At 40.3% G+C, this 288,358-nt stretch overlaps 10 protein-coding genes across 16 annotated transcripts in view; 7 read left to right on the top strand and 3 right to left on the bottom strand.

The window, feature by feature from the left end:
* ptprk (protein tyrosine phosphatase receptor type K) overlaps nt 1-85,864 on the top strand; it is a 160,313-nt gene extending 74,449 nt beyond the window's left edge. The window contains exons 7-41 of the mRNA XM_049589242.1: nt 7,099-7,180; nt 8,665-8,780; nt 10,556-10,730; nt 22,132-22,244; nt 26,022-26,202; nt 36,016-36,198; nt 37,193-37,312; nt 37,981-38,090; nt 38,203-38,404; nt 38,495-38,600; nt 38,745-38,817; nt 39,039-39,161; nt 40,893-40,967; nt 41,304-41,340; nt 50,137-50,272; nt 55,864-55,893; nt 59,299-59,459; nt 61,048-61,083; nt 63,714-63,725; nt 64,540-64,727; nt 66,434-66,521; nt 66,697-66,842; nt 69,642-69,659; nt 70,328-70,364; nt 70,872-70,969; nt 71,991-72,107; nt 72,319-72,473; nt 72,623-72,758; nt 74,268-74,417; nt 76,435-76,608; nt 78,122-78,253; nt 80,544-80,669; nt 80,777-80,940; nt 81,340-81,475; nt 82,451-85,864. Of these exons, the coding sequence (XP_049445199.1) occupies nt 7,099-7,180; nt 8,665-8,780; nt 10,556-10,730; nt 22,132-22,244; nt 26,022-26,202; nt 36,016-36,198; nt 37,193-37,312; nt 37,981-38,090; nt 38,203-38,404; nt 38,495-38,600; nt 38,745-38,817; nt 39,039-39,161; nt 40,893-40,967; nt 41,304-41,340; nt 50,137-50,272; nt 55,864-55,893; nt 59,299-59,459; nt 61,048-61,083; nt 63,714-63,725; nt 64,540-64,727; nt 66,434-66,521; nt 66,697-66,842; nt 69,642-69,659; nt 70,328-70,364; nt 70,872-70,969; nt 71,991-72,107; nt 72,319-72,473; nt 72,623-72,758; nt 74,268-74,417; nt 76,435-76,608; nt 78,122-78,253; nt 80,544-80,669; nt 80,777-80,940; nt 81,340-81,475; nt 82,451-82,504 (3,990 nt within the window). The 3' untranslated portion in view covers nt 82,505-85,864. The remainder of the gene's footprint in view (nt 1-7,098; nt 7,181-8,664; nt 8,781-10,555; nt 10,731-22,131; nt 22,245-26,021; nt 26,203-36,015; nt 36,199-37,192; nt 37,313-37,980; nt 38,091-38,202; nt 38,405-38,494; nt 38,601-38,744; nt 38,818-39,038; nt 39,162-40,892; nt 40,968-41,303; nt 41,341-50,136; nt 50,273-55,863; nt 55,894-59,298; nt 59,460-61,047; nt 61,084-63,713; nt 63,726-64,539; nt 64,728-66,433; nt 66,522-66,696; nt 66,843-69,641; nt 69,660-70,327; nt 70,365-70,871; nt 70,970-71,990; nt 72,108-72,318; nt 72,474-72,622; nt 72,759-74,267; nt 74,418-76,434; nt 76,609-78,121; nt 78,254-80,543; nt 80,670-80,776; nt 80,941-81,339; nt 81,476-82,450) is intronic.
* Nucleotides 85,865-98,254: 12,390 nt separating this feature from the next.
* Nucleotides 98,255-226,146, bottom strand: LOC125897621 (disks large-associated protein 2). 5 transcript variants are annotated; one of them, XM_049591039.1, is made up of 13 exons: nt 225,831-226,146; nt 154,906-156,059; nt 145,623-145,840; nt 142,002-142,155; nt 140,514-140,733; nt 131,744-131,788; nt 126,715-126,771; nt 117,913-118,271; nt 114,026-114,111; nt 112,841-113,247; nt 112,477-112,568; nt 109,400-109,552; nt 98,255-104,994 (listed from the first exon to the last, which is right to left on the bottom strand). In XM_049591039.1, the coding sequence occupies exons 1-13, from the start codon at nt 225,964-225,966 to the stop codon at nt 104,779-104,781; spliced, it is 3,297 nt and encodes a 1,098-aa protein (XP_049446996.1). In that variant the 5' UTR covers nt 225,967-226,146; the 3' UTR covers nt 98,255-104,778. The 5 variants fall into 5 exon arrangements, with proteins under 5 accessions (XP_049446996.1, XP_049446997.1, XP_049446999.1 ...); XM_049591040.1 differs by having other exon boundaries at nt 131,753-131,788; XM_049591042.1 differs by lacking the exon at nt 225,831-226,146 and adding an exon at nt 216,677-216,906.
* On the top strand, nt 124,676-245,338 carry LOC125897622 (cytospin-A-like). Of its 2 annotated transcripts, XM_049591046.1 has the most exons (16): nt 124,676-126,337; nt 126,609-126,813; nt 165,252-165,392; nt 191,549-191,629; nt 193,636-193,745; nt 235,826-235,945; nt 238,052-238,522; nt 240,385-240,458; nt 240,771-241,378; nt 241,461-241,548; nt 241,679-241,754; nt 241,850-241,886; nt 242,177-242,273; nt 242,831-242,947; nt 244,409-244,468; nt 244,583-245,338. In XM_049591046.1, exons 6-16 carry the CDS (start codon nt 235,906-235,908, stop codon nt 244,670-244,672), a joined length of 1,758 nt encoding a protein of 585 aa, XP_049447003.1. In that variant the 5' UTR covers nt 124,676-126,337; nt 126,609-126,813; nt 165,252-165,392; nt 191,549-191,629; nt 193,636-193,745; nt 235,826-235,905; the 3' UTR covers nt 244,673-245,338. The 2 variants fall into 2 exon arrangements, with proteins under 2 accessions (XP_049447003.1, XP_049447002.1); XM_049591045.1 differs by lacking the exons at nt 124,676-126,337; nt 126,609-126,813; nt 165,252-165,392; nt 191,549-191,629; nt 193,636-193,745 and adding an exon at nt 234,307-234,833.
* Nucleotides 245,339-245,434: 96 nt separating this feature from the next.
* On the bottom strand, nt 245,435-248,963 carry grcc10 (gene rich cluster, C10 gene). Its single transcript, XM_049591053.1, has 4 exons — nt 248,869-248,963; nt 246,819-246,872; nt 246,475-246,651; nt 245,435-245,978 (listed from the first exon to the last, which is right to left on the bottom strand). The coding sequence occupies exons 2-4, from the start codon at nt 246,868-246,870 to the stop codon at nt 245,839-245,841; spliced, it is 369 nt and encodes a 122-aa protein (XP_049447010.1). The 5' UTR covers nt 246,871-246,872; nt 248,869-248,963; the 3' UTR covers nt 245,435-245,838.
* A 19-nt stretch (nt 248,964-248,982) lies between these two features.
* saysd1 (SAYSVFN motif domain containing 1) lies at nt 248,983-250,609 on the top strand. The gene is made up of 2 exons (XM_049591050.1): nt 248,983-249,404; nt 250,137-250,609. The coding sequence occupies exons 1-2, from the start codon at nt 249,210-249,212 to the stop codon at nt 250,458-250,460; spliced, it is 519 nt and encodes a 172-aa protein (XP_049447007.1). The 5' UTR covers nt 248,983-249,209; the 3' UTR covers nt 250,461-250,609.
* A 1,259-nt stretch (nt 250,610-251,868) lies between these two features.
* bpnt1 (bisphosphate nucleotidase 1) lies at nt 251,869-257,875 on the top strand. 2 transcript variants are annotated; one of them, XM_049591047.1, is made up of 10 exons: nt 251,869-251,977; nt 252,441-252,562; nt 252,645-252,749; nt 252,859-252,966; nt 253,104-253,152; nt 255,086-255,169; nt 255,406-255,497; nt 255,577-255,774; nt 257,353-257,458; nt 257,589-257,875. In XM_049591047.1, exons 2-10 carry the CDS (start codon nt 252,443-252,445, stop codon nt 257,738-257,740), a joined length of 1,014 nt encoding a protein of 337 aa, XP_049447004.1. In that variant the 5' UTR covers nt 251,869-251,977; nt 252,441-252,442; the 3' UTR covers nt 257,741-257,875. The 2 variants fall into 2 exon arrangements, with proteins under 2 accessions (XP_049447004.1, XP_049447005.1); XM_049591048.1 differs by lacking the exon at nt 255,086-255,169.
* A 6-nt stretch (nt 257,876-257,881) lies between these two features.
* Nucleotides 257,882-268,345, bottom strand: LOC125897624 (serine/threonine-protein phosphatase PP1-beta catalytic subunit-like). The gene is made up of 8 exons (XM_049591049.1): nt 268,147-268,345; nt 265,500-265,631; nt 265,117-265,347; nt 264,883-264,987; nt 264,363-264,434; nt 262,281-262,432; nt 260,761-260,895; nt 257,882-260,667 (listed from the first exon to the last, which is right to left on the bottom strand). Exons 1-8 carry the CDS (start codon nt 268,196-268,198, stop codon nt 260,563-260,565), a joined length of 984 nt encoding a protein of 327 aa, XP_049447006.1. The 5' UTR covers nt 268,199-268,345; the 3' UTR covers nt 257,882-260,562.
* A 1,018-nt stretch (nt 268,346-269,363) lies between these two features.
* LOC125897627 (sulfotransferase 1E1-like) lies at nt 269,364-272,353 on the top strand. Its single transcript, XM_049591052.1, has 4 exons — nt 269,364-269,635; nt 270,825-271,033; nt 271,701-271,875; nt 272,020-272,353. The coding sequence occupies exons 2-4, from the start codon at nt 270,836-270,838 to the stop codon at nt 272,094-272,096; spliced, it is 450 nt and encodes a 149-aa protein (XP_049447009.1). The 5' UTR covers nt 269,364-269,635; nt 270,825-270,835; the 3' UTR covers nt 272,097-272,353.
* A 5,257-nt stretch (nt 272,354-277,610) lies between these two features.
* LOC125897576 (amine sulfotransferase-like) lies at nt 277,611-280,195 on the top strand. Its single transcript, XM_049590977.1, has 3 exons — nt 277,611-277,806; nt 279,018-279,212; nt 279,978-280,195. The coding sequence occupies exons 2-3, from the start codon at nt 279,059-279,061 to the stop codon at nt 280,193-280,195; spliced, it is 372 nt and encodes a 123-aa protein (XP_049446934.1). The 5' UTR covers nt 277,611-277,806; nt 279,018-279,058.
* A 936-nt stretch (nt 280,196-281,131) lies between these two features.
* Nucleotides 281,132-282,859, top strand: LOC125897626 (amine sulfotransferase-like). Its single transcript, XM_049591051.1, has 4 exons — nt 281,132-281,254; nt 281,345-281,439; nt 281,658-281,832; nt 281,987-282,859. The coding sequence occupies exons 1-4, from the start codon at nt 281,140-281,142 to the stop codon at nt 282,103-282,105; spliced, it is 504 nt and encodes a 167-aa protein (XP_049447008.1). The 5' UTR covers nt 281,132-281,139; the 3' UTR covers nt 282,106-282,859.
* Nucleotides 282,860-288,358: the final 5,499 nt, after the last annotated feature.

Genomic DNA, 288,358 nt, shown 5'->3' with positions numbered 1-288,358 from the left:
ACCTGGTATAAGAGTCACAGAGGTAGAAATGCTTGCAGGAGCGTTGAAGAAAATGTTTGCCTGCATGTTTCTTATTTTTTTAATTAATGTCCGTCAATCAATGTGATCTGTGTGTGTTTGTGGGCTGGTGTTGACAGATGTGTGCTCGTTGTGGGATAGCTTGTCTCCGAGCGTCCTAGCAGACATACACACACACTGATCATGTTAACACACACAGCCTGGGGACCCTGTAATATTACTGCAAGGCGAAGTGTGAAAGCATCCTCCAAATGGCCCATCTGGAGCCCAGTCCCCCTCAGTGACTATGGGCGGAGATCACCAGCATGAAACTCGTGTGTCAACATGTTTTAATTGAACATAATCATCCCGGTTTGCTGAGGCTTATGTAGGTTTTTCAGGCTATGAAACAGGTTATTGGATTTGAGGTTATGAAGCTATTTTTTTCATGTTGGAACATGTTTCTGTGTTAGCACTTTAGCTGGAGTTGTAATGAGACTGGTTTCACCAGGGGAAGACAGGCACACGTAGTCACTCACACACACTCGCAAAGGAATCGATGCACACACTAAATGAACACACACACACACCCACACACCCACGCAGCACTTCTTAGATAGACCTTGTAATTCCAGTTTTATCTTAATGTCATGTTTGTTTTGAATAAATACTGGCTTTTAGTTGATGAGTGAAGTCACCAACTATCACCAGACAGCAATCCGGTTTAACAACCTCAGATTTTTCAGTCAGTTGACATTTTTTCTGTCAGTTGACAGAAAACAGTACAGTACAGTATTTTGATAATCGCTTAATCATTTCAGTCATTTTTATCAGCAAAGTCTCTGAAATATAAAAAATATTCTAATATTCTGTTTTTCATCTGTCATATATTATATTAAATGTAATATCTTGGGGTTTGGACTTTTTTTGCAACCTGAGTCTTACTCCCAACTTATCAAATACCGACACTTGGTAGATGGCCCTCTGCGTCAGATACTGATGCACAGAGGCACCCTTTAGCTGCAATGTGAGACCCACTGGGCGGCAATATTTTTTGACGTTTCGTGCAACTGCCGTTATATAAAGAGCGGGAAAATCTGCATCGGATAGGTATAGGTGAATGGGTCGAACATTCTCCGGACTTTCACCAGGGAGACCACCGTTTGTGTCCCAACTTGTATTAAAACACTGTTGTTTGCTAGTGTGTAGCATGCGACTCTAGCAACATATGTCTACATGACCTTAGAAACAAAAAATGATGTTGTCTAAACCTGACCACATGCTGCTGTTGCTTAATCGTAAGGAAGTAAACCTACGTTCTGTGTATCACTGTGTATTTAACAAGCAGAAACTGTATATTTCCTGTGAAACAGAAGATAGTTTTGAAAAGGCACATTGCATATAATGAGCTTAAATTGACACGCTGCCCGGTGCCTTTCATACTACCGCTAAAGCGTGCCTCGATATCTGACATCGAGGGCCACTGACTAAGCATCAGCATTTGAAGAAAACAAGACTTTTGAAGATGCTATTGTAGAGTATGGGCAATATGGTAATTTTTGACATTTCATGGACTAAATTTTGAGTCAGTAATGAAATTTTTCCATCACTGTTAGAAATGTCATTGCTGTTTTTTTGGCAGTTTTAACATGTATTGCCTTCAACTTTGGGTCATTTAAGTACAACTTTCTCACATAGATATAAAAATAATGGTGACGTTTAATTACAAAGTTTTTTGAAAAAGCCCTAAAAGCAGATGACTCACGACTCAAACTATAACATGAAGTGGAAAAACACTCCTCGCCTGCAAATTGAAAAATGTTTGATTCAGTGCCCATACATGCATACATCAAAATGATATAAGCCATTAGGAGATAAGAGGATGTTCGCTATCGTTCCACCCTCACTCTGGAGTGATGACATGTCAGTCTTCAGCCTTCGGCATATCAGAGTTGCTTTGCCCATGTGAGAAGTTGTAAACCCGAACTATCAGTAATCCTTCCTCACACTGATGAGACCAGTCACCTGCATTATTGAAATACTATCTCCTCAGAGCTGACCACCATTGCACCCATGAGTCACAGAATGCAAAGGGTCTTACAGCTGATAATGAAAGTCTACAAGGAAATAAAATGAGCAATGACTTTCATCCAGGCTGCAGTGACCCGAGGCACTTTGGAAATCATTTAAAACCCACTTTTTGAAATACATTGTCATTAACAGAGCAATAGACGTGACACTTGAGTCTTGGACTTTGCTTTTAAACCAAGCAGTTGTCTTTGTGTCTGAGCGGTGAAACCAAAAGGAAGTGCCTTAAACCTGAAGTCTTTCTAATGGCACAGCAGGGAGGGACTACACTAGTTGTCTGATTGTGTAGACAAATCAGAGGAAGTAACAGAAGTAAGCTAGTCACCATTACTGCCGTGGCATCTCCCTACACTGCACGCACGTTGAATGCAAGCTGCCCTTAAGAAGTGTACAGTTTTCTACTTTGACCTTCACTCTCTATGTAACGTTACTTTTGACAACACCGAAAAGAACCTGTGCAGTTTGAAGCTGCTCCAGCAGTAGGATAAAACTGATTGTCAAACAAGTAACATCAGCTAATTTCACAATGCTAATGTAGCTAAAATAACATTACTGTCAAGGGCCTGCGGTTATGCTGTAGGGTGTGGCTATCTTCTGATTGACAAGTTGCTATCATGGCGGTGTCCTCGTGTTCTCAGTCAGATCCACCCCTTCCTCCTCCGCTCTCTCATCTTAAGCCCTTTTTAAATAGGAATTGTGCAGATTTGCAGGAAAGCCCAATCAGTCTTTTTCAGCATTGGCAGTATAAAAACAAAATCGGCGAGTGTGGCAAAATGCCGCCTGCCTACTTTTGTTTATACAGAATGCGCCTTTTTCAAGGCAATGGGGGGCGTGAGCAAGTAACAAAACGTGTAGCTCAGCGTGTGACGTAAACAGTGACGTGTGAGGGAAGCCACGGCTAATCAGTCCTTCGGCGATTCTCATAAGTCGTCCCGTTCTTCACCGTCCCCGTCATCTGACAGTTAATGGCCTCTTCGTTTGCGAGGACAAGGAGGGTGCACATTTCTTTGTCTCCCCAGTTGCTCATCTTTACAGTGTCTGTCAGGTTTGCTATCAGCTGTTTCCTGTTTATCCACCGCCAGTGGCTCGCACGTGCGGCGTCATCAACAGCTCCTCCCACAAGTCTTCAACAGCCCCTCCCATTGTGGAAGGCCACCTCAGTCCTTTTAAACTAAAAGGGTCCCACCAATATGACTACCCTATGAGGCAGAAAATTGGGCACCTCCGATCAACTCGCCAATCCGGCTCTGTGTGTGTCTAAATTCTTGCAACTGGCCGGCAAAATGGCCCAACATTCGCGGAAAGTCTGGCAGTGTAAAAGGAGCTTTAATATGGTCATTTCTGGCCCCCAAAACCAAGATGGTAACAACCATTGTTTTGTTAAATTTTGCGTTTGCAGATTCAAACTACTGAGAAAGCCTAAAACTGACTACGTTTATGTGCACACAAATATATCATTGCAATATTCAGAATTTATTAAAGGTAAGGTAAGACAACACGCTTACATGTTGTTTTCTATATATTCTCTGACATTTATCCTAACGATATGAGGCGGTCTTTGTAGAAAAAAGCTTGTTTAGTGGACTAACTTTGCACTTGAAGGGATGCCCTTCCACTTACGTTTTAACAGGTCTGACACTACTATGCGCCCCGGCTGTATCTAGGCTAACGGCTAACATGCTAACTATTATTTTTATGTCACTAGTCACTTGAAACAAATTTAGGACGATAGGAGACAGGTTGAAATAAACCGAAATTTCCCTTTAAGGTAATATAAAGAGCATATTCCTTTTGGTTATTCCAAACCAGGCCTTATTGTGAATGGTCCAGTATGAAGGATTTAGGAGCATATATTGGCAAAAATGGTATAATCTTCATAACTATGTTTTTATTAGTTTATAATCACCTGAAAATAAGAATGGTTAGAAGAAGAAACACACCTACTTTTAAACATTATGAAAGACTTGGATTTCAAGAGGTATCTGGATATGCACAAATATTGCAACACAGACCTTTTGAAGAATGTGATTGAAGGAATAAAAGAACGAGGCAGTGTTCACACAGTTGGAACAAGTCTGCCACCAGTGGTGAAAGTCCGGAGTTTGTTTGACCCATTCACCTCCACTCCCTCCCATCATGGATTTTCTCACTCTTTCACTATGGTGGTTGCTCAAAACGTCAAAAAATGTTGCCGCCCAGTGGGTCTCACACTGCAGCTAAAGGGTGTCTCTGTGCATCAGTATGTGATGCAGAGGGCCATCGACCAAGTGTTGGCATTTGACAAGCTGAGAATCCTATTTCGATGCAAAAAAGCAAAATGGCACAGGTGGCTCCAGCGGTTCCACTATTCCATATTTTAAAGTGATGTATGTCATGTAAGGGCATGCTATGAACGGCTGCATGTAAACAGGAATATTGGTGGAATATTTCTTTGGAATTAGCCATGTAAACAGCCTAGTAGGAGTATTGTCTTTCGTGGAGTAAGGGCAAGAATCTGATTAATGTGTGAATGTAATTGTGTCTACTGGTCTGCAGCTACTCAGGAATATGTATGAAGCTGATTTGTGTACGATTGAAGTTCTTGAGCTTTAGGGTAGCAGTCTCATGCTGAGGAGGTGTTTATTTAACCTCTTCTTGAAGGCATGAACTCCACTTGATGTGATGTCTCCGATGACAGCAGGGGTTTGGCCGTTGCATGTTGTTACAGCAGAGTGAAAAAAGCTCCTCTCAAGAGACCTGAAGGACTCAGAACTGACTTGCAATTTGCTCATGACTTGGACCAGGCCTCAAGGACTCGAGACTTGATGTGACAAATCATGAGACTTTAATTGGACTCACCTCAACTGACTTCAGGCTTGCGTTGAGCTCTGGCTTTTATTGATAAAGTCAACACTTTGTACAAAAATGAACTTTTCAGAAAGCTTAAATTTATACATTTATACATGCACACAAAGAGGAGAAGTCATGAGGTCATGTTACGGCTATCAGAACAAACGTGGCTGTAATAACAAGCAACGATCAGCAGACTGCAGGCGGACAGGCGAGCCGGTCTTCAGACAGACAGACAGAGATGAAGGTATTAAAAGTCAACTGATGTCTTTCCGCTGTGTTCCGCAGTGAGCTATGAGTGAAAGATGATAGGAGAGAGAGACAAGACGGATTGGAAGGGGAGGGAGACGGAGAGGGGGGAGAGTGTGACAAGCAGGGGATGATAAGCTATGGGTAAACAGTTCACGGCAGATTTCCTTTTACAGGTGATGAATGACAACAACTGCTCACCCCCTCACTCTCTTTCTCCCTCTACCTCTCTTCTTGATAGCGACCTCCTCTCCCTCTGTTCATTACAGCGCACCTCTCTGAGTAAACACTGTTAGAAAACAGAGACGGCAAGCGAGAGACAGAAAGAGAGGAGTTGGGGGAGAGAATGGCTCGAGAGAGGGATGATGATTGGAGAAATAAAAAGAGGAGGGAGTTGGAGGGGTAGCGTATGGACAAGGAGGAGGGAGGGAAGGAGAGATAAACAAGGAGAGTAGTTATTCAGACAATGAGTTGATGAAATGAGATGGCGGTAAATTGAAGCACCTGTTGAATGCAGTATTAATTCTCTATTTGAAATGAAGAATTTAGAGAAGCGGGTTAGCATCAGACGCAACAGCCACAGGTATAAAATCACATCTAAAGCCCGTAATTTGACCATCTGCTTCAACATTTTGCTGCTTTTCTCAATTTTTGGCATTTATTTGACTCACTGTTCCCTCTCTGTGTTTTTGGTGAGTTGAAATACAGATAATGGATGGAAAAGAAAAACAAATAGATTGGCTCCAAACCCTTCATTCTCCACCTTGCCGCGTTTGGTTTCATTACGTATTATCATTTCTGTGGCAGCCATTTTATGTGTACCAAAGGAGATTACTGTGATCCAACAGGAAGTATCTCATTTATCCTTCCTGGCTTGTTGGCCTGAATGTATAAATCCAGCAGCAGTCTGGATGGCAGCTTTGTATTTATCCAGTTTAGTGCACATCACTGGCGGCTGTCACTGACTTTCTATCTATCCTGTGACAACTTAGATTGGATCCATCACATTTACAGCAAATTTAAATAGAAATAGTCTTACTTTGCAACTTCCACTGCACCCAGAATGCATCTAAAACTTATGATTTGGTGATGATACTAAAGAGGGTTGATGATTTGGTAACAGTGCCGTGGAGGGTTTGTGATAAGCAAGGAGTCTTTTTGCTAGTTGCTTTAGTTTTCTCCTCGGAATAGCATTTTTCAATCTGTTTTCTGGTGTTGTGTTTTGTATATTTTGTTTATGCTCAGACTCGTTCTGTTTACAGGCGTATGGAGGGTCAGAAGATACTTGACATTATAATAATCTATTCCTCTGAATGCCCAAGGTCTCCAGTTTATGGTTGTAAAATTTAATTAGGATGTGTGATTATCCTACAGGTCACAATAGGTCATTTTACACAGTAATGTAGTCAAAAAATGGTCTCACCCCCAATGAAATGGCTATTATGGGGACTAATATCATCATACATGAATACAATTGCGCTCATTGAATCCCTAAGAGTCTCAGCTTTCTAGTCATGCCCAATTTATGCAATTCCAGCACTGTTTAGGGACCTCGGTATGCAGAAATATTCAAATACAAAAGGCGAACATAACACGCTCATAGCAAACATGCAAAAAAAAAGTCATGTTTTTTGCCCCAAAGTGAATGGGACTTGCGTAAAGTGGGCTTGTCTGTAAAGGGGAGACTTATAATCCATTTTCATTTAGATATCTTGATGTGAGAGTTCAAGGGACCCCTGATTCTGAACATCAGAGTGTTATTTCCCAACAAGTTTTCTTCACTCTATCTTTAAAACTCAGCCTAAGAAAAAACGTGAAGTTGGCTGAGGACGCTGGCGTCCTAGTAGAGTGGATTTATTAATTTAAAAACAATATGCCTTATAATATTGATAGTAATGAACAGTTTTAACTAAATCTCTCTCTGTTTTTTCTCAGGTCATATTCGAAGCAGAGGTTTCGGACAGCAAAGCCGGCTTCATCGCCATTGACGACATTCAGGTGCTCAGCTACCCATGCGGTGAGTCATTAGCATGCCAGCAATTAGTCCTAGTTCGCTGAATAGACGCTGATAGCTTTGGCCACTAATTAGACTGTACCTGGGATGGTTTCTGTTGCACTTGAATGGATAGATAAGTGGGAAGGTGACACAGGAGAGGAGGGATGCAGCGAGAGGAGAAAGAGGGAAAAAAATGAGAGAAATAAAATGGGAGAGGGAGAAACGGAGAGAAAGAGGGAGTAGGAGAGAGTGAAGCGGGAAATGAGACAGTATTAGGGCAATCATAGAGAGAGACGATTCTGACCACTCAGCACTTTCTCTCTCTCTCTCTTTAACCCACATGCACACACACAGTTACACACACACAGTTACACACACACACACACACACACAGTGAACAGTAGCTGTCTTGTCTCATACTGACAGGAAAGAGATGAGGGCTGCGATCCATTTTAAATTCTCGCTACGTCTCAAGTTGTCTTCTCTCCTTTCGCCTGAGTGTTTCCTTACTTCCAGAGGCCAGAACAGAGGTGTGACGACAAACTGTTAATCTACAGCCATAGGCAGGTTCCTGGAGGGTCCCTATGTTGGAAAGGAAGCAATTACAACTGCTTTTGGCCATCTGTCTTGTAGCGGCGCTGAAATCTCTGAGGACAATTTTGTTTCTTAATAGATTCTATTGATTATAAGTCATGAAAATAAACTGTCTTGCAGCAACCTCTCATACAGTTTGTGAGGTCCTGCTTTCACTGTTGTCCCTGTCCCTGTCAGAAGTTTGCAATATGTGTCTGAAAGAAATTCCTGGACATTAATTTTGCCAGTAGAGTGCCGTGGAATGTGAGAAGATATAAAAAGAAGAGCCCCGGTGTTTTACAGGCAGAGGAGCGTGACTCCTAATGGGAAGGAGCAAGTATTTGAAAAGGAATTAGTACTTAGTCTCCACAGTGGAAGCATTCATTCTCACAGCTGCATTTCTGGACACACGGGTTTGTGTGTGTGTGTTTGCATGAATGCATGTGCGCAAGCTCGTGTGTGTGTGTGTGTGTTTTCATTCACCATAGTAGCTGCTATCTATGATTGCAATCACCTCCCCGGAATAAGAATATCATAGCTGAACTGCATCTTCAGGGTCTAAAAGGCTTATTTCATATCTGAGCATGGTAGTTAAGAATTGGGAGCTGTGCGAATTATATATACTGGATGTGACATTGATGTTACCTCCCAGTGGCAATGCAGCACCGTGCTTCATCTGACTCCAGTAAAATCTAATCGCAGTAATAATGAACATATTCCTTAGGGTGAGAAAATGTCCTGAAATGTATACAGTGTGTCTGTAATAACCTGACCTGTTTGTATCTATAACTCCCTCTGGCTCTGTCACCTCATTCCCACTTTTCACAGACAAATAAGAGGAAACCGGAAACATTTTTAAATACAAATACACGTAACCTTGCTGTAAACTCAATCTAATTTCCTTCATTTGTTTGACCTCATTTGCTTTGTAGATAAATCTCCTCATTTCCTGCGTCTTGGGGACGTGGAGGTGAACGCCGGACAGAACGCCACGTTTCAGTGCATCGCTACAGGACGAGACACATCAAACAATAAGCTCTGGCTACAGGTACAGCTATAAAACATGCATGTATACACACACTTGGGATGCTATGGGATGAACAAGACGTGGCAACATTTCTTAGGAGGGTTTCACATCAGGGACCCGGGTGTACTTGCCCCAAAGTCCAGCTTGTGGCAAGATACGTTGATCCATGGTCTCGAGTGTGGTTCAGGTGTAATCCGGTAGGATACACATCAGGTGTGAACACCAACTGTCCCCAAACATGGAAGTGGACTGCAGTATTAACTTAATACTGATATCAGATGAGCCTGCCACAGACAGAACCCGACTTCGCACAGCAGCTCTTGCTTTGGCTACAAGCAGAGCTTCACCTTGCTGCTCCGCCGGTCCCTGCTGACGACAGTCCCAGGGGCAACAGTGTCTGTCGGTGGCGCCCTTTTCGGCACTGTCGCACAACAAATATGCCACATAGGAATGGAACATTACTAATGTGAAAACTCAGCGGTGGGGGAGTCGAGTTGATGGGGCAGTTGTCCTCGGGCACGGCACGAATCAGTCATTCCCTCTTACTTATTCTTGTGGTGTTTAGCCTTGAGGATAGCTTTGGTTTTATTTGCCCATGTTTTAAAATATTGTTTCTGAGGTTTCGTTTCTGAGATTTCATTCCTTAAAAAACAAAATGGAGGCGAACAGACACACAGTGTGTTGGATTTAGGGCCCTGTTTCCAGCAAACATGTTCGGTATGGTACCTTGGGAACCAAAAGTAACCCTTCGGACATGATGTGAGTCTGCACCTCGTTTATCGTCCACAGAACGGGGTTGCATTTTCAGAACAAAATAAAACAGACTGCAGTGTTTACAGCTCCACCTTTTAGTACCAGATCTTTTTGCTGGGTACCCCAACAGAAGGGTGACCAAAGATTCAGTGGTACTATCCACAACTTTTCATAGTGAAAACGAAAAAAAAAAAAAGGCATACCGAACTGAACTGCACTGTACTGTTAGAAGCTAACACTGAAGCTGACACACTGGACCTTTGACTTGTGTTGCTCACAGCACTGAAAAATAAAATTTACCAGCATCTCCTCGTTCTCCTCGTCCAATAATGGATAATCACCAGCTATATAGTCACTAGATGATCCACAAAACACAGTGTAAACAGTTTTCATTGGAACTACTATCAACCAAAAGAATACTCCTTAAATTTCCAATGGTGTGAGCACCACCAACTGAAATTGGCAGATATCACAAAGACGGCTATTTCAGAAACTGGGCAAATACAACCAAAATCTACATGGCGAGATGCCACGAGAGGCATGTGAGAAAATATGTTTGCTTGTCATTTGGGTGAACCAGTCCTTTAATATGAGACTATTCATCCTTACTGACAAATAAATAATACAAAACACAAATAACTATATGAATGCCCCCAGTATGATGGTGTAGAAATAGACAAACACAAAGAAATGATACATAGTGTTCAATGTGCCGCCCTCAGGACTGGTTCATCCAATAATAAAGTGTCATACACACACACACACACACACACACACACACACACACACACAGAGCGACCCTGGGCCATACATCCTCGCAGCTAACATGATTAAGAGTTTAATAGCTGCTGATTTCATTATGGCTCTATTGTAGTCATGACCTTCAAACCTGCTGTCAGTGAGGCAGAGGGGAAGTGTGAGTATGTGTGTGCGCAGATGGGCATGTGTGGTCCAGTGCTGCCTTGTGACCTTGAGCCAGGCAGTTAACCCTTTAGCAGCCTCTGCAGACACACCTGATATCAGTCTGTTTTTCTGTGATTCAGAGGAGAAATGGAGAAGATATTCCCGTGGCTCTGACCAAAAACATCAACCACAGACGCTTCGCCGCCTCCTTCCACCTCAAAGAGGTCACTAATCAGGATCAAGATCTGTACCGCTGCGTCACCCAGTCAGAGCGCGGCTCAGGGGTGTCCAACTTTGCGGGTCTTATCGTCAGAGGTGAGAATTGGAAAAAATATTGTCAAGGTTATTTGATTGTCTTGTGTGATATTTTGTTATCTCTGTAATACTTGTGTTTACCATTTGTTTTCTCTGATTTAATATTTGATACCTCAGTTTTAGTATCGCTTTCAATCAAAAGTGACAAAGGTGCATCACTTGACTGTTTGCTAAGCCCCACCCCCTTTAGGCACTAGTGCTATAAGTTTGATAAGGAAGATGAGTGTTATTTCATTCTAATATCACACTGTTTAGCTGATTAGTTTTATCAGAACAACCAAGACACGTTAGGTGTATGCCTTTTTGTTATATTCAAACAATACATTTCACTTTAACGTTGTTTCGGTGTCTAGAATGATGGTAATGGTAATACTGAAGTGTTATCTCCCCCACATCCAATAAAAAGCAGGATGGAGACGCCAAGGTTAGCTTTAAATCATCCAGGACCAACTACCACACAGTGACTAATGCTACTCAGGGAAAGTGCTGTTGTGAAAATAATGTGAAACCCCCAAGAACTAGCAGGGGAAGATGAGAAAGATGCCTCCCTTAAGAACAAAGTCAATTTGCTAGAGTAGCCAATTTTCTTTTGATAGCGCAAAAATGAAAATCTTGTAAAGGGGCATCCTTGCTCCAGTGCTCCAAGGATGACATTTTTCTGTAGGCTGAAGCGAAAGTCAGCTTTGCCCTGGTTCTCTCGTCAAAAAGCCAGTGGGATTTTTCTATTGAATTTTGGATTATTGCTCTGTGTCAAACAAACGTTAATGATACGTACACGTTTTGTTCAGCAAGTTAATCTCCACAATTGAACAACAGTTTATGATTTTTGAAGCCTAATTTCTACATTCGCTACATTAGGCTATAAATGAACTAGACCATGGTCTCATAACATCAACATCACCACCACAACGAGGCTTTCGAGCCGTGTTCAGCATAATGACATTCTGTAGACTCATTAAGGCACTTGTTAGCAACCATTTTTTAAGACACATTAAAGCTTAAGAATTCACGAGTGGGTATTTACTGATGTATTTTTTGTTGTAGAACAAAACGTGAACCACAGACCTTATTTCAAGCATCTAACCAAAAACCCATTTAAAACCCGATTGACTTTGAGATGAGGGAACCAGGAGTGCTAAAATGCTAACTAATTTTCATGTTTTGGGACTTTTTGGGTCCTGGTCATGAAGTCCCCAGCTCAAAACGAACTAACTAGCTGACTAAAACAAACTAAAATACCCTTTTCTTCAAGCTAGTCATCTTATTTTGGGGTGACTTTCTCCAGTTGGCTTGCTAAACATGTTGGCTAATTCTTGATAGCAAGCAATGCTAATTATTGCTAATAATGCCAGCAATTTCGAATACTATAGCCTACTACCTCTATATGTAGCTATGTAGCCGTCTATATAAAGCATGTATGACTATACTATGAAATCTAACTAAATAATTTCTTGAGGGAGGACGGGAAATCCAAACCTTGACAGACCCTTCGTGCCTAGTTACGGTTGCTACGCTAATTTTGATCATGTTACGCAGATTGATTTAGAGTCTGGTCAGTTATAAAGTTAATCTGAATCTTTTCCATGACCCTGATGTTGACCAAATTATTATTTTCTCGACCCAGTTATATGTATTTTGTGTTTTGGGTAACTTTGCATTGTGTTTCACTTTTGGAATGTCAAATGTCTCTCCAATCAGATGTGCATTCACTGTGTTTGACTGATAAAATGTAAGTCACTAACACAATATAGGCTAATGAGGAGAGTTTGTGTTTGAGTGTATGTAGATGTGTGTATGTTTGTGCGTGTGTGGGCTTGTGTGCAAATGCTCTGTGTGTGGGTGTGTGTTTGCATGTGTGGGTGTGGAGCAGCTGCATCAGTGTCTATGTGTGCACATGTGTACGCTGCAAAACGTGTGTGTGCGTGAGTGGAAACGGTGTGTGTGCTCCAGCTGTCATGTGCAGCTGACATGTGGTTAATAAGGTGTCACCAATGTGTGTTTGAGACGGGATGCTTTATTCATTCACATCCAATAGCTTACATATTCAATTCATCTCCCAGAGAGAGAGAGACAGGGGAGGAGGGCAGAGAGAGGGTGAAGGCGAAAGAGATTCGGAAAGAATGATAAGGGGGTGACAGAAGGGGGGGGGGGGGTGGATGTGAGACAGAAGAGGGTGAGCAAAGAGAGGAGTGGAGATGGTGAAGAAAAGTTAAATGTAAATAGACTGCTCATTATCTCAAGAATATCCATATCAGAATCAGGAATATGTCTGAATATGTAAACAGCCGAGCATAGTTATGTTTATTATTCTGCATAAGAGATGGCAGAGGGGAAGGATATGAGGAATCAAAGCAGAGACGAGCACCATGAATATGAATTTTGTTCTGGTGTGGCTCAGATAATGGAGCTCTTACACTGTCCAGTTTAGGGGTTTGGCCCTTTTCGTCACTTGACGCCAACACTGGTGTGGTTAGGGTTACAATCCCCACTGGGAATGTTTTTATTTTGGTCAAGAAAATGTGCTGGTTTCGTTTTCTGCAGGACCTCGCTGATTTAGTAAGAATACATAAGTGGCTAATGTTTATTTATCGTGAACATCTTTTTTTGAATTTGAGAAGAGGAGAGGGATGAAGGATCTGCTCAGCAGGAGACATGTGTCTAAACATGAATAGGACCAATCTACATATATGAAAATAGATTCAGGTTCAATAAGACGCACAGAGCGCCAGGCGTCTCCTTGAAAACCAGCCACTTTCCCAGTCTGTGAAAAGATGCTTTTGGAGCTCTGAGGGATATTGCCGATTATAAATATTGATCCAGAATCTGGTTGTTAGAAAGACATCACAATAAAAGAATGAGGCCTGCATGTATGAATGTGGAAGGAGGAGAGCCTCATGTTTATTTATTAGAAATATCAGATGGGAGATGAGAGCCAGAGAAAAATCAAAGGAACAGGGAATATGTTTATTTCACTTCTTGAAAAGTGTGCATGTTGGAGATTTGAGGTTCCTGCAGGACATTGACGACCATGAATATGGACAGAGTTAAGCTGCATTATTAATATTTTTGCTCTGAATATCTTCACTTAAATATTTATTTATGGTTAAATTGAAGAGAGAGGAGGAAAGATGAGGGATGATGACTGGAGGAATCATATATCTGGTGCGCATGTGATAAACAGGGAAATGGAAGAAAGAATCATGAGAAAGTGCCAAAATATGGCTTGTCTAAAAAATGTTTGGCAGTAGGACAGTAAACCCAAGTTTCATATTCAAAGCCTGAAAAGTGGTCTGCTGGGTGAAGTGAGATTGCCTCAGTGCAGGTACGCATAGGCAAAGTCTATTGATATTTATAACATGTAGATGACAGAGATGTGCCATTATTGTCTCCCTCTGTGTGTGCTGGAGCTGTCAAGATCAGAGAAAAGAAGCACATTTTGTGGAGGCAGAGGGGCATCATGGGAGCATGAGAAGTGTGACGTGATTCCCAGATAATCAGTCACTCCAGGATGTTGCAATATTGCAATCACAACAGTTAACAAAAATTCAGCTAATCCCTGTGCATTCTTTACAACTTCTGTAATTCTGTCCAATCACCTCAACTTACTAACAGCGCCAAAACGATGTCTGTGTAGGAGGGACAGCTGGCAGGACAGGACCATGGGTCAGGTTTGACAGTTTTAGATGTTAGGTGTGCGACCCAGCACTTGTAGAATTACAAAGCAGCTGCTAACAGTTAGCAGCTAACTCAATCTGTGTAAAAATGCAAAGGCAGCAAAAAAAGGGAATTTGGCCCTATAGCTTGATCTCTGTATAAAAAAGGGCTAGTGACAGGGCTAACTATTAGCATCACGTGGCTAATGTTGCTCAACAGTTATTAATGGGTTTGACAACAAAGTTTCAGTGTTGGATGTTAACAGCAGCAACAGCAGATGCTTGAAAATCAGACAAAAGACATTCCCCCTTTTGGCAGCGAGCTAGTTGTGACCTGGAGGTATGACGTCAGTTAGCACAAATGATTATTTTGATCAAAGGTATGTTTCCACAGGCAGAAATCTGCTGAAATTGAGGTTTGTACAATAATGTTTCCCCTCTTCTGCAGGACTGTGGTAGTATTCATAAGAAACCACAAAATCAGTTTTTATATATTTCTGCACAGAATTTTCAGATGAGCACACATGCTTGGTGTGATGATCATTTAGCTGCTCAGCAGTTCCCTACTTTGTTCAGTCCTTCAGTTTCAGAGCAGAGAACACTGCTTATTTTTTCCACAATTTTGAAACCTAATGTTATGTGCTTGGCAATTTTTAAAAATCATTCAAATTTGGCTGGGTAGTTAATAACACATTTTTCTGTGGTGTGACAAAATCAGAACACATATTTATTTTTGCTTTACCAGGACTTTAATTAAACTGTCAATTATTATTATCTTGGCTTAGAAAAATGCACTGACCACAAGGTGACATCTTCAGATTGCTTGTTTTGTCCAAAATTAAAACATATTCAGTTCATAGAAAGCTCTGGTATTCAATTAACAAACAGTAAATAGGAAAAGCAGCCAACCCTCACATTTCAGTTTGGCATTTACAGTAAATGCTTCTTCGATGAATGAAATATTTCAATACTGGTTCTGATATGATACTAGTGTTTCAGTACAGATACCAAAACAATTCACTGACTTTTTTTCTGTATCTTATTTCTGAAAGTATAAACATATTTACATTTCCCACAAATGTCATTTTTTAATTGAACAAAATAAGCAAAACTTCTGTCATACAGGAACCTTGCATAAATAAGACAACATTTGATTCAAATGATGAACTAGGGAGGCACCGATTGTGAAATTTTTGGCGGATACCAATACTGGACTGATACTGATGCAGATACTGATGTTTTTTGTTGTTGAATTTTCCACCATTGAAGTAGAGAAACAAAGAAATCTACATTATTGGAAAAAAACCCAAACTGTTTTAAAGTCATTCCATCCCTCATTACACTACCTTTGAATCAGCACAATTTCAGTCATACACATAAAACAATCTTTTCAAAACCTTCTTTCACATGAACTGCTTTAAAAGCTTTTTAAATATATGATATATCAGAATTCTCACTCTAATATCTATTTTAGATTGAAATCATCAACAAATTTATCCTTCAAACAACTTTATTTGTTCAAACTTCTCACTAAAAAACACATTCTAGAAGATTACATGTGAACACATCATGATAATGTTAAAATTTACCTTCCCCAATACTCATTTTAACCGAACAGAGCTTGAACGCATCATAATGTATCTCAGTGCAACCTCCGCAAGCTGTTAGTTGCGGCCACTGGCTGTGTCAAACAACGTTAACTAGCGCTTCTCCTGCCAATGTCAACACGGATTTGTTGTTCCCAATGCAGCATTATCAGGGAAACAATAGGGTGCGTCCCCTGAAGCATCGAGAGCGAGTTGACTGTGTCCTTTTGTCACAATGGTGTCCTGTAGAAGATCTGTATTCTCAGGATTCTCAAGATTCTGTATTATCCTCAGGATGACAGTGCAACATTAGCCATTGAGCTCCACTTCGTAGCCTGAGCAAAACTGACGTGACTCAACCAAAAAACGTCGGCCACTGCCAGTGGTGACAGTCATATTATTTGCCAGTAGGTGGATGGCAGTCAACAAGGTGAATATCGGCTGATACCGATATGTGGCTGATAAAACACTAACAAACAAGACATTTGTTGCCGGCTTTAATGATTCTACATTTATTGGTCGCAACCAAAAAGGTGCTGAGGTTTGATAACCAGCCCTTCATTTAGTAGCGGATGGACGGACAGGTTTAAGTGTTGACAAACAGTACATAATCGTCGTATGTGTGAGAGACAAAGAAGTATGAAAGAGTCAGACTGTGTGTATGTGTGTGTCACTTGTGGTTTGGTCAGAGCCGAACTCTAATAAAGCCTTGCCCTCTGGTTCCTACGGTGACAGAGTGCATCATCACGCCAGCTCGTATCACACTCACATACACAAATACTAACGCACTCATACACACTCACACACACACACACACACACACACACACACACACACACCATGCCAGCTTGCATTACACACAAACCATGGCCTAAAAAGCTCCTGCAATATTATTGTCACACACACGCACACAAACACACACACACACGGATCAGACTTAAGACTGAATTCATACAACTGTCTTAAACCTGTAATGGTCCACTTGTAAAATGTCTTTTTCGTTGTTTTAACCCATCACACACGCACACACACACACACACTCACTCTAAGTAATAGTGACAGGTGAAGCTTCAGGCGTTAAGGAACTACAGAAGACCTACTACCACTGTTGGCTGTCGATACAACTGAGACACACGTTTGCACACTCATACACACACTCCTCTCGTGCTCTGGAGGTCAGATGTCCTCCAGTTAGCTCCGCTGTGATGTCAGCATCAGTTTGTGAAAAGTAAACTTTATTGACAAGGTTGCTGACGATGGACAACAAAGAAGAACATGCCTAGTGGGCGCCAGTCACCAACAAAATATCTGTCTGTCCGCTTCCTGTCTGTCTGTCTCTCTTTATGTTTTTCTTATTGTTTGTTCACTACACCATAAATCTTAAATGGAGTTCTCTTTTAACTTCTAATATCAGTGAAGAAAGTGAGTGACAGTGAAAACAAATTAATCACGCAGACGGGTTAGGTCAGACAACGACACACACACACACACACACACACACACACACACACACACACGCACACACACACATTTGAAGTCTTCCCACTGTTGATTTGTTTTGTTATTATCATTTACATTTGACCCACAAAAATGAGAAATGATGAGAGGGTTCACACGTGATTAATAATAAAACAGACGATGACAAAAACCCATCGCAAAACAACGCCATTGATGATTTGTTAGATTTTTTTTAGGTCAACTGTACAAATGACAACTGATGGAACAAAAAAAATAATAATAAAAGAAGAAAAAAATCAAACGCGTGAACCCGTTCCAGCTCTTGTTTCCTCTGGAGTCACATGATGACCCACTTCCATTATTTAGTGTTTTATGTGTATTATTTATCCTTTAGATATTCAATAGGTTTTAAAGTAACACACAAACATGTATTCAAGTCAACACACAGGCTGCAAGCAGACTAACCCACGGTTTTGTTTGCATGAATAAATTTCTCTTTGTGACTTTTTCGCTTTATTTCTTCATTTGTTTGTTTGTTAATCATCAAGTTGTTTACTTTGTTTATTTGATGGCCTTGCGAGCTGACATGTTGTTGACGTTGTTGGTTTTCTGAAGTCACTTCAACATTCATTATCTGGATTCAACTCTGTCTGCGTGTGTGTTTGTGTGTGTGTGTGTGTGTGTGTTTCTGTGTTTGCATGTGCTGTCAAACTACAGTGTTTCATCTGTTGCAAAAAAGACACTTCCCAGCCTGCACTTCTCTGACAGCCATACTCAACACACACACACACACACACACAAAAATGCAAGCACAAACACACACAAAGAGGAAAAGAGATGACAGCAAAGCAAAATATAGTTATTAAAGGAACAGCATGCGCAGTAACACACATGCATTCACATATAATTTAGATAATTCTTTGATATGATATGATTGAAGCTGGATTGCAAAAAAAATTACATTTTTCCATATCTTCATACAGATAGCAATATCGCCTGGTGGTGGGTTTGAGAATGTGGCTGAGAGAGATAAAATCCGTATGAATTACTGTATGTGAGATAGACCTCAGTATATGTGTGTGCGTGTGTGTGTGTGGAGTGTTTGCGATTATAATTCATGTGACGATGTGTGTGTGTGTGTGTGTGTGTGTGTGTGTGTGTGTGTGTCAAGTAGATAAATCTTTGATGCAGCGTGTTTTAAGGTTGTGTGTGTTGTGTTTTCGACTTGTCAATCACAGATGCGTGACAGATAGCTCTGATCTAACTGACTGGCCCTGAACCATCACACATCCATCACATTTACGTGCAAGTACACACACACACGGTGTTTATTTGCAGAGAGCATCAGAGGACGTGGTACACAGCTGAATTACAAGACATATGGCGAATGAAAACTACAGTGTATGCAATCAAATTATGTAATTCTAAAAAAAAGCCAGTGCTTATTCCGTCATTTTTATCGTTTGGGTTACACATGTAGAATATTCTAATGGCACCTTTTATGAAATACAGTCACGTCCAAGTATGTAAAGATGATTATCCCTGCTAAATCTATACCAATCAAAAATGAGGAGTAGTTCATGTAAAGAGAAGCAGACAAATTAAAAAAGACTCGGAAAACTTGACTTTACACTGGGATACACACACCAAATGACAGTCATGATCAGAACCCTTGATCCCAAAGGTAAAATGCGCAAATCTATATGTATACGCGGCCCCTTTAGATATACACCCCAGTAGGCTTGGGTGGTATCTATTTTTTCATACCTTCATACCTCACTGGAATGTATTGGGGTGTACAGTGTATAAACATATTTATGTGTGGCGCATTTGTGTGGCTGACTCACATGAACAACATTGTTTTAATGGGAGGCACCTCACGTGAGGTTTTCCAGACTCGGGAGCGATTATGTATTTCATCTGGCCAGGGGATGCCTCGGGATCCCTCAGGAGGAGCTGAGGAGAGGGACATCTGGAGTACTTTGCTCAGCCTGCTGCTGTCGTGACCTAGCCCCGGACAAGTGGATGAAAATGGATAGATGGATGCAATATTATTGTAACTAAGACATTCACTAAAATTTTTTCTTTCATGTAGAAAGTTTTTTCTTTCTACCTGGATAGATTATCACCTACGATGCTATTACCATTAGTCTCACTTTAGCATTTCCTAGTTGTACACAGAGTTGAGCAGAAAGTCTCTAATGCTGCAGCTTGACCGGCTGTCTTGATGTGAGCAGCATTTAAATTTTTGAATTGTCATGCCCTTTTGTTGGGCCGCTAGCTTCGTCCGCATAGTAGGTATCCAAGCATGGTGTGTAAAGTGAATCACTTGCTTCCCATACACAATGAATGAGAGCGAATTTCTGGTCATGTATAGTAAGGCTGCACTGTAATGAATAAACTCACAAAATGACAAAACAGATATTTTTACCTGCATTTCACGATACTAAACAGAGAAATACAATTGTACATCTTTTAAATTCAAATTTCTCTTTGACTCTACGAAGACTTTTTACTTATTTACTCGCTGTAAAACACACTTCATTTAAACTCAACAGAGACAAAATAAAACTTACCAACAATGTCTTAGTTAGTCATGTTAGTCATCTGGTTAGTTAGTCTTACTCTGGTTTGGTTGAAATAAATCCTTAATTCACCAAGTTAGACTTGAAAATATGTTGTTTTCCCAGTGGTTTGTCTGTGCTGTTTCGGCTGTTTACAGTCCTATAACGTTATCCCCACTACTCTCAGTCACCGTGTCTACCAGCTCAGCATTCCTCAATATTTAGGTTTCAGTTGTCAATTGTTTGGAGAAATCACGTGCAGTAAATAAATGGTGCCATTGTATGTGTCTGCAACCCAAACTCATTTCACAGTCATCGCATTCGACTCGTCGCGCTTGGGCAGTGACTTCCGGCGACAGACACCGTCAAAAAAAAGCCATCCTTCATGTTGGCATGATATGAGGCCAGTCACTGTTACTGTTTAGTGGCGTACAGTGGCATCAGTGGGAAATGTGGCCGGACAATAACATAAGTTAACCACTGACTTTCACCAGGGTTCGTGTGTGTTCACCGTTTGAATGTAAAGGCAAACCGTCTTGTTTTCTTCTAAAACTAACCACGTGCTTTTGTTGCCTAAACCTAACCACATGCGTAGAGGATTTCTTAAAACTTAGTGCGGTTTTATGTTGTGACAAAGCTGTAGTACACTTTTGGTTAGGTTTAGCCACCAAACATACCTGGTGATGTTAAGCAAAAAAATCATGTACTGGCTTTTGGCTTATTTGTCACCACAAACACCCACTTTTCTTGTTTGTTTGTCTTGAACAGTGATCTGCAGCTTGGCAGGCATCTCTTCAAAGTCTAATGCCATCCACCACCCCCTCCTCCAACCAATGAGAAACTTAGCTCATATGTTCAAATGTTCATGTGATGCATATGAATCATACCAATGAAACATATCCATGGTTCACAGAAATGTACGTCATCATTTCAATCTGGCAACCGGGCTGCAATCTGACGAGGTCGGGCTGAGTAACATTTTTGTTGCTTTTGACATGACACAAGTCACTTTGGGCAAAAGCAGTCAACCTATCATGTTATCGTCCTCTGTTTGTGTACTGATTGACCTTATGTAGCAGAAATCGCTCTCTAATAACATTAGATGATGAAACTAATGAGAAAATTTTATTAGAGGATTTATTTTAATGCTTCAATAAGTGTTAAAATCTATCACAGATGCAGCCTGTGAGAGAAGAAACACTCTTCCCCCCTCATTTCATTACTTTTAGATTCAGCTCTTATACAAGATGCAAAGTGTCACATTAGCATTGTGGCTCTTTCCAGAAATATCTATTTTTTGAATTAGGCTGTAAGGAACATTTACATAGCAGACACCTGTGTCTGAAAGACAAAAGTGCTCTCCTTAAACAGATAGATGAAGCCGGCAAATTTACATATCCCATGTGTGAAAAGGGCTCAAAGTATCGGCCACTACGGTAGACGCTTTCTGAAGCTGCTTTCCTTACAGTTTCTTGTTTTGAAGGTGGAATGCTTTTGATGTGAAGCAGCTGCAAAAGGCATGTTTGCATCAATATTAAGTTCATTATAACTCCCACAACACACAGCAAAGGGAATGTCAATGCGGGAAACAACTTGGCTACTAGTTTAGATGAAAGTTACTGTATAAATCTTGTTACGTGAAGTGTCTTTGAGTATTTAAAACAGGGCTCTATGAATAAAATGTAGTATTAAGATAAGTTTAGTAAGAACAGGAATACAGGAATGAAACAAAACTCCAAACAACATCAGCAACTGAGAACTAAAAGACAATGGGTTTCAAAATAGTGCTTATTCTCTGGTCTCTTGCATGACCACAGATGATGCGCTAATTAGTTCACCATTACATTCACATTCACACATTTCTGTTGTCACAATATTGCAGGTCAGTGCAATTTCCACTTGTGAGGGTGTCCCTAATAATCTGTGCCATTAGTATAGTTATGATAGTTTATTGGAAGTGTGTTTAAAATGATAATTTGAGTTCACAAAGATCACATTAGCTGTTACACTAACGAGGTTTTATGCCACAGGGACTGCCCTCTTCTGTTTTGCTGTGGCCCATTTTCAGTGTGTTTCATTCATCTCCTGAGACTCTTTGAAACCTTCTTTTATGATCTTGTTCATTGTTTTCTCTCCTCAGAGCCTCCGCACCCCATTGCCCCACCCCAACTGCTAGGCGTCGGCCCCACATATCTGCTCATTCAGCTGAATGCTAACTCCATATTTGGTGATGGACCTATTATACTGAAAGAGGTATGTTCAGCATGAGATGTATGTTTTCTAAGCAATAACTTGTGTGTTACAACATTGTATGAAGCCACTGTAAATCATGTTGAATAAACTTTTATTTTGCATGAGTGGCAATAAATGACCATAACAGTTAGCACTGATCCTTTAACGGGAATGCAGGAAAATGGAATGACTTCTAATGACATATGCCAAAGGAATAGCTGTATGTTTTGTGTATATATATATATATATATATATATATATATATATATATATATATATATATATATATGTATATATATATATATATATATACACAGTGCAGGCCAAAAGTTTGGACACACCTTCTCATTCAATGCGTTTTCTTTATTTTCATGACTATTTACATTGTAGATTCTCACTGAAGGCATCAAAACTATGAATGAACACATGTGGAGTTATGTACTTAACAAAAAAGGTGAAATAACTGAAAACATGTTTTATATTCTAGTTTCTTCAAAATAGCCACCCTTTGCTCTGATTACTGCTTTGCACACTCTTGGCATTCTCTCCATGAGCTTCAAGAGGTAGTCACCTGAAATGGTTTTCCAACAGTCTTGAAGGAGTTCCCAGAGGTGTTTAGCACTTGTTGGCCCTTTGCCTTCACTCTGCGGTCCAGCTCACCCCAAACCATCTCGATTGGGTTCAGGTCCGGTGACTGTGGAGGCCAGGTCATCTGCCAGCACTCCATCACTCTCCTTCTTGGTCAAATAGCCCTTACACAGCCTGGAGGTGTGTTTGGGGTCATTGTCCTGTTGAAAATAAATGATGGTCCAACTAAACGCAAACCGGATGGGATGGCATGTCGCTGCAGGATGCTGTGGTAGCCATGCTGGTTCAGTGTGCCTTCAGTTTTGAATAAATCCCCAACAGTGTCACCAGCAAAACACCCCCACACCATCACACCTCCTCCTCCATGCTTCACAGTGGGAACCAGGCATGTGGAATCCATCCGTTCACCTTTTCTGCGTCTCACAAAGACACGGCGGTTGGAACCAAAGATCTCAAATTTGGACTCATCAGACCAAAGCACAGATTTCCACTGGTCTAATGTCCATTCCTTGTGTTTCTTGGCCCAAACAAATCTCTTCTGCTTGTTGCCTCTCTCCTTAGCAGTGGTTTCCTAGCAGCTATTTGACCATGAAGGCCTGATTGGCGCAGTCTCCTCTTAACAGTTGTTCTAGAGATGGGTCTGCTGCTAGAACTCTGTGTGGCATTCATCTGGTCTCTGATCTGAGCTGCTGTTAACTTGCCATTTCTGAGGCTGGTGACTCGGATGAACTTATTCTCAGAAGCAGAGGTGACTCTTGGTCTTCCTTTCCTGGGTCGGTCCTCATGTGTGCCAGTTTCGTTGTAGCGCTTGATGGTTTTTGCGACTCCACTTGGGGACACATTTAAAGTTTTTGCACTTTTCCGGACTGACTGACCTTCATTTCTTAAAGTAATGATGGCCACTCGTTTTTCTTTAGTTAGCTGATTGGTTCTTGCCATAATATGAATTTTAACAGTTGTCCAATAGGGCTGTCGGCTGTGTATTAACCTGACTTCTGCACAACACAACTGATGGTCCCAACCCCATTGATAAAGCAAGAAATTCCACTAATTAACCCTGATAAGGCACACCTGTGAAGTGGAAACCATTTCAGGTGACTACCTCTTGAAGCTCATGGAGAGAATGCCAAGAGTGTGCAAAGCAGTAATCAGAGCAAAGGGTGGCTATTTTGAAGAAACTAGAATATAAAACATGTTTTCAGTTATTTCACCTTTTTTTGTTAAGTACATAACTCCACATGTGTTCATTCATAGTTTTGATGCCTTCAGTGAGAATCTACAATGTAAATAGTCATGAAAATAAAGAAAACGCATTGAATGAGAAGGTGTGTCCAAACTTTTGGCCTGTACTGTATGTATATGTGTATGTGTATGTATGTATATATATATATATGTATATGTATGTGTATATATATATATATATATATATATATATATATGTGTGTATATATATATATATATATATATATATATATATGTGTGTATATATATATATATATATATATATATATATATATATTATATTATATTGGGGGCAGCAGTAGCTCAGTCCATAGGGACTTGGGTTGGGAACCGGAGGGTTGCCTGTTCAAGTCCCCGTCTGGACCAAAATATGGCCCACTCTGACATCTCTCCACTTTGTGCATGTATAGGTCCAGTTTGTGCGTGTGTGTTTGGACCTGTGTGTAATTGACAAACAGAGTGAAAAATTGAATTTCCCCTCGGGGATTAATAAAGTATGTAAAATTAAAAATTAAATTAAAATTAAAAATATTTACCATTTCTAGTAGTGGGAAGTATGTTTTTGCATATGCTTTTGCTGTGTTAAAATGGGGTCATATTCGCAAGAACTGACCGTATTAACGCCCCCCGATGTGGTACTTCATGACTTCGTTTACATGACTTCCCACTTAGTAAACACCAGTTCCATTTGAACTCTGCATCTTAGCACCAGCCACCAGCAAAATGCTAGTAAAATAATAAAGTGGCTACTAGATTTGCTTCAGTCACCGGCTCAAAACACAATGGTAATCTCTTGACTATTGACTGTTTTGAAATCCATTAACCACAAGACGGGTTGGCAAAAAAGTTAATTTCGAGCCTTGGTGGTTAGCTTAGCACAAATGCTAGAAGCACGGGGAAACAGCTAGCCTGGCTTCTACCAAAGTTAATGTATGTGCAAATTAAACAAATGAGTTATAACATGTTAAGTAGTCAAATTCAGAGGTTCATGTGGTTGTTGGAATTTTTTTTTTACTTTGAATGGAGCCAAGCAAGTTGTTACGCCCTATTTCTAGGTTTTTACTAAGCTTGTTAAGTGTTATTGATTTCCTCTGCTTACGCTTGCCAAGAAGTGTCTTCATGTGATCCTGATGTGTGGGTTTCCGGTGTTTTTCATGACTAGTTAACTAGTCATAACTAGTTAAATGCGTGGTTCAGCATTTTGGGAAATAAATGTAGTTGAGATTAGAAACAGTAAATAAGCTACCGTAGCCAGTTAGCTTAACATAGCACAAGGTCTGGAAACAGCTAGCCTTGCTTTTTTCAAAGTAAGTCTATGTACAGATTGAACAAATGAGATATAACATTTTAATTAGTCAAATTTATGGTGCAGGTAGGTGCCTGATTTTTAATTATTATCTATTTTTTTTACTTTCAATGGAGCTAAGCTAGCTGTTACGTTGTTTCCAGTCTTTATGCCAAGCTAAGCTAAGCTAAGCTAATTGTCTCCAGGTTTGAGCCTTATATTCACTATACAGACATGTGAGTGATATTGATTTTCTCTTCTTACACTTGCCAACAAAGATATTTGCAAACTCTCAAACTACTTCTAACTATTTAGCCTAACTTGTGGCAGAGAATTAGATGATAGATTGCTTTACAGTAAATGTTAAGCTATCGTAGCCTAGCTTAGCCTAGCACAACGACTGGAGACCAGAGGAAACAGCTAGCCTGGCACTATTCTATGATAATCTTGTTAACTAATCTGTACAGAAAAAAACCCGAAGTGTAAAAATGACAGTTACGTTCTGGATCTTTTCTTGGCTGGGGTCTGTAAATTCCTGGAGTCTCTCAAGGAGGTTAAAAGGAAGTCTGCATCATATCATTGGGGTGCAACACGCACACATTTGTAGTTTGACATTTACTGTCTGTTGATACTGAGCATAAAGATTAATACTGAATATGTAATACTTGATTTTTCTGCTTTAGGTTGAGTACCGCATGACATCAGGCAGCTGGACGGAGACTCATGCCGTGAACTCTCCCAACTACAAGTTATGGCATCTTGACCCGGACACGGAGTACGAGATCCGAGTGTTACTGACCAGACCAGGAGAGGGTGGGACAGGCAAACCTGGACCACCACTCATTACCCGGACCAAATGTGCAGGTAGGACATATTACTGTACAAGTATTAAAAACTGATCAATTTTGTGATCACCAGAAGGAAAACAACCATCAACAAGAGCAAAAATAAATTAATCACTCTTAATATCAGCTGTAATCTTCAGTTCTTAGAAGTTTTCCATTAAGCAACTGAATATTTAAACTATTTTCTTCTCACTTTACTTGTAATAAATTCCATGAATGTAGATCATAAACATAAATGTCTACCTAGAACTTGATAAACTGCAAGACAAAGGTACCTAACTTGACTTTAGCTGGGTCTGTGTGTGCACCCAGCTTTTTCTGCCTGTCTGATTATCTATCGATCAGTCCATCTACTGTTGTTCTTTTTTGGTCTTGGTATCTATATTTTAGTTGTTGGAGTGATATTTATACTATGAGCAGGCAGGGAGAGGGGCGGAGAGGTGTAGTGAGGGATAGAATTGGAGAAGAAAGGAGGGGAGAGCCTGAGTCAGTCCGTGGTTGCTCAGTGATCTGAGAGAAAGAGTGATTAAAATACTGGAGGCTCTCTCCACCTTTCTCTCGTTTTATCAGGCTTTTTCTTTCCTTCTCTCTCATTCCTGCTTTCCTGCTGCCACTCGTCCTTTCTCTCATATCTCCCATTCCTCCCTCTATATATCTCTCTTCCTACTTCGTTCCTTGTCGCTGCCCCCACCCCCCCACCCCCCCCACTCCTTCTTCATTGCTTCTCTCTCCCCATCTCTTTCTCTCTCTGTGGATCAATAGACGGAGGGCAGAAACACTGTCTGACATTTGTAGAAATAAACGACTGAAATATAAACACAGCTAGCCTGGGGGAGAGAGACGGAGCGAGTGAGGGAGGGTTGATATGCGAAAGAAAGAGACAGAAAGAAAAGCAGTAAGCTTGAATGAGAAACAGAATCAAGGAGTGATGGAGAGATGATGAAAAACAATAAGGCTGGAAAAGAAAGAGGGGAGAGAATAGGAGCGGTGCGGAGAGAGAGAGGGCGCGAGAGGCGAGAGAATGATGAAACTGGAGGATGAAAATGAAAGAGAGATGAAAACTCATAACCACGGGGCCTGACTGATGTCTGCCAACCTGAGTGTGTATGTGTGAATGAATCTGTATGTGCGTGTGTGTGTTTATTGACAAAGAGGAAGTCATAGACTTGTTCAGGCGACTCGTGTATTGAACAGTTTCCTGTTTGACAGGAAAAGGAAATTAATCTTCCTCTCCTCACTCACACGGGAACACATTTGAGTTAAAGACGATAACTCATTGTAATCCACATAATGTGTTGATATCAGACCAAAGCAGGAAAATAGGGTTATGAGTTTAGAGAATTGCATCAAGTCATTATGTCTATCTGAATAATTTTTGTCCACTGACTAGACAGTGAAGAGACAAAATCTTCAGTCTTCTTCAGAGGGATTTCTACTCTAATGCATTTCAGACTCTACCACTGAACAATTCGCCTAATAGACATGTTATCTAGTGTTATATTCAGTTTTAAATATATATTTGTAAAGGAAATGCAAAAACGTTGCTATTTAGGATGAGACTAAATATCATGAGAGGTATTATATTATCACCATAATTCACAATGCAGTATTAGTGCGATTTTAAAGGTGTTGCGATATGCATGAGTATTGAGATAAAATATATTGTGATATATTGTGATTTATTACCTTTTTTCAACTGTAAATTATGTCGCCAAACAAAAACTTAAAAAAAAATAGATAAAACAAAAATAAAGTTTTTAGTCTGCTCCTCTCACTTCAGTCATTTTATTGCAGCAAAATGTATCTAGTTAACTGAAAAGGTAACCGATTATATCACTCTAATAGGCAACCAAATGTTTATATTTGTAACATTAATAATTTATGGAATAAATTTTGATACTTGGCATCTGTGTAATGATACGATATTGCCACAAAAAAATGTCACAATGCTATGCTGTATAGATTTTTTTCCCACCTCTAATAAGAGGCCACAACAAAAAAATTGGCTCACAGCCGAGCGCCATCGCTGTTGGTTATAGCTGAGTGCAGTAACCTTCTGGATTCTCTGATGGTTGCGTATAACGTGTTTTTGGAGCCAGATATAACAAGTCGACGTCAGCTTGTCACAGCAGCAAAACCACAGGTGAAATTGATAACATTAACGATGGCTCAGTTCCATTAAGAATGCCAGCAAACTGTTCCAGTGAGCCAGCATGCATGATACCAGCACCTCCCCTGAATGAAATGCAGCTATCATTAATGCCATTAAATACACCTATGCTTTCCTGCTACGACATGTCAAAATGTCTGCCGTGAAAAAGGTCTATGTTGAGCCGTCGGTGAGCATTTGGTGCCATAGCACAAGCACAACTTTTTGGTGGAGACAGTCAGCCCTGGTTGCCACTAGTTCTTCATGTTGGTTTGGTGTGTCTGGGCCCTTTGAGAGGCTGGTAGGCAGATTTTGTTACCTTAGTTAAGAGTCAGGCTGGCTGTTTCTAGTCTTTATGCTAAGATAATGTATCCAGATGCTGGTTTTATAACTCAAATAACAATCAGCAAGAAAGTTAAAATGTGCATTTCCCTCAATGTCAAACCTTTCTTTAAAAAATAAAACTTTTTTTAACCTCATATAAGTGTAAAAACATAGTTCTACATTGACTAATTTACATTAATTAGAGCACATGAAGTCCAAGTTCTGGAAACAATACTATTCAAATTGGACACAATTCCTTAAATAAAATGACTATTCAACATAGGTAGACATAACTAGATATTAAAATAAAATAAATAATAATAAGCCTGCATCATACTTTCTGCATCCACAAATGTACGCTTTGGTCCGTGTGACATAAATGTCATTATCCGCCCAAGTCTGCGAGGGTCCACTCCAATGTGGACGTCCACGTGCAGCCCAAAATTTATGACCGTTTGGACTGTACATATAGCAAGTGCTAGAGTTACAAAACATTATCTTGTATTCCAAACTCCAGTCCCTGGTCATATTTGAGCAGTCACACTTTATATTTCACTTTTTGTGTTTTTCATGTTGGATTTCATCTCTTCTTGCTGTTCTGAGGTCGCCAATATCTCTCCTAATGCTACTTCCTCTTCTTGACCCTCAGTTTTAGTATGAATGGAGCGGCGTGTGTGTGTCCACCAATGGCGTCCACGCAAAGAATGCTTAGCCTTTACTGGGATGTTCTTGTTGTGACTTTATTATTATTGTAGTGATATCTTCCCACCTGTTGTTCTCTCTTTGTTTTCAGTGTGATTAAGGTCATTCAACCTCACACACATACACAAACACACTTGTATTGACATAAATATATTAGCTCTCACACAAACACACACACTCGGAGATGGAGTTTTGTGTGTTTGTGTTTGTTGAGACATACACACACACGGGGCAGAAATGTTATTTAAATGGTAATGATTCCTTTGCTTTTTCTGTTTGGTTAGGTTTGTCTGATCCCACCACCTGTAGTTTACTGAATATTTAGCACAATGCAAAACAATGAAGACGTGCACACACACACTCACACAGAAGGATGTGTGAACAGACACCAGGCATAAACCCAAGCATGTCACAACACAAAACACTGTTTAATTAAAAACCAATAAAGTTAATAAGATACGGAGCAGAAATCACACACACTGCAGAGCAATTGATATGATAAGAGGGGGGATTTCATCTCTTCCTCTCCTCTCTTCTTCTCATCTCTTCTTCTTCTACACATTTTTTAGTTCTCTTGTATCTCTACCTTTTTCTGGTGCTCCCTCTGTCTCTCCTTTGCTCCCACTCCTCTCGATTTTTCTTCTGTGGTGATTCATTGCTCTTGTCAGAAGGGTGAAAAATAATCAACTTGAAGTGAAGAGTTAGTGAGTGTGTGTGTTGTGTGCACATGTGTGTATGTGTGTGTGAGAGAAGAAGGTGATGAAGTAGCTTTTAATCCAAATCCTGAATTTTCTGCTGAAAACCTCTTGGTCATGGCAGGTTACACACACTCACACACACAATCACACATGGACACACACTAACAGGCATGAGCACACACAGAAGAGAGACACACTAAGCGGTATCGAGATGGGGAGAAATGTACGAACACACACACACACAGTTCAGAGAGTCACAGTATTTCTCGTATGTTGCACAAACTCAGCATCACTTGGATTAATGGAAGAATGGAATCACAAAACACACATTTCCAGACACACAAGCACAGATGTTGTAGGAATCACACACAATATATCACATGTGCTTCTTTATATATGTGAAAACGCACGCACATGCACACACAGTCAGCAGTGCTACGCTTTAAGGGTCAGGCCCTTGAAATAGCTGTGAGGAGACTTACAGACACTGTACTGTCTGCTGTGTGTGTGCATGTGTGTTTGGCAGTTTGTGGCAAATTTTAATGGTTTTTCTTGGATGATTTTCTGCTTTTTATCGACCAACACATCCTCAGACAATGGTTCCTATGATATCCTACAAAAATGCACACACAACAGTTTTTATGATATCCTATGATCTAGCAATTGACTTAATGTACTCAATGTTAAGTTACGTGCTTAACGCAAAGTTACGTTAGGTTAAGGAAAAGAAACATGGTGACGACATACCATAGAATGACTCAAAGTTCACACAGTTCCAAACACCAGTCTTCCGGGGAAAGTCCTGTGTTTTGTGACCCATCCGCCACCCCAGCCTACCTCCTCACTGGAACCACTTTCTTCTTCATTCCAGTTAGTGTGTTGGTCACGTGATCGCAGCCTTCCCAAATACATAGGTTATACACCAATTACGTGGGATATGTACGAATTCTGGTTTATTAGGGATGAAAATCCTTCAACACTATAGTGTATAAATCTCAAAAAGAAAATGTGTGGGGAAGCTAAAAACTGAAAGAGCAAATTGTGACAGTTTCTCAAAAGGAAAAATAGTCCAGTAAATAAAAAATGGCCGCAATATTTGAAACTTTTAATTACAAAAAATTAAAATAATGAAGGAGAGTTAAGAGTTCTGGTCGTAAACTAAATTTGGCTTCCAGCGTTCTAATAAGAGCAAAGAGATTTTTTTCATATAGCCCATTTCATACCCTAATTCACTAAAGTGATTAAGAATCTCCACAGTATTTGAGGGATCAGTGTGATTGCGCTCCTACAGACCGGGGGAATGAGGAATAAACAACACGAAAATGCAAAATACTTGACTACTCATACCGGCAGAGCTGCAAATTTGCAACAGCTACGGGATTGACCTAGAGCAGCATCTTGCGGTCTGTCTGAGTTATGTTGTTGTATAGCTTAAGCTACTGTGTTTCATTGAGTTTACTTTTAGCAAATAGCTCTCCCTGAACTTGAGTTCCCTCTGGTAAACAGTTACGCAGCGTATATATGTCTAGAGCTTTTATTGTGAAAGGTAAGAATGGAAGGAGTGGATTTGGCATACCCAAAGGTTGAAAGGAGTAATAAAGTTTGTCGGCTTGGTTTGGACTATGGTGCCACCGTGTCGTTGTTTTATAATCCTCATAAACTTGAATTTGAATTTAAATTTTATTAGCACACATGATGTGATAAAATCAAGTATATGTAATTGAACATGGCAGGAATTGTGCAGGAGTGGTCAGAAACCAGAAGCAGCTTATTTGCACATTGGAAAAGATTATATTTTAAATGAAGATATTGAGAAACCTTTTATTGCCAAAGAAAGCTCGATAATTTGACCTGAATCGGTAAAAAATTGATGTTGCTTTTTCGCAGTATTATATTTATGTTCTTTGTAAAAGTAGCCACTCGTGGAAAAAACAACAGTTTCCAAAAAAATATATTGACCTGCAAATGAACTGCAGGGGAAAAAAACGCCCCTGGTGGGTGAAGGCCTGTGATGACGGGAGTCTTAATATGTGGTTTTGTGCATCTTGTTTGCATTTCTTTCTCATATCCTTAGGGGTTTGTTGAATGACTCTCATCTTGTTGCTTTTACCAACCAGTTTTTTTTGGACTATAAATGTATTTGAATGTTGTTACTTCATTCATTTCTTTTGCTGAGCTTGTTGATTTTTTGACAAATCCCACCACTTAACGATAGCTACACAATTTTTTTGAAACTCTAATTTCATACACTCAGAATCAAAATTCACGTAGCCTACAAGTGCAAACTGAATGAATGCTGCAGTGCAAACGTGCACCTTTCATGTGCTTAAAACCGGCCCGGAGAGAGACAGAGGCATGCAGAGAGAAAATGAGAATTAGAGACAGAATGAATAACTGGAGTTTCATTTGTCTTCCTCATGACAGTGGAAGGATTACCAGGAACTAATTGGACAGATTAACTTGGATTTAGCTGCATCTCCTGTCAACCTTTTCTGTTTTCCCCCTCCTTTCCTCTCCCCTTTTCCTTACCTCTTTTCTTCTCTGCTTTTTTAAGCTGCTTTTTCCTGCTCTGTGGTCTTTTTACTGTATATTTCTTGGCTCTTCCTAATGCTTCATGTTGAGGGACAGGTTTTTTTTTCTGCCCTTAGCGTAGTTCTATTTCATTTAGTTTCATTTCCTTTCCTTTTGTTTTACGTTCTTTAATTCCAACCTCTGGATTCAGCTGATATGAAGCTTGCCGTCCTTGGTGTTATTGTTGGTGTTTATTGGTATTGTTGTTGTTTTCAAAGCTCCATCTGTGGAGAACAAAGCCTTTTAGTTCCAACATGAATCCAGCCGTTTGTACGTCTACCGGAGGAGGGGAAAGGGACAAGGCAGCCTCTGTGGTTTACCGCTGGACCTGGTCCCGCTTGACTCTGGCCACGTTCCAAACTAGTTATCGTCTCTCCCCGTTCCTCCTCTCTGTCTCTTTCTTTCCCTCCCTCATCTTTCTCTCTCTGCCTCCTGTATCTGTCCCTCGCTCCCTCCAGCCCCAGTTTCATTTTTCCACGCATTGCTTTGTTTTCACACCTTTCTTTACTCATTTTCTGTGCTACTCTCTTTGCCCTCCTCTCTTTTGCTTTCTTTCTTTCTCCCCTCACCTTGCTCTCTACCCTCTTTCACTAAATACAGTAAATAGACGGAGATAAGCAGCGGTGCATTGTGGGTCAGAAAGGGAATGAGGTTTTAAAATGCAGGTGTATGTGTGTGTGTGAATGAGACAGGCTGCTAGTCATATATTTTGTTTTAATTCCATGTTGAAGACGGTCTCACTGTGAGGCAGTGTTAGCATCAGGAGACCCTGGAATCAATACAATTTATTACACTGCCCTAACTCTGCGAGTGTGTGTGTGTCCTAATAGCCAGGTTTATGGTGAGGATCACAGGTATTGATTTAAACAGGGAGACAGACAGCGAGGGAGGAAGAGGCCGAGACAAGTGAGGAAGAGACAGAAATAGAGGGAGAGACAGGCAGAGAAAGCAATAGGTCTTCCTCTCGCTCTATTTAAATGTCAACCATCCAATAACAGGTTGAAGCAAAAATGAAATGCTCTGACCCCTCAGCTATTAACACACACACACACACACACACACACACACACATACACACACAGTTGAGCGATAATATTTGCTCAGCAGACAATTACCTGCCCGGGTGTCTTCACAACCTCTCTTCTTCTCTGTCTTTTTTTCTGTTTTTCTCATTTTCTCTCACATGTCTGTATGTCTCGTTATTAGTGAGCTATTTACATCTAAATGACTTAGCAAACCTCAACATGTTTGTATTTCGCTTACAGCCCACTGTGTGTGTGTCTGTGTGTACAAGAGTTGTGTTTGTCCTTGACGATGCATTCTTATTATGAGAAGTTTTATTGAGACGAGCACACACACATAAACACACATCTATACGTGCTCTGCCCAGATTTAATCTTGATTCTGTCACAACCTGAAGCGCATGTGTGTGTGTATTTGGGTAATAATCTAGTGTGAGAGTGTGTGTGTGTGTGTGTGTGTGTGTGTGTGTGTGCGTGCGTGCGTGTGTGTGTGTGTGTGTGTGAGTGACAGGCAGATAATGGGTTGTCAGAAGAAGCGACAAGTTTGTGTCCTTGTGTTGTCTCCTCTGAGGGAGGAAGACCCAGAGAAAAACAGAGAGCGAGACAAGGAGGGGTTGGGGAGAGACTTGCGTCTCTATTTAAGGTGAGCTGTTTTTATTAAAAACTCCTGGAAGGACATAAGGAAGCAGGTGGGTTACAGAGTGAGAGGAGAAAGGATCAACAGGTGATGGAACAACTATCACTGGGAATGAAGTCAGTTTATGACAAGGAACAGTAAACAAAACTTTAAATTAAATTTGTTCTGGCTGTCCGGCATAGATTCCACTTTCGTCTGGGGATGTCCAGAGCCAATCTGCAAGATCAGCATCAGAGTTAATCACAGCATATTTGTCTTTGCCTGCATTGAGCCTGTTCAAACAGATGACTTTTTTTCATGATAACCTATTATGCTTTCAGCTTTCAAAAATATCAAATCATCTGTTAACTGAAAAAACTTCTCTTCAACTTGGCTCATGGTTTCCTCACTACAGTTGTGGAGTGCAACTAAATACGTTTACTCAAGTACTGTTAGAAGTTGAGGCACTCAAGCATTTTAATTTGTCACTTTATGTTTTATACTTCTACTCCACCAGATCTCAGAGGGAAATGTTGTACTTGGAACTTTACTACATTTATCTGACTTTTATCTGATTGTATAAAGAGCGCTGCAGAGATGACGCCAGCCCAGAATTTAGCATCACCCTGATTCCCTCGACAAAAAAACAATTCGATTCTTCCAAAAGCAAACAAAAGTTTATGGTACTCTCAAAATCAGCCACAACTCAGCCCTGAGCAAGAGTGATCGTTCTCTATTGACCACTCAATGGACTGTCATGTTTCTAGCTCCAGCTTTTAGTACCTGATCAGTGTGCTAGGTACCCCAACAGAGTGGTGACCAGAAATAGGGACAATAAGGAACAGTTCTATTGGTACCATCCACAACTTTTTACAGTGGAAACTGAAAAAATTCAGATTGAAATGAACTCACAGGCAGCTCTTATTTATATTCAGTCCTCATTCAGTGTCCCAAAAAAGACAGAAAACCACATATTTTGCTTTATTTTCGTTCCTTAGTAATATAGAACAACTTGAAGCTGCTAAATGTGATATCTGTCGTACAGAAAATGGCAGCTCCTCCAGGTAGACCTCCTGCTTAACTGTTGAATGGTTGGAGAAGCATGAGTTAATTTAACATTCATGAGACTGTAGTGCCTGAAAAAAACTGGACTGATATGAGTAGGCAGGAAGCAGACGAGGAAAGGTTTGGTTTTGTGTTTTGCGGTCTCGCTTGTGAATGTGCGAGTGTGTCTGTGTGGAGGTGGGTGGGTTCAGCGGGGGGTTATCGATCCAGTTAAATGAGCCAGTTAAGGTAATTAAAGCCCTGGGCAGGCTGGAGAGAAGGTAGATTATATTGACAATAACAGTTCTGAATTCACATAAAAGATGGAAACCAAAGACGTGCCTTTTAGAAGTTATTGCATTTGAGAAATGGTTGAATGGCAGCAAGGAGCAGGAATAGATGTTCGTAAACCCCCCTTGTTTTATCTTAGGGAAAGTGTTGACTCAGCACTCCTGCTCTTTTTTTTTTTTGGCAACACAAAGTGCATTTGCCTCTTGCACACACATTGCAGCATGATTAAAGTAAATATTTTTGAAGTTCCGTAAAGTTTTTTCACAGTTTACTGTAAGTCATCAAAGAGACGATTCTTCCCCGACAGTGTATTTATAATGCTAGAGGCTAACCCAGGTCATATGGTGATAATCTGTTGGGTTACTGAGAAAACTCATGATAGTCTTTCCCTGTGTTCTCCTCTGTTTCTCTGCAGAACCTATGCGGACTCCTAAGAGGCTAAAAATTGCTGAGACCAGGTCTCGTCTGATAGCGGTGGATTGGGAGTCGTTGGGCTACAACATCACTCGCTGTCACACCTTCAATGTCACCATCTGCTACCATTATATGACTGCCAACAACCGCAGCAAAGCTGACTGCTTGGACATGGACCCTAAAGGTAATATTCAGTCAACCATAAAGTACAGGCATTGTTACCATTACTTTTACTGCTGTTTTACTGTTTTACATTACAGATGGTGCTATAAAAGAATGTAATATTTAATGTGTTAAGGCTGCATTATGAGTATGTTTCTTAAAGTGAGCTGCTTTTTCACAACCAGTTGATAAAATACCAATACAAATGACGCGAACTGAGAGCAACTCATGTAGGTGCTGAAATACTGTATAAGAAGAGGATAGTTGTCATCATAGAGTAGTCCAGTGAGAGTGTAACTATGTCTGCGGTGGGATGTTGATTCTCAGTGGGATTAGCAGTAGTACCATCAACATTTTCATTTCACAGAAGCCCCTTTCACACATGCACTGCAACCCTGAACATATCTAGACATAACCTGGAGGAGCTGAATGTTAGAACACAAATGTCCGAACTGGTTGGACCGGATATTAAACGGACTTTTCCCTGCTAGCTCCCCAATACAAGGTCTGTGTAATTGAGCATGTAAGTGGGTGTGTTGATGACATTTCTATGATGTAATTGGCGCAAAACCGTAAGAATACAAACACCAACACACCATACTAATGAAAATGTCTAATTGCAGAGATGATGAGATCAGAAGAACTTCTGTCACTAAGGACCATCGCCCTTAATGACGGCTGTTTATGACCAAATTATGAACCGGCTTCATAAACAAAACACTGATTTTTACAGCATACTTTTTGAGTCATGTCCTGCATCCTACATGCTCTACTTACACACCACCCCTTGCCTAAATCAAACGTAGTATTTCTGTCAGGTGAGAACGTGTCTGACAATGACAATCTCCTGTTGTATGCTACATGTGTGAAAGGGTTTGAACATTTAACAGGATGTTTTATAGACCAAACAAACTATTAAATAATATAAAGAATAATAACTGTTTGCATTGTAAGATGTTCTACATTATTGTTTTACAATAAAGTTAAGCTGTTTTTCCTTCTTATTTCCATCTCAGCACCACGCCATGTTGTGGCAAACCTGCCACCCTACACCAACGTCAGTCTGAAGATGATTCTGACCAATCCAGAGGGGCGGAAAGAAAGTGACGAGACTATCATACAAACTGATGAAGATGGTGAGATACACAAAGCACACTTAATTTTTGCAATCTATGTGTTTATTTTATTTATGTGTGTATGTACAGATTGCAGTGCATGCAGGCAGATGGTATCACTAGCTTCTTTAATGTATCCAAGGGTGTGCCCCAGGGATTGATCCTGGGACCACCACAACTCAGTATATATCAACACAGTCGATTAAAATGTTTTTTGCCTGTTTTGGCAAAAACTCTCTTTAAAAAAAGATTTTCAACCTCAAAGAGTCTTTGACCTCTGGTTGAGTAAAGGTTTAATGATAAAAAAAATAAATGAAAATCTTAAAAAAACAACAACAACTTACTCATATGTATTCATTGTGTGTACTGTGACGCAACAGGCCACTTTTGGGAAGTAGAAGTATGAATATAAAACCACAAAAATATTTCAGGATGTTATGAAAAACAAGGCATGTCATGCCGTTGTTGATGGTATTTTTGGAAAAGCTACAATAAATTAAGAAAACTCTTGAATCTCAACTTTGGGGTACATGTATTGAATAAACATGGTTCAGTAAAGTCACTGCTCTGTTTCTTCCAGTTGTTGGTGTGTATTAACCAGGAGCCTCTTTATTTGAAAGACGGAATTTCACTGTAAATTTTATGATCATTTTATAATTTTGTCTGTGTGTGTTTGTGTGTGTAAACAGTTCCAGGCTCAGTTCCCAGTCAGTCACTGAGAGCCACTCCATTCGAAGACAGAATTCTTCTTTACTGGAAGGAACCGTATGAACCCAACGGTGTCATCATACAATATGAGGTACTATAAGCAGAAGCAGTGGGAATAGTAATTGTTGCAGGAGCTAAGCTAATCCCTCAACTCAGTGGGATGTACTGTATGTTCACATTTTTTTCTCTCTGCCCTACCTCAGATCAGCTACAGTGGGTTGCGTTCATTCGACCCTTCGGTGCCTCTCCAGCGACCGGGACTCACAGTGTCTTTGCCCTCCAACGCCACCCATCACCTGTTCTCACAGCTCCATCCAGGTGTCACATATCAACTCTTTATACGTGCATCCACCTCCAAAGGATTCGGCCCTGCAACGACACTCAATGTGACCACTAATATTTCAGGTAGAAAATAAGTTTTGATATATTTTATTGTCCCACAGTTTTGAGTATGTGATACATGGACACTGATACAGACTCATGCTCCCTCTTCAGCTCCAACAATAGATGAGTATGATGGGTCAGAGGCCTTTCTGAATGAAACTGCAACAACCATCACTGTCCTGCTCAAACCTGCCCAGGCCAAGGGAGCACCTATAAGGTACATGCATACATACACAGCACGTACCCAGACCCAGTATATCTATATACTGGGTCTGAGTATCCCAGAAGTTTTTGTTCATTGTAAGTGTAATAGTGATGTAAAAAAATTAATAACATGTTTGCATTGTCTTATTGTCTACAGTGCATACCAGATTGTAGTTGAGGAAGTAAATCCTCAGCGAACCCGTCGTCAAGCTTCCTCTGACTGTTACGAGGTGATTATTAATCAAATACACATGTAGTTGTTTACTAACATATGTTAAGAAGAGTTTCATAGCCACCATTTGGTTCTACACACCATCGGACACTTAGATCCCAAGTCATTTAATACTGACCTTTCATTTGCTTAAAGAAAACAGGTTAATGACTTACATTTTATTTGTAAGACAGATTTATAGACATGTTTCTTAAATGTGAATAAATCCTTTTTTTCCAGGTCCCAGTTTCCTACCACAGTGCGTCTAGCGGTGGATCTCCATATTATTATGCCGCCCAGCTGTCCCCCAGCAACCTGCCAGAGCCACTCCCCTTCACTGTTGGAGACAACAAGACTTATCAGGCAAGCATTTTTATCCAAGCAACATATTCTGTACACAGTGCAGGTGAACTGAAAAGATAAATTCAGTAGAAATTAGAGTAACCTTAAAATGCAGAAAAATAAGGATGCGCAATAGAAAAAGGTAACAGAAAAGGGGGAAAATATGTCTGGGTTTTTAGGGGTTTTATCCTTAACCATGTTACACTTACATCTTCATGTACTAGAGAGCCCACGGAGAGCAGACAGTGTTCATCCACCAAGGCTGCAAAATCCAAATGTTTAGCAATTTAAATTTTTTGGATCAAGATCTTGGTTTGCATTAAAATCTGGCACATTTTTAATGTGCTAAAGACATGTGCCAGAATTTTTCATTTGAGCGAGTGCAGTGGTTCATGAGAAAATGATAAAAATGTACAAGTTCCTGGATCCTGGATCTACACAAAGAGAAGAACACAAAATCTCTGTCATGGTCTTGGCCTGTCTTAAGAACACTTTGAGGGAATTTCTTCAAATTTGGCACAAATCTCCACTTGGACTCAAGGATGTACTGACTAGACTTTAGTAGTCAAAGGTCAAAGTCACTGTGGCTGAACATTTGTCTCATTCTTGTGAATGTGGTATCCCAAGAACACTGAGGGAATTTCTTCAATTTGGCTCAAACGTCCACTTCGACTTAAGGATGCATAGATTAGACTTTAGTAGTTAAAGGTCAAGGTCACTGTGACTTTGCGTTTGTCTCATTTTTTTGAACACGATATCTAAAGGACTCCTTGAGGGATTTTTGAAAATTTGGCATAAATCTCCATTTGGACTCAAGGATGTACTAACTAGACTTTAGCAGTCAAAGTACAAGGTCACTGTGACATTGCCTTCATCTCATTCTTGTGAACATGATATCTCAAGAAGGCCTCGAGGGTATTTCCTCAAATTTGTCACAAACATTCGCTTGGATTCAAGGATGTACTGATTAGACTTTTGTGGTCAAAGGTCAAGGTCACTGTGACCTCACAAAAAACATGTTTTGGGTCATAACTCAAGAATTTCTATGCTAATTATGACAAAATATCATACAAATGTCTTACAGGACATATTGATGAATTGATGACATTTTATATCCAAAAGGTCAATGGTCAACTTCACTGTGACATTATAATGTTAATGCAAAAACACTTTTCTGGACATTATTCAATGTCATAACTCAGGAACAGATGAGCAGACATGGTCAAATACTGAGCTAGTGACACTAATCTTGGGTGTCCAACCTGAAACTGTGTTGATTGCAAAGATCTTCTGTGCTGCCAGGGGGAAGATGTCTGTGAAGCATCTATGTTTTAACAGACATGGATGTAAACTGTTAGTGCAACTTGACTTGTCAGCAGAGGCCTACGACCCTGAGGCGGTAGCTCTAGTTTAGGATTTTGTGCATGTTAGACAAATGAGATTTAACATGTTAATTTGTGAGCTTCAGAGACACTGGTTTTACCTCAGTTTTCGAAGTCAGTCAGCTGCTGGCTGTGTGTTCATATTAACATACAGTCATGAGAGTAGTTTTGATCTTCTCATCTAACTCTTGTTAAAAAAGCAAATAAGCACATTTCTCAAAAAAGTTGAACTTTTCCTTTGACAAGATTTGAGATAGGACATAACAGGACATTAAACATAACCTTTGCAGAGGTATTAACTGAAATTGGTGAGAATCTTCGTATGTTTAGCTTCATATGAAATTGATGATCCCTCCCTTTTAATCCACAGGGTTTCTGGAATCCTCCACTGGCCCCCAGAAAGAACTACAACATCTACCTTCAAGCTGTTAGCAGCACGGAGAGGGTAAATAAATATTTATTCATGTGATGATGCACTAAACACACAGTGAACTCACCACACTCACCTGCTGGCTGCTATGAATATGCTCATATGTACACATTCAACGAGACACTAGTTAAACTTTAACTACATCACAGCTTCTACCTGCAAGCAGTTACGACTTCTGAGAGCACTGAAAACTGCAAAGTATCTGCAGGCAACTGAGAAACCCCATTATTTTCTTTATACTGTAAACACACATATGCAGTACTAACATACAATATATTCTATAGTGTGGTGTATGTGAACTCAGGACTGAGGTTCTCTTGTTGTCTTGTTGTTGTGTCATTTTTTCTTCAGGAAACCAAGACACAGTGTCTGAGGCTCGCTACTAAAGGTAAGAACTCAATGTCACTGTTACTTTATGTCATAAAAATACCCCAGATCAGTGTTATGACAATCAGAAGCAGCTCAGGTGGTAAAAATGTTTGGCTGCTGAGCAATTCTGGTCAACTATGCCTATCATCTGTTGTTAAGGTGCTTACCGTCTCTTGATAATTGTTGTTAATCTGATATTTATTATGATTTTCTTGCTCGCCACATTTGTTATGAGTGACGTAATGATGCCATAATTGTTTTGATAGTTGTATTTTGAGTATTAGTGGGGACAGAATAATGTTTTCCATGTTAGAGAGAGAAAACATGCTCATGATATGTGTTTGTGTGCACATCTAGCCCCTGTATGTGCACACGGTCTAAATGTCATGTTTTTACTAGCAGCCATATGTTGATGGATTATCTGACTGGTTTAATCCCCGGGCAACCACACACACACACACACACACACACACACACACACACACATATATATACACACACTGTTTTCAGGAAAGATTTTTAGAAATGCGGCTGATGGATCAGAGTTTAGCTGTGCGGAGTAAGAACAAGGATAAACGGAAAAATACATTAACATGTTTTCAATGAAATTGACAATCCTGGTTGCTGGTAGCGTTGAGCTTCAAAGAACAGTGAGGTCGTTTAAGTGTTTATTTGGCTAGTAATGCAAAACTAGAAAGCAAACAGAGGTGAAAGGAGATATAAAAAAATATAACATGCTCATTCACCTGCATTCTGGTTATTTTCTGCCTGGGCCCATGCCTGGGTCCAGACTTTCGAAACCAAGTTGACTATTCTGTCTGATAATGGGCAACCTGGCCCTATTTTCTGTATTTAATTGTTTTATTTTTTTATTTTTATTTTTTTGGTAAGGCGTGCTATAAGCAAAGCACAATATTAATGTTGATCTGACAAACAGCAGTCAACAAGCACTGCAACTACCAGTTATTTTCATTATTCATTAATCTGTTGACCTTTTTTTTTTTTTTAAATAATCAATTAATCATTTTGTCTATTTTGTGTCAGAAAATAGTGAAACATGCCCTGTTCACTTTTTCAGAGCTGGTGGCATATTGAAATTTCCTTGTTTTCTTCAACCAACTGTCAGAAAGATATTTAATGTTCAAAAAACACAGAGAAACACAGTGAATTGTTACATCAGAGGAGCTGGAACCAATTAATCTCTGGTATATCTGCTTGTAAAATAATTTAAATAAATATGTTTGTTTGAAGAGAGATATTTGCGCATCCAACTGCAGGTGCATTGGAACGTATCACTTAAGTCATAAAACAGAAAATCCCGCACACTGCTCTTGCTCAGCTTCACAATTTATTAGTAACACTTAAGTTTTGGTCCTACTGGCCTTTTGTCAAGAGTGTTCAACGATATATATGTTGTTCAAAGTAGCTGCTGATCGACTAATCAGTTTATTGACTAAGCTTTGCAGGTCTACAGTCAAGAGTCATACACATACAGCAGTTGTTAATTAACAGAGGGGGATAATCGCAGAGATATTTGTAGCTTCTTTAAAAAAAAGTTGACTGTATTAATGTTAATGTAAGCCTTTAATTTTAATATAAATACATTGGACTTCCCTGTTGTACAGACATGTAACCACAATTTGAGTCAATTAATTTGAGAAAAAGAGTCTGTATGACTTAAACAGAAGGCTGATGTCATATACACAAAATGTCCAATAGTTGTGGTGAACACAGCATCATAGTACTTGAAGACTGTATTTGCAAGCTATCTTAGTCCCATTGCATTATGGGTGTTATTGTGGCTAAAGAAAATTAAAATTAAAATCACTTTCTGCCCTTGCTTTGACCTCCTGGAGCCGAAGGACCATAAACCCAGACAGTAAAAGTGACATTATTTTCAGTGCAATCAGCTGTAATGATTGTAGAATTAATCATCATGGCTGATTGATTTGTGTGTTTTTCTAAAGACCCATCAATGAACAGACACTGCAAACCAGCTTAGGTAATAATGTCCTCGTCCCTATTAAAACCAAACATTAAATGAGTTGGTTTTTTTTTTCCAAAAAATGGCCAAGTTGAAAATAACTGCAGTGGTTCACCTGTTTTCTCTTCAGGTCACAGAGTTTAATGTGACCAAGACATGTTAGCCAGTAAGCTTGAAGGAAATTGATCCCATGGGAAAGATCAAAGGTGTGGCTCGATCCCCCGGTGCCTGTAAGGTGTCGTGTTCCTGCTCTAAAATAAGAGAAAATGTAGGGAGTCTCTGAGTTTCCAGTGTCATCATATTTCAGGAACCGCTGGTGGTTGTAGTTGCAAGAACAGGTTGGTCGCTGCGCCAAAGGCTGCAAGAAAGAGATGACGCTCTGTCTTTCTAGTCTGAGGAGGTCTAATTGAAGCTGAAAGACTTATTATAGTTTTTTTAATGAGGCAGAAAGACGAACTAATGGACAGAGAGGTCAGATGGCCGTCCCTTCTTTTCTCTCTCCGTCCCTCTGCATGTGTGTGTGCACTCAACTGTGCATCCGGGAGGGAGGATTTAGCGATGGTGGTCCTATTAGGTCATCTGGGGTATTGTGTATTGTCATTGCTGCCTCAGGGTGTTTTGTGTGTGTGTGTGTGTGTGTGTGTGTGTGTGTGTGTGTGTGTGTGTGTGTGAGTGTGTGTGAAGCTGTGTGGGTAAGTTGTGAGTGTTAGTGTACTGACCTGGATAATTTTTACAGACATTAAGAGCCACTGCCGACATTATGGGGTCAGGTCTCAGGACTCAGAACCTTTTTAGAGATTGTTTTTCTTTTCTGTTACGTCCTCTTTTTAAACCTTTTACCCACTGATTGTCATTGACAGAAAGTAGGTGAGACCAAAGTGCAGTGCAGATTTAACCATTAACCAAAAAATAATTAGGATATTTTCACAAATGCACAATGATAGATGCACCCTTGTTCAACATAAAACAACAAATTAATGAATATTTAAGATTCTTTTTTAACAGTAGAAGTAAGAAGCTTTGAAGCTGAAATGGATGCCAAAATTTAAAAGTTTTAATAAATTCAACAATGATATAGTAGCTGATCCTATTTTCTCAAACTCATAACCTAAATAAATGTTAAATAATATATTTATATTTAATATATAATGTAATTTTCTAAGAACTGGGACCAAGATGCGTGCCACTGCTCTCTGGTGGACAAATAATGTAATGTAGACAATGTTTCCAAATTACCCCGAACATTTTTGGGGATTTCTTTTTACTTATCAATCCAAACATAACCTAATATTGCTGCGAAAAGCTGGTACTGGCCGATGTATCAGTGAAACTCCATCAGTACCATTAGGACATATTCAGCAGTCTGCATTTAGGGGTAGGTTCTGCTGTGACTTGCATCCAAATTATATCGGTTATAACTGTTATACGCCTGATAAACTGTTTAGAAATAATGTCAGGGTCTATTTTTATCAAAAAAGTCATGGCAATTTTATTTAGAAACATGAAAATTTAGAAATTTTGCTTGGAAACAGTTTCAGTTTGTAGTAGTGTTGGCCGCTTCAATTTGAACTACAAGTAAACACAGAAGAAATGCAATTTCAGGACCCACAGGCTATTGTCTGACAACAGTTTATCCTTGCATTGGCTTTTGTTTTTATTTAACTTCATTCAAATGCAGGTATCTGTTTATAGAGATTGGCCAAAATGACCGGCCCAAGGAAGAGGAAGTCTTGACCTGGATTTCCACTGGCTTCACTAGACCAAACTAAAATGTGGCCCTTGTCCCTGAGAGGCTTTATCCTTGTCAGAGAATAGCCGGAGTTTCACAAATTTTTCCAGTTTCAAGAAGCTTGTCCTGTGATAAAAGCAATCCTTGAAGAATAAAACTGATTATATTCTATAGTTTTCTTATTGTCAAAAAATCCCATGAAAGGACCAAAGCCAATGAATAAGTATTTAAGTATATACTAAGTATTGCCTGTGCAGCCAAAGCCTTCTACATCTTACTCATCTGTGCTGTGTTGCTTTGTTGTTGACCACAGACTATTAAAATGCATTGCTGTGCCGACACTGTTGCACTGGCTGACAGGTTGCTTCATTACCATTAATGTAGGCACTGTAGTTTATTTTGAGTTGACCCCACATACTCTGTTCTGCTGCCGTAAATACCCTCTAGAGCACTACATGTGTATTGATCCACAGCTGAAAATAGTCCCCAACAAATGCGCTTTTTAGTCCTGTTTGAGTAACGTTTGGTAAAAACCACAGTTTGCTGCTGTTTTAGATTTTTTTTGGCCTTTTATAAAAATTAAACTGAATATTTTTATGTGTGTTTTTAAAGGTTTACTGTACATATTAGGGTTTAGGGCTGAGTACCACAGAACTGATTATTGATTTTGGTCTTTTCATGGAATTTGCGTACAATAAAAAAATTATAGAATAATGCCAAACTTATCCTTTCAAAGCAACATTTTGGCCAACACATCACTACTAATGCTTCAGCTATCAGTCTGAGTCCTGTGTTTTTTGTTACATAATGACAGCGGCAGAAACATTTTAGAACAAAATAATATGTTCAGCTCCAAATACTGAGGGAGATAAAGAGAGAGATTATGTTTATCTTGTTGATATTTAGCATTAGAAGTGGATTATTGTTTGATAGATGTATTGCATTATGTTGAGTTTTGTGCATATGCCTTTGTGTTGGATTATTTGGATTATCATAATGCATGATAATGTTCTTACGTCGCAGTACGAACTATTCCAGCGTCGTGGGATCAGATCGCTAAGCTTAGGAGCATGAAAACAGATGCTGGCTCTCTTTCTGTTGACTTTCTCTGCATGATCAACATGGTTGAATCTGCACTACAGCGTGCACTCTGCCTGAGACATCAATTGTGAATTATAATCCAAACAGACCAAATCAGGGAGTTCAGACAATTCTCTGAAGTCATCAGGAGCAGAAATGAGTTTGAGTACAAGTAATATACTGTGACATTGGTGCAGAAACATCGGACAGCTACAGTCAAATTGCATTTCAAAAGCATTTCCCTAGGAGAGCATGACGCCAAGGATAACCTGAATACACTGAGAAGACAATGCAAGGCACACAGTCAGTTGAGCATTTCTTTATTTGTGTATACGTAGTCATTTTCTGGTGTGTTTGCAGCTGGGAGTAGGAGGAGTGAGTGTGCAGAGAGTTCACTGGTTCAGTACATTACCATCAGATGATACAGCAAACTGAATGAAAAGCTGTAATCTGTGTACGATGAGTGGTTTTTTTTTATTATTTTTTTTAATTGACCCAGAAGATGGTGCGAGCCAGGGATAAACAGTCAGCCTCCGCTGCTGCTCTTTTACTGTGTCTTTAAGGCATTTTATCTTTACAGTGTACAAGAAACTGTAACACTTTTAGATTTAACCCTGCTGGATAGATTTTAACCATACTGGTGTCATAGCCCTGGGAACAGTTGGTCAACCACTTTAGTCCAGGCTAAAATATCTCAATTACTAGATGAATAGCCATGAAATTTTGTACAGTTATCCATGTTTCCCAAAAAGAGGGAATTCGAATTACTTTGGTCATCCCCTGACTTTTCATTAAGCACCACCAGCAGGTCAAAGTTTTAACTTTTCCTGTGAAATATCATCCACTCAGTGTATTGGCACAAAATTTTGTTTGAACATTTTCATTCCCCCTTTGAGGATGACTTGTAATGACTTTGGTGATTACTGTACTTTTCAATATGCCAAACTAAAATGGTCAAGACATATTTTATTGCCCATGCTACCAAACTAAATAGTATGGTAGTAGGGGGAGTAAAAGATTTAGTATGTCTTAATCACAGACTGTACATAAAGATGGATAAAGCTTCTCTTCTCCCACTGCACAAAGATGATGCCAAAATATCCTGGATTTGGCTCCTGCCATCTTGCGCTGGTAACCATTTGGAGTCAGGGTCTGGACATTGGCGATTTCCGTGGTAACAAGTTTCTACTGTCCAACCTATCACGAGCAGTACCACTGATTGCAAGCACACGGATTGGCACACAGCTGTCAATCATGTCAAACCCCCCTTTTTTGCAACATTAAATAACTATTTTAAACTAATTTTATTGGAAAAATGAATGAAAGGTAGATGGTAAGAACTGCCGAAAATGACAGAAATAATTTTTTGGGAAAAAACTTTTGACATGTACTTTTGAGTTTTAGTCTGGCCTGTGTCCCATCCACCAACATGAAGGGAGGGGGGTTTATGACCTGTACTGCAGCCAGCCACCAGGGGGCCATTGACACATTTTGGCTTCAGTTTTGGGGAGCCATCATGCTGCTGTCCAACTTATACTGTACAGTCTATGTTCCCAATATGCAGTATGTCAAATGCAGTAAGCCAAAAGTACCAGGATGTCTCACATCCTGTCTCATTTTGCAACATGCAAGCTAGCACGCTTTTCTGGCTTTTCTGACCCACAATCCTCTGCACAGGGAAGGTCGTCACATCGATTGAACAGCAGTCAGATGAACTATAAGTAATCAGTGAATTCATCAATCACAAACAATCTACAATGTATGCAGCTATGACTTAAAAGTCAAAACTACATACTGCATTGCAAAGTAACAGCAGCAGAGCAGGTTGATCAATGTCTCTGGCGAGCTCTGCATTTTGTTGTATCTCTTAAGGAAACGTAAGGTAGCATTAAGTGATAACAACAGGATCTGCTGTGTTCCAAATCTCATACTTTTTATTTTTACATCAAATTTTGGGCTACAGACTGCAACAAATAAAAGCAAGAGGGCCATAATTGGAGGCAACTCTATGAAGTAGTATGTCGTAATTGTACACATACTCAATGCAACAGTGCACACTTTGTTGGTGCAGCTGCAGTACATACTGAAAGTAAAAAAGAAAAGTATGTGATTTGGAGTGCAGCCATGGTAAATATTATCGCGGCTCATTTGTCATCTATCATCTGTCTGAGAGTCTTGTTCCTTTGTATTGTTGCTAAAAAGTATACCTGCTTTATGCCCAGATGTCCGTAAAACACATGAACTCTAAAATGCGCGATATGAACTGTTCAGTAGAGGCGGCTGAAGCAACCTCTTTTGTTCATCGTTACATCGCAGTCTCACATTAATGGAGAATTAACTCTTGATCTCAGTATTTGAGTCTGTGAGCCAAATAAGCTCCTCAAACACAACTTTTAGCTATATTTGGCTCATGAATGACAGTTACCATGGCATTTGTGTTGGCAGTTGTCTGACTCTGCTTTACAAGGAATATTTAGAGTCTTGATATTTACCTGATCTTTAGCGGAGGAACGATTAAACCTTCCTGTTTAAATGGCTCATCAGGATTTGTTTCCTTATCACACACACCACTTTCCTGATGTGAGGGCATTTTGTAGAGACATCTTGAGAGAACACAAACATAATTCCTGAGGCTGTTGGGTGGCATACCTTTCCAGCCCTGGGTGACACAGGGTTGCGTAAATACTCAAGATAGTGCCAAAAATCTATTATTTGTATAACAGGCTTATAGTCAGGCAAGAGAGCAACATTTCAGAAATGTGGAGGTCTACGCAGCCGAGCATTCAGGGTTCCTGGAAAGCTTGGTTGAGTGTTGGGTTTTACTTGACTCGTTCGCTGCCCCAAAAGACAGAGTTTGGGTGGTTAGAAACATCACCTTGTTACTTTTTCTTTGCCCAATATAATACAGCTCTTCACACACTATGGGAAAACCCAGGCAATAAAGCTTTTGAAGATAATTTAAACTGTTAATGTTGATTTTCACTTTTAGGAGCGTTTTGACCTGACAAAAAACAATTTAGTGTCATACAGAAGATGCATTGAAAACTGGACAAAAAGTACAAAAATAATGCACTAGAAAAAGTGGCAGTTTATAGACATCCTCAAATGGCTATAGCACCTTTCAAGAAGGTTAAAAAGAGGAGAAGACACAGCGCCATACTGCATCATATCATTGCCACACAACACATGCGCAGTAAAATCTGGTCGGTATTTAATGAAGGTTCAATAGCTGGAGCACTAGAACGTAGGGATGATTGATTTGTTTCACTGAAGCGTCCACAGTCAGCCAGAACTCATTCTTTTCCCAATTTGCTGACATTTTTAGCCACTGTTCTTATTTTTTGAGTTAGCTGCTAACTGCTATCAGCTGCTTTTTAAATCTCCTGGTTGTGGATCACACACACAATACATCTTCAAAGCGTCACACCCACCCTGTCAGCCATCCTGCCAGGTGTCCCTTTTATACAGCTGAGCCATTACTACCTCCACTGCCAGCTTAAAAGGCGAGACAACTTTGTCCCCTTATTCCATGATTGTACCTTTTATATAAAAAGGTGAGGCGGCATAACAGCATTTGATTCACACCTTGAAGAGGCAGTTTAAAAGGGGCTAGTTTGAGAGACTTTTTTTTTTTCAACTTATGCTGTCCAGGAAACATTAAATCTCTAAGTGTTTACTCCAAAAAAATTTAAAAGCTACTTATCATGTCCTTCATATTGGATTTTTACTCTTCTGCAGCATTTCAAGATGTTTTCATTTTTCTCAGGGAACCAATATTTTAAAGTCCTGCTGAGATGTCCCTTTAATGTCATTCAAAAGCTTTCCACTGAAGCGTGTTCTTTTAATGGTGCTTTTCACTTTGCATCTTATAAATACACCAGTGTTTCATGAATGGGGATGAAACATGACCTTTTGTTCACTCCTAATACTGCACAAGAATCAATAATTGCTGTCGTATTGTGGTAGTTTGAGCTGATATTACGTTAGATCCACAGTGTTGATGTTGTTTTCTTATGTTTTAGGTGCTACAGAGGAGCCAGAAGTCATCCCTGACCCCGCTAAACAGACAGACCGCGTGGTGAAGATCGCTGGGATCAGTGCTGGTGTTCTTGTCTTTATACTGCTGGTGCTGGTAGCCATCCTATTGGTCAAGAAGAGGTGAGTGACAGCTACTAACCACGCCTGCTACAACAGCTTTAATGAGGCATAACAGGAAGAGTTTGAGTACTACGTGAACAACAGTACTACACTAGTACACATGCAGATGCAAGAGCACACAGACACAAATGTGCACCTTAACTCATTATCTTGTTGTGTGTTGGTCCAGTATTTGCTGTAGCAACACCATCCTCCATCCATCCACCATAAACGTTGATCTCCCTTCAGAACCAGCTCGATCACCTCCTGAAGTTTGCTCTGTTTTGAGGGCATTAAATAGCCGAAGGCTTGTTTTCCTGAAGTCCAGTGTGAAAATATGGTGTTTCCAAAATTAGAAACTCCTGCCTCACAGTTGTGTGATTTAGTGCAGGAGAGATCTGAGGGTTGTGATGTTTTTTTTTTCTTTTACAGTATAGCTGTTGAATCAAAATAGGCAAAAAAACCCAACCAAAAACAGAACAGCCGACTCACTGAGAGTAAAGAAGAGAAACAGCGAAAGAGATTCTCAAGCAGAAGAACATCTCAGGAGTAGAATTAGAAAAATCCAACACACTTGGATTATATAACCACATCAGGGACACAGTATTTAGTAAAAAAAAAAACTAGAATGTGGTATTGTAGAGGTAAAGGGGACAGAGATGAAGGTCCATTGTGTGTAGACAAGGTGATTTGGCAGAGCTGATTCAGGAAAAAGCATGATGTTGGAAAGTAGGGAGTGAGGAGAATATGAGAGTGAGGGGCGGTTGACTGAAGTTAGGGTTAGAGCTGTCGACATACATTTTTTAAAGCCATTGGAGCACACACACATTGCCCTGAACACTTTATTTTTTTTAGGTTCATGCTTGAAGGAATTCACAGGCAACATTTTTTTTATGTAGTGTGATGTGATGTAAGAGGTGAAGCACTTAAAGAGGTTTGTGCACATTTGATTTAGACAGACAGACTTGTTTAGACAAAAAAAAGAAGAAAAGAAAAAAGCTGTGAACATATAGAGGTGGAAAGACTCCTCCTGTAAACCTTGTCCTTCCCGAGTCTCAGTTGGTCCTGGTGTCACTGTAACGTTTGGCCTGTGATGTGTTAGTCTGGTGCAGGGCTCCACCATGTGGTGGCTACACACAGCTACAACATGAGAGTGCAGCTGCAGCTGAATCATACAGGTCTTTTTTGCAGTAGATCAAACTGTTTTTGGACATAGTGGCAGGATAACACTATTTATAACAATATTTCTGTGACATTTAGAAAGGAAGTGCCCTCATGATGTGGTCATATTTCTGTGATAGGTTAGTGTGACTACTGTATGCCTGTGATGCATCAGAAGTTGTTTACTTTTAGGTGCTCTACATGAAACAGTCTGTTCGGGGGGTTTTAACAGCAGCATGATTCATGTTCATCATCGAGCTATGACTCACAGCAAGGCAGTTCACAGTGGCTTATCTAAATTGTGTAATATTATCCCGTCAGAAAGTCTGTGAAGCTGTCAGGGTCCGACACATGCCACGTTTTTACGCCCTAAAATCCAATCCAATCCATTGTTGGCAATGCAAGCGCGTGAAAGGCGCTCTCAGAAACAAGAACGATGCCTTCACATCATGCCCAAGCGCCTCTTTTTGAGGGTGTAGTGCCCTGAGATGAACAAGTTTAACTGTTGGAATGAAGCAACTCGCGTCACAAGTCATTAGATGAGAAACAATCAGGTCGATCTCTTCGCTTTCTTCTGTAAATATTAGTCTGTGGTAACTATGGAGACAAGGTTGATCATATAAGTGTAGGCTAACCAGAGCTTTACGTCAGTCCCACAGATGACACAACACATGAGGAAGATCAGCTCTGACTTACGAATTTCTGTTGTGTAGGTTATGATTCAGTGCTGAGTGCAGTCATTTTTGCTCAGCAAGTTCAGGCAACCTGCCACCACACTCTTGAAAGTTGGCGCAGAGTATACACAAGAGTAGCACCCAGCGCCCGTGCTTGCATTTTTCAGGCGGCTAAAGACGCGTCATGTGTCCCGGCCCTTAGAAGAGTCGCCATGATGCTTTGAACGAAAAACACCCCACCACCTTAAGCCTAGACTTTTTTAATTTTGCATACACCCTGCTCTCTGTTCATCAAATCTTACCTCAACAACTGTGAGGTTACATTAGGTTAAATTATGATTTTGTACTTTTCAGGGCATGCGTGTGCAAACGTGTGCATGCGCCTTTCTGATTTGTGTACATGAGAATATGTGTGTAATAATTAACTGTAACTAAAGACGCCGTTCTTCCTCTGACCTTTCAATTAAAATCTGGTGTTCAGGGAACCTGAGTGGCTCATTATAAAGAGAATAATTATAACTTAATTTGCATATCCGGTACAAATACATTCATGTCAGGCGCCTCGTGTCACATCTTTTTTTGTTATAATAAAAAGCCTCAACATAAATAGCTCATTGACCATCATGTATCTCAAACACGCTACAAGAAATGTTAGATTAATTACCCTCAACTTGTAATCATCAGCCGACTCTTTTAGGAGATACTCTGAAGTATTGCATCTTGCCAGAGGCTTTAGGGAGCATCCAGGAAAACAGTTTCTCAATTACAACCAATCATGATCTCGCTCGGCAAATCAAAAACAATTCGAGACATTAAATTACAGTCAGTGATGAACTCTCGTCACTGGAGAACTCGCAGTCCTTGACCTCCATATTTTTATTCTAATTCTCTTAATGAATTCATGTGATCCAGCAGTTGTGCTGCTGATTGAGTGTCAAAGTGTAATTGTAAATTATATCCAAAGGACATGAGATTAAAGAAGATGGTAGAAATATTCTGTTTATTGCAGAAGCTGCTACTGTTTCATGATACCAAACAGCATTGGAAATATATTCACCATCGTCCAAAAACAAGACAGTGTTTGAGTCACAGTTTGCACTCAGTGGCCTGATTACTGTTACATGTTTTACTGAACATTTTCTGTCCCTCTGGAGGATTTCAGGCCTTTTTGATAAAACAAAATTGGTCCAAACCCAAAGCAAATGCATTTTTGGTCGGTAATTGTTGTTTAGTGCTCTATAATTTCCTGCACAGCTGGGAAGAGCTGAAGTCTGTGTCTCTGAACTTTAACCAGCTCAAGCTGCATTTTATGCTTTTGGACCAGAGGAAACAATAAACAATAAGGACTGCCACAGGGTGACGGTCTTCCTGTTAAGTAAAATATCGTCTTAAAATGTTACATTTAAGTGTATTTCTGAGAGGTTGCGATATATTTTAAGGCACTAACAAGTGAAAATGAATGGTATTTTTGGAAACAATATGTTTTCAATTATTATATTTCCAGGTTTACACATTGTGTTGTGTTTTTACTTTTTTTTAGTTACATTTTTTGTTTGATTTATGAAAACATATGAGACTGTGCAGCAACCAACATTGATCAGCTAATGACAGCAGTTTCTGGTTGAGACAACTGATTAGCATATCTCAGCATGGGATGGAAAGCTGCCTCAAAGCTACTGAAAGTCCTGAAGTTTGGTTTCTATCATAGTGTATATTTATGTTGAGCATACACTGTATATAAAGATTGACAACGTGTCTCCCGTTCTACTCACTGTACAAAACTGAAGCCATATTGTGCTGAGGATATCATCTGGAGTCATGCACTGGGTCTGGTACCCACTGATACCCGCAGATAACCCACAGAAAAGGTGATGTGGGGGTGGTATTTCGCCTTCACTTGATTTCTGGGTGAATAATGAACATACAGGTCAGATCCCAGGTGTGGGATTATAAATGTTTAAAAATAAAATGAGAATAATACTAATCAAATTTAATGTTTTAACCTTTAACTGCTGACTTTATTAGTTGGCTTTGTCTTCTGTGTTAGCTGCAACGTAAGAGCCTCTTCAATCAGGCTTGTTACTAACAGGCATGTTTATTGCGGCGATGTGCTGCTCAATATTATGAGAATAAGCAAAAAATATTAATTTAAATTGTATATACCTTTGTTTTAAAATATATCATCTTACCTTTCGGAATATGTCCCAAAATGATCACTTAAAAGGTGCTGCCTAACCAAATTATTTGAACAGTGCATGGTTTCTTCAGAATTTGCAGTTTCAGGTTGGGCAGTAGATCTTGTGTGGGCAGGTCAGGTCAAGTTGCGGAATTAATTGGCCGCATGTCAGTGAAGATTCTTAGTAATCTAGGTCATGGTAATCGCAAGTGCTATATCATAGACAACTGGACTTGCTTGAGTTTCTTGAAGACTTTTCTGTTCTGAACTGTGGAAGCCTTGAAGACATCTTCAACAGCTGTCTCAAGCAAATCCAGTTGCCTACAATATAGCACTTATAATTAATGGATTGGTCATATGTGCAGGTGGGTTGGTGCAGTATTGCATGTCGCAATGCTGGTTTGAGAACAGGTCTTTAAATTCCAACCCATGTAGGACTTTGATTGTGAGCTAGAGTCTGCCCAGTAGTGACTGGGAAGTGTAAGTGAAGTTCCCACCCATACACCCGTTGGACCCAATGGCCAGCAGTGCCATTGATTGTGAGCACACTGATTGACACACACAGCTGTCAATCATGACATCACAACCCCTTTAAAATTAGTAAATTACATTGAAAATTATCAAAACAAACAAACAAAAAAATGCTTGAACACACAACAGCGTAATGACAACTATGTAAAATGACTGAAACCGTCTCTGGGAAAAATTTATTTGTGTGATTTTTTTTTATTTGCATGTTCCACTGGAGGGGGTATGGTTTATGACCTGTACTGCAGCCAGCCAGGAGGGGGCGATGGAGATGTTTTGGCCTCACTTTTAGGGAGCTGTCATGTCGTCCATCTTTATGTACAGTCGCTGGTGCTGACCTATGAAAACAGATCTGACATTTTTACATTGATGTGTAACTAAACTGTGACAGCTGACTGAGCAGAAGTGGAAAATGATCTGTGATTTTATGTCACCCTCATGAGTGTGAAGTTCTGTCGACAGCACTTAGTGGTTTTCCATGAAGGTTTCTGGGGAGATCAATCTTCATTGTCATCGAACCTTTACAACTTTGAACAATACTGCATCTTTAAAATGGTGGGACATGATGACATCGCAATGACATCATGCTTGCTTTACAGGAAGCGAGCTGCGTGGTGTTACAGATCCGATAGCGTTGTATATGAGTTCTGACAAATTGTTTACTTTCTGTAGGAGTAAGTTAAAGGTGATTGGCTGATTAGGGCTAAAAATAAATTTCTAATCAGGGCCGTCCAGTTACACTATTGCACGATTACTTTAAATATGACACCTTCAGAAGTAAAGAAGAGACAGACTGCATGGTAATAGTTTAATATAGATAGTGGTTGTTATTTTAGTTTTATAAGTCTCAGCTTGTTTTATAGTATTTATGTAGCTTTAAACTTGAGTTTTTGAAGACACAGGGCCCGTAGTTACCATAGCAACCCCTTGCATGACCCTCAAGTTGTAGCAATCAAAAGGTGTTTTCTTCTGTTTCTGTTGTTGCTGGTTGGGACAGGACAGTATTGTCCTAATTTGCATATTCATGACCCTTGTGTCTCATTCTTTGCTTTCTGATTGGCTCACAACCCCAGGAGGACCTACTATTCATACTCTTATTACCTGTAAGTAAACAAACCAATCAACAATCAGCTCACCCAGCTGCTGTTACCTTACTGGGCGAATTCTTAGTGGCTAGTTGTTGTTATTTTTAAAGATGCAGTATACTTTTTTCAAGACAAAACACATTTTCAGCTCTGACCAACCAGCCAAAGCCATCCTCATTGACGCCTTGCCAGGGTGGGGGTCAGCTCACTTTCATGTCAGTCAGGTATTTTCCTTATTTTCAACCATTCGTGCAAACATTTTTGTAAAACGCTTAGACACTGAAAATGTTGATTGTTTTTCTGTGTTATAAAAGAACTTAATTAATAAATAAATAAATGCTGAATCACTAACAAATTAAATGTTAAAGGGACTGAACTGACAGTGAATTGACCTCAGCCCTGGTGTCCTCTACATGCTCCAAAGTTGCTCTGAAGCAGACTTATGAAGGCCAGAGTGGGCCGTAAACCAGAACCAAGCAGGCCAAAGTGGGACGACACAGGCCTAAGCGTGTTATTTGAAAAAAGAATGCTGCACTTGTGACTTGTAGCTCTTTGTGTGCATGTAGTCATGTGATCATCCATCCGCCCATCAAGTCACAGGTATCATGGTAACTCTGCTACACTTGCTCAGTGTCTCTTCTCTGGTTTCCCGTCCTGAGACCGTCAGCTTCCTGTGCGGAGCACACGGCTCTATTTCAGTAGTTGTTGGTGGGTTTTTCTCATGTGTTGTGGGTACTTGCTTTTCTACTGTCTTTTTGTCTCTCTGGCTGTGACCAAAATGGACCACTAATCGCCTCATGTGCACTATTTAGCAGTAATACAAACAGATTACTGAATAAATATGGAAATATATTCATCCCGAGCTTGTGTCTGCATGACCCGGGCAAACAAATGAAGCAGGACAAGTTAGCATTAATAAATAAATAAAAGGTTTTATCATATTTGCTGAAACTGTCACTAAATCCTGACAGTAGAACGTGCCCCTAGAGTCATTTACAATAATCTACTGCACCTCAATCAGAGCCAGGAGGAGTCTATAGTGCAGTTTAAATCACTGCTCGTACACAATAATGCACACCGCAAAGATAGGTACGCAGAAAAAGACCCGTGGGGCTGAAAGCGTGGTTTTCGTCATCGGTTTTCTTCTGTTTATTTGTCTTTGCCATGTATGTTGCTGTTGGCAAAGGGTGGATGGGCAGTTTTATCATTATTGGTGGTTGTTTCTCAGCCATCGTGTTTTTGCAAAACTCCTCCTGAAGCCGTGTGCTGAAGATACAGAGCTTGACTGAGTGGGAGTATACTCAGACAAGCACAGCACATGCAGTGATTGACACTGTGGTATAGAGACTCTTCCTGACTCTGAATTTACTTATCTACCAGGGTATAGGTGACAGTTCTAGCAAAAGATGATAAGAAGTTATTCTGATAAAAGTTACCTACTGAACCTACCTTTAATCTTGCAGCTTACCCATGAAGTAAAGTTATGAAAAAAGAGGCAGAAAAATGGAATTGTTCAAAACTTTCCTCTGAAGTAGGAGTGAAACGACAGGACAGTTGAGCATCTACTCAAATACATTTATAAGGAACAACGTCTACTGTCTACAGTTTTCAGACCACTTAACCCTTTGTAACCCCTCTTCACATTTTTAAATTCATCTCAACAGGAGAAGACCTTGTTGCCATGTTTTTAGTTTTGTTATTCATTATTGAGATATTTAAAAAGTGTCTTGGCATAAATGTAGAGCTTCAGTGATCAGGTATGTTCAGTAGACATTACAGTACTTTTACTAACACATGTTGCTCTCAAAATTAATTAATTTTACAATTCAGACCTTAAAAATGAATAAAATTGCAGCAGAGATTCACTCTAGTTCTGGTCACACCTACCCTCCTCTTTTCTCTCTGTTTCTGCCTCTCTTACATACGGTACAATTACGCAGCATAATGGTGGTTTATAATTCATGTATCACTTTCTCCTGTTTTCATGTTTTTTGTTCAACAAACTGTAATACACTCACAAACACCCACATGAACAGCTACACCTGCTCAGCAGTTAAATCAATGTTCCTGAGTGTGTGAGTGTGTGTGGTCTTAGAGGTGGAGTTGGTGTATTTGGGGGTGAAGAGGTAAACGATAAAACAAAGCATGCTTTCTGTCAGAGCCGTACGTTGTGTCAGTTATGCAACAATCAAACATTTATTTCTTCATCAAACCTTTGAGAGAGTTTTTCTTACATTTATGTTGGAGCTCAAAGTGCTCGACAAGTGACTTAATTACAGCAGGTCACGTAAAAACATAATAAATGTTTGCTCATCTGTACAGATGTTGTCCTAACTGATGCACTTCTATGGCTCTGGGTACAAAATGTTCCTGCATGCTCTGTCATGCTCGAAGTATAAAGCCCTCTGCAGTTATTTTTCCTGGGATTTTATGGATTGCACACACCGAAAGAGAGTTAAACCTGAAAATGATACCTTGATGTTTACATTTTAAACTTAATTTTTGTCACCAGGCATCAGCTTTCATGATGAAGAAAGGTTTCTATTGCTTGCATTAGAAATGCCCAATATAAGAAAAGCCTGTGAGGAAAACAGGGGATTAAAATTAAACATCAGGTATCTCTTAAGAAGTCTTTCCCAGAGAGACGGTGTACCGTTCTCTCATAATTCTGGACTGACTATTTAAGATGTGACCTGGAGTCGTACTACTCATATGATGATAACTGTGGTACTTAGGTTGGTAAATGGTTTCCTTGAGCTTCTGTAGATCATAAGACATTCCTTTACTGTTGTTTTAATGGGATTTTTCTTTGCTGTCGGATGAAAACCAAATATTTAATGCTTCAAAGAATTTTCTTTTTGTGTTTTTTCTTTTTGTTTCGCCGACCCTCTGATAATGCAGAAATATATAGTTTCAGGCAACTAAAAATATAGTTGAGATAAAACTGATTCGAAGGCTTTCATCTGACAGCTCATCTATGGTACAGAGGTTGATAGCAGGTGTTCCCTTTGCTACTTGTAAGCCATAGGTCATTTCCCCTGGTCTGTATTAGAAGCTGTTTTCCCTCTGCTCCTATAGCTGAGCCTGTTACATGCTGCCATTTACAGACAAGCCTTTCCTCTTCCTCCCTTGCCTGTTCTTTCCTCTCTTCTTCCTCTCTTCTCTCTTCTCCTCCCCTTTCTTCTTTTCTCCTTTTCTCCTCCTGATTGGATCTAAACTCTGCATCTTGATTCAGCAGCCTGCAGCCCACAGCCGTGCTCTTATTACCAAAAAACACGTGTTACCACTTATACTTCATAACAAAATCTGACTGTGCTTTATAATTAGAGACTATTCTTTATGAGGCGGTGGTCTGCAGGCTGGCTGATGTTTGTGTGTTTGTTGTTAAGATGCCTGACTGTGTGCGTCTCTGCCCCCCGACAGGAAACTGGCTAAAAAACGTAAAGATGCCATCGGAACGACACGGCAGGAAATGACTCACATGGTGAATGCCATGGATCGCAGCTATGCCGACCAGAGCACTCTGCACGGAGAGGATCCCATGGCTGTGACATTCATGGACTCTCACAACTACAACAACAGATGTAGGTTCACAGACAAGACTATTGTTACTATAATTTTTATCCATAAGCAGTAGTATTAACCATGAACGATCTTCAAAACACAAATCTCTGTCAATAAGTGCACTTGAAATCTAATATTTAGTTCTATCCTTTTCTATTCTAATACTTCTACGTATTTTCATCTTTCCTCTTATGTCACTAAGATTTAAGTTTTGCAAATGCTAGATTGAAGTTTATTCTTACTCGGCGTATTCTCATGGAGCAGTTTGTATGATATCCTGCATGCAGTTCAAATGATGTCCTACGAATTAGCACCCCACGAATGACGTTACACCCTTAACATACAGTTACATAATTAACATAAAGTCACTGTGGTCAGGTTTAGGAAAAGACGCATGGTGAGAACGTACCTTAAAATGACTCAGAGACCACTCAAAGTTCACACGGTTCTGAACACACGACTCCAAGGGAAAGTCCAGGTTTTTGTGACCCATAAGTACAAGTACGGATATGTACGAATTTGGTTGCACTACCTTTCGTAGGAAAACATATGGACAGTTTGTAAGAACAGCTTACGGCCAGGTTACAGTTGTTATTACAGAGTTATCATCACGATTGATTAATCTCTCAGAGTTTTTTTGGGGAAGGGGGTGTAATCATTTGATCTCCTAAATTGGTCTCCATATCAGTAGTTGGGTTTCCTTCCACAAATTTTAATTTTTTGCAAAAGAAAAATTGTCCGAAGAAACAGTGAATCTATGTACTTTTCCATCCATTACTGTTATGTGAATATTGGAAGTTGTGGTGGTAATTCTCTCGTTAGGTGCCACTGCAGAAGAGGGTACAACTTGATGATGTAATTGAAAGAGCGCCAGTCAAACCTCAATTAAAGAAAGTCAATAGATGTGTACAGTATTGAAGAACACATTGGACATTGGAAATACAGAGTTTGAACAACTAGCTACCTGCTCGTGGAAGAGTTTTGTTAACAGCCCTGTGTGCATACATAAGCTTGTTGCCTTGTCCAGAGACAACAAAGACAGTTTATAGTGGCTGATGCAATGACAGCAGCATCATCATGACTGTATGTTATCATTTATTTGCTGAATCTGCTTCCATGGTTGCATTTACCTTTTATAGATACCCACACTTCACACCAACTTTTCCACCCTTACTAGTTTCTAGTGGAAGTCCTGTCTGCCTAATTGTTTCAGCTGTAGAAAAACAACTCAAGAGTCGACTCGGCCTGATCAGTTTTCCTGTTAGATAGTATGGAAACAAGAGCATTGACAGTGCAGACCAGTGTACATGTTTATGTTTGATGTGTGAACACAAGAACTGCTGATAAATAATTTCTGTCCCAAGTTCAATAATTCATGGCTCAACCAGACCATGTTGATCAAAGCAAAAACTGTAGGATGGTTTTGCCAAGATAGATGATCCTTAAGATGATTCACTCATGTTTAAGTCATGACTGGAGAATGTGTAGTCCATCAGAGACATACACAGATCCTCTTTGAATTTTCCGGATGCTCACTGCTCACTATTAGGTTCTTTTTTGAGTAACACTGACATTGAGAACATTTGCTCACCGTGTTTCCTCCCACAGTGCCCAACGATCCTCTGGTTCCAACTGCTGTGCTAGGTGAGACTTCTAGCATGGTCGGATATGTCACATTCACCACCAGATCCCTTTAGTCATCACCCATCTTCATCTTAAAGTCCCTGTGTTTGTAGCCCCGTCTTGTACGTCTCTTAGGTCCCAACTTTGAGTCCAGATGACCAGTTGAAACATCGGACATGGTCAGAGTTTCCATTACATCCTGCATCCTGTGTTTTGTACTTTGAGCCCTGTTGCGTATATTTTTGTGTGTGGATAGTGCGGCTTGTTTGAAGTTTCAGTTCCACATCGTTGTTTCTTATCTACATTTCAGAAGTGCTAAATGTTTAACAAACGTCTCTGGTATTACCACTGATAGGCAGTTCTGCAGGCAGTGAACTGAAATGAACAAGACATGCAACAGAAATACAAAATAGATGTTTGGATTTGGTTCAAAGGCAATCTCAGGATGTGTAATGGTTTAGAATATATGAGATTGGCAAAACTGTGTGTTCATCTTTTATCTTTTTTTTTTGCCACCTCGTGCCAACTCTCTGTGTAAAACATGGCCGGTGCTAAAAAACTCCAACAGCCAAGCACTTCATCTGCCGTACTGTGTTTTCCCCAGGTGCATTAACTCCCGCTCCCAGCCATGGTTTCTGTTTCCTACTGAGCAGTATTGATATTCACAGTAATTACCATCATTCTCCCTTAGAGACCTCATTATTTCCACAGTTTGGAGTTGTTTTAAGGCATGCCATTCCCTGTCCTAAAAACGACAGAATCTGACACTTAAAAGGAGGAAGACAATTTGTCACACTGCCACTGCAAAACGGCTGCAGATTAAATCTGTGACATCAAGTGACAGAGAATAACTTAGTGCCTACAGGCCTGTGTGTTTGGCAGAACTTTTCCTGTGCGCTGGATCTCAAAGTATGCTTGAGTTTCTACCATCTGTGATATTCCCTAGGTTTGTTTTGTTGCTGATGCCCCAGTATGAATTGAGAAAACTGTAGTTTTTGCCAAGTCGGATGCTTCTCCAGCTCCAGTATTGCACCGCAGTGTGTGCATCTTTAGTCTAGTCTAGTGTTAACACTGTGGCGTGATGTGGAGTTCTAACATACCCTTAAGGGCTCCACAATGCACGGCGCCACCAAACTGTGCTAATTAACTGATCCTTAGCCTCTAATTTGGAGTGAAGGCTGCAGTTACAATCTGTCCCGGCCAATCACATCACAGAGTGGGAAGAAGTAGCAGGAAGTAGCGAATTAGGAGGCAGTGTCGGGTCAAGTTTACTGTTAATTGGCCTGACGAGGGCTCAGCAAACCTTTAACAATCAGTAATGAGCTAACATGTCCTCAGAGCACAGAAAAGCATCAGTTGGATGGAATAAACAGTGTCAGTTAATAAACAGTGGCGAAGATGAAATCAGTCGGTTGTTCTGCAACCCCAAGCTACTCTATTATACTTCCTGTCAGTCTGCGCATTACGACTGCCAACTCACATTATCCCCCACAGCACAGAAACACTCACCTGGAAGTTCTGCAACAATTTGAGCCCCAAAATTAGCTGCCACTGAAATACTCTTTCAACATACAAGCTTTCAAAATGCAAAGTTATTGAGTGTGAATTAAATCTGCATGCTCTCTATTATATATAGCAGATGATCGCTCATATGTGGTTTAAATGTATTATAGCTCCAGATGCTGAAATATGTTCATGTGGTGAGGTTTGTAAAAATGTAATAAAGCCACCATCCATTCACTTATTTGCTTATTCGTGGCTGGGTCGTGGGGCAGACGGCTGAGTTAGGTACTCCATACGTCCCTCTCTCTAGCAATGATTTCCAGCTCCTCCTAGAGGAGGCATTTCCAGACCAGATGAGATATATAATCCCTCCTGTGTGCTCTGGGCCTACCCCCAGGTCTCCTACTAGTAGGACATGCCCAGAACCCCTCTAATGATCAGGTGTTTGAACCACCTTAAATGGTCCCTTGTAATTCTAAGGAGCAGCAGCTCTACTCTGAGCTCCCTCCGAGCATCTGAGCTTCTCAGCCTAGCTCTAAGTCTGAGCCCAGCCACCCTAAGAAGGAAACTCATTTTGGCTGCTTTTATCCGTGATCTCATTCTTTCAGTCACTACCCAAAGCTCATGACCATGGGTGAGGGTAGGAGCGTAGATGGACTGTTAAATCGTGAGCCTTGCCTTCCAGCTCAGCTCCTTCTTTACCAGGACTATCCAGCATAATGTCTGCATCAGTGCTGATGCTGTGCCAAACTGTACCATACTTAAGATGGAATAAAACCACCTAATTTTATAATTACAAATTGTATTGGAGGTGTAGGAGGCCTGGATGACCTGAATGACCAAAGGTGTAAATAGCAGTTGATGAAACCACTAGAGAGCGTTGCAGTAGACTTTATGGTTCGATTTATGTTGGTGTGTCCTGCTGTTTAGTGTCTTTCATGTTGTTAAAGATATTTTAGCAAATGTTTGCTTCATTGTTTGTTTTTTTTATCATCCATTACATATAAACCTTTGAGCTCCTTGTGCACTGTTCAGAGTTGTACCTTTTGAACCTCTAGTTCACTTTTAAAGTATTACTAACATTCTTCTATCCTGACGTCTGACTAAACCTTTCTGCTCTTCTCTCTTCTTGCTGCTTTGACATGTAGTTCCAATCACAGGTGAGTATAGACAGAGACAGTGACAGTGACCTACGGTTTGTTTGGTTTGAGGAAAATGCAGTATTTTCTAATGGTAATAGTTCGAAGCCAATGGCTAGCACTGGCTTTGGAAAGACAAAAAAGTTGCTGTTAGGGCTGAAAGAATAGTTTGAAGCTTAATTCATAACACTGACTTTTAAATTCTGCATCAACAGTGCTGTGCAACTTCTTTTTTTGCATGTGTATTCATTCTGTATATACCTGATATTTCTGGAAAAAGATTAAGGTACACTCATATAATGCTAAGTGCTATATTATTTGTAGAAGTAGATTACAGTGGTGGCAGCATAGGATTGTTTCTGACTCTTGTGATCCAAACATTTTCAATGACTGCAGAGCGCTGTAATGTTCAAAAGACAAAATTAATTGAAAAGAGATAGATGTAATCATTTAAAAAATTTGCAGCATGTTTTTGTCTAATGAAATATTCTGCTGCAATCCATATTTGTTGATGTTTAGTCTTTAAAAAACAACATTTCATTTTGGTCAAAAAGCTGCCTTAACACAATTCTGGTAAATTACTTAAGAAAAGATCATATCTATTCCCTTATTGGACTAGCCTGCTGCTTACATGTGTTTATGTTGATAAAACTGATGAGTTATATTTATTTTTAATTGCACGATTTATCTGTCAGACCTGATAAGAAAGAAATGGATCTGTTTTATCTGCTTTTTTACCTGGGAAATAATAAAACAGTGAAGAAACTAATAAATCCAACGTAAATGTTGATTAATATGCAATTGAACTAACCAGTGGTGACCTCTTTCATTGTAGATGAGAACCACAGTGCCTCTGCAGCGGAGAACAGCAGGCTTCTGGACGTTCCTCGGTATCACTGTGAAGGAACTGAATCACCCTATCAGACAGGGCAGCTCCACCCTGCCATCAGAGTGGCCGACCTTCTGCAGCACATCAACCTCATGAAAACATCTGACAGCTACGGCTTTAAGGAGGAGTATGAAGTAAGATTATTATAGGCAGTACTTTCGTTACTAGCAACAGTAGCATTAGTAGTCTAGTTAATGTTTTTGTTTTTAGAAGTAGTAATACAAATATTTTTACCTTAAATGGCAACTTCTTTTTTTCATCCAGGAGTTTATTTTCCCCATGTTTTTGTGTCAAAGTGACTAATGCACCACTTTCTGAAATTGGTCCGGTATTGAGCGAGAGTGCTGCAGTGGCAAAACAGGCTGCAATGTAATCATTCGGGGACGCTAATTTGCGTCTACTAAAAGTGTTTGTTTTTGCCATTTATGTTCAGATTATTGTTTTAAGTGTCTGAAAACATTAGGGGAAGGATCCCCAGAGAGGCTGACCTTTTTGTATAAACAGTAACAGACCAGATATCGCTGTCACCCAGAATCACCAGACTCCATTTGAATAGACTGCAATTTATCATTGTAAAACGCTCTTCATTCAAAGTTAACAGAAAGAAAATAAAACTCACCAAAGGCTGTCATGGTTCTTCTTGCCACTGTCCCAACAATCACCAACTGTGGTTTGGTTGAAATAAATCCTTAATTCATCCAGTGAGATGTGACAATATGCTGACTCTACACACACTAACCGACTGTTAGTGTCTGGTGGGTTTTTCAATGTTTCTGGTTTAAACAAAAAGGATCTTACTCTTTAACAAAAAGGTCTGTCTCTGGAGAGATCCTTCCTCTAGAAGAAGAACAAGAAGAAGACATACTTTATTAATCCCGATGGGATTTTTTTTTTTTTTTTTTACTCTGATCTACCCAAGTACACACACGTGCACAAACAGGGCCTAAACATGCATTAAATGGAGAGATGTCAGAGCGAGGGAGCGGCCTTAGACAGGCACCCAAGCAGTTGTGGGTTAAGTGCTTTGCGCAAGGTCATGCTGGCAGTGCCCAGGAGGTGAACTGGCACCTCTCCAGCTACCAGCCCATACTCCATACTTGGTCCATATCAGAACTTGAACTGGCGACCCTCCGGTTACCAAGCCAAGCCCCCATGGACTGAGCTAGTGCCACCCCCATAATGTCAGTATAATGTTGTCAGACACTTAATGATACCAATCTGAGCCTGTCAATGGCAAAAACAAACACTTTTAGTGAACGTAATCAACTGTGTGAATGTGCCCCCAGTCGTTATTGTCACCTATTGCATGTTGCCGGCTGCAGCAGTCTCGCACAATACTGCTAATCTCAAAAATTGTTTTCCTTATTCTTCACCTAAACACAGGAACAAGGGAAAACAGAGTCCAGGTTGAAAAACCGAGACAGGAATAATTCTGATTCTGTATTGGAGGACTTGACAGTTCAGCACAATAAGATATCTGAAATGTGTTGTACACACGTATCTAATGTGGAGGAAAACAAACAGTGTATAAAGAAAATCAATGATGGTTTATTTGATGTTTTGGCTTTACATTAAAATGATAAAATGACCACAAGGATTGAATTGCCTCTTAATTTGAGAGTATTTCCTGCTTTATCGACTTAAGAGTCAAAGAGTTACAAACCTTCTTCTGTTTCCCCTTTTTATGTATCCAATCAGCATTATGTCACCACACGTGCACACGGGAAAAAAATCGCTCAAGCACTTCTCTCTGCTCAGAGACAACAGGAATGGTATTTTTTAGGATCCATGACGTGTAATTTTCCTTTGTATTGCTTTGTTTGTGTTGTTGGTGATACAGAGCTTCTTCGAGGGGCAGTCGGCATCCTGGGACGTGGCCAAGAAGGAGCAGAACCGTACTAAGAACCGCTATGGGAATATTATAGCATGTAAGCAAACTTTATTTATGTATGTTCATAAGAGAAGTTACAGCAGGCTTTACAGGAGGAGAAGGGGAATATCGTATATACTTTTTGCTCTAGAATGCCCTAAAACAAATATTTCTTTCCTTTCATCTCCACCTGTTTGCCCTTTCCAACACTGTGCTCTTGTGTCTCTCTGTAGATGACCATTCAAGGGTTATTCTCCAGCCCATAGAGGACGACCCCTCCTCCGACTACATCAACGCCAACTACATCGATGTAAGTGGAAACGCATCGAATGCTACTATTGGCTCCCAACGAAACCAACGAAACCACACTCCCTCGCTCGTATGTCAGGCCTCTATACCTTTATTGCGTCTACTAGTCATCCATCGTGCCATTTTACGCATCCAGCAACCACCGAAAACACGTCATGCATACAGTACATGTGTCTTTCTCAGGTGTCAGTCCTGCTGTCTTTCTCCTGTCTCTATCCATGTTTTCATGTGTGCATCCATTCTGAATTTATCATCCTGTCCTGATACAGCTAGTTTAAATTAATATTTAGCCTGTATGAGTTACATTAAATAAATCAGCAGATTTCTAATCATCATTTGGATTTAGCTGGACTCAGTTTTACAAGTGGGTCAACCACACAATGCTTACAGCTATACAAAAATGAATGTTATTTCTTCATAATATGACTCTCTTTTAAAGGGACAGTTCAGCCCCAAATGAAAAATACATATTTTTCCTCTTAACTGTGGTGCTATTTATCAATCTAGATTGTTAGATTTGCAGAGTGTTGGAGATATCAGCTGTAGAGATGTCTGCCTTGTCTTAAATATAATGGAACTAGATGCCACTCAGCTTGTGGTGCTTAAAGTGCCAAATGAAAAATCCATATGAAAAACTCACTTCTTCTCACTTCCCAAAATCATGTGGAAACTATTTTCTATCTCCTGAACTACACCTGCCAACTTTATCACCACACAGAACCAATCATGCCTCTCCTAATGGTGTAGTAGATGCACACTTCCTGTTTGTGACAGCCAGAAACGTTAACATTAATGGCATGGCGCTAGGAGAGCCAGCAGTAGGTCTATATTTACTTCCGCGTGGTGATACAGTTGGCAGGTGTAGTTCAGTAGAAAGAAAATAGTTCCTACATGAAACTGCTCACAACAAGGTCTGTGGATTATCTTGAGTAACCAGGTCATGATTTCTGGAAAGAGACATTGCTGTTGAGTTTTTCAAATGTATTTTTTTGGTGCTTTGAGCACCGCAAGCTGAGTGCCATCTAGTTCCATTATACTGGAGAGAAGGCAGACATCTCTGTAGTTCACACCAAAATAATCTAGCCAGATAAATAGCACTACAGGTAAGAGAAATTATATGTATTTTTAATTTTGGGGTGAACTGTCCCTTTACTGAAATAGTTTGACACAAATTGTGACTCCAGGTAGCCGCTATGCTGGGCGAAGAAGTTGTCTAGTTTAACACCCAGTAAAGCCACAACTTATCAATTTACACTTTAGTTTTACAGTGTTAACAATTGAAATACAACATGTTAATTGTAAAGCTTGGATGTGCTGGTAGGTGGATTTTGTCACCTTTGAACAGAGCTAGGCTAGCTGTTTTCCTCCTGTTTTCAGTCTTTATGCTAAGCTAAGCTAAGCTAAGCTAAGCTAATCACCTGCTGCATGTAGCTTCATATTCATTGCACAGACATAATAGTGGCACCAGTCTTCTTGTTGAACTCTTGGTAAGATATTAGATGAGAGTATTTTGTTTAAAAGAATAATTTGCCTAAAAAATGTCCATTTGTATATTAATTACTCTCTCAAATTAAAGTTGAATTTGTGAAGAAAACTGTAGGCCTATTCCTGGCGTGCCTCCAGTGAACGAAGAATCCAAAAACTGAGACAGATCTTGATGAACTGGAGTAAAAGAGGATCGCGTTCAACAACAGAAAACACTCTGACACATCTTCTGCAGTATAATCCAAGTCTCATTTATACAGTCGTATGCTCAGTATTTCCCAAACACATGCATTTTCACTAAACCTTACTATGTAAAACACTTCCACATAAACAGCACAGTCATGCCACTCGTCCATGCCTGAGACTAACAAATGAGACTTGGCTTATACTGCACAAGTTGTGTGAGAGTTTGTAAACTGTTGTTTTGATATAGTTTTGCTGTTAAACGTGAATCCCTATGACTTCATTCATCAAGAATTTTCTCAGTTTTTGGATTCTTTGTTCACCTTGGAAACATAAAAGTTTTCTTCACCAATTTCAGGTAACATGTAGCGAGTAATTGATATACAAAAGATCATTTTGTGGGTGACGTGGTCCTTTAAGTCGCTGTATTTGGTCCTCAGTCCATTCAAGTCTTAACTGGTCCATCCACGGATGAAACTCAGAGAGCATCAACTTAAAGCCTCTCCTCTATTTTTTTCCCTCCTAAATGTAGACTGTTTTTTATACAAGAGAGTATGAGAGTTTTTACACTTAAGGTCCATCCATCTGTTTCTATCCATTTGAATCGTCGTCCTGTCTGTCCATTCACCTGTCACTCCATACCTCCATCTAAATCCATCCATCCATTCATCTTTTGTCCATCTCCACATCTCCACTCTGCTGTCACCTTTACACCAATCATTTGCATGTTAGTCTCTCACGTTGTACTTTTTAAATGCTAATACATTTTTTAGCATGTTCTTCTATATTATCATTAGCCTCCATTAAAACTATTACATGCATGCTACCACCCACATTAAGCTAGAATTAGATTGAATAGAGTGGACACTCCCTGGTGTATCTAGCTCATCTCTGTTGGTACAGCTATGATTAGATGGCTGTCGTTTACATTGGATTGGCGTCAAAAATAAGCCAGCTTTCTCTGGGCTCCAGACCTCAGTGTGAGGGGGTCAAATGACATCAGGAAGTGTCCTTTCTATTCAGCCTAATTCTAAGTTTTAGATCATGTTTTTTTCTGCATGTCCTGTTCAAACTCCCATTATGTCAATGCAGCTTTTCTTTTTCTGATTGACACTCACTGACATTGTTGTGCTTTCTTTCTTTCTTTCTTTCTTTCTTTCTTTCTTCCGCTCGTTCTTTCTGCCTGTGGCTTGGGCTATAGATTTGGCTGTACAGGGATGTAAGTATCACTGTGGATTCTTTGATTCATGCCCCTCGACCTTTTACACCCTAAACGTCCAGTCATACACTCGTCATGACATGCATCGAGTCATGTTGTCCGTACATTCTGAGTTGCTGGGGCCTCCGCTGCACTTTGACTCCATCCTGCCCTCCCGCCAGTCTTCCTTACATCCCACTGTGTGCTGTAAAGATGCTTATGCATAGCACCTGTTTTTGTCTTATTGCCATCAGGAAATCCCAGTCACTGGTTGTCATAGCATTTCACCTGCTCATTGCAGAGCCATCTGTAGATTTTTGCAGAGCCTTACTTTTTGCAGCTTTGTTTTGATAGTTTAGAAATGTTAGGTACGAGTATTGAGAGTAAAATCCCACAGACGACAACCAACTTGTCTAATACCTGAATAAAAATAATATGCAGTGCAACTCAACATGTAGCCCAGAAATGACGAACACATTCATTATATTGTCAAAATGTTCCTGTTAGCTTTACTAAAAACTGCTCTGTAATGTTTCTGTTGTCTCAGGTGAAAACAAACCCAAAGATTAGTTTTGACAGTTGTAAAGTTGCACTGCGGACGTCTCAACTGTGATAAGACGTTTTCAACATTTTGATGCATACAGTTTTTATACATATTGAGTTGTGTTGTTGTGATGTTTTGTTTTCAGGGCTACCAGAGACCAAGTCACTACATCGCTACTCAGGGTAAGATACTGCAACGTGCACCTAAGAATACAAATCCTTCATAACTGCAGATAGAGTGGACACCTCTTATAGTGATCACGTCTGTCCACGTCAAATCCATAAGCAGGACGTTATTATAATTTTTCATGAAGATTACCATCTATTTGACATGTTTTTGTAGAGTGCTGCAGGAATGACGTTTTTTCTGTGCATCTACGCAAAAATTAGCATCGCACTGGTTTCCTCGTCAAGAAGCATACATTATTTTCCAAAAATAGCATCGCCATAGTTTTAAGTTGTTTTTTTATATGCTGCCATATATAGAAAGACCCAAAATTAACACTATAAGCAGATTATTTGATAACTATAACTGCATGATTTGAAAAGAATTTGTTTACGAGTGATTCTATCCCCAGCTTTAAGTGGCTGACCCATGTAACCGTGATCTCTTTAAGCAGTTTCCACTGTAAGACCATTTTCCCTTCACATTGTAACAACTCAAAGTACTGAATGTGTGTCTGTGCGTAGGTCCTGTTCATGAGACAGTGTATGACTTCTGGAGGATGGTGTGGCAGGAACAGTCAGCCTGCATTGTCATGGTAACCAACCTGGTGGAGGTTGGAAGGGTAAGTTGCTCTTTTCCTCACATCTGTACTCTTTTGTGCGGCTCAACTGTGCAAGATGTTTTTACCGGTGCACATGGTCATGTTTTGTATTGCAAACACAGAGGACAAGAAAAAGTCACAATAAGATCTCTTCTTTGTCAAGGGTATTTCTTTTAGACATAACTGAGCTAGATATAACATCATTTTGTCAAACTTCTTAAATTCAGCTCCTGAGAAATATCCTCTCTCTTGTCTTAGCCTGATCCCAATTTAAAATATTTTAATTCTCTTTTTCTCGCTCACTACAGTAATCTTTATTTGTCTGAAACAATCAGCTCTTGAGATAACAGTAGGATCTAAAATAAAACTTGACTGGCTCGTAAATGAGCCTCCACAATTTCAGAAATTTGTCTCAGTCAACAAACTCAAGTCTCAACTCTGTGTGTTTTGTCTGTTCTCAGAGTTGAGAAACTTGTGAGAAGCCTCTGAGCACAGCAAAATAACTGCTTATTGTTTTGCTCTTTATTTCTCCTACGGGGGGTATCAGGTGAAATAGATCCAAATGTAATAATCCCCAAATGAGAAGCTGATTTATTTCTGATGAGACAAAGAAAAGACTATTGATTGTGAGCAGCAAAATTTTCCTCTGGAAAGATTATTCAGCCTCTTTGACAACTGGATAGCTGGATAAAATAAATTACAAGTCAGAAATAATGAATTAGATGTCAAGTACAACTTGGGAGCAGCTTCAGCATGTAAGCCAGAAAGATATTCTTCGAAGTTTTATGTTTTGATAGTGTTGATGTCACTTGAACTTGTGCTAATGGAATAAAATGCATATTAGCTGAGTAGTGCAGAGAAATTAGCGGCCCATCTCTGCTGTCCTACTGTTTAATTTGTGAAGTCTGCAATATTCAGGGCATTATCATATGTTCTTATTACATGAGATGCTGCATCTGCCTCTTGACCCACATCTTTGAACATGTTGCATTATAATTATTATCTTGTATTTGATTAAATCTTCAATGTGGTTTTTTAACAGGTCAAGTGCTACAAGTATTGGCCAGATGACGCAGAGGTGTACGGAGACTTCAAGGTGACATTTGTGGAGGTTGAACCTCTTGCTGAATACGTGGTTCGCACATTTACACTGGAGAGGGTGAGTGATTTTAACTCTGTGTTGTTTGATTGTGTTCAGCATCATTAACAGTATTGAACAATACTTTGAATTTATAATGCTTGTACCTAAAATAATTGGCGAATTCCTCACTAATTCATTTGTCACTTGGTTTGACCCGTTCAAAGAGGGAACATACATAATGGCAGGTACGATGAAATGTAACCTTAAGATGCCTCTTGTCTTTACTCAGCGTGGTTTCAACGAGGTGCGGGAAGTCAAGCAGTTCCACTTCACAGGCTGGCCTGATCACGGAGTTCCATATCACGCTACGGGACTACTTTCCTTCATCCGCAGAGTCAAGATCTCCAATCCACCCTCTGCTGGGCCGATTGTGGTCCACTGCAGGTATAGAAATGTCTACATTCTCTAACACATGATTAATCTGCACCCTAACATCTGAAAAATACATACATAAAATCTGCCAAGCATCTCTTTGCCTTCCTCTCTGGATCATAGACATAAAGAGTGACTTCTCTCTCTGTTTCTCTCTGCAGTGCCGGAGCAGGGCGCACAGGCTGTTTCATAGTCATTGACATCATGCTGGACATGGCTGAGAGAGAAGGAGTGGTCGACATCTACAACTGTGTGAAAGCTCTTCGCTCTAGGAGGATCAACATGGTACAGACTGAGGTGACTGCATTACCCATCCTCCATCTGCATCCACATCTTAGAATATACTCAATGAAACCCTCCCTGTAAGACTCAGCCGTCAGCATGGTGCAGGCTGAAGTGAACACATCTACCTGCCTCTCATTCATCAACATGTCATCTCATCACATGAACACAGCAAACAGACAGTTTAATGAAGTGAAGTTCTTGTTATTTTAAGCTGCCTTTTAAGGATTTTGATAGTATCCTACTTTGGCATCATCCAGTGGTGGGATGAGGAATTACACTGTGGCAAACAGCAATGCATGTGGTACCCTGAATGAAGCACCTTCATCCCACACTGTTTTAGCAGAGCTGAGGTGATCCTCAGTAAACAATTAAATGTGCGGTATTAACAATCAGACACATTTAAGACGAAGTTACCCCTCTAAACATCCCAACTCATGTTTTTATCTTATCTTTTATCTCAATCGTGAAATTACTAACGCTGTTTTCTATAAAGACAGCACACTGTAAAATGTACTAAATATTAGTCTGTAGCAGTGTAGTCTCAAGGGCTGGGTATCATTTAAAACAATGACGATACCAGTGACAATACCAGTAACCTTAAAGTGATACCAATACCAACAGAGTGCTTCATTTGATACCTTTTTTTTCCTACCTTATTCAACACCTATTATGTGAATGGAAGCATTCAGGAACATAAAGTGTCATCAGATGCCACAGGTATGTCGTATAGCCAAATGTTTTGATGGCATCTCAGCACACTCAACTGCCGACTCCATCAGCAGTGTTGGGGAGTAACTAGTTACATGTAACTACTGACAGTAATTAAAGTACAAAATAAATGTTATTGTAATGAGTTACAGTTAGTGAGAAGAAAATATGTAATTAAATAAGAGTTACTAATCAAAATGTTGGTGATTACAGAGGGATCACATTAAATTCTTTCTTTCTCTTAAATCCATGCAAAAAAATTCCACATATGCAAGACTAATTTCATGTAACTACATGGATTTTGAACATGTTAACACACACAGATAGTGGAATGGGAGTAGACTTCCGTCCGAAATTGGCAGCCAAATGCAGCCTCATACACACAGTAGACATCCTGTGAGTCAGACTAGTAGCAGAGTAGCAAAAACAGTTTATGTCATCCATCGTAACAAAGAACACTCACTGAGGCAGCCTTCACTTCACTCTCTGTCTGTCCTGTGAAGTGAAGCTGCAGTAATTTGCTTGAAAGATCCAAAAATACAATTTCCTGTGTGAACTGACTCACAAGTGAAATAAACCCAAACTTGACAGTCGTCATCTCGTCTCATTCACAGCTCCATCTCCCATCAGTCATCACTCACTCACTCGCTCACCACGTCTGCATGCGTCTCACTTTCATTTGGCATCACAGCTGCTTGTGTTATCAATGGGACACGTTGTGTGTGTGTTTTATTGTTCTCCAATGTTTTTATCTGAGAGTGAAGGATGTGAATGTATATAATAACGTGCATGTCTTGAATTATATGTCTTCAGGAGCAGTACATATTCATCCATGATGCAATTCTAGAGGCTTGTCTATGTGGAGAAACAGCCATACCAGTCTGCGAGTTCAAAGCTGCTTTTTATGAGCTGATCCGCATTGACTCGCAGACCAACTCGTCACATCTGAAGGACGAGTTCCAGGTAAACCTCACTGTAATGTACATCTTCATACCTTTAAGTGACACTCTAAAGTCTTTCTTAAAATACATTAGACGCTGAGTTTTTACAACACAAAACAAATATCGAGATGTCAATATGATTGTCTCAAGACAGGATAATCCACTTCTCAGCTGTTTGGTATTTTGCAAACAATTATATCTAAATGCATTGTGTGTGTCTGTGAGCCCTTACGAACACATTGAAGCTATTTTTCTTTCCATAAACATTCGCAGAGCCAGTTTCTTAGGTATTTAAAATCCTGCATTATTTTCCTGCTAACAGTCAGGTAACAGTCTTCCTCTTCTGTGGCTTTACTGGTGCATATCTATATATCTTGGTGTGCTACCGCCACCAAATATCATTAGTAGAGTAGCTTTAAGAACAGCAGGAACGTATATCTGTCACACATGCAGCCAAGATACAAACACAATTGGGGCCCACTTGTAAAAACATTGTTTCACAGCATTACAAGCAGTCAGAATCTCCACAGGATGCCTTTAATGTACTACCAACACAACATTTTTTATTTAAACCTGTTTTTAAGCCGTGGCGCCGGTGACAGCCGTGGCCAGGAGGCAGTATGTTTTTGGGTTGGTTGTCCGTCTCATTCTCGTCTCGTAAATGCATTATCACAAGAACACATTGAGGAAATTTCTTCAGATTTGGCACAAACATCCACCTCAACTCAATGATGAATGGATTCGATTTTTATGGTCAAAGGTCAAGGTCACTATGACTATATGACAACATTTCACACAAATGTCTAAAGGGATAAAATTATGAAATAATGACTTCTATATTTTCAAAAGGTCAAAGGTCACCTTCACTGTGACATCATAATAATCTGCAAAAACACTTCTCTGGCCATTATTCAACATCATATCTCAGGAACAGAAGGAGAGACATTTGGTCAGATACTGAACCGGTGACTTTAATCCTGGGTGTCCATCTTGAAACTATGCAGATTATATAGATCTTCTCTGCTGCTGGATTAAAGATGTGTGTGAAGCATCCATGCTTTAGAACTTGTAGCTTCTTTGTTGGCGACATCCATATTTGAAGCAGTGTCACCTGCCATGGCTACGTATGAGTCTTGACAGTTGACAGGATGTAAACTGTAACTGCAACTTGACTGATAGAAGCATATAATCGCGAGGAGGTTATTCTAGTTCGAATATGATTTTAGAATCTGTTGCTATCTAAATGGGACTCAGCTTTGAATCTTAAAGGGAAACTATGCCCATTTTTCAAATTCATACGCTATTACCATGGTCTAAGACAGTCCAAAAATATTAGTGAACATGGACAACTCAATTCCAAATTCAAAAAATGAGACCTACAGTAAAACTTAAACTTGTGATGTCATAGGGTATAAAGTCTGGAGCTGCTTCATAGACAATGACTGATAAAAGATATTACAGATCAGTGGTTCCTAACTGGTGGGTCGTGGTCCAAAAGTGGGATCCGGGTCCATTCTGAATGGACCCTAAGTGACTCACAAACGTGTCAAGTTTGTAAAAGACGCACTTTATTTAAGAGTAAAATGAATTCACGGCACAGAGCTTTTATTTTGAAGTGCCATTTCCTGCTGTAGAGTGAGTGACTACCAGGCAGCTACTTAACAGAGGCTAGCTCAACAACATGGCCAAACACAAATACTATGCTGAAACCAGGTGGGAATCACTGTTATAGATGACACTGAGAGCAGCCAGGGGAATGTTCTGCGTATATGTGAACATTTTCTGTGTCAGAACTGAGAACACTACAAGAGAATAAAGCTCATTGGGGTATAAAAAAGAAAACAAACATTCTGTGGGTAGAGAGGGTAGCTCATGTTCACAAATATTGATTAAACTTTCTGAGGCCGAGGAAATAACATTTTGGAACTCTTAGTTTAGGTGCTGTCTCCCTTTAACTTTGCACAGAAGGGAATTTGGGGGACTTTAAAAAGTCTGCTTATGGCCTAACTTACACAGTATACATCTCTCTCTTTGTCCAGACGTTAAACTCTGTGACTCCTCAGCCTCAGCCTGAAGACTGCAGCATTGCATTGTTGCCTAGGAACCAAGATAAGAACCGCTTTATGGACGGCCTTCCTCCTGACAGATGCCTTCCCTTCCTCATCACAATAGATGGAGAAAGCAGCAACTACATCAACGCTGCTCTGATGGATGTAAGTGTATATCACACTCACGTGCACACACAGTAAAGCTGTGTTATTTTCAACACATCAAGCAAGAGTGGTTTGGGACATTTCACACTGTGTGTGTTCTTCTTCGATGTGGAAGCAGTCTTTGAGTCTTGAATGTATGCAGTGTGAAAAAGTAAAAATAAAAACGACGTGTGACGCCTGTCGTCCCAAACTGCGGTCACACAACTGTTGAAAATGATACACACTTGATGATAAAGACAAACACATGCACATTTAGATATGTATGCACATATGTTAATACAGACAACACACACACACACACACACACACACACACAGAGTCCCCTCCCTGTTTGTGTGATGCTGTGTTTGTGGTTTTAGCAGCAGAAGGCTAGAGACAAATCCAGGTTCTGAAAAGACCACTAGCTTCTCTGGCCAACAGCCAACCTGTAACAGCCTCATTGTTGCAGGACATTGCTTACATTGGCAACAGTTGACAACATGTTGCCAATGTACCATGACTTCAAAACAAAGTCATTAAGTAGGTTCAAATTTAAGGTAAGATGGCGAGATTTGGTCACTGTCTGACACAATTATAATGTAGTGTTGATCAGCAGGTGTGTTTTGTACGTTAGAGGGACAGACAGTAAAGGGTGGGCTGTAGATAGAGTATGTGAGGTTACAATCATGGTTGAATCACAAAATGTAATAAGTGCATGGTGTGGACAGAAACCTGGCTTCTCTCCAACAAAGCTGTTGGAGGACAAAAAATACTGTAATTGCTGTAAAACTTTCCAATTTTTAAAGTTTACATTCAAAGTTAAGTCACTTACCTTTTGGCCTCTCTCTAACCAAGCTCTCAGGGGAGTTCCAGGTAATGGTATTTTACTTCAAATTTCCAATACTGGATTTGTTTCATGGCTTCAGTGTCGTTCTGCCACCAGGTTCATATTTAGAAACGCCATTTACGCCCTAAACCCTAAACCTTCCCCCGACCCCTCACATTAGATTCCCCTCATGATGACAAGACGCCAAAGTCATTCACACCCATGTCACACGTCTGGCTGCACATTCTCATTCAGGATGAGTCGGGCTCAGTTCACTGTCAGTTCAGTCAGTTCATAAAATCAATAGAAGACTCACGGTCGATTTTCTCCTCCATTTTGTGACCGACAAATTTATCATTAGAGGCATTTTTAACGTGAACTTTAACTGAACATGACGTGAACTGACCCTGTCAGATATAGATGTAGATATACAGTGTGTTTGTATATGCAACGCATGCTCCTCACCCTCACATCTGATAGGCCCACTGCATGATCATGTGACCACACATCACCTGTGTTGCTTGCTGACCCACAAATCGTCCCACTCTGCTCCTTCTGTGTTGATGTGTGTACAGTATGTCTGAGAGAGATGTCATAAAAACAAGGATAAAGATGTGAGGGATGTGTATGAAAAGCAAAACTCTGTGGACTGACACCACTGTGTGCATGTAACGCTCTGACATTATTTCTGTTGTCTGTTTCCTGCAGAGCTACAGACAGCCTGCTGCATTCATCGTTACCCAGCATCCTTTGCCTAACACTGTCAAAGACTTCTGGCGTCTGGTTTACGACTATGGATGTACCAGCTTGGTGATGCTGAATGAGATTGACCTGGCTCAGGTAATTCACCTTTCCGTTGTCTTAGTGTCATAACTTCAAGGTACACTACACAGGAATGGTCTGTTTGTAAACACAACCAACTCCAACTCGCTCTGGTTTTGGATTTAGCTTTGTGCGCTAAAGTTTCGCGTAGCTCAGGGGTAGGCAACCTGCAGCTCTGGAACCACATTTGTCTTTTGTCCCTCTCCAGTGGTTCCCTTCAGCTTTGACAAAAAACTTAACTTACTTACACCGTCAACTCTGCAAAGCTCACTGCAGTGCCACCTGGTGGTAAAACATATTAATGAATGCTCATTTACACCTGTTTGAAATGTTGAGAGGTTAATTTAGATTTAACAGGCTGTGTTACCTTCATGGGCGGCACGGTGGTGTGGTGGTTAGCACTCTCGCCTCACAGCAAGAGGGTTGCCGGTTCGATCCCGGGCGTGGGAGCCCTTCTGTGCGGAGTTTGCATGTTCTCCCTGTGTCAGCGTGGGTTCTCTCCGGGCACTCCGGCTTCCTCCCACAGTCCAAAGACATGCAGATTGGGGACTAGGTTAATTGGTAACTCTAAATTGTCCGTAGGTGTGAATGTGAGCGTGAATGGTTGTTTGTCTCTATGTGTCAGCCCTGTGATAGTCTGGCGACCTGTCCAGGGTGTACCCTGCCTCTCGCCCGATGTCAGCTGGGATAGGCTCCAGCCCCCCCGCGACCCTCAAGAGGATGAAGCGGTTAGAAGATGAATGAATGAATGTTACCTTCATTATGAGGCTTAATATGTTTTGCTGCTCCAGAGATCTTTAAAAAATTATTTTTGGTCAAAAATGACTCTTTTGATAGTAAAGGTTGCCGCCCCCTGGCCTAGCTATATTTGCAGGGGGAGGGTTCAGCACTTTGTCTTCAGTTATCGTAGCGTCCTCTTTCTGCGTATGGTCTACCACCTGGTCGCTACCTTTTTTTTATTACACGGCTCTATTAAATGCTGTATTCTGATTGGTCAGTCGCGGCATTCGGAGGTTTGATATTACTGTGTAATGACTGTTGCTATGTAGCCCAGCGTTGCTAGGGACGCTGCTTTTCATTTTCTCTTGATTCCCTATAGCTATTGTAGCACAGATTCAGCCGTTGCCGACAGTTTTTTTTTTTTCTCTCCTCCCGATTTAATTTATAAATCAATAAAAATTGTATAATTAATCAATATTCTGTGTCAATTTATTTATTTAACTGATAATTAGCCGTGTAATAAGCGGGATAATGTATAATAAGCCAGTGAAAACAACTCCCTTCAGGGGAATAGAACCCCTCCGCCTATTCACTGGCTCATTATACATTATCCCTTACATAAGTCCCGACATCACTTGTGTACAGGAACGTACGAACACAGCGAAAATAAAAAGAAATTAATAAAATACAGGCCGAGTCTCTGCAGATAAATACACTGCCACACACTTCTAGTGAGTTATAAGTGATGAATTGAGAGAGATTGCTTCTGTATGAGTCTATACTCAGTTCTTTTAGGAAAATCCTGCATAGTATTCCTTGAATGATTTCATTATGTCAAAGCTCTGTTGCTGTTTTTCTTAGTTCCTGAGAGGATAATACTGTATTTTAAAGATATGAAGCTTTTACCAAATAACATCAATAAATATAGTAGTATAAACTTAAGTTTAAGTTTAGTTATTTGCACATGCATGTATAGAAAATACAGGAAAAGGTAATTATAAGTTAAAACATTGTGCAGGAGAGGTTAGAATCCAAAAATGGCTCACAAAGATACCTCCGCTATTAAATAACAACAATCATACATAAGAAGAAAAGGATAAAAATTAAGATTGCATAACTGAACAAGAGTTCCAGACTAAGAAGTTTTACTAACAAGAAAAAAAACATAAACAGATTTCAAATAAATCAATGAAGTGTTTAGAGTATTTGCAAATTATAGTCCTTGTCAGATGTTTTCTGAATAATGATTAACTTTATTGTCCTGTAAACATACGTTTACTGTACACAGGCACTAGCATCTAAAATATCTCCTGCATTAAATGCAGTACAGTAAGTAAAACAAACTATGCTGAAGAAGACCAACCTGCCTCTCAGTTGCTGCAGATTTGTATTAAAAGGCTAATATTGACTTGAACTGTCGGTCCAGCCTCGACATCATCTTCACACCAAAGTCAGCACACACAGTATGAACAGAATGCTACTGTGTACAAGGGTAGAAGACTGTGCTTTGCTCACCAAGGCCTCAAATTTGTTAAAGTGTTCTTCTGTGCGTATACTGTATCTAAATGCTGTCACCGTCTCTGTGCAGGGTTGTCCTCAGTACTGGCCAGAGGAGGGCATGCTGCGTTACGGTCCGGTCCAGGTGGAATGTATGTCCTGCTCAATGGACTGTGATGTCATCAGTAGACTCTTCAGAGTCTGCAACCTCACCAGGGTTAGTACATTCATATTGTACTATGTGCAAGTGATTTTCTTAAAGCCTGGGTCTGCTGGGCAATCAAAAACCATTCCTCTAACTGTGTGTGTTATCTGATGTTCCAGCCTCAGGAAGGCTACCTGATGGTTCGTCAGTTCCAGTACCTGGGGTGGGCGGGACACAGAGAAGTGCCTGCCTCCAAACGCTCCTTCCTCAAACTGATCCTGCAGGTGGACCAGTGGCAGCGTGAGGGAGAGGAGGGAGAGGGAAGAACCATCGTGCACTGCCTGTGAGTTCACACCAAACATACCTACACATCTTTTATTATAGCATGTGACAATGAAAAGCAACAACACAAGTGAAAAATTATCTGTTAATTTGTTCAAGTGCAGATGAAAATAATCCACAAAATCTTACCGTATCTGCCTTAAACATCTAATCTAGTAAGGACTGGTTGATACCAGTTATCATGGCACCATTTGGTGATTATTATAGAATGTGTCAGTGACTCATGAAACTCACTCACTCACAGAGACGCTTCTCTGTCACCAGCATGCCTTTTTGTCTGATGAAACAGTCACTGACAATGACAGGATGATGTGTCATCAAATCAGTGCCGTGAACACTGTGAGAGAGGCAAAACTTTGTCGTGACACACTTCTGTACTATTGTCTGTGTGTGTTTACAGAAACGGAGGTGGGCGCTGTGGAGTTCTATGTGCCAGCAGCATTGTGTGTGAGATGGCCAAGAGACAGAGTGTGGTCGATGTCTTCCACGCCGTGAAGACCTTGAGGAACAGCAAACCCAACATGGTGGATACTCCGGTGAGTTGGAGAGAAAGATAGACGAGAAGAGAAGAGAAGGAGGAGAGCATGAATGTTTGGTTTGGTTTTATAAACAGAGTTCACACAGAATCCGATCAGTTGCGTGTGTTAAATCATCTCACGTAACGCTACTCAGCCAATCAGATCTGTGCATTCCAGCACTGCAACTCCAGTGAGTGAGATATACACACAGAACAGAGATAAGAGACAACAGTTAGTTGAAGTAAAGTAATTTCACATGCTGTCAAACAGCTTTTAATCAAGAACAGTCTCTCATGTTCTTTTTGCCCACAGGCAGCTCTAACCCGTATGTCTCATCATATGTTCCGAGTCGGTGGCGATTATTTAAATGTGAGGCGTCACTATGAGACAGAACACAGATCTTTTGAGCAAACATGCCCACTCACATCAGCACTGAGGGCATATTTAATATGGCACTGAGTCACTGAATCACAATGAGAGTTAGATCATAGAACATAGAAATAGAAGAAGAGTAGAACTCAGATTCACATTCAAATCAGCCAACTGTAGTGGGATTGTCAGAGTGGCGGCCATTTTATGTGCACTGTTGGCGCTGCAGCCTTTGTAGCAAGCTAACTTCAGTGTAAACAAACTGACCTGCGGCAAGTCAGAAATTCAATGAGGTGAGGTTTTGCGGAACCAAATGAGCAGTGCATTAGTACGTTTTTAAACATTACCATCACTGATACTTTGCTGTATTTTTTTTTTTTTGCCATTGCATGTTTGTTGAAACAATAATTAGCCTTGATCCGTGGCTCATAGTAAGCCGTGTGAGGTCCTTGAATTTGAGGAAACTAGTCCTGGAAAGTGCTTGAAATGTCCCTGATGTTGAAAAAGGTGTGAGAACCCCGTACAAAAAAAGCAACATATCAAACTTTGTCTGAGTATCCCAAAAAACAAACATGTTACCACCCAGACATTAACCTCAGTACATCTGTCTGTGTCTGTCCACAGGAACAGTATCGCTTCTGCTACGACCTGGCACTGGAGTTCATCGAGTCCTCCTAAACAAAGGAGAGAAGAGGAGGAGGAGGAGGTGAAGAAGAGCAAAACATCTTTTCACTTCCCGCGTGTTTGATCCTTCGCTTTCGCTTGGTCCCGACTCCCCTCTGTGGTGGCCGTTCTGTAGCACCCATTTTGCGTCCCTACAAATGGCACAAGCGAAACCGGCTCCTTGTACCGTGTTGTAAAGTATCATGACAAAGGGAAACATTCAGACTTTAACCAGAAGGAGCTGCTGGGAGTGCAGCAGAGGGGGAGGTGTTACTCCTTTTACTCCTTAACGCTTATTGTACAGCTTTTTGAGTGCCAGCGGGGCCCCTGTATGTGCCGGGCCCCGTTTAAATGTTACGCCTCCTCACACCTGGACTTGATGCCTCATGCTGTTTCAGCTGCAGTACTCCATGTGCACTGTAGATGTCTCCCTCCCACCTGGCAAGCTGCAGCCACAGCTTCTGAAGAACTGCAAGTCTCAAGTGGCCCCACATTCCTGCTCTCATGCTGATTCCTGAGTTACTTTACAGCGTTGGGCATCTCATCACGGTGATGTCTGAATATCTGCAGCCGACAAACTTCAAGTTACAGCCCGGCCAAACTCTGTGAATGCTTCTGTTTTTTTACTCCATGCATCAGCGGCATCTCCATCTTATGTTTCTGCTTATTCCAGTCAGAACATTATTATGTATTTAAGTACTAAACAGGCCACTCTGAACCTGTTTCTCATTGGTTACACACAATAGACATAGAAAACACCCTAACTGTCAGTGTACGTTTGCTAATTAGATAAAGTAGAGTCTTAGAAAGGAGACTGACAATGAGACAAAAGCAGCGAGTTTACACGGGGAGTACTAGGCTTTTAGTTTTTTATTTTTGAAATCATGAAGTGGCAACTTGAAAAATGTTAAGTGTAGGATTTTCACTTAGACATATACGTTCAAAAAAGTGTGATATGTATCATTGTTTGTTTTCTGCAGTTGCTGCAGAGTTAATTTGTTGCATTGTTTGTTGATCTACGCCAGTGGTTCCCAGCTGGTCCAGGTTTCTCCTTGGTCAGTAGCTTGAGGTGCCACATTCAGCGTCAGACTTGGCTTTGGCCTGACGTCGGGCTAGTTTGCTGCCTCTGTTGAGTCACTCACTCTACAGCAGGAAACGGCATTTCAAAATAAAAGCTCCATGCTGGAAGTTTACTGTACTTACAAAATTGACATGGTCATGAGACACATGCGGTCCATTTAAAATGGGCCCGCAACCCACCAGCTGGGAACCACTGATCAGCAGGACAGAAGTTTGAAGTCTTCTTTGTAACCCAAATCAGAGAAATTAAAACACTTTAAAAAGTAACTAAACCCCTAAACCACCTTTTTCAGCTGAGACCCAATGTACATGGGTTTTTTCGTAGTGTTGTTGATGGATTCAGGTCTAAATTAATTCTGCTATCGACTGAGCGTGTTCTTGCCGCCTCTCCCAGCCCCCCACGTTGTCACATTTGGGAGGCATTTTCATAAATTTCAGCCAACACTCTGGGGTTTAGCTACTCTTTAAGACTTTGTTCACCTGTGTGACATTAACATAATCATGTTTGTTTCAGGGCTGGGCCCAATGCACTTTCAATTCAGCCAACTCACAAATGGGATCATTTATGTCCAAACTCCAACAGATTTTGGCGTATTTACTCGTAGAGAAGACTGACAATAACTGCTCACAGTTTTCCATTTCTGGTTTGAATGGAATTGGAAGTGACCTGACCCCAGGCCTGGTTCGTCTCGTGCACTGGCGGCCAACACTTTTTATTATGATTTTGTAGCTGATGTTTCTTCATAAGCCAAAGACTTTGTGTAAATATGTCTATATGGATAAAGCACATTGTTTGTATTTATTGTTTGTTTACTTGCATTGCTTGTAAGAACAATCATTCTTCATTCCATGTTTACTCTACCAGCCAGCGCTTCTTAAACTGCGGGTCGGGGGGGCGCAGAATGGGCTGCGAGTCTATTTCCTCCGGAGCATTGAGAGTGTTAGTGTGATTTAATGAGCCCATAATGGGTCCCGAGGTGAGAGGCGTCGTCTGCTCAATTTGGGCCCGTGAAGAAGAGTTTAAGAAGCCCTGATCCACGCTGTATATTAAAGCATTAGAAGTAGTTTTTCAGTATTTAGGTGGAACTCAGTAGTATTGTCTTGTTTTCACTTAATGAAACTCTCTGTGATGTTACTGTGGTTTCTTTGTGTAAAAGCCCATCGCTCTGTTTGTGGTCAGTAGAACATGAGTGCATTTATATGCACAGAGTATTTTGGATAATAGCTCCTATCCCTCTTAAGGTCTTAGTCGGGATAAGCTGTTTATCTTCATCCTCATATCCTGCTCACCATTATCCCTGAATACACACAGACTCGGTGATGCAAACAGGCTTAGTGAGTGAAACATGCAGGACTGTGAAAACAACAACAACAACAAAAAACATTTATTGTGCCTAATCATTTGAATTTCCTCGTGGATACAAGCATTTTGACAGCATCTTAGATCGCTACCAGGGCTTTGTTGAATGCGTTCTCATGGACGATCAATGTTTTGGACACCTTTTCGGACCATGACTCAGCGTGTTTTATTAATCAGAGTGCTTCATGAATTCTTTGTGAGGCTTTACCGGATGTGTTTCTGTTGTGCACAAACTGATTCAGAAAAAAAATTATTGTAAATATAACGTCAGAGGTTCCACTCGGTTGGGACGAGAGTAGCCCGGCTCTACTGTTAAAGGATGTTATTGTAAATAGGCTCTCATGAGGAACTCTAAGAGGCTCTACTGTTGGGCGAACAGTAGAGACGATGGATGCAATGTCAGAACATTTGTTCTGTTGTAGATATAAAGTCAGAGATTGTACTCCTGGAGGACTCAGCTTCAAATTTTGACAGATATTGTTTAAAAAAAAAGCATTATAGTGTCCGCTGAATATACAGAACTTTATTCTGCCGGCGGACCATCGATTTTCAATTTATTTCTGCAGATTTTTGGTCTGACCCAAAGAAATACGAGAAAACCCAGAGGCCATAACACTACGTTAACACAGCCAGTGGGATGAAACCGATGGCCGTCTCTATAGCATGCAGAGAGAGGAATGATTGACGAATGTTTGAACAGTAGGTCAGTCGTCTTAACGTCACACTTAAAGGGAAAACCAAGGAGCTAATCCTGTTACGATGCCCAAATTCCTCCTTAATAAATCTGAAGTGCAGGCCCTGAGGAGTGGTGAGTGAAGCAGGCGTCTGGACGAGAGGCCAGTCTGAGTATAGAATTGATATTCATGGTTCATAATTATTCTTGTCTGTAATGTTTGGCTTCTTTGCTGTAATAAAGACCACTTCTTTAATTAAAACCTGCGTGGAGTGTTGTGTTGTGAGCTTATATTTTGAAGATGTGCAAAAACAGATGCTGCTGTGGATGAGAAATCATTATAACCACGGAAGCTGCTCTGATCCCACGACCAGATGATATTCAGCACACCTGTGGTCCGCCCACAGAGGTGTTTTCACTCATGCTGATTAGCCCTCGGTGGATGTGCACACAATGAGGACCTGAGGAATTAAAATCACCTGCGAGAGAGTTAAAGGTAAGATGACGTTAGTCACTGTGACACTGAATTTAAGCTCCATCTGTTTAGTAGCAGTAAGAGTGTTCTCTGTTTGAGTTTTCTTGTTCTAATCAAACTTTTTCACAGCGGACATTTTGACTTGTCGTAGCAGGAATAATTATGGATGAGGTGAGGTGACAGCAGTGCTCTGAAACCGGCAAAACTAGTCACACATGCAGCTACGTGATTTATGTTACTAATCTCACCTGTGCTTTTCCTGCTGTGCTATGGAGGGAGTGGCCGCAGTGGACATGTCGCCTGCACTTTTTTCAGAAGGCAGCATTGAACCCCTCAACTCTTTAGAGCCCAAAAACTGGCGTTACATTAAAAAGATAATGTTAAAAAAAAGGAAAGAAAACAGGATAATCTGCACTAGTGTGTGTAATTCTGAAGGTATGGAAGTATGAGTGGTGTTTGCATATAATAATAACAATAAGTAGCAAATTACATAGAGAATGAATGGGGAGAATGTAAGTAAAAATAACTTAAACTAAAAAGAATATCCAAACCTGTGTAAAATCTTTCAGTGGTAACTTGTCTGTTATAGTGGAGACTTAAGCTTCTAATGTAAACATTTCATGAGGAGATACATTTTTCAGATCTTGAGCTCCATAATGGAAAGGTCTCTAAAGGTACAAAAGATATTTTTAAAGAGCTAATTTTACACAATTTGTGAAGAAAACATTTTATTCCTCACCTTACACATCTGCTTTATTGCACCACCTTTATAGTTTTTGCGCAAACTTTGTTTTTCTGCCTATGACAACTTCATATTAAAAATCTCCAGGACTCTTGTTTTATAATAATTTATCACTTTTCACTGTTTTGCTTTGTAAATATTTGCTGCAACTGTCCATGTCATGAAGGAGACACGTCTAAATTATAAAAAAAACATGGTTGTATTTTGAAATCAAAGTTCTGCTCCTGATGCCGAGTCAATATTTTAGCTGCCACGAGAAGTGACTGCTGGGCAGGGCTGTTTCAACAGTACAGCTGAGACACACCTGGTCCCAATGCTGCTGAAGCACTATACGAGGATCCACTCCAGACTCCTCACAGAGGGGCTCCTCATGTGCTGTGTTTAGTTTGCTTACTACTTACTTGATCGAGTCTTTGGTCACAACATTCTCAATCTTGCTCAGTGAAGAGAAATCTGCATGTGGGGTGCTGAAGTTCATATGTTGAAAGGTATAAAACTTAAGTCACATGTAAAGGACACACAATGGGAGCAAAGAGAGCATAAAGTGAAATTGCAGGTGGGCTGTAGTGGGGCGCAAATGTAAGGTCTATGAAGAGACAGCAGTTGTTCTATGGCCCCAAGACAGACAGGATGTAGACGAGGAAACAGGAAACTGGCTTCCTGTTTCTGACTTTAAAAGAGTGGAGAACAACTGACAGCAGGCCAACATGTCTGCTGTGCCAATGGTCCACAGCAGGAGCACCAGGCAGACCAGAGAGACGTCATGTACAGTAGTTCTTCATAACTGTTCTGTCACTAACTAATTAAGTCACTTAATTTATTCAAATCATCCCAGTTGTAACTGAAAGCCAGTATTGTTAAGACACTTAACTCAGATTACCTCTCAACAAGCATCTTCCCATTTATGGTTATATAAACCTGCAGAGCATTACTCCAGAGGAGAAACAACGCTTTATCTGGGTTTTAGTAACTCTCTATAAATAACCCTGCCTTTGAGCTAACACATGACTGGTCTACTTGATGGTACAGCTGCATCGCTGATACTTCTCCAAAAACTCCCGGTACTCATGGAGACGAAATGAATGCGCTCTCTCACAACCATGCTGTTTTCTTCAAAAAGTTTAATTTGCATAATTATTTACAACAGATGGTTGATAGCAGTACTTAGAAGAGGCAAAACATACTGAGCCACGTTGATAAAGCAGGAAAAATAATAAAATGATATAAATTGTTGAAACCATTTCAAAACCTTGCATTTAGAAAAGAAAGTTTACAATTCATTTTATAGGTAGACAAATCTAGAAATGAAATAGTCATCTTAAATTAATCTTACAAACACAAATTGATCTGTAGAATGCTGTAATACTGAACAGCAATGAAACACTAAATAATACATTCAGTTTCACTATCCTGCATGCTATCTGAAGATCTTATAAAATAATGTCGACAAAGGAACGGTAAACAACGAAAACATGGTCAAGAGCGGAAAATAGTTCCATTTAAATTAGGCATATATTATATATTTATATATGTATATTTCTGTACAAATACTGAATATTTGGCATTATATTTATCCTCATTATTGATATATCTAACAATTCAAAATAGTTTTAAGCTAACCACAAACCTTTTTATGCTATCAAATTTTTCTCATGTCACATTGCAAAACCCATAAGAGGCCTTCTGTTATTTCTACCCACAGCCACGACACAAGACATTTCTCCACCAAAGGCAAACAAAATTGTGACTGCTCTCTCTCCTCTCATAAAACACTGGAACATAAAGAACAGCATGGATATAGAAACACTTCTCCTCCGAGTTAAACTGTAGCACACAACGCCAAAAAAATATGCAAATGTGGACAAGATATGCCCGCAGATTCTGACTGCAACTGCATGTCCATAAATTGGTGTGGAGACGAGCGGTGGTGTCAAACAGTAAAACTATTTTAAAAGCAATGTAGACCGATTCACATTGACTCAGGCCCATAACTCTGTAGATGGGCACTGAGGTTACATGTTAAAAAAAAAAAGGACTTACAGAAATCAAATGTGAAAAAATGTTCCACAAAAGTACTCATGTAATGTGTCCTACACAAAATGTTAGCTTGTTTAAAGGAATGATTTGACACCTTGGGAAATAAACCTATTTTCTTTCTTGGTGAGATCAAAAATTGGATACCACTCTCATGTCTGTATGAAAGATATGAAGCTACAGCCAGGTGATGTTTAGCTTAGCTTAGCTTAGCGTAAAGACTGGAAACAGGGGAAAACAGCTAGCCTGGTGACAACATCTTCCCTCCACCATCCCCATTGGTGTGTTCACACCGAACTTGATGCGAGCGTTTCGCGTGGTGAGATTACAAATTTAACGCAAAGAAGCACAATAGATGCAAATTTGTGGGGCATGCACCTGGATCAATATCCCACACTGCACACCTGGACCAACACTGCAATCAACCAATCACAGCCCTCTGACATCATCAGTGTGCTGCCCCTGCACTTCTTTAAAAATAGGTTCGTTCGAGATGAGCCAGGCCTGTGCAGATTCTATCACCGACGATCGACGCTCAATGCATGCCGGTTAGTTTTGTGTCCGACTTCATCCCGACTTGCTCTGACGTATTACAAAAGTGGACGGCGATAAAACCACGAAAGCGAGGCGGCTGCAGTTTTTAGAGCCAGGCGCTGCAGTTGCTCTCCACCGACTGCACCGCCTGGCTCTCACCTGATCTAACAGCTGATTGGTTCAGATGGTCAGAGACTTGTGGTCAGTGGGATGTGAGGATTGCAGGAGAATTCATGTCAAATGGAGGATAAACCATGAACATAAACTACAGATCACCTGTAAAGCTTTTTAATAGTTTAATCTATCATAATTAAAACAACTGGAGACTGAGAAAAAAACGATCTATGGGTCTGATCACTTTTTTAATGAATTGACATCATTCCAGACAGGATGTTAGTGTGTCTGTGACTTCCTGTATGGACTGAAGGCTGCTGGAAACTGTCGGGAAACTGTCCGACTTCACCGCACCCTTTTGTCACCGCCTCCCCACTGCGACCGCCTGCTCTCGTCCACTTTCCAGGCGAGGCGCAGTTCATCTCGAACAAGCCTTATGCCTACGTGCTTCTTCAGAGCTAAGCTAGTTTTCTAAATTGTTAGAATTGTTAGTACAATTCCTCAGTAACGCTCAACAAAAACCTTGTAGGCTACTGCACGGTTAGCGAGTTAGCTTGCTAACTAGGTTGGCTACGCTAACAAGTAAGCTTGCCAATAGGCTAAAATATTGTTCCTTAATATTAAGAGTGAGGATAAGAGCATTTTCTAGTTGCAAAGACCTGTGAAGGACACATTTAGCTTACAAGGTTTTAGTTTAGGATTTTGTTCAATTGTAGCAACTTAAACTTGGAAAACAAGCTCAGAAGAAGTACAAAGGAATTTTGAGAGAAGCACAGGAGCAGCACACTGATGATGTCAGAGGGCAGTAATTGGTTGATCACAATGTTGGTCCAGGTACATAGTGTGGGATGTTGATCCAGGAGCATGTCCCACTTGGCAAAATCACATCATGCATGCAGCGCACACTGCGTTCCTGGACCGACATTGCAATCAACCAATCACAGCTCTCTGACATCAACAGTGTGCTGTACATGCACTTTTTTCCAAAGTTTTCCAAATTGGAGTTTGCACAATTTCACAAAATCCCAAGTAACGCTGAACAAAGTCCATACAAGCTACTGCTGGGTTAATGAGTCAGCTTGCTAACTAGGTAGGCTATGCTAATGAGCAAACTTGCCAATAGGCTAGAATTTTAGCGAGTTAGCTTGCTGAGTAGGTAGGTTATGCTAACAAGAAGGCTTGCCAATAGGGTAGATTACTATTAACTGACAAACATTAAGGATAATGTTATTTTTTTAGTTGCAAATACCTGCTATTAATACCTGCTATTAACATTTTCACAGCCAACCTTGTTTGTTTTAATTCAGTGTTACTGCGGATTTTGTTCAATTAACTTCAATTTGGAAAACTAGCTCAGAAGAAGCACAATGGAAATTTAAAAGAAGCACAGGTGCAGCACACTGATGTCAGAGGGCTGTGATTGGTTGATCATAGTGTTGATCCAGGAATGTGATGTGGGATGCTGATCCAGGAACCTGTCCTATATGGCAAAATCATGTTGTGCCAGAGCAAATGGCGCAAAGACACGAAAAGACACGATATTCAATTTATGAGCTGCACTCAGTGTCAGTGCTGTACAGAGACAAAACAAAAACGTGCTTGAAGGGCGCAGAGATAAGTGAGCGACATCATAAAATTTCGTAAGTCCTGAAAATACACTTGTGACTTCTGTAAGCTATTTTGTTGAGAGCTTCTTAGCAAAATGCTCTAAGTAAATTAAGTTGGTCTTTTATTGTGGAAAGTTAACGACCGAAGGCGGAATAATGAGCTGCCATGATTGACGATAAAAAGTTAAGAGTGTCGCCATCATGGTTCAAGCTGCCTCAGGGCACAGAACCTCCGTGCTGACATCCAGCTAATGGTTGTGCTTCAGGGCAGACCAAGTTAGCTGTTAGCTGCCTTCCCCAGTTAGTTAGCTAGCACAGATCTTAAGGGCAAATATTTGCAAGTTCGCAACACTCCAGCGACCACATACGGACGAGTAATGCAACTCAAAAATTTGCACCACATTTGGTATGGACACACCGTAAGGTCCCAGGTCAACCGAAGTGTTTTTTGTTTTTTTTCTTAGCTGAAAAGGCCAGGTGCTCCTCAGGAAATGCCTGGCTGGGAGTGAGTGAAAGCACTCTGGAGGCGCAGCATCTGGTTGCTATGATACAGAATATACATGGAAGTAAAAATGTTGGCGCAAAGAAGCGTACTTGATCTGGATGAAGGGAAGACTGAAGCATGTAGGGGGAGATGATACTGGTCAATGTGGGTTTATAAATAGACAGTATATTAACATATTTCTTCATATTTGTTGTTGTTCAGCACTTGTATATGTAACATATGACGGCTGATCTTTGTGGTATTTGTCCGACGGTTGGGTGAAAAGTAGAAGTCACGAAAAAAATAGCAAACATTTTGTGGGGTTTGCCAGTCTGTTTTTTTTGTTGCAGACCAGCTGTTTTCTGTTTTCAGTCTTTATGGCAAAGCTCAAGTACATTGAAAAACTGTTACTTTTGCAGCAAATTGCGGACAGACTGCAGTGTTCCACACAAAGTTTGCACAGAACCAATTAGCTAACAGTTTGATGAATGTAGTACAGCTCTATTTATACATTTTTAAGTTAAGCTAGCTAAGTTTAACAGCATGTTTAGGTGCTAACATCGGTAGCATGCTAACTGTGTAACTTGTAAGTGTGTACATAGTGGATCGTACAGGCACCCAAGGCACATCCTGATCAGATGCCCAAACCACTTATGCTGGCCCCTTTCGACATGGAGCAGCAGCTCTACTCTGAGCTCCCTCTGGATGTCTGAGCTCCTTACCCTATTGCAAAGGCTGAGCCCAGCCACCCTGCAGAGAAAACTCATTTCAGACTGCTTGTATTCGCGGTCTCATTCTTTCGGTCACTACCCAAAGCTCATGACCATAGGTGAGGGGCGGAACATAGATGGGCTGGTAAATTGAGAACTTCCCCTTCTGGGTCAGGTCGTTTTTCACCACAGCAGACCAGCACAGCAGCTGTAGCACTGCTGACACTGCACTGATCTGCCTGCCCACCTCATGCTCCATTTTACCCTCACTCGTGAACAAGACCCCGAGATACTTGAACTCCTTCTCTTGGGGCATTAAATCACTCCCAACCTAGAGGGAGCAATACACCGTTTTTCAACAGAGAATCAGGGCCTCAGACTTGAAGGTACTTGCTCTCGCCCCGACTGCGTCACACTTGGTTTGCAAACTGCCCAGTGCCTGCTGGATGTCATGGTCTGATGAAACCATCAGTACAACATCATCTGCAAAGAGCAGAGATACAAGTCTGAGGTCCCCACACTGGACATTCTCCTACCCCCCCAGCTGCACCTTGAGATCCTGTCCATTAAGCTCACAAATGGAATCGGTGACAATCCTGGTGGAGGAACAGTGGAACACCCCCTGATAAGGCGTTTGACTCTGTGCAAACGCAGCCCCCCTTTGGTTATATAGGGACCAGATGGTTTGTAGGAACAACCCTGGTACCCCATACTCCCATAGTATCCCCATAGGACTCCCAAGGGGACATGGTCGTAAGCTTCCCTCAAGTCCACAAAGCACATGTAGGGAGAAACTCCCATGACCCCTCCAGCAGCCCTGTAAGGGAGAAGAGCTGGTCCACTGTTCCACAACCAGGACAGAAGCCACATTGTTTCTCCTGAATCTAACATTTGACAGTTGGTCGGAGCCTCCTTTCCAGTACCCTGAACAAACATACAACTAAAACCTGGTAATTACTGGGGTGTTTTGAGGTGGATTTCATTACTTCTGGATATGTTTCCCTGTCAGTTAAACACTTAAGCCAGGAGAGGTCAGCTAAGCCATAAAGATACAGATTAAACAAACAAGACATAACAGGTTATTTTGTGAGCTTTAGAGGTGATTTTAGGGAGCTTTTGTTACCTTTGGACAAAGCCAGGCAAACTGTCTCCTTGTTTTCAGTCCTTATGCTAAGCTAAGGTAGTTGGCTGCTGGCTGTAGCTTTATAACAAAGAGATATGAAAGTGGTATCGATTGACTTATCCAACTTAGCAAACACAGGGATTTCCCAAAATGTCAAACAGTTTCTTTAAGTGGCAACAATGACCTAAACAGTACTGTAACAGCCCTCAGATTCAGGCTCATCAGAAGATGAAAAGCCAAACTAAATATCTAAATTAGGCTTATTGCTTGAGGAGCAGATACACTCTCATACAGCCCAGTATTAATGCAAGCATGAAATCAAACATGGTCCGTAATTACTCACTTGACTGCTGTTTGGCTTGTGACAACAGGCAAAACTCTGATCTATGTCATCAAAAGTCACATGGTTTATGAGAAGAGAGAGCAAGCAATAGAAAGACATCTTTGCAGTGCAACTGTATCTGAAACAAGGAGAAAAGCTTTCATTGTAAATTTCATGGAGTCTCACTTGAAGAGACCGTAAAGAGATCCTCAAGATACGTGTAAGGGAAACTTAGGGTTTTTATCTTGAGGATGTGACACTGCGGTTGTGTGTATGTGTTTACATTTGATGCTTTTGGTGTGTGCTGATTGTCAGAATAAACAAAATAAAGAAATAAAGAAATAAAAAGAAGCAAATTTAGGAAAAGTACAAGGAGAGAAGTGTGTTGATTCAGCACCTATACAGACTTCTCTGAGGTTTATCTTCAGAACAACTACTAAACAATGTTAGTCTAAAATATGGTGCTGTGAACTGTGTCATAGAAAGCATAAACACATCTTGAGTAGTGACTTAAAAAGGAAAAGTGACCCTGGTAAAGGAACTCTTAACTTCTTACATCCGTGTGAATAATTGTATTACTTAAAGTTAGCTGACTTCTTCTTTTTACTAGATACTTCAGCATAAAGTAAGTGATCATGGATGTACAGGACTGAGCACTGGATGACAATGACAGCACACGTTTTTGCTCCTGTGGTCTAAAGCACAATAGACGGCGTGCTTTCAGTGCTCTGTAAATGAAAGGTGGTCTGCATCGGGGCCTGCAAGCTCTGCCGCCCCACAGAAGTACCGCTGCATAGTACACAGGCATGACAAAGTGTTCCTGTGGAGATTACAACTACTCCTACTATACCATGTTTGCTAAAACACTTAACCATGAGGTAAATAGCTGTAGGTGAGCCCGCCTGTCATTTGTATGAAAACACTATTGCACTTTTTGGCTGGTCAAGTTTTGTCAGTCTCCAGATTCTGTAGCTGTAGATGCCAAGAAGGCAAAAAAAAATATCAGGAGATTACAATATCACAGCTCGGAGGAAAAATAGATAAAGACCTTTTTTAAGAAATGGTTTGCTGAAATGGATGTGACGTGCATTCTGAGATGTTTACAACGTCATATCTGCTCCCAAAGTGGTGCAGGGATGAATCTGTCTTAGCCCTCCCAGTTTCCTCGTCTCAAAGTTAATGGTTTTTGTTTACTTGGTTTTTGGTTGAAATAAGGTCTGTGGTCAACTCAAGCGACTTAAGAGACTTTCACGTTTTGTTCATTTATTCTTTCTCCGTAACCACCTATCCTGTTCATGGGGGTCATGGGGGCTGGAGCCTATGCCAGCTGACATTGGACGAGAGGCTGGGTACACCTTGGATAGGTCGCCAGACTATCACAGGGCTGACACATAGAGACCTATGGGCAATTTAGAGTCACCAATTAATCTGCATGTCTTTTGACTGTGGGAGGAAACCGGAGCACCTAGAGAAAACCCAAGCTGACACAAAGAGAGAACGCAAACTCCACACAGAAGGGCTCCCCCATGCCGGGGTTCGAACCTCCAACCCCAGGTTCCAGGAACCAAGGGCCCTTTTGCCGTGAGCCAATAATGCCAACCACTGCACCACCTTGTTCAGCCACAAAATAAGTCAGTAAATACCCGACTTGTGAATTTTGAAGCTTTTATGTGTCTTAAAAAAGGTGGTTATCAAGTTGCTAATTGGACTACAGAACGTCATCAAACCTCATTGTGGGGGCGATGTAAAGTCATGCGACCATGGTATAGTTTGATTATAACCTAATGTTAGCTTTCTACTTCTAGCGATTGCATTTACGCTTCATTATCTTCTTGACCAAAACGTGTAAGTAGCATAAAGATTTGTTTGCAACAGATCTTTTTTGCAATAATCCAAAAAGTTCCATTGGCTTTTTGACGAGGAAACTAGGGCAATGTTAATTTCCTTGTTGGCCTACAAATAAACGTCATCCCTGCAGCACTTACTTTGTTTTTATTGGAGCTGTATCTGCCGTCCTAACATGTAAATTCAATTTTAAAAATGTAACTGCATCATGGTGAATTGTAGCAGAACATCTGAGTGATCTGAACCAAATATTAAAAAAAAAAGTTAGCATATCCTCCTTTAATATCCTCTAGACTGTATTGTGCTGTAGTTCATTACAGTAGGATGTCTGAATTAGTCAAATATAAATGTAATAAATCTCTGCAGTCTGACCCAGCCCAGTTTCCAGCCCTTTGTTATGGTATCACGGACAAACCTGCACTCTAAGAGGTGTTGAAATCTTTTCTCATATCTCAACCCAAAACATTCACTCACAGAGTCCTATGAGAATCAAACTGTAAGGCACCTGAGGATTTGTCATGTACATAATTGCCAAACTCCTAAGCCCCTCATAGCATGTATATGACACACGGACGCAAAAGAAAAAAATTTAGAGCTTTGTCAGATGCTAAAGTCAAGAACTTACACAACAACATGAAAATGGTACTATGATTATAGAATAGCCCTGCTTGATACCACAAAAACACACATCATGAGTATTTCACGTCACACATACTGTAATAGTGTACATCACTCGCAGCAGCTGTGTCCCTGTAACCTCTGAGGACATCTTTGTGTCTGATATCAGTCTTACTGACTGGTGATTGGTGCAAAAACAGCCAAAGTGACATCATTTTTTCATTCCTACCAGTGACGGTGAGGTTGTGAGTCCTTGTCACTCTACTGCCCCCCTTAGGTGCTAAACCAACCCCATTACCTTCTACCAACACTTTACTCATGCCTACTGGTTGGAAAGCAAAATCGATTCAAACAACCTGTAAGGAAATTCCTAGCAACACAAAATACGAATTACAAAAAGCTTTGTTTGAAAAGGTAGTTTTTTAAAGGAAAGCCTGGATCGATGATAATGAGTACCAGATCATCAAGTACTACACATGATGGAATCACAGTATGCAGTCTGTGGGAAGTAGACTTGATTTGCATGACCTTCAGTCAGGTGGAAGAGCAGTTGGATTGTTAAAATAGCCCGTCAACTGTTGTCAGAATTCAAAGAAAGCTGTTGTTGGTTCCTCTGAGGGCAAAACTAAGGGAGGAACCAGTGAAATAAATGAGGACTTTAATATTTCAAAGCTATAGACTTAGAAGGGAGAAGGAAGATGGCAAGACAAAGATAGCCAAAACAAGAATATCTTTTTTGTTCTTGTCCACTGTTTTGGGGGACAAGAACAAAAAAGATAAGTACTGAACAGTGAGAAAAATAAATACTTCTGGTTAACATCTGCTTAATGACTACCACATGGTGCCATGCCATTGTTACGACAGCCTGAAATTCCAAAGCCCATTAGTCCGAAAAATGTCCCATTGGACTGAAAGCCCACTTCTTCGACAGTCCGTTATTCCAGAAACAAATGCCCATTGCCCCAAAATTCAGTATCTCTAAAAATAATTCCTCCCTGCAGTTAGGGTCATTTGCCCCGTAGTTTGTGAGCCACCAATTTCAGGTATTTTTACTGACTCTTTATGGTGTTTCTCATTGGCGTTTGACACTTTGTAGGATTTCCCAGCAGTGTTTGAGCCACTAAACCCATGTGTTTTTCACCAACCCATCCCTACTTTTCTAGTGGCTTTTGTGCCACCAAATGTGGGTATTTTAAGCCACAACATGATCTTTTACTAACCATAGCCATTAACCATTAACCACAGCATTGTTGTTAAATGTAACGTATCAGTAGTTTTCAGAAACGTACAATGCAAACAGTTTTTCTGCTGATTTGGTTGTCTAACTGCAGGTAGTGTGTGTATTTGGAGAAACAGGCAATGGGCATTTGTTTTGGGTCCATGTCAGTGGTTCGACAGCCCATTGGTTCGACATCCCATTAGTCCGACTGTCCGTGGTGCTGAATGGCTCGCGGCGGGCGTATGGTGCGCCGCGACCGGCTTGAGGCAGAGCAGGCTCACGGCTTATGTGTTTGTCACTTTCTTTTTCATTTTAACCCACACCATGATCTTTTCCTGACCCTAACCAAGTGGTTTTTGTGCCTAAACCTAACCAGACCTTAACCACAGTGCATCATGATGATTTCGGAACGGACTTAGGAACAATGAGTTTAAAATGGTCGGAACAATGGGATGTCGAACCAATGGGCTGTCGAACCAATGGGCTGTCGAACCAATGGGCAGTTCCCTTTGTTTTGGGGATAGCAAGCTTTCAGATAAATGTGCTTTTGGGTCCATGGGACATTTTTCAGACCAATGGGTCTTCGAATATTTGGGCTGTCAGAACAATGGACAGTCTGCTAACACAGTGCTTACACATTTGGTTAGCACTACTGTGTAACAGTGTTTAGTAAAGCTAGCCTTTATTACTCTTAACCATGTTTAGCAGGATTAGATTCTCTTACATTAAACATTCTTTTATATATACTATGATAAATAAATAAATAAATATATATATATATATATATATATATATATATATATTATATTTAAAATCTCATGGGCACTGGACATTCTTTATTAATAAATAATTAAGTCATAAACTCCCTTCTAGTTAAAGGGAAGGTAAGAAGATTTCTCCCCCCAAATAATCCAAGTGTGACTAGTTGACCAAGCAGGCCAAGGTTACTAGAAAAAGTCCAGACTGTTCTTGTGAAAGACGTACCAGAGAATAAACGAAGAAAACAGATTTGAGAGTTAAAATAAATAAACTGACTTAGTGAGTGTCAAAAATTTACTTGGGACTCACTATAACTCTGCACCAAACTGTAACGGGAGAAGTGGGCATCATTGATGCGTTCCTCTTGACAGATTTTTGAAAGGACAGAAATAGACTGAAGTACTGAACATTTAAGCACTGCAGTTCGTAGAAGATGATTTGCCAACCTGTTCTTCAGAGTGAATCTGAAGAGGAAAAGACTTCATAAACTTGAGATGACTTCAAATCATTTTGCTTCCAGTCTAAAAGAGGGTAATTAAATGAAATTGGCCACCATCAGCTGGATCCTTCATCTCTGAAATACAATATAAATGGTGTCTTAATGTTGGACGCAAAGCCCCTTAATGGAAGAAGGTACTGTATTTATAATTAAATTTGAGAAATCATTGAACTTAAAAGAAAGCCCTTGCTATCTTAACAGCTTCTGTAATTACTAATGCACTTCATTTTTCAAGCAAATTATTCCTCCCTTCAATTACAAGTCCTTCAGTCTATACTTGGGCACAGTATACAGTGAAGAAATATACAGATGTATAAATTAAACCTAGACTAGAATTTAGATTTACAGGTCCAGTATGTAGGATTTAGGGGAATCAATTGGTAAAAATGAAATATAATATGTGTAACTATGATGTGATTAGTTTATGATCACCTTAAAACAAGAATTGTTGTGTTTTTATTATCTTAGAATAAGCCATTTATATCTACATGATGGATGTATGGAGAACTGAATAAAACATTAGCGACTTACCGACTGTAAGATTACACAAGACTTTTGCATCATTGGGCCTATCGAGCAAGCGCACCAGCGAATTTTGCCACCTACTCTTGGTTAAGCCCTCCGCTAACTTGAACAGAGATAAAATGATTTAATCATGCGTCTCTTCTAGACTTTCTAAATGTTATCGGACTGAATGGATGAAATCCTGGTAGTGAAATTTGTCATTTTGTGGGGGTTGTGACACTCAAAATATTGCAGCCACTGATTTACAGATGTCTCTTTCACAATGTAAGTCTATGGGGAAAAGTCTTTCGAGCCCAATATTATCACGATGGACGTGGAAGTTGTAGTTACACTACTTGGCCACTACGTCAAAATCCTACACACTAGACCCTTAAGCACTGAGAGTTACTGAGGAAGCTATGTCTTGTAAATACTGGTGTATATCAATATGAACTCCATTTAACATTGGTACTTATTCTTACAGTCTACCTGCAGAACTCTGAGTAAACATATTGGAAAATGTAAGTTCATAGTTTATAATATGCATAAGGACATTAAAATAGGCAGTTCTTAAATCGGTATTTGAATTGTGAACTACAAGGACTTTCTAAAAATCAAACTGTATTATTTCTTGAAACGTGCATGAATTGATCCTGTTAGGACTCGAAATGAGAAAATCTATTCTGTGATGTGTCTGTTTGTGAACGCTTTTGTTTCAGTAACAGCACACATGCCTGTACTTCCTGTGAAAATTGGGGGGATAAAACGTAAAGGTGTACTATGCAGGATTTTCCTAACAACAATGCATAGACACACACAAAAGTAATCACTCTCAATCATTACTGAAGCGGTTTATCCACATACAACAATTCGTATGACATCTTCCGAAAAAGCACATACAATGGAATGTATGATATCTGGTTATTAGCACCCCATGAATGACATTATGTACTTAGGTAGTTATGGAGGTTAGGTTTAGGCAAGTAAAGTTACGTAGGTATTGTTCAGGAAAAGAAACATGGTTGGGCATCTTAAGGTTTAGGAAGGTATAGTTACGTTGGTAGGTTTAGGAAAAGCAACATGGTGATGACTATGATGACTCAAAGTTCTCTTGGTTTCACATGGTTCTGAACACTGGTCTCCTGGGGGAAAGTCCTGTGTGTTTTGATCCGCCACCTCAAAATGACTCCTTATGTGGACTACTTGTATTTTTACTCCTGTTAGTGCATTGGTCACGTGATCGCCACCGTATGATTACGTGGGTTGAATTACTGCCTTATGATTATGTAGTATATGTGCGAATTTTGGTTTTCATAGAAAAACGTACAAACAGTGAAGGAGAACAGCCTGACAGGATAACTTCAGCATTTTTCAAGCTGGACCTATGGAAAATGTAATAACAAGAAACACCAGCAAGACGCAACGAATATGTAAACAGTAAAATAAAAACTTTTCATGCGTATACTGCATCACAAATAACGGTGTCAATAGAATTCAAAGGCCTGAGACACATCTGAAATCAGGTAAATATTCATTCACAATATTGAATATAATAATCTTAAAATAATCTGAGCTGCTCTGTGTCAAAAATAACCACTATTCATGGACATACATTGACGATGTTCAGTTGCCCCATGTGCCTCCATTGCAGCTCGTTCGGCGGACGGCGGCCTCTCAGCACTTGACAAATTTAAAAAAGTGTGTTCAAATCAGTCTCTTTGATCAGTTTACACAGGGAAATAGGGTCCAGGTTGAATGGTGCCAAAGTTATCCTTTGCGACCCACTAGAAGTTTGGCGGTGTATGTATCCGCAGTGACTCTGCCCTTTTATTTTGCTGAGTTCGGGAAATTTTGGGGCACAGCGCGCAAGTTCAGGTCAGGACTTTATGAAAAGGTAGTGACAAGGTGCCAGACCGCAAGCAGCACGCATCCAAGAGGAAGCTACGAAAATCGCAGTCACAGCGTTAAACAAACACGGATAAAGCGAACAAGGCTAAGGTTGGCTTTCTCTTCACTGCAAACAGTAACCAACATTTCCTGCATGGTATACCTTTAAGACACAATAAACCTGAAATCAATATGAACATATGTATTGCCCTTGGTGACCTGGCATGTTGTCACTATTATTTTTGTGCCCTTCGAAATTGAATCTTTAAACCAGCCAACTAATTCAAAAAACTGAACTGAGTTTGATAAAAATAAACGTTTCGGAGTGACGTCCCTCCTGTCTAATTTAGTTGGATTTTCAGCAGCTGCTCATCTCCTAGGACATTTTTTTTGCATCGTTAGGGGCTCTACATTCATGAGTGTTTTGGTTAAGGCCGTCTGGTAAGGTAAGGGTTTCAGATTTAGCACTGATGTACACATCACAAAGTAAGAGCAAACAAATGCAAGCCTCGATGCAAGCGAAACAAACCCCATCGAAATCCCGACAAGCACGACTCACTGCCTCACACACGTATTTACAGCACACAGACTGCCCTCCTCTGCTGAGTGCTATTCTAATTACAATAAAATGGGAAACATTAAACACTGTACTGCAGCATAATTCTATTGGCCCTATGTAGACATTTGTTTTAATTAGCTGGGGTTAGATTGGCAAATGAAAATGAATGGGCATGTACGGCAAATGTTAGGGAAACGTCGTTGCTGTGGTATAAAATATGGACAGGTACAATGCAGTTATGTTCAGCTAGCTGTAGCAGTATGCCCTTGGCTCAGGGTGGGCATATTAGATTTTACTTTAAGGTTGGTGGAATGTCAAAGCCTGTAATCTCTCCCGTCTGATAAATAATATTAATATAAATATCACTGACCTCTTTGCATGTTAGAAAGGAAGTTGAACCATAAAACCTTCTCCTCATTTACATCACTGAGGGCAAGAGCATTGCAAAGATGATCTTTTCTAAAGTCACAATCTACCACAAGTCATCGGAGAGACAACGGGCACCATATTAATAAATCTCTGTTTAAAAAGTCCTTGAGTGTGTGTGTGTGCGTGCACATAGGACTGGGTAAAGGACAACAGTTTTAGAGTAAAAAGCAGCACCATTTACTATAGTAACTGAATATTGTTAAAGTGTCATTTGCACCTGTCTTTCCTAGACTACATGAGCAGATCAAAAATAACAACACAAGTGTTCTCATTATGCCCCACTTGGAACAAAAGGTTGGATGCAGTGTGTGTTATGAGATATGGTTTCTGTTTAGCTGAGAAACAACCCCTTAATCAGCGGGACAAATGCACTGTCAAATCAACCCACAACTGTTTCAACTATAAATACTAAATGCATACTGTAGATTGTGATGTTGGTCATATGATAGATACTGTAAGTAGAATTAAAAGTGTTAGAATCACAATAGTTGTAATTACGAGAGGCCTGAACGCCGTCAGAAAAGAAAATGAAAACAAAAACACAAGGTGCAGTTTATATGACCTATAGAGTAACATGAAATTCTGTAGTAAATTTTCCATATCTGTCCTTGCAATTCAACTGCAACAATATCACATGAGCTTCATAAACTACATTTCCCTTGGAAATACAAACATGAATATTATAAGGTGCAAAATGCATTGTTTGATACAGTCACCTCTTCCAGGCTGCGCAAAACTGTCTTTTTGTTAATAATTCATATTTGTTCTGCAATGGAAATGTATCCAGCAGCAAGTAACGTACATAGCTTAAGAATGTATAGTCCTAAAGAGGGGATGGTGTGGCATGAATGGAAATGAATAAATGTTGAAATGATGGTCTGGGATTTTTAGCCTTACTTTTTAAATCTCATTCAGCAACACTGGTCAGCAGCTGCAGCACGCCTGGTTCAAGATGGGTAGATGATAGAGTAGAGCAGCACCTCAGACACAGGGTCGAACACTTGGACGTTTTAACCATAAACTGGCAGGAAACTAAGAGAAATTGATCAACGAAGGTATCAGGTTTTACTCAGCTTCATAGGAAAGGCTGGGTGTGAAGTTTAAACCAGTGATTCCCAACTGGTCCAGCCACGGGTCCAGATTTCTCCTTAGTCATTAGTTCAGGGTCCACACAGTTTAATATATTCAGTGTCATACTTGCGTTTGGCCATGTCATCGAGCTAGATTGCTGTCTCTGTCCAGTAGCTGTTCATCAGTCAGTCACTCTACAGTACTTGACATGTTCGTGAGTCACTTGCTGTCCATTCAAAACTGACCCATGACCCATTTCTGGACCCCGACCCACCAGTTGGGAACCACTGTTTAAATGTACTGTTTAGCTGTAAAGTAAAATCTGGCCACCATGTTCAAAACAGTCAAGCTGAAGCCCCACCCACCGGCCGGACCAGCTTTCTTATTTTACAGCTAAACAGTACAGTAAAATATGTTTCTGAAAACATATGAGGCGAGAAACAGGCAACGCAATAACAGAATCTTGATCAATATCTGATCAGCGCTGCCAAGTTTGACAGTTTGACCGGAGTTCATGAGCAGTGATTGACACGACTGCCAGCTCTGTTAAGCCCCGTCTCCACCAAGCAGTATGGTACGGTTCAGTTCAGTTCGGTGCGCTTTTTTTCTGTTTCCACTGTGAAAAACTGTGGATGGTACCAATGGAACTGTTCCCTACCATCCCCATTTTTGGTCCCCTCTCTGTTGAAGTAAACAGCCAGTGTTGTTTACGAACTAAACACATTTGCGAGTCATTTGCGGTCCATTCAGAATGGATCCACAACCCACTTTTGGACCCTGATCCACCAGTTAGGAACCACTGGTTTAAACTTAATCAGAAAATACTTTTTTTAAAATTCTTTCTAGCAGTTGGATAATAATCTTTATATTTTTGTGCTGAGATACACCACCGTGGGAAACATCAATCTCTGCTGCCGCTGTTCCTTCACACAGGGTGCTTTAGCCCGAGACCATTGTTGCTGGTGAGAAACTTTAGAGAAGTTGCACTTTGTGTTTCCTTTGAATGTGGCGAGTGTAACGGTACCATTACTCACAGCGGGGTAATGGCAACAATGAAGAGGACTGGAGTTTTAACAGTAATGACTATGATCAAATAAACCACTAACTTGGATTAATAATGAAATAAATACCAGGTGAGATGTTTATTTTGGGGTATAGCAGCTCATTCTCATAGCAAAGAGTCCCTTTCAGGTTTAAAGCTACACTAGGCAACTTCACATTATTGGCTCATGCTTACGTTCCAGCTGGCCTGTGGTCAGTTTTAACTGAAGAGTACCAAAAGGGCAAGAGGCAAAAGGTCTAACGCTGGTGTGTCCAGTTTTCTCAGCTTCGTTTTCAAAGTTTTATTTATTACTTTCTGTGGGAATCGTCTACACCAACTCACCTGACTCCTCACTCAGGGAAGATGGGGCGTTCTTCCCTATGGCAGTGCCACGTTGTCATTTAAGCTGATAAAAAAAAGATGCATTTGCAACTGAACTCTTGCCTAGTGTAGCTTCAGCAGGGATGACCCAGAGAATGGCGACAGATGAGGAAAAAGTGGACGGGCAGTGACAGATGACGACAGCAGGCTGGGTGTGACGCCGCGAGCTGGTGTTGGGTGGAGGTGGACGAGAGGAGCTGAGGATGAATCCGTGGACCTCAAAGCCGTGTCTGGGCTTCAGGGATGTAGATCTCGATGCTGTCTGCCCTCTCTGTGGCTGAGTTCTGTCTGAAAGAAGCTGCTCGTTTGGCAGCCATGAGGCGTCTGCGGGCTTCCTGTCGCTGGCGGTCCTGAAGGTCCAGAGAGCGCTCTCGCATAACACCACCACGCCCCTTGGACGGCCGCTTTGGCAGAGGTGGTGGCCACTTCCGCTCCTTAGGAAACAGAATGACAATCAAACAAGGCAAACACCCGTTAGGCTTATTATTACAGCGACAAATGAAACAGTGTGACGGATAATATGAATTATAACATCAACCCCCGATGGAGAGAGACCAGGGTGTCTTGTCACATGGGTTAGTTGTCACACCATAAATATTTTCACCATCAGAGGGCACTACAGAGGACATTTGGCCATACCCAAAAGAAAACACTAAGAAAAACTGCTATTTTCACTGACACACCAGTAAAGGAGGCACTTGTGGCTGAAAGTCAGGCACAAGTTCAAAAATCTGTTCCTCATCTGTTCCCCAAAAAAACGGTACCTGCAGCCCAATCAGGTTGCACAGGTAGTCCACATCCATACCTGCGGTTGCAAGAGGTTTGCTGTGTCTCCCAGAACAGTCTCAAGAGCATGGAGGAGATACCAGGAGACCGGCCATTACACGAGGAGAGCTGGACAGGGCCATAGAAAGGCATCAACCCAGCAGCACGACCAGTATTTGCTCCTTTGTGCGAGGAAAAACAGGAGGAGCACTGCCAGAGCTCTACAAATATGACCTCCAGCAGGCTACTGGTGTGAATGTTTCTGACCACACTGTCAGAAACAGACTCCATCAGGGAGCATGAGGGAACATGAGGGCCCGACATACTCTAGTGGGACCTGTGCTCACAGTTCAGCTCTGTGCAACTCGACTGGCATTTGCCAGAGAACACCAGAACTGGCAGGTCTGTCGTTGGCGCCCTGTTCGCTTCACAGATATGAGCAGGTTCACACTGAGCACATGTGTATGTGTATGTGGGTGTTATTTCCTGCTGCAATCTTAATACTTAAGAGTTCTACCATAAATTGTTCTGCCAACATCTTTTTCCGCATCACAATGTTTCTCCATCACAATGTTTGCCAGGTCACTCTGCTCTAAGACTTCTCCTCATAGTGAGACCATTCTGGATTGCTTAGTTTTAGTAAACACATTTTGCTTTTAACTTGACTTTAAGGGTCAAAAATTCCTGGGCCTTTTTGCCACCACAGACATTGTCGGGAGTGCATACAGGCACGTGGGGGCCATACACAGTATTGAGTCACACTATGAGTTGATGTGATAAAATTCACACAAGTTGAATCAAGTTCAATTTTTTTACTTTGATTTTCAGTGTAATTTTGAATCCAGCCCTGACTGGTTTCCATTGACCATTGTTACCTGATCTTGTTCTCAACAAATTATACAGTGTACGTCAGTAAAGATTTTCAACTTGAATAATTCCTTCATGAAGATCTGATGTGTGATTCAAGTTTTCCCTTAATTTTTTGAGCAGAGTATTTAATTTGGTTATTGTATAGAACCTCATTATGGAAAAACAAGAGTGTATTTAATCAGCCAAGGACAAGAACTCATAACTGAGGGTTCTGAGGGAAAAAAGCAATATTAACCAGCAGATTAAGCCCCGACAGGACAGCTTAATTTCTTCAGAAAATCGGGCAGAAAATGACACATGTATGCAGATAAATTAAATAGTAATAGGAGTTTCATTCTCTATAGAGTGCACAGCTTTGGGTACATTTGGCTTTAAGTCTTTAATGTGTGGACTCTTGGTATCTTGGGTACATATGTGCATGATGCAGGGTCCCAGGCAGCTTGGGCTTATCTTTGGTACCACAGAGCATGTGAGAATAGACATGGCTAAAAGAAATTTTCAGCAGCAGCAGAGGTTGCAATATGAGAATTTATCATCAGAATTCTCCCTTTTGCTGAGGTGCTGTTATTTATTCAGCAGAAAGACATCCATGTGACCCAGAAGCTGTTTGCTCCAACGAAAGGCATCTAGAAACACTACAGACACCATCAATTTAATATGTAGGCAGAACATTACCTGTTTCACAGTGTTTGCAACATTCACCTGAGAAGGCAGTAAAATTTCACCCACATGACCCACAAATCTCTCAAACACACTCATATACATAAAACCCAATGCAAGCAAGCTTTTCTGATTGCCTGGCGAGCTGGTGTTAGTGTGAAACCGTGCTCCCCTTGAAGGAGAGAAGCCCAACGCAGAGCATCTGTGTCACTGTTTGGGCTCAGCTTCGTGGAGCTTGCAATGTGCCTATTAACTGCTGGAGGTAAATAACTCCCTTACAACTACAACTGTAGCATGAAGATAATTATCCAAGTGCCCTGAAGGAGGCTGTCTATCTCTAAAACCACATTACCATCTAAATGTGCTTCTTACAAATGCAGCGCCCTCATCTACAAGCACCACTCTTACAAATGTGCTTTTATTTCAGCTGCTGGTTTAACTGGATGTTTTGGTATTATTTATGCTTTATGTTTTTTATTTTGTACAGTGACAAAAGGATACTATCAAAAATGTACAGTATAAAGAACTGTAAAAAATGGTTAGTACGTCAAAAGAACCTGGATATGAGTTAACATTTTAGGTATTCTGGCTCCCTTGATTTGAAGTCAGTAGGCTTTTTGAATGGGTTCTTGGTTGTAAGGTCTGTGGTTAATACAAGCTTAAGAGATTTTCACAATACCTCACGCGTGAAATCTGACGCTTTAACACGGCTTATAAAAAATGCATGCCAACAAGTGGCTAAATGAGACTGCAGAGGTTGTCAAGGACGCTATCACACCAAACACGGAAACTTATCTACTCACTAGGGGTGGGGGGAAAAATCGATACAGCATAGTATTGCTATATTTTGCGTGGTGATATTGTATCGATACACTGATGCCAAGTATTGGTCTTTTATTACATACATCATACACTTTTGCAAATACAAATTTTAATACAACTTGTGGTACTAGAATAATACAATGAATTGCTTTTTCGGGCCACTGGATGGTGCTGAGTTTTTTTTCCTGGTGAGGTCAGCAAAGGTTTTAGTCAGCGGCATTTGGCAGAAGGTTCATCAAAACAAAGATGGAGGCACCGGAGACAGAAATCAGAAATGCGCCGCTGGGTGTTTAAATCAAACTTCTTGATTTATTTCGGGGTTTTTAACATGGAAGGAAAGAAAGACTTGAGTATGACACAGGCAATTTGCAATCAGTGTCATATGAGAACTCTGGGAATACTACGAACATGAGGACTCACCTCACACGCCCCCATCCAGAGATAGCGTTAGCCACTGATGGCCACTGACCCCTACTACTCAGTAGTTGGCCTTTACAACCTCACTGTGTTTATACTCATGCCACACTTTTTAGGTCATAGGGTTGCAATATTATAGTATTAGAGATTTTCATGGCGCGATAACCATCTTAGAAAATATCAGTATTGCACAGTTATTATTATCACCATTATTATTAGTTACAATGGAATAAAAACAAGAGGATTTTTGGAATGAGTAAAGGCTTTATTATAATTTCATCTTGAAACCTTTTTTGTAATCTAAATATGTCTGAAAAATGTCTGACAAGCAGTCAAAGAGAAAAGAAAATGCTCATGTGCAGGTGAGATTCTCTGTCCGGTTGTATATTTTTGTCATTCTCGATGGGCAAATGTACACAGTATAACTGTCAATTTTCATACCATGGTATACGGTTTGCTAGTATACCACTGCAACCCGATTTGGTCATCTTTGAAAAAATAGGTGAGACTGGCAGTTGATACAGTCATAACCACTGGCTAGATCAGGGCATGCTATGAGGAAATGCTCTTGTAGAAAAGGTAAGCGCACAAAAATAATTAAAACTTGGAAGCTTAGCGGTGGTGACATTGGTGTCGTTAGTTCAGAGCCTAACGTTAGCTTTTTACTTTTGAAGATTGCATTAATGCCCCAAAAATCATAAAACTGTGAATATTATCTTACTGAATGACGCGTAAGTATAATAAACTTTCCACAGAGCTTATTTTTAATAATAATCAAAAATCAAATGAAAAAATCTCATTGGCTTTTTGTCAAGGGCCAACAAAAAAACATCTGTTAGTCTGTTAACAGGAAGTCTCAAACTCATACTGTTTGTATGAAATTCCATTAAGTACAAAAGGTCTGACATCACTTGATGCTGTTGAAAAGCCGGCTTAAGCTCCATTTCTCACTACTTAACCTTACATTACCACAGCCCAAAAGCAGCTGATGAGTTACGATAATAATGGACCTGACAGATAAAGCGAGTCCCAAATTTTTCTACCGACACAACTGATGTGTTTTTAATAGAAAAACATTTTTAGAAGACGCTACTAGCTGTCTGAGCTGAACTAATGTTGCCTTCCAACATTGCCCCTGCAGTGTTATGATAAGAATAATTTACCTCCTGCTGGTCATGAGTCTTAAAAAGGAAGGCAAATGTTGTTACTGTAGTTTTCTCAAGAGCTAAGCAAGTTCATCTGGAGCCCATTAAGACTAATTATTATAAGTGTGTGGATCCCTGACAAAACATCTACCAGTTTTACCTTCTTCTCTGGGCTCTCCACCAGCTGCCACTGGTTGCTCTTGATCTGCTGCAGCTCATCAAACTTGGCAGTGACGTCATCGATGGAAAGCTGCAAGAGGTCCCAGAATCCAGCCAGGTCCTGAGATGTGGGTCTGGGCATGGCACTGGGGTCCTAAAGAGACAGTGGAGTTCAAAATGTAGTGAGTAAAATAATTTCCTGCCCTTGACACGAGAGGGATTGCTGAACAACAATTACAAATGGGGCAGCTGTGGCTCAGGAGGCAGAGTGGGTCGTCCACCTAATGGGAAGATCAGCAATTTGATCCCTGCCTCCTGCAGTCCACATGAGGAAGTATTCTTGAGCAAGATACTGAAATCCTCCTCCATATTGCTCCTGATGGCTGTTCCACCGATGTGTGAGTGTGTTAAAGCTGTGTAGCAATTGACACCCTGCACAGTAGCCTTGGCCACAAGTGTGTGAGTGGCTGAATGTGACTCAGTCTTTTTCTCGTCTTGATATTCTGACAAAATCAAACACTTTCAATATTATCGAAAAGTTTTAAGTCTTGGCTCCTGCAAATACTGAAGCTCAATGACGTGAACACTGTCAACAACCAATAGCGGCACTCATTTAGCACCAAAAAGCAAGTAGCAAACTGGCTATAGTGGCTTTCAAATGGTGTACCAAAGCACACTGGTGTGCTGTGATGCCAATCCAGGTGTGCTGTGGGATTCTGTGATAACCACACATTATTATTATTGCAATATTCAGCTGGGTCTATACAGAAATTATCAGTACGTTGTGTGCACCCATTTTCACATAAAGAGGAAAGCTTCTGAAAGCTAAAAAAATGTAATTTAATCTATGTTAAAAAATCTTCTAGGGGAACCTTTTTGTCGCCGTCCGCATGTGGGAATTATAAGTGTGTGACACATCAAAAGCCCTGATTGGCAGCCAGTGTGAGGGATGATAACATTTAAAAGGAGAAGTGGGTCGATGGATCGCTTCATTGTACAAAGCAAATTACAACAAAGTCTTAGTAAAGACCACCTGCCACCAAAAGAAAATAGAACACATATTTTTCTTATTTTTATTGTCTTATGTCATAATAAGAGTGATAACACATAGGAGCTCTTGTGCACAGATATAAATACAGGTGTTCCTTGAGATTTTGGCTTGCCCCCAAAAATGTGAACAAGCCTGTTTTCTTGGACTGTGATAAAGGAGGAGAAACTGGTGGAGTTGTGAACACAAGTCTGTGTTAAAGTCAGCGTGTATCTGATTCATCAACCAGCACTTTTTTTTGTGAATAATTTAAATTTTTGAAACAGTCCACCTCTCATTCCCACAGTTTCGTCCCACTACAATAGAACAGCGAACCAACAAGGCGACAAAATCCAAATGCAGAGTTTGCAAGCAAATACATTCTATCTTTATTGGTCATATTGATGCCAAATTCACAAGAATGCTGTTGACATATGACACCTTTAATCCTGTAATTCTAGAGTTCTGTGTTCTTGAAAATATGTAAGGCATTGTCATATTTCTTAGAGGGAGTTTGATGTGATGTCTTCCACCAGGAGCAGGATAGGAAATAATGTACAAAAAGTCACACTCTCTTTAGATATGAGAGGGCGTCAGACTTTAAAAGTCTTTTAAAAGTCTTTTCAGAGTCTCCTAGTTTACAATAGGCACTACTTTCAGGACAACATGGCCACCTCCCTATTTCTACCACTGTGTGGCAGTACAGCACCAACTTATGTTCATCACCTCAACTGACTCCCTGAGCACTGCATCTTTTTTATGAGTCTGTTATGTGCTGTGGGAACCACCATAATTAATAATTATTAAAGGTCATTTTTATGGTCATATGCAGTGAAGACTGAGTGCATGGGGAAGGGGAATGCTCTTCATTTGCCCTCTTTAGAAATTTCTTTTTGTACCAACAGCAAATGTGAGAGAATTACTGTCAGCACAAGTGTTTTTGTAGAGTTCAGAAGTGTTATAGTGCTATTCATTTTCACTGTGATTTGCAAAAGTATCCAGATTCTGTAAAAATTAGATGTGAATGATGCTAACTGTTGCTGCATTTTTGTGGTGCATTGCTGTTCATGATACCTCCTGTACCCAGTTTGTCAACTGCAGCTCATCCTCCTCTCATTAGCCTGCCACATACAGACATGTGCTCATTACCACAGACAGCAAACACAGAATGAGTGTCATCTCAGACCAAGACGGGGTCCGTCAAGTCAAACTTCAAAGCACGTTCGGAGCTTTTTATAGACACATCATGCAGTTCCTCCTCCATCCAGAGGGGAAACAGAGTCATTCTCTCATTCAGACACGTCTGAAAGCTCAGGGCAATCTAAGGCTTGTCACTACCAATGTTAGACTTAATTCATCATCCCATTATCTATGGGGAGAGAGAGAGAGAGTGCGGCCCCAAACCATCCAAAAGAGAGCAGCACACTGAGTTAAGGCACACGCACAACACATAAAAAAAGCCCAACACAAGGCAGTGAGATAGCTGGCAGATTTCAGCCACCTCCACAAGGTTTTGCATTTCATTCAAAAAATTAGCTATGCTTTAGTAAGGTGTGATTAAGTGCCTGCCTGTCTCTGTGACTGCCTCTCTCTACTGTAGCTGCAGAAACATTCCCACTCATGACACTATCATCCTCTGATATATGCTGACTCTGTGGATGGTTAGCATTAGAAAAGGTATGAGTTTCCCATCGACGTGACATGAGGGCTAAACAGTGAGACAGCATGGCAGTCCATTATTCAAACTCTGAGATCCCATTCAAACCGCTGCCTCAGTGCACTAATGGATAGCCTCAACACAGGTGCTGCTTCCTATTGGAATTCCCCTTTCGTTTACTGCGGGGTCAATAGCAGCAAAGGGACTGCTTCGCTATTGATCTCTGTGGTCTATTTCTGGAGGGCGCACAAGTGCAGCGTCAGGCCGAGCACCTTCTCGGAGCTCAGAGGAAGAGAAGCCTCTCAACAAGTTTCCCCCTGATCTTTTGTGATGTAACATATTAACAGTATGTAGGTCGACACAGCGTGCTGGTTCACAAACACGTACGACTCACCAGATTCTGCTGACATAGCCAGTAAAACTGCTGAAACTTTTGAGACATGAGTAGCTGAGCACTTCCCACTGCACTCCGGATTTTTCCTAGGACTGGTGGACACACACATCGAGAGAGAGAGAGGGAGACAGAGAGAAAGAGAGTGACAGCTTGGCAAAGGCTAACATGTTGAGCAACGTCTTTCAGTCGTTCACAAGCATCCAATCTGCTCACAAAACGCCCGTCACGATTCTGTGTTCTCATAGTCAACATGACAGCTAATACTGTGAATGTTCACTTTGGCTATACTGATATACATACTGCGAAAAAGATTATCATAAAGCACATATGCAAGAGCAGGCCCTGCTGTCCTCGGGGTACTCACTCTCCTCCGTCAGGTCATGCTCCTCTGCTTCTCTCTCCATCTCTTTGCACCATCCCTCCAGCCGCTTGGTTTCATTGTGAAGGAGCTGCATGAACCAGCTGCCGTCCCTGCGGAGCGGGGACACTCGCCCTGATTCGGTGCTCTCCAAGCTGGGTTCAACCAGCCAGGGTTCAGGCTGTGGGCTGGGGGGCCCGCTGGAGGGCCGGTAGTCCTCCCTGTAACTGAACAGGCCTTGTGTGCGCACCGTACGGATGGCTCCATACTGCGTGGGCGTGCTGGGTTCGGAGTGGCGACCGAAGGCGCCACCGAACTGCAGGCCCTTGTCCTCCATGGAGGGGAAGCCCTCCAACTCCATGTCTGCCTGTACTGCAGTGGTCACACTGTTGGAGCGCTTGAACCTCCCATGCCTAAAAATGCATGAATTACAGGGACACTGCTTGAAGGGACAGTTCACCCAAAGAGTGCTGGCGATATTGGCAGTACAAACGTCTGCCTTCGCTTGAATGTGATGTAACTAGATGGCTCTCAGCTCTTGGTGCTCAAAGCTCCAAAAATACTTTTGAAAAACTCAGCAGCAATGTCTCTTTCCAGAAATCGTCTCAGTTACTCAAGATAGACCTTGTTGTGAGCAGTTTCATGTAGGAACTATTTTCTCTCTACCAAAACACACCAGCCAACTGTAACACTGTACAGAAGGAAGCATGCATCCACTATTAACACACTAAACAGCACTGGAGTAGCTAATGTTACAGTACAGCCAATGAGGACACCATTAATTTTTACATCTCACACTGTCACAAGCACGACCCTCTCATCCATGAGTAGATGCACGCTTCCTCCTGCACAGTGATACAGCTGGCAAGTGAAGTTAATTAGTAAGAAAGTAGTTCCAACATGAAGCTGCTCACAACAAGGTCTGTGGATTATCTTGAGTACCTAGGTCATGATTTCTAGAAAGAGACACTGCTGTTGAGTTCCTTAAATGTATTTTTGGTACTTTGAGCACCACAAGCTGAGTGGCATCTACTTTCATTATATCTGAGAGAAGGCAGACATCGCTACGGCTGATAGCTCCAACACTCAGCAGCTAACACCAAAACAATCTAGACTGATGAAAAGCACTACAGGTAAGAGGAAATGTACTTTGACTGTGGACACTTTGTTTCATTTCTCTGACCCACATACCGTTTGTGATCCTCCACCTGAATTCCTATAGAGTGGAACTGAGGAAGGCCTTTACTTTCAGTCTCAGAGTCTGTCACAGTTTCCACCTGGTGAGTACAGACAACAGGACACTGTCAAATCATCATGATTATCCACAACTGAAATGAACACACACACCAAAGTGCAGACGCGCGTCTACCATTCAAAAAGACAGCTGACATTTGGAAATGCATTTCATGCTGAGCAGATTTCTTACTTGTCAGAGGACATTCAAGTTTTCACTTTTGTCTTTCTACTAGCAATAAAACTGGCGGGTGTGCTGGCTCTGATGGGGGCTGTTTGAGAAACACATATAGGCCTATAATGATGCCACTCAAACATACAGAATATAAGACTTTTCAGACCTTTTTAATACCACTTTAAATTAAATTAAACACCAAACTTGCCATGGAAATACACACCTAAAGCAAAAATATACTTTTTCCAAAAACACACATTGATGCCTGTTCAAAATGAACAGTAAAAATGACCCTGACGATACTCTCCGTGCTTATGGCTCTGCATGTGCTGATCCCCATTATACCTAGTCTGAAACACCTTCGACACACAGCGCAGTTTGCTTTGTAAACATTTCAAGGCACCGGCTTTAACCACCATGAATAGTCGTGATTCTCGAGCCATTTGTCCTTGGACTTGCATTTACTTATTTCCATAAAAAGCAGGCTGGCTAGCAGGGCCTTGGTTAAACAATGCAGACTCACTGCATGATTGAAGTGTATGAGGGGGCGAAAATGGGGAAATTGTGCGCAGGCAGGTGTTGTGCTGAGTCCATTCCCCCATCAAATAGTGTTTCGCTCCTGTTAAAATTATGCTTCCTGTAGAGCCAACATGGGAAATTCTATCGGTGACTTGACTAAAAAACATTCAAGACCCATTCAATCTGAATTTAACACATTTCAAGACTTTTTAAGGACCCGCAGCCACCCTGGTCCTATAAGTGCTACACAAGAACCTTTAACAGAGGTTGACAGTCAGGAGTGAATTGCCTTTCCCAACCTATCCTTCAAGGTGAAGAGGTGAACCAAGCCAGTGCAACTGTAAGAAACCAGCACTTGTGAGTGTGAATCACAAACAAGATCTCTCCATCATGACACACACTGATGCATGATCTGGAGGACACAATGTAGTGCTTTCCAAGGTTTTGAAAATCCAGCTACAGCTTAATAGATTGTCTAAACCTGGTGTTATCAGTACCAACATGTACAACTGCAGTGCAGGTAGCTGCATGAATGTCAGTGAAGACCAGAGTGAGTTCAACCTTTAAAGGAATATTTCACCTACAAAGTGATCATTTGTATGTCACCTGCTCATCCTGTGTTATGTTGAATTCATGAAGGAAACATTTCTCTCATATACCTCCACGGTGAACAAAGAATCCAAAAATGGAGAAACATCTTGATGAACTCGTAGAGGGGGCCGCTTTTAACAACAGCAAAACTACATCATGACATATGTTTACAAACTTACACACAACTTGGGCAGTGTAAACTAAGTCTAATTTATCCAGTCTTATGATGAGTACTTCCCAGACACATGCATTTTTAAAAAGAGCCCTGGAACAATTGAATGATTCTACTGACCTATAACAGCACATAGCATATATTTTTACTTTTGTTCATAAATTGACTGGTCAAAGGTCGGGGCGCTGACAGCATGTGATCTGATGACCTAAAGTTAACCTGCTCTGGAGAAGGTTAGCTGTTCAGCATAAGTTACCACAGAGATTTATCCCAGTAAAAATAGAACCAGCTTCACAGTACTGAAGACCCAAAGTTAACCCTGAAGTTACCTCGCTAACTCCAAATCCTGCTTCGTAGTACTGGCCTCTGAAGGTTTAGGAAAAAGATGATGGTTTGGGTTAAACTTAACTGCACTTAAGCAATTACAATTACTTACATTTTTTCTGTGTTGTTTTATCATATTGTGATAACACTGGTGATTTACACCCCTAGTGTTCGGGAAGTACTGAGCATATGACTAGATACAGGGTTCCTACACATTTGGGATTTCAAAATTCCATACTTTTCCATACCCTAATTTCCAGACTTCTCAGTGTTTTTTTTTTGTTTTGTTTTGTTTTTTTTAGAGAATATGCGACATCTGAGTAAATATATCAGTGTATCATATTTCACATCATATTTAATTATTCTTAATAGGCGATTGTAGCCAAGTACCATAATGGCACGCAAATAAAAACTCAGGTAAGTTAAATGTCTGGGCTGAGGCAAAAAGGTTGGGACTCTGGGTGCAAGCGATCAGGCTGTGTGTGTGAATTGGGAATCCTTGGCCAACCAGTATTTATATACGGTATTGTCAAGCCATCCATCCAAAAACTTGCATCTACCCATTGTGAACCACGTGAAACTCGTCTTCTTGTCGAAGGTGCAGTGTTGGAGTGAAACTTGATACCTGGGGGGCTGGAGGAGGTCATGGGGAAACGGACTGGACATACCACTTGTCAATCAGGTAAAAGGGGCGATGTGTTTTCTGAGACGTTTGCTCTCACACAATCTGTGCTTGGCCCGGCATAAAACACGATCTGGATTGATTAAATTATTTTTGGAAATACCTAATTTTCTATTTTAGAAAACAGTATTTTAGAACAGTGGTAAAGGTCTGGAAACGTAAATATTTTTCCATACTTTATTTTTCATTTTCCATACTTTTTAATACCTGGAAATTGATCAAATTTATTTCCATACTTTTCCATACTTTCCATACTTGCGTAGGAACCCTGTAGATAAATGAGGCATGGATCATTCAGATATTTTGATGCAGTTTTGCTGTTGTGAAAAACACAAACCCTGTTTTATTCCAGTTCATCAAGATTTATCTCTGTTTTTGGATTCTTCACTCGCAGTGGAGGCATGCCAGAAAGACAAAGTTTTCTTCATGAATTCATGAGGTGAGTAATTGGTTTACTAATACTTATTTTGTGGGTGAGGTACTTCTTTGAGAAAACTGAAAATAGAATCATCAGCTAGCTGGAACTCTGGGTTACTGCAGGTACTGTGTCCACTCTGAACAGTTCAATTTGCAAGAGGACCGTCAATTCTTTTGGACACCATGGCCAGCACTGCCCACAAGAGACATCTGTGGGCAGCATGCAGGAACAACATGGTCCACACAGACAGCCATCTCCAAAATTGGGGCAAACAACTGAGAACATTTGCCTTGAGGAGATGCAGCTACCTAAGCTGGTTGGACAGTTAGCACACAAGGCAGAATCCTTATCTTGCAGTGGAGCTACGAGCTCAGGTATTGGCTCTATAGTATCAGCCAGCTCAAGAAGAACTTAACAGGTTAAACACCAAGGTCACGAACTATAACAAAGACAGTAAGAGAGCTCCTCATTTTACTCTTCATTTCTGCTGCCTTTGAATAAGCCCTGTTCCTGTAATACAGCCTGATACTTGTAAAGGTCAACAAGCCTGCAAACCCTTGTAGAGCACTTCACACAGATCGGTACATTTGGGAACTTGTAATACTAAAAAAATGACAAGATTAACCAATTTGCACATGTAGCTGTATTGCCGGTTCAACACTTTGAAGTCTGCCTGGGGATGTGGACAGAAGTAAATCTTCAATGAAGGAACCTAATCCTCTTGTCATGTAATAATCCAATGGTGCAATGATTACAATGCAACTCAAACAACCACTTACTTACTTACTCTTTGGGAATAAAAAAGGTGTGTTTGGTTGATTTAAAAGTGATTTTACTGAGAACCCTGAGACGTTTGACTGGAGGACAGCTCTCATCCGTAGTAACACTCTGAATATCAAAATGAAGGGGTCATCCTTTCAGCCAGGACTGGAAAGAAGAAGACGGTTGTCAGTTATGTTGTTACCTGTATCCCAATAGAGGAACGTGGGGTTTTGAGGTACTCCTCGGCCTTGGACACCAGCACTGCTTTGTCGCATGTCTGGACAGAGGTGTGGCTGCCCAAGGATGCATGCCTCTTGCCTGCTGCTGACTCCATTGCCATGGTGACCGCCTTGGTGCTGTCCAGGCTGTCCATGGAGCTGTAGATGGGACGGCCAAGGCTATCCGTGGTCCACAGACCGCCCCGTGGATGCCTGCCCTCCTGGTAGGCATCTTGGGTGGACTCTGTACTGCTCTGGGCTGTCACAGAGATAAGAGGCTTGGTGGTGGTGCGCGGGGGCACAGGAGGTGGAGTCTTCTTGTAACTGGGAGGATATGATACCGCTGGATAGCACAAGCAGGATGAGAGGACGAGGACAAGGCAAGACAAGGGTAGAGGATAAAATAAAACGTGAGCATGAAAAATGTGGCCAAAAGCTGACAAGGGCCAAGTGCTGCAGTTCACCTGTATCACACAGTGTGTGATAGAAGAGCGTCATAGCATGATGAGAGATTAGCCAGGGCACTTTAGCGCTCAAAGCGAAGGAAAATGTCAGTAAGGTGAAAAGCAACAGCAGCTTTGTAACATGTCTGTGTTTATTGGGGAGGTGCAATGAAGGATTATGGGAAAGATTTGCTTTTTTAAGTGCAAATGAGATTCTGATGGTAATCCATCCAGATGGACCTCACAGCAGAGTTGGAAATGGACCAACTTCACTTGCTGAATATCTTTTTTTAAGGCTATGATAAAACACTGACTTAATCTTTATCCTTATTTTTACATTGTTCAGATAATGGAAAAACAGTTGACACTCTAGTAAATGTCTTAAAAACATATATTGAATTTGTAATGCAAGATTTCAAGTTGGGTGCCTATATTATTTAATGCACAACACAAGAATGAATTGAACTGGCAATGAACTGGATAAATCTTGTCGGTTTTTTACTATCAAATTATGAAACATTACCAAACCTCTTAAATGATGAGAGGAACTATGAGCAGAGCTTGTACAGTAATCTGGATACTTAGGTGCTTGAAACTCAGTGAGCTCAGATACCATAAATCCATCTGCAGATGTCAGCTTGACTCAAAGCCGTAGCAAGAGTCGACATTTGGGGGGACCAAATCTGCTGGGGAGTCTTGCCACCCCCGGAAAAAAAAACATGCAAAAAAAAATTGACGTTACTTGAATACACCTGTGAGCACCATCGTTGGTCGCTGGGTGAATGTATGGCTATTAGCCAACACTGATAATCGTTGATTGACTAGCACTCACAAATCGGCCACATTCCATTCAATGCGATTATTGTCACTATCTTATAGTGGGGGCATGTGTCCACCCCCAAACATATATTATAATTAATTTCTTGCTTTGACTGACATGAGATTTATTTTTGAAAATTTTTTGACTGTTTTATTCTGATGTTAATCCTCTATGGACCTGATGCTACTTCTTTGCTTTTTTTTTTATTTTTGCCATTTTTTATAATGTTGATTTTTTTTATTGATTTTTTCCCCCAACATCTTGTCTCTTTAAACTAGTTAAGATGAATTTAGGAGAAAATGAAAAATATTTCTGTTTTAAGAGATTGCTCCATAAATTTAAAGAAAACAGCATCCATTCATTAATATCTGGCTGGCAAAAAAAGTTTAATTAAATGTTTAAAATAAGATTATTATAAAATTATAAAAAAACAACTGTTTTTGTTAACTACAATAAATATAAAAACTAGACTTTTTTTTTAAAAAAAAAGAAAGAAAAGTAATTGAAACAATATATTATAGCCTACTTAGACAAATAATTAAAATAAAATAAAAATATACAGACACAACCAGCATGAGAAGGCACTGGCTGGATATGTTATACAATACAGCAAGATTGTTTTAATTTAAACACATGTTGTATCCTGACGTAAACAGGTGCAGGTAAAGCCCCACGCACACAAACACACACACAATCCCACAAACCACTTTGGATTACAGGTAATTAAGTGCAATAAGAAATAAGAAACCACAGGGAACTCTGTTAAGCTAAATCCAGTCACAGACTTGACTTCCTTCCAACTTGAAGGGGCTGCAGTTCTGCAAGACACAGTGGGTGGATACCAAAATGAAAAGAGCACGGTGACTCAGGCAGTACGCAACGCCACATGTTCTATTTTTACACTTTCTACCCATTTGACTTCGTTTCAGAACTGAAAATGTTACAGATAGCTCAGTACCAGATACAAATTCAATGGCATAAATGTCTGCGTTTCCTACCACCATTATCTGTGTTTCTTCTGGTTGCCTTGCATCCATTTGCCAATACAACACATTAAAGTTCCCTAATTAGATTTTTGTCATGATTATCGTGTGTAGGACAACCATAAAGATAACAGAATAGTACAAAACAATAGTATATTTTCCATGCCCATAGCTAACACATGCTCATTTTTCAATCATTTGACAAATAAATTGGCATTACCTTGTTTTAAATCAGATAATCTGATCATAAAATTGTAGTAGTAGCCAAAATTAAATTATATGAACCATAAGTTAAACTCATTTGCTCCTAATCTTTTGTATCTAACTTGCTTTTTTCCTGGAAACTGACATCCTATTTAAAGATACTTCCCCTAAGTTGATTTTTTTTTTTTTTTTTTTTTTACATATACAGTGTATATTAATTCCAATGCTTTCTATAAAGCGTGGCTGAGTTTCTTATGCTGGCAGTCCAAATGAAAGTGATGTACTGAGTTTCTTGTAGACTCTAGAGAAATGAAACACTGTAGATGTTACCTGCTCCAAATACAAAACCTATTATCTTCTATTATCAGCTAATGTGTTGATGAAAATGTCACAAACAGCAAGGTTTCTCCCCTTGACAGTGCGACTGTGCGCGGTAAATACTGTCTGATTACAACCAATGAGTCAGGAGATGTAATTAGGGTCTCTAACATTCAACTTCATAGTGGGAATATGTTAAGTTAGAGACAAACAAACAGACAAACAACTCCAGTCACATAACCTCTTTTGCAGAAGTAATGAATGTGACTGTATTCCCTCAGTAGCGTAATGATAAAGACTTCAAATTAATCTATCATAAAGTTGAGTCAGCACTACACTTTTTTAAATCTGATGTTCATTCATATACTTTATGCTTGCCTAAATGGATTGACATTTGCAAACACATTTGTTGCCTTATACGCCTACATTTATGTGCTGGGCATAATTACACAATTATTTGCTTGGGTTAATGTTGTTTAGTGAAGACATTTAATTTGTTGACTCCTCCCGGGTTGTCATATCACCACATAATAGGCTTCTGAGAGAATTGCCCCACTCAATCAGAAAAAGAGAAAAATCAGCATGTGTTGCAATAACACTAATTGAACACCAGGTGTCCCCCTATAGACTGTACATAGTCCATTTAAGGAGCTACATGGGTATTACTGGATTATGCCAATGGATTAAGATTCACTAGTTCACTAGTAGAGTGATTTTTTAGTGTCCACATATCTGTGTCAGTTGTGTTTTAACATCGTTATATTTAGTTTACCTCCTTTAAAGATTTTAAATCCCTGACTTCACACTGAACCTGCTAGAAGCGCTTGAATAATCAACTGAACATAAAGTGTACACTACAAAGTTTACTGAAGTTGATATGAGTGATTGTTGAATGTTTACTCAAGTACCACACTGAAGTACAGTTTCAGGCACAGTGCTCGTACTTGAGTTCTACCATTTTTGCACTTTACTAGATTTCAGAGAGAAATATTGTACTTTATACTCTATTTCTATGTGTATTAAAGGGACAGGTCACCCCAAAATCAAAAACAGATATTTTATCAGTTACTTTTAGTGCTATTTATCAGTCTAGATCATTTTGATGTGAGTTGCTGAGTGTCGGAGATATTGGCCATAGAGATGTCTGCCTTCACTAAAATATACATAAGTAAAATATACCTATATACATAATAAAAATATGTTTGAAAAAGTCAACAGCAATGTCTCTTTACAGAAATCATGTCCCAAGCAGTTACTGAAGATAATCCACAGACCTTATTGTGAGCAGTTTCACGCAGGAGCTATTTTCTTCCTATCAAACTACACTCGCCAACCGAATCACTGTGCTGGTCATCCATAATCTGTCCCACTAAGAGGGCGTACACATGCTGGGATTTTTGTGCCTTTATATTAATTGTTTTCTATGTAGATGCACAGCAGGTGTGCTCAAATGCCGAAGCAATGCCGAACGCGTTCCCAAGTGCCCATTTTTCAGGGTGCGATTGATGCGCTTTGAGATCAACGGAGTTCAACTTTTGGAATGCAGCAGCACGCACCGCATGTCATGTAATGAGGAACAACCAATCACAGCCGACAGATATCTTTCCCTTCTTCCGAAAATATCAGTCTGTGATAAATATGGAAAAGTTGATCATGTTAGTGCAGGGCTGCCAAAGCTTTACATCTGTCCCACGGACGATAGGCCTACACACTTATAAACAGTGAATGGAAGAAGAACAGCTCTAAACTTGTTGAGGTTGATTATAGGGACCAGACGCAACCTGCCATTGCACTCTTGAAAGCTGGCACAAAAAAGGCACTAAAGCGCCTGAACTCGCCTTTTCCTTGCAGTTTAAGACACGACATGTGTACGGCCCCTAAAGGAAAAAGAGATTTCAAGACTTTCACTGAGCTAGCTATCATAGCAGCTCAGTTGAGGGGGCCGCAATGAAGTTTACATCTCTTGTCTATGAATAGATAGCCGCTTCCTTCTGTGCAGTGACAGAGGTCATGATTCTGGGTCATGATTACTGGAAAGAGACATTGCAGTTTTTCAAATGTATGCTTTGCTACTTTGAGCACCACAATCTGAGTGCCATCTAGTTCCATTATATCTGAGAGAAGGCAGACAACTCTACAGTCGATATCTCCAACACTCAGCAACTCACACCAAAACAATCTAGACTAGCACTACAGGTAAGAGGAAGAATATGTATTTTTGATCTGGGGGGTGAACTGGGGGTAATCACTTTAACACTACTGGAACAAAAAGTAGTGGGTATGGGGTTTACATATTTGGGTCAAGGCAATTATTATAAAATTACTTTTTTTTTTTTTTTTTACCTTAAAACATTGTGATAATCAGCATCATTTCCTTGGAATCAAAGTTCAAGGTCACTGTCTATATTCAATATTTTGAACTAACATTTTTTTTTTAAAAATCATTCAAGGAATTCAATGTAAAAAGGAAGAAAATCTGCAACTGGCACTGACAGTATAGAATCAATAATCGATGCAGCCATGCAGGCCTAGGACCTGTCCCTCTTCACCTACATGTAAGGCCCACAGTAATAGCAAATGCTTTACAATGTTCAGCATTCACTAGGAACCCTTGAACACAATGAATCACCAACTGAGAAGATGTTGAAAAGGCAAGTTCAGGGAAAGTGTTTAAATCAACATAGTAAATTCATAGGGCTAATGTACAGCAGGGTTTTCTTTAATATACTACAGCTTCAGTTGAAAGTTTGGCTAATATAGTTCAGGGAAGCATACTGTCCTTTGTGTAGGCAGTTGTGCCTGGCAGTGTTTGAGTTTGATTGTTTGGCTTAGCACTGCTGCACCGGGCAGTTCAGTAAACAGACCCACACACTGGAGGTGCAGCCAAGACTAAATGGACCTGAATGTCATGCTAAAAAATTGTGTTTCTGCTCTTCTTAAATGTTTCGGTAGTGTTACAAGTAAACAGTGAGGACCCTGGTAGTTTCTGCCTTCAAAACAGGCATTTTGACACATTATCACTCCTCTGCAGCTCAGAGGCAAGGACATGGATCTGCTTCACAACAGAAATTAAGGAACCTACCAACAAATTATCCTCATGCAATCTTCTCCCTGTCCTCGCTGTCTATTCAATCTAGTTACTTTCTGTGGCCATTTCTAACTTCATTGGCTCTCACAGTGGTTCAACAGTGTGCATGACACAAGGCTTTCAGAGCATTTGGGGAGCAGCAGGCTACTGCATAAACCCTTAGGCTGAAGTAATTCAACCATTGATGGTTTGACACGAAACCTATCTATTAATCATTAAAGCTGTATATCAAGTACTATGGTCTAAAACTCTTGTGTGTAGGCTATTATTCTGTTTTGGACCGCTGGTTGGAAAAAAACAAGACATTTGAAAATGTCACCTTGGGCTCTGGGAACTTGTGATTGGCTATTTATAACAATTTCCTGGCATTCTATACAATAAAATGATTTGAATCAATTACTGAAAAAAATCTTGTCAGATTTATCGATGATCAACAATAAAATCCTTTATTTCATTATTATTATTAACAAGTTTAGAAAGTAGGGGAAGGGGCCAGACTTCACTGGTGAGTAGTGGAGATCACGGTGACTTTTTTACACAGAGATGCGCTATAATGCCACTACGAAGTCCCTCCTCCATCCTGCCTTTGCATTTTTATACAGATGACGGCAGTATCATGCCGCTCTAGTGGGTGATTTAAGACAGCATGCCAGTATCGCGGAAGCAAAAGACATGCAACACAACATAGGTCTCTATTGTGACATGTAACACGCACTGGCAGTGCTTTAAACAGTGACGATTTCAATTACAAGGCAATAACAATCATTTACCTTCTCTGTTATATGGCGGCTGATCTCGTTGCTTGAAGGGTAAGGAGCTCCTGGACCTCATTTTTTTCCCAACAAGCAGACATTTTCAGCCGCTGTACTTCTTCTTTCTGTTAGCTGCTTACTGCTATCAGCTACTTTTTAAATCTCCCATGGTGGATCGCATGCATAACACAACGTCAAAACACCACACCCATGCTACCCATGACACTATCCTGCCGGCTGTTTCATTGATACGGTTATCATTTTGGCGCTGCTACTAACTCCGTTCCTGAATGAATATTCCAACAAAGGCTTATCACTATTTTCTGAATATTAGCTAACTTACTTACATCACTTACTGACGGAGTCGCTCAATCTGAAGTAAACTTGCTCATTTGAGGAGGATTCTGATTTGTAAACTGTTCACATAATGTTGGTCTGTATATTTATGGATCTTCGGCCACCAGTCACATATGTAAGCGAAAATGAGGTGTTGTTCTCTGACTGTCAGCACGGTATTACACCAACGATGTACAGCGAGCTAAGGCATAGGTTACAGCGTAGGCTCTACGTCGACATGAAGCCTACGCTGTAGCTACGGCGTCGATTCAGCAGTAGTATAAATTCGCATTAACGCCTCGCTTCCACTTATGTAACGTTATGTGACTGGTGCCTGTAGATCTGTAAATGTATAGATGATGCCTCTAGTGTCCAACGCAAGGAAGTGTATTTCCTTATGGATGAATAGAAACCCCATAGAAAGTACCTGCAGCAATGGGGAAGAATAATTAGTAGTTTAGAATATACACTTGGAACATTACCGGGACAAAAACAGAACTTGCCAGGTACATGGCGTGTTTTGTGAAATATTTAATCAAAAAGATGTATGAATGGCTGAACGAGTCATAATTACAATCTGACAGTATATAATGTATAACCATATTTTAACAGAGTACTTACTCAAATTTAAAATGTTTTAAAACTAGATAAACGAGTCCTTTTTAATCATACAAACTCACTTCACAATTAACACAGGCGACTGAACTGAAGGAAATAGCTTGTTAGGTAGTTAGCACCCTATTAGCTAGCTAGCTAACACGTAGCACACTGTCATATCCACCGCAGAAGTTCAATTTTTTAACCTACTCGCGGCAATTTCCGGACCGAAATATTAAAGAGGAGAGGAGTTTCGCAGGTACATCGGATTCCACGGATATTCGCATAGGAATGAATGGACTTCCCAGTGTCTCGTCCTGTAAACATAGGTAGTGGAAACGCAGCGTATATACACACAGCTTCCGGCGGTCTCTGACGTTTCTTTACGTACCGTCTGGCGCTCGTGACCAGCTCGAGCGTCGAGTCAACGGCAGCAGACAACAACACAACAACTGCCACGGTAATGGCAGCAAATAACAGAAGCTTTTATTGGCTCTAACATTGGGAAATGTCAGTGTTTTGATCATGATATGGACAGAAAAGTGCGGTTGGAGTGGTTTTAAAACTATCTTATCAACGTTTGACTAATGTTTTTAACCGTTAGCTTATTTTGTAACAGTGGAGATAATATCAGTGTTTACACCCAGCTTGTAAGAAGGAAACTATGGAGCATTGCTGCCGATATGGTTTTAAAGTTTATTTACGGTTTCGATAGCTTTTTTGAAGGTTTGGCTAGCTAACCTAGCATTGGTGTTAATTTCTTACGTACATTAACTGCGCATGGATTCAACGAAGAACAGGAAGGCTAGCTACAACTGCCGTTATCCACGAGCTTTTCAGAGTCACCGTTAAAGCCAACCAACAGAGGGTGAGTGTTTGATTTTCACAACTTACAGAAGGTTTTTGGACCAGCTCTTTGACTTAATATTTTTAAGAAGACAATATAAATAGTAAAATGAGACAAAAAAAAAACTAAATAAAAAAACCCCCCAAAAAACAGGAGCAATTTATGTTAACAGCCTTTGCATGTTAGCCTATTTAAGCTGTATCTGTAACTTCAACCCAGTTATTATCAGGAAGAGATTCACTTTCTTTCTGTCCTCCTCTATTTATTTATTTCTGTCTGTCTCTCTTTCTAGCCGGACTCCCTCCTCCACCCATGAATGTATGACTGCAACTGAAAGTAGTTTGCAAAGATAAGTGCTAGTATGGAGGAAAAGAGAAGAGATGGAGACGGACTGGTACCTGGAGGTGGCTGAGCGCGGTCCACACTGCAGGAAGTAGGGAGACGAAACTGAATCCCTGCAAGGAGCAAGCAACACCAGTTAGAAAGGACATATGCAGGTATCGAACACACTAATGCACACCTAGAGTGAATCATCTTTCTATACCTACCACAACTAACTCCAAGGGGGTCTAAAGCTAATTGAAAATATTTATAGGAGGTTTTGTCTTTGCCTATTCAGTGGTTAAGTCAGTTAGTAGCAGGCTGGAGAGAGAGAAACACAGATGTGCTCAGTTTACAGTTTTAGAAATGGGTCACATCAATGTTTTTCCCTTGATGTTGAATGCACTTAGAGAAAGTGCATTGCATTAGTGTAACAAACTGTAACACTCCGTCACTGCGTAAAGAAAAAGGGGGGAAATGCTAATATCTGAGTATGATATCTGAATATCTTACTATCCCGCATTTGCTGTGTTTCTGTCTCAAAGTGCAGATATTCTAATCACTGACAAAACTTGCAACTTCATTGGCAATGCTCATTGGCAACAATTCTCCAGGAGGTGCCTCAACCTTGTTTAAGTGTCAAATTACAAAACTAATTGACAAGGACAATTGAATACGTATTTGTCTAGACTTTGTACTTGTTCCCTTTTGCTTCAGTTGTCACTGCCAGTATTGTCCAAACACATATAATGGCATCATAAAACCCACAAAGGAATCACAATAGAATTAACTAAGTGGCAAAAGATGATCCAAAATGGACCAAATTGGAGCACAACATGGAAATCAGCTATATTGTTTAAGCAAATATAAAGTCTAAAGCCTTTGAAGAATCATTTTTTGCCAAGGTTGTTGGGAATTTTGCCCATCTGCATTGCCATAATATGTTGACCGTGTATCATTATGTAAAGATCAATCCTTATCAGGCATGAGATAACATGCATCATCTAAATGTGAAAACACAAATACATCTTATCTTATTATACATATAAGACACAGAGCAGACATCATTTAAACATAAATATGAAAATCAAGTCAGATTTTAAAAATAAGGATTTAATACATATAATTTAAATCTTTCCAATTAACGGCGTTAAATAGTGAAATTATTATTTTTTCCAGTGTTTGGATATCATGTAAAGAAATATTCAATATTCAAGTATTAAACTTGGTTTATTAGCAGTACAGTGTGTCTCCTGAGAGAGGCACAGAACATTGCGTTTTTGGAGTATAGGGCCAAAAAAATGTCATGTACAGATAAAGACTCAGAAGAATAGACACAGACAATAATTATAATCAACTACTGAATTAGCCACTCCACAACTGACGGAAAATGCCACAAACATGAGCTTGAATTAGAAAATTTCAGTCTCTGTCAAATGGCATTTTTGTAGCTCTAACATAAATGAGGTTTAGACAGTAGGGAAACAAAGAAAATCAGACAAAATGTGCTGAGAGACCCAGACAAAGAACATGTTTTTTAAACTGAAAAGCAAGACAGTCTATCAGTTTTTTTCTCTATCTCTTTTTTTTTTTTTTTTTTTTTTAACTTTTGGACTGCCTCTGGTGATGCATCAATATATTGTATTGAAAAGTGATGCATGCTGTACTGCAGCATGTGGAGTTTCACTTTTCACATTCCCATTTTTCAAATCTGATACTGAATGGGTATGACCACCCCACTTGTACTTATAGCCAGTTTTACTGCATTTAATTCCCTTTATATTTGCTTGAATGAGCTTAAGCCATACTTTACATAAAGTACAAATACACAGCTGCACCTAAAATATAATTATAATCATAGCTAATAACTGGAAATTAAATTATAATCACTTATTGTGTTCACACTTTGTCATTTGAACACAATATGTGCAGCTGTGATTCCAGATTGATAATGTAGTTACAAAAAAAAAAATATTGTATTACATGGACTTGATGTAAAGTGTGACTTAATATCATTTCATAATAGTTTTGGTGCAGAGAATATGAAACAGACCTTCTCTCGCGCTTTTTCAACAAGGCCCCTCTCAAACCTTTTGCTCCTTTGTGGTCAAGACTTAAATTTCAGAAAACTCGTTGCAAAAGTTCTGACTGCGTCTCCTCCCCGTCCGAATCCCTCCATTTGTGCCAGAGGCTGTTCTTGCCATAGTTGTGGACTCAGATTGGCAAAGAGGCTGGGGAGATGCTGTTCTTACTCAGGTGGTGGCTTAATGACGTGCAATGACTGATGAGCTGCGTACATGAGCATGGGGGCTGAAGATGTAACAAAGTGAATGTGAAGTCTCTTGGGTTTTAATGTAACACTATGTTTTGTTTGACTGTCTAGCTTCCCTCAAAGTAAGCAGGGGTACAGATTTGTTTTTTCTTTTTTTCTGATTTATCATTGTAGTCTAAAGCCTAATATTCACGCCAATAACTTTATGTAGTCGCAATATAATAATGAGTTCTCTCTTTAACAATTAGTTCTACCAGCTGCCAGTACAGTTGAAAGCATTGCGTCTACTTTACATAATTGCATTGTAGCCTACTCTAATTGTTTTCATGAAGCCAATGTGCATGTGTTTATGGCAAGACACATCACAGCATCCTTAAAAATAACTGAAAAAGTACATTTGATAATGACTGTAGATGTCACTTTGCATTCATAAAAGTGTCTTTTCAGTGATAGACTCCAGGATTAAATGCAAGTGAAGTCTTACTTGTGCACTGAAATAATCTAAATTTGTCTTTTCTTTTGAAAGTTTTTTTCTGCTCACCTGAATGACTTTTCTTTGGTGTGCATAAAAAGACGCATATTGCCAAAGGCAAAATAAATCACTGTGTTCAGCTAAAAGAACACTGTGCTTTGCAAGAAAGAGCATTGACTACGGGGAATTTATTGTTTTTTTATGAATGTTACTTTACCTGACCCAACCACTGTGGAGATATTTCCTCAGCCCTAGGATTGAGCTCGAATATGGCACTGGTGGTTAGCAATGTTGGATGAGTGGATGGATCCATAAGCTGATGAATGGATGGATGGATGAATTGACATAGGACAACTAGCAGGACTTGGGGGTGTGTATAGGTCAGTAATTCCAGCTGAATCTGCTGGATTTACAAAATTTAAAAAGTAAGTTTGTGTAGCCCTTTTTTTCAAGAGCCGTACAATAAAACAAGCATGTTGTTCATAGCCACATACATATATACATACAGTGGTGATGCCCCCATGGATGCAAGGTGGATTAACCTTTTATGTATGATAGGTCACAACAAACCAATACAAATCAATGGTCCGAAAAACAGACTCTCTCTTCTTTGCCTTTGCCCCGGTAGCGAGGTAATGGATAGCGACCCAAATAAATCCGCCAAAAAAATTAACATTTTCCAGCCCTCACAGATTAAAAAAAAAAAAAAGGAAAAAGTTAGGTTGACAAGATAAGTTTGTCATGAATGTGGCACTAGAGGAAAAACTGAAGAGCTGTTTAAATTTAACAAAGATTTGCCCTCTTGAAGAACTGAATATGGTGACCAAATTTTACTCTTAACTGGAATATTTTGTGTTTGCAAAGATGACTTTTTGTTCTAAGAGTGGTACTAGTATAACACCCTGTAATATGTAAACAGTACATTCAACTGCACATGCACATGTGCTCAGGAAATTTCAAGCATATGTGCCCTTTTGGCCTGATGGCCATGGGTTTACCAACAATGTAAGGATTCATCCTTTGAGGATCTGAATCAGTATGTTCTTTGAACCAAAGTGTTGGACAGAAAAAACAACTGACAGACCATCAGATATCACCATTTATGAGCTCTGCTGCTAGTGGGGTCATTAAAATGGGTTTGCTGTAGTACAGCAATGGCAGCTGAATATAAACTTTGTTAACAAATCAGAACATTTCAAATAAGTTTAAATAAGTTGTTAGCCCACACAATGAAGGTATGGTAGTTTGTGAGACAATTGTTAGTTTAAGATAAGCTTTGTAAAACCCCTCATGGAACCAATAACAACTGCCATATATGATGCTGTACCTACCCAACATATCTGACTACAAGTATAATACTATACTTTACGTGCAGTATTATGTACGATTTTGTGTAGACAGCATAATAATAAATAATGCTTTTCAATTACTTCAGTATGCCAAAATGTGCAATCTGTAACCATGTAATAATTTTGAATATTAAATCCATCACCCACCACCTTCAAAATTAAGTCTGAGGACTGATGGTATTTGTCCTTCACTCAAGGCTTATGTTAGAGGAATGAGCTGAATTAAAAATGCCATTAATGTCAAAATCACAACTACTGAAAACAACTGAGATGAATACAGATCTGAAAAGGTCTTCAACAACTGCGGTTTGTCTACGATTGATGATATATCTGAAAGCGGCATTGATTTGTGCTGGTTTGTAGAACAAAGCTGTTATGTTAGTCATAACCTGCCTTGCTGCATGCCAGGATATTTGAAATAAGGACACACTAATGTGTGCTGATTTTATTCCCCTCTGTTCACTTAAAGAAAATGTATACAATGGTTAAAGCAAGAGGGTGAATCACTACCAATACCAATGAATTTGAACAGAACAGTAATATTAAATCATAACAAATAAAAACAAACCAAATAAATAATTTTATGGACTTTGTAAAAGGCTTCATGCATATCTCAGTTTAAGTATGTTCCAGTTGTGCAGAAGGGATTTTCAATGGAACGGATATTCTTGTGTCTCACTCTGTTCAAATGCAGTAGATACTGTATAAGAAATGCCAGTGTGCTAACACAAGGCCAACATGTGGGACAGTAGTCAACTGATTTCTTAGTTCAGTTCTTTCGGTTTGATGAATTCATTATCCAGTACTGGTACGTAATCTCGTAAATTCCACTGGATTCAATGTGGAAACAGATGAAAAACATTTAAATGTATTATACATACTTTGTGAGTATGACAGCATTTTCAACTTATGATATATCTTATTTTAGTGGAAAATGTTAATGAGTCAGACAAAATGTATGAAAAACTGTATTAACAACATATAAAAAAAGATATAATAAAGCGGTTCCCTACCAGACCTACCGTACTCTCTACGCCCCCCAGCTAAGCTACGGGCGCCTAAAATGGGGGAAAACAGGAAAATAAAACGAACAAACAAAAAGAAAAAGGTGATAGCTTAGTAGAAAAGCAATGCAAATTGAGAGGGTCAAAGTAAAAGACACTGTGTCTGGCCCATGCTGTGTATTTGCGGTGTGTTTAAGTGTGCAGATACTAACTATGGACACAAAATATACTACTTATGCTTTAAGTTAGTTTCATCTTTGGATGCCATTGTAAAGCTATGACCCCCATTTTTCCATTTAAATTACCATGAACATAAACATGATAAACATTTTAATCCATTGTTTTATATCAATTTATGAAAAATACATAAGGCCAATAAAAGTTGAAAATGAAAATTCACAAGAAACACCACAATAAGCAAAACAAAAAGAAAACAAAAATATCACATACTGGTTTCATTCTTTGAACAAAATAAGCATAAGCTAACAAATGCAGGCTAAACTATGGTGTTCAAAAGGTGCTTAATAACTTTGACAAAGTCTGATTCACTAAACAATGCAGTCTGAGATCCCTGAAAATTGCAACATGATTGATGCAAAACAGAGCAGTATGTTTTCTCCACGAAACCTTGAATAAATGCAGGAAGAGAACATAGGGGTAGAAAAGGATTTATATTCAAGCAGTGTTACAGGTTCAGGTGAGATCAGATTCCATCCAAAAACCTTTGTCCTAATAGCTGAATGTCACAGAGTTGGCACAGTTGTTGCATCAGATCTCTGGATGAACAAAATGTAAACAAAAACTCATGGGGTAATTGACTACATACTGTAACATAGAAGATAGACATTTCTTACAAATAATTATATATTTCATTACACAAAATATGGTTGCATGGTTAAAAAATAATTGTAAATACCCTTTGTCTTTTTCCTCTTTAGTCTTTGTTAAATGTACATCTTTCATGTATATATTTTTTTAAAATAATACTTAGATCAGTGTCTGTATTTTTGCTACATTTCAACTTGTTTTAAGGGAAGGGTCATTTCTTTGGGCTAAATGGTGAAATGATAATGACACACTTGATTAAACTTATTTATAGCGTGGGTGAGTTCCTTGGGATCAGTCAATGACCAGTTTGCAGTTCAACTGGATATAAATTTAGAAGAATGTTAAGCATTTGTACAGCATTTCCAATTATATTGTCACAGGCTTTGTTTTCTAATTTTGCTGTAGTCCGTAAATAAATTGACAATGCGTGATGCACTTACGATTGTTCGTTTCTTTTGTTCATGATGTCACAAAGCACACGGATGCTACCACTAAGCAGGAATTTCAAGAATCTCACCAACAAACTCTTTGATTCTAGTATACATATAAGCTAAAATGGGAGAAATGTGAATGAATCAACTGTCTGTCTGCCAGGAAACACTGTGGCTCATGCAAAAACAACTCAATAAAATAAATCTTTTTAAAATTAAAAAAAAAAGAAAAAGAGCCACCACTATTTTCTGAAAACATCATTCCGTTTGCGGCATTGATGACTTGCATGAAAGCTAAACATAAACACCTAATATCTAGAACTGCAAATATTTAGATGATGTAAAAATACAACAAAGAACAAACAACTTGCATAGAATGAATGAATGTAGTTTGGAGACATCACGATTGGCCAGTCTTCAGCACCTTTAAATTAGTTTGCATTCCCCAAACAATGGGAAAAGATGTAAGTAAGGAATGCCACTGCAATCCCCTCTTACTCATTCAAAAAGCAAAAATATGAATACAAGCCTTTCCAAAGTTTTTTTTCATATATACTGTATATATATATATATATATATATCATATAATAAAATGGTTATAGGCTAAATGTTGTCACAGTCATATGCCTTTCGCTGAAATCATTTATGATTTATGCTAACCCAGCCTTTGGCTGGTCTGTGATGAAAAACTCAAAATTGGGTTTGTTTGGGTTTATAACAACAATAAATAGGTTATAAGTTTTGAAAATTAATGTTCTGTATTGCAAATAGTGTAGAATGGCAACAATACATTTGAACTTATTTCTTACCTATTATTCGTTGTACCAAAACCTCAAAACCTCAAGTTATGAGTTATGAAGTTGCTGCCATAAATTACTAGCAAAACATGTTTTAATATAGTGTTCCTCTGTAACACATATATTAGATTATCAAGGCAAATGAGTCATGTAGCTAGGCTTTTAAGCTCAGGTTTAATGAGTTACCGTAACAGGTGTGTGGGGCAGAGCTATTGCAGTAACTCGAAAGGAAATGTCTTCCCTTTTTTTCTTCTGTGGCTTCAACTTTAGTTTTGTTCTTACCTCTTATACAACCTTTGTATAAATATCATCTTTTCAAAATGCCACTTTTTCTGCAAGTATTGTCTTTTGGCCGTGCAAAGGGGGAAGAAGATCCACTCTCTTTATAAAGTGAGAGATGATGCCTCTCCTTTATTTAAGTCCTTTTGAAAGGTTCACATTTCAGTCAGGGGTCTGATACATACAGGCTTCCCATGGTCCTGTGCTGCAGTGATCGTCCAAAGATAAGTGCTGTCAAGTTTGGAGATGTTTGTTGCTGGCCTCAGTTCCATGGGCCACAGTATTACAGTAACTTTGGTACGCCATGTAGATACAGTGTGACAATGGACCAGATGAGTGGTTGAGGGGAATGCCAGTGGCTAATGAGCAAATATTATTTTATGAGTAACAGACAAAATGAGCAATTGGCCAAATATAGCAGATGATTGAGGGCTCCCACCCATTAAGGTTTGACAGGAGCCCAGCTAAGCCATCACTAGTGAGGCGGTGTTAGTACATTCAGTGGTACTATACTGCACCTCTGGGGACATGTCAGAGGTAGAGGCCCTCAGTGGCTCTGATTGTCTACTTATAGGGACCAATGTTTCTCTGTTATCTTTCAGCAGTGATGAACCACCCCAGCATGAAAAAGTCCACCATTACTAGAAAAATGTGGCATTTAAAAAAGGTGAATATGGTAGAATTTAATCAGAATCTCTTAACGTAATTTACCAAAACAGTTTCAACTCAGTATTTGTCAAACCTTTTCCATTTAAAAAAGAAAAAGAAAGGATAGATAAGATACCTAGCCAAACATTTAAGAACCTCCAGTCACCACTGCACGAAAAACAATAGTTGAAACACTGGTATGAACTACCAACTTCCTTATGAGGTGCACAAACAGCTGGAGGATGAACATGGTGAAATAAATGAAGACAGACCTTGAAGACTGAAAAAAGTGCTGTGTTTGGTTTAGAACCACAATTACTACTATACCCCGCTCAGCGCTGTCAGAAATGAGTATGTTTATAACTGCAAACAGTACAAGTATTGAATATAAGTTTCTCTATGTACAAAATGATACATTTATATACATATACAGAGTTTGAACATGAATGCAGTTTGTGCAAGAATGAACTAAAGCCGATACATTCATACTTCCCGTTCACTGCGAACCTCCCTTACCATTTTCTCTCCACATGCTGTCAGACTTAAAAGTCAGTAACAAATGGTTCGTCGTAAACAATTTTAGCCAGGGACGAAGTCCACAAAGCCTTGAGACAGTGTCATCCATACAGTATTCCAGAGGATTAAGCTTTCACAAATTTTATTCTAAGTTTTTGTCAGCGCTATCTGCTGTTTGTCATATTTTTACAGTTACTTCTCCATGCGCTGTGGTTCACCAGTTCGCCATTGAGAAAACTTGTAGGTTGGAAATTTTCAAAATGCCCATTTCAACTGGAACTGGCTACAAAATGGATGAAGGCCATGGCAAAGGAATGCTTTGATTAGAATAACTAAAAAGTAAATTATATATCAATATATTCATAAATAATGTATTTATCTTTAATGCATTCATTAAAAAACTAGGGTTTATAAAGTTATTCACAGTATTTTTTCAGTATACTCAGGTGCTTAAGAGAATGTTTCTACAGGAAGAGAAACTGGAATGAACATGAGCTATTCATTTGCAGAAACAGACCAACATATGCCTCACCTCACAATGGCTGAGTATTAGGATTTATCATTAAATGACCCTCAGGTTTCCAATCATATTTACTTGAATTGACTTTTACTCTGAAGGTTGGGCATTTAAGACAGCGGAGGGAAGATGATGCTGCACTTGTTGGCACTTGAGGATCTGAACATCAGCCACATTCTCTCTCACATTCTTTGTCACCTCATTCTGTAAAACAAAGTCATTCTCTTTTATTCCATGGCTAAGCAAGACACTTGTTAAAAGATTGCTTGAACAACATTGTAACCTGTTCAAGAGATGACAGACTCTGTGTCTGCATAGAGTAAAGGGACATCTACCAACATCTCAGCCCTGCAGTTCCTGGTAAATATCGGGTTTTTGCCCTGGCTTTCTCATCTCATTTTACAGAATGCGCAGAATGGGAATGATTAGAATGACATAGACAGATATGACATGGGCCCACTGGTGTACTTCCTGCTCCACAGTTCTAGACTAGCGCTTCTGTGACCACCTGTGTGGCCAACTGTGTCTGGCTGCTTTTGGGGCTTTTGCTTTTTGTTGATCTCCCATGGGAAATCCTCTATTGGAAGTGGGCTGGCAGGACTGCCTGACCCCTCTGGCGTGCTCTCAGGGGTTCCCTCTATAATCTCAATCCGGGGTGGGTCCATCAAATCCATAATGCTGAAGGGTGCTGGCTCTGGTTGGCACATCACTGACTTGTCCTCTGTATTTTGTCGGATGGACCAACTTGAGCCTGCTTGGATTCCTATGGACACTCTGTCGTCTGTTTGTGTGGTGCTGTCACTGCAAGGCTCCCGGCACAAAGTCCACATGTTGTAGCACTGAGTAAAGTTGAAGAAGTTACTGTTGAAAGTCTTCAATTCCCCACAGACATCTCTACGCAACTCTGCCAGTTCATAGCGCATTGCTGAGATTTCATCCTTCCACTGCATGTTGAAGGCAGCAACCATGTTAGCAGATTCTTTAAAGGCCTGAATGGCCTGAGGGACCGGCGGCTCTGAGGCTACAGGTGAGGCAGAGGGGACCCTGTATGAAGGCGGGGATGCCGGTGGGACAGAGATGGCTGTTACAGTGGAGCTAGTACTGTGCTGGCTGCGAGCAGCAGCAGTCTCTCTCTCCAGCCTCTCCAGCTCCACATATGCAGAGGAGCTAGCACCGTCATCATCCTCTATCATGTCTTCACATAGTAAAGAGGTCCCATCCACAACATCATATCCCTCTGGAAGAAAAATTTGAATATGCAAACAGAAGGACATTCAAAGTGAAAGGAACAGCTGGAGTGCAATTTGATTTGGCTTCTTTACTAGAAAACAAACACATATCTATGGAAAACATACAGTATGTGAGTGGCAGGTAACTCCAAAGACACACAGGATCAAACCCAGTTATTTCCCGTTTAGTTCCAAAGATTCAAGTGTTTTATCAGGGATGAACATCCACCATTGACTTGTGTGCTGTTCAAATGCGACTAACAGAGTTGAACCAGAGTTGTAAAAAACCAAGAGGTAACTGAGTAGTGTCATAAAATCACAAAATTACAAGTGTGAAGAAACTCACTGTCCATTTTTTTAGCACTATTGAAGTATATTGTTGGTGGAATTCATGACATGTTTTTGAAAGTTGCTCATCATCGTTCAAATTTTGGATGAACTTTCTGTGGTGTTCAAGTGTAGCACTATATGGAGAATCCAAAATGGATCAGCTAAATAATAGAGCTCCCTCCTGCCAGAGCCAGTATCAAATATACAGCACCTTTTTTGAAAGACAATGATTGTCATTAAACTCACATACTGTAGGCTTTTCACAATGTTTTTACACTGCCTTCTCAGTCATCTCAAGGCTTCTTTCCATCTTTTCACTGCACAGCACAGCAAAGAGTGGAATTAAACATGAAATACATCAATCATTATCAGATCATGAATCCATTTTCTGAGAACCCTTTTCTCAAAACATATCAAAATGTTTATTTTTGTGCCATTTTGTGCAAAAGAAAAGATGTAAAGGGGGGTAGAAGAATCACAACCCACTGGGTCAAGAAGCAGATATGAACCCTATTGAACATATCAGGTCCAAAGTGGCTGATTAGACCATGTGGAGTAAGTAACCCGGTGAGGGGAGGGGTCACTCCCCCCTTCGGGGCTGCACCAGGGAGAGGCTGCAATCCCACAGTCAAAGACAGCTGACAGACTCAATGCCAAGGGTTAGACTGCCACATGTGGCCTTTTTAAAAGAAGTCAGATTTTCATGAAAAGAAAAACAGATGCTGCTCTCACAAATAATTGGAGACAGTGGCAGTGCGATCACATTCAGTGCTATTTTATGGTTGCCATATGAAAACATTCCGAAAAGTTTGGGAAGTACATCTCTTATACATTTACACTTACAATGTGGTCTAAACACACTTAAAATAGAGACATGGTAAACAACTCACAAAAGCCAGCATCACATTCATCACTTTAATCAATATTCTGAGGTGTCAAGGTTTTAAGAAGAAATCAAAGTGTCTGAGGTTTTGTGAGTTGTTTGGAACCGTGTTTGCTACTTAGGATAACATAATGAGATATTTCTACCAGCTATACATCTATGGATATATAAACTCTATGTATCTATTGTTTTTACTGAGAAGGCAGTGCAAAAACACACATATACATAGATATATGTATGCGTGTCAACATTAAAATACCTGCAACAATCATCACTGATGCCTCCAGTTGTTCATTCCCCCTGGTTATCCTTCAAGAGATGGATGGTCAAATGGAGAGGGGTTTGCTGCTCGTCTGCCCTACGGAGCATCATGGGATCCCTTCCCCACTCAAGGGCCCACTAGCCTCACATGGGGTTTGGTTCATAAGCCGCTTACAATTCAGTTATAAACTAGTACTGAATACTAACATAAAAACATGATTCCAGGAATCAATGTTTTTCTTAGCCAAGGTAGCCTAGATAAGTTACTTTATTCAATTTCAAGGCCACTATTCCCTCAGAACAGTGCAAAGAGTACACCAAAGGAGAAATATAACTTACAGTATGGCTTGACTGGGAGGTGACAGTACTATATAAAATTAATCACCATCCAGGGAACCCTTCTCTGGGTTGCTATAACCTTATCTGACATTGTAATTGATGCATCATGCCAATCTTCAAAATACATCTTCATAACATATTGTACAGTCAACTGCTTGTTTTAGTCCATATAGAGCTGACAGATTTGGAGCAGAGAGTTAAATGAATAGAGTTCAGCAAATAAGACAGTGGGATTGGAGAACACTCCTTTATCCTCAGTACTTCTGTCACATCGAAGAAATCGTAGATGGAAACCCAATTGAAGATGAAAGGATTCCAAAAACAAAAGTCCAGATTGCACAAGAAAACAAAACCCACAAAATGAGAAAAAGTGCAAATGTCTCCAATATTAAATTGACAGAAAAGTGTACAAAAACAATGAAAATCCAGGTCATAATATTTAAAAATGCACGCAATTAAAGAAAAATGTTTCAATAGGGTTCATAGCTTTACTCTTGCAGGTAAACACCAAATGCACTTAGTGAGGGAGTTACTGCAAAGACTCTGCTTGCACAAAGAACCTGAAATGCTTAATTTTATATTGCTCGCACTGTGTCGCACAAAACCTTGAAATCTTTGCATTTTGTATTAAAAATGCAGCATGTAGGACAAATAAATATTTGTGACCATAGACAAAATGTGCTGTTTTCAGAACATGTTGCGTCTTGGTCCACTGTCATATTTTAATTGTAGCTGAAAAATAAATTCTGACCAATGTAAGCGAAGTTTGCTAAATTGGCAACTTGCAGTTGAAGACAACAGTGATTCGGAAGCTTTAGGAGTTCCTGTAATAAACTATACATACAGTTCATTAGTTATTTTGACTGAGATCAATGCTCAAAAGCTTGAGTTTCATGCAACACAATACAACAATACTGCAAATAGTCGAAAGTTGTATTTCTCAAACTCATATATACCATCACTGTACAGTTCCTTTGTGCAACCAGCACGTGTGAGTGCACGTGTTCTAGTCTCTAGAGGTTGTTGACTTACCTTAAATTGGTTACAAGATTGTTTTTTTTGTTTGTAATTTTATGAGGTCAGTGACCAGGTCAGTTACAAAGCATATTGCTAATGTGTTGGTGCAACAGAGCAGGGGGAGGACAGGCGGAAGGCTTGTCCGTTGTATCCTCTCAACACAAATAAGTCAACAACCTACCGCTCCCCTACCCCCTGGCCCGTTTTTGTCTTCATCCCTCCCTAAGTAACTCACAGGCTTTGCACAACACATATATAACACCACAGTTTAACATGCTTAGGGTAGGGCCTGTTCCTCATAGGCATGCCATGTAATGTGGCTGTGCTGTGTTGTAAATATTGTGTACCGTGAGCGTGTGTTGCCATCTCAGTGTTGATGCGACCCCCCAGACCTTATCCTAGTCTACAGCTTGGCAACACCACAAGTGACCAACTAGAAGCTTGTCTAATGATGCATGAATCGTGCAAAGTAACACACAAGCAGATCCATCTAAACAATCGGGAGTATGCAGAGGCAAAAACAAACACACGCACACCATAGCTTCCAAAAAAAAAAAATAACTTGGATCATTCAGCCCGGCATCTCTGAAGCTCAAGGGTTCCCCACTGTACATATGTAGGTATGTCAAGTTTGTGCGCATGTATAGGATGTATGAGGATATGTAGTCTAAGCCCTCTCTCATTTAGGGGGGGGATTGTTTTACCTGTTGTGGATCTGAGAGTTGAAGTGACAGTGGAGGATGTCATTGAAGGCAAGCAGTCGTCATCTTGGGAATAACCAGCCTGAATTGCACGGAGGTAACTGTGGCTTCGAGTGCGGAACGAACCAGGCAGGTCCAAGGCTTCCATGGCCTGGGATTCTACTTCACTAAAAACGGACTCGCAAACTGACTCAAACTGGCCATTGATCTCAGTCTCACTCACCTGAGAGACAAAAACAGGAATAGCAGTCCTTAATTTTTCCTCTTCCTTTCTCTTTCTCACTTTGATTCTTCCCCTTTGCACAGCAAATATGAAGGAGTGTTAGCGTAAGGAAATGCCACTGTCATTCCGACCTTAAACTGAATAAATGTCAAGATCAAATGAAAAAAAGGCAGATGACAACAGAAAACAATCAGAAAAATATTCAGTTTGGGTCATAAAACATTCCATTCACCACACATCCCCAAACTAAGATGTACTCTACAGTATACTGTATGTCACTACATGTAAAACACTGCAGTCTCAGTTCTTTGTCTTGAAGCTTTAACAAGTCTCTTACAAATACTCTAAGTTGTTCTAGCTGATACAAGATGAATTCATGTTCTACCCTGTCATGTCTTCTTCTGTCCTCTGTCTACATCATCATGCTGTTTCATATTACTAGGTTTCACTTTCATGTAAGACCTTTTTCTAGTATCATTTAACTGTGTTAGCACCAGCAGGAGTAAGCTAACTGCGCAGCCTTTCTAAATCTCTCCTCCTCTTGGATGGTTTCTTGCTGTGTCACAAGTCTTCACATCAACCTTGTCTTGTGCCACCATGGAGGTCCAAAACAGACTTGCAAAATTAATCTAACTGTTTAGATTAATAGTAGGATATGACAAAGATAGATAGCTGAAAAGGTTGGTGTGTGAGGTTAGACATTATGTTACTGTTTCTGTAATACTAATCATTAGTAGTAGTTCGCAAAAAACAAACAAACAAAAAAAAGATCGGTTAATCAAAACAAACTGCTGCTTTGTTAGCTAGCTAATTAGCTGGCATGCCACAACAGCAGGAGATTGATGAATCATTTTTAAGTGGTCTATTCCAGATATCCTTCGGCCAAATCAGATTGCAGACTGACTGATGTGAAACTGATATCCTGGTTACTCAATTACACACAATTTCAGGTTTCTTTATAGCATGAATCTATTAAAAAACTTTAAACCACATTAGATTATGTCTGGAGCTGTAGACTGTCAGTTTAATCATCAATTCTCAGTCCAAAACAGCACAGATTAGTCGTGTCTATTGACTTCAGTTGAGACAGCCATGGCTATGTCTACTAAACAATCAGCTGTGGACCTCCACTATGAACACCTGTGGATTTTTTTTATGTCTTTGTAATGCCCTCTACATAAAGTTCCTACATACAAAATGACATGACATAGGCTCTCATAAATGTCTCCAGGTGTTGCCTCTGTGTGATGCATGTGTTTAAGACTCACCTGGCTGACGCAGCTAGCCTGACTGAGGGTGCTGACGGCGCGCATGTAGCTCTGGTTGCGAGAGCGGAAGGGCGGGGGGTGAAAGGTGGCAGGGTCCAGCGTGACACTAGGGTGGGGTCGCATATCTCTTGTGGTTTGCAAGTGGTAGCCCTGGCTGAACAAGGACAGGGGGTAGGGATAGATAACGATTGCACAGTTCAAAAGCCACACATGGAACATCACTGGATCATATTGTTCTCAACAAATCTACTGGTTAGCATCTGTGGGCTGCTTCTTGTTGCTGTAGTATTTTATGACAAAAGAGTCTTCCATCCTAAAACTATAGAAAGCATGTGTACGGCTTGTCTCTGGTTCTTATTAGAGAAACAATGAGAGCTAGGAGCGGCAATGATAAGATATCATTACATTCTCAACCAGAGGCTAAAAAACAGGGCTGATTTGTTTGTGGACAAGAGCCCAAGTGATCAGCACCCCACTGAGATGATGGTAACAAAAATAGCACAGAGCACTGAGTGGAAGTAGGGATGACGAATGCATGACGGCTCCCCAGGTTCACAGAATTTGGCTATATCTGAAAGCCACATGGTCCGGAAAAAAACAGTTACAGAGAACCATAGGCTGAATAAAAACAAGCTGAGCAACAATAAGCTTGGTGGGAATGTGAAGGTGAAGCAATAGTGTCCCTTGGGTACAAATATGCTTAATGGAATATTAGGTGGTTTGTGCTGGTTTACATGGCAACGGATACATACTTCACCAGAGAGATGATTAGAAGATGATTAAAGAGTAACTTAACACCCCCTGAAAACCTTGACTAACCTCCACTGGTTTAACTTTTCACCTTGCTGCAGTGAAGTAAGGGTGAACTCGCAGTCAGGGGTCATACACGTGAAACTGTCAGCCAGAGAGGGCATTGCTTTTCAGCCTGGTGATAAGTTACTCTTTAACTAAAGGTAGTGTACCACTGCTTGACCAGTGCAGAGACATTTGCAACACATTATACTATAATTATTGATAAATACTTTCCGCCTCAATTATATCAGTGTGTGTCCAGTAAATACCACAAACACCTCTTAGTTCAACACAGTGCAGTTAACACACATTGGCAGAGCCACAAACTAAAGCCTCCAAAATTAACATAAAGTTGAATAAACACCTCTGAACGATTCCAACAAAAACTGAATATTTATAGCTGGATGTACCACGACAACTACATTTTTCCATGATTGTGAAAAGAAAAAATATGTATATGTATTTCCGTGAATACAAAATATACTGAACACCTCACTGTTTCACTGAACAGACACAACTCTTCTTCCTCAAGTTTCTTATTATACAGTATACACCGATCAGCCAAAACATTAAAACCACTGACAGGTGAAGTGAATAACATTGATTGTTTTGTTACAGTGCAATGCTCTTTTGTGGAACCTTGGCTCCTGCCATTCATGTAGATGCCACTTTGATACGCACCATCAACCCAAACACCATTACAGACCAATACACCCCCTCATGGCAACGGCACTCCCTGATGGCAGTGCACCCCCCCAGGTAGGACAGTGCACCATGCTACACCACAAAAAATGCTCAGGAGCCGCTCGGGGGACATGACTAAGAGCTCAGGGCGTCGACCTGGCCTCCAAAATCTCTAGATCTCAACCCACAGGATTTAAAGGATCTGTCGACAACACCTTGGTGCCAGACAACACAGGACACCCCCAGAGGTCTTGTGTCCATGCCTCGACAGGTCAGAGGCCCAACCGTAGATCGGACTTGGTTCTGGCCTGTCAAGACCTGGACAAAGGACCTCTGGGGTACTGGTTGGTGCCACAGATGCTCTATCAGATTGGGATCTGGGGAATGTGAAAGCAAGGTTGATGTCTTGAGCTCTTTGTCACATACCTTAGGCCATTCCTGAGCAGTGTTGGCGGTGTGGCATGGTGCATTGCCTTGCTGAGGGGCTACTGTCAACTGGGGCACTGTTGCAATGAGCAGGGGTACTGGGTCTGTAACAATGTTAAGGTGGAGGGAGTGCGTAAAGGGGCATCCACACGTATGCCAGGACCAAAGGTTTCCCAGCAGAACATTGTATTGTAATGAAATCATCAATATTATTCACTTTACCCATCAGTGGTTTTAATGTTTTGGCTGATTGGTGTACCTCATCACAATAGTCAGTAACTTAAATGTAGGCCCTTCCACGTGACAACGACCCATCCACTAAGCCAAGCACATTTAAGCCTGCTCTCTTGAGTCTGACGTTGTATTAAGGTGACAGTTTTGCTACAGGCTCGTCAACAACACTGCGATAAGATGAGGAACATTGCCTGTGTAAGGTATTGGGCAAATATTGTAACTAGCAGATGAAAAAGGTCATAAAACACAAAACCCATTTGGTACTGCAGCGTTCAGCAGAGCACTACTTTACCTGATCACATGAAACAGTTGTTGATTGAATACTTAACAACAATGCTCAAGAGCAACTTAATGATGTGGTTATAAAACAAGCTAACAAGTAAGTACACCCCAGCTCTAAATAGCAGCTTAACACACTCGTCCAGGCATGCATAAAATAATGTAAGAAAAGGGTAACCAGAACTCGGCCTCTCATTTTGTTGCCAAGCAACTTCACTTGGAATCACCAACTAATGTAAAACCTCTTCAGATCTGTCAGTGACAGCTGAACAGCATCAGCAAACAACTGTTTTACTCGGACAGCATGTCAACAAAGTAGTGAGTCAGTGCGAGATTGTTCAGATTTATAGAAACAAAAAGGCTGAGGCTGTGGACTAAAATTTCAAGTAGGTTATAAAGAAAACAATAATTGAAGGTTAGTTCTAGAATTTCGACAAACCTATTTGAATGTTCTCCCTTTGAACCCCTACTTAAAAAAATGAATATATTTTTACCACAGAATTTTTGTTTTAGAGACACAACAGCAGTGTGTAGTCAGGAGTTGAAGTGCAAGTCAGTTGTGCATGAAACTCTATTTCTCTCAAAGTCCGGTTGTTCCCCGAACATTATTAACTTATTCCTTAACATACTACAGCTATAGAAGTGCGTGGAGTAGTTCGCATACAGTGCTGAAAGAAAGGTCTCACTGCAATACTGACATTCACTCATTGATCATTGCCCAGTCTTATTAAGGGTGCTGATCAAAGGCTCGGAAAATATTGATATTGATATTTCTCACAAGCTTAACCCTAACCATTTGTACTGATCTCATGGTGCAGTCTATGTACAATTTACTGACCAATTTGTCAGTCACTGGAGCCAACAGTCTGATACCTGACTCCGCAGACTCACTCAAGACACACACTGCAACAACATCTAAGTCCTTGCATATGAAAATTAATAATTCAAGATAGAAGCTTGTCATTTTGTTGACCCTAAAGCAACCACCAATTCCTGAGCCATCGGTTTTAGTAATAATGTATTTTAAAGAACGACCATTCCATAAGGTAAATTTATAAAACTACAAGGAAATTCAGTCCCTTTGCTGTATTTTCAACATACCACCTGAACATCAATTAATGCTTTCAAGGTTTAATAAAAAGGAGGTAAAATGAAATCAACACATAGCTTTGTCATAGACAGAATAAGCGAGGCAGCCAGGCCTACCTTTGGGAGTCTAAATGGGGTCTCTGCATGGCTGATTTGAGGACGAGAGCATCAGGTCGAATGGCCTTCTGTGGGGAGGTCTTAGGGCTGGTGTCAGAGTCACCACTTTCATCATCCACCTCTCCCATAGCTTTGACATAGCTACTGCTGCGCATCCGCCGACATGGGATCTCGTCATCCTTCTCTCCAGGGTATCCACCCCACTCATCCTGGGGAACCTGTGGGAGACAACACAGCTTTTAAATACTTCACATTCATAACCATAAGGTGGTATTACTTGTTTATTTGAGCCAGTATCTGTGGTGACTTGTTAAACCCTGATGGAGTACAGATCTTACAGTGGGTTATCCTGCTCATAGACAAAATGTCAGGCTTGTACAGTGAACTACATCAGAGATATTATTTGCAAGTACAATGGGGCCCAATTAGCCAAACGAGTGTGAGAACCGTATCAGACAAGTAGAGGGATAAGCTCTGGCTGGTTTTTCCCTAAACAGTAAATTAAGCTGATTCACATCCCCGGTTTCAAGCTCCACCTCCATTTCATCCCCCTGGGCCAGGGATCCCAATTTAAACAAGCTCAACGGTTAACCTTACTCCACCCATGAGACTCATACAGTGGGTTTCTCTGAGCTAAATTCTGCAACTGCAACCATGAACAGGCACTTTGTATCATTTTTATGAAAAACATATCTTGCTTTTGGTGACATGGCTTATACCAAAGCATCTATGGAACTTAATTGGCTTTTTGGTTATCTGCATTCATATGCAAATATTTGTTGATGAGCTAAATCACCATCAGACCGATAGCCAGTGGGTTCTGGGATTGTAAATCGGACTGTAAAGAATGACAGACGCACAAAGAAGTAATCTTGGCTTAGATAACTGTTATTCAGATATCGGCTGGCTACACAGGAATCCCGGAAATATTGGCTGTTGTCCCCAGAGGCTAAATCGTTGACAGACCGATAGCCGATGGTTTCCGACATTGCAATGGGAGTAAGTAGCTTATGTCCGCAAGAGCCTCAACTTGTGTGATGCAAGTGTTTGAAGTAAAGCAATACAAAGTAACATTTTACTGTATTAATTCAATCAGTCAATCGGCCGAACATTGGTACTGGCCGATATTCGCCTTGTTGACTGCCATCGGCCTATTGGTAAATGCGATGACATTCACCGATGGCAGGGGCCAATATATTTCTGTTGTGTCACATCAATCTGTTGTGTCACAACGCATACTGCTGTAATACTGTAATGTAATACTGCTCTGCTGTCGGACACGATTAAAAAACATGTTTGGGACAAACAGACATCTTCCACAGGGTGCCCTCCGTACAAAAAGGTGCCGAAAACTCACTACTGAGGTGTCAGGACATACCTAATTCAGCCCGACCCGGCCCGAGCCCGTGCACGTTATGTCCGGGACCGGCCCGTACAATTAACTGTAATTATGGGCCCAAGCCTGATTTAAACCCGACATTTTTCAATAAGTTGGCTGTTATAATTAACGCTAAGGACACACTGAGTGCGTTAGTGCCACGGAAGTCCTGCGAGTGTACTCACAGGCGCTTGACTATCCACACAAGCAGCGCATTTCTCCTGCGCTCTTCACGCCGGTTAAACATCGACTCCACTCATCTGTTCCCATCAGTACTCATTTTTTCACTTCAACAGGTCATTTTAAACATGGGTAAGTCCATATTTTCATTGGTTTTTATAACATAATAAGTTAATGACAATTTGTCATTGCATGTCCATGTATTGAGCGTGTTGGGTAAACACTGAATGAATAGGGCATATTTTTTGGAGGCACGGAAAGCTGCTGTCCCTCCCACTTATCTCTACCACCCCTCCTCTCTCTTTCTGTATGTGTGAATTGCAACCCCCAACCTCTAGCCATTTCTCTCTCTCTCTCATATCTAACTCTCTCTCTCTCTCTCTCTCTCTCTCTCTCTCTCTCTCTCTCCTATCTGACCGGGCCTGGCCTGGGCATCTGGCAGAGAATCTAAGCTCTAATTGACATCGGCAGGAGAACTACTTAACGTTAGCTGTTAGCGACAAACTGCTGATGGAGGTTGCAGTTATGATGCGTTTAAGCTCTATTGCTTAAAGTATTAGGCGAAGGTCAAATATGACATTCATGATGTTTTCAAATGTAATTTTTGTCAAATATGGCAATATCGGAAATCAATATTGGAGAGGGAATAATGATACAGTGTACATAGTAAAAAGAGTGTTGAAGCAGTTATCAAAAAAGTTTTTCCTGTAAAAGTACTTTTTAAAAGGTTGTTTCATAAATGTGCATGATTAAATCTGTGCTCATTCAAAGGTAGTGTGATGAAGGGCTTAACTACTTTGAAACAGTTATTTTTTATGATAAAGACATCTTTGTTTCCTCGGCACAAAAATAAATACCAACAAATACAAAATAAACAAAATAAGACCACATCAGTATCGGCCATCGTTATTTCAAATATTGGTATCAATATCAGCTCAGAATTTATATTGTATTTATATTGCTTTTTCCAGTAATGTGGTCATGAAACACATTTCAGTTTAATTATCAGTGATAACATTAAACTTATTCATCTTCTAACCGCTTCATCCTCTTGAGGGTCGCGGGGGGGGCTGGAGCCTATCCCAGCTACATCGGGCGAGAGGCAGGGTACACCCTGGACAGGTCGCCAGACTATCGCAGGGCTGACACATAGAGACAAACAACCATTCACACTCACATTCACACCTACGGACAATTTAGAGTCACCAATTAACCTGCATGTGTTTGGACTGTGGGAGGAAGCCGGAGTGCCCGGAGAGAACCCACGCTGACACGGGGAGAACATGCAAAGAAGGGCTCCCATGCTCGGGATCGAACCGGCAACCCTCTTGCTGTGAGGCGAGAGTGCTAACCACCACATCACCGCGACGTCCATTAAACTTATTGTTTAATGAATTTTATAATTTTTTAAAAAAAAAATTACAACAATTTATTTTTTTAATTAAAATTATGTTTTCATGTGTTATACATTTTTTGAAAATGAAAAATCCATATTTTTAGATAAGTATTGTTTCTCTTAGTTTCATTCAGACAGACACATTTCCTATGTATTTGGCCCTGATAAAGTTGTTTCAGTGTGCTCTGTCCATGGTCCTGAAGAATCTAAACACATGCTTTGTTTCTCTCCATGGTGCTGAGACATTCAGACGCAGTCTCTCTTTATGCCATCTTAAATCGCTGCCTATTTGCTACATTGTACATTTGCATTTTGTCATCTTATTCAGCTGTCCAAATTCTGAATGTCCAATGTCCATATCAAATTCAATGCATACTGGAACAAATGTAAAGCCTCTTAAGGGGGAGAGAGAGTAGTAGAATCACATTAAAGTTACATTATGCAGTATTGTCATGTGACAGTGATTCAAGCTAGGTTTACCATTCGCTGTTTTCAACACCTTTGTCAGCTAGGATTTTCTCAGTAAAATCCTTTAACGCACAGGAGTCATGGGTTTTACACTACCGACAACAGCAACAGCAGTTTGTCTGAAATAAACACAAAAACTGGGTAACCACTGTTTATTAGCCTGATGCTGGCTGGAAGTGTGTGGGGGAGTGTAAGTGAAGGCTCTTTCCCATCTCTATTCTCTTGACTAGTGGGTGGTAATAACAAGGGGTGCTGCATCCTGTGAGGGAATTGGCCATGTACAGCACTGTGGGTTTAATATACAAGGGTACATGGATAGTGCAGCTGTGGGTTTGGAGCAGGACCTTAACAGCAAGGTGCATACTGTGTTTGCATGACTTCCCCTCAGATGTTCAGGTTTCTTTGTACAATCCAAACACCTTGGTTGGGATCTAAACTTTGACAGGTTTGTTTAATGTAAAGGCATCCAGTTTAGTGGTCTGAAAAACTGCTTTTTTCTACATAGAACTTTTGATACATTATAATCAATATCAAGTTTTCCAGCGGTGTGTCAGTATGTTAGCAGTATGTCAGCATTTCACAGCTATATGACTTTAATAACATCCTTCCATTCATTTATTTTAATAGAGTCCATGTTTGTGGTTTGGAAGAAAATTAATCTGAAGCACCATGTGAGATTCATCAGCACATTTCTGGAAGGAGCTCAAATACTGCTTTACATCTGCAGGATCATCAAACCAGCTCAATGAAAAGGGTAGAAACAACCTTTGAGAATAGCACTCACATTGCCAATCAAAACATGGGCATACTTAATTCAAGGATTTGTAGAAAAGCACTAATAGAATTTCCCTCACACTCTTGGCGGTGATGCAGTTTGTGTATTTTTATGCTTGCACAGCTAAGGCTGCCAATCATACCCCTGAGGCTCGGGCTGTAACTTTTAAATCGGCACACTGTCATTAATGGCACAGCATCACGGCTAATACAAAAAAACGTATGAGCTCTAAAATTAGCTCTGACTGACAGCCAAAGGAGCACAGCATATAGTTTTGACATACATTATCTACAACAGCATTCATCAACATTGAAATAATCACAGCCATGACATCATGTAGCATAAATAGCCTTTTGTATTTGTATTCTAATAATTGTAAACAGTGACTGTTCTTAACATTACAGCATCTCATGATTAACATGGTGATTAAGCGATTGTGTGCTAATTACTGCGCACTGTGTGGTGTTCTGTTATAAACGTCTACACATAACCAAGTGCTCCTGTACTGCAAGCCAGTGGGTTTTAATTAGATGGTGATGCGACAGAAATAAAGGTAGACCTCTTGAAAAGGAATTACCCTCAATGTTCCTGATTTTCATATTGAATATCCTGCTTACACTTTAGGTCGCCTGATTGTTATGGAGATTGAATTGTGATTGACAAGTCACATTATTTATGCAATCTAAATCGCTGCTCCTCTCAGACACAATGAGGTTTTGTGGTCCTGAAGATGGTGATATACGATGGCAATGTGTCAGACGCTACATGCTCTGGCACAATATTGATCAGTCGTGCACTAAGTACAACACTGTGTCAGTGTGCGGTGCAGCTGTAGCAGTTGTCCCAGTGGACAGAGCCGCCTTAGCTCTTGAAACAACAGCCCGAGGCACAGGGTTGTCCTTAATGCTCTGCCAGTTACTCACTTTAGCCAATCATATAGCTTTGCTGTTTCTCTGCCACAGTCGCTGAGCTGTTCTCACAGAAAGCTGAGTGGCTGATAGACCCCCTTTTTTTATCCACCTTGAGGAAGAGCTATGCTTTCTTTATCACATCTGTTCTCACTATCTGCTCCTGCCGGCTGCCTCTCCCCCTCTCAATCTTTCCTTCAACACCCAGTGTCCTCTCTGACTTGACGGCCCGTTTCAGCAGGGCAGGCAGGTGAAAACTTGACAGCATAAGGCACTCAACATAAAAATGATGAACATTTTCCTCCCCATTTAGAGATGCTAATAATAGCGCCAATTGCTTTCCACCATCATTAATCTAGTATATTTTATTTAGATGTTTTTCCCAAATGTTTTTGTAGTCAAGATGAAAAGGGCTCTGAAGCATTTAGACCATATGCTACTAGAACTCTCGTTTGAATCCCAAACGAATGAACTTCTTTTGGGCAGCATGGCTCACTGCAATGCTGCCAGTATGAGCAAAGTAGGGAAATGAATCATGGTCATTGAGTTTGCTAATGTTGTGATGTTAGGCGTCATCTTTGTGTGTCATCAGCTTAAAGAACAAAACGTTGCACTTTCCATCCCTGCCTAACTTGGGCAGGTAACATGAAAATTAGCCGACCTGCTTCTGTCTTCCCTCAAAGACCTATCAGTAAAACTATCACGCTCACTAATCGGCTATGCATACATTTATCCTCTCCCACATGAATGGAATAAAATGCAGCAATTGTCTGCAAACTAAATTAATCAGGCTTAAAGACAGCAATAAAGCTAAAGAATCATTTTCTTCCTAATGCACGACCATCGATCGTCTGGGGCTATAGTTAACAAGGCAGCCATCACTCATGGAAGCATCGCGCAAACTCATTAGCATTACTTTGTTTCTGTGCTCATTTAATGCTACACCTGAAGGAACATGTTCAGCTGTGCCTCTGAGGCAGCTACACAGCCAATCAGCTTTACACCGTCGTTAGTTAGTCCTAAACACTGAGAATACTTTGTACAAAGATAACCTTGGGATAGACCATCAAAAGCACAAAAAACACTGACTCCAAGAACGGGCAGAGCAATTTTTGCTGGTTAGTTGTTGGTTGTTGAAGTGATAAGATACTCGGTGTGATTTGCGACACTGAATGCAGTCTACTTACGTCTGAAGTAGGGTTTGAAAGCTTAGTCACCTACTTGTTGTGACTGCAGGAAGCAAGTGCAGGATGTTACTGTAAGCCTCTTTTGACGAGAGTTCATATTTTTATTTTATCTTTGGCATGTATTTATAGGTAAATGTTCTGTCGGTTTATTTGGGAACACAGTATCACACTCTCTAATTGCAGGGTGCCCCAAGAGACACAATTTGTTGCAATGGTCACTGTCTATCAAAGGGAGGACACCAGCTCAACATGTAGAAATGTTACATACTCTAAAAGAGCTATCAAGAGAAGACAAAGGTTCTCCCCCTAGATAATCTTTTCAAAGCCCCTGCCATCCCCTGTGAGATTTCATTATTACACCAACGGGAAAATACTGCACTGGCTCCGTTTCAGACAAGGAAGGGCAAGTATGTATGATTGATTGAAGCTAGATGATATACTGCAGAAACCTTGTACAGATAGCCTTTACTTGCACACTTAATACCGTTTCTCACCTTCAAAACATGCTTCAAAATCCTGGGACCAGGCCAAGCCATTATTTATTTACACTTTGTGCTATTTCACTTACACAGGAGACCCAGCCGGGTTAGGGATTGCAGACATCTCATAATTAGTGAAATTCACTCTTGTAAATGTTGAAAAATAATTGAAAGACAGCAAAACAAATGCAAAAGTAGAAAGAAAAATGCTCTTTTATTTTTGGCTTTTTAGACTTGAAGTGATTGATAGCAATTCCATTCATTTATTCAGTGTACGTATTAAGTGAATCGTCAGTTTAAAAATATGTTCCAGTAGTAATTTGTAAAATCACTATGGAAGATTGTCACACTGCACATTATCTCTGCATTGAGCCTCTTTTAGAGCTTACACGACACGTTATGCTTTATAGCTGTGAATATTTAGTTTCCTGCACTTCATCTGTGTCTGCCTGCTGATGCTTTACTTCCTGACAATATTTAAGATTTTCACAATCATATTTAGTTTTTAATAGGCATTTTGTTTGAGCTTCAGCTTCAGCTTCAGCTTCATCCTACAAAAGTGGCTTTTGTCTTAAGAGGCTACAGCCTGAAGACTTGACACCCACCGAATCAAGATTATGTCAACAACTTGCACAACGCAGACCTGTCCTCCTCATCACAAGTGAACACAGACCTAAACGACTCAAACACATCAAACAGATAAAAATCCGATGAGCACACAGAGCGTTGACCACGACGCCTGTGTACAGATCTCCCCTCACGTATTCCACTGAATAAGGCTCTCAGTGTGGACACGCTCAGTGCAGAATGTGCCCATGTGACAGCTGCAGGGTCTCTGCCTGCTGACACATAAGCTTGTCAAATGCCACTGTGAGAGCCTCTGTATTGACAGAGTCTTTCTGTCCCCATGGCACGCAAACAACTGCAGTTTGTGTGTCTGTGTGGAGTCGTGCACTCCACATAGCATCAAAGTGCATGCACTGGGCAAAGATTCAACCTCCTTTTTCGCTCTCCAAGCATAGACAGCAATGCATCTAGAAGCTTTTATGTGAGAGCAGCACCATTCACTGTCATTAGTAAAAGAAGGAATGACAGTAAAATTCGATTACAGTGCATGCATATAAGTCAGTTGTCAAGTTTTCTGAAATTGGGTCCAAATGCAAGTGTGGCCAATAATCTTTTTTGCATTTTTTAGCAATTGTGTGAGGACAAGTACAATCCTAGCAGAAAAGGGCTAGAGCAGGATGAATGCAATGTTAGTAGAAGCCATACATCATCTTCAAGGGGGAGTTGGGGCAAGCTTTAATAATGGCCAATCACTTCAGCTCTTCTCAGCCCGATTACAAGCAATAGACCATTTCATAACGGGCTCAAAGGAGAGTCCAGGCCAACTTCTCCCAATAGAAGAGTGTTTTTAGAAGGTGCGGACGTCCCAAAGCACAGCTAACCCCTAAATATGTTATTAAGGCCCGATGATGCTTCCTTTTAAGTTTCATTCACATAACAGAAGGCACTGAAATCCCTCTCACCATGCTGCCATTATTTATAGATCCTAAATCACCATCATGTGAAGCCATTTGAATTGTGAATTCGAGCTTACAGTATTTTAATGCTGCACTCACTTCAAGTAGCTCTGAATGAAAGCATTTGCTAGCGCTGAGTATTAAAAATGAAATGTAACGTCAAACACTTGGCTTTTGACTGTGTTTTTGAAGCCAGTACCTGTGGCTAAACTAGTTTATGCTCCTAATGTGTCAGTGGGATAGCAAAGACAGGGGCCTGAAAATCTGTGTATAATACAAATATTTCCATTTTAGTGTGCAACCTCCTACAGTAGCTCCAGCTGAGTGGTTTATATTTTTCGTTAACAGACCTAATCTGTGTGTTTTCTGCTTTGCAGTCGAGCTCAGTTCGCCTTTTATTTTCAGAGTCTTCCACCATGACATTGATTCACTCAATTGATCTCTACATCTTAATAGACAATAGCTCCCTGAGGTGACAACACAAAAGGGAATCCTGGTTAAATATATTGGTTTCTCAAACTGGACACCGTAATTGCCCTTGGGAGGCCTCCCCTGGCAGGATTTCTAATCAATACATCAATCACTTCATTTTACTCAGAAGGTCCTTGGTGGGGATGAGTGGATATTGATCTCAATTATTGTTTGTTATATTTTCAGATAGGTGATGTTCAGGGTTTCTGTGCAGTTACTGCCCTTTCAACCTACAGTACCAATGAAGTTCAAACTTGAAACACTCTTTTTTTGTCAGCTCTTTCTAAAGAGACAGTTATTCAACAGTGACGAGAATTCTTTGAACGGCTTGGATGAAAGCTACATATTTTAACTTTTGAGCAAATAGCACCACCATTAGTGTGTGTGTATAAATAGTAAGTGGAATATATAAAATCGAAGTTCCAAAGTCTATCTTTCATTTCTGAAACTGTTTAAATTGCCATCAGTTATCGAACACATGTCCATTCAAAACACAAATGAGGGAAAACACCACTCACCTGCAGGTAATGACATGTCCGTGATGAAGACTTGAGGTCCGAGTGCATCATGGGTTTCTCTAGATTAAGTGATGACTTCCTATAGGCCTCCTTAGCCTGGCTGACTGTCAGTGTCGACCAGGAGCTCCTCTTCATGAATTTGCCCTCAGGTGCCATAGCCATGCTCTCGCAGGCTGAGCACTTGACATCATTGTTACTCTTAGAGGTCTTGAGTGACAGGTCTCCAAAGTGGTGGCTGTGCATGGAATCTGGGTAGCAGTGGCTGACATGTTCCCCGTGGTGCCGCGACATGACACTGGGTGTGCGGTAGGTGCTGTCACTATCCAGGTTGTCATCGGAGCTCCACCAGCCGCCTGAGCGGTGCTTACGTTCCTTGCTCTTGCTCCTCTTGCTACCGTGTTTGGTGGAGTGGTGGCCATGATGGTGATAACTCCCTCCTCCACCTCCCATAATATCACCTTTTGTGCCATTCATCTTGGATGAACCCTCCAGGGAGTGGGACTTGGTGAAGAGCTTCTGGACAGAATGAACAAGGTGTCTGATGCGGCCAGGACTCTCGCTGCGTTGCTCAGTGGTGGTGGAGGTGCGCTGGTACTGTAACGTGTGGAAGCCATCGCGGTGTAGTGGCAGTTGTTTCTCAAACTGGTCTAGCAGGTTAGCAGGAAGGCGGTTGCTTTTGGTGCCGGAGAGATGGGAGGAGGCGGCCGCCGCGGCCGCAGCAGCAGCGACAGCTGGGGAGGTGGCAGAGGCTGTGATGGCAGCGCAGTCGTCCCGTGTGGCTGAGTCATAATACTGAGAGCTGTAGTGCATTCTGGGGAAGGTGCTGCTGGAGATGTGGTCAGATGCAGCAGCTGGAGGCATCATGACAGGGGACATCATCATGCAGTCAGAGTGGATGGAGCTGCGCGGCGAGTAGCGGTGGTGGAAGTCCATGGGGCAGCTCTCCGTGGGGCTGAGCAGGTAGGACGAGTGGCGGGAGTCAGAGCCATGGTGAGCGTGGAGGTCATGGACGTGGGGGTCATAATCCAAGCCATAGGGTAAAGGGATCTGGTGCTGGGAACGGCTGCCCGATAAGCCCTTCATGTTCCTGGCTGGAGGGAGGCGTCTGCCTTCATTGAACTTTCGAGACGGGGACCAAGGTGAAAACTTCTGGTCTGTTTAAGAGAGAGAGGGAAAGAGAGAAGAAAATAGAGAAATAAGATACAAGCAACGTGGAGAGAGACTTGCTCTTGCTCTTGTAAATATTTCATCCTCCCACTTTATGCTGTTTCCAATAAAGTATACACCAAGGGAGCTGTAATGCAGGTGAACACTTGCGATGGAGAAGCCATGTTAAGTGAGAAGTTGTTAAAGTATTACAGTACACAATGGAAGTACAATTATTTCTAACTAAGAGTGACAACTCTTAATTACAGAGTGTTGAAGTGAACTCCAATTGTTAACCTTAATGAAGTCAGAAATGTGGGTTAACCTGCATTATAAAACAGACAAAGATGACAGCAATCACTGTACTGCTTTTAATAGTATGGATGAAGTCCCAGATAATTTCTCAAGAGATTTATCTCTCGTCTAAGTCAGGTAGAAACCTTTTCTCTTCTTCTACAGGCAAAAGCTTTGTACTTGTATTTAATGACGCACTGTGTCAAATCTCATCTCATCTGAAAAGAAGCAGTTCCACTTCTGCCCTCAGAACAGCTTGGAGGTTTCAAAGCTCAGTGAAAGGGAATTTACTTCTAATGTATAATTTGTCATAGATTACTGATCATCTCCTTCAAGCTATCATGACTTAAATAATGTATTGGAATATTTTTTTCGCCCCTTGATTTAATTGTTTTCCTCAAAGAAGAGTTTAATTTCTGTCTGGAAGAGAATACTCCACAGGATATATAAAACTTTGCGTGGATGTATAAAGCTGCAAGCACACCTGATCGTATTTAATAAATCTCAGTCATTGTGGAACTAGCCGCACGTGCATGAGCCTCATTTGTGCTCCCACGGTTAGCCATAAATGGATGTCGAAACGCCCTTAAACATCCATTCACCTAATGACACTTGTGCCTGCTCCACCACTCATTATACCTGTCAGTGGCAAGAATGGCAAAGAAGCAGTGCAATATCACAGATTGTGTTACATGAGTGAGGTTCTGCAACAACACCAGAATAGCTGTCATTACACATGGCCATTACGCGCGGCTGTGGCTATTTACAGAAGCCATATCATAAGTTAATCACATAACACTGTAAACCATCATCGCACAATATCTCATCATTGTTAAATGTCAAAAGGATGATAAATGACACATTTGTAGAGCTCTTGTCATAACAGACCTTATAAACAAGTACTTCACAATTCAAGAAAAAAAATTAAAGTACTGGTAGAGAAATAATAAAAAGGATGATAAAATTGATCACTCAAAAAAGATTTAACATTTACTTTATAAATGTGCCTCCAACATTGCACAGAATGCTTTGTGTACTGCGAAAATAATAAGACAGTCAGTGAAACTGGCAAACAACCTAAACAAACAATATTTTACTACAAGGTCTTTCATCTTATATTTTATATCTGCAGCTGCCTCTTGAAAACCGTGTGTACGTCTGGTCTGAAGTAGTGCACACTCAGTGCACATTCTCCTTTTATAAATACCAGTTTGTATGTACAGAAATGGAGTATGTAGAGTTTGTGAGCATAATGTATCTTGTATACTTTCCTAAACCTATACCACAGAAATCTTGTAGCAGCAGTAGGCAGCTCATTCTCACAACAAATTGAGGTAAATCTCTGGAATCTGTGATGAAAGTATTATTTCTCAAACCCGGCGGCAGTGAACCACTTCTTATTAGGTGTATGCCTAATTATTTTGAGAAGAGCCGTGCACATCACTGGGTGGTGATCACAAAGAGCAACAAATTTTGTACAACTTCAAAGAGACTTTAAGATGAGGAAATTTAGTAGCTCTTACACGAGCGGTTAAAAAGTCCAGCGTAACCTCTGAAATCCATCCGCGCTGCCAGCGTGTGGAAGACACTTAATGGTGAAAACTCCTCATACAGTGCTGAAACAATGTGCATAATGAACTCATAATTCATTGTGGCCAACAATTATTGACTCAGTGTTAAAAATGAGAAAAGAATACATGTTAAAGCTTAACTTCACATATATTTACCTACAACAGTTATTTGTGCCCTATACTTCAAATTATCAACTTAGGCACTCCACTCTTCTTTTTCTATATTCCCACAGCTACAAAATCAATTGAAAAACAGGCTTTTATGTTTAGGGCCCCCTCTGAGTGGAATCATTTATCTTCTAATATTCCATCTTTGACATTATTTGGTGTGTTAAAAAATGCTTCGATGGCTTACTTTGAAACTAATTGTACATATTTTTAGTGGCATAAATGAACAAACCTAGAAGTTATCTTTCTTAATTTAGTTTTTGTGGCAATGTAATTGCTGCCTGGAGTATGTTCAGAGATTTTTTATTTCAGGTAACAAAACACTATATTCATGTACCACGTAGGCTTTGGAAGGAGGTGTTTGGGGAGGATGGCAGCCGTACAGAGTGCAGGATCTTGACACCAGAACTTTTGTGCTTGTGTCCAGACTGGTGTCTTAGGTTTAGGCAACAAAAGAACTTTGGTTAACGTTGGGGAAGGATTGATTTTAGTTACATTTTGATAAAAGAAGGTAATAAACACAAGTATGCGGTAGACACTACGACTATATACTGTATTGCCAAAGTACCTTTTATTTTATTTTTTTCAGTGAACATTTTGCTACCTAAAGTATCAACATTTTTGCGACTTGCCAGATACATTAACTTGCAGCATTTCCTCATTATGGCATTAGAAAAATGTGCTCAGCATTATGTTTCCCTCAAAACTTATTTGCTCTATCAGATTAGTTGTATATAAACCTAATTTCTATGAGACATCTGTCCTTGGCTACTTTGTGGCCATTTAACAGTTGTATTTATTTTTATGTACTATATTTGTATAGTCTGTTTTTGTTTTGCCTGTATGTTGAACTGTTTGTTTGTTTTGCTTGTTGCCACGTTGGTTGTTTGCATTATGTATAGGACCCCTGAAAATAGGCCGACCCATCTCAAGGGGCTTATCATAAATACATAAATAGATAAATGTGCATAATTTGCATAAAAATGCCTGCACTTCAAAATAATTCGCATTCATTCATTCCACTCACCATGATATAATGATAGTATCGTTTCTGATTGTGACACTATGTAGTTCTGCAAAATGGGAATACACTTCTCTAGTTTCTCCAAATAATAGTGCGGGCACTATGATATGTGATAAATGCAGACCTGCAGCTGGTGATACCTCATTGATAATGTTCTAAACAAGAACTTTATTTGTGACATTAACCACAGAAAACCCCTCTTTTGGCTTAAAAACTGGAGAAAAGAGGTTTCCGTTTTGATGAAGAGTGTTTTGTTTAAATTGCACGACGCTGAAATTGTGTAATAAAGTGTAAATTATGTTTGACTATACTTGAATTATAACAATGTACCCTTATCCAACAAGTAAGTAGCTACTTACTTAAATCCTAACTTGATGCCACAGTTTGTCCTGTAATCCCATTAAAGTTAATCCATTATTCCCCAGCCCTGTTCATTATAAATTTACCATCATGAAATGCGCTACCAATATTTACTATTATTCTCCATTTTCCTCCATCTCTGACTGTTGCACAGATCTCCATCATTTCTGTTTGTCTGTGGCCTATCGAGACACAAGAAGACATCTCAAACAGACAGAACCTCTCAACAAAATGTGTTAAATGAGCAGCGTTATTAAAAGCATCTGTCACCATGCTCAGCTTCCTGCATAACAATTACGGCCTACATCTTAGCAGTATGTGATAAAAGCTGTAAGGTAAACGCAGAGACAACGTTGAAGCGCCTTGAGTGTCTGCCATTCCCCCGTAATTAATTACTTTAAGTTCTCTGCAGCAGGAAACCCCAGTCTGGAACAGTGCACATCATCTTACATAACATTTGGGATCTCTGATCTCACACACCATTTCAAAGGAGCCAGAAATAAAATGCACAGTTGTCATGGCAACCACTGCTGAAAACCCAGGAACTGTAATAGGATTTTCAAGGTTGTTTGGGGTGGATCCCGGTCTTAAAAAAAAAGAGGAGAGGAAAAAAAAGACAGATACAGTATGCAATGTGATACAGACACTTGAGCTTGATTTGCCTATGGGCTGCTGTGTTTGCTGCACCGTTACAAATTGTGCTGCAGTTTGATAGAGTTCAAATGAATGATGAATTTTAGTACCAGCATGGAGGCACATAACCAACCCAGACTTAACTGCACATTTAATTATGCTCTTAAATTTGTCTTTATGATATTGCTTTCAGAGTTTGAATGTCCCTCACCCAGGGATACCCAGACTAACATTACCTCACTGTAAAATGACTAGTACAAGCCAGGAAATCCTCAGCAACCTTTAAAATCCACCTCCTGTGAGATTTGTTGTGCTGAAGGTTTTTACAACATCACTGAGTAGATGTAATTATTGTTTTCATTTGATTTATTCTATTGCCTTGCTTTGTATTTTGGTTTAACTACACTAGAAGACATTAAAACCTACAATTATTCATTCGAGGGTGTAATCAGCCACATATGTGATTCATTTTCACATTTCATTTCTGTCTTTATTTTTAGCTGAGGTTGTACGTTTTTGGTAGATACTAAAACACCGTGTGTGAAGCAGTAGTTGTAGTGTTGTAGGGCTTCATTGTAATAATCACTGAAAATAGTTCCATCCCCCTGTATTCCTCTCTTTATCTCATTTCCACCATTATATCTCTCTGTTGTTTCCCCACGTCCCCCCTCACTATCTCTCAAATTCACATTCAAGTAGATGACATCGACCAGTTGCTGAGGCAACAAAATGTGTCAAATTAAAGCTAACAATAGGAATGAAAGCACACAGATTGTTATTACATACGCATGCCATACTCTGTTATGTACGGTGCAATGTATTCCAAACACGTCCTTCCAAAGATATGACATCATACAATGAATATGCTCGGGCAAACATACTGTAGGCTGCGTTCACCAGCTGAGCATCCCTCAACATGTTGTTTATACGCAGCTTTACTTAAACAGTGAAGAAGACAACCATTAAATAATATATTCAGCATGTAGCATTATCTGTTTTGATCAAGTTGTGTCACTTTAATGAGTCACATTACAGTAAGACATTAAAGGTGCCAGCTTCTGGTTTTCCAGTTACAGGATGGTCTTAATATTTAAATACCTGCCTGGGACTCCTTTGTTTTTCTCTCAAGACAGTTATCAGTTTTTACTTCCTCTATATTTAACAGGGCTGGGGCGACTCATTGATATCATCAACGACATTCATTAAGGACATAAGTAGATTTCAGTGGGTCACAATAATAGCATTAAAAAATAATAATAACACACAGCACAACTTGACATTAAGTAATGAAGTAAGTAAGATGGCTGTGCCCAGTCAAAGAATGGATTTCCCCGGAGAACAAGCTGCTGCTAAAAATCTAAATTGTGGGAGTATTTTAGACAGAGACCTAAAAGTGGTGTTCAGTAAGCTCTGCAAACTGGAAATAGCTTCTCACAGCAGTAGCCTACAACAGCTATCCACGAACACGTGAAGCGAAAGCATCTTTGAGGCCTTTGTCAAGACGGCAGCAAGACAGCACATCCTCTGGGTGTTCCAATACCCCATACTATATAGTATACCAAAAAGAGATATACTGTATCCTAATACATACTATGTGAAATGCAGTATGCCAGAAATAACAGGATGTTCTACTACATCAGTTGATTTTGCAGTATGCAGGCCAGCATGCTTTTCTGGCTGTTCTGACCCACAATCCTCTGCACAGCAGAAGATTCGTCACATCAACTGAGTCGCCAACACATGAGCGCTTGTTGACAGCTCGTAGACAGCTCTCAGAAGCCGCAGTGACAGCTGACAGCGAATTCAAATACATGATGACCAGTCTAATAGTAATGATGGGAATAATAATTGTTTAAATGAACAAAATAATTATTAAGATTACCACCAACAACAGGACAACTGTGGGTTGACCTCTGTCCCTGCGAGTTCAGTGAATGTCGTTTTGTTTTATCTCCAGGGTAACAAATATGAGAAAAAAGGTCAATGTTCGGGGTGTAATGTTATGACAAAGTATTATGTGTCAATTTTGTGAATACTGCATGCAACAGTACATACCTTTTAAGGGCATCTGCAGTACATACTAAAAAGAAAAAGTATACCATTCAGAATGCATCCCGTTCACTTTTGTCCCCACCCAAGCATGATATATTAGGATTATCAACATGCCGACTGTTTGTCAGTAGCTGCTTAAAATTGTTTTTCTAAATCTTTGTTCATTGCCCCCATAAATTAATTCTACACTGCTGCCAGTGTAACATTACACCATGCGTCATCTGACATTTTATAGCCGTTTTATAATTTCTGTTTACTCTAATGACAATATATGACTGAGAAAATATAATAGTCTGTGAATTGTTTCAATTTCTTTCTTGCCTTACTGATGCAAAAATACATTTGGCAGTGATTATCCTACTGTAACTGTATATTACTCCAGTGCTGAAATAGATCCATGTTATAACCATTTTAAGTACCTAAGTAAAATACTGATTCTCCATATCAGGGAAATCGTTGCCGTGACATACAGTGATTAGATTAAATTTTATTTTTCTGCCCTGGCAACAGAAATATAGGCTATATTATTATTATCAATAAAATATAAAAAAATGTTTAGAATAATTCAGACATCAGAGACTCCTCCTCGTCTTCAAGAAAATCCTCAAAACACACCTTTTCAAAACTGCCTACAACCTCTAAAAATACAGTAGGTTCAAACTAGTTGTTGAAGCAACTCTTCGCAGTCTCCTACAGCATTTTCTTCTGAATGCCATGGCCTACTCAGTAGTCCAGCAGCCATGGCTACTTATCAGTCTCCACTAGTCTTACAAATGGCCAACAGTTACATCAGAAACTCACTTCTCCTTTAGCTTGCACTATATTGTAAAGACACCGCTGTTACAATAGTGTCAATCCCCTGTTTCTATCAGTCGGTAAAGACGAATTCTGCCGTCATGTGCAGTTACATGAAAACATGAATATGATAAAATAATGAAGCAGAAGACACAAAACATCTGTTTGCTCCCACAGAGTGGTGTCTGTATCACTGTCAGCCTGATCTGCATTTTCTCTCTACAATCACCCCAGCTTTCTGATTACATAAACTCTCTTGAGGTGGTTTGATTACCCCATAATCAGCTGTTTAGAGACTAATCTTTCAACCCAGATTGGTCTCTTTAGCGATCAACCAATTCATTTCAAGTAGAGTCAATTTGACATAAATCATTTTTCAGAGAGAGACAGAAGGAAGAAAAATACACTAGCAAGGGGGTGCTAAAATGTTTACAGTTTAATCAGTCATTAAGCAGATGTAGATTATGGCTGCAGTGTAGTCATCTATGATTACATAAGCATTACGTCAAGTTCATAGATTAGGATTGTAAATTGTAAGCACTCTCTGCAGTCAGTTTAAAAAATTAACGATAAGTTTATCAATTACTGTAGTCCTGATTTCAAAAAGACATAAAAACTTTGCTTACCCACCATATTTCTGAGGACACTACTGTAGAAATGACTATGGGCAAGACATCTGGTGTGATAGCGGAAGTAGCTAGTCGCAATGCCAACAGTGGCCTTCAGTTTTGCTAATATTGCTTTGTTTTTTAACAGATACGCCACTAATGTAAAATTAGCATTTTCTAAAATGTCATTACAAAGCTGTGGTCCATGTTTCGCTGTTCAAATCTGTAACGTTACCAACAACCAGACTAAGCTAAATTTGTCGACTGAATAACGGACTTGAACATGCACACAGAACAAAAATGGATTGTTCCTGTAACCAGCGGTACGATTACCAATACCTCCCTACAGAGAGAAAGAAGTTGTCACCTGTACTGTACAACGTTAATATCAGATCACCCGTATGATAAATAAAACACATTGTTCCTTACTGAATCAAAACCGGACAGGATTTTTCCTGTATTTTCATGCACCTCCTACTCTGGTGTATACACTGTTTTTACATACTTGGAATGACATATGGAATAATAAAACCTAAAGAGTTTTGAGAGCAGAGAAGTATTACAAATCAGAATTTGCTGGAAACAATGACACCTAAAATGACAGGTCTGTCACTCAATGTCAGTACATTGTATCTCTCTCTCTGACTGCATTCTCATCCTACATTAGAAAACTGCCCATCATAAAATAAACTCAGCGGCATAATGATACCTTGAATTATGTGTTTAGTCGTGAAGGCTGAGAACACAAGCTCATCGCTAACACACCTAGTTAAAAGGTAAGTTTGGCCTCAAAAACCCAATTCTGAAACAGCTTAAGTAGCATTAAATCTATCGCAACATTTAAACATTTGGGTTTCATTCACCAGCAGTAAAAAAAAATCTGGGGTTTGGTTGTATGTGCTAACTTAATTGGTATGGCAAGTTTGTCTCGGTGTTTTCACATAGTGAATACAAAAGGCAAGATGATGCTAAATATAGTAAGAGGTGAGCACATCCAGAATACTTCTCCAGGTGCTTAATCAAAGAGTCAGACTAAAGGCACAAACCAGACAAAGGATCCATACACTGTACTAATAGCTCCCAATGAATGTAGAGCAACATTTCGAGATCCTTGTCAAGCCTTGGCACATTGATTGATGCTTTTTACCTGAGAACATTCTGACTGGCAACATTTTTGGATAACTTTATCCTTCAGGAGCTTTTTCATCCCTGAGGTGAATGTGAATGAGCCTGAGTCTAGCTGTCAGCTCTCTGTAGTTTTAAGTCTCTCAAAAATATGCACCATTGTGTTTAAACTCAATATTCGTGTCAAGCAGCTTTTAAACTATATTGAATGCTACTCTTCATATTGAAAGCTAGCGAAATAAAGTAGCCTGTGGCAGATATCCCGGTAGAGCGGGAGGCCAGTGACACCTGCCACCAGTCCATAGTGAGGATGTTAGGGTTGTGCAGTCAAGTTACGGGAGTTCATATCATCTAACAACTTGGTCCAGCATGACAACACAAACACATTCTGACTGTCTGCCCGAAGAGGCTTGTGTCATCCAACATTTGCAACAGACTGCTCTGCAACTTTTACTGATGCATAGTGGCCAGTGCACTGTTCTCTGTGTGTGGGGGAGGTGACATCAAGGCAGGGGGTGCCGGCAGGCTCAACAAAAAGATTAAAAAAAAAAAATTCTCGCTGTGTCACAGGGCTGAGTCTGGATACCCTGCAGGCAGTAGGAGAGGAAAGGATGAGTTCCTCAGCTCTGTCTTGGACAATACCGCCCACTCTCCCTACGATGAGCTGATGCAACTATGGAGCACCTTTAGCCTCCAGCTCATCCGCCTGAGGTGAACCGTAGAGTGTTTCAAGTGCTTATTTGAACAGACTTCCATGTGGCCACACAGCTCTTACCTCTGATTCTATAGTAGCATTGGTTTCAGTGACTAAGAGAGTGCTGCAGCCTGGTTGCTAGCAATCCTACATGAATGTACCTGCACGTCTGCCCAGCTCGACATAATCTGTATTCCTGTCATGACCAGCTTGTTTTTGTGTTTGTGTTTTTACACATTTTTTTATATCATGTAGGGGTGTAACGGTACATAAAATTCACGATTCGGTACGTACCTTAGTTTTGGGGTTGCAGTTACATGTACGTAGCAATTAATTCTAGCTGGCATTAGTTATGACTTTGCAATGGACTGAATCTGCAGTTAGAGCCTGTCTGAGTGCTGTGGGGAGATAGACTCCCCTTTCAGTCTGTTTTTGTCTTGTTCCGCTAATCGGCACCAAGCGGCAACCACTGGGGCTGAAAAATGGAGCCAACACGAAAGTGCCAAAAACTGCAGTTCTTTAAACAGCCACTTGAGGCTGGCTCCAGTAGCCAGTCAATCCTCATAGACCCCCATGTTAAAATGCCCAACGTGGCCACTTTGAGTGTCAGGCTGTTTGCCAATAGTGTCCTCGGCTTCTCAGTCATATCCACCCCTCGCTCCTCCATAGCTCCACCCACTGGCTGTAATATTGTCACTTCTGGCTTCTAAAAAACCAACAGTGATAGCCAGAATGCCACACCAGAGGCTTCAAAACGGGAGTCCACAAACCAGTGGGTGACTCTAAGTGGCTATGTCCATTATTATTTTTGTAGTCTATGATCGAGACATTCGGATGATGCTGCTGTTGTAAATGAAATATTTTAAGTGTTACCACAGATATACACGACTTCAGATGAACAACGTCTCCATACATTTAGACATAAATCATTGTCCATTGAGCTTGACTAACCCTGCCAACCTGGCTAATGCTGACTAGCACGCTACAGCTAGTAGAGGGCATCTAGTGCACTGCCACAACTTACCGGGGAAAACTCACATTCAGAAAATTCTGTTCCTTGTGTGTGTGTGTAAAATAAAAATGACCTTAGGACAACAGAGTGACAGTAACAAGTTGTTTCTTTTATTCCTTACAAATGCATTTTGCAGCTTACGCAATCAGTGCAAACAAGGGTTGCCTCCTTCGTCTGGCTCAAAGCCAAAGTGTTGCCATAGTGGCGCATTCCTTGATTTCTTTGAGACTAAATTGTCCGCCATTATCGACTCCCCGTCACTATTAAACAAACTCCTAGCTTAGTCCCCGCCCCAGCCCCCTCTCTCTCCTGCTTGCTGTGCGCTTGGTGAAGAGGCAGACACAGGTGCTCACAGACTCGGGCTTACTATAAGCCGAGCGGACTACATGTAGAAATGTCCGTGAAAAATCCCCGCGATGTGAAAACTATATGCCGAACAGTCTTTTGTGTGACACTGGTGCGCGGAGCGAAGTCCGCGCGGTCGAGCTTTGCGCGCACAGGGCTTGCGGACGCCCACTTTTACCAGGTGGACCTCCGCGGCGTCCGCTCTGCGTACGTTTTGCCCGAGTATGTGGTCTGGTCGGTCTCAAAAAATAAAACCCGGTCCAAGACGGAGTACCAGACCGAATTGGTATTACCGAGAACCGACCCAACCCTACTCCTGAAGTCAGCCAGTTGTTTTGAGCACATTCCTGCAGTGACTTATCTGTATATCTGCAGGAATTCCAGTTTAAACCCTGGAAGAATAAGTTGGGGTGGGAGGGGAAAGAGCGCAGAACAATCTTAGGGTAGGAGAGGAGAGCTGAAACCAGGAGCTAAGTAGAGGAAGTTGACGTGTGGAGTGGGAGAGACTGATGGACTTAGGAGGGAAGAAAATTAAGCTCCTGAAAGGCATCTGAGAAAAGCAAGCTTGTTTCCATTTTAGGGTGAGGGGAACATTTCAGAAGATTACACTTACAGTTCAGAAGATTACTTGCAGCCATGGTGTGAATGTAAAACTGTTAGTTGATATACTGTAGGCAATAATGAATGATTTTTACAAAACCTTTTTATTAAAATGACAATCAATGCTGTAGCTGACGTACTGAATGAAAATGCTTCTAGGTTTTCTTCAATAAGACAATAGGTTGTATAAATGCAAATGCTCCCTCTTGGCTCTTTAAGACCTCACATTGCAAGTCCATGAAACATTGATGAGAGCTTTTTTGTATCGCAGCTTATGCAACAGCTATTGTGGTGCACGATCAACAGGCTGTTTCCTCTCCACCTTAAATCTGCTTCGGTCAGCACCTGATGCATTCTGTAAAACGTTTTTTTTTTTTCCTGACAAAGATGCCACACATGGGGGGGGGGGCTAGTACGGAAGTTAAAAAAAAAGAGAGAGAGAGAGCGAGGGGAAAGCCTGTGCTTGCTTGGCTCTCTGGGAAACCAGTGTGCTGCTGGCTGCTCAGTTGAAGCTCTGCCGCTATGCTACAGTCAGCGCCTGGCCAGCATTTCCCAAGATGGTTGCATAACTTGGAATAAATGAGGCCTTCCTCCTCCACACCAATGCACAGCTAGCTAATGCCACAGGGAAGAACACAGCAACAGGCAGCCAAACTGTAGCGCATGAATCACACTGTTGGAAAAATAACATTCTTGAGATAATTTATCGATCACCACTGAGCAAAAAACATCCGTTCTTAATCAATCGTTATTACTCGCCTGGATTGTTCCCTAGCACTGACCTCTGAATCAAAAAGACTTGACCTCAGATGTTTGTTGAGGAAAAACAAGCCACCATCCACTTGGAAACAAATCAAATCAGGTCAGTTACATTGCTGTCAGACACCGACATGATTCACATTAAATTTGTATCAAGGTTTACAGTGATACTGGAGGCCCAAAATAAGCAGAGAGCTGATATGAATATCACAAGCAGGGACTGCCAGCTTTTATCAACCTCAATATCCCATAGTCCTGGATAGTAGAAGCAAGCAATGTCATTTAGTATTAAATTTTTGTTCAAGTTTGACATTCAAACAATCAAAACTGTCCTGGATGAAGTGATGGCCAAGAGTTTAGTATCTCAACTGCAAAAAGGCAAACTACGCCTGCAAAAATATTTGTATACATGAACGAATCCTTCCCAAATTTAAAAGCTAGAATGCTAAATCGCACATTTGTGATTACATCAAGTATAGTATGGAACTGCTCCGTAGACAATGAATTGGGAAAAGTGTTAGACTTACTCCTCTGGTTTCTGGTTTTGACATATTGTAGGTTATACCTACCTTATAACTTTCCTAGGCCATGGAAATAACTCATCAGAATTCTTAATTTAGGTGCTGTTCCCCTTTAACATGGAAACGTGAATTGTGACAAGCCACCCACCTCAGCAAAGTAAAAAGAACCTACAACAATAGATAAGTGAAACAAATATCCAGTATAGTAGTAACATAGTTGGCTACCTTTACAAGCACAGAGTAACACTGCTATTGGCCGCACTCCATTTAAGGTCTTATTCAAGTTTAGCTGTTTACATGTACTTTTCATAGCCTGTGATTTGGTCCATCTCCCTGTTGCCATAAATAAACCAATTAGAATATTCTTGTATACCTGAGCTGTCCTGCCCACGGCTAGAACAACCTGCCAAAAAGGAGTCATGAAAGCATTCAGCAACCCCTTCTCCTTTTGACTAAATAATAGTATTTACTAATTTCCTGTGGATCTGAGGCAGACAGACACTTTTGGAGAGGTTGATACTGATACAGTCACTCGCTGACATTCAAACCTGTTGTCTAGTTAGAGTCTATGTGACTGTGGCAGGGAACTGACTGTCCTCAGAGCTGAGCTGAGCCTCTTTCGTGAGTGGTGGTGATACACAGTAATATCTAAACTAAAAAAGGAAATCAAGTTGCCATGACACTGTAAATGTAAGAAGGAACCAAAGATCCTAGCAGGAATGACATGTAGAGTGTGTTAACATGTGCTTGAGTTTCCTGGTAAGATGCTGAGATACTGTGGTATGTAATCATATTTTGGCACTGCAAACATCTCTTTCAAGATTTTTTTTTTGTCTCGCAACTACCTGCCAAGCATAGCCTGGTTCCAGACCATAGACCCCGCAAACTCAACTGAGTAGGCTTGCATCTCTGGTCTGGCATACTTCAATGAATTTGCGATTTATCTCGTCCAAACGCTGGACGGACCAATGAACGCCAGGGGTCTAGCGATTAGCCAGTCAGCGCCACGCTGATGTCAAGCTGTACGCCGGTGGGTAACTGGTGAGGATAGCAACAATGGCGACCGCTACAGATCCTACAGACCACATTAACGATGCTATCGAGGTATTTCGCCACTACTCGCGTTACTGGAGGACCAAATTAAGGAAGCTGCTAAACTGGATTTAATGGCGATGCAGCTGGGCGTGCATGACGACGGAGACATTTTAAACGGGCAATGCTCGCTTGTTTTCGGCACCCCCGAGGCATGGATACTAATGACGTCAGATTCTGGGTGAGTCGTTGATCTCTACTGATTGGTTAGGGAAAAAATCAAATTCCCTCCCCCTTGTAAATCGCCTTCAATGGAAGCCATGTCAGACTGAAGGTTCTGGGAGCTTCAGTCTGACACTCAGGCTATGCCAAACAGCAACCAGGACTGAGAGATGAAGCCAATATAGAAGTGTCAAAAACTGCAGCTCCTCTAATGGCCACTTGAGGCCGGCCCCAGAAGCGAGTCAATCCCTATCCATCCCATTGTTTTAAGAGGGGGGATCTATGGGAGAGACATAATGTTTACAGCCAACCCTGTCTCCATAGCTAATTTTTCTATTCATGACATTTTCAGGGGGATGAGTTTCTACATAACTCATCTGTTTAAATTTTACCATGACTTAAAGTCATGCATAATTAAGGACATGGCTGCTTGGAGCGACAGGCTGTGTGAGAGGCGTCACCATAATTTCTGAGTCAGGTCCAGCCCTCATTCCACAATCCACAAACCAATGGGCGACATCACGGTGGCTACGTCCATTATTTTCATTCAGCCTATGCTACTTTCATCACCTTATGTCCTCCAATCAGTGTTGCCAACTTGGCGACTTTAGCATCTTTTCTGACCCTCTTAGCAACTTTTTTTCTAAAAAGTGACAAATTTACTGACTAATTTAGAACTTCAAGAAAAAAGAGAGAAATATATTATATTGTAATTCATTGCCATGCATGCTGGTGAGAGTAATCACTGTCCACTGCTCCTCCACCATCAGCGCCGGGTCTCTTTTCTCTCATCCATGCAGTAGGAGGCAGGAGAGGAGACGTCGCTCACAGTGGGAGTTTGGTTGTAATGAGTTTCTATGGTTATGTTGACACTCTTGCTCTCTGGATTGGAAGTGCAAGATAGGGATGCACTACTGTAGAAGTGCCATAGCTCTCATGTCAGTCAACGGTTTTGTGGAAGATTTTTTTATGAAATCTAATTCAGCCAAGTTGTAATGCTGCAATTAATGCACAATGATGTCACCGATATGCAAATGATCGGAGGGAGGCAGATGCTTTTGGACTGTAGACTTTTAGCTACTTTTGGAGCTAGCGCTGGGTACTTACATTGGAGAAAAAGTTAGCAAACTGCTTCCACTGTTGGACTGTATTTGTACAAACTTTCAAGCAAAACCAAGCTTCAACTTCTCAAACAAGGGAAGACAAGAATGGTGCTAGATCTTATCTGATAAGATGGTCAAATCTAAACATTTGCATGACCTGGCAATAATTGATTCATATCGTGACAAATGGTAACAGTGAGTAGTAAATTAGTATATACTGGCATGAAATAACCAAAGCATCTCACCGTTAAATAATAGGTATTATCACTCCAGCAGTACTGCAGATACATAGGAGGGAGATGGTTTTCAATGGTAACATGTGTTTGCTCATAAACATAGGGAGAGCAGCGAACATTATGTAAGTGGAAACAGTGTTAGACCTTGCAACTGAGACAAAACCATATTCAACTGGATGTAGCTTTGCAGCAGAGGCTGCATTTCACCTTTTGATATATCCGCCCACTCCCTCCCACTGCTGCTCTCTCTTCAGCAGGCAGACACGAGCTGATGTTGTAGTGATGCCACACACCCTGGACACAGCCTCAGTCTCTTCTCTACGCCCTTCAGTGGAAGAAAACGCCAAATAAGGAGCTTATAGTCCGTCACCGCTCACTGTGCAGCCGCCTGTAAAGCCTCCCACACTACATTGATTTAACACAAAAGATAAGGTCCTATATACTGTAGAGCTGTAACATACCATAAGGGTCCCTCAGGGTTTCTCTGTATCTCTAACTACTTTTATAGATCTGTATGCTTGTTGTACCTGTAAGTCAAAAGAAGCAGAATTATTAACTTGGGTCTGGAATAACTCATAAAGACCTCATGATCTCAGGTCAGATGCATTGACAGTCTCCCTCTTTGAGTCTATACGTTCCAGTTCATATAAAACCAAGTATAACGCGTCAAGGCAGCTATATGTGATGACATCCCTTCCACGATAAGTCCACGTTTTTCTATCAAGAATGAATCCTAACCTTTCCATAGTTTCCTAGAAATAAACCAAAATATATCATACATACAATATGGAAAAAATAAAATAGAGCACAGGTGTAGGAGGCTCAGGTTTGGCATCTTGCCTTTCCTCATTCAGGCCTTGCAGCAAATGTTGACACATCTCCATGGAAACTGCTCATATGTACAATATGTAGCCAATGCAGAAGTCTTATAATGTGCAGCCTGCGTGAGTTTGAGTATAGAGATATCTGGAACACTTATATCTTCCTAGTTAGGTAGGATGTTTCAGCCTCTGGCTACAAAATGTTTACCTCATTATAACTGTTGTGTCTGAAATCACATTCTGTACACTACATACCCAGTATGTGTACTATCGTGCATCATACTTTTATGTAAATAAACAGTGGTATGTACAGTACAGGCCAAAAGTTTGGACACACCTTCTCATTCAATGCGTTTTCTTTATTTTCATGACTATTTACATTGTAGATTCTCACTGAAGGCATCAAAACTATGAATGAACATGCCATCCCATCCGGTTTGCGTTTAGTTGGACGATCATTTATTTTTCAACAGGACAATGACCCCAAACACACCTCCAGGCTGTGTAAGGGCTATTTGACCAAGAAGGAGAGTGATGGAGTGCTGCGGCAGATGACCTGGCCTCCACAGTCACCGGACCTGAACCCAATCGAGATGGTTTGGGGTGAGCTGGACCGCAGAGTGAAGGCAAAGGGGCCAACAAGTGCTAAACACCTCTGGGAACTCCTTCAAGACTGTTGGAAAACCATTTCAGGTGACTACCTCTTGAAGCTCATCGAGAGAATGCCAAGAGTGTGCAAAGCAGTAATCAGAGCAAAGGGTGGCTATTTTGAAGAAACTAGAATATAAAACATGTTTTCAGTTATTTCACCTTTTTTTGTTAAGTACATAACTCCACATGTGTTCATTCATAGTTTTGATGCCTTCAGTGAGAATCTACAATGTAAATAGTCATGAAAATAAAGAAAACGCATTGAATGAGAAGGTGTGTCCAAACTTTTGGCCTGTACTGTATTTTTTCAGATGCATTGAGCTATAATTACCACATCATTTATCGTAAGCCTCCTTGCCGGTTGGAGACGTGTAACCATGGTAACCTGTGCCAACCTCAGCTCTACTGGTAATTTAAAAATAATTTTATAACTACATTACAAGTAGAAAAGTGAAATCCTACACTTCTTATATGCTCACACTTAACTGAAGCATTTTGTAATATTTCACTGCAAAAGTATGCAATTCATGCACTACTGGTTTTATACTAAGGTCTTGGACATACTAAAAAATCTTACATATTGTTTTATTGTACTAAATAGCATGTTAGTATGGAAATTCAGACACACCAAAGTCCTGAAAAATGTAACATCTAAGACTTTATTTATGCACTCAATATATTTCTCTCAAATTTTGGTTGCAAATTCGTTAAACAAAATGTGTTAATGAGCACTTCCTCTTTCCAAGATGATCCGTCCACCTGACAGGTGTGGCATAACAAGATGCTGATTAAACAGCATCATTACTACACAGCCCCGGGATGGTCACAATAAAAAGGCCACTCTAAAATGTGATCACACAACACCACAGATGTTGCAAGTTTTGAGGGAGCATGCTGTTGGCATGTCCACCAGAGCTGGTGCCTGTGAACTGAATGTTCATTTCACTACCGTAAGACATCTTCAGTGTTGTTTCCCTGGATTTGGCAGTACATCCAACCAGCCTCACAACCACACAAGTTGGTTGCGATGACAAACAGCTGTCAGGTCAAGACCCTGGCAAGCAAGACGAGCATGCAGGTGACTAGCCCAAGGCGCACCTGTGTAGTAATGATGCTGTTTAATCAAAATCTTGATATGTCACAGCTGTCGTGCAGATAGATCATCTTGGAAAAGGGGAAGTGCTCACTAAGATGGATTTCTTACAAATTTGTGACCAATATTTGGAAGAAATGTATCTGTTGAGTGCATTAAAAAAGTCCTTGATCTTTAACTTAAACCTTTTGAAAAATGGGACTAAAAACCAAAGTGTTTAAAGTGATTTATTTTCAGTATGACCACATGGAAAATACTGATTTATTCTACAGTACATGTGTTGTTTAATATGTGTTCATACTATGGTTGTTGTGAATTGTAACGGACAATGTAACTCCTGATGCAGGTGCTTGTTTGCCATTCAAAGTATTAAACTGTTGGGTCAGGTTAGTTTCACTGTCAGCCAGTAGTAGCTGTAACTTATTGCACTATACTTGCATCACTTCTCAATCTGCAAAATGCATCTGTGCAGTTTCTCATTAAATTAGAAAATAAAGTGCATCTATTTCTGCACTTTCTATCTGTGTGTAAATACCTAAATTGCCCAGCATGCATAAAACTGTTATGGCTTTCAGGACGTTTTGGAAAATATACCATCTGTTGTGGCTAGAGACACAGCTAAGATGTGGATATCAAGTGCAGGGAAGTCACGCTGTGGCAACAACACTGACAGAAAACAGCCAGAGAAGCACAAACAGTCAAGCTAGATGTGTGCCAGTGAAGACACATTAAACACTGAAGTTGGGAAATAACATTGCTTGTTGCATAAAAGGTTATTGTCCTTACAACATAACGCATTAATCCTCACACAAGTCTAAGTGTTGCTAATGCGGAACAAATACTGATGGGAAACAATGGCTGCAAAGATTAAACATTGATGGTTGGCCATTACTGTTAGCACCCTTGTTTGTATATTGACTGAAACACAATTTTATTTGTAGAAACTTATAGTGAGATACAAACTAGCTGTTAATGTACAATAATAATGCATTTAAATATAATACTAATGTGCAGAAAGTTTGATTAAACCTGTAATTGATATTATTGACTAACACTACCTGGTGAGACTAACTGTAATGATGTTTAATAATGCAATACATTATGTCATTGATCTCTAGTCATTTTTAGAGGTGGTGGAACATCTTTCGGTGCACAGACAGAGATAAAAGTACAAAAGAGAAAAAAGAAATCACATAATACCAAAGCTCATCCCAAATGTATTGTGCTATTTGAAGATTTCCAGGAAACAGAATGAAAAATAAGCTTCGTTTCTGAAAAATGTCCTGATATCTGCACCTCACATCTGCAACAACTGCAATATTTAGGCACAAGCCAGGCCTTCTGTTGTCACAGATGTTTAATTCAGGATGCCTGTGTGATAAGATAGTTACAAAAGATACAAAAGAAATCCTCTTGAGATATATCTTTTACTTACACTTTGACTAATTAGCATCTGTTTAAGTGATATACAGTATGTGGAAAGGCATCGGTATGGTGCAGCTTTCCCTGGCCTGCACAAGAAAGCACTAACCCCTGTGTGTCACGTATCCGTATCCATATCCCTATCTGTATAACCTCACGCAAGGACAAAAGTGAAACAATCCCTGTAACTCTGTAACCCTCTCATGTCCACTCTAGCAGCTACATCATCACTGACAATGATTGACAGCTTTCAGCACGCTTAAACTCATCCGGTCTTCCTACATAGAAGGCATAGAGACACAAAGTGAGACTGAAACAAGTATTGTTATCAGAAGTACATTTTAATCCCCCTGACAGATGATCATCCTATTACCAGTGGCACCCCCCAGAAATGTCTCATACGGGCGGCTGAATGGCGCCACTGAAAATCTTGGTGTGGAACTCCAAGACCAAAAACCATAACTGAATTTCAGGAATTCTGTTATACTGTTGAGGTACTGTAAACTGTAATCAATATAAAAGCTAAGGGATGGCATACTGATATACGCATATGGTTTCTTATTTTACCGTAATATCATCTGACGTTCATAGACTAATATTGGTACAGTTAACATTTTGAGCTCCACAACAAACCAGATTGAGTGTGTTATGTATCTGTTAGGCAAGGCATTGTTCTTCAAATATGCTTGTTGTCCTTTTCCTTAAAAAACAAAACTCAAATATAGACCCTTTTACTGTTTGTAAACAGTATGACCTTTTTTTGGTGGGCAGGGCTTAGCTGGAGGCAAAACAATTCTTTACAGACATTAGCTAGTGGTAGCTAGCAAGTTCTGTTGGCTTGTGTTCGACAATAGAGGAAGATGACGCCAGTGGTGCGTTCAGAAATATTTATTCCGTGTGCCCGAGCACACTCAGGCACAAACTGTAAATTTGGAGGGCCATCTGAATGTACCGTTCAGTTGTCCAGAGCACCGCACTCTCAGAGTGGCAGAGCACTGACCAACGGGATCAGACTGGCCAACCTGTATGCTCTCACTCAGTGGATGGATGATTCGACAGGAAGCTTTGTTGTTGATCACTATGCCAATCTTACAAAGGAGGACAAGGCTTGAATGGTTTGGGTTGACGGGCAGAGGCGGCTGGTATGTGATAAAATTTAGTTTTGTGCCATGACTCCTTCTGTTCTGGCACTCTATAACACAAGACATTTTAAGACTCCTATGTAGCCTACAGCCCTGTGGTAGCAAGTTGTGTTTTGTCTGCAGCTAATGAAAGGACGTCATTGTGACGTTGGCCTTAAAAGGGTCTATACAGTTTTAATTTAAAGGAGTACATTGATTGTAAGGAACAAAACGGCAGTGTATGAGGGGGTGCCACTGCTTATTACGTCATCAGTTGCTTGATAGACTACCACATTTATGGTTTTTGTAATACATTTTATATAGACCTTGCAAAACAGCTATTCAGTGGTTGTTTCTATGAAATCTCAATATTGCAGAGACAAATTGGACATCTGTAAATTGCTTTGTTTGTTTGACCAAAAGCCACAGTGATATTCAGTTTACTATAAATGTTCTCCAGTTTTGCTTAAAAAATTACTTGGATTATTTAAAAAAAAAAGTAAAAAAAAAAAAAAAAAGCTGTCAATTGACTAGTTAAAGCCTTTTTTTCCATATAGACTTTGAGAGTTTGAACAGGACTCAGCGGGATGTTAAATGGGACAGGGACAGTCACGTAATATAGCAAACAAGCTAACTACACCAACAACTGATCAGAAATGTTTTGCAGACAATAGATGTCAAACAAAAGCCAGAGACTATACCTTATTAAGTTGATGTGAGCTGTAAATTCACAACTCGAAAGCAGAAGGCAGAAGAGATTGCTATCTCAGAGCCTGATGGGGCAAAGTTTCTTTTCTTTCGGGCAGCTGCCTTTGTGTCCGCAGCTGCTTGTACCAGAGAGCAGCGTGAAAATGAGGAGCGCTCACTCTGCAGCTAAATGTAGGGACCAAAACATCCACTGAAGTACACTGCACACTGACTGACAAAAAAAAATAGATTGCTTGAAGGAATCTCAGTCGACTGAGGGGTCTCCAACTGATGATTACAATCTTTGACTGTCCGGAAGCAGCCCTATAATTGTTTCAGCTCAGCACTCTCATACCTTATTTCAGTAGCGAAGAAGATGTATATCTGGTGAAGTCAAAGTGAGCAGGTGCTTAAATCCATTAACTAAAGTACCAGGCCTTGCTTTCTTTTTTTTGTTCAAGCTGCCCACAAATAAACAGTATATCTTCATCTTGATGTCAAGAAAAAATTACAACCTCTTATGGTGTGCAGGTTTAACAGTTTGCCATTTTTTGGTCCATGTCTAAATTACTTTCACCTTGTAAATGTAGTCAGTTGTGTAGCTCATTAGGTTTCCCATGTTGTCATTCTGTGTTGACTGCAGGTGAGGCGCCACAGAAACTGCACGTTTTAATGGCCTATTTGTTACACGCTCTTTCACGGGGCTTTGGAGATAGTAGTAAAAGCCTAGCACTTTGAGGACAAAGATGGATGATGCAAATTGAAAAATGTTTTTCTTCTTTCCTCCCTGCCAACATGTTCTGTCACGGTTCTGGAGAGGGTTTCCACGTGTGGGAATTCAAAGGTGCACCACTCTCTTAATTAGGCTGTTTTGTCATGTACCGCTCCATCTGTCTTGAGCCTACTGCAGCAGAGAGAGGGAGGAAGAGAGAGAGACAGAGAAAGGATGTAGGGTGGGGTGGGGAACAACTCCTCCCCCCAATACCTGTACCTCCCCGACTGCCTGCACCAGACTGTCAAAAAGCCAGTGTGAAAAGTTGAGCTTTGACGATGGCTGACCAAATGCGGAGCACATGAAATATGGAGGACAGGCCCTCCTCCTGATGGCTGAGGACAGATTAAAAGACCCTGCACGTTGCTCAAGCAGAGACAGAGAGAAACAACCATGAGAAGAATCTTAGATTAAGCTTTGTGAAGACCATGATAAGAGGCAGAAAACCTAAACAGCAATGATTGTTAGGGTGCTGAAATTCACAATCGTTTCCTTAAAGTTTACAGAATTACAGGAGAATTTACACTTAATATATGACCATAGCTTCTAATGGTTAAACTAGCACACACACAGGAAACTGTTGGTGGTATCATACCTAAAAAAGTGTAAACTGTGTCCCCTCACACCAGCAGTCAGACTCAAATTAGTTAAAATACTTTGTTCCTATTCTCGTAAATTCCTCAGAATAAAGACTTACAGTTGGCACACTGATATTAAGGATGTTGCCGAGAGGCTGGGTCACACCATTTGTCTAACGCTCAAGAGATAGTAGGATAAAGGCTTGTTGCTGTGGCAACCACTTATCTCGTGACAGAGGGATGGAAGGCTGCTTTGTGAAGTCAATCAGAGTGACAACGAAAACAGTTTTGACATGTTAACATGGCAAATTAAGTTTAAAGCTTCAGTGTAAGGGTGGAGTTTTTATTTTCATTTCATTCAGGAGTTTGTCAGGGATCATTCATGCCCACTTGTCAACAGAACAAACTGTCAGGAAGTCATCTGTAAAGAATATCAGATCTCAAAAATCATCATCTATCATCAAATTATTAGGTAATAGTTTTTGTCAGTCTAGGAACAAGTTGTGTCAAAAAAGTTGTCTTATGTTCATATTTGAAATTAATATGTAAAGTTATCAATTCTTGTAGATTTGGTTCAATAATTGAGAAAGAGGAAACAAGTTGGAATGTAAAAAAACAGAGGACATCGTGTATTCATGTGTGACACACGTTTCTGTCAACAGTAAATATGAATTAACTGGTTGGATCTGTTTCTTGATTTGGATTGCTGAGCACATGAGTCACTGCCAGTATTTGCAACATGGCAGACTGGATCTAGCTCTAAAAATAAGAGAAGTGATGAAAAAAACATGTAATCACTGTGCCAAAATAATTTCATGCAAGGCAAGTCTGTTTTACATGGAGATGTGTTGTAATGCTTCAAAATCAAGTGATGCTAATGCGTCCAATTTGAAAATCACTGAACATTCAACTTGTGCATGGCAAGACAGGATATTTGTATTTTTTATTTTAGATTCTAAACAGTTACAAAATAAGTTGCTATTTACAGCAGATGGCTTTCATAATTACCAACTTTATATATTGTCATATCTCAGTTATTTTGACTGATGACATAGCTCTGATGCCATAGTTTCCATGCTCAAATAATATTCTAAGGATTAAAGTGATGTTATAATAATAAAGATTGATAAGCACAATCTGAATCTAAATAAGACCTGAAAAATTCTAAACCCTATTTCTTCTGATGCTCATTTTATGGTATCTCAGCACTGCTTTGACTCACAGAACAGCACAAACAGTCTGTCACGGCTCTGACCGAGGGAAACCTGCGACCACCAGGTCCCAGGACTCATTACTCATGCTGTGCTGTGACCTTCAAAGTGGACGTACCTTGATGTACTCGAAGCCAAACACACACATGTGCACACACATGAACACACAAACACATCAGATGCATGACATTTGTACAGTTGGTGTTGCCCTGACCGAGGAGGTGAGGATGCCAACACCTGGACAACGATGTAGGCTAAAGCTCACCTGGATCACGGACTATAGAACAAGACCCAGCAGGGACACCATCTGCTCCTGAAAACACATTCAACATCAGCATGTAGCCTTTAGGTGCAGTTCTTTTAATCACCGCATGATCCAAACTGTATTGAAGACAACAAGAAACTTCACTGTACATTTGTTTAACTAAACAAAAGGTTGTGTTTTGGGGTTTGTCTGTTGATTGACGGGGCTCTCTGGGTTCAACAGGGTGTGACTGCCATACTTGCTACCTGCAACAGCTGTTGCAACATGGAAGTAATGTTAGTCTGTGACATCATCAACAGGATTCTGAAGGGACTGTTTTTGGTCTACCTTGTGTTGCATCTTTGCCCAAAGAGGAAGTAAACCTACTGCTGCTACCTACACGATGTAAACCAAAAACAGTCCCTTCAGATTCACGGAGATGATGTCATTGACTTACATGTCACCATGTTTTTATGCGCCAGGGATAGCTGTAGCCAGAGGTGATATGTTTTCCTGTTGCCCATTTGTCTGTCCGTCCATCCCTCCGTCCCATTTTTGTGAACATGATATCTTAAGAATGCCTCAAGGGGATTTTTTCAATTTGGCACAACTGTCCACTCGGACTCAATGATGAACTGATTGCATTTTGGTTGTCAATGGCCAAAGGTCAAGGTCACTTTAACCTTGCATCCATCTCATTCTCGTGAATGTAATATCTCAAGAACAGCTTTATGGATTGCCTTTAAATTTGACACAAACAAATACTTGGATTCAACGAAGAACTGATTAGTTTTGGTGGTCAAAGGTCAAGGTCATCTTGACCTCATCGGTCTCATTCTTGTGAAGGCGATATCTCAAGAATACCTCGAGGGAATTTATTCAATTTTGGCACAAACGTTCACTTGGACTCAATGAAGAACTGATTCGATTTTGGTGGTTAGAGGTCGAGTCACCTGTCACCTGGTCTGTGTCAATCTTGTGAACGTAATATCTCACGAATGCCTTGAGGGTATTTCTTCAAATTTGGCATGAACATTCACTTGGATTGAAGAATAAACTAGTAAGAATTTGGTGGTTAACGGTCAAAGGTCAAGGCCACTGTGACCTCGCAAAACACATTTTTGACCATAACTCAAGAATTTTGCGTTAATTATCACAAAACTTCACACAAATGTCTATAATGATATCCAAAAGGTCGAAGGGCATCTTCACTGTGACATCATAATATTTTCTGGACATTACTCAACGTCATATCTCAGAAATAGAAGGTGAGACATTTGGTCAGATACTGAACGTTGACACTAATCTTGAGTGCTCACCTTGAAACTGTGCTGACTGTGTAGATCATTTTTGCTGCTAGGGGGAAGATGTGTGTGAAGCATGCACATTTTCACAGATATGGATGTAAACTGTAAGAGAAACTTGACTGGTGCACAGAGGCATGCAACTGTGAGGCAGTAATTAAAGTTTTTTATAGTTATGGTTCACTACATCCTAAATCTCAGGCAGTAAATACCCAGCAGGATCATATTTGCTACACTTTCATCTCTCAGTATCCAAGAAACAACAACAGTTTCAGAGCTGTTGATGCAAACTGTGCCAAGCAGCAAGAAATTCACTGTTCTGTGCTGTCTATTCATTTATTTAATCTGTTAAATTATTCACACATCCATTTATGGATTTGTTAATTTATTGTTTTACATTTACTGCAGTCAAACAGCCAAATACTTCTCCAGGTTTTTGTTTACTTAAATTACACGTCTTTATTGACCTTAATGTAACATTTCATTATACTGTGAGCCCAGCAAGCCGGATATTTTTGCTACTGTCAGTGTCTGCAGTAGTTAGCATCACTGCGCACAGCCTGCCAGTAGAGAATCTCATTATTGATTGGCAGTGTCATCTTAAGACAGGCTGAGGTATAAATATACAGTATATTATCTGTATGAGGCAGAGCTCATACATTGATTGAATTTACCTGGGATATAAATACGAATACGGGCTACAACCCAGAGCACACTTGGGTGCCACATTAATTGAACAGTATTGTGACATAAGTTTGTTTTCTTTTCCAGTTCAGCCATGGCAGCTATCCTCGCTCATACTACTTAAGGTTCCTACTCTACTTTTCAAATGTATTTGTTACTTTAAAAAGGAGTTTTAAGTCAGTCTTGTGTTATAGTAGTCAGTAATTAACAGTTGTAAAACAAGCTGACAAACCAATCTATATGTCCGTGTGAGACCAGCCTAAACATAAAAGTCCAAACCTGAATGGAGAAAGAAAGTGCTCCTGTTCAGCCCCTTGTCTTCTCAGACTTGACATTATTCCTAGAAAATTTCACTGCAGATTAATTACACCCTATTTAGTAATTAATGAGGGTTAATGAGGGTTTAGAAGAACTTTCATTATGACTACAGTACAAGTTACACACCACAGTGCCAATCTTTCTGGTTATATAAGAGAAAGTTTTTTATAGCTGAAGTCTCAACCTGACAGCGCTAGGGAAAAAAAAATACTGACACACTGGAAATCCCCTCCAGACTTTTTTTCCTCTTTGACTACAGCAACACCTGTATTACTGTCAGCGAGGTGCCTTTAAATCTTCCGCGTTGTCCATTCCACTTGAAGGAGCAGACAGCTGTTAACAACTCTGAGAGGTCCCTTGTGAGGCTCATTGCATTAGACAATTACACAGTGCATGTTAACGTCAATCACCTGCATATAAAGCACTATGGTAAATGGCCCATACTAGAGTGCTGTATCATACAGATTTTAATAAAGGTGTATTTCATATGCCAGACGCATGACACAAGGGAGAAAGATCTTAAATGATTGTTTGAAGCTCTTTTGGCTTGGAAATAGTTTTAATGCAACTGATGAAATATCCCTCAACTTCTGTTTAAACAAATATAATTAGCTGATTAATCAATTAGTCGTTTGACAGAAATCTTGTTTAAGACTGGTTCCAGCTTCTTAAGTGTGTGGATCTGCTGCTTGTCTTTGTGTATGGTAGTAAACATGGGCGGATTATGAGATAATCGGCAAAGATATGCAAAATTTTAGGGTGTTTTTTTTATTATTATTATTATTTTATTTATTTATTTATTTATTTTTTGTGCTATTTTGCATCTTTTTGTGGTAATTTTGTCTGTTGTTCTTTTTTTGGTCTTCTGTCTCTCTTTGTAGTCATTTTGTGTTGTCTTGCGGTTGTTCATTTTGTGTCTCTTCTAAGTGATGATGTCTTTTTTGAAGTCATCTTTTGTCTCCATAGTCATTTTGTGTTTCCTTGTAATCGTTTTGTCTCTTTTAGGTCATAATGTCTCTGTGTGAAGTCATTTTGTGTCTTTTTGGTTGTTCTATGTGTCTTTGTAGTCATTTTGTGTCTCCTCTAGGTCATAATGTCTCTTTTTAAAGTCATTTCGTGTCTCCTCTAGGTGATCATGTCTCGGGTTAAAGTCATTTTGTGTCTTTTTGGTTGTTCTTTGTGTCTTTGTTGTCATTTTGTGTCTCCTCTAGGTCATAATGTCTCTTTTTAAAGTCATTTTGGGTCTTTCGGTCGTTTTGTATCTCTTCATAGTCATTTTGTGTCTTTTTGATTGTTCTATGTGTCTTTGTAGTTATTTTGTGTCTCTTCTAGGTGATAATGTCTCGGGTTAAAGTCATTTTGTCTTTTTTGGTTGCTTTATGTCTCTTCGTAGTCATTTTTGTTTTCTTTTGGTTGTTTTGTGTCTTGCTGTAGTCGTTTTGTGTCTCTTCTAGGTCATAATGTCTGAAGTCATTTTGTGTCTTTTTTGTTTGTTTTCTATCTCTCTGTAGTCATTTTGTGCCTTCTTGTGGTTGTTTTGTGTCTTTTAGTAGTCATTTGGTGTCTATGAAGTCATTTTGTGTCATTTTTGGGTGTTTTGTGTTTCATCTTGGTCATTTTGTGTGACTTTGTGGTTGTCGTTCCCCTTTTGTAGTAAATTTGTGTCTCTTGGCATTTCCCTTTCATCTCTTTGTCTTCTTTTTGTGTCTCTTCCTGGTTGGTATGTGTTAATTTGAGTGACATATTGCAGGGGAAGGCCAGGGGGGGCTCTGACACATAGAGCCCTTGGGCCTGTGTCCCATAGACCTGTTTAGAAATCCATCCATGATTAATATCTTTGAGATGTGGACTGTTGGTCAGATAAAATAAATAATATCACTGTCACCCAAGGCTCTGGAAAACTGATGAATGAATGAAGTAGAAAAATAATCAGCGGATTAATCAGTAATGAAAATAATTGTTAGTTGCAGCCCTCAAAGGCATTCGCATCAGATAGTGAAATTAAGAAAAATCCCGAAATGCCCTGGAGAGGTCACAGTTACACTAGCTGTCCCTTTTTGGTTAATCAAACCATAAATTAAAGCCTGTACTTAAAAGTGCACTCAGCAATAGAATACACTACTGCCTCCATTTTATATGGCAAACATACAAATGAAGAAGAGGAGAAACAAAATGCATGCCAAAGAAAAATTATGACTGCTATTACGAAGATGGTGATTCACAAATTAGATGTACAAGCTGCAAATAATCTATTTAATGTATGTCACAAATCTCTCAGGTCTCAGTTTTTAAAAAAAAAAGATTACCCTGTATAAAGCTACTGAGCTGCTGCAGGCCTCCAGAGTGTTGATATCTGCCAAGATGTGAAGGATTTTGCTTGCTTTCCTTTATGGTGGTGGTTTTCACTCAATTTCCCAGAGACCCTAGAGCCAGGAAGGAAGCCTTGAGCTCCTCTGCTGATTAGGCTCAGTTACTTCTAATTAATCAAAAGGGTATATAGTCTTTCCGCTCAGCTGTGTCATGTATTCTTATGAAAGCCTTACTGTGGACCAAAATGTGAATTCCTTTTCTTTGTTTTTGTTTTTTTTTTAACTCAATTTGTGTGTGTTTTCCCATAACCATATGTCATGAGATACCTCCAACATGGTGCCAAAGAAAAGAAATCTGGAGGTAGCACATCATCCATTATTGATTTTTTTTTCCCTTTCCAATCTCTTTTCAGTAAGCGTACAAAGGCAGCTTGTAGATTATTTATTAGCATTGTCTATTTGTCATGAAACTATTCCCAGTTGTGTCAAAAATAAAAGCAACAGGAACGCCACAGATGTGACAAATGCAAAGAAAAGCTCTTAGAGGGGGTTTCGCTCTCAGTTCGTTTGATCACAGCTTTCCTTTTTCTTTGTCCGTGTCGACTTCTCAAGGCTGTGTCGCAAGAGACTGGAGAAGAAGAAGAAAAAAATCTTTTGTTAGCGCGTGGGAGGGGGGTGTAGTGAGTTGTGAAGGGGGCGGAGGGTTTGAAACACCTCCTCATGTTGCATTATGAGGGATGACAATGTGATGCTGCAGCTAAACCCTCGCAGTGTGATGCTGAGATATTGGGGAATCCCCTGGATAACAGTTTCGCCACTGTGGTGCGATGGAGTCAACAAGAGCAGATCCTTGAGGAGAAACACAGCTGGGGAACAGTATTTTATTAGCAGACTGCTGTGTGTGTGTGACATGTAGCTGTAATGTTAGACTGTCCTCTCTTGCTCCCTGATATTCTGCACTATAAAAGAAGGCACTTGATCATTTAGGATATTTTAAATTAAAGCAAATTTTTGCATAAATGAAGTATTTCTTTCATCTCACTCACACTTGAATGCATGAGCAGTAGTAATATAAACTCCTTAAAATTATCTTAAAGCATAGAGGAGCTACAGTAGGGTAAGATTTTTTAATCAGCATGTAAACGTGCATAATTTCCATCAATCAAAACGCAAAAATCTCAGCACACACAGGGTGTAGCAGCTGACATTTTGCACACAAATAAGCACCCTGTCTATAAATTCAGTCCTCTACACCTCAGAGTCTTGACAACTTTGTAGTGAAGCCTCTTGGCACTGTGCAATTTTGGGCTGTAACAGACAAAAGATCACAATTCAGTCAACAATAGTGTGTCTAGATCGACTGCGAGACAAGTTCACCGCCAGCAGACAGAATTCAGTGTCAGAAATTTAAGCCCAGAATCCCTCAATGTGACTGTTACTATTGTACAACCCAGTGGGTTAATTTTGTTTTTTAAAAAGCCATCATTCTGCAGCAGTGCACCACTGTGAGTCCATGGACAAGGCAAGTGTTTGTAGCTAGTTTACATGTCTGTAATAACAGCAGGAAAGGCTGCTTAAATCAGTTAAACAGGTGAAGTGAAGATGGTGTTGTCAGTAGGCTACCAGTCAGAAACAGGCTCTGTAGTGAACAACATGCTAACACGCTGACAGATCAGTGTTTTTGTGTTTTTAGCTGAGCTCGGCCAGAGAATATTCACTTAAAAGAGTTCAGTGATGCTGTTTCTTCCCTCACTGCTCTCTTTGAATTGTGCTGGAAATTATACATGTTAGCCCAGGTGTGTTTTATGCGGAGTGAGCACTGCACCGAACTCTTGTACTACCTTCTGCCCATCCACCAGGCCAAAAAAAGTCTTGACTTCAAACTCAGAATTGCCATTCCATGTCGCCCTCTTTTCCCTGGCTATGACCACATCCTCAGCGCCATGGCTAAATCTTTCATTGTTTTGCTCCATTTTTAAAACACGAGAGCAGGCCCATGATCTGTCTCCGCTCACATCGGCTATTGTCTTTTCTCTTTGTCCATAATTCATCAGCCAATCACTGCATTTCTCACGCTTCAAAATTGATATCATACAGTCTCACACAGACTTTATTAGATCCATCTAGCGCCCCATCTTGTGTGACATGCAATGAAGATTGATGCTATTGCCGAGTGTACAGGCGCCATAAGAGGAATCGATGCTGTTGTCCAGCAAGGTTACGTTTGAGAGGCTTTGATAAAAAGCACTCCAAATATAAAGCGCCACAGATATGTCATCAAGGGCAGCTGATATCATTTTTTTGATTCATGGATTTAGAGGTCTGCTTATTGCCAGAATGTCATTTGCAACGATCAAAGCATCAAAAACATAATGTGATGGTCCTGAAGCAATGCTCCTGAGGATAATTTACAGTTTTTATTGGAACTATTTTTACCAATGAAATGGATCACTGGAATGAGGCAGAATGTACCCTGTCCGCATAAAGGTCATGCCAGCAGCTGTGTAATTATAAATGTTAAAAAAAGAACCAAAGACTGCCAAAGACAGAATAGAGATGCAGTAGAACACTGCCAAGTCTCACCGCTCGTTCTTCAGCTCATCCGTCCTGATGCTGTCTCACTTTTGATTTATGCTGCAGGCTGATCTTTTGACATTAAAATCTTGACAGGGTGCAGGTGCCACTGTATTTTTTTGTTCAATTACAACTAAAAATCATTTGAAAAGCCCTGATTTCACCTCTTCCCCACTGTCTCACATGCTGACCTAAGTCTCACACTGTGTTTAAAGATTAATCGACGCCATATCATGCGGTTAAAACCAACTTAATTACAGAAATAAACAAACAACCTGTAACCTGTTATGCATTATTGATACTGTGCACATCAGGCTTTGAGAGGGAAAACACGGCTTCCATATCTGGGGCATTATCTGGGTTTGTTTTTGGCTGAAGTGTTGTGTGTGCCACACATATTGATTTTACCGCAGGGAAAGTGATTTATCAGAATTACTCAAGGATGCTGGACACCATGTGCATAAATAATAAGGCGACGCAGCCCTCGTCTGCCTTTAAGACTGCGTATGCACTCACTCATTTACTGACAAGTATCACTCAGTGATTTCTCTTGTGTCCTCCCCACTTATCCCGTCACTCTGTCATTTACACACACACACACACACACACACACACACACACACATAGCCTACAAGAACACACTTCGGCTCTAGAGATGAGTGGATTTGCCTTAATGCATTCGTGATAAAGAACTCTGGAGATAAAACAGAATGTAGAGAGGAACAAGATGGCTGAAAAATGACTGATACAGTACCTGCAGTATGCAAATCATCCTCACAGGAAGCTAAACATAGCAAGATAGAGCAGTAAGAAAAAAGTCCAGACAATGACGAACAAGCATGCTAGGTTCTTTTTGGTTTCTTGGAGTTTTTAACCAAACACAGACAAGCATCTATGGTTTCATTATCAAGACAAATTAGTTATCTGTAGTGGCCAACCAAGGTCCAAAACTGTGTCAACTATTCCTCCATAATTGGGTACAGTTACATGATGGCTTCTCATTCTGAATGAAATAAATCTGAATGAAATCATTCAGAATTAAAGTCTAAATATTCATTCTGAATGAGGGTTTACACGGGAGATCAGTTTAATTGCCTTTGAATCGCCTTTATTCGGGTCTGCGCAAGGTCTGGGGCAGGGAAGGTTTCTGATTGGATAGGGGGCGGGGCGGATCTTACATGTTTACCTTTACCGGAAGAAAACACTGTAGTCCTCGTTCCGGATAACAAGATGCTTGACGACGCCGTTCTTAGTGCCTTTTTTGGGCTTGTTTTGCTTATATTCTTGAAGCAACAGTAGGACAACAACCTTGTTCTGCTAATGCTTCGTCTGTTGAGGAGGAGAAGTGAGATAGAAGGTTGAAGAAGGGAGATAAAAGACTGAAGCTGCCATCTTGTTGCGCGCGCTATTCGTCATTGCGCCAGAAGGGCAAGGAAACGAGCATGCGCAGAAAGATCGGAATGAACTTAAAGAGGAATGAGTGTGTACAAGTGCGAGAAATTCTTTCATTCAGATTTAGAGACGGAATATTCCAGCCCCGAATGAATTTTCGATCGCATTGGCCATTTTCATTCCGAATTAGGTGTTTACAAGATCATTTTGAATTGGAATGAACTTTGATTCCGAAAAGGGAATTAAACTGTCCATGCAAACGCACTCATTCATCATTTGATAAACAAAAAATGGTGACTCTGACAGGAAACGATATGTAATGAGCTGCTGGAAAAATGAAAAATTCACACACTGCAAAAATGAAACCACCTCCTTCAATTTAATCCAAGTTTGTTTTCCTTTATGCCCTTTCAATTGAGATGCTAACCAAGTGGGATGTTGCACACAATGTATCAACACCCTGACAATGATTCACAAACATTTCTTCATACTCCTAAGTCAGGACACAAACTCAATTAAACCAGCAACATTAGCTGACGTTAGATACAAAACCCCTCAGATTAAAGGTTCCCCATATGTTGTCTTTCAGTGTTCTCCACACGACACAGTCGCACTGTTTATTCCACTGTATCAATTGTTGTGTTTTTCCTCAATAAGCTGGACATTTCTATCCAAGAGTGTTGGGACAGTTCCAGAGTCTTATTAATTTGTTCTCATTTGGCCGTCTCACAGTTAGCGCGCTACGGAGACAGGCTGCTAATGAAAGTAAAAGCAGGATGTGGAGATAATTACAGTTACAGGCAGATCAGCTGCTGTTCTGAATCCATTACCATGTCATTTGGCTGTGACGGCGACTTCTTGCAAATTTTCCTCAAGACAAATAATGAAGTTATCAATATGGCAGCCATATGTTATCCACAGCGAGGATGCTGTAGGTGTTCTCACTTTGATTACATAAAATTGTTTTTAAAGACAGTCAATGGGCCCTATATACAACTCTGTATACAAGTTCTAAATTACATTTTCCCCACATAATTAAAGGCTAAATGAATATAGAGGACTCTGTATGCTACTTTGTTTATTAGAAGAATAATGTGTGAATTGTTTTACCCCATTTTTAAAAATACAATATCATTGCTAGTATAATCTTCCATGTAATATGCTGTATAATGTGTCATCTCTAGTGTGTTATGTAACAATCCATGAAATGTCCTGAAAGATGGACCTCAACTTCATCCCTAAAGAAGAGCCCAGCAATATATCAGCTGTTATAAACTTGTTGCAGATGCTATATCAATATCAGCGTCTATGTCAGAAGATCAATAAGAAGAAACTGCACTACAGAAATATCAAAAATATATCTGAATTAATTCAGAAACAGTGTTTCTGTACAGTTAAAAGAGGTCTGACAAGTTTATTTTTGAACTTTAAAATGTCTCTACATTGCTCAGTCACAACTTTTTTGTTGCGTAAAATGTCATTTGTGAAAAAATAAAATAAGATCAGCCAATACATTTTTTTTAAACTTTTAAATATTAATGTCATTATCAGCTTCAACAATACAGTATCAGACAGGCTACATACTAAAGAAACAGCCAATTCACCAGAATAAAAGGGTAGCAGATTACAGGTATATTTACACACACACACACACACACACACACACACATACAGGTAAGTTTTTCAGGTGAGACAGCTGCCAAGCAGCAGGCAGCACCAGACGACTGTTTAAGACCAACAAAACCAGGTGTTTGCAACAAATCCAGCTGTGTTTGTAGCGACAAAAGTGTTGTTGTTTTTTTTAAACAAGAGTTTGGAATATTTATAGTTGTTTTTGTCAGGGATGTTCCTGGCAGCTAATTTCCCTGTCGATGAAACAAAAATTTTAATTAAGACTAGTCGACTAGTCTGAAAAAGGGAAAACACTCAGAAAACAGCCAAAATTTAGCACAATTTATTGTTAAGTATTTGAAATACCCCCCCACCCCCCCATCACAATCTTTATGCCACTGAAGTACGAGACACTTTGTGCCGTGCGGTATGAATGCTAACATGACGACAACTCAGTCAAAAGCTAACCACTAAAATCACATCTAAAATAAATAAATTGCCTCTGAATTGTGGGGCACATTGAACCCGCAGATTATCCGACAAAAATGATAGCAATTCACTTTAACGTTAATAAAACATCTAAATTATAAATAAATTTCAGCTGAAATTTCGCGCTGTGCAATATGAATGTAAACCCTGCACATTATCTGACAACAACACTTCCCACCTTGCTGTTTTAAAACTCCAGTCTACTCAAACATTAACGTGGGGAGGGGGACTGCTGTCTGACGGCTCTGTAGCACCCACTAGTGGTGGGCAGCTACATAACAGTTAAGCGGCATTGTACGTGAATAAAACACAAATTACTTTAACCGACTAATATTTCTGGTGCTGACTAGCGAGGGGGCAGACGTATAATCATTTAGACGACCAATCGCGTGCAACAAAAACAGGCATTTTTCAATTAAAGTTCAGTACATTTACAGCCAACCGGGTATGTTAAGCCAAAACATGGCGTTGTCCTAACCTTAACCAAGTGGGGTTTTTTTTTGCCTAAATCTAACCACACATTACTCACATCATTGTTTCAACATAAAATTGAAAATTGAAGCATTAAGACTTAAAGTTTCAACATATCCACCATATATAAGATTTAGAAATGTAGCATGATCGTGGTTTGCAGAAATGTACAATGCCAATGTTTATTCTGGCATGTGTATTGAAAGTAAACTCTTGCTTTGTAATTTATGTAATTAAATGTAATTTTTAAGTAATTTTAAGGAGTTATCACATCATTTATTTGGTCACAGATGAAGTGTCTGGATGTAAAAACTACGCAGAGAAAAGAAAAAGAAAAGTATCTTTGGAGATAAAACATGAATCCTGTGTTTTAACCCGCAGCGATTCCATCAGGCTCTTTAAAAAAACAACACTGTAAGCCAAGACAGCAGCTGACCTTTCAGTTACACAGCATCCATTTGATTCCATTTAACTATACGCTCCATTCTCAAAGCACCCTCAAGGCATCGCAGCCTATTGATCTCACACAGAAAGTTTATCTACAACTCTAACACTGTGTAATGTCATGCTGTACTTGTGCTTTCTCTGCAGCCAGTGAGAGGAAAAGTTTGGAAACATCGGTGCAGGGAAGTTGGCTCGAGAACAGGACCGCAATACTCCTCCTGGTGTTTGGTGAGAATCATAATATATTCAGTATTCAAACACCCACAGTAGGAGTTCAAGGAACTTAGCCTTCACCGTGCCTTTTTTCGAATACGGGGTATAAGGGTATCCTTCACAAAAATGCTTAGTGGTTGCCAGGCAACAGCAGATATGTCAGTGGGAGACAGTTTGCAAGGTAGGGCTCACTTACAACTTTACACTTATCCTAAGAGGAGAATGAAGCACCCATAAATTAAGAGAAGAGTTAAAGAGATAAATACAACTCAAAGCACATTAGAGCAATGCACTATCTGTAAATTATACAGCCTGCAAATACCAAATATATCCAGCAAGAGGACACACATGTCCAGATCAGTCATCTTGACAGATTATCCTGTTCCTCCTGGTAATTAAACCACATGCTGCTGCGGTGTTCACTGAGCTGTCTGGCACATTAATGAGCCATAAGAACATGCTAAATGCGCCGTAAAGGGTGACACAGGCGTTTATGATCAAACACACCTCACTGTACAGCATATCTTCACTTATTCTTACAACTGCCTTTAACTTTGGACATCAACATTTCATGCGTGCTCTCCATCCTGGAATTAGGATTTGTCAGAGGAACTAAGCATTACATATTTTTCCCAAACATCAAACAGCATCTCCTTTGGATTTAAACTTTGGGATTTGATTGCCGGTACATCAAAGGACAGCCCAGCGGTGTGTGCGTGTGCATGTGTCTTTTTGCTCTTGCTGTAAGTTACTCTTCCAGGCCTCGTCTTCAGGATTTTGAAAGTACAAGCCTGTCACAGCTCCAGCCAAGATAAAAACAAGTGCGATGACCTCGGCTGTCAGCCGAGCAGCCCTCCTTGCCCCCCCGAGAAGGGAAAAATAGACACAGTGGAAGCTCGCAGACAGCAGCGATGGACACTGGGATTACACGCAGCACTATCAAAACACCGCTGATGTACTGCAGCTGTTTACAGAGGCGACACCGATTGTTTTTAAGGTGTTTCTGCTATATTAGACAGCACAATGAGGAGAAAAAGGGAGGCGAGAAGTGGAAAGGGATGACATGTAACTGTTTGTGTGGGCCTGAAGTATCAATACAGCAATGTGTGAGACTGCCTAAAAAAGACCTCAAGTGTTTCTGCTTCTACGGTATAAAATGTGCCTCTAGGCACTGTGCAACGTGAGACTTATACCCCAGGCAGTAAATAAATCAAAACATACACACAGTCACACGCTCAAAGGTGGTGTTGGACCAGAGGAATTTTGTCATGGTTTTAAGAACCTTTTTTACTGTGTCCGCTCCGCAAGAACTACAAGCCATCGTAGTTCTTGAAGCAGCATTTTAGGGAATTTCTTAGCTCCCATTTCATAGTCTGTACTCTCTCAGCACAAGATAAACTTTGTGTGATCGAACACATAGCCAACGCAGCACCAGCAACCACCATTTTTAAAAATTTGTTATTTCAGAATAAAGTGATAGTGCTATACCACGAATGCAAGCAGAGGAAAAGCCCTTGGTGGTCTGTAGTTCTCGGGGGAGCTCCTCAGTGGGCAGTTTCTCTCAAGGAGTCCCCAGAACTGTTTGGTCGAAAAACAGCTGTAGTCACACATATACAAAGACTGTACACACAACCATAGGCCTCTACACTCATTCATTTATACAAGAATACACAACCACACATGTATAATATTAATCAGAAGCAAATACCATCATTTACAATGACATTCAGCTATCTCAGGACACCACGTCTATCATTTGAGGGGGAAGCTAATACAAAATCCGAGCCCTATACCCCTGCCTATACTGGCCTTTTAACTGCTCACCCATGACTAACTGACCACCATTGCAACACAACAAGGGCTAATAATTCAAGCAGAAGCGACTGTCAGAGCAGTTTTATTATTCTTGGTGATATATTACCTTTTCAGTGGTTGTTTCCGTCGCATCTCTGCTGTAATTAGCTACCTTACTCACCTCTTTTGTGTAAATGACTTGACTTTATTGTTTGTGCCAAGCACAGGAAGAAGATGGGAGCAGGGTTGGAGGGAGAGGCTTCTGCAGAGACCGGTCCGGGAGGAGTAATGTTCTGCCGGTGCTCACAATTCCCACCGGTCTAATCGAGGGAGCTAGGTAAGTTAATATCCCTCTAAACTGTCCACCTTTGAATAACATTCAAGACTCGATTTATGCCTCCAGTGTGTCGAGGCAGAGTGTGACCATTCAGCTAAACCTGTGTGAATATAATGTGACATGAATCAATCAGTCGGCGCAATGTTATGTGGCATTTTAAGAGCCGTGCTGGCAGTAGAAGGGTAGGTTCATGATTTTAAAATGTAGCAATGAGACGCGGAGCCTCTCATGCTACCCATCTGTGGTGTCACTTGTTCAACTATGGTGGCAGTTTGTGATGAAGATTTTTGGCCTTGGTGTGTGAGGAAAATGAAAAATGAATGTGTGACAGGCTCTACTTTTAGTTTGAAAATCAGCACAGCTCCTCCTAGCATGACAGTGTCAAAAACGTCAGACTTTACTTCTGTCACATTGGAAATGGCTAAATTTTGAATATCTGCTAGAGACTGGGCGGACCGAGTCATCTGCCATGCCTTTTCAACACAGCTAATGTGCTCCATCACTTGTTCTCTGTGCTGCACACGGCCTAATGAGGCAGAAACCACTTGAAGTGCTTTTTTAGCAATGAAAATGCACCATGATAGCCAATCAAGCAGCCAGATCTACAGTAGATGCAACACAGGCAAGGCATCACTGACTCATCACAGTGTCTCACCAGAACTAATGGACAGCTGGCAGCAAGAGTCCATGTCATGCAGACAGGCCTAGCCAGCCCGGCCTCCCCCCAAGGTCACAGCCAGTCTCTTGCAGAGCACTGGCACCAGAGCAGCAGATGGTGGTGAGATGATGGCCTATCATTACTCACCCAGCAGAGAAGATGGCTGTCCTTTGTCAGAACAGGCTTGTGGGAATTCAGATATTTGCTGGTTTAAGTTTTTTTGTAAAAGACTTTTTTTTTCTGCAGAGGTGTTTCCCCTAAGTTAGGGTGAGGCTGAAGGTGTCCAAGAGTCAAGGCCTTTCACAATACAGAGTATGACATGTTTAAGTCGAGTCCTTAGTAGTTAAAAACTTGGCAAGTTGAACTTAACTACAGTAGGGCTGTAACTATTATTTTCATTATCAATTCACCTCCCAATAATTTTCTTGATATTTTGATTAATTGTTTGGTCTCTAAGACATCTGAACACAGTGGAACTTGTCCATCACACAGTCCTAAGTGAGGTCCTCAAATGCCTTGTTTTGTCCAAACAAAGTCCAAAACCCAAAGGGAGAAACGTTCTCTGGTGTGAGGATTTGTTAATGGCACAACAAATGTTGCCAAATGATTGTCGATGAATTGACTAATTTTTGTGGTATACAGTGTAACACAATAATCTTAAGTGAAAGATCGACTGTGAGATGTGGTCATCAGATAAACTTCTTTTTTAAACATTAATTCATTTTTATTTAAAGATGTCAAGTTCTGAGTTACATAGTTAAATTTAAAAGTTTTAAGTTCAAAAAGAGTTTAAAAGAGTTAATTTAAAAAAAAGTATAATTAAAATACAGATACTATCAAAATTGTTGTGATTAAAAAGGTTATATTCAAATTTATTCTTTTTGGTTAAAAAGCCTATATGTAGAACGAAACATTCATTATTTTTGCTTTGCGTTTGTTCATCATGCAGGAATGCAAATTTGAGTGCAACACCATCATGGGTAGGATGGGTCACAAGGAGCTGTGTCTACGTCTAGAAAGGATTTAGTAGGGGCTAAAGTGAGCGTTGTATTTAATTGGTTCTCTTGTTTCAATTTAAACTGCCTGTTGTCTGACAATCCAATCAATGTGTATTGCTCTCAACCAGTGGTTCCCAACTGATCCCAGTCACAGGATCCAGATTTGTCCTTAGTCATTAGTTCAAGGTCCACACACTTTAATATATTCAGCGTCATACTTGCGTTTGGCCATGTCATCGAGCTAGTTTGTTCTTTCTGTCAAGTGGCTGTCTGTTAGTCACTCACTCTACAGCAGGAAACTGCACTTCAAAATAAAAGCTCAAACTTCACAATCCTTCCACAATCACAAGTCGCTTACGTCCACTCAGAATGGACCCACGAACCACTTTTGGACCACGACCCACCATTTGGTAACCACTGCTCTAAACAGCTGGAGTTTGCCATTGGCTGACTGCGATCAACCGACCATGCCAAGGCGGGTGGCCATGTTGTTGGACAAGAACATATGTCAGTGCTGGGAACTCAACAGTATTTTACTTCTGAAATTAGAAAAGGGCTCAAACATTACTGTACAATGTAAGGCTTGTTTACTGGTGTTAAAAATGCTGTTAACATTGAAATGCTCAATGTCAAACTTGAGGAAACAGCTACATTAACGAAACTGCAGTAAATCACATTTAAAAAGTCATTATGCAGAAATCTGTGACCTATCACATTTCAGAAGTAACCTTCCCAACACTGCGTACATATTGGGTGCCAAAAATACACAGAGGCAGTGCTATTGTAAGACTACACAATAAAAAACAAACCCTAAGCTAAACCAAATATTAGATGTTCAACCCTGATACCAGCCAGTCATTACCACCAGAATGATCGTTGACGCAGACGCCTTGTCTTGCTCGTCCAGTCTGACTAGCAGGTTCTCACATTTTTGAAAGTATCATAGCTTATTTTGAAGTACAATTATTTTTGTAATTAAACCACATATTCCAAATCTGAACGGTTAATTTCCTGCCTAAAGAAATCCTCAAAATTACAGTTTGATGACACAGTAACACACAGCTGTGAAACCAGTCCAGTCACCAAAAGAAAATGTTGGCATGGTATGTGTTGGCAAACCATGAATATGGCACAATTGTGAAATTTCATAAGTATCCTATCAGCGTTTCAAAGGTGATAGTGCCACAAAAGGCATTTATCTTTAACTGAGATATTGCTGATTTTCCTGCTGGGGATAAGAAACCAGGTATTTTTTATCTAACCATAACCTGGTGGTTTTTGTGCCTAAACATAACCACACATTAACCCCAGTGTTGTTTGAAACATTAAGTTTCAAAGTATGCACTACATAGTATTGTGCAAATGTAACGGACCTGTGGTTTCCAGGCAATCGCATGGTAAAACACAAACTACATCAGTTTTGATTCTGATATCATCCACTATCACTGTGCTGGTTGATGTGAAATGCACGCTGGGATACTTGTCAATCCTTAGACCACAAGCCTTGTTTCTGTTGTCGTCCATCTCCTATTTCAGATTTCATCTTCATGCTAAAAATCAAGGCTGTCAGACCAACTTTTTACAGTTTAAAGGCACAAAAATTTCCAGTGCTGGAGACTTTATTGCTATAGCAACCAGTGCATTGAATATTCGGCTGTGTTTGGACTAAAAACAGAATGGAGATGCACTTAATGCAACACTATTACAAAAGCAGAGGCTTAGTCACAGCCTCCCTCCATAACGCACACACACACACACACATACAGTGAGACAAACACAGTGACCTGCATCTCAGCAGGATATTGGAGTTCCCTTCCTAGCTGTGGGACGTCTGTGCTCGCGAAGGGCTGAAGGAGAGCGAGAGAAATACAGAGGAGGAGACGTGTGAAGGGTTAGTGAGTTTGTTGCTAATGAAGATTTCGCAGCTTCAAAGCACTAATGCTATGTACAGAGACGTGGCATAACAAGCTCAGGCAACAACACCCCGGGGTGCGTTCAAGAAAATGATATAAATCCCATTTTTCTAACGGAGTAGACGGTGAATGTGTATGGAGTTATTAAGTGTTTGAGCTTTTAGATGTTAGATGTGTTAATAAAGGCACATGCTTACAGAGAATAGCATTTTTAAAAAGTTAAGATTATTTCTTTTTTATTTGATTGTTATGGACATACCGGCTCAGAAAGTGAACAGCCCTGAGCTCGAAACACTTGTTCTGATTGACTCCAATGGTCCTGGGGGTCCTAGTGACAGAGACAGCGAGACCTGGCTGAGTGTTTTCTCTACTGTCTCCCTGTATCTAGGCAACAGCAAACTGCCACGATTATTACATCATCTGGCAGAGTGGGCCTCCCATGTATTAATCTCAAAGCAACACTTAGCTGAGCTTAGTGAGCGCTGAGCGAGAGCAAAGGGTGCTTCACATGTAAAGAGGGGAGGATGGAGAACAGGGCAGAGGGTTGTGGTCTGTGTGTGAGTAAATTTGCGTGCGTATGTGTGTGTGTGTGTGTGTGTGTGTGTGTGTGTGTGTGTATGTGTGTGTGTGTGTGTGTGTTTCACAAAGTAGCACGCGGGAAATTGTGTGTTATTCATCACATGCTTTTGCAGAGCGGTGACAAAAACGGTACTACTTTAATGGTTCATGGCCTCTATCGGGGACCTGTAGTAACTGCAACTATACTGGCCAAACTGGGTGGAGTGGGTTTTCATTCCCAAACACAGTACAAGCCATGGAGTGAGTTTTGAGGGCCAGCAGTGTCAGCACTGAAAGTGTTATGGTTGAGTCAGTGGTGCAGATCAACATCCTGTCAACCCTCTCCAGATATATAACAGCTATTTTTGCACTACGTGGCTGTAAAACTCTTATTCACTGCCCTAAAGCATAAGACCAGTGATACTGCATTTTTGCAACCAAGTGTATTGTAATGTAACAAATTCCAAGTACTGCCTGTGAAGTCCTTTTCTATTATGGCTCATTCCTTTGCGCCATAGACTTCACTGTTGCCCAAAAGCAACTAAAAACCCATAAATGGGCCAAACTGTTGCCCTGGTGATTTGATGCTTCATCACCATGAACTTGGCCGCTGTATTTTGTTTTAACCTTATTCCACGAACACAATTCTGCTACCTTGAATGCTCAAAAGAAAATGACACATGTAACAGTCCACAGTTGAAAACAGTCCCCAAAAAAAGTACCATTTACTGCACTTTGAGTAATCATTGCTAAAAACAATAGTGCCCAGTTGTTTAAGGGAATTTGTGATCTATTTTTAAAGGGATTACACCCACCAACCATATCACAGCACAGAAGAAAGTGTGCATCTACCCATGGACATGAGGCTTGTGCCTGTGGCAACGTGAGATGTATACATTAATGGTGTCCTTCTGCATGGGGTGACTTGGCTTGGCTTGGCTTGGTTTGGTTTGGTTTGGGCCATCAGCTCAGCACAGCAGGGATTTGCATTTCCATTACAACCGGGCTACCTTCTTGAAGGTGTGTCTTTAACAGATGATGGCTTGTCTTGAGTGATGATGTTATAAAAGCAGTGGGCTGATCCACTGCGTAAATTCCCTTTTATTTTTGCTGCATGTGTTTTTCCACATTTTCCAGCAGGGCAGATAAAAGAAGTTTACCTGTTGGATGTGAGCTGTCTGCAGCTCTTGATCTAACATCTTACTGTGGCTGTTTCTGCTTTCATGTTCCTCCCTGCAGTATTATTAGACTTGCCTTTATTGAAGTGGAGCTGCTCACAAAGTTTCCTCCAATTCAGTAATAACACCTTTTTTTCTTATAGATTCTTCACAGTAAAGGTCCCCCATTATTTTGTTATTTAAAAACTTTTATTGTGAAGTACCAAAATAAGGAAATCTTGTGTTTTCGAGCAGCAACTTTACACAACTTCTAATGTGGCGGATAGCCAACATGAAACGGTAAAATTAAGTAGATATCTAAAGTTAAAAACAGGACACAGTGGAGAAACTAAACTCCAAACCAGAGAGTTTCGGTCAGAAGCTACAAAAGTACTGAGAGCTGATCACATAGAGACTTTTAAAAACGCCTTTCTCTCCGGTCTCCTGCAGACAGAGGTGAGTCAAGTCTCGCAACACACGCTCTTGTTTAGGGGGCGGCAGTAATGGGGGGTTGGCTGCGGTCGGCCAGACATCACCGCTACCCACTTGAGGGCAGGCGGCCCGGCTTTTGGACCTACTCCAGAGAAGGTCCATCTCTGGTGCGGCTTGGCGTGGCTTGGCGTGGCACGGTGTGGCCAAGACTGACAATGGAAAAAGGGTACTAGTTCCATTATATTAGAGAGATGTCTTCTGTCAATATCTCCAATCCTCAGCAACTCACAACAACACAATCTAGACTGTGAGAGGAAAAATATATGTTTTTGATTTGGGGTTAAACAGTCCCTTAAAAGATGAATGTCTCCAGTAGGAACAAATAGGCTTCAGACTGAGTCCCACAGATGGGCTAGGAAGTCAAAATGCACTTAAATGCACTTTAGATTGACATTTTCAAATCATCCAAAATGCGAAATGTGGATGATTTGATGGTGACGGTACACACCCTGACTATTTAAGGTAATAGTAAAACCAGAATCAGGAAGTAGTATTTACATTATTATTATTTTCATGTGTTATTAGAGGCACAATCTGCCATATTTTACCATCTCAGGCTTTGTATATTCATATTTGAATCTGACCTAGAAATGAGGTGTGCAAAACATTCGTCTGTTTTCTCCAACATTCACAAACAACATTAATGTAGACAAAAATCTGAACAGCATCCAATTATATGAAAAACATCCTCAAAAAAAACAAACAAACAGCAACGTAGTGTTTAAGGGACTCGTTCTGTAGCAAAATTGTGTGCAAGCAAACAGGATGCCATACACTCTCCTCCTCCTACTTGCAGCCTCTAACCACACCGTATGAATAATACATTTAATGCATCAAACAGGCTAATAACTAATACAGTTTGTCATGCCACCAAATGACTATTAGCTCTGTTTACTCACTTCTTAATCAGTTTCCTGAAACAAGTGTCTTATCGTGTGCACAAGATGTCTTCTTTAGCCACCCTTGGCCTCTCGATGGAACCAGATGTCTCCATTCTGCTGCCCATCAGTGTGTCTCTGTGTGCACATGTATGTGTGGGTATTGTTTGAGCCCACATGGAGCTCTGCAGTTATATTTGTGCACTGCTGAAACCAGTAATGCAGATAATTGTTAGGTATAACAATGTGCCTCTGAGCCGCTGTTAGTGATTCACCTTTTGTTTAAAAATCATATATAGTCTACACTACATTAATTAATCAGGCCATGTGATTTTGCTGTACAATTCACAGCATCCACTTTGGCGTTTTAATAAACTCATCTTTTAAAAGGGCAATAAGGAAGATATGTTGTCCTATATTGTACAAAATGACCTTAATATATCCATGGGAGCTGATAGGATACTAGTGACTCAGTGGTTATTTGGCAAGGTGCTGAGATTTGTAGCCTTTAAAACTCAATTTCTGTGTCGGAGAAATCCTTCTTATTTTGATAATATCCAGTGTTTTCACATTTCTTTACTTGAACGCCACCTTATGCCCTGAGGCCTTTTGATTATATGAATGTCTCTCACCCTGGAAATTTAATTTTACAGTAGAAAAGACATTTTTGTCACACTAATTTGTTTTCCCAATTAATAACCGCCTTGATTATGTTACCTGGCAGTATTTTGGTTCAGGTGTCAGAAGCACGTAGACACAGTTTTAGCTGAGATAGCTGCAAGTGATACGTTAAGGACATGCTGAAATATAAGTTGAGAGGCAGGCAACATTGTTTTTAGGTTGTTTGCCAATTTAACTGATTGTGTTTTTGCAGACAACACAGTGTAAAATATTGTCAAAGGTGTATTTATAAAGTTGATTTTAAATTATTTATAAGTAAATAGTTTCATCAGTATTTTTATTTACATTCACCTTCCTCTTAGTGGTTGTTTATTTTTTATACTTTTATACTTTTTATACTTTATAAAACCAGTTTCAACATGAGCACTATGAATGAATCGTTAATCATCCCTCTGATGTTTAATAATCATAATGGTTGAGATTTTGCAGTGATGATGGTTTGCACAAATGTGATGAATTAGTGATACAGATGCTACAAAGATCCACAGCCATGCTTATTGACGGCTGCTCTGGCACCATCGGAGAACCTCACTGATGCAACACAGGCAGTGAAATTGCATTCCTCTACTGTATTTCTCATTGGCAGGTCTAATGAGTGATGTAAATGCTTGTTTTAGGGCATTTCTACAGCCATTAATGGCAAACTGTGGTTGTAGAGAAGAGGCTCGTGCATATCCACCCAGCACCACAATTGTATGTCAAGTCCATCTTGTTTTATGGGGCATAAACATGGAGAACCACAAAAGTCACCACCAACAAACTGCAAGCCTTTCTAAACAGATGCATAAGACACATCTTTGGAATATAAATGTCAAATACAATAACAAATGAAGAGCTCTGGCAAACCACACAACAAGAACCACTTGAAGCACAAGTCAAACGCAGGAAAAGGGGCTGGATTGGGCACACCTTGAGGAAACCTCCCTCCCAACACGACCAGACAGTCCTTATCCTGGAACCCACAGGAGAAAAGAAACCCAGGAAGACCAAGGACTGAAAGAGAGGGTGCATTGTCATTCAGGAAGTTGAGGTTTTTAATTCTCTGCTTGTGGAGTTTAATCAGGTATTCAAATCCATTTAAATCCCCTTTTTATCTCTTGCTGATTTTTGTGTTTGTTTGTAATGTCGATTATTCATCGATGACTCGAGAATAGCCTGTAAACTCATCATATCCTTTATAAGCCGAAACCCTACTCTCCTAAATAGAAACGTTCAGATTATGGACACAATTTCCCTATTTACATTTAATAAAAAGTTATAAGCGACTTGACCTCTTTTATTTCTTGCGAGGTTTTTTGACGTCCTGCTGATGTGTTTCCATCAGCTGTGTGTTGCTGCACACAAGCAGCAGTATGGCTCTTGGAGTCCAGTGTGATTTGTCAAAGCAGTCTGACATTCAACAGAAACTGTTTCTTCTTAATACACCAAGAGCACACTGCAGAGGCAGAATATTTTAATAAAGATGCTGCTGAGGGAGATTATACAAGCACAAACTGGGTATTTCACACAGCAATATTTCTTATTATGCCCATCTGCAGTCACAATAGCAAGCCTTTGTCCTGGTTTCAGAGCGCCTTGGGTGGTAACTTTGCTGTTGTGAAGGGTTTTGTTCAGGGATAACGGCCTCAATGAATAGCGGGTCCAGAGGCAAATAAGATAGAACTGAAATCAAATCAGAAGCCTCCAGGGCATTAAGTGATTCATCTAAATGATTTTTTTTTTTTTCAAATACAGGATACAAACTATTTGGTAATGTGATTTTCAGTGAAAGCACACAAGGTAATTCCACAGGGCTGCTTGCTTTTTTCATGCAAAAAAATTCAACAGCAGCTTATAAGACAGATCCAGATCAAATTTTATTAGGATCTCCTACTCAAGCATTTTCATTTCCCCTTTACAAATAGATACTACCATAGAAACTGAAGCTTGAAATGTAGACCAAAATAACAGTAAGAGTATCTGACATCAGTACAGTATGTTTACACACACTGAACCTTAATTGTGCTTCAAGGAGAGCAGTTCATTACTAGAAAGCACTCAGAGAGCACCTACCTTCACCATGGCTGAGCAAACCTCCAGATGTTACTCTGATTGGCTGATGAGGTCCGTGATCTTTTGACAATACCCAAATTCTGTCTACGAATGTTAGGGCTTTGTTTAAAAAGGTATTGAATAAGATTTAAGTGAGTCAGGTCCACAGTCACTGAGGTATGGTTGTATAAATTCCTCGTGATACTGTAGCGCCACCTCTGGACAAAATGTCATCAAAGTCTGCAGCATCACCTGGAGTATATACGTGCACGTTTTGTCTATATTGGTTGCAGTTGCAAAGTGTGTTAAAGGGTTGTGGAAGCATCTCCAAAAGGTTGTTCCACATTTTGGCAACCAGTTAAAAAAAAATATTTCCAGGTTTAGCATAATATGTTCAAATTATGTGCCTTTTTTTTTTTTTTTTTTTTTAAATTAGATGGGATTTACTGGAGAATTGGTGATGAATATTTATTTCAAACACTTAAAACGGGGAAAAAAATATATTTTATTATTTAATATTAGGAGGTAATAAACTGGATGCTTTCAGACTGGATGGCTGCATGTGTCACTTCTTGACCTGACGTGTTCCACTTAATAATCATGAATGGGTGTGTGGAATATTGGTATTCTGCACCAAAACATGCATAGTGTGTTGACTCAAGTGAGCAGAGAGCTTTGATTTTTTTTTTTTTTGGTTTTTAATGGGCTGACAAAATAATGACTTGGAAAGGATGTGCGTGCTTTTAGTCATCTCTCCCTCCTCTCGGCACACAGCGTGACACACAGCACACACATGCCCAGTCTTTAAAGTGGTCAATCTAAAAGCCCTGTAGACAGACCAATGCTCTCTATGACTTTGTCTATACTCTTTCCTCTGGATTATGTGAGATTTTATTTTGTAAGATTTGACAAGGAGAGTGGTGAAGTTGCCCTCTGGTGGTTGCTTTGTTACCTTAGAAAAAAAGAGTTCAAGTCTCTGTTTTATTTTACAGAAAAGGATCTTATTCCACTTTTGAGTTGACTGAGTCTGGTCAGCTACACATATAGCTTAACTCTGTGCAGTGAGTCTTGGTACAGTGGAGGTAAAAGAACTACATCATGCCATCACAGATCTTGCTGACAATCTCTACCACCTCTAAAATGTAAATTTTAAAATCTGGTCAATAGAGATTGTTCTACAGTCTGATCCCAGCCACTGAAAGGTGTATGTCAACACTTTATACCTCATGCAGACTCCACTGAGAAAACCAAGACAAGCTCCAGAATTTTCCATAATTAGTTTTGAATTAAACTGTCACCACCAGCGGGACACCAGACTGTGTTGTCACTGTTCTCACCTCTGTGTGCCGTGACACATCGGAGCATAGGCCACAATCTTTAAGCCTCTTGTGTTTCTGTGGTGACGAACAGATCTATCTAATCCCACGCAATTAAAACGATTAGTGAACGCTGAGGCTGCTAAAAGGCCTCAAACTGAACAGCTGGATTTCAGTGATGTGCCAGCGCACTTTTGGGAAAACTGTGCTTAGTTTGAGCACTTCAGAAAATACAGCACATTGCTGTAAAGTCCATTTTACCCCATCTCATCAGAGCAGCAAAAATTACACAGAGAAAGCAGTCAGTTCTGTATTTATTCAAATTGTTTTCTGCTGGTTAACTGCGATTCAAAAATTAACTGCTAAATTGACTCAAAAGTGAAGTCAAGACTATCCATGAGATTCTTGATGGATCCCTATCAAGCGGAATATTACTGATATTCCACTTCCTTGCTCGAGTTGTGCTGACGAGCCAAGGGTTTGCTGTTGAGGCCAGGCTGAGGGTGCTGTATGCCAGCAGCCTGCTGGAGTCAAGTAAAAACCTCTTACATAGGCTGTTTCCAAGTGGGCAGAGCCTCCTGATTAGAGGCTAGTTAGGGATTTGCCAAAGTGATTTAACAGTTGAAAGAATGGTCGAAGAGTGGAAGTCAGTTTTTGTTTGAAATCAAATATAAAAGAAGTTAAAAACACTGTTAATGCAGGGCTGTTCTGTTCCAACTGTGAATGCAGGACAGCAGCCTGGAAGGAAGCTCCACTTTATCACGGACGTGATGAAGGTTGGACGACAAATTACAGCTTTTTGGATGAAAGTGAATGTCAAAGCAGTTGTTTCTTCTTTACAAACACCGGCACTTCACAGGTGTTTTGACTGAACACCTGTGAAGTGCTTTTCTGAAGAGGACTTTTTCTGATGCTGTGCATGTGTGCTCACATGTTCATGTACATGATACACAAACAGAGCGTCTGAGCTTCCAGCTGAGTAAACCAGCTAAGTGGTGCACCCTGCCATGCCTTGCCACGTTTTATCCTGTGCGTGGCACACAAGCCCCCCCCACCCCCCCCACCCCCTTGCCTGACTGGACGCTGGTTTAGCACATTAGTATTAGCACTCTGAATTCCCAGTGTGGACATGTACCACCTGGCAGGCATCGCCGCCCTGCGTGAGTCAGAACACTCTAGCCATTAACACACGGCAGGTACCGTGGCACTGGCAAAGGATCAAGCCCATGTGGTAATGTTAACCTTAGTATCCACACAGACACACACACACACACACACACACACACACACACAAAGCTTCTCTCCTGCTCCGACTCATACTGATCCTATAAGCACTCCCAAGAGTGTGATAGACTGAGATGACTGCTACCACCCAGCTTCTCTACAGGCTAACCCTGCACACAGCACATTTTATTATCAGCTATGGAGATGTTCACTATGGATGCTGCCAGACAGAACACACACACACACTCAAATCAATTTCACGCCTGATGGCATTCCGATTAAAACTACATGGGTCGATAAAGCTGATTCAGATTTTTTTTATTCCTCTGGTATGAATTTCAAATGTAAAATCAAAGATTAATTCAAGAACATATTTGCTTCATGTATCCATTTTATTTGTTTCTTGATGCTTGAATACTGTAGGCACGGCCATATCCAGGATTCAGATATACTGAGATCTTAAGGAGATAGTTCAGATCTTTTGAGGTGGGGTTATTTGAGGTACTCCTCCATATTCAGTGTGTTACACACAGTAGATGCCAGTTGGCACACCTCCAGTTTGTTGAAGCAGGCTGGAGTCCGACACGGAAGCGAAGCAATGGGTCAGCAACAAAACCTATTTTAGCCACCTAAATAAAAGTTCCACCGAAAAATCAATATCACTTTAAGTGTACGGTATATTGAGAATATTTTCAGTGCTTTAACTCACCGTCAGACAGCGATTCCGGACGAGGAACTGAAGCCGTTATATCGCTCTCTTCAAGGCCAGTTCCATTGACAAAAACAGTGATTTATCATCTTTGAACATAAGATCTGCTGGTCTATGGCTGCCTTCATCAGTTATTTTGTTTGCGTTATTGTGTGACTTTGGTGTTTGAAAGGGTTTGTTCTGATTCAAGAATTGAGATCATAGATGGGGCAATGAAACCGTGTTGGCTACCTCGGAACAAGCTGTCTGACAGAAAGGTAAAGCAGTGAAATACTCTCACTATAGCATATACTTAAACTGTTATAGAATTTTGGAGGTGGGACTTTTTCACGTGGCTAAAATGTGTTTTGCTGCTGCCCCCTATTCATAGCGGTACATTCCTTAGCTTCCAAGGCAGTACTCTTGCCTGTTTCTTCAAACTGTACAGTGACTATGAATACGTACCTCACAACCCCACTTGAAAAATACAAACCACCTCTGAAACTCAGAATTCACCCAGATGCCCAGCCACCCAAAACAACTTAAAACTGGCCACCAACCAAACTGTCAAATTTTCTGAGTGTATAGGTGAGCACAAAGCTTTATCTTATCCTTATAAAGCTGCTATAGTTTTTTTTCTTTTTTTTTTTTATTTATGTATCAGAAAGAAGTCGCTTATAAAATTATCACCTGAATCTGCAGCTCTCCTTAGTTGTGCAGAGCCAACAACTTTACGTTTTGATTCACTCTTATACATTGGCACTCATGGCTGCGCCGAGTCAAGTCATGCTGCGCCGATTTTTGTTTCCAGTCAGTTTAGACGCACCATGCCACACTAAGCTGCGATGGAGATGGACCTTCTCAGGAGTAGGTCCAAAAGCGGGGCTGCCCGCCCTCAAGTGGGTAGTGGTGGAGTTTACTTTCTCTCCCACGTCCTGTTTTTACTGTAGATATCTGCTTTATTTTACTGTTTTACTTGTTCGCTACCCACCATATTAGAAGTTGTGTAAAGTTGTTGCTCGCAAGACTTCACATTTCCATATTTTTGTGCTTCACAATAAAAGTTTATACAAAACAAATTCATGAGGGACTTTAGCCATGGATCAGCATTCTGCTTTTAAACATCATTACTGAAGACAAGCCATTTTAAGACACGCCTTCAAGAAGGTAGCCCTTTTGTAATCAAAATGTAAATCCCTGCTGTGCTGAGCTGATGGCCCACGCCATGACTGTCGAAAGCGGTATTTGAGCATCGTTTTTGGCTGCAGCAGGCAGTTGTTTTCAGAAAAAAAACTCCAAACGCCCATCAAACAGCAGACACACAGTTAGTGACTAGCTGGTTAATTTAATGCAGCATTTAGCAACTATAGAGACAGGTATTTCCCGCAGGAGATGGTAGGGACCAAAAACAGAGCTAAAAGATAGCAAATATTGGACATATTCATCAGGTATCCACAACCACATAATCCACATAAATGAACAACTGTTTGCTCACATATGGAGCTGAAACCCTCCATCAAATTCAAATCAATTCAAATTTCACCAAATTAATTAGTCAAGCGACAAAATTAATCAGCATCAATCGTGATTTGATTTATTCTTTGAAGACAAAATGACAAAGCTTCACCGGCTCCCGCTTCCGCTGTGTGAGAATGTGAGGTTTTCTCAGTCTTCTGCGGTAGTAACCTGAATATCTTTGGGTAGCAGCTGTTTGAACCAATTTAAGGTTCATCTGAAAAGTTTACACAGGCCGTATCTTAATTACCATGCACCTCTGACAGAACCAGGCAGCAACACCCAAAAAACTACCAGATACGGTCGATGAATCAAAGGGCGGATCTACCCTTCAAACAGATGCACGCTGCATATTGACAGGGCAGAGCTTCAGGATTAGAAATCCTAGTTGCTACAGGGATTGCCCTGGCCTCTATACAGCAGGGACTCTCTGTGCAGGTCTGCACTGCATCATTCTGCCAAGACAGAAAGATCCTTTCACAGCTATTTTCGACACGCTCCGTCCCCATGGTGGCCTCTTTGTCTGGCCAGGAATCACTGTCACCTTTGTCACCTTGTAAGCAAGAGCAGGAGTTTCTGGCTTTACAGTCCTCGAGGGATACCTTTACAGTAACTACACACATAAAACAGCACACATGTGGCGCGCAGAATGCTGCAGGGGTTTTTTTTTCAATGAGATTACATCGTTCAGCCTTCGTTTCATTTGATCACGTCTTTTCACCTTCTGTTTCTCCGTCTCTCTCTTCCCAGCCCATCATGATCTCACTCTCCACTCTCACTCTCCCTGTCACTCTGACTCACTATCTCACGTACCCAACATGCACACATTCCGTCAGTGACCACTCACCATTCAGCCTCGGTAACACACCACGACATACACGAACACGTTCACACTTGGACATTCGCTACAGCAGAGCTTCAAAATTAGCAGCTACTACTGGCATGACACACCAGGAGAGGGAGTACAACACACACTAACACACTGTACAATCACACTCCTGGAGATGATGAGCTGCAACACACACTTGCACGTTCACTGCTGTAGAGCTTAATACTACCACAATAGCATAAGCATATCCGTCAATGGCGCGTTACGTGTTTGTGCGCCCGTTTTCACACCGTTATATCCCACACATACACACATGCACACCCTGGCCCAGATCCCTCTCATGAAGCAGCACTGTTTGGTAGAAATGTACAGCAGAAAAGGGGGTGGTGGGGGGGAACGCTACAGCTCCTGAGTATCTCCATGGAAACAGGCTGGAGAGCAGCATATCCCACTCGGCGTTCTGTCAGAGACTGAGGATGAATCCAGTCCTCATTAGGGAAGCCGAACCACACCACACAGCAGGCGGTTGATTCCATTATTAATTGCAACAGCTTTTTCACCCAAAAACACACAAACACACACACACACACACACACACACACACACACCTGGATGAGGGGTTTCCTCATGCTCAAAGTAGTCGATACACTCCAACTAGCTTCAACAAGAGATTCTCTCCTCAGGCTGATCAATGCAGATTGTATGATCCGAGTCAGTCTCATCCTTGCCCATCATCGATTTTCCTTCAAACGCCTCACAGTTACCATTTTACCTCCTGGATTTTGTACAGTAACTGACAGCTGACATGGAAAGTGTAAATCATTTTTGAGCAGTGTTGTCACAATACTGGAATTTCTAACTTCAATACAATAACCTGAACAATATTCATATTCAATACCTTTTTTGATACAAAAAAAACTGACATTGAAGGAATAACATTCCATATTATAATAAAATATAAATATAACAAGGCTCTAACATGACAACGATGACTTGTCTTTTTATGGTTAGAAGAGCAGAGTGACTGTAGTAATCATTAACAATAATAGAAAGCGAGAAAGCACAGTTGCTACCAGTGTATCGATACTGCAGAAAATGAGCATTGAAACCAGCAGAATCAATATGTATCAATAACCTGATACTTCTGATTACCCTATCCTCAAGTCCAAAGCCTTCATGCTCAAAAAATATGCAGAAGCAGAATATTTAATTAAAACGAACCCACTGAACTTCTAAGAATTTGCTGTTGATGCTGCCTCAAAATCCCACTGAGCTATAAACTTGAGAGTGTAGGTCATTTACTCCGAGATGAGAGTGAAGTGCAGAGAAGCCTTTCACTGAGCTGTGGAAAACGTCCCTCCATCTTACCAGCGCCCAGATCTACCTGCTCACCTCCCAGCAAAACTTATCTAGCAGAGTTTCGCAATCTCTTGGGCTGTTGCTCGAACTACAGACTGTACTTAAACATTTTTGTATTGCCCACCACCCATGCTGACACCATGGACACAAAGAGTATGGTAGTAGATCAAGAGGCAGACCTCTTCTTCTCTCTCTCTCAAACTCGGACCAAAATCCCATCAAATGGTAAAACCAATCAAATATTAGCTACGATTATGTTACTTTGTTGCCTAAATTGTTTTCAGAAACGTATTGTAGTGCCCTGTTTAGCTGTAATAGCGAGAGTTTGTGAATCAGAAGCGGGTGCCATACTGTTTCCTGTATTGTAAAAATCGAGGCTGAAAAAATAAACTGAGATCAAATGGTAAAACTAAGCAGTGTTGATCAAATATAAACCAAGATTCTGTTGCTGTGTTGCCTATTTCTCACCTCAAATGTTTTCAGAAACGTGATTTAGCTTACTTTGAAACTGTAATATGAGATTGTTTGTTACCAGCGGTGCTGTGCATTCTGGTAGTTGTAGGTTTTCTACCTCTTGATCCAAAGTAAATGCCACGGCCTTTTTTTTTTTTTTTACACTTTCTCTGCTCATGTAGCACCAATTTCAAATGATTTTGCATCTTTCTACTGCATAGACAGCCTAGTTTTATGAAAAGAAAATCTTTCCAGTGCCATGAAATTAACATTGCAGAGAGAAATTCAAGGTTGACACTAAACAGCACTCACTTAAAAATAGTAGTGGTAGCAAGCATTCATGCTATCATTGCTTTTCTGACTTACCAACATCATGTGGTCAATACTCAAACCCATTTCCAAGTCTTACATATCCAACACATTCAGCTAAATCTTGTGCAATTTATGTAACCCAAAGTTATCTACTCAGGTCAAACGTGAAGTGTTTCCACATGTTCTTAGTACAAAACAACAAATTGTATCAATCGTGCTTTCTGCTGCCAATACCCAGCTCACTCCTCTAAATGCTCTCTATATTCAAACTCATATTCACTCTTCCACTCACTCACACACCCACACAGCTCATCTTGCTACCTAACATGGTATTGTACCAAGCACCACTAGGAGGGATTAAAACTGGGAACCAGGATTCTGGTTATTTCCATCCAGCTTCACTTCATTTTTGCCACACAACTGAACACCAGGTGCCCAAGAAACATTGAGATAACAGAGCTGAGATGAAACTTTAATGATTCCCGTAGGGAGTCTTTGGTCACCGCAGCAGCAAAAGGATAAGGGTATACTGTAGACAAGAATACAACAGATGAAACTTAGTGCTGAGTGAAGATAGGATACAGTAACTCTTCATGCGAAAAATGCCAAATATTCTTTAGTTCCAGCTTCTAACATGTGAGAGCTTGCTGCTTTTCTCTGCTTCATATCACTGTGAATAAGATATTCTTGTGTTTTGGACCACTGGTTGGTAGAAACAGGACATGATGAAATTTTTCACAATACACTGACATTTTACAGCCCAAAAGATTAACCATGATTCCAGAAAATAATCTGGTGATTAGTCAGTAATGAAAAGTGAAAAAGAAATAAAAAATAATCACCAATAATGAGCTGCAGCCTCACTCAGCATATGCAGCAGTTACCAGTGAGGGAAAGTACATGTGTGTATTAATGTACTGCTTATTAACACTGGAACTACAATTGTATATTTTCTGTTCTTATTTTAACTCGAACTGAAAGTGTGTCCGCTGTTAAGACAGAAAGATGTTTATCAGTCATTCTTGAGCGTTGGGGGTAGGGTGATTTTTGCTCTTCAATTAGGCTGGGAAAATATATTTTAAAAGATCAAAGTCTTCACTGTTAAACACTGTAATGGGCCAGCCTCCCAGAGATTTATTTTTTTCTTAAGTAGCATACATAATGGGTGTCAGAGGTAAGATCTGAGAGAGCTGACGTCTTACGGAGTTGACATAAAGTTCAATATTTATTAATTTTGCAGCAGTCGTAGTGAGGAGCCATTTTATTTTTTTAGACCTGCTAAGAGTTGTCTAAATGCTAATCAGAGTACACATTTTTAAATCATAATTCATGTTTAGTTTTGATTTAGAAGGGCTACAGTTCTGGTTGAGCCACACTGGGTAGCAGTATTATTTAATGAATTTATCAAAAAAGTACTTGAGCAGCATCACGGCCTTTTTGGAAACCAGAAAATTAGATACGAGTCCTGAGATATAGCTGACTCCTTTTATGCTTGATTAAATGATGTTTTTGGAGAAATCCAATGGAGTTGACAAAAATCTGGGACACTTCTTTAAAGGGCCAACATTTTCATAAAAAATGTATTATAAAACAAAGATGATTATACCAGTACTTTTACACCAGTGTTATCAGTACGTGATGTTAGTTTAAGATTTTAAAGGCTTTTAATAGTTTGATGTTGTGAATTTTTGTCTGGGATGTGGGTGTTTTCTGGCACTGGGCAAGTTTAGAAGTAAAAAAAAAACCGAAAGTAGATTAAAATATTTTATAAATCAGATCTATTTCATACATATAAATCCTTTAAAATAATCTTTTACCCCAGAGACAAACAAACAAACATTTTTTTTATCTGAAACAATCTTGCAACAAAAGTCTACAGCAGTGATTATCAAAGTGGGGTCTGAAACATTAAGATTAATTTATTTAAATTATTAATAATTAATATTAATATTAATTAATTAATAATTAATAATTATTTTTTTTATATTATTATTTAAAATAACCACATTCATGTCTTATTAAACTTAAATGCACTAAGAGTGAAACACCCTCTCTTGATATGTGTGTGTAGTGCAGTTGACTTCATTTACCTTTGATATTTTGTTCAGGTACAATGGTACATGCAGCCAATTTAATTGATGTCAGTTTCATTCTCTTATAGGTGTTCTGTGTTGAGATGGTGTAGATATTTTTAACACATGTCTATTAACTTTTTACCACATTTTTCTTGTGTTGGTAGAGTATATAGAAGTGTATAGAAGTGTAAAAATAGACTACATTACATAATCTGGGTATAATCTGTCTTGGAAGGGATCGTCGGCTGAAAGACAGTTGAGAACCTATGACATGAAGCAGGAGAAAATACCAAGGTGTAACTAGACAGATGCAAGAGAGTGACAAGTGAAAGAGAAGATGTGAAGTAGTAACACTTTGAAATCTAAATAGGTAAGCTGCTAAAAGAAGCCAAATCCTGAATCATTAAAATGCAAGTTAATTGCTGGATCTCAGGAAAGCGTCACTCCCTGAGGTGGTTGTCACCGATACTGTTACCAAGAAAAAAACTGTCACTGATTTATTTCCATCGTTGAAATCAAGAAAAAGTCTGAGGGGAGACGAGCGGTGTTGTGCAGCTCTGTAGACAGACTGATGCAATAAACTGCCAAACATTAAATGTTTTATGTTTGCAGTTTTAATACTGGGTTCTGTGGTTACCATGTGCCGTCATCACCACCATGAATGAAGGGACAGTGAAAGCCAACGGAAAACAGAGCTTCGTTCTAGCACTGAGAGTTTGACTGTCAGGTGTTCAACTCCATGGATAAGACAACATAAAAGCTATCTTAAAAAATGATTCTGTGGTTTATCACTTCAAATATCACAGAACTCACTGGTATTTCTACTGTTGTCCTGCTCTGCACCCAGCAATGAATCAGCTCGTCACTTAATGGCTGGTTAATCATTCCATCCTGACCTCCAAACCCCTGCAGCAAAACAAAGAGAAAAGATTCCATCAACAGCCAGATGTACTGCAGCTTTAATCCTAAAAACAAACACTCTGTGTGAGTCAAAAGAACAGGGTCTATAAACAAATTAGCGGTTTTATAAACTGTGTCAAATGACTGATTGCCCACTTGCAAAATAGGACACAAAAAGCAAACTGTGGTGTCTTACAGAGATCTTGAGCATGACATCTAAAATAATCTCCAGCATGCAGAGGATATTTCAACACTCTGTTAACCAAACTGAACCGTCATCAAATCCACTGCCAAGTGTCAGCAATGAAGGAGGATGTTAAAAGGAGTTCTAACAATATTCGATCAGTCCCATCTGTTGTTCGGACCATCCGTCTGTCCGCCTGTCCAGCTATTTGCTCCAGATCTTAACAACTACTGGCCAGATTGCCAAATGTGATTTAGATGTTCTTGGTTCTCCTTTGAGAACGACTCACTCAACATTTTACAGAACACTGCAAAGTAGCTCCAAATGTTCTTGCTAAACTTCCTTAAAATTGACTTTAGATATGAACGGGCTGCAGATGATGAATCTCAGTGTTTCGGACCAATTTCTTCCTCTGCTGTTCTCGATATATCATAGTGCAGGCAGGTTCCTGTGAAATTTGGTGAACACATTCTTGTTCCCAAGAAGATAAACCCTTTTAGACATCTTTGGCAATTAGCTAAGCCTAGCATTAAGACTAAAAACAGAGGAAACAGCTAGCCTAGCTTTGTTCAAAGGGGATAACATCTGCCTACCAACAATCCACATCTCCCTGATTAACACATTATATCGTTTACTTACAAGGCTAGCCTTAGGAATCATGGACAAGGACACAACATTTTCTAAATGGTCAAATTGTTTTACATTTCAGTTCCAGCCTTTATGCTAAGCTAAGCTAACTGGCTACTGGCTTCACCTACACATTTACTGTACAGACAGGAGAGTGGTGTCTAACTCCTGGCAAGAAAGCGAACAAGCATATTTCCCAAAATCATGATCTATTCATTTAGCCATCGTAGCAGTGAGCCTCCAGCAAAATTAGTCATTCAGTATGTTGTCCGTTTTGCCCGACATTTCCGTATTGTTGTATGTAATAAACACTGAAGCCTCTAGGGGCTGCTGGCGGGCTTTCCACGCTTTATTCTTGTTGGGGGCTGCAAGCTTTTCGCTGGGAACAGGCTAAATGAGGCGTTTCAGGATGCCAGTGTATCTGCTGGAGAATCAGAGCAGTAAAAAGCCGCCTGGGAGACGCGAGGAGCTCAGACTCTTCTCCCCTGAGATCCCCCTCTGCATCCTAATGCCACACATGACAAATGACCACCTCAGTCACCTTAATACACACGAAAGATGCTTGATTCATTCCACACAGCTGTCCGAGTGTGCCTGTACGCATGCATGTAGGTGTGCCTTTAGCTCACTGTTTGTACAGTGTATTAGGAGATGGAGCATGTTGCAAGGGCAAATGCTGTATGCACAGTCTGCGTGTGCGCCTGCATGTGTCAGGACACAAGGATTAATGCTTCAAGTGATAAAGAGCATCTGTCAACCCTCTGCTGCATATCACAGTACAGTGAAAAAAAGAACCTGGCGTGCTATCTGATCTGTATGCAAACATGAATGAGTCTGAATGTTCATACGATGTTTTCTACAGCAAAACAGGTTCATGGTGATGTTTTTTCTTCTCTCTTATTTCAGGTCGTACATAACCAACACATTTGTGATTTTTCTGGGCAAAGAAATCTGGGAGCTAAATGGAGCGCAATACACTGTCAAAGGTTTCAGCACACACACGCACACCAACACACACACACACACACACACACACACACACACACACACACATATATATATATATAAAAGCCCTGAAGCCCTGTCAAACAGCTGAATGCAGGATTTGGATATCGCTGCAGCACCAGCTAGTCTCCATATCTTAGTATAGCAATAAGAAGGGTGTGTGTGTCTGTGTGTGTGTGTGTGTGTGTGTGTGTGTGTGTGTGTGTAAGGTGAAAGTGATGAACCCTCATTAGGTCACTTACAGGTTCAGGCTTTGGGGCTTCAGACCCAACCTGTGATTGAGAGATTGAGGGATTCAGAGAGATTGTACTATTCAGCTGTTGGATAGCAGGTTTCCAAAATCACAGAGTGATGGAGTAAGTTCTCCTACAGCCCCCCTCCCAAATCATCCTCCTGTCCCCATCTACCTGCTGCCGTTATCCTTATCTCCCCCTTTGTTCCCTCTCCTCATTTTGAATTCCCTCCGTCTATGACTAATAACGCATGAAGACAGGCACATACATTGACAGGAAGAGCATTTTCTCTGCCTCTCTGCAGCCGAACAGAACCGATAAAAATGATTACATAATGATTAACTACTGGTACCAATAAAGAAGGCAGCCTGTCAGTTATTTTGAAGCCAGGGATTGTGCCGACGCTAGTGGCCGAAAGAAGATCGATGGAAAGCTGTTTGGCCACATTGTCAAGATGAAAATCCCCTTGTTGCCCATCGAGAAGCCTGGTTGAGGAGCAGTCCCTCCCACCCTGCTGGATTCTGTTACACACACATACATATGAACACACACACACACACACACACACACACACACACACACACACACCTGCACGGACTGCTGCGATTGAGGGGGAGAAGAAGTGCTTTTCCTCCAAAACTGAAGACATGCATTTTGTCGTATCCGACGATCTATCTCTATCTATTGCACGGAATACCAATTACCTAATCTGCTGTGCTAACTTCTCATCTACCTGTTAAATTCACACACGCACAAGGCAGTAACAGTTCCACAGAAAATGTCTCAAGAAAAAAAAAGCACCAAAAAAAAAAAAGACAAGAAGCGTTTTTCTGGATAAGTCTTACCTTGCAGCGAGTCTATGTTCCGGAGACATTGGAGCACATATGCGGCGCGTCTTCACACGATGACAGGGAAGTGGCGGACAGTCATGCAGAGGTGTTTCACATCTGAGAACGGAGGGGGAAAGCAGGATTTCTCCTCTGTTTTTCTGTTCCTTTCTTGTTATTTTTTTCAAAGCCCTCAGAGGAATGGAGCACTGACAGAGGAGGAAGAGGAGGAGGAAGAGGAGGTGGAGGAGGAGGAGGAGGAGGAGGTGGAGGAGGAGGAGGAGGAGGAGGAGGAGGAGGAGAGGGAAGGCTAAGGAGGGAGCAGTCTGCCGGGCTGGGCTGCTGTGGATCACCTGGAGCAGTGTTGGGCTCCGCATTTACTCCTCCACTGCAGCAGTGCGAGGCAGCGGCGCGAGCTGCATGTTGCTCCCAAAGATCACCGCAAAACAAGGACACGGAGTCTCCATCTGCTGGATTCAGGATTCTGCAGCTCTGTAGCTCCACACGCTCCTATCCCCATCAGCATGCACACTCATGCTGTCCCTCTTCCCCTCTGGGTTTCTATCTGCATCTCTGTCTCTCTGTGTGCCTCTGCCTCACACTCCTTTTCCCTCTCAGGGGGGTTTATAACGTGTCACAAACGTGTTGCCATGTCACTTGGCTCTCACTTTTCCTGCTCTGTGTCCTCATACTGACTGGTGCATGTGGTCATACGTCTGGTGCTCTTGGTAATAAAACGTCAAGCTCAATAAAGCCTCAGCCAACCTCACGCTCTTCCTGCGATGACATCACTCCTCCGACCGAAAGGGAGGGAGTTGTTTCCTGGTCTTGTCGGGACCCTGCTGACGTCACCGAGATCAGACACGTTTTTCAGGCCATGTGCAGGTGTTTAAACGGCATACAGTCCACGGAGAAAGTTGCCGAGAACTGAACAACAGGAAGCATGCCAAAACTGATGGGTCCACTTCACCCGCACCAGATCCAAGCAGATTACGACACGAGACGTGGACACATTCCTGTCTCTCAAAGTACTGAGACAACCTCTTATCCAAACTACGGCACTGCAAATTTCACCAATCAGCAGAACAACACTTGGTCTCCAAGTTCATCCGCCCTCACATTCCCCTCACGTCCTGCCTCCTTCACCAGTCTCTTCTCTGTCCTACAGCACAGCAGAGCTTCTAAGGTTGAGAGACAATCTGAGAGAGGAATAAATACAGATTTGGAAAGGATCATATTGATTTTAGGCCCAGTGTAAGACTTATTGGTATTCTGAAGGAGTCGAGGTGCTACTCGAGAGAAATATGAGCGCTCCTTCGCTAGATGAAAAAGACTCATCAGCAATAGCTGATGCAAATAGAAAAGAAGGACCACTTGAATAAGGACACTGAAAGACAAAGCTGACACAAAGATGCAAAACCTCGTGTATGTAAGAGCAAAACCTTGACACCTTGATGCTTTCTGCAACTGTTTCCTACACGTCTTCTGTGCAGGTGAATATTTGGAAAGAGACAAAGGTTTTCAACCCACTCTTTCTCCTGCCAACTGTTAAACGGTCGTGATCGACAATCACTATTCGTTGTTCAACCTGGCTTTCTATTATTCCACTCTGTACGGTTCTGTATGCAGCAAGTCAAAGTGAACTGAAACTGGTCTTCTTTAGGTAGCTGATGACAGTGTATGTTGTTAGGTGTTTAACTGTTATTGAGGTGACCCCCTCCAGTTTTTAATTCGTACCAAGCTGCATTTACAAGTTTTAAAGTAGCAGTATGTAAGATTTTAGGAGGGATTTAGTGGCATCTAGTGGTGAGGATTGCAGATTGCAACCAGCTGAAACTTCTCTCATCTGGAAGTCGAATCATTATTATAGTTGTTTAAAAGCAGTGAAAAGACTTAATAAAACAGTTTCATGTTACAAATCAGTGTTTCTCAGACACTGTTTGGCTCATCGCAGATGGGTCGCAAATCCAGCACCTGCTATTGCTGGCCAAACTTTTTTCTTAAAAAATGTTTTTTATTTGGAGCCGAATTATCAACAGAAATCTATTCCCTTGCAAAACACACCGACCAGGTGGTTTACATTGGTAAAAACACAGAATAGAGCAGTTTCACTTTAAAAATCAGTGTTTTTCCAATGCTGTTTGGCTCATCATGGAGGGGTAGACGCCAAAGCACAAATGGCCCGTTCTAGAACCAGTGTTTGATTTGTCTGTTCCGGGCTACTGTAGAAACATGGCTGTGCAACATGGTGGACTCTGTAGACGAGGACGAGGTGATTATACACTTAAGAAAAACTACTTATTATATTACTGTATATTCCATTGCTCCCAATATATCCTCATTAATCCAACACACTGGACCTTTAAAATAAGCTGCCTTTTTTTTTTTTTTTTTTTTTACAAGACCTCCACTCCCATTCTCGAAACTGCCCAGTCTCAACTGAAACCAAAATGAAAATATATATATGTATATATCACTGTCTCAGTTTGCCAAAACACTGTGGACACAAAGATCAAAATTAGCTAAACTTATTTCACCTATTAGTAATCATGAATGAGACAGTAAGGACAACACAAGAGCTGCAACTGTACTGAAATTATCATAACAGTTTACATATAGCTGTATATATTTAATTAATTTTAGTGAGGACATTTCCACAGCAGAGAGACACAAAACAATCTTTGATTACTGTGCTTTTAGTCCCAACAAGTTTACCCCTCCACTGCTGCTTGCATAAACTGTTGAGCAGCATCAGAAAGCCCACTGAGTAAATACATTTTCCCAACACAGCACAGAGTCTGTTGTGGATTCTGAAATGGCCAGTTTTTGAAATTCACCAGTAGGTATGTCATAGCAGCGTTTCGTTATGTTATCAAGTCAACAGTCCCACCTAGTGGTGCAACACTGATCTGAAGTCCTCCAGGAAATTTTTAAAGATTTACACATTTGTGCTATAATTCTGTTTTAGAATGAAAACGACAGAAACAACAGAAATTATATCAGCTCATCATGCTCATTTTTAAAGCTTGAACTCCATAAACGCCATAAACAGCATCACTGCTCCTGCTTGCTTTATACTCCTTAAAATGATCCAGTCCACGCAGTAATTAACACTCTGCCTCAACCTTGAGAAAATGATGAGCAAGGTATGATCAAGAGCAAGTTCTGCGGATGGCTGATAAAGAAGAAAAAACTCAGAACAATTCTTTAGGTTATGCACATCAAACAAGCAGAGATGTTCCCATATCCACATTCACTTCATCTGGAGCCTTTGTGCTGACAAAGCCTGTAAAAGCACAGTAGGACCCTACACACGATTAACTTGCAGATAATCTCTGATGTGTGGTTGGGCTGAAACTCCGCTGTCAGCTCATTTGTAAGGCTTAAAAGACATTTTCAGAGTGCGATTAACACATATATGATCATTGTTTGAGCAACTGCTGTCAAACTTGAGATCCTGCGGTGGTTATCTAAGGATGCCGTTATAATTTAGAACGACACTGCAGCTCTACAGACCCAAGGTAACAATTAGTGTCGGGCTAAATGTGCAAAACGTCCCTGAGATATTAATAAGCAGAACAAAAAGGTAAAGCTTCAGTGTAAAAATAGCCAAACCTGACCTCAAAATGTTTGTTCATCTGTGAATTATACACCAACAAACATGTCCCCAGCTACAAGCAAATTCTGTTCTCATGTCGGGGAGTGTCTTGAGAATACTTGTTTGTCAGTTTGTGGTATTTATAACAAAGAAATTAAAATTCCCCAAATTTAACATTACTCTCTTCATGATTGGTGTTGGCCTTTGGCTTCAAAAGCATAACAGTGATAGTGATAGTATTTGAGGTTTGTGCTGATGTGAGCCAGCATTTGATCATCTAGGATGCCCAAAAATGCCAAGAGAAAGGCAGCGGACCCCTGCAGTGCTTTTTCCTTGGATGGTTCTCAGTGCTCTGACCTCTGCTGAGGGAAGGAGTCGTGCAGAGTTTACCTAATTAACGACTATCTCCTTTATGCTCCATGCCCAAATTCTTCTTGCATCAGAACAGCTAACACAAGAGACAACAAAAGACTGTGTATGTAAAAGGTGTCGCTGATAGTGACAAACCCATGGAGGGGGCAGGGTTTAGGACCAACACGTTCGCATTCCAACTCATCAAATACTGGCGTATTGTCAGTGGATCTACACTTCTAAAAATGACATGCTAGGCATGATCCTGCGTCTTTTTCGGACTTTCAGGGAGGGCTTGTCAATTCACGCTTGTTACATGCATTGTGTATTTTCAAATAATACAGGAAATGTAAAGTTTCTACTTGTTATATACATGCAGTCTTTTTCAAAATAAACGTACAATGTAGGTAGGTATTTCCTTAAGTTTCGGCAATAAAAGTCCCTGGTTGGGTTTAGAAAAAACACAATTGGCTTAAAATTCACAAAAAACGAGAAACAAACAGTGGGTTCCTGGGTGAAAGTCCAGTGTTTGTGTGACCCATCCACCAACCCTCCTGCCCTCACTATACAGACTTTCTTGCTCTTTATATTACAGTAGTTTTCCGTGGTGTTACAAACTGCCGAGTGAGTACCATACTGCTGCGAAGAGTGCCTCTGTCCATCCATGTCTGACGCCGACATCGACTGACAAAGCAGCGGTATTCTGACGAGGTGAGTTGTTGCTGCCTCTAAAACTGGCTTGCACGGTGTGTACACTACTGCAGCAAAGGGTGTCTGTCTGCATTGATGTCTTGACATTGACATCACTGACAAAGCGGTGGTATTTTACGAGTTGGGAGTGAGAGTGGGCTGTTATGACCGATACTGTAGCCAGCCACCGGCAGACAATCAAGATGTTTGGCTTCAGTTTTGGGGAGCTGTCATGACGTCCATCTTTATTATACAGTTGATGGTTCTGATTCACCGCTCTCTTCATTGTAGTTCACAGCGTCAGTAGGTTCACAGTGACGAAGGTCTGATATGCTGAAACCTATTGCAAGTCGGAAGTCTATAATTAGAAGTCAGTGTTCATGAATTCCAACCTAAATGCATCCTAGTGCATCAGCTTGGGAGAATGACAGCAAACAGAAGTTTGCATGTGAGGTCTCTGAACTTTACAAGCAACTACAATGTTGTAGAAGATATAGAATAAAATATAACATACCACAGCTCAAAATGGTGTGAACAGGTTCTGGGCATAATAGTCTGAACCACCACAGCCAGTAACATCAAGTTGTAGAACATGGATGAATGAATGAATGAATGAATGAATTAATGATGGATGAACTGAAGGGAGAGGGCAGCAACAACATTATTACAGCACGTTCACAACACAAACACTACATAAATTAAAATAATTTATCAACATTCTGTTCAGTTTGCTGTGTGAGCTGCCATCTTGCTATGAAATAAGGTATGTTTATGTCGGCAAAGTCAAGCAAGATAAATCCTGCCACAGTTTCTGACTTAAGTTACCGTTACATTGCACTTTTCCTTTTCTGAGATTGTTTTGGGGTTGTTGGGTTTTGTTTTTTTTTCGACTTTCAAATACAGTGGATTGCAGCAATAGACCCGCTGCACACTTGTTGCACAACACCAAACAGCAGACAAAGTTAGCAACTATCTGATCAACAGAGTAGAGAATTTACCAACTAAGGAGCCATATGTTTCTCTCTGGAGTTGTTGGAGAAAAAAAACTGAAAGCGCTAAAAGAAGAGTAAATATTTGACTTACATTCATCATGTGGACATAAACACTACAGTAAAGGAATTCAGATGTTTCTCTGTGTTTGCTGGGTGTGTAAATAAGAAACTGTCTGCCATGTTCACCATAGTAACGTTATGAGGTGATAATACGTCAACATTATGTTTACTGCTTGTGCTGCCCCCAAGTGGCCAAAAAAAATGAATGCAGGTTTAAGTTTAAGTTTGAAACTCATCTAAAGAATACAGCATTATTCTATATTTTACTTTTTGTCGACAAATCCCTTGAAAAGACCTTTTGACATCCCCAGCCTGTCAGCTGGCCAGCTTTCAGTCCCAAACCCACTGGCACCTCCTGAAGAGGTCAATTTTTATAATAGGTCACAAACATATATTTTTGTTTTTAAAGGGTTATATTATTTCCTAAAACAGCTGGGCACTGTACTGTGTAGCACAAGTACTCAAAAGGGAGTAAATTGTGCATCTGTTAGGAACTTTTTTCTGCTGCGGATTAACACACATTTAGTTCGCCTCTGATGTTGTCCTTCATGTATTTCTTGTGTCTCGATGCCTGCTGCAGATGAAATTTCCTTTGGGATAATAATAAAGTTGAAGTCCTATCACTAAAGTTCATACAATGTATGTTTTATGTATATTTTTAAGGGTGAATTATTCTTTGACTAGGCTCAAGTTAGGTTCGTCTTTGATATTATTGTCTCGTATGCTAGGTATATCATTCAGCATTCAGCATTGTCCATGACTTCAAGGTTCCGGTTTTCCAATGCTGTTTGGCTCATTGTGTCTGGTCCCCTGTACAAGACTAAACTGGTTTGACTTCATGCACACTGACTGAACTGGCATTGAGGTCGAATGAAGGGGATCAAAGTTTAGTAGAGGTCGAAGTGGGGAAGTCAGGTGTATGTTGCCAATATGGTAACATTTTGAATTTGATGCAGACCAAAGAGTTGTCCTCGCTGGCTGCAAGCGATGCGGCGCGTCATTCTGGGCTGAACTTTTGTCAGGCCGCTGTTTCTATTTATTCCTGTCTCTCACCTTGAAAGTGCCACAGTGGACAAGGAATGTCTGATTCAGAAGGTTAAAATGAGGTTTTATCTACAGCATACCTCCTCTTTCACTATAAAAAAAAAACAAAATAAGGTAGCAGCTGGCTGAAGGGAGATCACCAGGGAGCTTAAAGTTTCTGGTAAATGACCATCGTTAATAACATAATGAATAAAAAAGCAATGCGCACAACTCCAAAATCTTAAACAAAAATAGAGATGCACCGTTGTGGCAATGATAAAAAACAAAGGAAACACTGGCACAGATAAATTTATTTATTTAATGTGGGCAAAATGAACAGAAATGGAAGCGTTTCAGCTACGAAGCCTGATGATGCTGATGATGGCTTTGTCGCTGAAACATGTCTGTTTCTGTTCATTTTGTCCACATTAAATAGGTAAATTTATCTATGAGTGTTATCGATAAAAACAACCTGCTAATGGCTATATTGTACATAATTTCCAGTAAATATCACAATATAAAATGTGTGTTTTTGGTTTACAAAGTTCAAACAAGAGAATATAGCCAGTACTCCTCCATCATTTATGCAGTAACATCTCCAGTATGATCTCGAGCACACAGCTGATAGGTATGTGGTATGTTTATATGACGTAGCAGAAGTGTTTATTCATTTTATTCAGTGTGGACTGAGACCTCTGAAGCTTGGTGCAACAGATAGTCAGACGCTTGTTTGCTATTCCACTCAGTCACATTCACTAACAACCCAAACTAAACTGACCCACCTGAGTTGAAGCCCGAATCTGGCCTGTTCAGTATCTTCACATGAAATACTGAGCCCGAGCCCGATCAAGCCCAGCCTCCCCAAAAAGCACTAGTAGGCTTCTAACATCCGGGACACACTGGCTGTGTGACGGCGCAAGCCACACGCATTTCCAGCGGAAAATGGACCGGCTCGGTGGATCACAGACTCTGCACAATGTATTTCCCTGCCTGAGAAGCTCCTTGCTCCGCCATGAGGAAGCTTCTAGCAGAGTGCTTAGTTTTTAATCTTTTTTTATTTATTTATTTTAAAAATAATCATAACTTTTTTTTCACACAGCCTGAGCCCTACCCAACCCAGCCAATCAGCGTAAATTTTTGGCCCAAACGTGGTCCAACCTGTTGGGTTTTTGAGACCTGGCAGAGTTGGGTTGAGATTGAGAACTCTACTGCTGAGTCAAGTGCAACATCTAGTGGTAAAATTCGATATACAGGTATGATGGCCTAAACCGGTGTGAAATTTTTATTTATTTATTTATTTTACTACTGGGTATATTACACAGGTCTAAATGGTCTAAGTGGTTTATGAACTTGAAACATGGTAAAAAAAAAAAAAAAAAGTCGCCTTTTGCAGAACCTGTGTTTTTGATAATGAAGGAACGTGTCACACAATCCAGTAGTGTGGCTCACTGATGGGTTTCTAATCATTTCTGGTCAAAAATGGAGGTCTATGGCACATAGCAGTAAGGTGTTTCACAGTTTGGCTATAAAGGCAAAACTTAAAACAACAAATCTGCTCTTTTAATGTGATTTTTACAATCTGAAAACTATAGAGTATCACCAGACTTATCCTTTATAGTGTGTGGGTAAAGTTTATACTATTACAAACACCAACTACACCAGGCCACAATGGTCCAGTCATACTAGTGAAAACTCATCGAATGAAAACAGCAAAGAAGCTGCCAACACAACACTATCATTCCTTCAGACTCTACTACTATAATCCATTATAATAAATGTTAAAAAAGAGGTAGATGAAGCTGCCTATTAAACTTAAATGGCATCTCCTTATTATGTTTGACTTAATCACCCCTCCCACCTCTTACCTGAGTCCTTCTCAAAGAAAAGACAGCAGTGAGTCTGTAGTAGCCATGGTAACACCTGTGACAGATGAAAAGATGGATGACAGATATAGTACAATACAGCTGAGTCACTCCAGGCACACACACACACACACACACATACACTGACTGAATGGAGGGGAACAGCACAATGGGAACGTGTGGGCATTCACAGACACCAGAAACTTGAGGGAGAAGCTGTGGGTCCCCTCCATCCATTCACAGTGGCTTCAATGGCACCTCCACCCCTCCCTCCACCTCCACCTCCAAACACATGTATCACAACATCTCACCCACACGTCATGCATCATTCAGCTATTGATTGATCGGTGCAGGAGACACCCCGACGTGTGTGAAATAATCATTTAGTGACTCATCCATGCGCCGCACAACTTTCTCACATTTACACTTTGAGTGTGAGCAGGTGCGACACACACGGCTTCACCTGGTCAAGAAAAAAAAGGACCTCCATCTCCATCAGACCTCATGTAGGTGCTCTTGACAGTCAATAACAACAACAGGCTTCGCTGCAGACTCGGATCATGCACAAACACGACGCCGTGCACGCTTCCTCCTACCTTTTTCAGCGCTGACATCTTCCTCCTCAGAGAAGGTCACTTCTTCCTCGATAGTAAACGGGCGGTAAATAGGTGAGAGGCGATCATGTCTCCTGGTATCCGTGAAAAGCTTCATTGCCCTGTTCGTTAGAAACATCTGCAGCAGAGCGGCCGTAGTTTCCCATGATGACGGCGGCTTGGATGTGTTTTCTTGTCCGACGCAAGTCCTGATGCAGCGGCAGACTTCATTCTCTGGAGATGAATTACAATGCACTGATGTTGTTGTGGTCACTGATGGCACAGCTCCGCTTATGAAGGCAGCCAATATCAGACGCCATTTTTCTACAAAGTCTGCACCTACAGTAGCCTACATGTACTGATATAATAATAATAATAATAATAATAATAAACAGATATAACGTTACACATAACTTTAACAGCCCAACATAAACATAAAGTATTAAAAAGTAAAATCTGTCATTTTCATAGATGCCACTTTACATTAAATAAGAATAATGGACATAATGCAAAGTGAAAATACAGAAATAACTGTAATGTGTATGTCAATTATGGTGAATAGCCTAATAATAAACGTGGCTCTTGCAATAAAAAATAAAAAGTTCCTTATCTAGTTTATAAAAGCTGTAAATCAAATATAAATATTACATTACTGCACCTTTATTAGCTTACTTCAGACATAAACATGGGTTAACCTTAAAAAACAAACACAATTAACACAATTTTCCTATCCTCAACTCTGTCACTTTTCTAAAATTTCCTTATTATTTAATATTGATGATAATAACTTTATTTATATTGTACTTTAACTTGACAAAGCTACAACGTGCTTCACAGTAACACAAGAAATAAAATAAATTAGTAACCTCCACAGTCTAAAAGATAATAATTTACAATTATTTAAAGCTACTCTCACCTTTCTTGCATTTCACACAGTACTTAGAAAAAAATGCCTCCTGCAACTCCACCTCCCACCAAAGGCCTACTCCCCCCTCCAATTACGTCCTCATTACGTCTATTGGCAAGGTAACAGAAGATACACGGGAGAGGAGACCGAGTGTAACGTTACAACCAAGACAGTCAAACGCAGGAGTTTGACGCGGAGTTTTAAAACTCAACCAGAGTCAGTGATGACTGATGAGTTTTAGAATAAGGTTACAGTGCTAACGTTAGATAGTAGCGTTAACGTTACTAGTAAGTGGAAACGCACAGGGAAGATAACGTTAATGTTTCAGAGGTTAGGCAAGTGGTTACGTCAGTCGGGGGATCGTGGGGAAGACAGACAGCATTCAGTCCATCAGCTTATTAATAGCATTTTAACTTAAACAAAGAAAAGCATAAAAGTGTCGCTTTAAGAGAGAGCCATACTTAAAATAGCTAGTCAAGCTAACTGGCTAAAGCTCCATAGTTAATGAGATGTATTTTCATCCCTTCATCTCACTCTTGGAAAGAAAGCAATATTCGTTGGGCGGCATGGTGATATAGTGGTTAGCACTGTCACCTCTCAGCAAGAGGGTTCCTGGTTCGATCCTGGGAGGCAGCCTTTCAGTGTGGAGTTTGCGTGTTCTCCCCACGTCAGCGTGGGTTTTCTCTGGGTACTCCGGTTTCCTCCCACAGTCCAAAGACATCCAGGTTAATTGGTGACTCTAAATTGTCTGTAGGTGTGAATGTGAGTGTGAATGGTTGTCTGTGTCTATGTGTCAGCCCTGTGATAGTCTGGTGACCTGTCCAGGGTGTACCCTGTCAGCTGGGATAGGCTCCAGCCCCCCTGCGACCCCCAACAGGATAAGGAGTAACGGAAATGAATGAATGAGTAATATTCTTTATTTATAAAGCGCTTTTCAAAACAGAGTTACAACTACTTTACATGTCTGAATAAAACAGACAAGACATGAAAACAACAACTTTTAAAATAATTGATAAAAGCACGTTAGTGTATAAAAAATGATGAAATAAAAGATGATTTAAATTAACTTAAAACTTATGTAAAATCAGGAAAGGCTCTCCAATAAAAATATGTTTTAAGATGGGACTTAAAAGAGATCACTGACTCGGCTGACCTGATTTCCCTAGGCAGATCGTTCCCTGACAGCAAACTCTCTGTCCCCCTTTAGTTTTCAGCAGGGCTTCTGGAACAGATTGCCCGAGGACCTCAAAGAGCTGGAAGAGAGAGCATGAAGAATCTTAAAAGTAATCTGTAAAATCTTTTAAGTATATTCCGAAATATACTGGGAGCCGGCGTAAAGAGGCTAAAACTGGAGTGATGTGATCACGTCTCCTGGGACTGGTTAAAAGCCCTCCAGCTGAATTCTGTACAGTCTGAGGCGATTAATAGCTTTATGGTTCAGGTAAGGAAAGAGGCTGTTGCAGTAATCCAGACGTGATGACATAAAGGTGTGTAAAATTGTCCCTGTGTCTTTAAAAGTTCAAATGGATGGTATTGTTGAAATATTTCTAAGATGATAAAAACATGCTTGCACATCAAAATATTAAACTATTTCTGAGAAGAGAGCCTTTCTATATTTTCATATTGCGTTATATCAATTGAAGTATAAGGCCAACGTTATTCTGCATTATTTCTTATTGTCAACTAAAAGACCAAGCTCAGCATTCGTTTGTCTCTGAATACTTTATGACTTTAGTTATATCTATCATGAAAGGGTTCAGCTAAGCAAGGCCAACCTCTCATATACTTTGTTATGGCATCTAGGACTTTTGAAAAAGACTGACATTTATATTTTTTAATGTTTTATGTGGGATGTGTGGCAGAACTTAAAAGTCAAGTATGTAGGATTTGGGGACCTCTATTGGCAGAAATGGTATTTAATATCCAAAACTATGGTTCCATTAGTTTATAGTCACCTGAAAGAAAAGACTGTTGTGTTTTTGTTTTCTTAAAATGAGCAGTTTATCTAGATATGGAGTGAGTCCTCTATCACTGAGTCCTGAACAGACAAACCAAACACTGGCTCTAGATAGGGCCATTCGTGTTTTCCACCCTAGTTCTCTTCCATCTCTTTCACGCTTGGCACTTCAACACATTCTCACTCCAGTCTCGTCACATATAGACGTTTGGTCATGGACTTTCCACGTCCAGATGCAATGTGAAAGGTACCCTGGGTGAGTTGGTAATTGATGTTCTGGGACTCCGTGTCAACATGTCACATGCATTTGACTATTCTTTTCTCCAAGTAACACATGTGGTTGGGCTTAGGAAAAAAGAACAGGGTTTGGCTTTAGAATCTACATCACCACTCTCCCTGGTGAAAGTCAGTGTTTGTTGGACCCATCCACCACCTCTCCCCCCCGCCATACTCGGGCTTTTGCTGCCTTAACTTTTATTCTTATCCCGCTGTGTTTCCCCCTGATGCCACCTAGCGCTGTTAAACTGTTACGGCGACTGACTGTTTCATGCCAACATTAAAGGATGACTTTTTTCATCAGTGTCTGACTTCGCAAGTCACTGCCAAAGCACTGGATTTTGAGGACTTCGGAGTGAGACCAGGCGCGACACACTGGAGTTGCAGTTCTACAGCTTCACTACTAGATGCCACTAAATCCTATAAACTGGACCTTTAAGATGGGATTTTAAGATACTGGATACTGACTTGTGTGATTAAAATAACTGAATTTTTTACTTACTAAAATAACTTTCATTATTTAAAGGATGTTCTTTAACAACTGCTCTTGAAGTGCCCTTGGGCAAGGCACTTAACTCCAGCAGAGCTTCATGACAGGCCAGTGTTGGTCGAGTGCTGTGTCACTGGGCAGCTCCTGGGGGGTTTATTGTCAGCAGTGTGCCAGCAAAGCACAAGCTCAGCGTATATTTCTTTTAAAAGAGTCCTCATAACTGACATCCAGGAGGAAAGTTACACCTAAACTGCACCTCTACAACCTGCCTCCTCCTACACACTCATCTACTGTGCCTCTCTGTTTGTCTCCAAATGTAAGACATCAGCCTGCAGTAAATTCATCCTCCTCCTCAATCATGGTAACTCTAAACAAATGTTTTAGTGAAGGCTTCTGTAGGGAAATTTGCAGAAAATGAAACTAGTTTTGTTTTAAAGTGCCCTTAGCTATGGAGACAATGTTTATGGTAATGAAAGTGAGTGGGATTACTGTGAAGAACATTGTGAGATTGATTTGTGATGCTACCAAACTGATTTTTGCAGTGTGGTGTGCAGCAGAGGTCACCGAGAAATCATGTGGGTGCAGAGAATAAAACAGCCAGAAGCAGAGAACTGCCTGCATCTCTTAACCTTTGCTCACACTGCAGAGACGAATAGATTTTACACAGTGCAAATCAATCTGCACTTATAACATCACCTAACAATGATAACATAACCTTGGCAACGAGATAACACACACACACACATACAGAGTGTTCACTGCTCAGTCAAAAAGTCTCCAAGTAGACTTAAGTTAAATGGAAGGAAAATAATCTGTCTGGAAGAAACAAAATCAGAAGTCTGAGACACTGCAGTGTGTGCTGACAATCCCCAAAACACTGTGATTGTGCATGTAGCCTACAAATCAAGTGTTCATTTAAAAGTTTCAGTAAAAGTTATTGCTCTGTGAATTGCTTAATGGTTACTTTATTTTACAGATATAATTAATTTCACATTTAATTTATTTGACTCAGGACCATATCACACGGTATGGAGTACAAACATCCATCCATCCATCCATTTCCATCCGCTTATTCAAGGCCGGGTCGAAGGGGCAGCAGGCCAAGCAAAGCACCCCAGACGTCCCTCTCCCCAGCAACGCTTTCCAGACCCCAAGGCGGTCCCAGGACTGATGAGATATGTAATCCTTCCAGCGTGTTCTGGGTCTGCCCCGGGGGCCTCCTACCAGTGGGACGTGCCCGAAACACCTCTAACGGGAGGCACCCAGGAGGCATTCTGATCAGATTCCCGAACCACCTCAACTGACCTGTTTTAACGCGAAGGAGCAGCGGCTTTACTCCGAGCTCCCTCATAATGTCCAAGCTCCTTACCCTATCTCTAAGGCTGAGCCCAGCCACCCCACAAAAGTGGTTGTATCCGCAATCTCATTCTTTCGGCCATTACCTAGGGCTCATGACCATAGGTGAGTGTTGGGACGTAGGCGGTCCAATGCAGCGCCCGCATCACTGCAGAAGCCGCACCACAATGCCGATCCATCTCACGCTCCATTCTACCCTCACCTGTCAACAAGACCCCGAGATACTTGAACTCCCTCACTTGAGGCAGTAACTCTCTCTAAACCCGGAGAAGGCAAGCAAACAGTTTCTGACAAGAACCATGGCCTCAGATTTGAAGGTGCTGACTCTCATCCCAACCTCATCGTCTGCATTACATACAATAACAAAAAACTGGCACATGGCGTGGCTAAAGTCCAACCAAGGTTACTTAAAAAAAGGAAGGACATTCTTTAAAAAGCACCTAGTTTACAAATTTATTTTGGCTTATCTGACTGCAATAACAGATTTAATTTAAACATAGATGCTTGGTTTTAAATAATTTGGCAAATACCCTTCTCTGTAAGTCACTAAGCATACATTCTGACAATGAAACAAAATGTGATACTCATCTCCCACATGATTATCATCACGGAGGCTGCAGATCCTCTGGTTTCTATCCAGCCCTTTAACTTAAGGTATTCTGGTGTTATTTAATCTAAAATTACGAACAGCCTGTCTGTTCTTTTGGTTGTTCAGTTTCAACATATATATCACATGATGTCATACCTCTTAGCTGACTTTACCACTTTTGTATGAACTAATCTTCTTTTCTTGATCCTGAAACAGACTTAAGAATAATTCTTGATGTCACTGCCAGTTTCATTATACCTGTCAGGACTGATTTTGGTCACTGGAGGGCGCCAGAAACAGTGGTCTTCACTGTGCTCTGTCCATGGTTCTGAAACAGTCCAGACTATCTGTTTAGTTTTTGTCTAACAAATACATACATATCTAAGTTAGACTTTTACTCCACTACATAATGGAAGCCAATGTTGTACATTGTACTCCACTATATTTGTTTTCTTTTTCACTCATCATTTTTATTGATTTGTCCACAGAATACAGTACATTCTCACATAGAAAAAGATCCCATCTAGTCCATCATAACATTTCCAGTTTTTTGTTCAGCCATATTAGCTGTATTTCCTCTCTGAAGTCCTCAAGCAACGAATATTGAACCCAGAACTCCAGTAGCATGTGTCATGTAAAGGTAAAAACTGGTCAAGTCTGAGTCAAACAACCTACCAAACCACCATACAGTATGTCCCAAGTGCAGTACAAGACCTCACAAAGAACAGAATGTAAACCATCCCAGAAAGACTGTATTTTCATGCAGCTCCACAAAATGTGTGTGTGGTTTGGTTCCATCTGGCTACATAATCTCCAGTATGGTTGCTGAATCTTTGTTTGTTTACTTTTAATACTAGGTGTGATAAAATACCCAATCTGGTTCTTCCAAATAATCTCTCTCCACTCCTGTGATTGTGTCGTGTTCAGGTGAAATGTTCCCTTCTGGGATTTCCTCACCCAGTTCTTTTTCCTATGTGGTTCACTATATTTATTTTAAAGTTTAGGTTGCCTTGCAATTTCGATTATTTATACAAACCCAATAATTTATGATGTATTTTTATAGATTAAGCCGCCCAGCAGTATTTAAAGCAGTTGAAATCAGCTCCACCATCACCAGCTACAATGTTAAAGCAATGCTTACACATTATTCTGTCATCGTTCATTCTGTACAATGAGTGCCTTTACTTAAGTAGTTTCAGTATGTGTATTGCTACTTTAAGTGAAAAATTTCAGTACTTTAAGTGAAAGATCTGAGTTCTTCTTCCACCACTGCATATAGTCCTAGATAAAGTCATTTCCACTGCATCGATTTAATTTGTATTTGATTCAGCTTGACATAACCAAGACCTCATCTGATGTTTTCCTGCTTCCTTGGCAACATGCAGCATACTTACTGACTCTTTTTCATCTGATGACTCATCCAGCAGTTTTGCTAACACGACTGTGCTGTCTTCAACCTCTGCTAAGAAAATAAACCAAAAGACAAAAAAGGAAAATATGGCTTGAGAAATAGTTTTCTATATATATTTCACTTGTTTTCTTCACATTAGTGCCTTTTGACTGGTGTCCTGTCAGTCTTATCCGTGTAGCCCAGCACCAGGTTACAGCCGTAATGTGGATACATGCCTCGTAATGTTGACTGTACTCAACTATTTATACAGTTGATTCACACCGAAGCCTTTGTCTCTATTGTGTGTTTTGATTGTTTTAAAATTTGGCATCATTACAACAAGAATCTGCTTACAATAAGGTCGAGGTTGAGTTTTTTTGAACGTACCCCTTTTGGCAGTCTAAGCACCCAGCACATTCTCACTCCAACCTCGTCGCATATTAACGTTTGGTCATGGACTTTCCATGTCCACATACCGCATGCAGGGTGTTTGTTGTTGATGTTCTGGGACACCGTGTCAAGTCCTGCCTGTTACATGCGTTGTCGTCTTTCAAAATACACCTCCGTTTTCACAGGAAATTTAAGGTTCGCTTACAGTCCCTTTCAAAATAAACGCACTACGTCAGTACAACACTGCAAATTGACCTTTTTTTCCCTTCAACAAACACACGTGGTTGGGTTTAGGCAACAAAAGCACGTGGTTAGGTTTAGGAAAGAGAACAGGGTTTGGCGTCACAGCATATTAGAGTGCACCTGTATGTCACTGCATTAAGGCGAGACGTTAAACCACTAGAGGTCAGCAAAAACATGATCCTCAGGGGGCGTTAAGGTACTCCGAAGACGCATTTAAACATGAATGAAGAATATATTATTTCAAAGCAGTATGTCCTACATGCAGCCTGACTCAGATATCTGTATATATACTTGATAAACTGCAGTTTTTGAAAATATAAAAATACATTTTGTTCAGTTTTTACAGAGCAGTAACCAGTTTGGTACTGAAGTGCACACTTTTTATGATCAAAACAAAGAACAGCACTGATTTGTTTAATTCAGCAGCTGAATCTGTTTCCATTTAACATCCTTATAAACATTATTGATGATATTGACTTTATAAAGTGATACCAGCTGTGCAAAATTAGAAAACAGTGATGATTTCTGTCTCTTAGTGATGCTCTGCAGCCTTTGAGGACACAGATAATCAAAGCATTATCAGCACAGTTGTCTTATTTCCACTCCATATATAATAATACAGTGACTTTGCATTCAGTATCAGTGCAGTCAGAGACCAGTATGGACCAGGATGATAGATGTGGACCCACTGGAGCCTCTTCAGTAAAGCTTGAAATACCAGTTCAGACCTTTTGGATCTGCTCACCTGGATAATTATCAGAGTTATGTCTACTTATGTATCATGTAGGCTAAAAATACTTAAGCTGTTTTCCTTTCACATCGTGTGAGCTCTGACAGCTGCCAACACACCTACAGACCGTGTGAAGCTGTAACCTGTTTACCTGCGTGCCACCACACCTGTACTTAGAGGTAATTAGTCTGCAGCAGGTGTGACTGCTTCCTCGCGCCGCTTTCCCGCCGCTCCCCTTTTATGCAGCAGCATATTTTATTAAATATGATTGACATAATTTAATGTTTGAATCGTTACAGTGTGTGAAAACATCTCCACGCGTTGTTGTTATGATGCCATTATCAACACTGATACCGTGGATCCAACGTGCAGCTGCTGCGCAACCGGTTTGTTTCTGCCTCCTTCTCTTTTTGTCGCATTGGAATTAAAGGAGAAGCGGATTTGGATATTATTGGGGATCGGACCCAAGTTATAGATGGTGGCCGCCTCTGTGTAGCTGTGTGGTGACTATGGGATGTAGGGGGAACATGATTGTTAACACGCACACTGACCTCCGGTGAATTTGGGAGACGGGACGCAGAGAGCGCCGACAGGGAGGTCGAGATAGGCGGAGAAGGACCCCGCCGGACGGACAGCTGGGGACCGAACTGGAAGACGTCCAGCTGGCAGGCTGAGCAGGTAGGATGAATGAAACTGGAGGGTGAAGGTGTGCGCAGTGTCGCTGCTTGGATGCAACGTATGTCACAGACAGAGTACTTCCATAAAATAAAATCGCACGCCCCGATACGGATTGTTCGTAATGGGAAAAAATCTGACTCCAAACTTCATTCACCAACCGGACAGTTTAATGTTGCGTGGCTCCTTGGAGGCAGGATTATGTAGCACAGTAGAGTTTCAACAATTTTCCAAATTGATAGAGAGGACTCGTTAATTCGGCTAACAATTCACAAAGATACACCTTGATTTAATCATATTCTTGGTTGTAGAGTTACTTTTCATGGCAGCCTATTACCACACAATACTCCATACAATGATCTGCGGAGGCCAGTAGTCAGCACTGTGACTCAGGCATAAAAACACAAATTATTTTGAAATGTAGTCCTTTAAAGGAAATTACGTGCATGCCGAATTTCTCTGGGGATGCCAACAAAATCTTACAAAGATTATTAAGTGCGTGTACTGTGCGTTTGTCTTCTCAGTAACCACGGCAACCTTAAATCGCTGAATTTATTAATGGAGTTTGGTTGATTCTTCGCAGAAAGTCGGCCATGTGTTACATGCAACTCCACAACACTGCAGGGGAGCCTGTGTGTACGTCATAAGAAGTGATGCTATCATTTTAACACATCTGTGGCTCTATGTTGCACAACATTGCTTTATATCAAATGTATGTAAAAGCTGTATAACTACCAGCTCTTAATTACTGAGTAAGTATTTTAATAATCTGACAGCTCATGTGAGGTGGTCAGCAAAAACTGCAGGCAGAGGGCCACTGGTAGGAGTTTGTTCTGTAAGAAACAATAATCTCAAAGGGCCCCACTGTCATGTCAGGGGGAAATGTTTGGGCTGAGTGCTTTTTTTGACATGTCGTACTCCATTCATTCTGCTGATCAAGAGTTCAGCAGTGAGTCATACTCATGAAACATTTATATTTATTCCCTCCCATCCAGACGGCAGTGGGCCTCACAGAACAGAGGACGCAGTGAAGGACACTGGGGTAGACTGTCCAGATACCCACCCCAGCTGGATCATGGGTAACCAGACTGGCAGAGAAAGTCATGGCACTACAGGTACCTGAGGACAAAGGCAAACAACACAATAACAAATAGCTAGTTTTATTTCAATTATATTAGATTTTTTTAGACACTTTTCAAAGTACAGGTGATTGAGAATACTGCTGTTTTTAAGTTACTGCACTGCACATGACCAGATTTCTCACACATGCTTGAACAGACAATGGTAATTACACTGAACACAGACTATTTTTAGACTGTTCTCCTCCTGGTTCTAAGACAGAAAAAAATGTCCTCTGAAGTTTTTTCTTTTGTGAAGCTGAGGAGTAGAACGAGCCTTCACACTGAGGTGGGAATCAGCTGAAACATTTGTACTTGTTACTCTTCTGCCTTAAAAAAGAATGAAAATGCAGAACACAGAATAATGAGGACTTCAGAGGGCTGCTGTGTGAACCAGTTTATTTCAGTTGCAATATGAGCTTTTACTGGCTTTAGCACAAACAAGGTTGAAAGTTTCACATCACGATTATCCTGGCCAAAGAAATTGTGATTCACGATATCATCCTGATGATCATCAAAATAAGCCTAAAAATGTTTCTCTCGTGTTTTTATCACATCACAGATGGGACATATCTCTTTTTATTGGAAAAACAAAACAATATTTGAAAGCATATCTTTTAATATGAAGTATGCCAATGATTGATTAAGATCTTTGCAGGGGTTTTTGAGGTAGGTGTTCATGCAGCCTTTTTTTCGCAGTCTCTTTTATTATTGGTTGCCCAGCAGTCTCTTTGGGTGCTACTGGACATGATATTCACGATTATCTTGATAATGGAAATTCACCATGATCAACTTACTGTTTTTATTGTGATCCACGCTAAAATTGTATCATCCCATCCCTACCAAAGACCATTCATCATATCCTTTTGTTTGCCCAATAAACACTGATGCCACAGAACCAGGAATAACACAATACAGATGTTAGAAAGCCAAACTCTTTAATATCTTTGTAAATGTAAAAGCAGATGTGAGCATCCCTTTCCCACTGATAGACACTGTAGATGTTCCCTATTTGTTTAAATGAAATTCTTGTGTCAGGCACTGTAAGATCACAGAAACATCTCTTGGCACAGGGGAAGTGATGAATCAGATTTTTTGCAGTGAAACACAAACTGCATCTCAGAGGATTTACTGAAAGTTGGATCCAGCAGCATCACATCTTTTAGTCTCTCTCATGCCATCAGTATCCTTCGGTTCAAAGCATCGCAGACCAGCTGTCATTTGGCTCTGCTAATGTGTGAAATTGCCCTGAGCAGCTTTACACGTCGTGTTTGCTAACTGAAGACACTCAGTCTGCCGCTCGGTCGGTTTAATTCTCACTTACAGCTGTTTGAAATGCTGCTGCTTGTTTCCCTCTCTTGGCTGTCAGTATGCAGGAAGTAGACTCAGGCTAGAGGATGAGAATAGCTCCCCTGCTGTAACTGTGCAGACTACATCGTGCCGCTGCGAGGGAAATGATGAGTCTGCAGAATCCTGCAGTACAACACAAGGACAAGGAGGGGTAGCATGAAAAGATCTGAGTCAAAGGAGGTGGTTGATCCCTGTAGCCTGCCCAAATCTGTTTAGAGACGGTGCACAACATAAACAGCATATTATCAGCATCTTACAGAAAGCACAAAGCTCTAACACTGACAGCAGATGTTTCAGAGTACAGAAGCCACGCCAAACTGCTGAAAAAAGTCAGTGAGATCACCCTGAAAAATGTCTTTCAGAGGTTAATGGTTTATGCGGAGTACTGGCAGCGCTGATGATGGGTGTAATCTCCTGGTGGTGGCAGTGAGAGCAGCTGTGAGATAGTAGATCAGGGTAAAAACGCCTCTTCTCCTGGATCTTGCCACATGGGGGAACAGTGTGTAAGTGTTTTCCTGCCAAGACACTGGCAGCAGAGGCTTTTTGCTGCATCAGTCAGCCCAGGACAGTAAATAAGGGAGCAGTGCTTACATCCGCATCGAGGAACAGAAGAGGGGGGCTTTGCATTCAGCACATTCTACTTACGTTAGATCATTTACGGCTCAGGACGGTCATATTTTCCTCTTTTATCTCTCTGATGTTTGTTTTCTGTTGCTCCTTATCTGTTTTACAATTTATTTTCCCCCCTCTTAGGTTCTCCTTTAGATTTCTTCCACACGCCTCCCACCACACCCTCAGAGGCAGAGCTGACTGCCATGGCCTTATCCTCTGCAGCTTCCTCCAGTAAGGCACAGACGCCGTCACCAGCCGGCAGCGCCACCCCCTCCACCACCTCTCCACTGGCCGAATGGACACAGAAACTGTCTGCTCCCTCAGAATGGGCTGTGATAAGCGTGGACAGCGTCAGCTCAGAGACAAAAGTGAGCGATGCAGCAGGGAGGCACGGGAAGGCAGCAGGCAGCCCGGTCAGCCCGGCGTCCCTGCCTGCGTCCAGAGGATCACCTTCAGAGCAGAGCTGGCAGGAGCGGGACAGTGGACTGGAGCCGCAGGCTGCAGCGGAGAGAGCCGGAGAGGAGATGACCCTGGTTTTACTCAGTCTGATGGAGCACTACAGGGCCTCACTGGGCCTGTCACCCAACACTGATGTCACGACAGGAGCAGTTGGTAGGTCCATCTTCACTGTTTTGTTTTCTTTAAGACACTAAACTGTTACTGACCTCTGTCGGAGATCAGGAAAAACTGCAAAATGTGGCTCTACCTTTTATGTAAAGAACCTCCATAAAATATTGAGTGCCTTTATGATTCAGAACTTGTCTCCACGCGGCTCTCAACAAGGAGGTGGCTAAGGTGGCTAGCGGCTAACAGCATGAACAGTGCTAACAATGGCAACAGTGCTGACAGAGCTAACCAGGGGGGAAATGGAGGGTAGGTGCCATGCTTACACAACGACACAGTCCAGATATCAGCGGTAACTACCGTATGAGCACAGTGCAGAGCAGCGATAATAAACTAACCATAGGGACTCTCGTGCACTAAAATGCACACACAGCTGGACCGTCTACCACAACAACCAATAAAAGAGCTCGGATTACAACACACACAGGGAGCATGACTTCATTCTCTGCTCAGGACGCCATCTCTCCACTATATCTTCACATAGTAAAAGTGGATTGCTGTTATATTAATGTTCTGAATATTATATAGAGTTCCTTTAAATCTAACTATAAAGCAAGAAATCACAACCTCCTCGCTATGTGAACAAGTATGAAAAATAATTCTACCCACCTACTTAGAGATTATTAGCTGGGTCTCAATTCAAGGGCTGCACGTCCTTTGAAGATCGTATCAGCCAAGTCAAACAGTCTCCGAAATGGGACGGTCTGGTCTGGATTTCCTGGTTGCATCACCAGTTGTTCTCGCCCCAACCCGTTGGCATTCCTGTTACCTAGCAACCAGCTGTGCTTGAAGAAAGAAGGAGTAAGCTCGAAGTTAGTTAGTCCTAAATCATGGACCCAAAGATTGTTATATACATATATATTTTTAATTTATATACATGAGGAGATGATTCACCGCCGGAGATATTGCCGTTTGATATATTTCAGGCTGGTGGAGGACTGTTCTCAGTCTCAGATTGTTTAAGCTGAGTGCTTTTAGCTAATACTTATGGTAACAACAGTTAACCATTAGCTAGTTAACAACTGTTCGTTAACTTGATATATAATCATCACTGGCGCGCAATGCATCTTGGGATAGGCTGGGCCACAAAGGATTTATCCATTGCATCCTCCAAATTCTGGGAAAGAAGGCTCCATGTTTTTGGCCTTTGAATCAGGCTTTCATTTGGAACCTTTGAAATGGGACGGCCTTGGTCACGCTGATGTGACACAATCAGTCTTCAAATGCAGCCTTTGAAGGCTGCAGCCCTGAATTGAGACACGGCTATTGATAACTTGTTGAAAACTGTCCCTGTGATTCCTTGGATTAATTCAGATTCATGTGATTGTGATTTAAAAGTGCAACAAGGATGTTTTTGGGGTAGTCTTGCACAAGTGAATTAACACAGCATATGGATTAAGTAAATGGACAGAGAAGGAGGAGCAGAGGTTCTTCAGTGATGTAGTATTTGCTTGCATGAGACACATTTAAGAAAATGATCAAAATCAAAACATCAGAGGCCGGATGGGTCAGGTCCAGAAACACTGGATCCAACATTTCCCAAGCAACTCAACAATAGCATCTTTGCCTGACAAATGCCTGCTTACCAGTCTTCAAGGTTTACAGGGATGTTATTAGTCCTTCCTGTTTTGTTAAAGGTATTGTACGCAGGAATTTTTGGCTGCTGTTTGTAAACACCATTGAGTGAAAGTGTAAGCCAAACCCAGCTTTGTCCATTTGGTGTTTCACTTTGCTGTATTTGAGTTTTCTTCTGCACTTTGTCCACAATTTTGCCCTAAATGCAGCTATCAGACTTCTAAATCTATTTTGACTTAACCTTGTGTGCTTATTTTGTTTGAATTGTTTTTCAGAGCTGCTCAGGCGCTTGATAACAGAGAGAGATGAGCTGGTGGAGGAGGTGGACACACTGAAGGAGACGCTCAGGGTGAGTCGCAGGCCCTGTGACACCCTGAGGCCCTAAAAATGTCCTGAACCTCACAAACATTTATTGGTTGTGCAACAGAGACTTTGTTGTATAATGAATAAAATCTTAAATTCTAAATTCAATTTACTTTTTCTTTGGCACTGTTGTCTTTAAACTATTAGTCATGTAACGTCACTTCAGTATATGTATTCAAATAGCCTTGGAGAACAGAATTTATACAAATGTTCATATGTTACAGAACAAGCGGCTTTTATATTTAGAATACAGTATTTATTCTCCATTTGGTCCTCTTTCTTTTGTCCTCCACGACAGACGGAGAGGTCGGAGTGGCATCAGTTCCAGTGCGACCTGCAAGTTGCGGTGTCTGTGGCCGACAGGCTGCGGGTGGAGTCGGACCAGGCTCTGGGTTTGCTCCAAGAGAGCCACAGGGCCGTGGAGGAGCAGCTGGCCCAGGCCCTTAGCAGACAGCAGGACACGGACAGGGAGCTGGAGAGTCTGAGGGCCGAGCACAGAGACGTCTGCTGCAAACTGACTGAACTCACCCTGCAGCAGCAGCAGGAGCGAGCCGAGCTGGACGCTCTGAGGAGCGCATGCCGGGTGAAAGACACGACAGGCCGTGATAAACGGGCAGAGAGACAAGACTCTGAGGAGGGGCAGGGGGAGGATACACAAAAGGTTATGGAGGAAAAAGTCAACACAGAAGCTAGAAATGCTGAAAAACAAGAGGAGGAGAGTGACACAAATAAAGAGGTGGATGCTCAAGTTGTAGATCATGATCCTGAGGAGGCGAATGGATCAGGGAGCACGCAGCTGAAAGGGAAAGGAGTGGCAGAGGGATACCTGCGCAGTTTGGCTGCCCTGGAGAAGAAGAAAGATGGGAGGGATCCGAGGAGGATTGTCATGCTGTCTGAAAGATCATGGTGAGTCTACATTAACACTGACAACACACTCCCCTATAAACAAAAGACAGTTTTATAAAACATTCAGATAAATGTCTTGCAGGAGTCTTTCTCGTCTCCCGCTTCCATCTGACTCCTCCAAGGAAAATGGCACCTCAAAAAACACAAGCACAACACTGCCGCTGTGTAAGGTACAGCACTTGAAAAGTATTCTATCACAGTAATATGGATGATATCTGAGTGATTAGGGAGTTAGGGAACACTTACATTACTGTGGAATAATCTAGGCATTTGTAGAATCAGTCTCCTAAACCTTTCCAGAAAGAAGAGCCGCCGAAACGAAGGAGGTTGGACCGGATTTTGCAGCGGCAGGACAGCTGGTCCAGCTTTTACACAGGTGAGGTTAAAACCGACAGCACTTAACACCTTAATGTTCTTTTGGACAGCTCAAGTAAGTTGTAAGAGTGTGGCTGCGTTTTTTTTGTCCTGCAGGAAAACAAGATGAGGACCAAAGCTCAGATTCCATCAAGTAAGTGACTCTTAGGCTCTTTTTCTTTGTTGATACTGACATCTCAACAGACAGTAAAAAGACGGAGAGACTGATAGATGTTTAGCATGACTGAGTCGCAGTAGCATTTTCAAATCGACCATGAAATCACACTCAAACCTAGCCACAATCTCATCATCATTATATTTGGTTTACTCTTCACTGTATAGTTTTATTATTGTCCCTTATGTTCTGTGTTTAAACACTCTGTTACTATGTAAAGAATCAAGTTGTTCTTAAAACTGTAGTGAAAGCTGTTCTTGCCTTCCCAGATCTCAGGATGGTTTCAGTGCTCTGCTGAGGCGTCATGGCGGCTCCAGAAGAAACTCCCTGCTGCGCTGGTCCCAGGGTCGTACCCAAGGTTATAAGGTCAGAGAGGAGGTGGCCACCATTGTTGAAATATTTCAGCCCAGTCGCCAAAATAAAATGTTGGCAGTGTATGTTTCTGCAAACCACTGATGTGTAACATTTGTACATTTCATATGTATCATAGCAACATTTCTAAAGTGATGTAGTTCATGTTACATGTGTACGAGCTGAGTTTGTCATCAGGAGGAGGAGGGGATAGTAGGGGTGAGACGTGTTTGTGGCGACCAGAACGCGGTCTTTTTCTGACCCTAACTGTTGGGTTTTGGGTGGGTGTTGGGTTTTTTTGTCTTAACTTCACAACACATTAACCACAGCATTGTCGCAACATAAAATTCAAGCGTAAAGAAAAGTACAGTTTCAACATACCCCCTCCATTTGAAACATACAAATTTAACATATCTGAAGTTTGCAGAAACATTCAGTGCCAACATTTATTCTGGCAACTGTTTTCAAATTTGTCACAATCTGTAAAATTTAAGAATAATTCAGCGTGAGCAACAAAAACACCTTTTTCACCAGTTATATTTTGTCTTCATCGTGTATGTTTTCTTCTGCAGAATATTGAGATCACAAACTTCAGCAGCAGCTGGGAGGACGGCTTGGCGTTCTGCGCCATTTACCACACATATTTACCCACTCACATCCTGTACGACACCCTCGACCCAGCAGACAAGGTAAAAACTGCTGATTCTCAAACAAAAGAAACGCATGTAATGAGCAGATTATGTTTAAATTATTTTATTTACAAAGACTTTTGACTCAAGCACAAGTGTCAAACATCTTTACAGAGAGAGAAAAAAATTAGCTATCCAGCTATACTCCACAGTGTCACTCAGGGTGTGTCAGATCATAAACTCTGTCTGGAAAAGAACCAAAAATCACTTGTACTCACTTTATTAAAGTGGAACTAGACTTTTTTTGCTTTAACTTATGAAGTAAATGTTGATTGCACCACATAATGGCTATAGAAAAATTACACCATCAGCATTTAGATTGGTTCCCTATAAGCTTCACTTTTACTATGAAATGCTGTCTGCCACCAGGTACGATCTTCTGAGAAAATGAAGGCTCGTTTTGTTGCATAAAGGAAGTGTGTCAACCATTGTGCAAGCAAAACAGGAAGAGGATAGCACTTAAGTTTTCCCTGGTAGCTACCAGTAGCTATCCCCAGTTACCAAAGACTATCAGTAATGATAACAATAATTTACACTTTATTAATCCTGCAAGGGGAAATTCATTTTTTTTAAAGATTGTTTTTTCAGGGCTTTTTGCCTTTAAAGGACAGAGACAGGGTGAAATGAGGAGACAGAGAGAGTTGGGGGATGACATGCAGAAAGGGTCGCAAGCCGGAGTCGAAACTGCAACCGCTGCGGCGGCGATGACTCACCTTTGCATATGGGGCGCTGGCACTATCCACTACCCTACCAACACCCCAGGAAATTCATTTTTTGACTCTGTTTTATTTATGTATACACACAGGCCCAAGTTCACACATATTGATATTTCATACTCATTTCGAATGTGTAAAAATCAAATAAATAAATAAATAAAACATGACATGAACATACAAACAAGCCGACAGACAGACTGAAAGTAGTATTTACAAAAAATGAAAATCATAATTAAAGCAATTGTCAGTTGTAGTTACTTTGATTTACACATCCGAAAAGGACCCATACACTTGACACATGTGTCAAGTATGAAGGGATGTCAGAGCAAGGGGGGGGCTGCCTCATAGCATGGTGCCCTGAGCAGTTTGGGGTTCAATACCTTGCTCAAGGGGCACTTAAGTGTAAGTTCTCTGCAGTTATATCCCCTGTAGCAGAATTGGTGGACGGTGCAACAACCAAAGTAACTCTGGAAACTCTTTCAAGGAAGAGACCCTTGTTGCTAGGCTCTGAGGCAAACAGAAAGCAGTCTAGTTGTCTTAGCGACAGCAGTGCCCACAGTAATACCTTTTGGAAACGCTAGGAGGGAAAACTGTGTCTGTTTCCACTCTAACGATGAAGGTCGAGGACCGAACTATTGTTAATAGAGTGAGTACAAGTGTGCAGGATGTTTTCGGTGGCAGGCATGTGTGTAAAAATGTGAACCTGAACATTTAAAAGCTGCTTCTGACTCAAATGTTTTTACAGAAGGAAAATCTGGACCTTGCTTTTAAGACAGGAGAGAGTGTTGGGATCACAGCCACACTGGTGAGACATATTACACTTCTGGTGCTTTTGGTAAACATGTGGAAAGTTACAAACTGTGCAACTGTAACCAGCTGTGTCCAGTGGTCTTATGATCTCATGCTGACTGTGTGACAGACGGTGGAGGAGATGCTGAAGGCAGACGGGCCGGACTGGCAGAGGGTCCTGGGTTACGTCGAGAGCATTTTCCGTCACTTTGAGATGTGAAGTTGTTTCTCTTGTCTCTCTTGCCTGGTCCTTTTCCATCATTGTGACTGTGGGACTGAAACACCACCAGAGGGAGCTCTACTCACACTGAACTCTGCAGACGGGATTTAAAGTGTGTCAGCAATATTAGACTTTATGACATTATTTTATTTATCAATACGATGTCCTTTGCACAGAAACAAGTTGGATGGAAGAAACTGAACCTTGGACTGTTTTTACTTTGTATGTACTATCTATTCAGATCCAAACAGCTGCTGGGTGATGATGCACAATACACTGAAAACAGATTTTAAACCCCTACACGACTTTACTTTCACATTTGTTACTGGGTGCACTGGTTTTGCACTGTTTGTCTTTTTTAAAAATATGAGCACTTTATGATTGTTAACTTGCGTTATATTTTTAAAAGGATGGTTTCAGAATTTGGGCACTTAAATTATTTTTTATCATGGAGCTCTCCTGCCGTTATACAGTGTTATCATGTCTACATGCACCCAAACCTAAAAGCCACAAACAGAGGATGGGAGCAGACATGAACCCAGATTTTATATACTGGAATGGTGATCTATAAACACTACAGTATCTGTCGAAGAAAAAAATGCCTTTGAGGATATGTATACATGTAAATGTGTGCGCTTCAGTATTTTTAAAAACATGGTAAACATATGAAGATGTTGTTGCCAAAGCCTTATCGCAATAATAAAGTTATGTATATGGAAACTGCCCTAAAAACATCTTCTCTATTAACACCACACACACAGATTCACAGAAAACATTTTAATATATAACAATGACATTTGATACATTTGACAGCATATAAAAATGGTATTAAAATTATACAAAAAAGAGATGGCATTGAAGGAAATGTTAACGCCATAAGAAAGTGGTCATAATGTAACATGCAACAAATAAATACTGAAATGTTTAAAACGCAATAATTTAACACGTTTTGCAAGAATGTTTTAAATTAAACCGTGATGAAGATAAAGTACGACTTTCATCGTTGTTGGAACGTAGTAGTGTGTCAAGTTTGAAAGTATAAATTTTACATAATTTCTCAAGAAAAGCAGACGATAGACAAGAGCATGGAATAACGGTGTGTTCACGTTGATCCAAAGTGTCTGATCAAAGTAACCTCGCAGGTGACCGATGAATGTGAACAAGTCCTATGAAGCTGGAATGGCGCCTCCTATAGGTGGTGTTGACAGCGGCGGCAGGAGGAGAGACTTCAGTTTAACCGACATGGCTGCAATTTCAGGGTCCTGGGTTTCATACATCTTCACCAGTCTGGCAAATTTTAGGACACCTGGAAGTGAAGCAGAGCCAAGATCAGTGATAAAATGTACCAGGAGGAACAAATGATCTACGTGAGTACAGTATCAGTAATATCTACATAAATATTTATATAATGTGAGTAGTGTGTGTAGACATTTGTGACTTTTAGGTGATTTTCATACACAAAATATTCAGAGAAAAATTGAAAGTAATATGTTTATTTCTCTCAGCTTGAGTAGGTTAGCTTGTAACATTTTGTTATTTAACTGCACCGCAACATTTAAGACAAATATAGAATTAACATATAATGACCAAATCTCTTACAATATTAAGTTTCAAATCATGTCATTAATGTTATATCAATCTGGGCTCTAGTGAATACCATGATGAACTGTGGTCTGAAGAGCTGCCAGAGGTTCAGTCCTTTGGTGAAATATTCCTTCTATTTGTATGTATTTCTGCTAAAAGCTCCCTTCTACCTGACACATCAGCATGTAGTCAGGGAACTTAAGGTGCCTCATGCTCACCCTCTCCTTCATTGTTGAAGCCGTAAGCTTTGATAACCTCCTGTTGAATCTGGGTGGCCACGGGGAGCACAAGCTGCAGCATCTTGCCCATGTCGTTGCAGGCACTTTCTCGAGCCTCCTCCATCCTCGCAGCGTTTTCTGGCACCGAGAAGGCCTGGATCACCTCACTCAGCACCACTGTGGAAGACATAAAACATCAGTGGTTGCTCTGCTTCTGCAGCATGTATACACGTGTATCTGCACAGCAAGTAGATTACATTAAATTACATTAAGACGGTTTAACATGCAAAAATGATGTGGGGCTCCTAATGAAAGACCAGAAGAGGTAGAAAATGTGTTCTCACCTCTGGTCTGCTCAACAGTGAGGGTGGGCTGCTGTGCTGGAGCTGAGGCCATGTCTGCAGAGAAAAGAGAAAACATGATGTAAAGTATGTATGAATAGATGGTTTAAAAGGATGGTTTTACTGTTTTAGACAAAATTCAATACTTGATATCTGCTGGGTTGCTTAAACAAAAATGAAGTAACATGGGTTGTAATTGAAACATTGATTAGTTGATCAATCGATTAGTCTGTTAGTTATGTATGTGTATGAGTATTACCAGAACATTTAGAAAAATTGTTTTTATTTCAGAGGATGAGGATCATGACATTTCACTTTAAGCACCAGTTTGCACAGATTCATCAGTTAGAAATTGGTGTTACAGTCACTGGAGTTTCAGCCACCCCCCGACACATCATCAGTTCTGCACCTCAACATCATCAGGTGTTTTGGCTTTTACCACAAGACAATCCTCCGTTGGGGGAGGCCCACCACAGGCTGATGAGGCCTGGGTGTGTGTCAGAGGGTTGGCTCCTCCGTGGTCACCCAGGAGCCCAGAGGGGATCCTTTCTCTTCAGCCATAGCTAGTGGCTGCACCTCTCAGCTGTGTTGGACAGATCCTTGACCACTTTGCTCTGGGCCGCACCTCAGCTTTCCAGCGTCTAGTCACCGCTTCCATTATGAGGTCAGCATAGCGCAGTCTGTTACGTTCAAACACCTCCTCCATGGCATCCTCCCAAGGGACAGTTAGTTCTATGAGGAAAGCACGCTGATGGGACTTTGTCCAGAGGACCAGGTCTGGTCGTGAGTTGGCTGCTGCTATCTCTGGTGGAACTATGAGATGCTGGCCCAGGTCAGTGCACATTTCCCAGTCCCTGGCTTCATGTAGCAGGCTTGAATTGGGAGGCAAGAGGCTTGATACTTGTTTTTCTCCTTCCCAGAGGAAAAATGCAGACTGTTGAACGTGCTGCAACTCCAGGAATTGTAACACCAAGTCCTAACTGATGAATTAAGCACCAGTTTGCACAGACTACACTGAAGCAGATGTGTGCTTCAGTGTTTGGCGTCACATGGAATTTACTGAGTGTGGCTCTCCATTCTCCGTTATTTTTTTCCTTTCTGAAGTAAGCACTGATTGTAAAGTCGCTGTAACTGACAAATAATCTATTTATTTTGTTTATTTCTGTTTTAGACAAGGGGGCAGGTAAAAATCTTTTTTTTTTAAATATATATTCTTCCTGCTCCTTTTCAGTCATTAAATGTGTTGGTTTGATTGTATAATCTCAGTTTTGGGCATTAACATGAGCAGAATAAAATTAAATAGAAATTAATCAACTGACATAAAATCAATCTGCAAATATTTTCATATTGGATTAATTATTTCAGTCAATTTTTAGAGCTCTTCTACTGTGATGATGATCTGCTTTTCTCTTTTAATCATTGTAGCCTCAATATATTTGGGTATTTGTGTTTTGAACGGTTGGTCATGCAAAGCAAACAATCTGAAGATGTCATCTCAGGCTCTGATAAATATTAATGAGCATTTTCATCATTTTATACTTTGTGATCAGTAATAAAATGATTGCTAGCAGCCTACGAGATTAAAAGAGATGATACAAATAATTCTGATATAAATAAATAATTATATTTAACAGTATACAAATAAATATTAGCTTATCTATATGTAGCGTTAGCTCTATATACTTTGCTGTAGCTGATTTATGGTAGGTGTTGGCTCAATGGTGCTAAACTTGAATGCATGACGTAAACCTCCATCCAGCTGCCGTAAGACGAAGATCTCTATCGTTTAAGTCTGATTAAAATTAGTTAGTGTAAAGTTAAATAAGTCAGTCACGTGAATCATAAAGATCAGTGTGTTTGTGTTTATGAGCTGAATGTTGGTCCAGTGTCTGAAACATCGACCGTTTACTTTTCTCTCTGTCGACAACTTTAACTGTAGCTTCAGCTAACGTTAGCTTAGCATACGGTTACCAACAGCAACAGCAGTTAAAACACACGCATTAACGACAGGTTTAACCATTCAAAATTAAAATGCAGAGATTTGTGAACTCACCACTGGTGAAGACGACCTAGCTAGTCGCAGACCTGTGAAAATTTGCCAAGAGGAAACAAACCGACAGTTTTTACGACACTTCAAAACGTTTTGCGACACAACTTCCGTCTTTCGGACAGACGCGGAAGTAAATGGTAAACAAACACCTCGCTGAGCTGTTAGCACGATGAAATCTCTCCAAGATGTCGTTAAAGTGGAAGTTTAAATGAATGACAGTCAGCGGTATTGTATGTGACAGCGTGTTAAGATATTTAGAAGCAAATTTGATATTAAGAGGTTTTGGATGCTGTCGCAGTAGCAGCTGTTTTGCCACGTACACCTGATAACGTCAGTGTAAACTAATGGAGCAGAAGCTGGCAGAGTTCAGAGCCAGACGACAGGCTGAAAGCACCGTGAAGAAGAGTGCTGATCCGCCGTGCAGAGCACAGGCAGAGGCGGACACAGATGCTCAGACTCACACAACATCAACTACTGACAGTCTGCAAACAGAAGAGACGGAAAATACCACAGCTACAACTCAGAGCCCCCAGAGGAAGGTGAGACATCAGCTGGATAATGTTTCAGCTTTTAGTCCTGTCATTAGGGAATGTTCGTAACTTAGTGGAAGGGGTGGAAAAGGGGGAGGCATGTCATATTTTTTTAAGCACTGGGGAGGGAGTTAGCATTATGTTTTTTTATTTTGGCTGAGGGGATGAGCATTCCATTTTAACTGGCTGTATTTTGTTTTAATTTTACCACTGATTTTTAAAGACAACATGTCGGGTTTGAAAGGCATGTTTTCTTTTTAAAAACAGTAAAATTACACTATTAATTACAGTCAGAGACTGTAAAAACAGCAATCATCATTGGATTTTCCAACGGTCCTTAAATATATGTGGACGAACACTTCCATCAGGAAAAAATGAAAAATAAGATAAACAAATTCGAGCTTAAAACAGTTGTATTTTATCAAAATCTCTTTATTCTACATATCTCATCTTCTACACTTTTACATTTACACAAACTAACCAGCATGCACAATAAGAGTGAAAAACCAGGGCTTTTTTTAAACTTCAAGATTTTGCTGCATATAGACCAGTCAGAGTCTGATGCAGTGCTTCTTGAGAGTGTTGTGTAAATACTTACTAAGTACATACTAGTTGGTTTATAATAGGTGTTATTTAAAATGTCATGTAAATTAAATGGAAAAAAACGCCTACAGTCTCCTGTCACATGGCTTGTTTTGTGCCCAGACCCACTTTAACCCTCCTGTTGTGGCTTCTGTGCAGGACCGCAGTGACTGGCTGCTGGACAGCGCTCTGGGAAGATGGCTGGCCTCGAGACAAATTGTCCTCTCAAACATTATTTTGCTCAAACTGCTGCTGTGGCTGGTGCTGCTCGGTCTGTTTGTCGAACTGGAGTTCGGGCTGCCTTTCTTCGTCATCTCGCTCTTCTACTGGCTCTATGAGGGACTCCGTAGCCCCGCTGCTCGCGAGCCTGGAGAACTGAGCGCTTATTCTGTCTTCAACCCGGACTGTCAGCCTCTGCTGGGCTCTCTCACTGCAGAGCAGCTGGAGGGAGAGATGGGTTACAGACCTCTGGCTAACAGATGAAGCAACTGTGATTTGCACACTTATATTAAATATCAACACCCTGTTGTCCTTTGAAAAATGTTAATTATATTCAGGAAAATACAGGGACGTACAATAATGGTTTCAGTTCATTATTTCTAACACATTAAACTGAGATTGGTCTACGCACAGTTCACTGCTTCCTGTTTCCTCTTTGAAGCAGTTTAATGGTGTTATCATTCCAGGTTGTGGAAGACGGATATGCTACGGCATTATGTTTTCAGGTTGTCCATCCATACATCCTATTCTTGAGAAAACAATTTCCCAAGAACGCTTTTAGGAAATTTCTTAAAATTTGGCACAAATGTCCATTTGAACTTAACAATGGCATGATTCAGTTTTGGTGGTCATAGGTCAAAGGTCAAGATCACTGTGATACTGTATCATCCGTCTTATTCTCACAATCGTGATATCTCAAGAACACCCTGAGAAAATCTATTCAAATTTTGCACAAATGTCCACTTGGACTCACATGTACTGATTACAGTTTGTTGGTCAAAGGTCACTGTGCCATTCAGAAACATGCCTTTGGCCATAACTCAAGAATTCATACGCTAACTATGACAAACTTTATCACAAATCACTAATCATATAAAAAGATGAGGTGATGATATTTTATTTCCAGAAGGTCAAAGGCCAATTCCACTGTGACATCGTAATGTCCTGCAAAAGCACTTTCCTGACCATTACTCCATGTCATAGCTCAGGAACAGAAGAGAAGACATGCTCAGAAACTGAACTGGTGACACTAATCCTGAGTGTCCACCGTGAAAATGTATTGATTGTATAGATCTTCTGTGTTACTGCGGTGGGAACATGTGTGAAGCATCCATGTTTTAATGGATGTGGATGTAAACTGTAAGTGCAACTTGATGGGTTTGCGGAGGCATACAACCGTCTAATTTTTTAAAAATATATTTATATAATAAAGTCATGCTCGTTTCAACATTCAAGAAATGTTCATGCAAGACTCACAATGGAACTTTATTAATAAAAGTAATGTGTTGAGCTTAAAAAGAAATGTTTTTAGAAAAAATGTAAAGCAAGATTGTCTTTTTACTTCTAAAGAAAATCGGCGGAGACTTGGACCCATAATAAAACTTTTAGCACAGAGAGAATAACTTTCATCGACAAAGTGAGAGGCTTCCCTGCCTTCTACTTCCGTATTTGCTACTTCCGCATTAGCCGTTAGCTCCGTCAAAGATAAAGTTTAGGACTAACATGTCGGACAAACCGTTATTTTTTATTACTGTTATATTTAAGCCAATATTAGCGTCCTGTTAAGCGTATAATTAGTCAGCAGGTGTCACTTAATGCAATGATACGCTATCTTGCCAGCGGTAGCATACTATTTGTCTTCCGGGTGGGCAGGTAACTATCTTGACAATTAATTTCAGCTCTTTGGGTGAAAGAACTCGCACTTCCGGTATCTCCCAAATTGAACTGATCGGACCCGTGAAAGCTGTGTGGTATCTTCCTCTCTGTGTCAACATCACTAAGTATTAAACTCACATCTTCACTGCGACTTTCTACTGAACATTTGATGATATTTTTGGGTTAACATCTCTGTTTTAGCTAGCTGTCAACAGTAGCGTGTTAGCTAATAGCTGGAAGGACAGAAGTGTGCTGATTTTTCTGACAGTTTACAGCTCTGTTTAATTAGCTTTCAAATCTAGGTGATATAAATATAAATGTAAATCATACACAGACGTTGAGTATGAAAGTAGATCTCAAAGTAGAGCTCATTTTGTGAAGTAATCAGGTGAATCCAGTCATGCCATTTACATTTCATTTCCTATTTTTTGTTAAATATTAACAGATTTTTGGAGTTATCCTCAGGTTTATAATCACAGTCTATGGTGACTGATCTCAACTTCATTACTAACTCAAGAGGCTGTATATTAAAGGCACTGGCCGTGGTTTTTATTGTGTCCACTAACCAGTGTTTGCTCTGTGTATCAGAAATGTCTGCAGGTCCTGCTGTGGTGATGAGGGTGGTGGCTTCAGCCTATGCTGTGGCTGAGAAGGCCGGGGCCATTGTGAGGAAGGTGCTTCACAGTGGAGAGCTTGGCATTGTGGAAAAGGTGGGACCAATTTATAATACAGGGACTGGACTGAAATAAATTGTTTATCATTTGCTTATTACCTCCATGTATCCCTGCACAGACCGGAGCGAACGATCTGCAGACACTGGCAGACAGACTGGCACAGCAGAGCATCTGTGCGTCACTTTCCAGACGTTTTCCGAAACTCACCATCATCGGAGAGGAGGTGAACACATAAAACTCTTTGTTTAATGTGCTGGTAAAATGCGGTACATGCACACCCACCCATACAAGAATATTCTAGTATTAGACTTGATGATTGTGTTGTTTATTAGGAGCTTCCAGCTGAGGAAATAAAGGAAGACCTCATTGAGAGCGGCCACTCAGAGGAAATCCTTCAGAAGACATGTCCAGCAGAGTATAGCGGGCTGAAAGAGGAGGAGGTAACCACTATATATGTTATTAAGTTGAGTTGAATAAAGTAGTATTGTCTATGTATAATATTTGTTATACAGAGGTGCAGTACAGTTGTATCAATACATAAATGTACTTCTGCTATGTGTTTCTCTCTGAATCTCAGCTAGTTGTGTGGGTCGATCCCCTCGATGGCACAAAGGAATACACTGAAGGTAGGCTCCTCTTTAAAAAAAAAAAACGCTGTCTCTATGTGTGTGTGTGTGTGTGTGTGTGTGTGTGTGTGTGTGTAAATGGGTGTGAACTGTCCAGGTTGTGGTTCAGAAACTCACCAAACAAACACATTTAGTACCAAAGTGACTGCATCAGCTTGTATTGAAGGCGTTACAGAACATTGCAATAGCTACATGCACCACATTGTCATGTTGTCACTTCAACCAGCCTGACACTGCACCCTGAACCTTACCTAATCTTTTATTTTTAGAGTCAGCAGCAGCATACTAAAACTACTAAAACTAAAATAAAATAAGTTACTAGATAATAAAGGCATCACCACATTACTCTTTCTTAAAGTAGTTAAGTGATTACCTTGCAAGTGTCATGCCATTTTAATAACTGATTAGATAATAATTATTCTGATTTAAAGTGTAATACCAGTATTACATTTTCTGCATTAGTTCAAGCTACTTTATTAATAGTTGCTATTGGTAACCATAAGTTATGATATACTTTCCTAATGAAGTAATCATATTCAGTTTATGCGACCATGCAAAAAAAGGTGTGCCATTGTAAGGACATAATGAATGAGGTCGAGCCTCTGAGTGTCACGATAATGTACCGTGTAAAGTGTTGTTGCTATGGTAACAGGTTAAGATTCACAAGGGATGACCCACTGACCTTATTAAGCAGATGGAGTGTTGGACAGACATGACAGAAACACATTAAAAATCAGCTACTTCATCAAAGTCAGTACAAAAGTCAGATCACTGGTATCTGATCAGTTCTCTGTATTGGCAGGTAGACTGAGTTCAATTATTGGAATTTGGACAGATAAGTGTGATCGGTCTGTCCTAAAATATCACCATCAGCACTGATTAACAGCAGCAGATAAACCTTTGACTTTAACGTCTGTTCCTGAAAAACATCTTTTAAAGGCAGCTTTTTATTCATTATATAATATTAAAGGGATAGTTCAGATATTTTGAAGTGGGGTTGTATAAGGTACTTACCCATAGGCAGTGTATTATATGTAGTAGAGGGCAGTCACCACGCTCCCAGTTTGGAGAAGCAGGCAGGAGTACTGACCTATTGCTAAGCAATGAAATGCTGTGGAGAGGGCAGCAACAAAACCATTTTAGCTACCAAAAAAAAAAAATCACTTTAAGTTTAAGTGTGTGCTATATGGAGAATATTTTTACTGCTTTGCCTTCCTGTCAGACAACCTTTTCCAATGGGATAATGAAGCAGTTATATCGCTCTCCTCAAAGCCAGACTCCATTGAGAAAAACAGTAATTTAACATCTCATTTAACATCTCTGAACACAGGAGCTGCTGGTCTACCGCTGCCTCGATCGGTTGGTTAGTTTGTGTTATTGTGTGACTTTGACTTTTAAAAGTCTTAGTTCAGATTCACCAAGGTCGCACAATAACACAAACAAACAAACTACTGGAGGCAGCCTAACCAGCAGCTCCTGTCTTCAGCAAGCTAAAATTAGCGTTTTTGTCAATGGAGTCTGGCAGCTCTCAAAACAGCATAGAAGTGTAACTGAAGCCGTAAATGGCTTCCCCCTCAGAACGGGGCATCTGCAGCAAGATAAAGCGGTGAAAATATTTTAAACATAGCATACACAAACTGTTATAGATTTTTTTTAGGTGGCAAAAATATGTTTTGCTGCTGCCTCTGTCCACAGCAGTACATTGCTAAGCTTTTGTGTCAGTACTTCTGTCTGCTTCTCCAAACTGGGAGCCTGCCGAACTATCAGAACTATCCCTTTAACAGGTAGTCTTTAATTGGTTAAATATTTTCTATGCACCATTTGTCGGGTTGCTTTCTGTCTCTCAGCTTTCAGAGCTTCACTGTCACTTTACCTTTTTTTTTTCACTTCTCTGTGTATCCCCACTTCTTCTCTTTCCCTCTGCTGACCCCAGCGTCGAGGTGTCTCCACCACCACACTGAGGCCCAGATACCAAACAAATGGTCGGACACCTCTCAGCTTCACAGCACAGCTCTCTGTATGGAAACTGATAGAAAGATTTACTCTGGCAGCATATATTATTACTTATTCTGCACCAATACGGAAGCTTCACTATAACTTCCTGTCCTTTTCTTTCTGTCCAGCCTGTAATTTCCACAATGACAGCTACATGTAACTGGCCATATTACAAATATTTGTTTTTAAATTAAGGTGCATTAAAGTTAATGGCTGTAAGTGGCTTCCAGCTAAAAACCTGCTGTGTTCTGATTGAAGGGCTCCTGGATAATGTGACGGTGCTCATTGGTATCGCATACGGAGGCAAAGCTATAGCAGGTGTCATCAACCAGCCTTTCTACAACTACCAGGTACAGACTGAACTGTGCGATCTTGTAGCTGCGACGTCCCAACAGCTATCACTCTAACTGAAACGTTTCTCCTCGTCAGCTCGGAGCAGGAGCCACTTTAGGAAGAACCATGTGGGGAATGCTGGGATTGGGCGCCTTTGGATTTCAGCTGCAGGAAGTTCCAGGAGACAAACGCATCGTCACCACCACACGTTCCCATAGCAACAAGCTGGTAACGGACTGTGTAGACGCCATGGAGCCTCACGAAGTTGTAAAAGTGGGTGGAGCTGGAAACAAGGTGAGGTGGATTTAGAGTTAGTAACATGCTGAGGTTGTTAAGATGTAAACTGGAACATATCCAGCACCAAACCTCGTCATGTTTCTGATCCTGATCTGAAGTCATTAGTGTTTTTAGTAGCCACAGCATCTTAGTGCCTCAGAATCGATGTGGTGATGGTATAAAATGGCACTTTCAGGTGATTAAGAAACAGCTATTTGTGTGTCATCATTGTTTTTCTCTCGATGAAAGCAGCATTAAAGCGCTCCCTTCTCTGTCCTAAGCCCCTCCCACTAGACGAGCACGGACATATGCACGTGTTTAATACAGTGGCCAGGTGTTTCCTATACATTGTATTTAACCCTATTTCATTGTATAGTTGCACACAGCTCATTCCCTCAGCCCCTTGCCCCACGCTCTTCCTGTTTATCAGGCCGCAAATGAGACAAGACTTAGTGAGCCACCCCACAGTCCCTTCATCTCACTTCCCGCCACTGTGGACTGGTTCCTCGGGAGGAAAGCGGGCAGCAGCTCTGGAGACAGTCCTTAAGTCGCTGGCTGTAGCAGCTCGAATCCAGTCAGCTCAAACCCCCCAGTGCAGTGTCCCAGCAGGCTGGTGACAAGGGGTAGCACTGGGTCTAACTTGTGTATCAGCAGCAACAGAAAGTTTGCTGATCCAGCGGAGAGTCAGGCTGTCCTGGGGTTTGCACTGGCTGGATTTGTTGCTCTAGCTGTTGACAGGGAATCTGCCTCCGGAGCTGCTGCCTGCTCTCTTCACAGTGAAGTGGTCTGTAGCGGCGGGAAGCAAGAATAAGTACACACTGGGTGTTTCTCAAAGTCAAGGAAGGATCCTCGAACAGCCGACTACATCATCGAAACCCACCTAAGGACTGTTCCAATGTCAAGAATCCCTCTGTATTTCAGGACTCCTCCTATCAAGGAAGGATCCTTGACTTTGAGAAACACCTACTGTGATTTGAGGCTGTCGCTAATATTAGCTACATAAATGTGAATTTGAAGCCGCAGCTATGAGCCTTTAGCTCTTCTTAGTAGAAGGCTAAACTATTAGCAACATTGTCTCTCCATCTCTGAAAATGGACAGGGTCATGGTCATGGCCTAGATTTCCTAAAGCCAAAAGTGAAGAGGACGGTGCAGAAGCCTAGTTTTCTCTCAGGTCACTTGAATTACAAAATGTGCAAAGTTCATCATGGGACCTTTTCCACAAAGACGCCAAAATCAAACTGCCTGCTCCAGCTTTAATATGCGGTTAAAGGTTAGACTAACACAAACTACATAAGCCATCCAAACAGGGGTCTTTTATAACATGGTATTGTTTAATAACCAGCACTTCAATGGGAAATTTATTGTGTTTTATTTTGCTTCTCACTGACCAATAACTCGCAGAAGTGACCTTTGTCTTGTGGCTACGTTAATGTTTACTGCAGCTACTGACCTTAGTGTTGTCATTAACCCCAAAGTGAATGGGGAGTCAGATGAAGTGGGCTGGAAGAGATGTTTTACAGCTATGACACCACCAGTACATATTTAACAGAGGCTGCTGATGTGTGTAGAGTGTTTATGGATCCATTTCTCTGCAGATCATCCAGCTCGTTGAAGGGAAGGCTTCTGCTTATGTCTTTGCCAGTCCAGGCTGCAAGAAGTGGGACACGTGCGCTCCTGAGGCCATTCTGCACGCTGTTGGAGGTAAAAACCTTTAATTCTGTAGCAGCAGGGAATGGAATTAAAATTTAAGCTTTAAAATTTACAACATAAACATATACCAGTTTTAGTGTCTAAGAGTTTTTCTCCTTCATCTATCCCTTCTCTTGTGCAGGTAAACTGACTGACATGCACGGCAATGCATACCGCTATAATGCTAATGTAAAGCACATGAATTCTGCCGGCGTTCTCGCAACGCTACGCAACCACGAGTACTACATCAGCAGGGTGCCACAGTCAGTGCTGCAAGCCCTCAAGTCAGATTGAGGTCTGTGTCTGTCTGACATCACACTAATGCCCCTCGTGGTCCAGAGATTCAGCACTTTAAATTCATCCACACATGCAGGAATCTACTCTGTGAAAATGTCATTAAATCTTAAATAGAACATGATTTCAAACTCACATTGGACGCATTGATCCACAGTGTTTTTTGTTTTTTTTGTGTGTGTGTGTGTGTGTGTTATTCAGCATCAGTCACCACTTAAGTTACCATAAACAGGCAGAGAGCAGGCTCACCAGCACTTCCATTTATTTCACTCTTTTCAAACAAACTTGTACAAATCTTAAAACATCTTAACGCATTGTTTCCAACTTGAAGACCAATAGGTTTACAAGGAAAAAGGCAAAGATTTAAATAAATAAAAATACATTGGTTAAATGTTTATTAGTGCGTTAGAAATGATTGACTTCATTCAATAACCACCAAGTGGCAACACTGTAATATAACAAGCATAACGCCAACAACAAACAAAATGCCGTCATCCTGCCTCTATGGTTTTTCGACCTCTTTTCAATGTCATGTGATGACTGGAAGTGTAAAAATGTTCAGTGTGTGAGAGGTCGACTTCTACGACTGAGGATGAATGTACTGACAACTATTTTTTTCAATCCTTTACTGTACGTTAGTTTCTGCCGCGTTCTTCATATCCGTCTCTACTTTTCTACACACCTACAGTACTTACCAGACATAAGGACACAAACTCAAAGTGCTCACTGATGTTTGGTTTCCACAGTTTCCACATACACTGAATTTACATCAGAACTGATCATGAAACTTTCATGCTATGCATTGCTTTGTTTTTCCCATTGTTTAAATACCAAACCACGCTCTTTAACAACCGCAGATGCTCCTTCAGTGATGTGAGGGATAAAAGTTTCAGAGCTTGGATCTGTTGTAGAGCATCTACTGTTATGAATGCTCTGGTAAAAGGTACAGCAAAGGTTGGCTGTGTCCTTTTCTTTGAAGGTCAAATAGGCTCTAATGGCCTGTTCACATTTATGCTTGCATATGGCAAGACCTTTTTTCATTTATTGCACGTGAATAATTAAAATGTCAGGATTTTACTGAACTCTCTTTCAGGAGAAAAACATTCTTAAGTCAAAGGGAAAGTCATAGCAATGTCTAACAGTGTGCAACTCTTAAAGGAAACATTTCACATATTGGGAAATGCGCTGAGTCACTTTCCTGCTGTAGCTGAAGCCCTATTCTAGTACTCACGCCTCATTTCCACATACGTATGTGACTGGTCTGTAGATCTACTATACGGATGATTCCCCTAGTGTCCAACGCAAGGAAGTGCATGTCTTTACCTGATGGAAACCTGATGGAAACTACCTGTTTCTGTTTTTCGCCATCCAGAAGTATGGAATATACGCTCCAAACATTTCAGGACAGAAACAGAGCCTGCCAGGTACGTGGCATGTTTCGTGAAAGACGTATGAACAGCTCAACGAGTCATAATGACAATCTGACTGTATATAATGTACAACCATATTTTAACAGAGTAACATTACTTAAGTTTAAAATGTCTTGAAACTAGATAAACAAGTCCTTTTTAATCATAAAAACTCACTTGACAATCAGCATGGCGACTGAATTGAAGGAAATAGCCTGTTAGCTAGTTAGCACCCTGTTAACTAAGCTAGCACACTGTCATACAGTCTTTCCGAAATCCACCGCAAAAGTTAAACATTTTTGACGTACTCAAGGTAAATATTTCTGGACCGAAATATTACAGAGGGGAGGAGTTTTACAGGCACATCGGATATTACAGAGATTCCCATAGGAATGAATGGACTTCCTGTTGCCTCGTCTCCGTACACATACTGTACGTAAATGGAAACTAGGCGTCACTGGGGACCTCTGGTAGTTTGTAATAAATGCGGAGGTCCATTAAATTAGGTAGTCTGTCCTTGTCCAAATGTAGCAAAATCCAACTATCAGAACTTCAAAAGCACACTAATTGAGATAAAGTCCTGCTGGTTGCCGAGCAACTGGTCCTGACTAAGAAATAGTCAAACACATAAACCCCTGTAAAATGTAGATTTGTTGTTTTTACAGTTTTTTAACAGTATAAACACACAAGATACAACTTAATAAATTAATTAAAGAGCTGGTGGAGGATTTTATTACTGTTGGACGGAGCCAGGCTCGCTGTTTCCCCTGTTTCCAGTCTTTGTGCTAAGCTAAGTTTGCCAGCTGCTGGTGATAGTTTCATATTTGACAGGCAGCAGTGGTATCAATTTTCTCATCTAACTCTTTGCAAGAAAGCATATCAGCAAATTTCCCAAAATGTCCAACTATTCCTTTAAGCAGTGTACTACTTCAGCCAGTATGGACATATAACATGGCAGTAGTTTGGTGAATTACATGGGCATTAGACAAAGTAAAGTGAGACAAGAAACAATTGGCCCAGAGAGTTTAAGGATTTTACATCAGCGAGGGCAAAGAACCCATCTCAATCTCACAAGCGTGCATGCATTCACAAAATCACTATGGAAATTGTTAATCTGAAGGCAGAGAAGCATCTTTTCGTAACGTCTTGCCCTTTCCACAAGAGTTTGGTTTAAATATTGCTGAATGAAAGTGAGGGCTGAGTTAATACATACCATGGCATCAAAAAAGAAATGGAGAAAATACCACTCACGTGTTCATAAAAAGACCCACAGAACAAGCAAAAAACACTCCTGGAGTTTTTGTTTACACATGAACAAGCTGACTGAGAGAAGGCTGGAGTGTTTGAGGCAGCCTGCGGGGACGTGGGCCAGAGACCAGCCAGGGAAGGAGCAGGAGAGTCAGGGCCAGCCGCTCACCTCTTTTTTGGTGCCTGAGTGGTGCGAGGCGGGGTGACAGGGCGGCCTGAATTCACCCCTCCGTACTGGTACTTAGCTTTTTTTTCTGACGGCTTTAGGATCTGAAAGAAAGGATGATGGTAGTAGTGATGAATACATTAAAAGCACAAACATCAAGGTCAACGTTAGGGTGCAACAAACAGAGATTCCTCTACCTGAAAGGAGCACATAAGGGACTCGTCCACACTCATCATTCCGCCTGCGTTGTCAAACTCCCCGCAGTAATTAGGGGCAGAGAACAGCGTCACCAGCTGTCGTTTGGCAAAGAACTCATAGCCGTCTTCAACAACCTGTAAAGGCCCAATTGATTAACTGTTTAAAGGTGTAGTGTGTTATTCTGAAGAACAACAGTTGAATGTTGTGTCTTATTCCCAGGTCATTACATTACAACCCAGTGCTGTGGGTTGGTGGCTCGGTCGGACTACCAATCTACCAAAGTCATCTGTAATTTTGTTCCAAAGTTGCCTAATTGCCTAGAGTTGGTTCGTGTTCTCACGGCAGCATTTACAAGCGGACCAGATCAAATGCCTTGCACAAGAAAGCTGCTCTTGATTGGTCAGAATTTCCATGTGGAAAAAATCCAGGAAGTAAACAAAACGTTGAAGAAGAGTACACTTGCAAGATAAATGTGACACTTTCTAATGTCACAATGGAGGGACAACTACGCAGGTTGATTTTAGCGCTGCTCATCGTGGACTATATTGCTGTCATTGTTCATTTTAGTCAAACCATACAGTTTGAAAACGAGGCGCGGCTCCAACTAGAAAACAATGTTTTGATGCATTGGATGTGCTGAATGTGCATATTAAGGCAGTACAGGAGGAGGTGCACATTAATAATCCGCCAGGACTGTAACATGCTCATGTTTAACCCAAACAATGGTTGCAACCGATTCGATACCACCTCCTGAAGAAGGTCTCGGTCTGGTTGTTTTGGTGCACACCCGAGTGTGATTGCTGTGTTCACACCTGCCGAAACGAACCGCACTAAAGGGGCAAACAAACTTGAGTACGATTGAACCGAACCAAACAGGGCAGGTGTGAAAGCACCCTTAGTATATGATAGTAAACTTAATCTTTGAGTTTTGGACTTTTGAACAGACAAAATTAACTACTTTAATATGTCAACTTGAGCTCGAGGAAGTCTGATGAACATTTTTTTTTTTTTAACATTTTACAAATCAAATAATGAATCATCAAAATATGTCGCAGATTAATGAGATAGTAAACCAAACAAATAATGATTATTTTCAGCCCAAAGCAGGGTAATACATATTTTTATGGTTTATTTAAATTTATCAAAACTCCCAGCAAGAGGTACTATATATAATGGAGCTAGGTGAAAAGATGCTACAGTAGACTAGAGATGCACTATTATGGATAAACTTACATTACAGAAAATACCAATACCATTTGCTAAGTATTTAATTTAATGGAGTTTGCCAAAACAGACATTCACATGTGGTTTGTTTGATCTTAATTATTCATTTAGTTTTAGGAAACACATTGTGTATTTCAATTTTAAAATACTAATTTAATTTCTGTAACAGATGTATAGTTTGCATATTTTCTGAAATGTACTTTGACATTTGTAAAATGACTGATTTATTTTTGCCTTAATAAAGTGAAGTGTGATTCTCCATGGTGATGTTTTGAATGTAGCTCTGTAGTGTTACCTGATGTGCTCGGCAGATGAGGTCCAGGTCGTGACGGTTGAGAAACTTGCTGACCACATCGGCCCCAAAGGTGAAGGAAACTCCCCGATCGTTCTCCCCCCAGCCCTGCACATCTTTGTCTGGGTCTGACCACAGCAGGTCGCACAGCAAGCCTAGAACAAAACATCAAGCCGTCAGAAACACAAACAGATAAGTCAAGCAGTAGTTCACTGTAGGGTTGGGTCGGTATGAGAAAAAAAAAATAACGGTCTGGTTTTTGTAAAAAAAAAAAACAAAAAAAAACAACAAAAAAAAAAAACAATGCATCAAGTCGGTAATACCGGATTTTTGCCACTTAGGGGTGCAATTGACTCATTTAAAATAAAAAACGACCTTAGGACAACAGAGTGATAGTGACAAGTTTCTTTTATTCCTTACAAATGCATTTTGCAGCTTACTCAATCAGTGCAAACAAGGGTTGCCTCCTTTGTCTGGCTCAAAGCCAAAGTGTTGCCATAGTGGTGCATTCTTTGATTTCTTTGAGACTAAATTGTCCGCCATTATCGACTCCCCCTCACTGATAAACAAACTCCAGGCTACAGTAGAGGCCTCGGCGCATGCGCGCTCCCACCCCCTAGCTCAGTCCCTGCCCCACCCCCCTCTCTCTGCTGCTCGCTGTGCGCTTGGTGAAGAGGTAGACACAGGTGCCCACAGACTCGGCGTACTATAAGCGGAGCGGACTCCATGTAAAAATGTCCGTGAAAAATCCCTGCGATGTGAAAAATACGTGCCAGTCTTTTGTGTGACACTGGTGCGCGGAGTCTGCGCAGTCGTGCTTTGTGCGCACAGGGCTTGCAGACGTCCACTTTCACTGGGCGGACCTCCGCAGAGTCCACTCCGCGTACGTTCCGCCTGAGTATGCGGTCCGGTCAGTCTCAAAAAAAAAAAAAAAAACCCTGTCCAAACAGGGAGTACCGAACCGAAATGGTATTACCGAGAACCGACCCAACCCTAGTTCACTGGTGAAGTATCTTGGTAAAGAGCAGCGTAGAAATTCTCTCTCTGAGTAACCCTGCCCAAATTTATTCTCCTTTTTCTTAAAGATTTGATTTTCATTTATTTTACTCTGGAATTCTTGTTAAGCCCTGAGACAACATTATGGGCAAGGACTGGCCTTTAATACCTTAAAGTTAGCAACTGTAATAATCCTGTACCAATTAGTATTCTCCAGTCAAACGATGCCTGCATTTGATCCTTTTTGCACCCAGATCCAGAAAAAAAACTATTCAGGTATCCAGAAAATTATATACTTTTGCTCACAGCCAATCATCACAAGCATTTTTCGGTTTAATGACACGTGTGATTGGTCCACTACCGCAGCAGCTATAGCCCATACAGTCTATAGCATGGTAAAGTCAAGCACTGAGTACTGAGATGCCCCTAGAACAGCTATGGTGTCTGGTGGCATTTTACGCAACTGAATGCTGCCATTTATGATGTCACAGTGAAGGTGACCTTCAACCTTTTGAATTTCAAATTTCATTTCATCCTATGAGACATTTGTGTGACATTTTGTCATAATTAGCGTATGAATTAAGGCCAAAAATGCGTTTTTTGAGGTCACAGTGACCTTGACCTTTGACTAGCAAGTTCTAATCAGCTCATTGCTGGGTCCAAGTGGACGTTTGTGCCAAATTTAAGTAAATTCCCTCAAGGTGTTCCTGAGATGTCGCATTCACGAGTATGGGACGGATGTACCTGAAAACATAATGTCTCCAGACACAGTTTTCTCCAGCGCGGAGGCTTATAAAGGTGTATAATGAAGTACTCTTGGTATTGGTGTCACTTTAATGGTTTAATGAGTATAGTATTTTTTATTCATATGCAGCCCTAGCAAGGACAACAAACAAAACAACTATGTCAAAAATATCTCTGAATCACCAGCTTTACCACTTTGGTAATTATAAGCAGTTAATGAACAATCAGCAATCTATAATAATCAACCACTGTAGACATGCATGGAAACATCTTCATCTTGTGAATGGTGCAATCAGTTGATCAAGATTTTGCCTCTTTAATTAATGTGAAACAAACACAACAGACCTGTGTCTGGGACATCAGTGGGTCTCATGATGCGTCGAATTTGTTCCATGGACTGTAGATCAGGTGACAGCCCTGAGGAGAACAGATGATTTTAGTAAAAGTGACACACACGACAGAAAATCCTGTGTGAATCTGTGAAAAGTTAACTTCTACTCAGCCTAGGGGCGAATTGGCAATGTGTTGACTTTCAGTTAATGTACTGAGGTGGAAAAAATGTGATTTAAAAACAGCACTGTAATGTATTGGATGACTTTACATCACTGAAGATACTTCACATACATGTTAACGAATTATGTAATGTAATAGAAATGAAGACAAATTATCAAACTTAATTACTAGCAAAAAAAAAAATCAATACCACTCAGTATTGCTGTTACATAAAATATCATACCCCACGTTAATTACTGAATGCTGATAAATTATTACATAATCACCTATTTAAAATCCATGTAAATGCAAACACATGTGTATTATCCACATTATTCATCAGTGGCTGCTACACAAGAGATGCTTCACAAACCTCCGTGGCAGCAGAAAATCTTCTCGTCAATAATCGCAGCAATGGGCAAACAGTTAAAACAGTCTGTGAAGGTCTTCCAGAGCTTTATGTTGAACCTGCGCTTGCCTGAGGAAACAAACAAAGAAATAATACTGATTTCTATATTCAGATTAATATTTCTTCTTCAGTGGTTTTGCAGTGGGCTAACTAACAGTTAGGACAGTGAACAACAAACAGGCGCGTTCTTCAACTTACACTCATCGTAGAAACCGTAGATTCGATTGATGGAGGCGCACTCGTGGTTCCCCCTGAGCAAGAAGAAGTTTTCTGGGTATTTGATCTTGTAAGCGAGCAGCAGGCAGATGGTCTCCAGTGACTGCTTCCCTCTGTCCACGTAATCCCCCAGGAACAGGTAGTTGGCCTCTGGAGGGAAGCCTCCATACTCGAATAGCCTCAGCAAGTCTGTGTACTGTCCATGGATATCACCTGGAGGGACATGTTCAGCTTATTTTTCAAACCGTGTGCAGAAACTTGCCTCAAGCCATCAGCATTTAGGTTTTGTGATCACCTTCCACTGTGAACAGTAAGTCACACTGGAAAATATATGCACAGAAAAAGAAGGGCTGTGTTTTTCTCACCGCAGATTTTGAGTGGAGCCTCCAGTTCTAGTAGGATCGGCTGACTGAGGAAAATCTCTCTGGACTTGATGCAGAGCCCTCGCACCTCAGCCTCTGACATCTGTACGATCTTCCCTGGACGACATCCTCGCACTGCAAGTTAAAAGGACAAAGAGGTCAACAGTCAGTGCTGGCTGATCCTGAAACACAGGTGAGTCAGTCTTAGAAACCAGACCTTAGGACTAGGGTACAAATACCCTCATACACTGTATCATATAAATGTCAGGGAGGTGTGAAGATATGAAAAAATTGATACCGCCCAGGTCTAATTAGGACAACTGACCTAAACTGAGTGATTGCATGTTTCAGTTGTGTGTTTTCCCTTTGGCAATATGTCACAATATCACAAGATCATGATGGCTGACTCTTGCATTTGCTTTGCGACTGACCAGACCTGCCATTTACTCCTGTCAAAATGTGTTGTTATGAACTGGCAAGGCCCGGAATGAGCAGCTTGTTGGCTCAGCTGGAGGTGAGTGAGTGAGTGAGGGCGACGTGGTGCACGCTGATCAAAAAGTCTAGAGGACAGATTCATGTCAGGAGTAAACAGCATGTTTGTTCAGTCATGTCTTAGTGTTGGCTATAACTGCATATTGGTGGCTTAAGTATGAAGCAATGCAGCATCAGCAAGGCAGACTTTTGGCATAAACATCCATGAGGAAAATTTAGACTCAAAAAAAAATTAACTACCGCTGAAAATGATACTCAAATAGAATAGGATGTCTTTACTGTCATTGTACATGTACACTGTAATTGAATGCAACCTCAGTGCAAATATGGGTAAAAAAGCTTATAAAAAACTAGTGTAAGCTAAAGTAAAACAGTATTACTCTTAACAAACACATATAGGGCATTCAGCTTATTGCACAGATCTGTTGTATTGCACTCCACAGTCAAGCCTTAGTGCATTTGTTTAGTGCAGTTACTGTTTTTGGATAGAGGCTGTTTTTTAACCTGTGTGTCCTTGTTTTAAATGTCCTGTATCTCCTGCCTGAGGGCAGACACGTGGTGTCCTGGCTAGGATAGGTCCTTGAGAATGTTTTGGGCTTTTTTGAGGCATATTTATGAAATCTTTTTTTTTTTTTTTTTTTTTTTAATCATATTAATTGACCTTTACTTTCAAATTAAAAAGTTAGTACGGTGAGGCTCCATTATTTTAAGTTTTATAAATCTCAGCAGTTCCATTGCAGTTTTTGGAATTTAACTAAATAGATTTTATTTCGAGCGTTAAAAAATAGAATATTATGTTTATGTAAAAAAAATTATAATGGTGACCATATATAATAAATTTTACAATGAGCCACATAAATTAACATTTCATAGAGTAGAAAGACTGCTTGTCTAGTCCTGCCCCTGTCTGACCCATTCATACACAATCAATTATACATCAATACATTTTTAGTACAACTGGAATTCATTATTAAAAGCCTTAAAAACAAATGGTGTTTTCATGTTTTCATACATGTGGTTTTGGGTAAATTATATACTGTCATTATCAGAACTGTGTTAATCAGCAAACCAGTACAAATATGACATATGTGCAAGTGTCAGCTCAAAACGCTTAACTCCCTCTAAACAAGTGATACTCAGCTTTACAGTCGGCGGGCCAAATCTGGCCCTCAACAGGGTGCTTTATTTTTTTTAACATATTTTTAATATAAATAAAGTGCCAGAGTGCATAATAGAGTATGAAAACAGAGCTTGTTTATAAAAAATAAAATAAATAAATAAATGCCAGTAGAGGATCCTCCGGACCACCCAACAGAGGTTGGGTCTATAACCTAAATTCCTAGAAACGCCCCTACGTACACCACACCTGTGCAAGGCTGCTGCTCTGGCCCCTGGCCTACTGTCATTTTACAGATGTGGCCCCCCTGACAAAGCAAGTTGAGCACACCTGCTTTCCACCATTCTTCCATTTTCTTTCAGTGTAGTAGAGAGTGACAATAAGAAAAGACAAACATGTTTTCTCGTTTTAATATGTGTTCAAGGAACAAACGTTAGTCTGAGTCTAAAATAATCACCGGATATATTCACATTGATCAACCTGATATGGTCTATTATGCAGGCTAGTGGTTTCCTACGTCAGAGGAGGTGTGTCCGGGGTGGTAGCCGACTCGCTAGCTACCTGCCTTGCCAACCGTTGCCAATGAGAACACGTTACGTTACTTAGCAACGGTCCTTTCTCCTTTCTCCTTCCCTTGCAGTCCGTATTTAATGATAAAACGCTAACCTGCCCGGACTCTGCTAACGTTACTCGGCTAGTTCAGCTATCATAGTAACCTTATATTGTATCACTAGTGTACATCGTTAGCTAGCTTTCTATCTTTTTACGCACTGTGCCACGACAAATGTTCACCAGCAATCCACCGTTAGCGAATAGGTAGCTACACGGGACCGTGACATCATAGTAACGCGTAGTAACGTCTAAAGCACGGAGCTTTTAACGAAACGGTTAGCTAACGGTGGATAACACAGATGCTAAGAGCGAGAGATGCTAATGTTTTTTAACATATCGTTAAGTTAGAGGTTACAAACATGAACGTACGAGTCAGTCATTGTCCAGATAGAGGACACGGAGAGATTAACGATCACAGTGCACACCTACCTTCCAGTAGTCGAGAGATGAGGCTGTCAACGTTCAACTCGCTTTCCGCCATGTTTGTGATACTCACAGAGGCAGGCTGCCGGGCACTGCTCTCCCTGAATACTGACTTGTAGGCTCAAATCAAGTGTAGTCTTACAGGACATGCACACAGACACACACAGGTTTTTTCATAGGTTTAAGTTAAAACATGATTTTTTTTTTTATGCGCTCAATAGATATATTTCTCTCAAATCTTGGTTGCACATTTGTTGAAGCTCATGTTCGTGAGCACTTCTCCTTTTCCAAGATAATCCATCCCAGTGACAGGTGTGACACATCAAGATGCTGATTAAACAGCATTATTACTACACAAGTGTGCCTTGGGCTGGTCACAATAAAAGGCCACTCCACAATGTTTAGATTTATTAGACACAACGTTTCGAGTGCCAGGGACTCACTGCAGGAATTTCCACCAGAACTTTTACCCCTGACCTGAATGTTCAGCCATCTCCAATGTCGTTTTAATGAAGCTGGCAGTACATCCAACCAGCCTTGTGGCTCATGGTCGTGGGCAGGTGTGTTTACAAGTGGTCTGCAGTTATGAGGTTGGTTGGATATACTGCCAAATCCACAAATTTGTTAAAATTTGTCAGCAAAATTTAAGAGAAATGTATCTATTAAGTGCATAAAAAGCCTTAGATCTTTAACTTAAACCTGTGAAAATGGGAGCAAAAACAAAAGTGTTTAAATTTAATTTTTTGTTGAGTGTATTTTATTGCACATCTACAGATGTTTATGTTGAGGTCATAGTCAAGATATTGAACTGAACCTACATAGGCTATTGCACCCTTTTTATGCAAAAGTGTGGCTGAACAAATTGATCTAGACATAATCTTTACATCTTTTTAACATCACATGTTGGCTGTCTCTGACCATACCTTCCTGCAGGTCACTTGCAGTCCATACAGAATGGACCTGGGACCCACTTTTGGACTGCGACCCACCAGTTGGGAACCACTGGTCTATGATGTGGCTCTACAGTTTAGATAACATATTATTGATTATCTAATTTATTGGATTAATATAATGCATTTAACATTCTTGGAAACACCCCTGTGGAGAATTTACTTTGGTAAATTACCAGCCTTATAAAGAAAAACAATTTTCTGTTTAGCAGTTCAAATTTTAGTTCAACTTTTAACTATCATCTCTAAAAGCTACAGAGAACCAGTGTTTGTGGTTGTCTTACACTTTTATCACATGTTGAGATTAACTGTAGGCAATACATTACATTACATGAACTCTCCTCTGATTTTATCTGCTCTTCGTCTCTCATTGAAGCTGACCCAACCCTTCATGGATACTCTGGACCTGCTGAGCCCTTACCTGTTCTGATACAAAGGGAAGAACTTTGCAGTGAAGGAGGGTTTGAAACCCAAATACCTCGATGCTCTCCAGCATGTGGATGTCCACCCGAATGATATCTATCTGATCATTTAACCAAAGTCAGGTCAGTGACTTAATTAAGAAAGAGTAAACTGAAACAGGATTTATTTTATATAAGTATTATACACATCTGTTATTTCCTATTAATTTCCTGGAAAGAATGATGTCATCTGGTGCTAATTATCGGGGCTACATGTTTTTTTCCACATGAAAAAAACTGCCTATTCATTCTTCAAATGTCTCATTTTAGTTTGTAAGTCCATTATTGCCATTGGAAACAACATTAAAGGTCCAGTGTGTGGGATTTGGGCGATATATTGGCAGAAATTAAATGTAATACAATATTTATGTTTTCTTTAGTGTATAATCACCTGAAAATAAGAATCCTTGTGTATATGTTGCCTAGAATGGACCAGTTACTGTATATTTACAAAGGGAGCGGGCCCTCATCCATGAAGATCGCCATGTTGCACCACCGTGTTTCTACTCGAGCCCTGAATGGACAAACCAAACACTGGCTCTAGACAGGGCCACTGCAGTTAGCAGCCTCTTCATGATGAGAAGCGTTGGAAAAACATGGATTTTTTTAACATGAAACTGCTTCATTCACTGTTTTTACTGGTTTTAATCACTTGATTAATTTGTTTTGGAGAGCAAGAGACCTCTGTGTATAATTTAGCTCCTGGTAAAAAATCTCATGTACAGTGAAGGAATTCTAACCAGGAGAAGTTTCAGCTGGTTGCAATCCTCACCTCTAGATGCCACTAAATCCCCCAAAATCTCCTCTCATCGTCAAACCCCTTTCCGTCCTTCTGTGCAGAGTTTGCATGTTCGTCCTGTGTCAGTGTGGGATTTCTCTGGGTACTCCGGCTTCCTCCCACAGTCCAAAGACATGCAGGTTAATTGGTGACTCTAAATTAGATGTGAATGTGAGCGTGAATGGTTGTCTGTCTCTATGTGTCAGCCCTGTGACAGTCTAGCGACCTGTCCAGGGTGTACCCCGCTTCTCGCACAGTGTCAGCTGGGATAGGCTCCAGCCCCCTTGAGACCCCCAACAGGATAAGCGGTTACGAAAATGGATGGATGAATATAATATTCAGTGAGAACTTCCAATTAAAGATTCCAATTATTTACTGTAACCTGGAAAGGCTTTTTGTTGCACACCAGGTCAGTTGAACATGTGAGATTTGTTTACAAGCAAGCACACCGTTCAGTACATGGAAGCATTAACTTCTAACCTTTTCTGTGTGAAGGCACAATATGGATGCAGCAGATTATTGTCAAGATCATGGATGCTGCACACCCTGACCAAGTGGAGGACGCCACTAATAGATTGCGTTTTCCCCAGCTGGAGGGTAGAACTGTGGACAACTTTCTTCGAGAAAGGCCAGATCCCCGGCTCTACCGTACACACCTGCCCCCTAACATGTTGCCCCATGGAGTGAAGACCAAGAGAATCAAGGTGACTTGGTTGTCCTGCTCCCTCACTCACACACACACACACAAGGGCACCTGACACACCAGCCCGTTCTCATTGTGAAGTCGTCAAATACCGCTGCTTAACAGCTGATGCCAAAAGCCACCTTTCATGGTGGAATGATATACTGACAGGCAGCGTCAGTTTGTAAGGCAGCTGGATGGAACCTTTTGCAGTTTTATGATACACCGCCAGTTGGCTGAATGGCACCTGCTGGGGTGGTATGATGGATGGTGTCTGGTTAAAATGCTGCCTGTATCAATGTAATATAAGGAGCTGGAAAGTCCCTACAAGGTGGGTGTGAGGGGTGGTGGATGGGTCCAAAAAAACTCGGACTTTCACCTAGGAGGCCGATGTTTGCTTCCCTTATGAATGTAGACCTAACCACATGCCTTAGTTGCCCAATCCTAACCAAACCATGTGCTTTTTTTGTCATCCCTGCATTGGTGGCAGCGTCCTGGAACATCAACAGCAGACTCAAAAGTGTTGTCATCTTGGCGACTTTCTCGCTAGACTTAGTGACTTTTCAGACCCTTTATGTGACTTGGAGTATATAAACAGTTATATAAACGGTGTAAAATATGCTATAATACAATATAATGCAGATGTCAGAGGATATGAAATGTTTTTCCTCAACATTTGTATTTAACAGGACGTCAGCGGGGAAGTCTTGAAGCTTTGTGCTTTTCTGGGAAAAGCTTTGACTGATGAAGCCATTGATCATGTTGTGGAGATGTCCTCCTTCAAACACATGAAGACAGACCCCAACACAAACTATAAGGAGTTACTAGAAAAACAGCGCTACCAGAAGGAAACCATGCGCAAAGGTTCATTTCCAGCACATTTAAAGTGTTAAAGATTGATTCAACTATTTCTCCATTGTTTTGAATTGTATGTTTTCATTAGATCGTGCTTTAATAAGGTGTCTGTGTCTGTGTCTGTGTGTGTCTGTGTCTGTGTATTTGTGACAGGTGTGGCAGGCGACTGGAAGAATTTCTTCACCGTAGCCCAGAATGAGCTTTTTGACCGAGTGTTCACAGAGAGTTAGGGAAATTCATTTTGCAGAAAGGGGATTAAAGAAGTCTGATATTGTTTTTTATATATATATATCTGTCCCTCAATATCCCTAGTTCCAGTCACTACCTCTGTATGCGCCACAACAATCTTGTGCTGTTAGACCTGCTGCTATGGAGCTTGGGCAGCGCATTTTCTCCCAGCCACTTATATCTTTGCCTAAAGTTACAAATCCAGATGTTGTTCATCTTGTTGAAAAATTTCCACTCCCAATCACACAGCTGCATGGCATTAGGGAATCATGGACATATATACGTAGACGCCGCATCGAGCGCTGAGCCGTACGTCAGCGTCGCCGCCATATTGGATGAGGCAAGGCTGTGCTGTAAACTAATACAAGTAAATGGACTTAATTTCATAAAGCGCCTTTCTACAAAGAAATGTATGTTAATGCCTCTCGTTTATTCATTCACACAGGCACTAATATACTTGGGAAACAGTTAAGCACCAAAAACAATGTATTTGATCTTCTCAGATGGCTAAGATAAGAACTTTATTGATCCCACACAGGAGTAATTCACGTTACATCAGCTATAGAGAACATGGTAGTGCCGAAAAACAATACACAGTATATATACACATCATATGTATATATAAATATATATATATATATATATATATATATATATATATATATATATATATATATATATGTGTGTGTGTATTGTAGCGACCCTGCAGTAAATGTTCTGTTATAATGTCAGTGTTCTGTGAGTTAATGGCATGTTTGGGATTGAATGAGTATAGGTAGGGGGGTGGGGTGCGAGTGTGACGGGAATGAGGGCAATGTGTGAGGGTGCTGGTGTGTGTAGGAGCGAGCTGGAGGAGAGAGCAGGAGTAATTATTTCCAATAGCCAGTTAAATCCCAACATATTTGGTGCCTCCGTGTGAAGCCTAGTGTGTTGACCCCAACATTTATGGTGCCGCCGAGTGACACAACTTCGACATGGATGATTACCCTGAGGTAGAGAGGATAAAAAGTGCTGAGGACGTACAAAATAATCTGCTCTGACTAGTTGGTCTCTTAAATTTGGAGCAGTGCTGCCTCAAGCTATTCTTTATATCAACCGAGATGTTAGAGAAGGTGGTAGCACAAACCAGACCTAGAGTTTTTGAAGGACGAGTCTTGGAGGTCAATACAGATGTCCGGTCAATTTGTCTCACCCTGAGCATACACTCAGTAAGAGACCTTTCATCATAACCTTTAGTTAAAAAACGATCACACAGTTCCTTGGCTTGTTTATCAAAAGAGGCATCAGTGCTACAAATTCTTCTGACCCTTAAGAGCTGACTAAAAGGGTGACCTTTTTTAAGGGCAGGTGGATGGAAGCTGGTGTAATCAAGGTAGCTGTTAGTATCAGTCTTTTTCCTATAAACGCTAGTGCTCAGTAGCTCATTTTTAGCAACCATGACATCAAGAAAAGGAATAGACTCATTGTTAAGTTCAAGAGAAAACTTAATGGATGGCATCCTTGTGTTAATGTAACTTCTAAACTCTTCAAGTTGAGCTGTAGTACCCAAAAAAATAAAGAAAATATCATCAATATAACGATACCAACACTTCAGAAGGTGGAGAAAAGGATTATTATTGTACACAAATTCCTCCTCAGAACTCCCTACGAAAAGATTACTGTAATTAGGTGAACACGCCGACCCCATAGCTACGCCTTGGCACTGCAAATGGTAAGCGTCTTCAAACTTCAAGTAATTTCTGTTCAGGATGAGTTCAGCCATACTGACCAAAAAGTCAGTGGGAGGAATCTGAGTCTCTCTCTGGTCCAAAGAATGTCTGAGTGCTTCTAAGCCTTCAGCATGTGGTACGTTAGTGTACAAGCTCGTGACGTCCATGGTACATCAAAAGTCTTCCTTTTGTAGATTTTGCAAAGACCCAACTTTGTTAAAGGAATCTGTAGTGTCTTTAACAAATGAAGGCAGGTGAAAAACAAGATCCTTTATATGTAGGTCGATGTATCTGGATATAGGTTCAGTCAGGGATTGTGTACCAGCTACAATAGGACGTCCGGGTACAGGCTCAACACAACTTTGGTGAATTTTTGGGAGAGTATAAAACACAGGACACACGGGATATTTTTGATACAAAAAATTAATTTAATCTTGTGAAATAAACCCATCCTCCATTGATTTCTTAAGAAACAAATACACCTCTTCTTTAAATTTTAAAGTGGCATCACATGACAACGGTATATAGAATGACCTGTCACTGAGGTGTCTCAACACTTCATTTCTGTATGCGCATTTTGAATTACAATAGCCCCACCCTTATCAGCCTTACGGATAATAATGTCAGAGTCATTAGAGAGGTTGAATAAAGCTTGTCTCTCACATGGGCTAACATTAGAGTGCATTTTATTCACATTACTGGATGTTAAAGCGTTCACCTCTTGTTCAGTAATTCTGCAAAAAGTGGCCACAGCAGGGTTGAGCACAGGAGGGATCTCAATTTTATAGACCTGAGGAATTTAAACATTTCAACTCTAGTTTTGAATGAATCAGCTTTTCTAAAAGGGACAAAAGATAGACCTTTAGATAGATAGAAGTCAGGGGCCTGCTAGACAGATTGATCACCGTTGTGCCGCTGTCTGGGATGTGGTGCCTCCGGCTGGAGCGGTGTCGTCTCCCGCCCCTCCTGGTCTGCCGCCTCGAGTCACGCTCCTCGTATGGTGCTGTTCCCCGGGTCCCCGTAAAAAACGCCTCCTCTGGCTGTTGGTTGAAGATGCATCACTGCCGGACGCTCCAGATGATGGCAAACCCGGGTCCCTCAGGCCTCTGTGCTGGCATCTGAAACGAGTGGTTTGGCCGTCTGACGTCATCCGCGAGTATACTCTGCCATTTTTGTAGTCCATGATGTCTCTGCAGTACTTCTCAACCTTTGTCTCAGTCAGCTTTTTCTCATAAGAGTCTCTCAAGTCAGTATATCATTTAAGTACCTCCTGCACTTGGAACGACTCGAGTTTGGTTTTCATTTCTTCTCGCGTAACATCAACCTCAGCACGGATCTTAGCACATTCACTGTCCGCATTTTTAATCAGCAGTAACATGAGATCGAAGAAACATTTATTGAGAATTTCACACCACTTGGAACAAAACTCACTGTTGCCTCGGCCCAGCACAGGTTCTTCAATTTCAATCAATCAATTTTATTTATAAAGCCCAATATCACAAATCACAATTTGCCTCACAGAGCTTTACAGCATACGACATCCCTCTGTCCTTATGACCCTCGCAGCGGATAAGGAAAAACTCCCCAAAAAAACCCTTTAACGGCGGAAAAAAATGGAAGAAACCTCAGGAAGAGCAACTGAGGAGGGATCCCTCTTCTTTGTTAATGCAAAGTCCTCTTGGGATTCTTCTGTTGCGCCAATAATGGGCCAATGTGGAGCCATGAAGATGAGTGCATACTTCTCTCTTAGGTAGATTCTCGTAACGTTGCGTGAATGATGTCACAGTGTCGACGTCAAGACTGGAGATAGACAATGAGTCCTCTGGGAAGAGACTCAAGATGTCTTCAGAGTCAGTATCTGAAAAAGCGAGCGTAGACGCTCTTATTTCTGTGAGCGTGTCGATATCCTTGTAGGACGCCATCTAATACAGTGAGGGAGGTGCTGCGTTCAGGAGCAGTAAATCAATGAATAAAGACAACACGCACTCTCAAAAAAGAAGAAAAACAAGAAAAAGCCAGCAACACTCGGTGTCCTTCGTTGGCAACTTTTAATACCTCAATGGTACAGACGGTTAAACAGACAGACCAGTTTTTATTATGATGTTCTACTGCTTTGACCTGTGGCACTTTATATATTTTTTACTGTACCATTTGCTGCTAAGTAGTATTTTGTATATATTTTTTGGGTTTTTTTTTTGGTGTACTCAGAAAGTATTTATTACTCTTAGGCACTTCATATTATAGATGTGTTTTCTTGATATTGGTCCAGTTAATACCTACTGATACATGTTTTGTACTTTTTTCTCTTCTATGAGATGGTGATTGCCTAATGCCATGCAGCTGTGTGATTGGGAGTGGAGGTTATTTCTGTATGTCTCACCCTACTTTTATGTCTTTTCACACACTGAGGAAGACACTTGTCAAACCGGTCTGTCTGTTTAACCGTTTGTACCAGTGAGGTATTAAAAGTTGCCAACGAAGCACACCGAGTGTTGCTGGCTTTTTCTTATTTATACTGTTGTTCTGTTGCCGAGCACCTCCAGACTTTTTTTTTCTTTTTTGAGAGTGCGTGTTGTCGTTCTTCATAGAAGGTCAAAGTTTGACACGGGATATAAGTTCCTCTTTGAGCAATTCATTTTTGATTATGAGGATATGTTTTATGTTGGCTAACATGTTAGCTCATTTCTGGTTTATCACTTATTTGTTGATAAGAGGTAAATGATCCACATCAGCTTGATTTAAATACATGTAACATTACATAGCTAATTTTAAATTGCTTTCCTGCTAGTTGTCTGTGTCTATATCAACAGTACTAATACAGTTTTATAATACCAACAGCACACGCTGGCATTATGTAGAGTGATGTATGTGATGTAGGTTCCTATAAAACAGCAATTAAACGCCAAATTGCCTTTGCTACCCACATGTGGATAAATATGTATGCCTGTTGTTTTGTTTCCCGATGTTTCCTCCACATCACATCCTCTTCCTCCTGCTGTTTGAGTCTGGCAATGTTTACATTCTCCCCAGTTATTCCACTGAAATCTTGATGGTACAGCCCGAGGTTTCAAATATTTCCAACCAGACTCTAAGTAGGCCAAGACTTCTTCCTGCTTGGAGTGCAAGGCACACACGAGTGCTGCCTCTCTAACTCTAACTTGACTGTAGGTGTGAATGTGAGTGTGAATGGTTGTCTGTCTCTATGTGTCAGCCCTGTGAAAGTCTAGTGACCTGTCTAGGGTGTACCCTGCCTCTCGCTCAATGTCAGCTGGGATAGGCTCCAGCCCCCTGTGAACCCCAACAGGATAAGCGTTTAGAGAAAATAAATGATTTGTTGATAGTTAGTGTTTATTGACTTTATAGACTGTATAGATTGTACAGAATTACTGTATATCGTGACTACAACATATTTATCAACTTGCTCTCATTTTGGATGCATTCAGGTCTTATTATTGTGAAGCGTTCACTGAGTGTTGCTGGGGATTGTGCTCTCCTGGCTCTCGTCTTAACTTGATATCTCCGTGGCTCAATGTTACTTTGGAAGGCATCAGTGGAAACATTGATTCATTAATAAACACCGTTCCTGTTATAATGTTTCAAACGACAGCGTTGAATGAGTGTAATAGAGGTGCAAAGGGATCAAAATGTTTATTTCCTGGTTAGTTGACAACAGGTTCTCAAAGGCAACGGCCACCACTCATCTGTCCCTGTCACCAGTTAATTCAGCCACAAGTTCATCTGGCACACTGCAGTGCTGTTTTCTGTTTTGTGAACTGGAGAATTTTCATTTTTGGGTGAACTATCACTTTAAATACCTCCTCTCTTGTTCCACCAAGCCCTCAGGTCAGAGTGAAAGACCCCTCTTATGTAACTGCATAACGTACCTGCTGCTGTCAGAGAGCAGGTGAGACTATAGTGCACTGTTTCCAAACGCAAGCTGGGCAGGAACAAGTGGCCAAAAAAGTCTCTGTGGAAACTATCTCTTGGCATGCTGATGTGCACGGTAAGCGCACATACACACACTCACAGATGGTGAACTCAAGTTGGAACAGCAGGCAGGAACAGTCATTATGCATTATAACAGTATCAAAACCTGGTAGAAATAAGAGAACACCTTGAACATACACAGCTAGCAGCACATGGCACTGCTCTCACAGTGCTGACTGTGTGTGCGTAACAGTCCAGAGCTGACGCTGTGTCACTGATGCAAAGTATGTTCAATACTAAATGAGTTATTGAAAAACTTATCTCACACGTATCACACAGGTAGAACTGAAAAAAGCACACGGTGATGCTCATGATGCCGACGTACATGCTGCTGTTCCTCCGAGGAGAGCTGTGCAGGAGGACAGAGCTGTGGTCAGAGCTGTCAATATCTTGAAAAATTAAAAAGTCAGGTTCTTTCCAGTCATCTGTCTCTCGCGCCACTGCCCGCGCACATGTGAGTTGCTGACGGTGACAACGTGTGTGTTGGCTTTGTCGAGTGTACCAAGTGCAGCTCGATGCTGGTATATGACAGCAAGAAGACGGGGACCTTGACACTTAAAAGTCACATGACGAAGGCTTGCCATGGAAAGAAAGACGAGAGTCAGCCTTCAATGTCCATGTTCGTATCCTTAAAAAAAAAAGCCAGGTTTAAACCGGGCTCGGTCCCGTAATTACAGTTAAAGGGACGGGCTCGGACAGAACATGCATGGGCTTGGATGGGGTCGGGCTGGATTTTTTGGGCCTGATCTCAGCTCTAGTCTCAAGGCATGAATTCCATGTTAAAGTCAAGTCGAGTCTGTCATCACTGTCAGTCTCAAGTCCTCAAATTTGTGACTGGTGTCAGACTTGAGTCAAGTCATGTGACTCGTCCCCCGCCTCTGGCATGCCGGTTCACCGACTTATGCTCAACAAACACAACCTTGCCAAAGCAGTAGTCTAAATTATAGATTATAAGAAGGCCCATCGATTTCATAAAGTAGTTTTCGGGCATTTTTGCCTTCATTTGACATCAACAGTATAAAGGTGACAGGAATAAGGGGAAAGAATACTAATTTAGTTTTGCCTAGTTTAAACTGCACAACTTAACATGATTTGAGTAACACCCAGATATGAACTTTAATTACATGATGACAGCTTTTGGGTATCTCTTAACCTTGGGTGTGGCTGTATGACAGGACTGACTACATTAACTCTCCTCTGATTTCATCTGTACTTCATCTTTTAAAGGATCTGCACTTCATCTCTCATTGAAGCTGACTCAAACCTTCATGGATTCTCTGAACCTGCTGAGCCCTTACCTGTTCCGATACAAAGGGAAGAACTTTGCGGTGCAGGAGGGAGTGAAACCCAAAGACCTTGATGCTCTCCAGCATGTGGAAGTCCACCCGAGTGATATCTACCTGATCACTTACCCAAAGTCAGGTCAGTGACTTAATCAATAAAGAGTAAACTGAAATTTGAATTGAACTGAAATTGAATTTCCTGGAAAGAATAATAACGTTTGGTACTAATTATAGGGGAAACAGGTTTATTTTCTATATTAAAAAAACTGCCCGTTCTGAATTTCATTGGGAATTTTAGTTTTCATAATGTATATGCTGAATCGTTTGCTTGTCTGTTGACAAAATATCACATTTTAGATTTAAGGTTTCTTCTTGCCATTGGAAACAACATTAAAGACTTCTCAGTGTTGTCTCTTAAAAGTTGGGGTTAATTATAATACTGTTGGAAACAGTAGATGATTTTGAAATGACATTAGGCATTATCTAGTTTAGTGCATTAATAATAATGCAAGTGAGGAAAACCAAACTACAAACAGTTCAGACAATCCTGATGTATGACTATTATCACTAGAGACCAACATTTTTATCCCCTGATGATGTTTGTGGGAACAGCATTAAGGACTTTTCAATGTTGGCTTAAAAAATTGAGATTAATTAAATGTGAGAAACAGTAAAACCTTTTTCCTGTAAGGACAACTGTATGATATGATTAAAAGATCCAGACTAGCCAAGCATGAGCCTTGTGGTGAACATGTTCAATGAGTACTTCCAGTTAATGAATCCAAATTAATTACTGTAACCTGGAGAGTCTTTTTGGTGCGCACCAGGTCAGGTAAATTTGTTTACAAGCAAGCACACCGTTCAGCACATGGAAGCATTAACTTCTAACCTTTTCTGTGTGAAGGCACAATATGGATGCAGCAGATTCTTGTCAAGATCATGGATGCTGCACACCCTGACCAGGTGGAGGACGCCACTAATAGGGTGCGTGTTCCCTGGCTGGAGGGCAGCACTGTGGACAACTTCCTTCGAGAAAGGCCAGATCCCCGGCTCTACCGTACACATCTGCCCCCTAACATGTTGCCCCATGGAGTGAAGACCAAGAGAACCAAGGTGACTTAGTTGAGAAGCTGCTTTACAGTTAGATGTATGGTAACAACACAAGACATCTGTCAACAAAGCAAGGAGGTTCTGTTTTGGCTGATCGATGTATGTCCATCCGTCTGTCTGTCTGTCCCATTCTCGTGAATGCAATATCTCAAGAATGCCTTTCTTCTTTCTTTCTTAAAATTTGGCACAAATGTCCACTTGGACTCAGTAATGAACTGATTTGAATTTAGTGGTCAAAGGTCAAGGTTACCGTGACCTCATCTGTCTCATTCTTGTGAACGTTATCTCAAAAACACCTCGAAGGAATTCTTACAAATTTAGCACACAGGCCAACTTGGACCAAACAATGAGCTGATTAGAATCTGGTGATAGATTAAAGATCAAGGTTACTTTGACCTAACAAAGCATGTTTTCCTCCGTAACTTAAGAATTCACTTGCTAATTATAACGAACTATCGCACAAATGTCTGATTGGATATGATGATAAAGTGATGACATTTTATATCCAAAAGTTCAAAGGTCAATTTCACTGTGATGGCATCATGTCCTGCATGAAACACTTCTCAGGAGCAGGAGAGACATTTGATCAGATACTGTGACACTAATCTTGAGTGCTCATCTTGAAACATCTTCTATGCTGCTGGTGTGTGTGAAGCATCCATGTTGCCACAGGCATGGATGGAAACTGCAGGTGCAACTTGAGTGGTTTGCGGAGTCTCACAGCTATGAGGCAGCAACTGTCACAGTTTTCTGTCTCATTGCAGCCAGTCTGTAGAGGCCCAAAGAGTCACTGCAGCTGTATACACCTCATAATCGACCACTTGCTAAGCCTCCTAAGTCACCAAAGCACACAGTTGCAACAGATATCCAAAGCTTGACCTATTGTACCGAGTTACAGAAGCTGTGATGAAGACATGTAACCCCTTTTATGTGCTGCTGTTCAGGTTGTGTATGTGATGAGGAACCCGAAGGATGTCCTGGTGTCCCTCTATCACTTTGCTCACAGTTGTGTCATGTTGGAGACACCAAAGAGCTTTGAGGATTTCTTTCAGGACTTCCTGGATGGCAATGGTAGGTTCAGTTCTTATATTTTTAACCATTGTTATTGTACTGTTGTTATTGCAAGCATAAGACACAACTAATTTTTCTATTCCGTAACAGCTTTTATGGGATCGTGGTTTGATCATGTGAGAGAATATTACAATGAGAAAGACCAGATGGACATACTTTTTGTCAAGTATGAAGACATGTTGAAGGTTAGTAATCAAATTTTATCACAGAAGGATTTATTTTACTGTATTCTTTCACAGTAACAACCTTATTAATTAATAACAAATAAAGTTATTTTCTGATTGTGGAGGGTAACACTTTATTTCAACCTCTCTTAATTAACAGTGTAAAATATACTATGATACACCTTAATGCAGATGTAAGAACCCTTAAAATGTTTTTCCTCAACATTCGTATTTGACAGGACATCAGAGGGGAAGTCTTGAAACTTTGTGCTTTTCTGGGAAAAGCTTTGACTGATGAAACCATCGATCATGTTGTGGAGATGTCCTCCTTCAAACACATGAAGACAGACCCAAACGCAAACTATAAAGATTTAATTGAAAAACAGCGCTACCAGAAGGAAACCATGCGCAAAGGTTCATTTCCAGCACATTTAAAATTTTAATGATAGATTCAACTATTTCTCTGTTGTTTTAAATTTTATGTTTTTATTAGACCATGCTCTAATAAGGTTTGTGTGTGTGTGTGTGTGTGTGTGTGTGTGTGTGTGTGTGTTTGTATTTGTGACAGGTGTGGCAGGCGACTGGAAGAATTTCTTCACAGTAGCCCAGAATGAGCTTTTTGACCGAGTGTTCGCAGAGAGGATGAACGACTTGTCTCTGAGCTTCACCTGGGAGATCAAACAGTAGCTCCATTACAATTCATCCATTCAGTATGGATAGTTAGGGAAATGCATTCTGCAGAAAGGGCATTAAAGAATAAGTCTGGTGTTATTCTGTTTTTTGTTTGTTTGCAGTTTTTTTCAATTCTTTGCATCTCTCCTAGCCTTTCTGTGGCACTCACAAACTCATTTGTTCATACACAGATCACAGATCTTCAGTTTAAACCTCTTTTCCACCAAGCAGTCCGGATCAGTTCAGTTCAGTTTGGTACACACTGAAATGGTTATTTTTCTGTTTCCATGGTGAAACGTTGTGGATGGTACCAGTAGAACTGGTCCTAACGATCCCCTTTTTCGTCATCCCTCCTGGCACACTGATCTGGTTAACCCTAACTCATTACACTTTGGAGAATACTGTGCAGCCCTTAACTCTGGTTCTCTAAATTTGCAATCAGCCATCAACATTTGAGAGTTCCTGGTATAGTATGTCTTGAAAAATGACAGAAAAAAAGGATTAGTAAAGTATATCATAAAGGTCACACACACAGTGTATAGTATGCCATAGAAAATGCCATTAAAATTCACAGTATGTTGTAAAGATTAGCACTCTTATAATTCCAACATTTCATAGTGCTACCCAATCACAATACTATTGCCATAAAACATTATTTTTTCTCTTTTTTTTCTTTTTGTATGTACAGTGTATGTCTACTTTATGTGGCCTAAGTTGGATTGGTTTGATTTAAAACTTTCTCCTTCATGTTCTGGTGATAGGGGTGAGTGTGGGAATGAGTGTAATATGAGGGTGGATGGGAAAAGAGGGTGAAGAAGTTATTTTGATTGTACTCATGAATGTTTGGACCTTCTTTTGTGATTGCAACATTTTAATAAATGAACCTTGTTTTAAAAATGAGTAGTATGCTACAAATATGTATTTCTTGATATAATATGTAGTAACAACAAAAGTGAGAGCATACCATGGAAAAAAACTAATGCTGTAGTATGTAAAAAAAAAAAAAAAACATAGTATGCCAGAAAATATTATTAAAAAGTAATAGTATAGTATGTCAAAAAAATTCAGAGTAAAGTATAAATAAGTCATATGCCAGAAAATATAATTGAAAAGTCATAGTAGAGTATATCATTAAAAATCACTAAAAGTCCTCAAATCATGCACAATAAAAGTGATTGTATAGTATGTCATAAAAATGTCATTACAAAGTCATTAAAAAGTCATACAACAGTATGTCATAAAAATTCATAAATTAATATGCGGTAAAAAGTCATTATAGTATGTTATAAAAAGCCAATAAAAAGTCATAATATAGCATGTCACAAAAAGCCATAGTACTATTTAGTATGTCATGAAAAGTCATAGTAGAGTATGTCATAAAAAGCCAATAAAAAGTCATAGAATAGTATGTTGGAAAAAGACATTGTATAATATTTCATTAAGTCATAGTATATATGTCGTAAAACGTCATCGTATAGTATGTCAAAAAAAAGTCATAGTGTAGTATGTCATGAAAGGTTATTAAAAAGTCGTGAATTAGTGTGTTGTAAAAAGTCAAAGTATAGAATGTCATAAAAATTCATAGTATAGTATTTCATGAAAAGTTATTTAAAAGTCATGACATGGTATGTCAGAAAAAGACATAGTGTAGTATGTCATTTAAAGTAATTAAAAAGTCATAGTATAGTATGTCATAAAAAGTCATTTAAAAGTCATAGTATAGTATGTCATGAAAAGCTATTAAAGAGTCATAGAATACTATGTCATAAAAAGTCATGACTTTTTACAACATACTGTCATGCTCAGGGAACAAGACAAAATGTTGGTGACCACATGCTGCATTACTTTTAACAAAGAAATTTATTTATTAATTTAGAAAAGATAGAATCAAAATCACTTGGAAGTGTTGCATGGATGTGTGTTTGCAAGTAAGGTGGGGGAAAATGTGTGTACATGTATGTCTATGTATGTGTAAAAAACCCCAAAAAACACAAACCACTAAAAAAAGAAAAGGAGGCCTCAAACAACCCCCACAGCATGTGCTGGAGGTCCAACCAGGAAGGTGTGCAGAGAGAGACTGCCTGCACAGAGCTTAGCCTTTCTGCTCAGGCTTGCTGGCCACACCCACACCCAGCCAGGTGTCAACACTCAACATGATGAGCAGGCAGCATCAGGACATGGAGGGTTCTCCTCCGTCCGTCACAATACTTTGACTTTTTAATAACTTTTCATGACATACTATACTATGACATTTTTTCATGATTTTGGACGACATACTATACTATGACATTTTCTCAGTATTTTGGACGGCATACTATACTATGACATTTTTGCCATGATTTTGAAAAACACACTATACTGTGACATTTTTTCATGATTTTAGACAATATACTATACTATGACATTTTCTCAGTATTTTGGACGACATACTATACTATCACATTTTTTTCATGAATTTGATCGACATACTATACTATGACATTCTTTTCATGAATTTGGACAACATACTATACTATGACATTTTTTCATGATATTGAACAACATACTGTACTATGACATTTTTTTCATGATATTGAACAACATACTGTACTATGTCATTTTTTTCATGATTTTGAACAATATACTGTACTGTGACATTTTTTCATGATTTTAGACAATATACTATACTATGACATTTTCTCAGTATTTTGGACGACATACTATACTATCACATTTTTTTCATGAATTTGGACGACATGCTATACTATGACATTTTTTCATGATTTTGAACAACACACTATACTATCGCATTTTTTCATGATTTTAGACGATATACTATACTATGACATTTTCTCAGTATTTTGGACGACATACTATACTATAACATTTTTTTCATGAATTTGGACGACATGCTATACTATGACAATTTTTCAAGATTTTGAACAACACACTATACTATCGCATTTTTTCATGATTTTAGACGATATACTATACTATGACATTTTCTCAGTATTTTGGACGACATGCTATACTATGACATTTTTTCATGAATTTGGACGACATGCTATACTATGACATTTTTTTCATGATATTGAACAACATACTGTACTATGACATTTTTTTCATGATTTTGAACAACATACTCTACTATGACATTTTTTCATGATTTTGAACAACATACTCTACTATGACATTTTTGCATGATTTTTGACGCCACACTATACTATGACATTTTTTTCATGATTTTGGACAACATACTATACTGTGACATTTTTTTCAGGTTTTTTCAACGACACACTATACTATCACATTTTTTCATGATTTTAGACGATATACTATACTATGACATTTTCTCATGATTTTGAACGACATACTATACTATGACATTTTTTTCATGATTTTGAACGACATAATGTACTATGACATTTTATTCATGATTTTGATCGACATACTATAGTATGACATTTTTTCATGATTTTGAACGACATACTATGACTTTTTTTCATGATTTTGAAAAACACACTGTACTATGACATTTTTTCAAGATTTTGAAGGAAATACTATACTATGTCATTTTTGCATGATTTTGAACAACACACTATACTATGTCATTTTTTCAAGATTTTGAACGACATGCTATACTATGACATTTTTTTCATGATTTTAGACAACATACTATAGTATGACATTTTTTTCATGATTTTGAACGACATACTGTACTATGACATTTTTTCATGATTTTGAACGACATACTATACCATGACATTTTTTTCATGATTTTAGACAACATACTATACTATGACATTTTTTCATGATTTTGGACGACATACTATACTATGACATTTTTTCAGGATTCTGAACGACATGCTATACTATGACATTTTTTTCATGACTTTGGACAACATACTATACTATGATATTTTTTCATGATTTTGAATGACATACAAATGCTATGACATATTTTAAAGTCAGTTATGTCATTACAAGATATTAAATAGTCATATTATAGTATGTCAAAAAAGTTATAGTACAATATGTCATAAAAAGTCATTAAAAAGTCATAGTATAGTATACTGTAACAAGTCATAGTATAGTCTGTCATACAAAGGCATATTGCAGTGTCATTAAAAGTCATTAAAAAGTCATAGTATAGTATGTCCAAAAAAGTCATAGTATAGTATGTCACAAAAAGTCATTAAAAAGTTATAGTATAGTATGTTGTAAAACGCCATAGTATAGTATGACAAAAAAACCCATCATAGTATAATATGTCGGAAAAAGTCATTGTATAGTATGTCATGACAAGTTATTAAAAAGTCATAGTATAGTATGTCCAAAAAAGTCATACTATAGTATGTTAAAAAAAGGCACATTATAGAATGTCATTAAAAGTAATTAAAACATCAAAGTATAGTATGTCCTAAAAAGTCATTAAAATGTCATAGTATAGTATATCGTATGTCAGAAAATGTCATGTTATAGTATCTCAAAAAAGTCAAAGAATAGTATGTCATAAAAAGTCATTAAAACGTCATAGTGTATTATGTCAAAAAAGTCATAGTATAGCATGTCATAAAAAGTCATTAAGAAGTCATAGTATAGTATGTCATAAAAAGTTAATAAAAAGTCATAGGATAGTATGTTGTACAATGTCATAGTATATGTCATAAAAAGACATAGTATAGTATGTCATTAAAAGTAATTAAAAAGTCATAGGATAGTATGTCGTAAAATGTCATAGTATAGTATGTCAGAAAAGTCATAGTATAGTATGTCATAACAAGTCATTAAAAAGTCATAGTTCAGTATGTTGTAAAATGACATAGTATAGTATATCAAAAAAGTCATAGTATAGTATGTCATAAAAAGTCATTAAAAACTCATACTATAGTATGTCGTAAAATGTCATAGTATAGTATGTCACAAAAAGTCATAGTGTAGTATGTCATAAAAAGTCATTAAAAAGTCATAGTATAGTATGTCGTAAAATGTCATAGTATGTATGTCCAAAAAAATCATAGTATAGTATGTCATAAAAAGTCATTAAAAAGTCATAGCATAGTATATCATTAAAAATAATTAAAAAGTCATAGTATAGTATGTCATAAAAAGTCATTAAAAACTCATACTATAGTATGTCGTGAAATGTCATAGTATAGTATGTCACAAAAAGTCATAGTGTAGTATGTCATAAAAAGTCATTAAAAAGTCATAGTGTAGTATGTCGTAAAATGTCATAGTATAGTATGTCACAAAAGTCATAGTATAGTATGTCATAAAAAGTCATTAAAAACTCATACTATAGTATGTCGTGAAATGTCATAGTATAGTATGTCACAAAAAGTCATAGTGTAGTATGTCATAAAAAGTCATTAAAAAGTCATAGTATAGTATGTCGTAAAATGTCATAGTATGTATGTCAAAAAAAATCACATTATATTATGTCATAAAAAGTCATTAAAAAGTCATAGCATATTATGTCATTAAAAGTAATTAAAAAGTCATGGTATAGTATGTCGTAAAATGTCATAGTATAGTATGTCATAAAAAGTTATTAAAAAATCATAGTATACTATTTTGTAAAATGTCATAGTATAGTATGTCATAAAAAGTTATTAAAAAAAATCATAGTATAGTATGTTGTAAAATTTCATAGTGCAGTATGTCAAAGAAAAGTCATTAAAAGGTCATAGTATAGTATGTCACAAAAAGTCATAGTATATTATGTCATTAAATGTCATAGTATAGTATGTCGAAAAAAGTCATAGTATAGTATGTCGTGAAAAAAGTCATGGTATAGTATGTCACAAAAAGTAATTAAAAAGTCATAGTATAGTATGTCGTGAAAAAAGTCATGGTATAGTATGTCACAAAAAGTAATTAAAAAGTCATAGTATAGTATGTCATAGAAAGTCATTAAAAAGTCATAGTATAGTATGTCGTAAAAAGTCACAGGATAGTATGTCGTACAACGTCATAGTATAGTATGTCATTAAAAGTAATTAAAAGTCATAGTATAGTATGTCGTAAAATGTCATAGTATAGTACGTCATAAAAAGTCATTAAAAAGTTATAGTATAGTATGTCACAAAAGTCATAGTATAGTATGTCATAAAATGACATAATATATTATGTCACCAAATGTCATAGTATATGTCATAAAAAGTCATTATAAAGTCATAGTATGTCGTAAAAAGTCATTAAAAAGTCATAGGATAGTATGTCATTCAACGTCATAGTATAGTATGTCATAAAAAGTCATAGTATAGTATGTCATTTAAAGTAATTA

The sequence above is a fragment of the Epinephelus fuscoguttatus genome, linkage group LG11, assembly GCF_011397635.1.
Source record: "Epinephelus fuscoguttatus linkage group LG11, E.fuscoguttatus.final_Chr_v1".
Lineage (NCBI taxonomy): Eukaryota > Metazoa > Chordata > Actinopteri > Perciformes > Serranidae > Epinephelus > Epinephelus fuscoguttatus.
This window is presented reverse-complemented; position numbering and strand designations above follow the sequence as displayed.

Excerpts from the sequence above, each read along its gene's own strand:
- grcc10 (XM_049591053.1), bottom strand. The coding sequence starts at position 246,870 with ATGGCCTCAGCTCCAGCACAGCAGCCCACCCTCACTGTTGAGCAGACC. Across the intron at positions 246,652-246,818 it reads CACTGTTGAGCAGACCAGAG|TGGTGCTGAGTGAGGTGATC; the intron begins GTGAGAACACAT and ends TGTCTTCCACAG. Across the intron at positions 245,979-246,474 it reads CTTCAACAATGAAGGAGAGG|GTGTCCTAAAATTTGCCAGA; the intron begins GTGAGCATGAGG and ends CTTCACTTCCAG.
- bpnt1 (XM_049591047.1), top strand. The coding sequence starts at position 252,443 with ATGTCTGCAGGTCCTGCTGTGGTGATGAGGGTGGTGGCTTCAGCCTAT. Across the intron at positions 252,750-252,858 it reads TCACCATCATCGGAGAGGAG|GAGCTTCCAGCTGAGGAAAT; the intron begins GTGAACACATAA and ends GTTGTTTATTAG. Across the intron at positions 257,459-257,588 it reads CATTCTGCACGCTGTTGGAG|GTAAACTGACTGACATGCAC; the intron begins GTAAAAACCTTT and ends TCTCTTGTGCAG.
- LOC125897576 (XM_049590977.1), top strand. The coding sequence starts at position 279,059 with ATGGATTCTCTGAACCTGCTGAGCCCTTACCTGTTCCGATACAAAGGG. Across the intron at positions 279,213-279,977 it reads GATCACTTACCCAAAGTCAG|GCACAATATGGATGCAGCAG; the intron begins GTCAGTGACTTA and ends TTCTGTGTGAAG.
- saysd1 (XM_049591050.1), top strand. The coding sequence starts at position 249,210 with ATGGAGCAGAAGCTGGCAGAGTTCAGAGCCAGACGACAGGCTGAAAGC. Across the intron at positions 249,405-250,136 it reads CTCAGAGCCCCCAGAGGAAG|GACCGCAGTGACTGGCTGCT; the intron begins GTGAGACATCAG and ends GCTTCTGTGCAG.
- LOC125897627 (XM_049591052.1), top strand. The coding sequence starts at position 270,836 with ATGCAGCAGATTATTGTCAAGATCATGGATGCTGCACACCCTGACCAA. Across the intron at positions 271,034-271,700 it reads TGAAGACCAAGAGAATCAAG|GACGTCAGCGGGGAAGTCTT; the intron begins GTGACTTGGTTG and ends TGTATTTAACAG. Across the intron at positions 271,876-272,019 it reads GAAGGAAACCATGCGCAAAG|GTGTGGCAGGCGACTGGAAG; the intron begins GTTCATTTCCAG and ends TATTTGTGACAG.
- LOC125897621 (XM_049591039.1), bottom strand. The coding sequence starts at position 225,966 with ATGTTTCTAACGAACAGGGCAATGAAGCTTTTCACGGATACCAGGAGA. Across the intron at positions 126,772-131,743 it reads TAGAGAGTACGGTAGGTCTG|GGATTCAGTTTCGTCTCCCT; the intron begins GTAGGGAACCGC and ends TGCTCCTTGCAG. Across the intron at positions 104,995-109,399 it reads TGGAGAGCCCAGAGAAGAAG|GAGCGGAAGTGGCCACCACC; the intron begins GTAAAACTGGTA and ends CTGTTTCCTAAG.
- LOC125897622 (XM_049591046.1), top strand. The coding sequence starts at position 235,906 with ATGGGTAACCAGACTGGCAGAGAAAGTCATGGCACTACAG. Across the intron at positions 240,459-240,770 it reads CACTGAAGGAGACGCTCAGG|ACGGAGAGGTCGGAGTGGCA; the intron begins GTGAGTCGCAGG and ends CCTCCACGACAG. Across the intron at positions 241,887-242,176 it reads CAAAGCTCAGATTCCATCAA|ATCTCAGGATGGTTTCAGTG; the intron begins GTAAGTGACTCT and ends TTGCCTTCCCAG.
- LOC125897624 (XM_049591049.1), bottom strand. The coding sequence starts at position 268,198 with ATGGCGGAAAGCGAGTTGAACGTTGACAGCCTCATCTCTCGACTACTG. Across the intron at positions 262,433-264,362 it reads CACTGATGTCCCAGACACAG|GCTTGCTGTGCGACCTGCTG; the intron begins GTCTGTTGTGTT and ends GTTTTGTTCTAG. Across the intron at positions 260,896-262,280 it reads TCATCTGCCGAGCACATCAG|GTTGTTGAAGACGGCTATGA; the intron begins GTAACACTACAG and ends GGGCCTTTACAG.
- LOC125897626 (XM_049591051.1), top strand. The coding sequence starts at position 281,140 with ATGAGGAACCCGAAGGATGTCCTGGTGTCCCTCTATCACTTTGCTCAC. Across the intron at positions 281,255-281,344 it reads GGACTTCCTGGATGGCAATG|CTTTTATGGGATCGTGGTTT; the intron begins GTAGGTTCAGTT and ends ATTCCGTAACAG. Across the intron at positions 281,440-281,657 it reads AGTATGAAGACATGTTGAAG|GACATCAGAGGGGAAGTCTT; the intron begins GTTAGTAATCAA and ends CGTATTTGACAG.